The 288,358-nt window shown below is 47.2% G+C and overlaps 3 protein-coding genes, 2 long non-coding RNA genes and 1 other non-coding gene across 7 annotated transcripts in view; 2 read left to right on the top strand and 4 right to left on the bottom strand.

Moving 5' to 3' along the window:
* LOC144139705 (cytochrome P450 4C1-like) overlaps nt 1–81,497 on the bottom strand; it is a 100,426-nt gene extending 18,929 nt beyond the window's left edge. Inside the window, exons 1-6 of the mRNA XM_077671992.1 lie at nt 81,204–81,497; nt 26,266–26,375; nt 24,842–24,930; nt 15,121–15,314; nt 10,090–10,159; nt 4,134–4,260 (exon numbers count right to left, since the gene is read on the bottom strand). Coding sequence (XP_077528118.1) covers nt 4,134–4,260; nt 10,090–10,159; nt 15,121–15,314; nt 24,842–24,930; nt 26,266–26,375; nt 81,204–81,438 — 825 coding nt within the window. The 5' untranslated portion in view covers nt 81,439–81,497. The remainder of the gene's footprint in view (nt 1–4,133; nt 4,261–10,089; nt 10,160–15,120; nt 15,315–24,841; nt 24,931–26,265; nt 26,376–81,203) is intronic.
* Nucleotides 46,822–49,556, top strand: LOC144139653 (uncharacterized). The gene is made up of 2 exons (XR_013316295.1): nt 46,822–47,030; nt 47,709–49,556. It is a non-coding gene; the product is annotated as an uncharacterized LOC144139653 (long non-coding RNA).
* Nucleotides 54,586–61,077, bottom strand: LOC144139646 (uncharacterized). Its single transcript, XR_013316294.1, has 2 exons — nt 60,610–61,077; nt 54,586–54,751 (listed from the first exon to the last, which is right to left on the bottom strand). It is a non-coding gene; the product is annotated as an uncharacterized LOC144139646 (long non-coding RNA).
* A 30,714-nt stretch (nt 81,498–112,211) lies between the features above and the next one.
* LOC144139637 (ecdysteroid-regulated 16 kDa protein-like) lies at nt 112,212–151,687 on the bottom strand. The gene is made up of 4 exons (XM_077671936.1): nt 151,456–151,687; nt 121,153–121,251; nt 113,870–114,048; nt 112,212–112,387 (listed from the first exon to the last, which is right to left on the bottom strand). Exons 1-4 carry the CDS (start codon nt 151,550–151,552, stop codon nt 112,304–112,306), a joined length of 459 nt encoding a protein of 152 aa, XP_077528062.1. The 5' UTR covers nt 151,553–151,687; the 3' UTR covers nt 112,212–112,303.
* Nucleotides 151,688–153,422: 1,735 nt separating this feature from the next.
* Nucleotides 153,423–277,021, bottom strand: LOC144139624 (cytochrome P450 4C1-like). 2 transcript variants are annotated; one of them, XM_077671924.1, is made up of 11 exons: nt 276,712–277,021; nt 260,804–260,916; nt 255,475–255,563; nt 232,032–232,222; nt 231,127–231,202; nt 197,074–197,200; nt 194,554–194,784; nt 181,756–181,929; nt 181,315–181,381; nt 179,753–179,932; nt 153,423–153,605 (listed from the first exon to the last, which is right to left on the bottom strand). In XM_077671924.1, the coding sequence occupies exons 1-11, from the start codon at nt 276,998–277,000 to the stop codon at nt 153,430–153,432; spliced, it is 1,713 nt and encodes a 570-aa protein (XP_077528050.1). In that variant the 5' UTR covers nt 277,001–277,021; the 3' UTR covers nt 153,423–153,429. The 2 variants fall into 2 exon arrangements, with proteins under 2 accessions (XP_077528050.1, XP_077528053.1); XM_077671927.1 differs by lacking the exons at nt 255,475–255,563; nt 260,804–260,916 and having other exon boundaries at nt 276,712–277,018.
* On the top strand, nt 172,700–172,772 carry Trnar-acg (transfer RNA arginine (anticodon ACG)). Its single transcript has one exon. It is a non-coding gene; the product is annotated as a tRNA-Arg (tRNA).
* Nucleotides 277,022–288,358: the final 11,337 nt, after the last annotated feature.

Below are 288,358 nucleotides of genomic sequence, written 5' to 3'. Positions count from 1 at the left end.
ACGGTAGCAATTCCACATGTGCTCTAGAGTGAAGTACTTTACATCTGGAATTGGCAACCTTCACTTATTGCTGATGCCCGGTACTGTGGTGACAATTCGCCAGGGGGAGTACATCCAGGGCGGGAGATGAAGCGGGGCAGGGTACTTCTTACACAAGGGTGGTAGAGTGTCTTGCACCTCTAAGGCGGAGCTAGAGCTCAGCGGATGTCCATGCGCCCTAGTCGCCAGCCGCAAATGTAGGCGAAGTTGCTCCTCTTTGATGAGTACACTGGGTAATAAGTGCCCTAACTCTCGTATGGTCTCCAGCGTAGAAGTTGTTTTCGGAAGGCCAAGACAAAACCGCAGCGCTCGGGCCTGCATACTTTCTAACAGCCATGTGTTGGCCTTGGAAAGAGGGCCGAGTGCTGGGAGGCTGTATCGGGGCAGTCCTTCGCAGAGTGCTGTGTAGAGACGTAGGAGGGGCCCAATACAACATCCTCCTGAGTGGGTTGTCAGCATGCGTAACACCTGAGCAAATGAGCCCAGCTTCTACTTCCGGAAACGAACGTGAGGGGACCACGTCAGCGACCTGTCAAGTGTTACGCCCAGGAATCGGTGAGAGTCCACGAAGGGTATAGCCACCCCTGCCGCTCAGAGGTAATAGCGGGAGACATCACGCCTGGTGAAGGCTATTGCCGCACATTTTCTAGCCGATATTTCGAGGCCGCGTCTGGTCAAAAAGCCCGCTATTGAATTGATGGCTTTTTCAAGGCGAGCTCGTAAAACTCGCCTGTTCCAGCCAGAGCTCCAGATACAGATATCATCGGCTTAGAGCGATATTTCAACGGTGTGAGGCATGCACTTGTCTATTCCAATGAGGCTGATATTAAATAGGGTTGGGCTTAAAATGCCGCCCTGTGGCACACCTCGCATGACATTGTGAGAGGTTGTTTCACCGTCCTTCTTGGAAATAAAGACGGATCTGTCAGACAGATAATCAGGTATCCACGCATACATGCGACCTCCGATGCCTACCGACTCTAAGGCAGATCTTATTGTCTCATGTGCCACGCAGTTAAAGGCTGCTTTAATGTCGATGAAAACTGCTAGGGTGATGCGACGCTGGGCTTCTGCACTCTTTATGTCATTGACAAGGGCAAGCATGTTGTCGATGCTGCTGCGAGACTGTCTGAAACCAGTCATCTGTGGGGCATACACGTTCCGCTTTTTCAAGTCCCAGTCTAGGCGACCAAGGACCATTTTCTCCATCAGTTTCCTCACGCAGCTCAGGAGTGCATTGGGCCGGTAAGATTCAATTTCCCTGGGGATTTTGCCGGGTTTGAGTACAGGAACAAGGCAACCACGCTTCCAGCCGGGTTCGAGGCGGCCCATTTCCCAGCTGTTGTTGTATGTTCCGAGAAGGAAGCGCTTAGCTTTGTCTCCAAGGTGCGACAAAGTTGCGTAGCTGATGCCATCTGGACCCGGGGCAGAAGCCTTGTTTACGGAAGACAAGGTATCAAGTAGTTCTGCCATTGTGAATGGCTTGTCCATAACGGTCATATTTGTAGAGGGCAGAGAGACAGCTGTCAGGCTGGCAGGTAAGATTGGAGCCGACAAGGCTGTGACCTTGGCGCAGAAATCTTCAGCGACGTCTAGATCACGGCGGTTCCGTCGCAAAGAGATTGAGTATAAAGGGTGCAGAGCAGTAGGCGGTGTCCGTAGGCTACGTACTAAGCTCCAAATCCTCGTGGGAGGTTTTCGCGCGACTAGTTTTGAGCAGAAAGACTGCCATTCCCGCTGAGATAATTTCTTCATATGCCGCTGTACGTGCCTCTGTGCGCCTCTAGCGGCTTGTATATCTTCGGATCTTCGCGTTTTGCTAGCACGCCTTTCAGCCCTGCAACGCACCGCGCGGAGCCTTTGATACTCCGCATTGGCCACTGAGAACCTCGAGGGTAGACGGAAAAACTTCATACAGGAACCTTTCGCCCGTGTCATGGCGTCTATTAGGTCGCTGTACGATTCCAAGTTAGGTGCCAAACATTCAATGGTGTAAAGTTGACTTCGCGAGAAAAAGTGGTCAGATGCATGCGCCGAAGAATGGGAGAAAGCGACGGAGCGTTCCTGAGCCTGTCTAAACAAGGACTGAACTTTAGGCGGTCGTGGATTGTCTAGGAAAACGCTGCGTGATACAGTCCATACTAACCATAGGCGCAGGTACCAATGACCAGGCTGGCGCAAAGACTTTCTTAGGAGGCTTAAGCCATACTTTTCGAACTGTTTTAGATGCGACGCATCTCTTGCTCTCAGGCATGTAACTCCTGCGTCGTCGTCGGTGGCGGCGGCGTCCGTCCGCAGCCCTCCTCCGTTCGCCTCTCCCACAGCTGTGTGCAACGCTCTCACTCCGGTGCATTAGCATAACGACAGCTGGCGCGCTCGGTTGGCGCGCGCTTCGCTGTGTTAACGCTGCGTTAACAGCTGCTCCGGTGCGCATGTGCGCGCATGCGCGACTCTCTCCTGTGGTCTCCTCTCCTTCAAGCGCTGTCAATATAAAGTGGGTATCGCTCCGCGGCGGTTCAGTCAGCGCTCGTTCTCGTTCGACTTCGCGTCACTTTGTGGCCGCTAAAACACGTGTACTCTCTCATTTCGCGTATGCATGTGCATGAAAATGTAAAATTGCCTCCATCGTCCCGTGTATGAGAACATCCGTATGTGATGGAAGGCATCCTACGCGTTCGCAATACCTTTCACGCGATGTAGAGAATCAACCCAATGGATAAGCCAATTGAACCCCCAGATGCGCCGCATCACACCACGGTTCCTTCGCGGGGAGATGGAGGCAATTTTTTTTTCCGCACTTCTGTTTGTTACGCATGTAAGGGAAAGTTACAGACGTTTCACTACGTTCCCCTTCCGTTGGGGAGCTCGCGATAAGTGTTTGCAGTGGCTACCCTCATTGCTAATCTCCCGCTGTTAAGGAAACATCTACAGATACCCAAACTGTCTGCTTTAACGGAGTTGTACTGCATCTGAAATTAGGCTGGTATTATAAAACGTTGGAGGTTTTAAAGTATCGCAGCGTTGTTAGTGAGGGAATCGTACATCCTTCACACTGATCTTAATAATGGTCTTTCTTTCCTAATAAACTTACCACTAACTACGGCATTCAAGGACATCTTTCTAATCCATGAAAAAGATTGCCATTGGTCGCTCATCACTGGCGGCATGTCGATCACAAACTGCGATGCGTTCTACGAAACGTGGCGACCACCATAGTCGGTTCGGCGGGGCTTAGAGAGTTTGCTTGCACTTTCTCTTGAGAAATTATTCCGTCACAAAACCACAGATTGCCCGAAAGATGGAAGTTAGATATATTTTGTACTAAGCTACGACTGTATAGAAAGGACATGACTGCGTGGTAATATCACAGTCCTTCATATACGTTCTGCACAGCTGCACGTGATATGTGTGTTAGCAAAGGCTCAGGTAATCTGTGAAAACGGAATATTTCTTGCTCGCTGACACAAGTGAGAGCCCCAAACAGCAGCTACGAGAACACTCGTTTGTGTACTGTTTGTAGCGCCCTGAAACCGCCGCACCCTCTTCCATGCTCCCCACACGCCGAGGCTATCATATCCGAGTGATAAAGGTGTATTCAGTCACTCATTCTTCATATTAAAATTTAATGCAAAAAACTAGGGCAAAGTTCCCTCAAGCAACAAATTAAACGCAAAGATGACAGAACAAAACACACATATTACGAGCTTTTACTCAACAACTAGAATTTATAAAGACGGCTTATTGGTAATAAGCACGCGCGTCAGGCCACCTGAGAAATCTAATAAAAAAGCCAATATGCAGCTTCTATATTTAACCCCTTAAAAACAGTATTTTCTTTGGTATTTTTCTTGCGATTTTATGTGTCTCGCAGGGCCTCGCTTTCCCGAGTTCCTAGCTGTCCCTAGTGACTTCTTCTTTTCCCTAAAACTTTCAAGGGGCCGGTCCTTTTCATCAAAGGGGAGATTGTATTTAAACAGGCACCGGCAGCGATGTCGTATCCTCCCCTTCACGTCCCACCTGTTGTGTCCGTACAGTGATTGCTTGAATATTGGGCAACACGGACTATACTACCAACGAATGACCTAACTATTTACCTTGAGGTTGAAGTCGTTGACACCTTTCACCATCTTCCTGAACCACATCCCTTCCACGGAGATGTCGTAGACCCGTTGAAACCACATCCAGGGACGGAAGGCCCGGACGGCCATCAGAAACGTAATGCTGAGGAAATGAACGGAAACAAGATGAACTTTGAGGCTAGCTTATGAGATATTTTCGGTCAATAACAATGACGTACAGAGGTTGATACGATACACTAATGACAATCTGGGCTAGTTCCTAAGATTCATGATAAAAGAACAGGGCAAACTAAACAAGTGCAGAAGAACGGGGAACGACTGCACAGCAGAGTGTAATCGTTGCTGTTTTCCCGTCGTGTATTTTGAGTTGTTTTCCATCACGAAAAAGGTTAATTATATAGGCTGTGCGTTTCAGGCGGGATGAATTGTTACTTGATGGGTACACGCGGTGTAGAATAAACAGGGAATTTCGCCAACGTTTGTATAATAGCGTCCTCGATAAACCCGCACTGGGGTTGCCACCGAAACCTGCGCGGTGTACACTGCCCCATGACGGTGTGCACCGGCGGGGAGCGTTGATAGAAGATTAACTAAGCGCTTCTACGCAAGCGCCATCTTTTAAGCTAAGAAAGCAACTCCTAAACACGTTCACAAGGGGAAATACAGCAGTGTAACGTGATACAGCGCTGATAGCAGGTGATATTTATTGAATGCCAATGATTATATGAACACAACCCATATCCGGCGCACATGCGCGACAACGTGCTACCACCGCTTCCACTAAACAGCTACATACAAGCTGCTTCTCATCTTCGCGAGAGCAATAATGCGAGTGTCTGTTTTGTTCCGCCCTTCCGCTACATCAAAACATGTACGTATTCATGGTCTAGGCGCTCCATTGACTTTTCATGATAATTCAATCAAACGAAACGATTGCAAATCTACAACTGGCTGGCTAAACATGCTGCTTCTTTGCAGTACACGAAGTTCGCGTCCTCATTTACAATCTCTGGCTGTTGTTACCGCCCGTTCAGAGCCTGTCGCATCGTTTCCCGATTAATTCGCAAGCAAATCCTGCTTTTAAGCAACAACATACAGCGCCTTCCACCTTCACACGAGTTCGTCCATGCGTCGTCGCTGCAGCAGACGGCGGAAGAAGCCGCTTCTCCAGCGCCGTTTGCGATGTATCTTCGGGTTACCCTCGGCGCCCCGTCGACTCTCTCGGTGCGTGGCGGGGCAACCAAAAATTTCCCCGCAGCGGCGCGTCCCGGTTTATCAAAGACAGGGATGAAAAGATGCACCGGTGTGCCCCGGTGTGCACCGGTACGGTTTATCGAAGATGCTATAACTCACGGGACCCGCGCTCGTCATGATTGCGAGTACGCGCGAGGCCTCGAATCCTCTACGGTGCCTGAAATTTCCCTGATACGTATATTCATAGTCATTCCTATGTAGAAATATGATCACTGTGGTGGTGAAATTAACAAACGCGTTCCATTTTTAAGATACACTGCCGCACTACTTCTGTTTGTACTCACTCGCTTCGAAAAATCCAGGCTCATGCATTGAGAGCGTGCATAGGTACAAAACAATTTTGCGAATTCGGGGACGTTATCATCTTACAAGTAAAGCATGTTTTTTTAGTCCTAGTATAGTATAATTCAGTGTTTGTCACCCTGAATTCAGCTTTCAAAGGTTACCCTTCGTTTTGCTGGACGCGTTCTCACTAATTTTTTTTTGTTCAACGAAAACCAAAAATTTGGAAAGGTGGGCTCGGTGCAAGTCGGTTGTTCCAGCTGAATATGCCAAGAATAAAAGATAAAAAAAAACTAGAAACTTTCATGACAGCCCCAAAACTAAACTTTCGCATGCACAGTTGAGGACTTAAACAGTCCTCAAACACAGTTCGTGTGCCGAGCTGAATAATTATATACGCTGTTTCTATGCACAGGTCAAGACACAGTGACAACTAAGTTTAAGACAAAAACATCGAGACCCTATTGCAGAGAAAAAAGTTCACGAAAATTGCCCGGCAGTGCTCAAGCAAAGTTCAAATGCCAAAAATGGCAAAAGTTCCAACCTCAAAGCCAAGGATAAAATGCACGGTTCAAAGCAGAAGGTACCCTGAAAGTAACACTGCATCTTCATGAAATGCCGTTCATATCTTCAGCTTCGTACGTATAAATATCGATCATACAAAAAAGAAAATCAAACAGCAATTACGTTCTCTCTATAGAAAAATCAATAAATTTATTGAAAGATGTTCAAATAAACCTGAAAACACACTGCCCCGAACTAAGAAAAACTATGGAATTTATGGCACCCTATTGTCAGTCAGAACAACGTCTCTGGGTGTCGGGAAGGCACCTTTGCGTTCGTAAGGGCTTTCCCAAGGGCAAAGAATTTTAATGGCGCTTTGTGCACGCCACTATAAAAGGTTCCAGAGACCGTGGAGGTGCTCCTTGGCCTGGTCCAACCCACGGCGTTCGGTGACAATATGCTGAACTTCCGCAACTAGGCAGCCCCTCATCACGGACATTGTTAAGACACACTCTTGCGATTGCGTTGCAAAAGCCTGTTCGCGTAAGCCTCGTAGAGTATTATGCGGTAAAGTAGAGAGTGCAAAGCTGGATCTATGGCTTGATTTTGTATGAAGCCCAAAAAGGATCAAGTACATCAAACAAAAACCCGTTTCTGAAACTTCTTTGAGGTAGCAATTATCACGCATACGACTACGAATGCTATGTAAATGCTGCTTTAAGTCTTATTAGGAGTAGGCAACAACAGTGCACGTGACTGTTAGTGAGTACACCGTAGCTGGTAAAATATCGCCCATTTTGTGCCAAACACCTACATGACTCGCAAATATTAAGGCGAAATCTTTCTTGGACCGATGTCGTCCTGTCAAAAAACTAAAAAAACTAATGCATTTCCCCGTAGATCAGTTCGATCAGTTGGTCGAGCGAATAAATCTGATCAGATCTCTGGACACACGCGCGTGGGCGAAATCGGGCTCCCATTGTGTCAAAGGAGTTACTCTAAAATAGCACAAACGAATCAGACATCACACGCATTGATAATGTAGAAGGAGTACAATAGTATACCTTTATCTCATAAACCTGGTATCGGTACACATTCAAACCATTCGTAGATGCGTTTACTAGGAGAGCGAAAAATCGCCGCATGGGCTCGTTCTTCGTTCGCAGGTTGGGTCCTTGAGGGTTTGAGGATCGATTGGACGCACTTTCAGCGAAGGTTAGACGCACACTTCTAGCGAAGGTTTTGACGCACCTTTGATGTGAGAAAGCTTTCGCGCTTCTCTCAGCCTTCTACAGGAAGGGGTGGTAAAGTTTTTATTTAAAACTAATCTTGTGACCCATATGCGATGAAAGTGTAGGGTTTCAGCTAATTCGTATGCATTAGATCTGTTCTGTCCATGAAAGCGAAACTGAAGTAATGTTTCTAGTGCCTCTTTAGGGTCCATCTTTTGGAGACCAACATCTGTTGAAGAGCAACTTTTGAATTAATGGTTCAGCTGATGTCGGTGGTGTCGTGAGAGGTAAGTTGCTGTGGGGTTGAGGCCACCACAGAACTAATTGTTTTAAAAGACCCACCTGAGAAAAACGGTATAAGATGCTGGTTGAGAGTTCGCATGGTAAGAAGAGTAATGTATTTACCCTCCGGTTGAAGTGTTGATGAGTTATAAACCATGCCCAAAATTGCTAGTCGCATGGAGGGGAGACCGACTTCCGCGAAAGATAGTCCAACTCTGGTCCCAAAAAGCAATCGTTCAGAGGAAGAACATCTTGATGCACTCGGACGATGTCAAATATCTTACCGGACCTGTCAAATAACTTGTCAAAAAGCGAGGACTGGACATGCTGATTTAAAATCTGGAGGGATGCATGCGAGTTTTTTAGTTTGCAAAACATGATTCGGAGGATCTTTTGCTCCGCCTGTTACACGGCTCCTAAAAGGCATACTCAAAGACCTCCTCCGGCGGCATCGAATGGTTTACGTTCATTTGAATTCTACGATCCATACACGCGGAGAGTGAGTAAGCTAAGGGGCGCATTGCAACCGGGCTGCTGTATGCTTGCAAAGATTTTTTGTAAAGGTTGGTTGTGGAAGAGTGGATGTTGGGAGAAGTTAATGGGGATGGCCCACACCTGCCTACCATCTGTCACAGCGGTCCTCATTTCCCGTACAAACAGCGAAACGGAAAACGCTGATTCGGATAAAATAGATGAGGGAAGGCACCGGTCTGGAGTGGGCGCAAGTTTCGGTCGGGTTCTCGAGGTAAGATTTTGGGGGTTGTGGAGTGCTTGTCGTAACAGTCTATTGTGCTGCGTAAATTTCGTACAAGAGGTCAAGGGCGGCATGTGCTCAGATTTGGCAAGTCTGCTCTCGGCAAACCGCTTGAACAGAACACCCCCATTTCTGGGTCTTACCAGCGTAGTCTGCTTTTTCGGTGTCACTGTATAGACCTGCATGTTCGAACAGGTAAGGACAAGATCTGTACTTGTGTCCCGATACCGCTTCCTCCACCGACAAAAACTTTCGTTTTCAGTACTCAAATTGAGATGTTTCCCGCAAGACTTGACTTCACCAAAGGGGTATTATCGTGTATTAAGTAGCCTGTCGCCAGTTTGATGTAGCCGAAACAACTTAACATTGTTTCATAAATTACAACGATCCCATGCTGTTTTGGGATATGTCCTCCGAAAAAATAAAATGTCGTTTCAAATTCCGCGCCATCAGCCGCAAAGGGTTCGCACAACACCCGACAGATGGCGACGAGTGTACTGGCCAGTAGGAAGACGCAGTGAAACATCCCCCTCGCGAGGGGCACGATCAAATGCAGAGCATTTCCGGGGGCGCACGACGTTAAGTAGTTTGCGTTACGTTAATGTTGTTGCACTTGTGGCAACTGCTGATGAGAGAGCGCTCATCAGCAGTAATTTGAATGAGTCAACGATATAACGCGCGTTCATAGCGTCCCATTCTGTGTCGTCTTTGTGGCGCAGTGGTTAGTGCACCATGTACATTGCGTTCCGCCCGCAGGGTCGATGAATCGAAACCTGGCGTCGGATAGTATTTTCTTTTTATGTAGTAGGGACAACGACGGTGCGGACTACGGACGCCAACGCGGGTGACATCGTGAGTTACTAAAATGCTCTGCATTTAAAACTTCGCAAAAATGACTTTGCCTTGACTCCCCATACCGTGTAGCACCTTGTTTGACCTGGATGGGCCCCATTATTTTTATCGCCTTGCATACCTAATGAAGAACCCGCATGTTTAATCCACACAAATCCGCTAAATGATCATCAATCCCAGAGATGTGTATGACCAAACTGACTCCCGCCCAGACTGATTCATTGTTGCCTCTGTTTTTAACCACGAGTATATGATTTTCTTTAGTTTAGTTTTCTGATCGGCCACACATTACCGTTCGTACATATTTGTTGCAAATAGTTGTTTCGTATACGATTACTTACATTGCCTTATGGCATTATACATACCACGTCTAAACGAATGGCTCGTGACCTAGGGGTTAGGATTCCTGCTTCAGAAGCAAAGGAGTTTGACTTTGACCCCCGGAAGTTCTAAACTGGCAGAAGTGCTTTGTTTTTCAGATGTGCGCTTGGCTGTGGAGCATGACTCGCAATACCAAGAACGAACACACGGCGACGAACACACGCGGATGTCTACACAGCGACGCGCACCGGTGATGGACACAGGGCGACAGACACGCGCTGAAAAGACTACGACTGGGAATAAGCTATCCGCAGCTGTTGTTGTTGAACAATTTTATATGAACAGGCTAATTTTATATCTTCACAATTTTATTAGGGCTGCTGGCATACCAGCCATATCGCAGCAGAAAGCCTTTAACTACTAATATGTGCCACTTGCACTCCTCAGTGGTGTTTATAAAATACATGCTGAATAAACGGAGTTTTCTTACCCTGAGATATATTCGGCATACTGGCTGTTCTGGTTCTTCTGGGTGTTCAAGTTTACACCCATCAATACTTCTGCAAACAAAAAAGCTGTCAATCAGGGGTGTGAATTGGCTCACTTTGTTAGTATACATAACTAAGAGTTTCGTAGCCGTTTGGGCAAGCTACGCAGGAAAATGGGCATTCCCATGCACCAAAAGGCCATCCACCAAAGGCTGAAAGAGGAAGCGTGGCTCGATGGCGACGAAGTTTTCTGTACGGAAACTTCCGAAATATTTATTCCAAATATTTTGCGCGAAGATAAAAATTGACCGCGTATTTGCTTGTTTCTCCGATAATGTCGTCGAAAGACGATAGTTCTCTGCCGACCCTGCAATCTAACACGCTCCCCTTTCTCCGCCTCCCATCGCTCAGATTCTTCCCCGCTCCTCTCGCTCCGGCCGTGGTTATTGCAATACCGATATTGTCAATTGCATTTAATTTTCCAGTGATTGAACTGCTTGCGTGCCAAATGGTGGGAGAGCGCGCAGCTTGCCTAACTTTGTCTGACTCGTTGTCTTTTATCTGCTATTAAAAAAACCACTAAAACATGTATCCTTAACTAAAAGAACGTTTATTCTTTCTGTTATGTGCAAATATCTCGCCCCAAACACGTCTGAGGTATCTTGGCGCTCCGTCTAGTGATCACGTATGACCCAATCCAGTCGTTTGAAGTGCCTGGAGCGGTTTACCTATATATACTTTTTGTTTACTAATTGTTTCAGATTTGGCCGGGTGGCGGAATAGAGCGAGACATGCCGACAGACCTATAGATAAACTAAAATTTTGCATTTGGTTAGACCAAGAACCACTATCGTGTATAAAACGCCTTATCCCATGGCGAGCATCCTTTACAGGCATTTTAGCAGTAAACGGGATTTTGAACCGGAAAGGATCTTGTAGTGAGTTCAGGGTAAATTGAGGGGTGTTGCACACGTACCCCTAAATCCAGTATAAATGGACCGCCTGGGTACTAGTTGGAAAAATAAAACCTTTTTGCGCTAATTTACATACTCACTCTTAGCTAAGAAAGGGTAAATATGGGATAAATAAACCCTTCAGACTTCGCAAGCGACTCCGTCTTCAAGTGTACTCAGTCTGGGTGCGTGAGTGTCACGGGCATAATTTTTGGAGTACCTAAATCTTTGTCTTCGCCGAGCCATAGACCAACGGGAAGCCTAAGCACGCCATTTGGCATCTCCATAGTGGGCCGTTGTTCCCGTTGTAATGGCGTCACCGCTAATCTTTGATTTGGCTCAAGTGTCTGTTCACAGTTTCATAATTCGAAAACATACGTTGTCATTACAAACGGCTGGCCTCTCATGTAGTTCCGTGTGATTAACACCTAAATTCAAGGCTCAAAAGGTGGCTATTCTGTGGTAAGCGGCGGGTTGTGACAAAGAACGACAATGCGCGAGAGACAAACCGTTCTTTCTCAAGTTCTTTTGCACCGATGAGCAGATGACTCACGCAATAGTACAGGCTGATAAAGGTCATGACACCGTACGACCAGGCAGCTGTTAGTAAAAATAGCAGACCTAAGTAACAGCGTAATCTATATGTATGCATGCAGCAAACGAGAACAATGCAGCAGGACTGATAAACACAACAGATAAAAAACGAGCGTTTTAGCTAAGAACCTTGCTGTTAGCCGCTACTCCCAGAATATAAAAGTCTTGAGTAAAAAAAAAGCTATAGCAACGCAGCAACAGCAGTAAGGTCCAGTTGGACTCCCAAGAGCCCATTGTACACCAAAGCTAACTTAAAGAAGCCAGGCGCCAAGCCCAAACTTGGTTTCGTTGATTGATTGATTGATTGATTGTGGGGTTTACGCGCCGATGCTATACATGTGATCAGGCGAGCTGTAGTGGAGGGCTCCAGATTAATTTTGACCAACCGGGGATCTTTAATGTGCGCCGAAAACTCTAACACACTGGTGTTTTTGCTTTTTGCCTCCACCAGAAAAGTCACCGCCGCGGCCGGGAACCGAACCCGTGTCTTTGGGCTTAGCCGCCAAACGTCATAGCCCCTGAGCCACCGCTGCGGGTAAACTTGGTTTCGTCTATGCAAGAAAATAATGGTGACTTTCCAGTTATTATATTCACGCAGGCGCTCACTTCCACACAAAGGTCAGAAACATTTAATATATGCAGCGAACCCCCAGAATCTGCTTAGTTGACGCCAATTTCTTTCGAGAGCGGTTCGTCGTTAGATCACCCATCCTCCTGTGACAATTAGGGCGATAGCTTTTTTTTGCAAAAAACATTGAGCGGGTGAGCCTCTACTTGCAGACAAAGCTGAGCAATAGTGCCTGGAGTAACCAATGCACGAATTGCTAATTGTAACGCTATACATTCACATACCAACAAGAACATAGGGACGCCGGATGCGACTTCGCATCCGGCATCCCTAGAGTACTGAAGTGGAGAAGTACTGAAGTTGAGAGTGCGCGGTACTTAAAGGGACACTGAAGTGAATTTGTCAAGCAGCCGGTTTTGCTTGCACTGCGTAGACTGGCTCAAATTACCACACTTTTCATCGTTTATCCGGTTGATAAGACGTTAATTATTTTATAAAGCGGGAAAGAAGAAAAACTACCATGCGCGGTCTGTGGCGGCCGCACCAACTAGACCTGTGACGTCGCGAGGAGATGGCACCGTGATTGGACGATGTCTAAGGTTAGCATTCAAACAAGTTTCGGTTTCGATTCTGTAAAACAACATGCTTGACATCCGACGGCATCGTTGGATGGACATTCTCGATATCTCAGTAATCGCCGTACCACCCTTTTGCCATATTGTCGGCTGTAAAATGCCTGAGATAAGCCTCCCAGGACGGCTTGGAATAGTAGAAATCACTAGCCGAGGCCTACGCAGTGGATGAACGCCCTCCGCGTCACCGCTGACGCTCAAATGCCATGCGCTTTTCCCGCATATTCGGAGCTTGCTTCACTCATGCCTGTATCGTAAAAGGCGTGTTCGCACCGGGCCAAGGGTGTGCTGATTCAGGTCAGTGCCCACTGCGCGCAAGCAGTCGGTGCTTGTGGCAACAGCACGCTTACGAGAACTCGCTAGCGCGTCAGTGGCAGTCTGCGCGCGTTCTGCGAACTCGCTCGTGGAGCAGTGAACGTTACGGCCCAAAAACGGTGAAATCAGTTTAGAAAACATCGGCCGAAAACAAAAAAATCAACTGAAAAAAAAAACGATGTACCCTCGGGGATTCGAACTTGCGACTTGCAAAACGATAACCTAGCGCCTCAGACTACTCGACCACAAGCCAGCTCTCCCGAGGTGGGATATATAAGGCATATAATGTATAACCAGTTTACACTTTTATTTAGTCTTGTCATTTGAAGTACTTTAGGTGACTATTTGTTGTATAGCGCCCGTGCAGTGAGCATCCCCAAAGTTTCCACAATATCTCACGTCTAGCAATTGCATCTCTTAGACGGAAAAGCGTTCGCAGATGCGTAGTCGTGCTGGTGGCCGCTGTGCTTGTTCGCCCAGCGCAAAAAAGTGCTTCCCGCACCCTAGTTTTACGCTGTACGGTAAAAATATCAGTTGATTTTATTTCCTTGGTACCTTTATTGACTTCGCTGACTCTTCTCCCGCCTTCAAGAGGCCTTATATTTTGCTACTGGCGTACCAGTCAGCGAAGCGTCGCATGTGCGCTTGTGCAGCGCTTGTGTGAATTAAGCGACCTTGACTTGGAGCAAGATACAGTGTACAAACTAACCAAGTAAAGAAAGGCAGATTCTTCCATTCACAAACGTGTCCTGGCTTCGTTTCAACTGAGCGAACGAATTGCGACGACCCGTCGGCGGCCGGCGGACGAAACGCTGGGCCGACTGACTGTCTGAAGGCTGGGGAGCCGTGCAGTAGCGCAGCCAATTGCGAGCTCGGCTCCTCCCGACGTCACACGAAAACGCCACAGAAAATGGGTGAGCGTAAAGAGAGGAGGACAGCATTTTCGAATTAATTTTTCTACTAAATAAAATCGCGTAAGCGCGCCCAGAGTGGTCGAATCATGGCCTGGGGACTCCGGGCTACAATTTGCGCCAGTAATCCCGCAATGTTTACATATCACTTCGTGTCCCTTTAATGCCACGCGCTCTCCACTTCAGTACTTCTATTCTGACCGAAGGGGCAGCTGGTCCGAGTGGAATTGTGTCGGGTTTATGGTCGAGGGAAACGTAGCCCCTTCCGAGCTAACGCACGATTTTCTTTGTCTTCCGCCATTCCTCGTTTCAAAAGCTTGTTCCTGCGGACCGTACACGGCAGCAGTGAGATTACAGTACAGTAAAAGCTCGTTCATTCGAACTCGGTCAATTTGAACTTCCAGTTATTTCGAACTGATGCCCAGGTCCCGGCACAGCCCTGTATACTCTAAAGGAGAAAACGTCCGATAATTCGAACGCGTCGGCATCCAGAACGATTAATTCGAACTGGGATCTCTGGTTTACACCGCTCCTCGCAGAAGAAGTCAGTCCAGAGTGATTACACTGTGTTGCAAATCCAAACTAAACCAAATTTACTAGAGATGCAGAACAACGAAACAGAAAAACAATTGACTAATCAATTAATTTCGTTCGTTCGTTCGTCGCCTCTGTGAGCATTATTTACGAAATAACGTGCCCCAAACGTCTCGTACCGCCTAATTCGCGATACCGAGTCCATAGGAGGCTTCCTTGTGTTTGCCCGCGCAGTGTGGCGCGTTGTCCGTTCTTTCTAGCGCCCGCCCGCTAATTCGAACTCCACCTCATTCGAAAAATTTTATGGTCCCCGTAGAGTTCGAATTAACGAGCTTTTACAATAGTTTAGTTCCTTCTTGTGGTAGTCGGTAACGCAATGAATTGTATTTCGGTCGGGTAATCAGAAATTAAACGAGTTACCTTATTCACTGCATTATAAAATATGTTTATAAAACGCCCCTTCTCCCACCATTTAACCCTATGGAAACGTGCATGGTCGCCTGAAATATCCGTGTACATGTATTACCGCCGATTAGGTCGAGTGCGCAGCGCTTTGCGATATCCTGGATGGGTGCGAGTTCTTTCTTGGAGCTCGCTTCTGCCAAACGCTCGGACATGCTGTCTGCGTGCTCGTTGAACACGCTCATGAACTTCTCAAGGGTCTTGGAGTGGAAGGCCGGCATCTGGAGCTTCCGCTTGAACCGCCACACGTTGTTGGCACTGGGGCGGAGAGAGACAGGGAGCATTCATTATTCCTTAGGCAAAAAAACAGAGGCCGCTAAGACCCCGCCAGACAATTTATTTATTTATTTATTTTTACCCTCAGGGCTTACAAGAAGCGTTATAGATGGGAGGGGCTATATCAATAGTAGAATACAAGGCTCGTAAAAAAGGAACTCAATGAAATAAACCACCGACAAGAAGACACCACTCAAGACACTCAAGTAACGTTAGAATAACAATAAAAAGTGAATATAATCAACAGCTGAAATATAATCAACAGCTGAAAAATACATTGCTAAGCAAAAATACAAGTATAAAGGGAAAATAAGCACGAACTTACAAATACATTGCAATGGGAGGTGATTTAAGTAAGGCTTGATAACGGGCTAGTTGGTGTAACATGCTTTTTATTGTAAGTTGTGCTTGCTGTGATCACAGAGGCGGACACAGGAAGAAAACGTGCACCTTCAGCGCCATCGGCTCATGAAAGTGTACTTTTTTTTTCCTGTGTCCATCTCTGTGATTATAACAAGCGCAACTTACCTTCAAAAGGTGATTTCAGTGCACGCGCGTTCACGCCCCCACCATAAAGGTAGAAAAAGATAAGCGAATACGGCTTAGTGACGCACGTGTTAGATAAGGTTTGTAAGTGCAACGCGAAAAAGATGAGTGCCTGTGATAGTGACAATTGAGGCAGGCAGATGATTCCAATGAACGCATGACTTCGGAAGAAATGAGTTACTGTGTGTTGTTGTGAGATTGTGCGTTATTGTGCGTTGGAATGGAATTCGAAATTTACGACGGTGGCCTACACGTGTAGAAGTATAACGGGGTGCGACGAAACATGATCGCAGCAGATGGTTATGGTAACATATGTTGTGAAAAAGGCATAATATTTCTGTGAGAGGCAAGAAAAGGAATGTTGAGTGTGGCATTCATGTTAGTGACGCTTGTTATGCGATGGTAGTTGGAAAGAAGGATGTGGACTGAGCGGTTCTGAACGCTTTCCAAACTTTTTATCAATGTAACGTAGCCGGGGATCCCAAACAGAAGAGGCAATAATTCTAGGTTAGATCGAACGTAAGTGAAATAGAATTATTTTTAAGTGAAGGCAGTGCAAGGTAGAAGTTATGTTTCAGGTATCCAAACATACAGTTCCATTTTGGGACTAAATACACGATATTCCGTTTCCACGGGAGAATATTAGATATATTTATACAAAGGTACACCCGTGAGCTGAAGTAAAGGGACCACGGGAGCGGTGGCCAAAACTAATCGCTGCGCCGTCTAGTTGCGCGGCGCCTGCTGTCGAGACCGCGCACAGCGCAGGCGCGACGTAGCAGTACAGCATACATGCCGCTATCGCTCGCCTCTTCGCGACTGCTTCTTGATTCGATAAATCAGCGCCGCGGGAATCACGCCTCGCAGTTAGAGGAACACTGCCTGGTGCCATCCTATCATTGAAAGCAATGCGACTCACCTGATATGCGGCAATGGTGCTACGCTACCACACATAGTGTGCTATAGCTGTGTTGGTCTCGTAGCCTTTTTTATTATTCGGTATCACAAATACATCCGAAAAAATGGCCAACCAACGTGTGTGCTTTCTCTTAGCTCAAGATGGTGTACGGGATATTTTGCTTGTTTTGGTATATTTGCGCCTCATGCAGGGAAAACTTGTCCCCGAAACAGGCTTCCGATCACATTACAGTGAATCCTATCCTATTTAACTGCCACAACCCCTTACGCACCGTCACCAAATCCCGCAATTGTTCACACCACACCTTGTTATAGCACTTAGGTTTTTGCCAAGGACACCCACCGAATCGAGCATAGCAGCTTTTTTGTGAACAATGTGTCGGTGCGTCTGCGTGCTTGGGGCAGTTCGTATGTTTCCTATAAATAAACCGGCTCAAAAAGAAATACCCCACGGGTGATTGGTTAAGTGAAACACAGTAGAGCAGTGCACAGGCCTGATTTTAAGGCCCGAGCCCGGGCCGAGCCCGCTTCGTGAAGCCGGAGCCCGACCCGGGCCCGTAACACCTAGCCCTAGCCCGGTCCGGGCCCGGGCATTCATAAGTGAGCCTGGCCTGAGCCCGTCCCGGGCCCGCCATCTCAAGCCCAGGCCCGGCCCGGCCCGGTGATTTATTTTTTGGCCTAGGCCCGGTCTTTGACGCTGAAGAAAGTTTGTTTATTATATTCCGGGCGATCAGACGGAGCATCTAGTCTGTACAAGCACGTCATGAACTGAACGCAAAAAATAAGGGTTTACTAGTGCACGTAGTTTAGCTTTCACCATCTGCAGCTCACGCCACATCGGCGTAATAATAGCTCGTATTCTTAGACGAGAGGCACCATCACCTTTGATTACCAGACTCTTGGCAACTTCACGTGGTTGTCTCGGCCACAAGTTGTTATTGCTGAAATTTTTTGATCCGCATTTGAATCAACGAGTATGTACGCGCGTGGAAATACTTCACCTGCAGTGGTTGTTAAGCGGTGGTGTTTCTCTGGCATGCGTGTTTCATTCCCGGCCACGGCAGCCGCATTTTGATTGGTGCGACATCTAACACACACGTGTACATACATAGACATAGGTGCACAGCTCCAGGATATCTGAATTAATTTCTTCCCCTCTTGGGCATTCCTTGTAATCGTATCTTTGGTATGTTATACACCAAAATTTAAAATCTTGATGCAGTACAAGAAATGTCATTAAAATTGCAGTATAGTGGCCATCAGACCTAGCAAAATACGTTTTTAAAACAATGCGTACAATTAACAGCAAGAAGCGCGCAAAAATAAACGAAGAATATTCATTTTGGTGCTCTTTTTTACACTTCACGTCGGACCTATTAACGGCTGTGCCTAAGAATTCAAGCCCGAGCCCGGCCCGGGCCCACGGCGTCGAGCCCGAGCCCGGCCCAGGCCCATGGTGTCGAGCCCGAGCCCGCCCCGGGCCCGCGGCATTGAGCCCGGGCCCGGCCCGGGCCCGCCGAAAATTGACTTCGGGCGGCCCGGTCCGGCCCGCGGGCCGGGTCGGGCCCGGGCTTTCGGGCCGGCCCGGGCCCTTACAGTGCTCTAAAACACAGTAAATCTTGCTTTTGGAGCATTTATTACTGCTTCGAAGTTATCAAAACCAAAAGGCCGAAATAGCGGCCCACTAATTCATTGATAACATGAATGCATCCAGCGAAGCTGACGTTTCCACGTTGCTTTGTTTCGCAGTTTAATAGATTGAAGTTATTACGATGTAGGATATATAAAAAAATGGCTTACGAGTTGTTCAAATTTTTACGAAGGTATTAACCAAATTAGCCCAAGAAACTAAACGGAATCATTTCTAGTCGGCCATTAACCTAGTTATGTGTGATGGATGAAACTTGGAAGTATCCTAGCAGTCAGAAATGTGGATGCTGTAAGGCAATTTTCACAGTGGTTTCGGCGAACCTAGTCGACCTGGTCGGCCGTCGACCATAAGCTAGTAATCTTTTTATCTTCAATCATCGACTGAACGACCCCCCTTTGGATGAAATGCTTCAATTTCAACTCGTGCACAGAAGTGCGCAAGAACTATGAATAATGTTTTCCAGTGCAAATAAATCTAATCGAAAAATGTAGTTTGCATTCGTTTCGATAGTCGCTGTGCTTTCAAGGCGTGGTGCAATCGTATCTCATATCGCAATATAGTTTTTTAACATTAAATGTATGTTTCGGTGCTTCGAACTTGAAAAAAATTGCGAAGCTGGATTTTCCTGAGCCTTTGCGAACTGGCACTTATGCCGCATACGGAAAACTAAGTTTCATAAAGCAATGCAGTACATACCTAAACACAGCAGTATTTTTCAAAGCCTTAGCATGTATGTTTAGCATCAATAATTTTTCGAGTTCACTGATATTCTCGGGAGGCTATAATTTCGCATCTGTCCTCAAAACCGACAAAGATGGTGTTTTGTCTTATGTTCCTCGACTGCACAGTTATTTTTTTCTGCTTCATTTTCTGCTTCATAATATATGAAGCGCGCCCACCCTGCCAGCGGAGCCGCGTTGCCGCCGATTTCGCCAGCGCGCCGTTTCAACAGGTGTGTTGACCAGCAGACAGCAAAAGGGCAGCGCGGTTCCCCTGGAGCTGATTTATCGTAGCAAGAAGCAGTCGCGAAGAGGCGAGTGATAGCGGCATGTGTGCCGTACTGCTAGGCCGCGCCTGCGCTGTGCGCGTTCTCGACAGCAGGCGTCGCGCAACCAGACGGCGCAGCGATTAGTTTTGGCCACCGCTCCCGTGGTCCGTTTACTTCAGCTCACGGCTGTACTTGTATGAAACTACGGAGACAGGGGAAATTGTTTTAAGAAAATAGTTTGGACCGGATGATTCGTTGTGCGAAATTGTCATCGATTTACATATAGAAATGTTTATATTCAATGCCAGGGCGTACACCAAGCAATGATATCATCAGGGTCAGTATGTAGGGCTGCAATATCTGAGTTAGTAGTTTGCGCATGGTACGCAACACAACTACCCACAAAAGGCAGATAGAACTGGATATATTACTAGGAAGTTCGTTGATGTAGATTAAGAAAAGTAATGAAGCTTAAACAGAGCCCTGAGGCACACCAGAAGGGACGGGGGTTGAAGGTGTTGATGATTAACCATATAGAAGGCTTTAGCAAAATCCAAAAATACACAACTCGGTTTAAATCCGCAGTCAACAGATGAGTGCAAGTCATTTGCGAACAGCAGGAGAAGTAGCGTTTCCCACGAATAATGTCTTCGAAATCCATGCTGAGATGGATGAAAAAAATTATTCGATTCAAGGGAGTTAAACAGCGCGTAGAAAGGATGTGTTCAGAATTTTGCATGGTACAGATGTGAATGCAATTGGACAGAAGTTAGATGGTTTTGCTTGTCTCCGGATTTGTGAAGCGGAACTACTTTGCCTGTTTTCAAATCAATAGGCAAATATCCACCATTAAGAGATTTGTTCAAGATACAATGCAGTATAAATGAACTGTATTCTAAAGTGCTTTTAATCAATTTACAAGTAATTTCATCAGTGCCACAGGAAGATGACCGCTTAAGTTCCACAATGATAGTTCTGATTCCAGCATAGTCAACAACAACAAAATCCATGGGGGGGGGATTTGGTTCGGGAAGTAAAGGCTCAACCAGAAATTAATTAATTGGTGAATGAGCCGGTTAATGTTTCATAAAATAGGGATGCGCAATGTGCTGATTCGGAAGTTGTTCACCAGAGCAGTTAACCAGGGTTATGATGTTATTGTTTTCGCACTTAACAACATTTCAAAAGCATTTTGTATTGGTTTGAAGGATTGATTGAAGGGTTTGATCGAGAAATACAAATTTGGCGTTTTTGAGGGTGTTATAATAAGCTTTAGCTGCGCGCTTGTACGCTGCCCATCGAGTGGCACTTTGGCATTTTCGCCCCTTCTTATTAGATAAGCGTGTAAAAAACTTGTAGTACCAAAGAGAGTTAGAGGATTAAGTACTGCTCTTAGCGGAATTGTAGCTAGGACCCCGCCAAAGGATCCTGGCTAGCGCCACACACTGTCCAGTCGCCAGTTGCCCTGCTGTCCATCTAGCTTAATTGGGGCTATTGTTACCCACAGAGCTTGTGGTGCCCGAGTAGAAGCAGACACTGGGCAAAGCTTCCTCTTAGCTCAAATGCTTCAAGGACGTTACCACTGCGCAGAAAGAAAGAAACGAACCTTCACATGCCATTTATAGTCTGACAAGGGGGAATAAAGCGGCTGTTTGTGCAAGCGCCCAATGCTAAATATGTTGGCCTATTTAAAATAAGCTTGGTTCCCTGTGTGGTAATAAGCCCAATAATTGCGCTTTTCAAACATCAAACGAGGCGGGACACGAAGGTCATCCGTACGTAGCGCTGTCACGGCGAGATCTGCTCATTCCGTTGGTTAAGACAAGTGGCCTTGTAACGTTTGTTAGAGCGGGGTTCTGCGTAAAATCTCTTGTAGATATATTGTTGCCCCAAGAAAATTAGCACTGTTAGCTGTTTCAATGCAACCTACCGGAGAAACATGCCGAATGAAAAAAGAAGCAAAGACTCGCGCCATACGGCTCCCTGAAGAAAAGTTAGCGGGCGTTTGAGATGCCTTTAAAGATAGGTAGAAAACATTATCATGAGAAAGGAGGTAATATTGGCGGAAGAAATAATGTCGTGTCATAGTGTTTCATACTAATATATACTAGAGGGAAATTTGACGCTGCAGTTTCGGGCCGCGTGGGCGGCGCCATTGCCGCTAGTGACGTTCGTCGCCTACTTGCCTTAGCTAGCCATATGGCTTTTTTTTTTTTGTCTCGAAGTCAGAATCAACAAAGAAGGGTAAAATTTTTTTCTTGTTCGTCGTGCATGAACTTGTACATAATACCTGACAAATTAATCTTTTTGGAGGATCAATTTTATAATAGCAAAACAAATTTGATGAAACTTCTACAGAAACATGATTGCTTTTTTGCAGCCAGTGCCAACTTTTCAGCCTGTTCATGAGCCATGCCAAGGACAAGTGGAACGTGCCTCCGGTACATGACGGAACGCTCGCCGAAGCGCCGCTCCCCTAGATAGTGGCGCCAGATTTCCCTCTAGTATATAATAGCATAAAACTCTATGGTGTCTATAAACCGCGTGTTAAATTACGTCACCGTCGACGGAAAATGTCGGGTTGATCTATGGGCAGCCCCAAACCACCGCGAATTTTCAGAGCAAAAACAAATGAGGGTGTTTGCTGCGTGCAATAAAGAAACAGCATTGGCTTGCCACTTTTTAATTTTTAGAGGGTAAGCTCGTAAACATGCGAACGTTAGTGTGCTTTCAACAGCAACGTTACAGTAAAAACAACCTCAACATCTGCAACGCTTCCTGCTCTTTCATATATAGGAACTACCAGTGTTAAATTCAGGAATTGATTTGATTGTATTGTTTAACGCGCCGACGCAACGCAGGCGATGAGGCGCGCCGTAGTGGAGGGCTCCGGATTAATTTCGACCACCTGGGGATCTTTAACGTGCGCCGAAATCTCGTACACACGGGCGTTTTTGCTTTTCGCCTCCATCAGAAAAGCGGCCGCCGCAGCCGGGAATCGAACCCGCGACCTCGTGCTCAGCAGCGCAACGCCTTAGCCACTGAGCCACCGCGGCGGGTTAAATTCAGGAATTGGGTAATTGCGGGAGAGTAAACGGCCAACAAGTAATTTCTAACTGCGCAACGGCACGAGGTCAAGAGAGGGCACAAATTAGCGCAGTTTCACAACTAAATATTTCATTGAAAAGCGTAAATATATAGGTATTGACAAGGCGCATCACGTGGTATCGCACGCAAGTTAATCGCAAGCACTGAACTCCTCATGACAACTAAAAACGGGTGAAAATTTTCGGTTATCAGGGGGGTTGTCCTTTCAGCTGTAAAGGCTGCTTAGATAGGAGTACTCCTGTTGAGTAAGCACGATCGATGGCTGACTCACGCATGCATCCCCTAGTCTTTTAACTTGGGAGGCTTCTATTATTTTTCTCTTTAGGTGCCCCCTGCTTCTTCATAAAATGACAGCATCGGCGAAAACAGGAGGCAGTTAAAAAGGGAATTTATAGAAGCCTTTCACGTTAAAAGACTAGGCGACGCATGCGTGAGTCAGCCATCGATCATGTTTACCCAACAGGAGTACTCCTATCGAAGCAGCATTTGCAGCTGAAAGGACAACCCCCCTGATAACAGAATTTTTTCACCTGTTTTTAGTTTTATCGGGCGTTCAGTTCTTTCTGTTAACTTGTGTGAGATACCACGTGAAACGCCTTGCCAACACCTTTATATTTTCGTGTTTTTTTTTTTAATAAACGCCTTAGCTGTGAAACAGCGCTCGTTTGGGCCCTCTCTTGTCCTCGTCCCGTTGCGCAGTTATAATTTATTCATGAATCCGTTTCAACTCGTCCAGCTTTCTCTGATTCTAAAGTAAACGGCCCATTGAGCAAAAAAAGGCTCCGTTCGGCGTCGGCGTCTGTAGCTGCGAAATGGCTCCGAAAAAGAGGTTAAAAGTGAAGTCATTGAGTTGAGAGGGAAGTTTAAAAATTTTGAGAGTCGATGGAACTGGAACTCACGGCCTCCGGAAGGAGAATAAAGCATGCATCTCTGACCCAATGACACCTCCTGGCTCTACTCTACTATAGGTGGACCTAGAGAATGCGTGTTACCTTATACATGAATAATATCAGCATGTGGCACACGCAGCTCGACGTACAGTGGGTTTGGCGTTGCTTGATCCCCGTGTTTATGCTCACCGTTAAGATAAACACACGTACAGGCTTATTAATAATATGGGCCTGACACCACACCCACTACGGTGTATTGGCAGTGGCTGCGGCTTCAACAAACACGCCCACAATTTCACATACCCACGCAAGTGGGGACTAACCACATACTGCCGTTGCCGGACATGTGGGTCGGGGGAGCGGTTACATTCCCGAATTGGCCATGCGGCCGTATCACCTGTTTCCGTATGGATGTTGAGTCCAAATACCCCACCATAATAGTCCCATAACTGCTTCGGGGTATTGGCAACATGCGGTGAACACACAACCCGCAGCAAATCTTTTCGATCTTTTTATTTGATTACGGAGTTTAACGCGCCACGATACACAGGCGATGAGGCGCGCCGGAGTGGAGGGCCCCGAATTAATATTGACTACCTAGGGATCTTTAAGGCGGGCCAAAATCTCGAACACACGGGCGTTTTTGCTTTTCGCCTCTATGATTGATTGATTGTAGGGTTTAACGCGCCGACGCAACCCAGGCAATGAGGCGCGCCGTAGTGGAGGGCTCCGGATTAATTTTGACCACCTGGGGATCTTTAACGTGCGCCGAAATCTCGAACACACGGGCGTTTTTGCTTTTCGCCTCCATCAGAAAAGCGGCCGCCGCGGCCGGGAATCGAACCCGCGACCTCGTGCTCAGCAGCGCAATTTTCGCCTCTATCAGAAAAGCGGCCGCCGCGGCCGGGAATCGAACCCGTGACCTCGTGCTCAGCAGCGCAACGCCTTAGCCACTGAGCCGCCGCGGCTGGTCAACAGCAAAACTTTATATCGTTACACACAGCACAAAAATCAAAGGAGTACTCAGCGTCCTCCGATTGGACATTCATGTTTTCGCATTCACAATTAATAAGAAATGTTTAGGTGTCCTTGCATATTTTATTTCTAAGACCACAACGCGCACTCCTCCGAAAGCACCCTCTATTCTCGTTAATCAGAGCATCATTGAGAAGCGTGACACAATGTCTCTTCATTGTCATGCTTATGTTCCACCATTAGCCCATTTTTAGCCATGGATATTCGTTTTCCATCGGCCCTAGGGAAAAGAAGATGCATCGTTAACGTCTAAACAAGATGTCCTCGCCAATCTGCGTTTCTGGGGTCGAACAAAGGTGAAGATGCCGAGGTGTGCAAGCGCAACCCTATGCGAAATACATTCGCGAGAACATGCTATTCAATGCGTACTCACATGTAAAGCATGTTCTGTGGCCCCAGCCACGGGATGGTGAAGGTGTAAAACAGCGGCTTCCTCAAATTATTTGCGCTGGACAAAAGAACCTGCAGAGAGCGTTACAACAGAACTAAAAGTTAAGCACTCCCTAACAAGCTAGTCAATACAAGGCCTTGCCTGGAGCTGTGCTGAAATATGCACCGCTTGCCGGAACGGACGAAATGAAACAGCTCTTTCTTTCCCGCTGAATCGCAACGCATGGGCTGTACTTTCACGACTTTTATAGAGTAGAAGAATTTATGCTACATGGAAAACAGTAACAACACCGGGAACGCTGACTGGAGGGCAGAGGGCAGACAAGCAACATGTCTGCTGCTTGTCAGCATCTCTTTTTTTTTTTAGGTTCCCCGCACTGTTCGCGCTTACGAAGCCGTCGATCATCAACTTTGGGCGCGTTACTCACGCTTACAGTTCATAGCATTAAGGTAGAATGCAAGCACATAGGTGTGTACGCTGTACTGGTCGGCCAAGCGGCCTGCGCCCGATTCATACGGAGCGGAGAAGACTCAGTTTTGTTGTAAAGGTCGCCTCCCTCACTGGAAACATCGTACGAAAGGGCAGCTATTTTTTATCGCGCATTAGTTTATAACTAATATAGTACGACGCCGCTCAACATCACAGGAGCCCTGAAATTATGAAGTGGCCGTAAATTGTACGATGAGGTTAGACATTGGAAAACACGATTTTTTATGCCCGCCCGCACTCCAGCTTCCGAGGAGAACCGAAGACACTCATGCAGGGTGAATAGAACAACTACAGCTTAGGAAGTTGCGTCTACAATCAAGTGTACACGTCGGCATTGCTAACGCATGCCCCGTTGAAAATCCGCGTGGGTGTCATGTCTCCATGAATTATGAATTTATAGTATAGCAGCAGGAACAAAAATAAACGGTGCTAGAAATCGCTTCTCCTCTGTTTTTAATGGCAAAGGTCCACCTTCTTCTCTACGGCAAGGTATTAATGCTTGAAACATCTATCCTTTCCGTCACTCTATTTATACAAAAGTGCGCCACATTAATGGTTAAAGGCATTCGCATTGCATGAGAGGAAGTACGAGTATTTGGATGCCCCATTTTTGTGTGCTGGCAATTTCGACCGATGCTATACAGTACGCGTATTTTCTCTCATGTGTAAGGCCATTTTTCGTATACGTGAACCACTCAAAATTTTGCTGTCGAAAGCGTGTAGGCCTCTACTAGCAAATAAACTAACGCTATTTTGCACTTAAAGTATATTTTAACCGTGCACTGTAGCCTCTACCGTTAGGTAGCCTGTTTCTAGCGTTTGAGGCGCTGTTTCACATGAAATATATTTTGCGCCACCATTCAATTAACTTCCCTATCGTGGATGAAAAACGCGTGATGACGTGGTCGTGCACCAACCTCGGCGTCTTCAGCATTTTGTATGATCACAAACGGCGAAACGCCCAGGTAGGTCTTGAAGGTTCGATTCTTGTAGATCTCGCACAGGGCTCGCAGGAGATTCGAAAACTCTGCATGAGAATACAAGAAATGATAGTTATACAAAGGTAGCTGAAAGTATGATCGTCGATTGAGGACTCGCATATCACGTACAAAGCTTTAGGGCCCTTTCGGTGCTGAACACCTGCAACCTCCCTCCCCCCCCCCCCCCCCCCCCCCCCCACACACACACACACACAGGCAAACTCTGACCACATTACGCAATTGCCTCCGACAGTATAACATAGACCATAACGCGAATATCTTTGAAGGGGGAAGGTGGCAAATTTCAGAATGCTCAGCCGGTAACGACAAGTTACTCACGGATTTCAATGAATAGAGCTAGCTCAATTACTCGTCTCCAGTTTCACGACGCGTGCATGTCCTTTAAGAGCCATAATAAAGTGTCAATTAATATTGTAAATAATTACGTGTAGTTGTGCTGATGTTATCTGCACATCCACACACCCATGCAGATAACGTCAGCACGGACAGAGAATTTTTAGCCAAAACCAGCTTCCATGTTCGTTTATAGCCTATGTACTTACAGACGTTATGTCGTTATGTCTAGAAAAGACAAATATAATTTGAGTTCCAGAAAACAGGAAGTGTACAGCGTGGCGCTTTATTCGTGTTAAAAGTGAGCATTCCATGAGCCCCGCCATAATTTACGGTGGCATGACAGGGAAATTAATGTTCGGTTAACACCCCAGGTAGATGAACATAGATGGAACGTTGGAACTGTTTTTTCAAATAAGAGGCTTATGGGAAATCTCTGCAGCATTTAATATTTGTCAGCATTTCCTTGGTCATGTTACATTATCAGAACCTACATAACTACATTAGAGTATAATTCCTTTATACACCACCCGCGAAACACACAAAAAAAATTCGTTTGGTTTACCTTCTAAAGTAATAGATCATATGACGCGTCACCTTTTTCAGCATGCTCATCGATGACAGAGGCGATGTAGCATTCTCTCAAGATGCCCTTAGGGACAGTTCAGCAAAGAGCTGCCTGATAATTTTAGCTACGCTCTTTAGGCACGCTATAATTCAATAAGCTGCTTGTACTGGCTTTTCCATGTCTTCCAGAATGGTAATTCGTAAGGCACTCGTGCTGATAACGAACGACGTGGCCAAACATGAATTCGTTCATTTTAGGTTGGGCCCTGTTGGATACATGATGTTTCCAATACTTGTATTCATACAAATTTTGCTCCATTTTGATGTAAGCTCTCTTCTGATATATATATATATATATATATATATATATATATATATATATATATATATATATATATATATATATATCAAGGTTGCAGTCGTCATTGCCAGTGCTATTCGGCTGTTTCCGAGATATTTAATAGTGCCGAATGACGTGTGTTTGACATGTTTCTTTAATACAGTGCTAAATAGGCGAAAATATAAGTCGAGAAAAAATCCGCCGTTTTTCCGGGAGCGAGAGTCGAACCCACATCTCCGCATAACGCGTGCGGTGCGTTAACCAATTATATATATATATATATATATATATATATATAAGGGTTGGCAGTCAAGAAAACCTCGGAAAGCAAAGGGGAGGTTGTGGTGGGTCATAGAAAGAGATAAAGAATTTTTTTAGTCGAAAAGAAAGTGGTGAAAAAATGCCCGCCAGGTGGGATCCGAACCCACGACCTCCAGAATATCACCAGACCGGTATTCTGGAGGTCGTGGGTTCGGATCCCACCCGGCGGGCATTTTTTCACCACTTTCTTTTCGACTAAAAAAAATTCTTTATCTCTTTCTATGACCCACCACAACCTCCCCTTTGCTTTCCTAGGTTTTCTTGACTGCCAACCCTTATTTTCTGTCTTATTTCACGGAGCCCCTCATTTCCCATTTTCTGATTCGCTATATATATATATATATATATATATATATATATATATATTGTTACGTGGTCGCAGACCACAAATGAGACGAACAATGGGAGGGGGTGAAGCGATCTATTTACGGAAAGTACATGGCGGCCATAAGATAGCGCGCGCCTGCCCAGCTTCTTCTTCCGCGTTGATCGCATCCTCGTCGTCGCCTTGTAACGTAACCCCGCCGTCGAGGGAGACCGTCCCGGTCGAGGCCTTAGTAGGGGAGGGAGTGTAGTGAGTGCGAACGATGAAATGATAATACACAGTGAAGACGTCGTTGCCCCCACGGATGATGATAAAGAGCTTGGTGAACACTGGCCCCGGAACAGCCATGTCCGCTGACATCATGAAGCAACGTCCAAAGCCCTTGAGAAGACGCGCCGGTGAACGGGGCAGGGGGTCGGCGTCGTCATCTTGCCTGGTCGCGGCTTCTCACTTCTCAGCTGATTTCGGCTCGTCATAGGCTGGGGGCACGGGCTGGGTAACAGATGTCGTGATGGCTCACCAGGGCTGGGGCATGCTGACGCGATCCAAGAGCCTGGAGAAGATCGCTTCAGGAGCCAAGACGGTGCGATGCTGGGGGCCAGGATGAAGATGATCGTCCCGCACCTCCACCAAATGTTACGTGGTAGCAGACCACAGATGAGACGAACAATGGGTGGGGGTGAAGCGATCTATTTACAGAATGTACATGGCGGCCATAAGATAGCGTGCGCCTGCCCAGCTTTTTCTTCCTCGTTGATCGCATCCTCGTCGTCGTCTTGTAACAACATATATATATATATATATATATATATATATATATATATATATATATATATATAAGTATATATATATATATATATATATATATATATATATATATATATATATATATATATATATATATATATATATATATAAATATATAGTCACGAAGACAAGGAAGATGCAGTTGTCTTGAATGAGAAACACGTTTATTGGAGCGAACTTGTGCTCCCCTAACAACTCAAAAGAATACAGAGGCGGCGAAGCAGCGGTGAACAAAGTGACTTGCACAGGCGAGTGTCGTCGAATCGAATGCCCCGGCGTCCGCACTGCAGGCTTTTTATCTTTTGGCGCGCGTGGTTCTCGAAACGTCGATTCGCATCGAGAACATTGTAGATGCAAAAAGATTATTCCGGGCTGTTCACGTAAATCGGAATGCTCTCCCTATCACAACAGATAACACATGCGGCACAGAAAGAAAGAATGGAACAAGCGCTTCCCTTGGCGCAGAGATAACACAGACCGGCGCAGCTGGGCGGTAAAAGCAAAACACAAATAAACAAACCCAATGTATGGTTCGCGGCATTACCCCCCCCCTCTAAGAGTGCATCGACCCGATGCTAACATAAGCTACAGTCCGAACAAATGAAAATAAAAGTTCGCCATCGTCCGTAGAAAGGTTTTAAGCGAACCACGTGGACGACTTCAGGCCGCGTGCGTTGTCGTGATGTGCCGGAGTCACCATCGGGGATCACTTCGTAGGTGAGTTGGCCAACACGTCGTAGAATCTTGTAGGGTCCGAAATACCGTCGCAGGAGCAGCTTCTCACTGAGTCCGCGTCGTCGGATGGGAGTCCAAACCCACACACGGTCCCCTGGGCGGTACTCGGCGTCTCGGCGTCGGAGGTTGTAGCGGCCCGCATCCACCAGCTGCTGGTCCGTTATACGAACTCGAGCGAGCTGGCGGGCCTCTTCCGCACGTTGAAGATATCCGTGGACGTCGGCGTTGAGGTCGTCGTCTTCTACGTGCGGAAGCATGGCGTCGAGCATCGTAGTCGGCCTTCTACCGTAGACAAGCTCGAACGGCGTCAGCTGCGTCGTCTCCTGGATAGCCGTGTTGTACGCAAACGTGACATACGGGAGCACTTCGTCCCAAGTCTTAAGTTCAACGTCAACGTACATTGACAGCATATCTGCGATTGTCTTGTTCAGACGTTCTGTTAGTCCGTTCGTTTGGGGGTGGTACGCCGTCGTTCTTCGGTGATCCGTGTTGCTGTAGCGTAATACTCCTTGCATCAGCCTGAAGATGTCACGAAGACAAGGACGATGCAGTTGTCTTGAATGAGAAACACGTTTATTGGAGCGAACTTGTGCTCCCCTAACAACTCAAAAGAATACAGAGGCGGCGAAGCAGCGGTCAACAAAGTGACTTGCACAGGCGAGTGTCGTCGAATCGAATGCCCCGGCGTCCGCACTGCAGGCTTTTTATCTTTTGGCGCGCGTGGTTCTCGAAACGTCGATTCGCATCGAGAACATAGTAGATCCAAGAAGATTATTCTGGGCTGTTCACGTTAGATGGGAATGCTCTCCCTATCACAACAGATAACACATGCGGCACAGAAAGAAAGAACGGAACACGCGCTTCCCTTGGCGCAGAGATAACACAGACCGGCGCAGCCGAGCGGTAAAAGCAAAACACAAATAAACAAACCCAATGTATGGTTCGCGGCAATATATATATATATATAAGACAGAAATAAGAATTGGCAGTCAAGAAGACCTCGGAAAGCAAAGGGGAGGATGTAGTAGCTCAAGATAAAGAATTTGGAAAATAAGAAAGTGGAGAAAAAATGCCCGCCAGGTGGGATCCGAACCCACGACCTCCAGAATACCGGTCTGGTGCGGTAACCACTACGCTACCGGGGGGGCTACTTTAGCCTCCACTTTCTGGGGTATTTATGCTCAGGTGTTTTTGTTTCCTGCGCTTGGGGGTGGTAGCCAGCGCCACTCGGACTACCCGGGGTGAAGGGGATCCCCCCGGATCCCACCTGGCGGGCATTTTTTCTCCACTTTCTTGTTTTCCAAATTCTTTAGCTTGAGCTACTACATCCTCCCCTTTGCTTTCCGAGGTCTTCTTGACTGCCAATTCTTATTTCTGTCTTATTGTCAACGAGCCCCTCATTTCCTATTCTGATTCGCTATATATATATATATATATATATATATATATATATATATATATATATATATATATATATATATATATATATATATATATACAGTCGAGAAAATGGTAGACGCACGATTACAATCAAAAACAGTGGTTTACTGACGTTTCAACTAGAGCACCAGTCTTCATCTTGACGAAGGCTGGTGAAAACTCAAGATGACTCAAGATGAAGACTCAAGATGAAGACTGGCCCTCCAGTCGAAACGTGAGTAAACCACTGCTTTTGTTTTTAATCGTGCGTCTACCATTTTCTCAACTATTTCTTCTGGCTCCTCGTGAAGTTTTCTCTACTGCTTATATATATATAGTAGAATCTCCATAAACGGAACAGTTGCCTAGAATTTCGTTGGTTTTGTATTCAGATAACGTAAAAAAACTCTCAGTAATCGGAACTAAAAATTTCCGCATCACCGTGTCAACGGAACCTGAAATGGAACTTCTTGTGAAATCCACTGGCATGAGAATCAGCTTTTTACGGTTTCGGCTGTTTCGTTCTTGTTTTTTTTTTTTTCTTCCTCCATGCTTTTTTAGCCTTGTTGGCCTCGTAAGCCTCGTCTCGTAAGTGGTTAGCCGTGCTAGCGCAACGAATGCAACAACGCAGTTCTTGTTCCAGTCGTTCGGTCTCGATTCTAGACGCCGAGGCTACAGGGTTCACCTCCTGTCGCCCCGTTCATGTCATCGTTGTGCTATTCGTCCTTCATTACCACGTTGCCGTCTTCTGAATTCGGTGGCTCGTAAGCCCTCGCGAAGTTGAGGCCTCTAGCCTCCGTGAAGATGCAGTTGCAAGGACTCAAACAAAAATAATTGACGCATTTTGTAGTGCACAGCGACTCAATGTTGCCAAATCAACTTTGTGAATGTTGTGCCTACGCTTGTTGTAGTTTTCTTGCTTTCTGAAAACTATCAGCTACAGTCACTTTCTAGTGGTTAGAGTTCCATGAAATGCCCTTCGAAGTGTGTACGCACATAAATTTGCACCTTAGAACATCTCTCTCAGTAAATGGAACTCCTGTTAAACGGAACTAATTTTTCCGGTCCCTTGAAATTCCGTTTATCGAGAGTCTACTGTATATATATACATTCTTACTGAATATAGGGAGGTGTAACTACGTACCTACATATTCACTTACTATGACTGCCGACATTACAGGTCAGCCTCCCTAATTACACTTTTCTTCCTCAAAGTTTCATCGTGGAGCCGGCAGTAGGCATAAATACCAAGCAACCCCTTCAATAGCTGTATTCAACGGTAGTATTTATTGCAGCGACAGCTAATGTTTGCTTCGTTCTTTTTCCAGGTGCCCATGAGAACTATTTGTAGGCATGCCGGAGTCACGTTACTGCACAAGAAAAGCGGCTACGCCTAACACGTGCTACAGCGCCAGCCTAATGTGCGGAGTCAAATAAAAAAAGGAAGCGTGGTAGGGCAAACATATGTCGTATATATAACTGCATAAAGATCACGGGCACCACGGTCTTGAAAAACAACAATACGTTCACATTCGACACAATTCTACAGGAACATTTATGTGGAACATGCACATGGATAGCGCGCGAGGAAGATATCTCTAGCATAATAACATCGCACCGTATAGTTCCGAACGTCATGAAATGCACACAGTACGTGCACTCGATATGTGTACTACGAAAATATCGTAGATCTACCAAAGGCGAAGATATGCATCAGCATCATCCCCAGGTGCAGCTGCAGCCAATTAAAATCCCCGGTAAAATTCAGGCTCCTCCCATAGATATTTAGCTTGTCCTATCCTGAGTTGTCCCAATCCATTATTTGCTACCTAGATTAGCCTATCTCAGCCCTCTGTCGAGTTACACGTCATCTTCTACTTCTAGTCTCTTTTTTTAATAGCCACTGCGATGCCCCACCGGCTGTGAGTTTTGCGGATTACATGACACGCCCTACTTCACTCTTTCAATTTGAACTACGTTGTCTTCGACCCGAGTTTGGTCCGTAACACAAGACGCTCGCTTTGTACCCCTAACAGTTATTCCAGTCATTCATCTTCCCATGGGTCGTCGGGAAGACCTATGTGTTTTTCGTGGCGTTGCAAGCTCCCAAGCTTCCGCCCCATGTGTCGTCTCCGAGAGTACGCATTGGTTCTGTAGGGACAGAAATAGCATATTCCAGTGTTTATTACTTTAGAGCGTTTGCCGAATGCTGTCGAGCCGTACTTCTCTCGAACATTCCAGCCAATGTGTGTTTCGTGCCGCATTTATGCCACCTATTTTCGTTTTTTTTTCTATGTACCCCACTGCCTTCTGCAATGCATAAACTCTTTGGGGTATGTCAAATAAATAAACAGTAATTCTACGCCTGATATTTTTTTTTATCTCCTTTAGGGAATTACAATCGTCCGCCTCTTGCAGTATTCCATTGCCTAGGCTGAAGGCGGCGTTTCTGTATGTCTATTGGACAGGGCATTACTTTCAACTTCTTCACATTTACGACCTCCCGATTATATGTGTAGAGTATAGGGACAGGGAAGCTGAACGCGTGCCACCACCACTCGGCGCTCCCTTCGTTAGTGGAATGATCCGTTGCATTGGACTACGCAGCCTCCCGTTGTTTTTTCCGTGTTTTCTTTGGTGCTTTGGATGCTTTGGTGGTGTTGTGAGCGGATATGTGCGGTGAAACGAAGTCTAGACAGATGTGTTGGGTCCTTGGATGCAATGACGGCTACGTAAACACTTAGGACTCTTCTAAAGTTGGGTACGGGCTACAATGACATGAGCGCTGTTTGCAGGGATCTACTCTTGGCTCTACCCTATCTGCATACGAACAAAACTACTATTATTAGTATTCATTCCATCTTTATTGCACTAGCGGCTACGTAAGCTTGTTGCGCGCTTCTAACTTTGGGAATGGGCTACGTTGACATGATCGCTTTTTGCAGAGCTCTGCGCATGGCTCCGCGCGATCTAAGTAGGAATAAAACTATTAATGTTAGTATTCATTTCTCCCACTTTAAATTATATTCACTGGTTTCAATTACTACGGTATCCACGCCATCCTTAACGATAGGCCATCCTTACCTCAATAAATGTGGTTTGAAGAGAAAGGCACTTACGTACGAGAACGATTACCGTGTGGCCGTGAAACGTCGCGGCAGTTTACACTTTCAGTAAACGTCAGCTTTGCGACTTCGGTTTTGGTGAGTGGCACTGTGACAGCATGGGAGCCGAAGATCCCAAGCGGAACTCATACGTTTGTAGTGGTCGTTTTATCAAGGGGCAAAGTTATGCAACAACCACCCAACAGCCCAAGCTACAAACCATCTCCCCCTCCCTTTCCCACTTTAGCACCTGCGTGGAATAAAGGCTGGCACCGATAGTTAAAAAATGTGACAGTGTTAACGTCAGCATGTGTTTTTTAATGGTTTAGTGTTCCTTGCCGAGTACCTAAAAAAATCGTGTAATGCTATAGCGAAGAAACCAAAAACGCGCGACTAGTTTCTTAAAATAGTGGTGCATCAGCCCGAGTCTTCCAGCACAGACACATTTCCGACACGCTAAAAGCATCTGGATTTGGAGGGCGGTGCATGAAAGTGCAAAGTTAAACAGCAGAATCATCCAGCCCTCCGTCTAGCGACGACGATGTTTGAACGCGAAGCTTTCTTCGTGCGAAATAGAACGGGAAAGGGTCAAAGTAAAAAACGCTGCGATCGAAAGACCAAACTGCGTGCTGGTCAAATTTTAAAGCTCAACTAGTCAACGTTTAAATCCAGAAGGCAACCAATAAAGCCAACGTGAAAAACCTTTGCGATAAACTATCGTAGTCGCTTGACGGAGGAGTGCACGATTTTTCAAGCGTAGATGGCAGCTTGTAAAACTACCGCAGCATTCAGTCGTGAAACTGGGGGCAGGTTTCTGGCACCCTCCTGTCTCTCGTTCTTCATCCACGCAGGAATTGTTTTTTGAAAACCATTGCCAGCAAAACCAACTAGCCAGCAACCATTGCAAGCCTTGTGAAGCGCGGCTTTACCACGACAAGCAATAACGTTCTACTATCATGCTGTACTTATTCTGTAAACGATTCCCGGGGACCGTTGTAAGCGTATTTCTGTGAAATTAAACGTTTTTACCCAAGTTATTAAAGTTGCAGAGTGTCGCTCCTAACAATTTCTGTTTTTGGTGTAAATCTTAGGAGGAACACCCCAACTTTGTCTTTCGCTTGTGCACGACGCCGTTTCGCCATCAACTGTCAATGGCCAGCGCCACAGCATTCCTGGATCGGCTGCGCTCACCGGCTTTGTAGGAGTATTTAGCTGCACTATATTAGTCGATACGACAAACTGCACGCAGGGATGACAAATTTGCACGAAGGCATGCCATGGACTTGCAATTCCGGCTTGACTTCCACCTTGGCGCATTGGCGCATTGACGGAGTATGGACATAAATCACAAACACGGCATGCGTCGTAAAGGTCGCCTCTACTTTCAATATTTACCGATCTCAAAAAAGTCATTGTGGTTATCGACGCTTTGCAAGCGGCAGAGCAGCAGAACGACAGAAAGCTATGCCCAACTACGCTGCTCTGGCCGCCACCGGCATTCCACTGACGATCCGTTCGCCACGAGCGGCGCTGTTCGCTGAAGCGCTGGTGGGGCCCTACTACGGCCGCCCGGTCCCTATATGGCACGGATGCATTCAACAGCAGAATTGCCCGATAAATGCACAAATAGCAATATCAGCAGTTTACAAGCATTTGCCTTTCCTCCCATATTAAAGGAATTTCTTTAATATCGCGGAACCGAAAAAATTAAGGGACCACTAGCCCTTATTTGTAGTTTTTAATTGTGATACAGCGCATTTCTCTGATAGTGCTTGTCAAATTATTCGGACTGGAGGTATACAGAAGCTTCCGCAGGTACTGCTTTTCTGCAGTGCACCCTAATAACCCATCATTAAGAATAAAAAAAGCAACTCAGCGAAGGGCAATACCCGCTTTGACATTCCCAAATTCATAAAGACATGAGAGGATAGGGTAAAGTCACAAAGACCTCATTTTTCGCCGGATTGGCTTCTTTTCCGTCCCTTGCCGCCTGCCAGGACTCTACCCTAATAACCGAGGGCAGCTCCGTCTCTTCGCGCAGCCCGCCTGGCTCACCAGTAGGCCAGTATTTATCTGGTATCTTGTGCACGGGCGCAAGGCTTCACACAGGGTTCTGCATTTCGGTATTTCTAGAAATAAAGCCTTCATCGTATACGGTGTGTAATATCAAAAAGCCAAATGCGAAAAGAAGAACGTTCTGTTACGTTCTGAAGGTCATTTTCACGGGACCAGTGCAACAAGAAAATGTTTAATTCTTTGTGGAAGCAAGTGACGGCTCACTGACGGTGTTGTACAAGTTTGGTACTGGAGTGTAGACGCTTCCTCATGTCGCAGCCAAACCGCTAAAAAAGAGAAGTATTATCACTAATGACCAGCAGGAGCATAATATATGTAAATGTTTATGCATTTGAAGATACGTTTATGATGCCAAGCCGAAAACTGGCCAATTTCTTCCTACTAAAAAAGGTTTTCGTGCCTGATATAAATTTTGAGATATGTCGCATTTAATTAATTATCACCCTCAACATAGCTCCACCTGAAATGTGCGTTGGAGTGGGTCACGAACGGCAAAGTGTATAGAAGAGCTGCAGAATGGAAGTATAGTTGGAATATTTTTTTTTCTCATTTGCGTTTTTTAACATACGACACTACAAATCGCCGGAGAAATGCCAACGCCCTTCATGTGGGCAATATAGCACCCCACCTCATTGTTAGTGTGCGCAAACATTACTATTTCGCTGTGTTGTGTTCCAGGTGTCTGCTATCTCCAGGTGTCTGCTATATGGATTGCCATATATGGATTGCCATATAGGCTTGGTAACGCCTGTGTGGCAGTAATGGGAAATAGCAGTGTGGTCGTTATTTTTCTCCTAAGATGAATGAGTTCAGCATAATTTATTTGCCAATTGGCAGCGCAAATCTCAAAATCCGTCCCATTTGCACAGACGGTGTAAAAAATACGGAATATGGCCTCAATGTGCTTCGAAACGGCTTACGCTCCAGGAAGGCGACAGCTTCGCCCCAACGAACCCGGGGACAGATCGGCGGGACGAACAGAGAAAATTGCGTCAATCAGAGGACTTATCATTACATAATTAGCTGTAAAGGAATGTGGTCGCGGATGTGGCGTTTTGCCATCCGCGCTGCCGCAGCGCGGATGGCAAAACGACTTTTACTTTTTGCGACGAGTTGGATGATATGGGCCTCTTCACTCCGAAGCTTTTCCAAATCCAACGTTCGCTTTCATTGTGAATGGGAACGCATACTGCTTATAACATCAAGCGTTTTTTTTTCACATTGCACGTATCACGTATGCTTCATTTTCGGAAGTGAAAACTTGCCTGCCCAATGCGTTGCATTTACCTGCTGGAAAGGTTTCTGTCGCCAGTATCCGCAGCATTTGGGATAAAGAATAAACCACAAAGAAATAAACCGTTTAAGGTAAAGTCATAAATTGAAGAAAAGTGGTTGACCGGATACGACCCTTGCTTAGAGGTGGGTCCTTTTCATAACCGGCGCCATTGCATATGCCAGAATCCATATGTCTTCCCTCGCGCTCAAACAACTCAGCACGTATTTCATTCGATATCGGGGTCATTAAGGTGCCATTGCGAACTCTTTAAAGTGGGTACGTTGCTCATGGATTACTTGGCTACGTTGCGAAAACAGCGACGTCCCCAGATCCCCGCGGCATGAATCTGATAAAAAAAATCAATTGGCTACGTGTAGCCGGGAAACTCTCGTCGAACTTTTCATGGGCAGTGAATGCGGGTATGAGCCGGCCTGGCATCCCCATTGGTGCGACGCGTAATTTGGCTGAAAACGATGGTTTGCGGCAGCCTGAAGTCCCACTGTGTATGGAACGGCAGGCATTAGCGCTCTCAGGTCTAACGTGGCCAATCAGTAACTCCTGCTCTCCATACAATGAGTGTGACATTTCTTGGCACATCATTAGGTGCAAAATTAAAATCACCTAACATTGAGTCCGTACATAGGCTTAGCAACAAAATCCTTCACGTGATTGGCCAGTAACGATGACGGCAGCCGTCAGAAGCTCACGGTCGATTTCCTAATTACCATTTGCCTGCAACGTACGCATACCCACCCTCATTTCTCCCTTACGCATCCGAGGGGACCGGTCGGTGACGTGGACAGCTGCCATAACAAGCTCACCGCCAATTCCCCACTCCCCGTTTTCGGGTGGGGGATTGGCCGGTGACGATGACAGCAGCCGTCAGGAGCTCACGGCACATTCATCAATTCCCACTGGCAGTGTCTCCAACATACCCAACCACACATATGCTTTCACAACAGAACGAGGAGTGATGTTCACACATTCTAACATCACAAGACAAAGAATAAGATCCCCCGTAACTTCTTTATTGCGCACATTCTTCTTTGATGGTATTGTAGTTTTACAGACGTTCTTATGCGACCCAGAAAATAAAAAGTTTGTACTTTGTGTCTTAGACGGTAAATATTCTATGAGAAAGCACAAAGTTTGACAGACAGTTGATCCGATTTCTGGTGGTCACAGTACGAATGGCAGAGTAGTCACAGAACAACAAGGAAGCTGCGGAATGGCGCTTGAGATTCCGAATAGACAGCCAAATCAAAGCACTGCGTCCTAAGCTATTCTTCGATGTGGTAACTTTCTTGGGCTCAAAAAGCAATGAAAGTCCGACTAGAAAATACTAGGTAAAAAATCATAAAATAAAGACTTCTCATAGGCGGCCGCTTCAGACAAAAATTTGTGTTTCCTGAGCCCCGCTTCGTGGAAAGGCCTTGTGTGCGCACCCTGCCGCACGGAGACACGCCACTCGGTTTGCGAACGGGCTTTACCTAATTGTCTTCCTGAGAAGTACGTCAGCGGCCGAAGCGCCAGACAATCCCAAGGGCGGCGTAAGAGTGCAGCAGCAGCTCTCCCGACGCTTTTTCCGCTCTTTATCTCTCTCCCTCTCTCTCTCCCTCTCTCTCTCTCTCTCTCTCTCTCTCTCTCTCTCTCTCTCTCTCTCTCTCTCTCTCTCTCTCTGTGCGCGCCACTTGGAGAGCGCGAACAATGGCTCGCACACATCCCAGGTGTCTAGCTAGTGACCTGGCATGTGCGCCACTTGCCTACCAATTTGCGTCACGCTTACTTACGCCGCGGCGACGACAACTTGGGGGGAAAATTTGGTCTGCAAAACAATGGGGCTTAATTGTAGCTAGCCTTCTTCTCCCAAGAAGAGGGTGAGGTGCGGCCGTTACCGCACGAAGTGCTATCGCGCCCTTCACGCGTGCGCGTTCTCGAGTGGGCCCCCTGAGGGAAGTTTGAGAGAGGACGCTTTTGAAGCGTTTGCGAGCAACCGTGTTGGTGTCGCCCCGCAGTCTATCGTAAAGCGCTCTCTTCATTTTATTTCCGCCACGTGTCCAGCTTGCTGCACCGAAAAGTTTTCGCTGTTTTAGCCGGCTCACCACCTGCTGTCTCACGTGGGGATGTGGAAGCATGTAAATTAAACTCCAGAATGCCGGTTTGACGGATGTTGTCAGGTGTTTCATAACTGAAATAACCCAAAAATATCTCACTCACTTTTGCCATGGACAGTTGTCGAGTGCAAGAAGAAGAACATGTGTTCTAACATCGTGAAATTGTGGAGCAATTTGTACTGGACGCACGCTGAAACAATTCTGACCGCTTCAATTGAACTGGCAAAATCGTTACGTTGCGCGGTCATGGATATCTTCTGAGGAAAATGACTCTTTCATTTGTCTTCGGCGAAAAGCCCAACGTTCACAATCTTAGTCATAGTTACCTTCCTGGAGGGTGGGGGGGGTTACAATTACTTTACAGGAAAAGTCACGAAACTTTTGTTTAAATCCTATTCATATTGCTCAAAGGAGCTTGAAAGCTCGCCGTTTCGAGCGCGGACGCAAAAAAGTTTTAGAATTCTTTAGTGTTCAAAGCACAGTGTAAGAGTATTTGGTGAGAAAACGCCGACAGCCTCCGCGCCGCTATAACCTTCTGCTTCCACGGTGCGCCGACAGATGGCAGTACCAACTGCGGGACTCCCCGGCTCAGTTTAGCCATAGCTGATCAGGAAAACTTGGTCCGAAGAGCAAGGCAGGGTGCTCCTGGATGTGAGCCCTGGACATGGGGCCCCACCCCCAAATCTCGCTCTAATCTTTCTAACCTCTTCCGTTCCCCCCGCCCCCCTTCATATTTTCAAAAGTTTCTAAAGTTCTTCTGCTACTGCTATTCCTCGGCTCACTCGCAGGGTTCGATAGACGCTTTCCGCGGATTAGGAATGGGCGCTTCACATCATCCTGAACAAAATAAAAATATTCAGGAAGCCATACGCTCATCTAATACTGCACCCTTACCATAATTGGGTACTTCTCGTGAACGTACTTCAATAAGTAGCTCCGATAATGTTTTTCGTATGGGAGCACCACTCAGCATTCATGAAGTTAAAATAGTGCAGACAGCATCCGATTTGACATTGTGCACGTCTTTTACGGTTGTCTTAAGTCAGGTATCGTGCTAACCGGTGGTATTTTGTTACTTGGCAGCGAAGGGAACATGGATTAATAAACGGCTAATGACAATTTTTAAGGCACCCGCCGCCGCGGTAATAAAGTTCTGTTTAGAAGCGCACCATTTCGTGACGACGCCAGAGCGATGCTTGGAAGTAGTACACTAGGGTTTTTTTTTATTATTTTTGGAATATGAGGTCCCCCACACCCTTTGAGGCCACTTGTTTGTTCCCGTGTAGTATGGATATCTCCCATATGTCAGGTATACTGTTTGGTTTTATCTCTCTTGCACAAGACATGTGGATGAATAATGCGCCAATTAGAGCGTAATCATTTATAAACACCATAACTGCATTTACAGTGCAACAAACATTGATGCAGCGTTGAAGGCAAGGATATATATGGCTATACCTTTTTCTAATTTGTATCATGTCCTAAGAATGTGATGCTGACGTAGCTGATGCGCTTGCCCAAAATATGCCTCTGTATCAAAATTTTGCTTGTCACATGCAAGCACTTCTTGTTAAAAAGCAATAGGATTCGATCGCCACGGAAAATACGCTTCACCGCAAGTTCTATACGCCTCGAGATTCGCGATCGCTGCGCCGCCTGCCGCCGCTTCTCCGCGGCGTTTGAGGGATTTGCGCTGCGTGGCTGATAGGTGGTCATGCAGTGTTTTGGTTCTCTTTCGCTTCTCTTTGCCTTTCCGCGCTCTAAACAACTTGTTATGGTGACGTCTGTAAGCTAACTGCACGTTTAAGGAACTTAAAAAAAACGGCTGTGTCTTGGTAGAGCGCTCTAACGGCAACAAGAGCTACCCGGGGAGGCGGTTCTGCGCGCTTCTTGGCCGCTCTTGCGGGCGTAGGCGATGGCAGCAGCATATCACCTCTGTCACCTTCGAACACGTCAGCACAAGTGAATTCTATTTATTGTCGCCTCATTTAGATCTGATATTGGCACTGTAAGAGGTTGGTTCGTTTTGCAGCGCAGACAACAAATGCGGTTTTGCTTCGAATATGTACGTCGTAGAAAAATATGTTTCGGGGACGTGATAACCCAATAGCTGACAAAAACTTGTGCCTTTTATGGGAATATAAGCCACGCGAAAATGTTAAGTACACTCAAAGGCTGTGCATTGTAAGATATGTGCCCACTCATGCCTTATAGTAAGAACCAATGTATATGTTAATGAAACCACGGGAAAATGAATGGTCTGCAAGTAAGGAATAAATAGAATAGTCCTAAGGGAATGAAAAAAAAACCGAGTGCAGCTTCTGAAATGCTAAAGACGTTTGTTTGAGCAAGGTAGTATTCACCAGACCAACTGGATGCGAAATGCACTGATATTTCGCTAGACATGGGGGGGGGGGGGATGAGGAGGAGGGCGCTCAACTATCGTTGCGCGTGTTTACAAATGCGGAGCGAAATCAACGAATGATGAACGTTTAAGTAATCACACACACAAACTGCGTGTTCACTTTTCGTTTGTCTTTCGCCTTGAAAAACGGCTGATCACTCGGCGGATTCATTTTTTGAAGAATACAGGGTAGGCAGTTCACAAGCGATACGAGGTGTCGTTGGAAGAGTTGATTGATTGATTGCAGGGTTGAACGCGCCGTCGCAACGGAGACGATGAGGCACGCCGTAGTGGAGGGCTCCGGATTAATTTTGACCTCCTGGAGAGCCTTAACGTGCGCCGAAATTTCGTACACATGGGCTCGCTGGAAGAGTGTCGTATCTGATAAGGGTCTCTGATTTCGGTTTATACTAGATTCTGCAGTCTCCCTGTGCCATGACTCATATGACGATGTTTCGAAGAAGAGTTTGGTCACGGACGCGGATTACTCTATAAGCCCATCTTCGAGCTTTTCGTGGAGGATAAATGTAACAGATGAATCTTTGCGAGCGCTCACCTCGGGACAAGACGACCCAGCATTAAATTTATCGTCGTGTTCTGACTCCGGAGTGTAATTTTGCATTATACATCGTACTTCTTTGGTACAATGTTTGCGAAATTTATGCCGCATTGGCTTGTTCATGCTACTGATCAATATCTGATATGTGATACTGGCAGGCGTAACTTGCGTGCTGTCAGGTATGAGTGCTCCGGTAGATTTTGTAAGCGCACAAAGTCGATTTACATCATAGTGCAACATAGCGCAACATGCCCATTGGAGGAAACACTGCTTACGGAGACAATGTCACTAAATTTCAGGGCAGCGGAATAGCAATCAGCTGCATGCAAATGCTGGCTTCGGGACGCCGGCCTGTGACACACGCCCGGCGCTCATATAGATCTCAGTAAGATCGCGTCATAAACGTTTATACTCTCGTGAACATACCACGCTTGCAAACAGAGTGCCTGCTCCACGTTATTCGGTATTTCGAACGCGACAATCGGTAAATCGCTGTCTTGAACGAGCCCCAAAAGCAACGGCGACAGGGGGGAGTGGGCCGGGGACTCCCGCGCCTGCTTTCGAAACGGGCCGCTAGGGGGATTTCAGTGGCGCCCCTACAGGCCGCGCTCGAGGCGTATAAACAAGGCGTTCCTGAATCCGTCCGCTTCGAAGCGATGAACTGCTCACGTTGGCGACGGTAGAGACAAGAGTAATGTTAAGGCGAAGAGTTCATCAAATAGTGACCGCAGAGAAGTAAAGCAATTGGCGGTGAGATCTTTGAGTGGCGCCCCCTGGCTCTGACGTCGGCTTAGGGATTCGCGCCGCTGTCGTCTGCTACACTCCGCTTGTGAAGGGCAACAGTGCCTGGGCTAGAAATCGCCCGCTTCGTTGCTGTAGTGCGTTAAAAAGCGTATTTCTAGCGACTCAGTTATTTTGCCAGCTTCTGACGCATCTGAATAATTTGAAGCTGTATCCCCCACAAGTTTGCAACACACGAAGAGATAGAGAACAACTTTCTTCAGAGTATCGGTCAGAAGATCATGTGTAACTCGTCCTTTCTTGCTTATTCGCGAGGATCAGCGCTCAGAGCTTCTTGATAAGTATTCAAAATGCGTAAGCTTCCCTGCAGTATTTTTGAGATGCTCCTATGAAGACTCAACAGTCTAATACTACGTACCAAGCAGCGGCCTCTACACGCTCATCGCACAGCAGGAAATAAAGCGGCTTTTTTCTGTTTCTTTCGTTGTTGTCTTGTATCGGATTAATGTTTCTTGCTTTTTTTTCTGCACAACGCATTAATTTTTCTGCGCGGTCACTAACTTCTTATGAGGAGGTTTCGGGAAGTTTGGGAGCCTCACAAAGGTCGTGTGGATATTCCCTTCATTTTGTATGGCATACATTCCCTTCTTCACAAATTGGCTTTCATTACGGCTGCGTGCAAGAAGGTGCATATCCGCAGCGTGCTTTGTTTATTCACATGCAAATACAATGAGAAGGTTTGTGCTACGCCACCGCGATCGCGCCCTAAACAACGTGGTCCACAGTACTCGAAGGCGGCTTTGTGCTCCGAATTTTTATCGTAATCATATCGTTATCATAACGAACTGACTCTCAACTCGAACAATGATGACAGGATTACGGTGTTCAAGGCATGATATACTCGCTAACTAACGTAATAAATAGTATACCTGCATATATTACAAGACTCGAAACCGAAGAAGAATTCCAAGCAGCTCTTTATTGCTTTTCAACCCTTCCAGGCGCGAAGAACAAATCCTATTCTACTCGGGATGGCGTTCTATGATTTGAAGAAAATTACTTTTACTCTCTTGTCCTGGACTGAGGACCCGGCCCACTAACCAGATCGATTTAATTGTTAAACAAAGTTTTCCCCTCCTCCTCTTCCTCCTCCTCCTCCTCTTGAGTGCAGTTTTCCTATAACGCATGTCCGAATATCGGGAAGGTATGGCTGTGCAAAATGTTCCGAAATATATCCCTCCAGGTCTTAACAAACATATATGTGTTACTATAAATTTAACGAAGACGTGACTCGTTTTGCTCAATAAACCTCCATACTGGTTAGATGCCTGGTATAGAATCAGCACGCGCGTATATACACACTGGGTTATTTGGAACTCAACCTACAGTTTTTGCAGTCTATAGTGCATGTCGGCAAACTTTTACGCCTTGACAACGTAAAGTGATGTGACAAAACGCGTTCGGCAAGGTTGCAAAAACTGTTTTACCTTACATATGATTACCGGGAATCGTTATGCCTTCTGCCAAAGCCGACAGCCCTGAAGGCCTAGAATTTGTTTTGGTCTTCCATTTTCGCTGTTGTCGGTTATTAGCAGCTGACTGTTCCTTTTGTTCGAATGCTTACATGAGAAGCTGACGCCTAGCTCCGACTCTTCGCGCTCCGCACAGGACCGGCTTCGCAAGGAATGGGGTGGCGCCGCCAATGTTTCTCCCGTAGCGGTATCCAAAACTATACTTTAATTGACACCATGAGCTAGTGTATGCGATTTTAAGCCTATTATTACGATAAAAAGTTACCCACACGCCAATTCTGGTGCGGACAAGCATGAGACGTTGACCGAGCGCAAAGAAACAGCAGGGAGAGCGATCCTGAGTGAAGCAGACGACAAATGCGAGAATCTCTAAGCTGACGTCACGGAGGCGCGCTTCGCAGCGCCGCCTGTGTTCGCGCTCACCGCCAATATGGCCGTTGTCATCGTCTACATCAGCTGCGTTGTGTTCGGTGGCGCCTGTTTCCTCACAAAGCCGGCACATGGCGATGCTACTGCTACGCGAACATATAGAACCGGAAGGAGCTACATTTGAAGCAAGTCGTTTACGGGCTTACGCAAACTTTCGGTCCTCGACAGATGGCCGGTACTCCCGCGAAGGTAGAAGCTACAGGATAACAGTAAAACAACGCTTAAACAAGAACCAAGAAGTAATAAACAGCCTTCGTGTTCCTGTACTTCTTTCTTGGTCCTCGTTTAAATGCTCGCTTAAGGCAAAACCAACTAGCCCAAGTTTAGATCTTAGAGGCTCTTCGTTTGCCCGACATTAGACAACTTCGGCAGACCGCGTCTTTAAAATGAAGGGCGGCGCAAGGTGTTTTTGCACACATGATCTCCTCGTTGAAGTACGCGGTATTTGCGCGCTATGGCTCGCCTCCGTGCCTCGAGCTTCGCCTCGTCATCTGGTGGCTTGAAAACCCAGCACTTTTCTCTTGACGCGACTTCTTTCCACTCTCGTGAAGTGGCGCGAAACACTTTCATCACTAACCTGCACGTGTCATTTGCTCTCTAACCGCAGGTATCGGCTCAAGAGAAAATAGCGGTTAACGAGAAATTCTTTCTGCAGAATGATCAGAGGTAAAAAGAGTGCGCGAAAGCGTAGTTGGGCTCATGAGCATCAACGGCCGGTGGAAGTCCTGTATATAGCTGCCCTAGGGGAGCAGAGTTGCTCGTCCATCCGCCATCTTGAGTTATGAGGTCGTGCGGCAAAGCCACCCGTCACGTGTGTAGGAGCCGCCGCCCGGCCGCAGCGCCAGTGCCAGCGGCGGGGAGGACTCGGCCCATGCGTGTGCCAGCACCTGCGGGACAGTGCGAATGCGGGGATAGTCGGCTGCTTATCAGCTAAGCGGCCGCCGCTGACACGCCACAGCAACCGTCGCAGGTCACGTGAGCAGAACTGGCTGAAAACGGTGTCTTGTGCACAGCACTGAAAGCGGGCTTCGCTGTCGTAAGGTGGAACCCCGTGGCGCGTGGCAATGAGACGCGCAGCTCTTCCGCTACGTGGTATACAGGAACTCTAACGGCCGCTAGCTCCGCGCGAACCCCGCGGCATGTGGCTATCAGACGCGCAACTCTTGCGCTACACGATATGCAGGAACTCTGACGGCCGCTAGCTCCGCGCGCCATCTGGTTTCGCACCGTTTAATCCGAACTTTAGCCGCCGCTCTTCGCGAGGCGCGTCCTACTACCTGCCCTTCAGGAGAGGAATTAACCAACCTCTTGGGCGGGTGAGGAGCATCGCTAGGCGGATGTGACGTCACGTTTGCTCGCAGCGTTCCCGCGCGGTATGTTTACATTTTTCCGAGTGCTGCCTACACCACCTACACGGCGTACGTGCCGTAGCGATTCAAGTAGTCGCGTTCGACTTATGCGGTCAACGCAAGAATTCATAAACTGGCGATGGTTGTCGCCCTGTCAGTCGTCGTTCAACAGCTCCAGCGTCTTCTGGCACAACAGCTTTGCAGTTATCTGTTACCATCGGCCGGTTACCAGTTACCATCGGCCGACCAGGTGAGTGCGTTTTGGCGGGTTTGCAATCAGTTCGCATATCTCCTACTGCAAAGCGTGCTTTCTGCTTGCAGCAGTTATATTAGCGACGTTTACGAAATTGTTAACGGCGCGTTCTCACCGTCTTGCATTATTGTTGCTGTTTATGCTGCTCTGTTCGCGTCTGTCGGCGATCGCAAGCTGTTGGCGGTTTGTTGCACGGCGCGGGAACCCGTCTCGCCCGTGGCGCTTCTTTGTCTCTTCTTCAATGTGGCGTCATTAACATCGCTTGTTATCCTTGGGCTAACCTATCTTAATGTTGTAACGAAAATGAACTTGCTGTGCGAACTGAGCGTGACAGAACGCTGTTGGCGAGGTTTTCGTGTGCGCGTGTGGTTCGTGAGGGCGTTGTAACACGCTGCTTTGGCCTCTTGCACCTCTTTCCTGCATCTAGTACTCTTGCTTGCCAGGAGTGCCTGCCAAGGGATGGTTGCTTCGTTATGTGTTTTCATATTTAATAGTGAACCACTCAGCGTTCTATAACTGATGCAAATGCAGGCGGAACGACCCCGATAACAACGCAGGGCAGGGGCAGTGCTTGTGTGGTCTTCTCTGTCGTTTGCCCTTCTTTTCAGTCGTCGTAGATTATTTACTGTTGCGTGAACGTTGTTTGATTCTTCACGTTTCATTTTTCTCTTGCAGCATCTCCTGACTGCAGTCACGGTGCCCCTAGCCTGCGTGCAGCACTCATCCTGCCATTCTAGTGGGAACTGATGTTCGCAGGCCACTTGTCACGCCCTAACGGGTTCCCGCCCTTGCCTGGCTTATAATTGATGGTATACTTCAGATACACTGCTGCGTTCTCTCTCTGCATACATTTAAAGCGAGTGTTTACACTAACACAGCTGTGGATAGCCATGAAGACAGCAGCGTGTGTACTGGAAATGCCAGTGAAAACAAAACCAAACGATCTACAGATCTATGCCAGCTTGAACATTACAAATCTTTCAGCGAGTGTCAAAGCAATGGACAGCTGGGGATATCTCGTGCGCTAAATTGTGTTCTTCTTTCTGTTTGTTTTCTATTTGCTGGTATAAATTTACGAATTGATAGTATGAGTAAAGTAGACAGAGAACAAAGTGATTGCGTTGCTCTTAGAAATGCCTTACACGAAATAAAACTGCTTCCTGCGAGTTCGCACTGCTCAGTGCGGGGAAAAAAGGTTCCGTATAACAAATAATTTGGTGCACCCAAACCCATCTGTGATGAACATATGTCATGCATGGATTATTTAAGGGCATGTTCTTAGCTTTGGCAAAACAAGAAAGTGACCTCTTTCTTGTGCAGAAAACTAGTTTAGTTGTAATTTTGGCTCTTATCTGTCCAGTGTCAACAGGAATAGTAGCCTTGATGTGCGACTTTGCGGACACTTTCCTGTCACCTTCCTTCAATGTCACCACAGTGGTGGTGAAGACTCCTGGGCAGTCGAAATCGCATGATGACAGGCAGTTATATTCTACCACGAGAAGCACCCTCCACAAGCCATGAGGCCTTGCTCTGTTTTCAGCTGGGGCTCCTTTCGTTGCCAAGTGCCTTGGTCTTTTGGGGTAAAGCTCCCAAAACAGGGTGGTCTTGTCCCTGTTGGAATTGTCATGTTGATCATACTTTTCACCCACAGCTTTCCAGTTCATTTCACTTTTCTAACCCAATTCTAATGTTATTAGTGTAGGGAAATCTGGTGTCCAGCAGCTTGCGTTTCAAAGGGAATAGATGTAGCAACTACATCAAGCACTAGCTGATTCTGATGCTCGTGGACTTTGCTGTGAGCCGTCCAAAGCACCACAAGGGGAAGCAGTGCTGGTCTTATGTAGTGTACTACTTTGGAGCTGCAAAATTACAATGCACCTTTTATTACAATGCACCTTTTTTACCTCAATTTTTTATGCTGCAGTGGAAATCATGCGAATACATGTTTGTAAATGTCCATTCCACCAACAAATTCACGGCATGCCTTGACAGTAGGCGCAGTTTTATGCATCTAGATAATCACCTGTACCCATTTATCACAGGCCTGCAATTTGCACATGGTCGGATTTAAGCACCCTAAATGTGGCAAGTGTAACCGACCGTTACACTCAATCTTGAAAACTCTACCTTATCAACGCGAAAGCAATAAGTGGCCCATTGACTAAGAAGCCACTATCCGCTGTCTGTACTAGCACAACAGCTCCTAAACCGGCCGGCAGTGCAAAGAGTGGATTGAGTTCAAAACTTTGGGAAGAGTTCAAACCACATGGGAATCAAACCCAGGACATCACTAGTGCTAGTCCAGCACCACATCCTTGACACCACTATAGCTCAGTGGGTCTAGCTGACTAAAGGTGGACCCAGGGAGCGCATTATGACCTTAAACTGAAAAAAAGTCCACAGGTACAAGCAACCCGACATACAATGAGTTTTAAATTTCTTGGCAATTCATTAGGCCAGCACATAGCCGTAACATCCCCACTCAGGTGAATTGGCCAGTCACGATGATAGCTGCTGTCAGAAGCTCATGGCATTTTCACCAATTCCCGTTTGTCTTAAAACAATGCTGCTTAAATTACACACTGGCCAACTGCACCTCGAGTATATTTTACGCTCCTAGCATTCTGCAGTAGCCTTGTTTAGTGTTAAAGAACTACGTATTTGATCACATGTGAAGACTGCGATTTCTGTTAGACCATTTTGTGCTTTCAACCTGAATTGGTTGACGCTCGTCAATTGAACACTGGCTGCAAACTTTTATTGTGGTGTAATTAACATAAAACCTGGATAGAGTAAAAATACTGAAGAGTAAATTATGCTAGGCTTATACATTGCACAGCGTAGCTGTAAACATCAAAATTCAACTTTTTAGGTTTCACGAGGAAAAGCTCAGCATAACTTGGGCCAGCTATGAAGGGTAACTGCAGTGTAGGGCTATAGGTTAAGTCAGGCCACCTATAAATCTTTGACATGCTTCGAAATCTTGGCACACAGGCATTTTTTTGGTTCTACCTAAACCAATGCTTTGGACTTTGGCGAAATGTTTTGTACGGGTTAAACTGCACAATGCAATTGCAAATAAGAATTGAACAAATGTCTGTTGTGTCCATTCGAGAATCCACTGCTTGCCTAATATCGAAAATTGCATCCAGCAATCGATTCAAGAAATGTACTTGTATGTCCAAGAGACAAGCTCAAATAAAAAGTTACCCTACTTCAACTGCATTCCTTGCATATTTATTTATTTGAAAATATTTAGCACGAAAACAACAGAATGGTACCAACAGGCAGTGCTGTCACTTTTCGTGCTCTCTCTCTCGTGCTGTGTTGTTTTTCCAGTTTATTAATTTTAAAAATATGCCACATTTGCCATTTTAGTTGGTTTTATTTGTTTTGATGTTATGCTGTGTTGCCAACGAAACTTTGTAAATGTCTTCCTAAGAAAAAAATAAGAATACCTAGCATATGTAAGTGTATGCTTCTTGATGGATAGCAACTCTCACTATATGAAAGTGAAGCCAAGAAAACACCAAAGTCATCACAAACACTGAAGAATGTTTATTGACATGGCATCACATCACTTGCTGGACAAGCAACAAGGCACCATAATGCTGCTCACACAAGAGTGCGAAGTATGCGCCGTGGCTAAAACCACTTGATAAAAATACAAGCAGGCGCTTATCTGCCCCAAGGTGACCCTGAATGAAAATGTGACATGCGCAACACTGGAAATCAACAAAAGTTATTGGGTCAGGCATAAGTGAAAATTGCGGGCAAAAGTCGAGGGCACTTTCATGTGTTGGATGACGAGACTGCTGGCACAAGACAGGAAGGATCGAAGGGTGCTAACTCAGTATTGTATGGTTACAAATACGTGCAGATTGCTACTCACTGGACCAAAAGTGCTTGAAGACCCTGATTTTAAAGCAAAACTTTCTATGTCTCGCCAGTGGAATATGCCATGCCAAAAAGGCATTACAGAAAAGCCAACTTTCTCTGACAATGATAATGATCGTGAGTAAAGAAGTGCAGAAAAAAAAACGCTTCCTGCAGTCAGAAACAAATCAGGACCCTCGCGGTGTGAAACCAACATCTATTCCGTGACACCATTAGTTTGAATCTGGATAGCGGTGCATCGAGATGCAAAATTAGACAAAAATGGTGCACCTCACATTCTAATGACGACGACAGTTTGAACGCGAAGCTTTCGTCGAGCAAAATCAAGCGGCGAAGTTTCAAAGCCACTGCAATCAAAAGTCCAAACAGCATGCAAGTAAGTGATAGCTGAAACAGGCAACGTCCAAGCTCAGATGACAATCAAGCAAGGAATCCCTCGCGAGAAAACTGAGTTAAACTGAAAGACAATTTCTCCTAGACACCCTTCCCACTAACTTACAACCAAATTCCTTAAATGATCTCTTGCGTCCCTCCTACCCACCTAATTTAGCGGAGGCAGTGTGGGACACACTCCTGCATTTCATATACCGACCCACTATTTTTCCCTTGCTATTTCCCACTCATACCCGTCGTGAACTTTAACTAATCGCTACTTCTAAGGGGGTCTGATGCACTAGCAAGAGGCCCCCGGGTGTTTTTTTTTAACAGTTCAAGAAACGTTAAAAAAAAAGCCATTATTGTCGTAAGACAAAAGCGTGCACGTTTTTTTTCCTTGCAGTTAATTACAGCAACTAATGAACACATGACAGAACAAGTAACAGAGAGCAATGATGAAACTGACAACCACAGATTTGCACATAACTGTGGAGAGGAACTCTCTGGATAGGAGACTGAGCAATAGAAGAGCACAGCAGCTGCGGCTGAACCTTCCCACGCAGCTGAACAGAGACGAAGAATACGGCAAATGGACAAAATTAAGGGTTGGGAGTCTTAGTAGCCACTGTACTTTCTTATCAACCAGGCGTGTGGCTGGATGGTATAGATGAACAGCAACGTGGGAGCTAGAGGACTGCTTGGTGGCGACACTACTACCACCCAGTAGTCTGTACTCCACAGTACACAGTAGGAGGAAACAAACTGGAAGTGGGACTGCGAATTGCCATGACGTTACAAATGAAATAAGTGCTGCGTGGCTGTCACAAGTCAAGGTCAATCACCCTTAAGGGGAGGTGCCAAAACCCCTTAGAGAGAGGATGAAGACATGACATTTGAATCTAGTGGCTAAAAATGAACCATTCATGTAGCACCCCACCGTAAAAGGGGATTGATCTTCACTCATTTCCTGAAATAAAGTTTAAAAGCAGTTCATCCAGGGCAGTTGCCACCAGCACCCTAGAGTAGTATGGTGGAAACACACCACAATCTTTGCTTTTGGGAGGTCTTTTACCGGGCTGTCTACCAAAAAACTCAAATTCGTTTTTTCTAAGTGGGCACCTGGTCTTAAAAAAAAACATGGTTTTTACAGTTAGGACGATAAAAATTGGGTGATGCATGTGGTTTTTCATTGAAATTGTAGATATGAAGTTTGTTTCTGTGTAAAACAACTACATTAAACTTTATTTGGCTTTTATGTTTGATTTTTTGACAGCCTTTGTAAAAAAACTGCTTGAGGGATGCAGCTGAACAAGGTACCGGTGAACTGTGCACAAATCAAGGACTGACTGCCATAAGACTAACATTATCATTATATATGGTCTGTAGCAGAAGTGACAGCTGTTTGAAGTTTGGGCCTGGACGGCAACACCAGTTTTCCTGGTTCCCATTTTCTAGGCCCAAACTTCACATGGCTGTAACTTCTGCTACAGACCAGATAGAATGATAATGCTAGTATTATTGCACTCCTTGACTTGCGCACAGTTAACTGGTACTTTATTCAGCTGCGCCCCCCCAGCAGTTTTTTTATAAAGGCTGTCGTAAAATCAAACATAAAAATCCAAATAAATGTGAATAGAGTCGTATTACACAGAAACAAATTTCATATCTACAGTTTCAATGAAAAACCACATGCATCCCCCGATTCTTATTATCATAACTGTAAAAATAAAGTTTTTGATCAAAAACTGATGTTCCCTTCTAACTCGAAGCTTTCTGGCCAGCTCCGGCCTCGAAGGTCAGCTGCGCCTGATCAAAAGGACTGTCAACGCGGCTTGAGCTCAAGGCATCCTGGAATGAGGACACCTCTCTGAAGCATTTTGCGCATTTAATTAAAGTTTATTCTCACTCTCTCTCTTGCGGCTTGAGTCAAAGTCCAAAATCTAAACTGCTTCGACCGTATCAGAAGGGCGCAGTCTGACAGACAATGGTTTCATAATGCAAGGGACACTGGTTCCATTATGACCATGGAAAGCGTTTTTTCTTGTGGTGCATGTGCTTTTGCTTATCATCCTCATCGCTTTGTGAAAATCACTGTGTAAAGTTAGCTTTCCTGCAGTGCATTATGTAGCCACATTGAATGCAATCAGTGAGGTCCTGAAAGCTTCACTTTAACAACAGGAGTTACGTGCTCGTCAAGACCCTCGTCTCACAGCAAACTTCTCTTCACCAGCAGGCACAGGCTAGAGCCCAGTCAGCAGGTGCTGCAAAGACATGATGAGAGTATTTTAGGCACGAACCTCAAGATGGAAAGGAGGCGGAGCAAAGAGCAAGAAAAATGCATCAGGAGGAGACTGCAAGCTCTGGGATGAGCAAGCTAGATGTGGTGCTGTCAGGACCATAGGCGTGCGCACAGGGGGGGCAGGGGGGGGGGCGGCCGCCCCCCCTAATAATCTGGAGGGGGGCGCCAAATTTGCCCCATGCCTTAACTCAATTGAACCTGTCACGTAGGGTTATGAGTCGACCACGCGTGTGCTTTCACGACCATGGCAGCCGAAGAACCCTCATGTTACCCTCCAAAAGCTGTTTACTTTCAGCCCCGGAAAGGCGGGGACCAAAAGCAGGTCGCTGTGAGAAACACGTTCTCACTTAATTTTCATATTTGCAGCTACTTTTCCTCGCAAATAATGTGCCTAGTACTGAGCAAAATAGCCGCGTAAAAAGAATTTAAGAACATACAATATTACTTTCTTAAATTCTTACGAACTTCAAAAGCTAGCGTTCGAGCGGTACGCTCGGGTACCACGTTGCAGTTTACAAAAGACAGATGTGTCATATGTTTCTGTGCTTTAGGGAGAATGGAAGTTTTTTCAGCAGCGTGTTGTGAAATTGATGCCGCATCCGCCCTGGGACTTGCCCCCTTTGCCGATGGTACACATGAAAGTAAAAACTTCTGCCCAGAAATATTTTGTAGGTGTTGCAATTCCATTTCATTGAAATAAAAATTTTATAACAATTCCTCGTCTTTCCACTGCGTTTCGACCACTAAGGCTTCAGTGGGAGGAGGTCGGGAGTTCCCAGGGGGGGGGGGGGCGCTTAGGTAAGACTTCGCCCCCCCCCCCCCCCAATCGAGAACCCTGCGCACGCCTATGGTCAGGACACTGATGTCGCAACCCAAGCCTGGGAACAAGCGGAGCCAATAGCGCAGTTGTTCCAGCCTCCTCTGGAACAGTGATTCAGCTGATACGCCAACAGTGACACGCCAATTTATAGTTATATTCTATATTTATATTAAATGAAGCCAGTGCACGTGATGCCATCTCCCGAGTTGTGCCATGCTTGCACCGCTCACCCCCTTGCTGGTAGCCATGTGCTCGTACCGTGGTCAACCTCAAGTCTTCACCCCTTTCCTTTGAAATCCTTTGTGTGCACGCACAACTCACCACATGCTGTCGAAAAAGAAGGAATAAAAACGTGCATCACTAGAAAGCATAGCTGCTACCCCAGCAACAAGTGGAGGGGGCACCCTTTTGTTTGTTTTGCCCGAGACGAGTGTCCAGAATGGCGGATTACCAGCCCGCGCATGTGCAGATTGCTAATAGAAAAAGGTCCATCACCGCAATCTCATGGAGTCCGACGTATCACAGACGCTGCGGCACATACATGGCGGCGCACACACAGGGTCGCCCACTTGTGGGCCACACCAGTGAATACAACCTATGAAGTGCTATACCCACCACCGATATAGCATTATCTAGCTGCAGTCAGCAACACTTTTTTTATGTTTACACGTACTTTCAAGCGTTCGGAGGGTCAAAATGGCTGCTTGTCACTGCTTCTGACCGATCATCCATGGGTCGATCCCACCAATCTGGCTGCCACAAATCACAGTAATAACGCGGAAGTCTTCAATTGTGGGCCGGACTGACACACACGATTCGCGCCAGGGCTGTCAAACTGGCGTGGCAACTTTCTGATCGCGGCGTTAACACGCCACAGTGGTTCGAACACTTGCCCAGTATGAAGGTAGCTATTTCTGTCGTCGTTGGTTTGTCGCATAATGCATGCTTTACTCATGTTTAAGTGCAAGACCTGGCAAGCTTCTCTAGCTCACCCAGAATTTCTCGATACGCAACTCTGAGCTGACGTGTGAGCACGTCTGTTTGTCGTGTGGTTCCTTGTTAATGAGCCAGACCATGCAACTGAACGGTGCGAATGCAGATTTGATGCTTTCAGCGCATTTCACTCCTTTCTTCGATCAACAAGAGAGAAACTGTCAGTAATGCTCATAGAAAGACGGGGCGAGTCAGAAATGCTGCTTGGACACTTCCTAGTACCATATAAATAGTGTACTTAATCTTACCGAGAGCCAAAGCATCATTTTAGGTTGTAGTGAAGCAGACCAGAAAACACCCCTGCCCTTTTTCTTGTCCTTTCTCTTTGAAGCACTCCTTTGTTTATGTATTGAAAACAAATTTGTGCAGCGGCACACTTCATTAGTTATTTGTGTATATGGCTAATTTTTTACATTTTAACATTTATATGTTCTCATTGTAGTATGATACTAATCTTGATCAGTGCATTTTTGAAGCAGAGGTGGTTTTCTTCAGGTGGCAGTTCCTTTTCTCTACAAAAAAGGGCTTGCTGTAAACAGGATCAAACAACAAAAAAGGAAATCTGTTTTAGGTAAGGAGGAAAAAGGTTCACGTCAATTTCACGTTATTCAGCTCGGTGACCTACAATCCGACACTATCCATTTCCCAACCATTGGCACGCCTCAAGGTGCAGTATTATCCCCACTCCTATTTAACATTGCCCTAATCCACCTTCCCAGTAAGCTCGCCGCGATCCCTTGCTTACTCCACAGCATATACACCGATAATATTACGCTGTGGACCACCAGAGGCAGCGACTTTCAAATCGAGGAGGTTCTCTAACAGGGAGCTGACTTAGTTACCGCCGCCGCGCAAGTTGGGCTTGGATGCTCACCTGAAAAATCTGAGCTTTTAATCCACCCCGCCAAATCAACCGGCAACCAGGCCCAGACACCCACCATTGAGGTCCGCATTGATGGTAGGGATGTTCGCCAAGTGGAAGTCCTGAAAATACTTGGGCTCTGCATACAGCGCAATTTCGCAAACATTAAGTACCTAGCACAGCTGAATTCTCAGGTGAATCAGACGATCGCCCTCATCCGCAGGATTGCTGCCCGCAACAAGGGGCTCAAAGAAACGGAGCGTATCCGGCTGATACAGGCATTTGGGCTCTGCCTTCTCACTTACTCCCTCCCGTATCTCTTGCCCTCGCGTACCGAACTCTCTAAAGTCAACTGCCTCATTCGAAAGACCTAAAAAACGGCGCTACAAATCCCTCAGAGCACTACCACTGCCAGACTCGAGAAACTCGGCATTTACAATACTGTGGAGGAACTCATTGAAGCCCACCTTATCGGTCAGCTAAATAGACTCTCATCCACCCCCACCGGTCACACTCTCCTTGTTACTCTTAACCTTAAAGCCCCTATCCTCTGTGATGACAGGCTCCCGGTACCAGCCGACATTCATGGCTCCCTCACTATCCACCCTTTACCGCGCAATATCACCCTGTTTTCAACAAGCAGCCTAGGGAACTACGAGCACAAGCACTTACAGAGAAATACCCCGTCCACCCCACTACGGTTTACGTGGACGCAGCTTGCTATCGATGGCAGGATGCATACGCTGTCGCAGTAGTAATCAACCATCCCAACACTCCTCCTCTTAAATCCCTAACAGACCGCACCAACTGACCGCTGAGGCGGAAGAGGCGGCAATAGATGATCGGTAAAAAGTGCAAATGCTCATGGGTGCATTGTCAGCTCCCGCGGAGTTCCGTTACTTCCGGTTCGAGAGCTCTCCTGGCCTCCCATATGCCGACGGCTTTCACGCGCGCTTGTGCTTGTTGTTTATCTGTTTCCACTGAAAAAAAAACCGCTCATGCATCGCACATTCAATGTGTAACAACAATGAATTCTACAAGGGGCTTCTCTGAAAGGTTAGCACTCTGTGACAAATAAACAACACGCACACACGCGCGTGAAAGCCGCCGGCGTACGGGAGGCCAGGCGAGATCTCGAACCGAAAGTGGCTGGAGCAGACAACGTACCCATGAGCCTTTGCACTTTTTACCGGTCACCTATCGCGCTAGCCCTTACACATAGGCCGCCCCCTATCACTATCATCTCGGATTCGAAAACGGCCATTCGAAATTACGCCAGAGGCATGATCTCGCCCCTGGCGCTCAAAATTCTCCTCAAAAATCCTCCTACCATACAAATAAAGCTGATCTGGACTCCAGACCACATGGGCGTGGGGGGAAATGAGGCAGCACATAGGGCCGCTCGAGAGCATACCGTCCAAGCAGGCCCTAGCCTCGAACCCTTTCACGGAGCCCTATCAGCTTGGGACAGTCTCTTGACCTTCCAAGACATTACGGCACATTACCGCCTCTCACGCCGCCAGCTACCCCCCGCACACCCGGATTTATCCAACAGGGAAGAACGGCTATGGCGACTGGTGCAAACCCATACCCTCCCATGTCGCTACCACCTGCACCGTATTTATCCTTCCGTCTACCCCTCCACCAACTGCACGGCCTGTGGAGCAGTGGAAACACTGGACCATCTTCTTTGGAACTGTCCCCACAACCCCTATCCTCTCTTAGCAGACGGTGGGCACTGGGCTGAGGCACTGGGCAGCTTCGACCTGTCTACCCAGCGGGTGGTGACGGCGAGGGCTGCTGCGGACACCGGTACGCCGGTCACCACGTCCCCTAAGGGGCCTTTAAAGGCTCAATAAAATGTTTGTCCTCCTCCTCCCATGGTGCGGTCACATGCGGTTTTGCACAGATGGCATCTGGCCCCATTTTGTCTGACTGGCAATGAAAACTGCCTGCTTCAAAATAACTAAGACATTTTTTAGCCACATTTATATTCAGGCAGAAAGTGCTGTGCAGCCATTGCATGTAATGTTGCCTAGTATGAAAAATTGTGCTCAATAGGTTTCTGAGGAAAGCTGGTTTCGAGAATTGCATTGTGCCATAGGACAAAACAAAATTAACTATAAATGAAAAACAACACAACAAAAGTCCTGAGTTTTGCCATGCATATTTTTGTGCTCCTTTTCTATCATGTTTACAACCAACATGACCATACTGTTAATTACATTGCACCTTTGGTCTCATAGGTCACCCAGAAAGGAAAACAACTGAAGTCGATTAAGTAGTGTAAGGAAAATTCACTTTATATTGTAAAACAACAACAGTATTAATGTATTCTTGAAAGCGTAAGAAACAATAGCCTCGCCTGGACCTTTTGCAAACGTGAAATAGTTTCTTCTTGTCTTCTTTTTATTTTATGGTGAAGGAATGGGGCTGCTTCTTTTCCTGCAGCTTGTTAAGTTGGCCAATTTTTATGTGATCAGGTATTTAAGCATTCAGGAGTAGACGTGTCTTGATCAGGTATATCTTGAGTCCAACTGAGTAAAGCGTATTCTGATTTTTATCATGCTAAGGGTCATATTCCGAATGCTCCCCATGAGCACAAACGAGTTGCAGTGAATGAAGGAAGATAGCACGGAATTCTTTTATCAACACGTAAATGCCTAAGACTAGTTCACACACTTGAGCAATCACAAGCACGGCATAAACTTAATGCGGTTGCCCAGCAGTTGGGCAACACGCCACTATTTAAACTAAATGCATATGCTACTCGATAGTTTCCCTCCAGCTTAGAGACTGCCTTTTCCATGTATTTTCTAGTTCATAAATATACCATAGAATGCTTGGCTGCAGCAGCTCTCATAAATTACAAAAGGACAAGACTAAGATGGGCATTGCTTCCACAGATGATCCCTTTGTATCATTCCTGACATGAAATAGCCAAGTGAATCTTTGGACCTTGGTGACAAACTGTTTCAAAGCACAGTGCAAACTGTGATGAACAAGCAGCGTTGCGTCAGGTGCATAGCCTGCGACACTGTGCAGCTGAAAAAAATATCTTTGTCTTTCTGCTTCATTTTCCTGTGTCTACATATGCAAAGTGTCTTTATTAACAATAAAAGCAGGGCGGTAGGAGGGGTGTAAAACGTTTAAAGAGCTTACGGCAAAATAATGTGACACGCTTTTTTTAAACATTATGTATGAGCTGCCTCACGTAAGAGGCATTTCTTACAACATTCTTAGCCCTGTATGGCTTTCTCACACAGCTCAGATGTCGTGCGAAAAAGGCAACTTAGTCTAACAGCTCAAGGCGAGGTAGGTGCATCTTCTCCCGTTTGCACTCAAGAGTTTACATGAGAAGGCATTAAGTAATTGCATCATAATCGAGTAAATTGAGGTCACTTCGCACTATGAGGCACAGGGCAGTGTGGTAGACCTCTCACTCAAGGATCTTTAGCGTAAACCAAGACATTGTGTACAGAAGGTTATTTTTTTGGCTTTATAAATTCAATGCAGCCCCGGCAGCCAAGAATAGAACCCAAGACATTGTACATCCCTGCAGCCATAGGAAACCATGTGAGATCTGAGCAATCTGGCACCTGAGAAATCTCATTACGATGAATAAAGCTACCGTGCGATATTACTTAGTGTTTACAAAAACCAAGGATAGACAGCATAGGGGCACTAGATACATCCTTGCTTACACAAAACTCAAAAGTAAAATTTAAAAATATATATATATATGACGCGGCCATCCGAGGCACGGTATATCTATGATGTTGACTAACACCATTTACTGTGCCCTGGCCGACGACGTAATTTATGTTCCTGCCTCCACTGGAAGCTGGAAAGCACTGTAAACGGCCCTGCGGTCAGCCATAACCCATTACACGCCCAAGACTACAGTGCAAACTTTGTCGTGACGGAAACCACGTACGGTGCTGTTTGCACGAAGGTCACGCCAGCCCACCTCATAGATTGTGCTATATCGGTAGTGCATATAACAATTTCTGGTGGGACTTCACTAGGTGGTACATATAGCATCATCCATAAATTTTCAACAGTAAAAAAATGAAGGTAGTAATTAAGCAGTGCATGAGCTATCCCTACCTCTTCATTGTTTCACTAGCTACTGAAAGACTTGTATTTGAAAATGTCAGGCTGGAATGGATGCATAGACCAGGTTGGTTTTTTGACATCGGCATAAATAACTAAACTTGATTTTTAGTACACACGCTGCTGTCTTCATGGCTATCAACTACCGTGTTACTGTAAACCCTCGCTTGAAATGTACACGGAGTGAGAACGCACTGGTGGATCTAAAGTATACCATCAAATAGAAGCCAGGAAAAGTCGGGACCCCGTTTGGTTGTGACAAGTGGCCTGCACTAGAATGGCAGTTCCCACTAGAATGGCAGGATGAGTGCTGCAGGCAGGCTAGGGGCACCGTGACTGCAGTCAGGAGATGCTGCAAGAGAAATAAATGGAACATGAGGAATGAAGCACCGTTGAGGCAGCAGTAAATAAACAATCTAGGATGACTAAAAAAAGGGCAAACGAAAGCGAAGACCACACAAGCAGTGCTCTTGCCCGCCCTGCGTTATCCGGGTCGTTCCCGCTGAATTTCCATCGGTTATTGAACGCCGATTGATGAGATGAAAACACATAACGACGTAAGCATTCCTTGGCAGGCACTCCTGACAGCAAAAGTGCTGGATGCAGCAACGAGTGCAACAGGCTAAAGTAGCGTGTTACAACGCCCTCACGAACCACACGCACACACGAAAACCTTGCCAACAGGGACCTGTCACGGGCAACGGTCTAATTAGTGTCGCATGATGGCCGCCATGGGAGCAGTCATAGTTGATTTTACCCAAACGGACCAACCGTTTCCGCTCACTGAGTACCCAGAGTCACTGTTAATTATTTATAGTGACGCTGGCTAGTTAGTGAGCGGAAGCGGTTTGGCCGGTTGCGTCGAATCAAGACATACTGCTCCAATCCAGTGCAGCAATCCTCGCAGGTGTAGTTTCGCAACTACAAGTGATCAGTCTGCATTGATTAGAGCAGTATGTCTTGATTCGACGCAACCGGCCAAACCGCTTCCGCTCACTAACTAGCCAGCGTCACTATAAATAATTAACAGTGACTCTGGGTACTCAGTGAGCGGAAACGATTGGTCCGTTTGGGTAAAATCAACTATGACTGCTCCCATGGCGGCCATCATGCGACACTAATTAGACCATTGCCCCTGTCACGCTCCTAACTTCACCAACAGATCGTACAGCAAGTTCATTTTCGTTACAATATTAAGATCGGTTAGCACAAGGCACGTTGTGTAGAAAAAGCGTCGAGGAAAACAAGTGATGTTAATGACGCCACATTAAAGAAACATGGGCGAGACGGGTTTGCAATGCGAGCGAGTTTCCGCGCCGTGCAACAAACCGTCAACAGCTCGCGATCGCCGACAGACGCGAACGAGCAGCATAACAGCGACAATAATGCAAGACGGGGAGAACGCGCCGTTAAGAATTTCGTAAACGTCGCTAATATAACTGCCGCGAGCAGAGAGCAAGCTTTGCAGTAGGAGATATGCGAACTGATTGCAAACCCGCCAAAAAACACTCACCTGGTCGGCCGATGGTGGACAGTTGAACGCCCACAGATAACTACAAAGCTGTAGTGCCAGAAGACGCTGGAGCTGTTGAACGACGACTGACAGGGCGACAACCATCGCCAGTTTATGAATTCTTGCGTCGACCGCATAAGTCGAACGCGACTACTTGAATCGCTACGGCACGTACGCCGTGTAGGCAGCACTCGGAAAAATGTAAACATACCGCGCGGGAACGCTGCGAGCAAACGTGACGTCACATCCGCCTAGCGATGCTCCTCACCCGCCCAGAAGGTTGGTTAATTCCTCTCCTGAAGGGCAGGTCGTCCTACTGGCCGTTGGCTAACCTAAACACCTTTTAAATGCATAGCATTTTAGTAACTCACAATGTCACGCGGCGTTGGCGTGCGCTGTCGTAGTCCGCATGCGCGCCTTGTCGTAGTCCGCAGGCGCGCCTTGTCGTAGTCCGCAGCCAGGAAGAAATAACAGTTTCCGGCGCCCGGTTTCGAACCCATGACGCAGCGGGCGGAACGCAAGGTGCCCGGCGCACAACCGACCGAGCCACGAAACCGATACAGATTTCGATGCACCGAACGCGCCTTATATCCTTCACTCATTTCTCGTTTGTTTCGAAAGCGCCACAAGTTGTCCCGCGCTTCCAAAAGATGGCGACACGGGTCCCGCGATCAAGAGATACGACTTGCCGGCGCACCCCCTCGGAAATGCTGTGCATTTGATCGTGCCCCTCGCGAGGGGGATGTCTTTTTTTAAACCGTGGTTTAAAGCGACGCGTGTACGCCTCCAGCGCGGCCTGTAGGGGCGCCACTGAAATCCCGCTAGCGGCCCGTTTCGAAAGCAGTCGCGGGAGTCCGCGTCCCGCTCCCCAGTGCCACCGCTGATTTTGCGGCACATTCACGACAGAGATTTACCGTTTGCGAGCGTTTGAAATCCATGTTTATGTGAAGCAGTCACTCTGTTCGCAAATGGGGTGTGTTTACGAGAGTGTAAATGTTTCTGACGCGTTCTTAGTGTGGTATATCCGGTCTGTATAAGCGCCAGGTGTGTGTCACAGGCCAGCGTCGCGGAACCGGCGTATGATGGAGCCGATTGTAGTTACATTGACCTGAATTTACCATCAGTTTCTCCGTAACCACCGGTTCCTCAGATGTTCATTCTACGGCTATACACTACGATTTAAATCGGTTTTGTGCGCTTACAGAATCAGCGGAGCACTAATACCTGACAGCACGCCAGTTACGTTTGCCAATATACCTCAGATATTTATCACCACCATTTACAAGCCCGTCTGTGTTAATTTCGGGAATATTGAACAAAAGCACGATGGACAATGCATAATTATACTCGGGGATCAGCCCACGACAGAGTCGTCTTGTCGTGAGGTGAGCGCCCGCCAACATTTATCTGCTACATATATCCTCTGCGGGCAGTGCGGAGACGGGCTTGGAATATAATCCGCGTCCGCGACTAAATCCTTCTTCGAAATAGCGTCATATGGCACAGGGAGCGTGCAGAATAAAGCAGAAACTGAAATCAGAGGGCCTTATCACATACCACACTCTTCCAACGACATCTTTCATCGCTTGTTGAACAGCTAGCTACCCTGTATACTTCCAAAAATGAGTCCGCCGTACGATCAGCTGTTCGTTGGAGTATAAAAACAAGGAAAGTGAACGCAAGATTTGTGTGTTTGATTACTAAAACGTAGTTGCTTGATTCCGCTCCCCATTTGTACACAACGTCCTCCTCCACTCCCCCCACCGATGTCTCGCGAAATAGCTGTGCATTTCGCGTATAGTTGGTCTAGTGAACCCTACCTGGCTTAAGTTTCGACAAACGTCTTTAGCATGTCGGAAGCTGCACTGTTTTTTGTTCATTTCCGTTAGAGCTATTATGTTTCTTAATTCCGCACTTGCACAGCATTTATTTTTCCGTGGTTTCATTAACTTGCCTTGGTTCTTGGTATATGGCGTGTGTGGGCACATAATTAATGACGCACAGGCTTGGAATATACTTGACCTTTTCACATGGTTTATATTCTTATAAAAGGCATAAGTTATTGCCCGGGATTGGGTAATCACATCACCGAAACATATTTTTCTGCGACGTATATATTCGAAACGAAGCCGCATTCGTTGTCCACGCTGCAAAATGAAGCCAACCGCTCATTGTGCCAGTATCAGGTCTAAACGAGGCGGCAGTAGAATTCATTTGTGCCTGATGTTTTGGGGGTGACAGGGGTCATATGTTGCTACCGTCGCCGACGCCCGGAAGAGCGGCGACGAAGCCCGCAGAACCGCTTCCGCGGGTAGCTCTTGCAGGCGATCGCGTACTCTACGAAGACGCAGCTGCTTTTTAAGTGACCTAAACGTACTCTTTGCCTAAAGACGTCAACATAACAAGTTTTTTTTTAGGGCGCAGAAAGGCGAAAAGAAGCGAAACAGAACCAAAACACTGCACGAACCCCTATCAGCCACGCAGCGCAAATCCCGTCAACGCCGCGGAGAAACGGCGGCAGGCGGCGCAGCGATCGCAAAGCTCGAGGCTTATAAACACGGGCAAGTCGCCATCTAATGCAGCAACTCGAACATACAGAGCCTCAGTTGTGTTCAGCTGCAATAAAATATATTTCCTGAACGTAAAAAATTGCAGCAACGGAGAGTTCAATTATTCGCAATTTGAAGCAACGTACGCTTCAATTCGTGTATAGATGCTATCCACTGAGAAGTTTAGCTGTAAATTTCTTCGCTTGGCAACACTGGAAACGGCCACGGACATGGCCGAAGCGCCACGGACATGGCACGGCTTGTGCCACCGCTCCCGCACGCCATAGAAAAAAAAAACACCGGCCAGCGTCATCTGCTACGTTTCAATCCGACTCTCAACGGTGGTGTCAACAGATAGCTTATTAAGCGGCTGCTGAGCACGAGGTCGCGGGTTCGATTCCCGGCCGCGGCGGCCGCTTTTCTGATGGAGGCGAAAAGCAAAAACGCCCGTGTGTACGAGATTTCGGCGCACGATAAAGATCCCCAGGTGGTCAAAATTAATCCGGAGCCCTCCACTACGGCGCGCCTCATCGCCTGCGTTGCGTCGGCGCGTTAAACCCCGCAATCAATCAATCAATAGCTTATTAAGCGCACTCACATTGGAGTCGATGCATTACTTTGCGTTCTGTGGGGTACAGTTTGGAACGTCCAACACACATCATGTGCTTATCGTGAACTAGTACCGCCATGCCGCGGTGCCCGACGTAACTAGTGACGGCGTACTCACATGGGTGCCTGCATGCGTCCCTCACCAGTGAATACATCCTATACTGCTGCAAGCAGATTCTCTTCTAGATGTAGAGCTGCGGTCCAGCAGAAGCTACATTATAGTGTTATTATTGTCCTACACACCCATTTAACCAAAAATGAGGCAAAAGAGCCACCGCCTACTTTATTCGGAGTTGAGCCAATAAATTATTCGCATGCCTTAGCCACGCTACATGGGTCTCTTCTGGAATTTCTTTATTCTGTAGGGCCTGCGAGCTATGCGACGGTTTTTTAAATGAGAGGACATGCCTACAGGAAAAAAGGAACGCGCACTGATTATTTCAAACGGTGGTATGGGTCTGGAATAGCAACAGCTGGATGTGGGCCAGTTGGTACGACATGATCAACGGTTTTAAAGGGACCATGGAGTCAAAACACAAGTTTGGTTAATTCGAAAGACTGCCTCATTAGGATCATACTGATACCGCTTTTAACGTAAACGTCGCTCAAATAAGCTACATAATTAGGAAAGAAGGGAATGGCCATGTGACCCACTAGCTCATTTCCCGCAACAGAACCTATGAGGTCCTAAGCATTGCTGTTTGATTGGCTGAGGCCGGCAAAAGCAAACGCAAATTAGGCAGGGCAAGCTTGCCGAACGAGCTATTTGCGCTTACATTTGGGGCACATCCTTTGTATGGCAGAAATAATGGTGGGATAAACAGTGGAAGTTACAAAAATGCACGTAAACATAGAAGTGCCCGATGCGTACTGCTCTCGGTACTGCGCTTACTATGCGTGTCTTAGCTGCACAGCACTGGTGCTCTTCGGGGTAGTCTCAGACGACACTGGCCAATTGGCGAATGCGACGGTCTCGTACGTGACCGTATTTGCCAAGCGAACCCCGTGTTTCACGAAACGAATTTTTTCTACCTTAACAAAAACAAGCCAGGTACAAATAGGGTCAAAAACAAAGCAAAGGCAGAAAACGGCCCGCCGCGGTATGGGGGCGTCATCTTGGGTAAACATGCACCGCAGCATACCTTTTTTATATAGGTTTAGCGTGAAGACTTGCTATTGTGATGTCATTTCAGACGCCAGGAAAACACACGTTCTGGCGAATAATCCAAATTTTGACTTAAATTGATTAATTTCTCAGTGGATGAAGCACCGTTTGCTTTCGGACAAGCGCAGGAACTCTCCAAACACGAAATCTTTTGAAAAAAAAAAAACTTGTATTTGGTCTGCATGGCCGATTTAGGGTGCAAGAAAAAACGCGGACACTAGAAAAAAAACTAACACGGCAAATCAAGCGCTTCGTTTGTCGTGTTCGTTTTCTTCTAGTGCGCCCGTTTTTTCTTGAGTCTTAAACCTTTGATATGGATCCCCATCCTTCTGAAGAATCACAGGAGCTAGGAGTGATGGCGGGGTCCCCAAATACTTCACTAGAGAGGTCGGGAGGCTTCCAAAGATGGAGGCCTTGCGAGAGTAGGCTGTGTGTTCGCTGTAGAGACGGCAAAGTTATCGAAAAGTGGCCTGGTTTGACTTCTCGAGCAGCAGACGCACAGAAAGGCAGGGGCTCGCGTACAAGGGAATTGCAATTGGGTGGCAACGCTCGCGATATTCATTAGATTTCCCAAGAAGACCCAGCTAAACCAGTTTAGCAAAAAAAGGTGAACACTTCAGCATAAAGAGAATGAGGCTGCGGGATTGCGTTAGGGCAGGTGCTTGGCTGGTCGGAGTACCCGTACTTGCTACGGACGTTTATAGGACAGTATCATGACTGCTCAGATTCTTGAACTTTTTGCGTAATCAATCAAATCACTGTTTTCCCTGTTTCTTTCGTTCTTTCTTCAGTTTTTTTTTTTATCTGATTCTAATTTTGGCTGCCCTGAAGTGTACCATACCTTGCCTATTGGAACGGCGTGGTATATTTTGCAGTAGGTTGGAATGTAAAGTGCTCGCTGTAGGCGGCATCACTGCAGCCAACAAAAGAGGATTCGTCAAAACGCCTTTGCCGCACGCACTTTAGAAAAAAGCAGCTCATTTCGTGAAAAAAAAAATATCTTGCTGGTTAGTTTTTGCACGTTTTTTCTACATTCTGTTACTTCGAGCGCACAGTGGTTAAAGGGGGAGCGTCTCAAGGGCCTACAGGATGCAACTTTATTTCCGGGTAACTGGAGCACTAGCGAGTAAGTACGCGTACCCTCCTCCCCCCTCCCCGAATTACCCCCTCCCCTCCCCCAGAAAACAACGTTTTCCCAGACGAACACATTTCGCTAGGAGTACATCCTTGTTTGACTTCAGAGTTGTATTAAGCGAAGGTCTCGCTCCATTTTCCTGCTAGGGGGTAGCCACATACAGCTAATCCGTTCATGAAGTCTGACCTAAACTACAGGATGCCACAAATGAAACTTTGCACAAAGAAGACAATGGTTTCTCGCTTGTCATCCACATTTTTCTCCCTTTCAATATGCAATTTTATTGAGTGGTTTCGCAACAGGGAAAACTTGCTAACAAGAAATTTTCTTCGCTAAAATAGCAAGCTATAATAAACAGGAAATTCGGCCCGCATTTCTGGTATGACAGGAAGAGCGAAAAATTCACGGTGTTTGTAGAAATGTTTATCATGACTTGCAGGTTTTGCCAAAAACTGGGAATAGCAAAACCTGAAGTGTGTCCACATACTGATTGTCCATATACATGCCTATACTCACATCTGACATAAGGCGAATAAGTACATAGGGGTCCGGTAGATTGCTAGTATATCTTCAAGGGAATCTGCCCTCGGTCAAAAACCGCATATGCACCTGTGGAATATAGACATGGTTGAAATGTATCGTTTTAAAGCGACCATACCCACTTCCATCGACCGCGCGCACTGCGAGATCTACAGAATTACAATTAGGCTCAAGTATCCCTTTTAAAAGCGTTTTTAGAGGTCACTTGGCCAAAACCCCGAAACCCATTCAAACATCTGATGTTGTGACACCCCGCAAGCGATGCAGAACGTCGTGGTTTGATTGCATAAAGTAAGAGAACAGACAATATTTTTCGATCAATCGTTATGCGGTGCCTCGTCATTGGCAGACTTCGTACTCTGATCGCGGTCAGTCACCATTCAGCATTTATAAATGTCGGCGAGAGAAGTGCTTAAGGGAAAGTATGTCACTTGAAGATTATGTCACATTGATACAAGGGTCGAAGCCACCCTATGCTTTTAGTTGAACGAAGAACTTTATGCAACCTCCACCTTCAGAAAATTCCGGGCTTCCTTGCCTTAGGGTCCCGCCACCTCTCCTTGCCAAACCTCCCATCCCCCCCTTTTAAACTCTAACCTGCTATCCAGCCCCACCCTGGAGGACCAGCTTCGGCTGGCCACTAGAGGTCAGAAGGTGGAAGCAGCATGTCAATTCCCGCCAAGAGGAAACCACTTTTGTCCGGGGTGGAGCACGCGCTGAAAACCGCTTGAGTAAAGTGTATTATCTCTCTCTTTCTCCCTCTGTTTTTCTCTGCTGCACATGCATACAAAGGAAAATGAAAGTCAAATCGCACCATCGCCGACACCATACAAACACGACTAGAAGGCCTCGGGGTGGGCGGTTTTCCTGGTTGGCAATGTTTTTCTATTTTCCCTTTTGTTTCTAAGTGCAAGAAAACCATGTGAACACAGAATGAAGTAGTGCTGCCATCTGTTCACGATGTCGAAAAGCTTACGAAAACAATTACGTGTAGACGTCCGCGCCAGGTGGCACTGCTAAAAAAAAGTACGCGATTCGGCGCCGCGAAACTGTAAACGAGGCTGCCATTTTAATGCGCAGTGCCACCTGCTTTATAGGGAGATAGTTTAACAAACGTCACAGATAGGGTAACTTGTAGCTGGAGCTTCGCTGAAAAAACTCATGATCTAAAAAATTCTAAAAGCAGTTAAATTAAAAACCTTAAGGGACATTCCGGCGAGATTAGCACTCGCTGCAGTTGTTTTAAGGGTACCCTGCCATTTCAATTGTGACGACTCTGTGCAGCCGCTGCTGTTCAAGGCTTTTTAAAGGGACACTGAAGTGATTAGCAAACATCGCGAGATTACTAGCGCAAATAGTAGTCTGAAGGTCGCCGGTTCTATTCCCGGCCGCGGCGGCCGCTTTTCTTATGGGGGCGAAAAGGGAAAACGCCCGTGTGCTCAATATTTCGGCGCACGTTAAAGTTCCCGAGGTGGTCAAAATTAATCCGGAGCCCTCCACTACGGCGCACCTCAACGCCTGTGCAACGTCGGAGGGTTAAACCTCACAAACAATAAACAACAACAAATTGTAGGGTTGAGTATCTAGCCCATGTTTCGCCCAATTTCGCTGCGTTTACGAAACTTTATTCATTTGAAAAATTAGTTCGAAAATGATTCCCTCTCTACATTCTACTTGCCGATTTCCTATGACGCTTTGTATGACGTCAAAACAAGATGGCTTGGCTCGACTCGTTACTGCATGGGTCGGCGACCCTTCGTCAGAATCAGTCGGTCAGTGTCTGGTCGGCCGGCCGCCGGCGGGTCGTCGCCATTCGATCACTGACTTGAAACTAAGTCACGACGCGTTTGTGCCTGGAGTAATGCGCCTTTAGTTTGTTCATTTGTAGTATGTATCAAGCCCTAGTAGAAAAACCTAAGGACAATTGAAGGCGGGAGAAAAGGCAACGAAGTTAATATACGTACTAAGGACTTAAAATCAACCGAAACTTTTATTAGAAGCGAAAACCAAGATGCGGGAAGCATTTTTTGAGCTGGGTAAACTAGCACAGCGGTCAGCAGCATGACGACACCTCTGCGAACGCTTTTCCGCATAATGAACGCAGTCACTAGAGAGGAGATATTTATGAAAATTTGGGGGATACTTACTGCACGAGCGCTATTTAAGACATAGTCATCTAAGCTGCTTGAAATGATAAAATAAATAAATATGTAAACAGGCTATACATTACACAGTTTTTATTTCCGCCCCTGGCACCGCTAGCTTATGGCCAACTAAGTTCATTTTACGTGAGCTGGCTGCCGCGGTGAGGAGTGGTTCTGATCGTGGGGTTTAACGCGCCGACGCAACGCAGGCGATGAGGCGCGCCGTAGTGGAGGGCTCCGGATTAATTTTGACCATCTGGGGATCTTTATCGTGCGCCGAAACCTCGTACACACGGGCGTTTTTGCTTTTCGCTTCCATCAGAAAAGCGGCCGCCGCGACCTCGTGCTCAGCAGCGCAACGCCTTAGCCACTGAGCCACCGCGGCGGGTGCGGTGAGGAGTGTTTATGCGGCGCATAATGATCCACCGGTCAGGTTGAATCTTTTGTATGCGTGCGTCTGCTTGCCTGACTTTTGAAGGACGGAAAACGCAGTTGCACTTCGAGCTTGTCCACGGATGCCTGCTAGCTTTTGTATTCCCTTTTAGTCGTTATGTGTGATCGTGATTGGGCCTAAATTTTCCATTCATTAAACAAACAAAAAGTGGCTTATGGCCGAATGGTCTGGAGCACTGGGTGCATTTTTTTTTTTTGCAATTCAGAAGTCCGAATTCTGATAGCGCAAGTTTTCTTTTTTTAAGTCTTTTTATTAGTGTCTGGGCAATGTTTTCTGTGTTGAATTCACTATTTTTGCGCTGTAACGTTCATTGATCCACGAGCAAAGTTCGCAGAATGCGTACAGACTGACACTGACGCGCCGGCGAGTTCTCGTTGGCGCTGTGTTGCCATAAGCACCGACTGCTTGCGGGCACAGTCTCGAATCAGCCGACGCTTGGCCTGGTGCGAACACGCCTCTTACAATACATGCACGAGCCAGGCAAGCTCCGAAGCAGGGGAAAAGCGCCTCGCATTTGAGCGTCTCCGGTGACGCGGAGGGCGTACATCCACTGCATACGCCTCCGATAATGATTGTTATAATTCCAAGCCGTGCGGGTAGGCTTATCTGACGCATTTTACAGCTGACAACATGGTAGAAGCGCGGTAATGCCGATAACTGAGATATTTGGATTGCCCATTCAACTATAACGTCGGATACCAAGCATGTTGTTTCACACAACCGAAACCGAAACTGATTTGGATTCTAATCTTCGACATCGTCCAGTCACGTAGCACCTTGTATAGATGTCACTACTGTTAGTTGGTGTGGCCACCGCTAACCCCACATGGTAGTTTCTCTTCTTTTGGGCTTTATTAAAGAAATATCGCCTTATCGACCGGATAAACCATGAAAAGTGTGTTTTTGAGCTAGTCTACGTAGGGCAAGCAAGAAGAGGAGCTTGACAAATTCACTTCAGTGTCCCTTTAAGAGTGATTGATTGAGTGTACAGTTTAACGTGCCGACGCAGCACAAGGGATGAGGCGCGCCGTAGTGGAGGGCTCCAGATTAATTTCGACCACCTGGGGATCTTTAATGTGCGCCGAAATCTCGTACACACGAGCGTTTTTGCTTTTCGCCTCCATCAGAAAAGCGGCCGCCGCGGCCGGGAATCGAACTCGCGATCTCGTGCTCAGCAGCGCAACACCTTACCCACTGAGTCACCGTGGCGGGTGTCATGAAAAGACTGATAAACTACATAGGAGTCGACGACATGTTAATACACAGCATGCTGGGCTTTAGAGCAGGACTATCCACGCAGGGCGCCTTCTTGATCCTCAAAGAGTAGGTGCTACAGAACATCCCTAAAGGAAGCGAACACCTCATCCTCGCTCTAGACCTGAAGGGCGCTTTCGACCACATCTCACTATCTTGAAAGCGCTAAACGAGCTGCGCGGCGGGTTGACAATATACAACTACATCAAAGCTTTTCTTTCAAACCGCAGAGCTTTCGTAGGGATAGGAGACATTCGATCTTACCTCTTTAACATGCCTAACAAAGGGATGCCACGAGGATACTCTTCAACATCACGATAATAAAAATTGCAAAAAAAAAACTGGCGTAAGCCGTCGATGTCCGATTTACTCTCTATGCCAACGACATCACAATTTGGGCCACCGAAAGATCACTAGCTCAGTAAGAAGAGGCGCTTCAAGAAGCCGCGAAGTTGATGGAATCACTAGCAGTACAGAATGTGCTGCAATGCACGCCCAAAAAATCAGAAATCATCCGAGTGCACTACGCCCGGTACAAAATCCCAGCATTAATACAAATAACAATCGGGGACAGAGAAGTCCCTGAAACAGATAAAATCAGAATTCTGGGGATGATTCGCAAGAGAAACGGCAGGGCAAACTTCACCATCAATAAATATATGAAAGAGGCGGTGCTTAAAGTCCATAAATTCCTGAGAAGACTAACCACAAAGAAAGCCGGCCTCAAGGACGAAGAAACCTTGAGGATCATGAAAGCCTTGATAGTCAGCCATCTCGCTTAAAGCCTACGTTTTCACCGCCTCAACAAACAAGAGATTTAAAGGGACACTGAAGTGATATGTAAACATTGCGGGATTACTTGCGCAAATTGTAGTCCGGGGTCCCCAGGCCATGTTACGACCACTCTGGGCGCGTTTACGCGATTTTATTTAGTAGAAAAACTAATTCGAAAATGCTGTCCTCCTCTCTTTACGCTCGCCCATTTTCTGTGGCGTTTTCGTGTGACGTCAGGAGGGGCTGAGCTGGCAATTGGCTGCGCCACGGCTGCGCTACTGCACGGATCCCCGGCCGACAGAGTCAGTCGGCCCAGCGTTTCGTCCGCCGGCCGCCGGCGGGTCTCCGCAATTCGTTCGCTCAGTTGAAACGAAGCCAGGACACGTTCGTGAATGGAAGAATCAGCCTTTCTTTACTTGGTTTGTTTGTACACTGTATCTAGCTCCAAGTCAAGGTCGCTTCACACAAGCTCTGCACAAGCGCACATGCGACGCTTCGCTGACTGGTACGCCCGTAGGAAAATATAAGGCCTCTTGAAGGCGGGAGAAGAGTCAGCGAAGTCAATATAGGTACTAAGGAAATAAAATCAACTGATATTTTTACCGTACAGCGTAAAAATAGGGTGCGGGAAGCACTTTTTTGCGCTGGGCGAACAAGCACAGCGGTCAGCAGCACGACTACGCATCTGTGAACGCTTTTCCGTCTACGAAATGCAATTGCTAGACGTGAGCTATTGCGGAAACTCGGGGGACGCTTACTGCACGAGCACAATACAACAAATAGTCACCTAAGCTGCTTGAAATGCCAAAACTAAATAAAATGTAAACTTATTATACAATATATACCTTATATTACCATAGTCAGCGCAGCCCGTCCCGTGGCAGAGTTGTCTAAGGCTGCAGGTATGTCGCCGCTAAGTGTTTTGCGAGTCACGAGTTCGAGTCCCCGCGGGTACGTGCTTTTTTTTTTTTTTTTTGTAAGTTAACTTATTTGTTTTCTGCCAATGTTTTCTACATTGAGTTCACCTTTGTTTGGGCCGCAACGTTCATGGCTCCACGAACTAGTTCACAGAACGCGCGCAGGCTGGCACTGGCGCGCTAGCGAGTTCTCGTTGGCGTGCTGTCCATAAGCACCGACTGCTTGCGGGCAGTGGGCACAGGCCAGAATGAACAGACCCTTGGCCTGGTGCGAACACGCATTTTACGGTACAAGCATGAGTGAGGCAAGCTCCAAATATGGGGGGAAAAGCGCATGACATTTGTGCGTCTGCGGGTACGCGGAGGGCGTCCATGCATTGCGTAGACCTCGGCTAGTGAATGCTACGATTCCAAGCCGTCCTGGGAGGCTTATCTTTATGCATTTTTACAGCTGACAACATGGCAGAAGCGCGGTACGATGATTACTGAGTTATTGAGAATGCCCATCCAACAACGCCACAGGTTGTGTTTTACAGAACCGAAACCGAAACCGAAACTTGTTTGGTTGCTCACCTTGGGCATCGTCCAATCACGGTCCCGCTCCTCCCAACGTCACAGCTTTAGTTGGTGCGGCCGCCGCAAACCGCGCATGGTAGTTTTTCTTCTTTGGCGCTTTGTAAAATAATTACCGATTTGTCAACCGGATAAACGATGAAAAGTGGGCTAATTTGAGCCAGTCTACGCAGTGCAAGCAAAAACGGGAGCTTGACAAATTCACTTCAGTGTCCCTTTAAAAAATTCAACAGTATTCCGCGTAAGGCCTATAAAGCAGCCCTCGGACTTCCGGATTATAAGGCCAATTAAAAACTAATGAGCCTCGGGATATCCAACTCGTTCGATGAAATTAAGGAAGCTCTCATCATCTCACAGAAAGAACTACTTCAAAAAAAATTCCCCCGCACCTCCCCGAAGGGAATCGTGCAGAAATGCGAATGCATTGGGTGCACCGATGAGTGTGTTGCGAGTAATGGCGTAATTAATGACGAGAGTGTGAACGTAATCATTTATTCATTAGCACCTGTTTGTGTTATCGTTGTACCTGACGGCCACAATCACTGCCTTGTGATCGCTAAAGTGCACGGTCAAAGGGTCTTTGAGAAGCATACGCGCGTCACAGTTTCGCGTAAAGACCAGATCAATGCAACTCCCGTGAATGGTAGTGGGGCACGTGTCGAAGCCGGCAGAGAGACAATGCATAGAGTGCCTGGTCTACATGTACTCCACCAGCCACTCGCCACTCTTCTTGCGCACGTCAACGTTGAAGTCGCCAACCAAGACTATGGGGTCAGAGGGTTTGGAGCGCACGCGCACACTTTCCATAGCCGCGTCCAGCTGCGCGGCAACGGCGTCTCGAGCGAGGTTGGGCGCGAGGTACACGGTCACCACAAAGACTCCGTCTCCGTTGTAGGCAAGGGTGTACAAGTCCTTGTACGGAGACGTGTCTCGAACGGGAGACGTGGCAACGGCGTGCGATATCAAGTTCCCATACACGTTAGACACGAGACTAACACCGCAGTACTCGCCGTCCTTGCCGCTTCGAGCAAAGAAGTACTCGTTGACGGCGTCATCAGCCACAGCAGTAGCACTCGGGCAGACACTGCGATCGAGGACGAGGAGTGACGCCTGTCGTTGTTGTCGCAGTTCTTCGCTGAAAGGCAAGTAGCGCTTGACGAACACGTCCACACCACCGGCTCGGCGGAGAGATAACACCTGCGGGCGCACGCCGACGGAGCACGACAACCCCCGACTAAGAAATGCATTCGCATTTACGACGACGACGACGGCGAAGGCAGAACTACGAGGCGCGCGCTCACGTGCGCTCCCGCAGGAGGAATGCAGGCGCACGCCGGCCAACGGAGCAAGACAACCCCCGGCTAATAAATGCATTCGCATTTAAAAACTAAAACAGGCCCGGCCATTCTATCTAGGGTGAGCTCCACGGCAGACGTACGCCTGATCAACTACATGGAATTATAAGGGGCCATGCAGACAAAATACAAGTTTGTTTTATTCGAAAGATTTCGTGTTTTATAGTTCCCCCAGCGCTTGTCCGGCCGAAAATGATATTCACTGAGAAATTAATAAATTAGGTTCAAATTTTGATTCTCCCGCCAAAGCGTGTGTCTTCGGGACGTCAGAAATTAAGTCATAAGTGCGCGTATTCAAACGAACTTCCACTGCGTCATTCGGCTCTGCAACTTCTCTTGCTGTCTGTCCTCCCAGATGGCGCTACCATACTCATCCACGGACCGTTGTCCACCGTTTGACCGTATTTGCACCTGGATTATTTTGGTTACTGTAGAAAGTAATCGTTTCGTGAAACATGGGGTATCCTCGACAAACAGGGTCACGTAAGACAAGGTCGCTTACGCAAATCGGCCAGTCACGGTCGTGTAAGACAACTCCAAAGCGGCGGATGCTTACGTGTGTTGTCGTAACTTTCATTGCTTACCGCACCATTCTTACTGCAGTAAAATGAATATGCATTACATTTAAGTGCAAATAGGTCGTTCGGCAACCTTATAAGCCGTGCCTAATTTACGTTTGCTTTGCCGGGCTCAGCCAATTGCACAGCTGGGCACATATGACATCATAGGTTCTGTTGCGGGAAATGAGCTTGTGGGTTGTCTGGCCATTCCCTTTTTTCCTAATTATATCGCTGATTTGAGCGAAGTGTGCGTTGAAAGTCGTGTCAGTAGGATTCTAAAGAGGCAATCTTCCGAATGAACCAAACTTCTGTTTTGTTTGCGTGGCCCCTTTAAGGGCGGATGTGGGAACAACTAAGGGTGCTTCCCCTCCAAAAAAACATAGCTTCCCTTATAAACACAAGGAATGGGGGCAAACAATGGTAGCATTCCTGAGAAAGCAGCTAGCAAACACCAACGTCGCATACACATATGCTGCCTTCTACGACAGGAAAAACGATTCCCTCGTCGTCGTAGATCAAGCAGGAAACAGTAAAGGCTGTCACACTCGAAAAAACACCTGTACAGAGGAGGCTGAAACCGGTGCCCTCCTACTGGCCATACCGTACGGTGAGAGCCAAAAAGAAGGGCTTCAAATTCCGACCGATTCAAAGAAGTTAATACAGAACATTATTGACGGAAGAATCCACTAGCGGCTCAAAATACTGGAGCCGAAAAATCTGTTCTATCCACAATGGCTTTTAGCAACGCATCATCTGGATCGTACCCCTATTCGCATCATGCCCCCATCGCATCACGTGGACTCGGGGCACGAATCTTTGGAAGGAAACGAGGTAGCGGACAGAGCTGCGCGAGAACTTGCAAACCGCCTAGCCCACAGTCCCAACTCCTATTTGCACCTTCCAAACAACTTCGGAGAAATGCTCACGATCCAAAGAGAAGCTCGAGCCTCTCTCCTTAAGCCTGACAAAAGTCTGACGGCCACAAGAACCCAGATATTTAGACAGTTACAAAACAACACGTTCCCTAGCAAAACAAGGCTACCTCAGATGTTTCCACAAAAATACGTTAAGAAATACTATAAGTGCGGAACACCAGTGAACTTGGTGCACGCAATCCGGGACTGGCCAATTGTACGGCTCTCAGCACCCAACACCACACACTCCCTCGAGCTATGGGAGGCAGCTCTGACCGGCTCCGACCCTGGAGTTCCGAGGGACTAGGTTCTTCGAGCCTGGGGAGGAGCGGAAGAGAGCGGGGACCTGGACGGAGAACCCGCCCGCAGCCAAATATAAATCCCCCGTTCCCAAATAAATGTTTCTCTCTCTTTCTCTCTCTCTTTCTCTCTCTCTTTCTCTCTCTTTCTTTCTCGGCGTTTCCTGCGCGCCCGAGAGAGACAGCTACGTTTTATGCATTTGCGCAAGTTACGTTTTGTGCATTGCGGGAAAGTTGTATGTGTGGCGGTGAAGCCACGTCATCAGGAGCTTCATTTTCGAACAAGCCGGAGCCCGGCTCCCGCGCGGCCACTCGTGGCTTCTGGTTCACGTTCGCAGCCGCTGTGAAACCAGTAGAAACTGGCTCCAGCAAAGCTGTGTTCTAAGAAACCTCCTACAAACGGCAGCCGTCAGGTGGACACCTGCCTTCCCCCGCCCCCTCTAAAGTGCAGCGTACACCAGTCTACCGGAGAACGCATCAGAAGACCAGTGGAAGGCGTTTTGGGCATTTGTACTTTTGGTGTCATGCGAAACACGCTGAACGCATGTTGGCTGGTATTTATGATCGCCCATACGAGAGCCGAGGCAGTGCAAACGGGCTCCGCGGAGAACGTTTTTCTGCCCGTTCGAGTTATCGTGTTTTAAGCACGCCAGTTTGCTGCTTCCTGTATCATCGCTTTTATCTACTCGCCATCCATAAAACAAGATAAGTTTGACTGGCACACGTCATCGTAACGGAGGCAACTCACCAGGAAGCCATTCTCCCACCACGCAACCACGACGGGACGGATCGTAGTCGCTCGCCTTTGTTCATGTAACCCTTAAGGATTACGCGCTCTCCAGGAGCGTTTTTGAACCTTCTGAAGAGTGAGGCACCAAAAAAGGTGTCCTTCCTGAGGTCAGGCACGAAGCGAGGTAAACATTTGTTGCCGTCTCTGCAGGGATTACGAGAAGGTAGCGCTACCTGGTTGAAAGCTGTCTGGCTGACGAGGCATAGCGGTTCCCCTTTTCACAGTACGCTTTCTGTTGCAGCAGTAGTTACAACGACCTGAAATTCATACTTCTCGCTCCCTAATCTCCCCAGCTGAGTGAATTGTGGAGTGAAAGACGCAATGGTGTAAGCCGATCGATAAAATGGGTCACAGGCAGGGCAACGATACGAATTTTGCAGTTATTTCTTGCGGAATGCGCAGTTCTGGCAAAAACATATGTGATGGCCCAACAGCTTGTTGCCTACCCACTTCTGCTCGATGAAAGGGGGTGACTGTTGCCTCTTTCTCATTGATCACCCGTGGTCTATAGCAATGCGCTTTGCTTTAGGATTGAGTGTGCAATAGCGAGAAATAACACAAGACGGCAGAAGAGAGCGTTCAGACACAGCCCTGCGTCTGTGCGCTCTCTTCTCTTGTCTTGTGTTTATTTCTGTCTGTTTCACGCTCACAAAAGTACCACCTGGTTCGCCTACAACCCGTGTTTCTTTAAGCTGTGGTAGATCGGAGCGCTGAGAAAGACGGTCAGACGTGCCTTTCTCCCACGCGCTCCTCAAGAAGAATTCCGAATTTGGTTTTACACCCTTCGAAAAATCAGGGCCCTTATTATGGCACGCACCGTTGCGTACAGAACACAGTTATAACAGTCCGGACGTATTTAAGGATATAACTAAAACTTCACTGTATGAGTGTGCTTTGGTAGCAAAGGTTGTTAAGCGCCTCTTTAGGAAGTTCGTGGAGGTGTCACGCGAAAACTATGCGTGCGCTTTTATTTATTTGATTACAAGCTATAAAAAAGTATTTCTTATATTTTAATAGAATGCAAATTCATGAACATTCCTTCGCTATTTTGTAATCAGTGGCAGTCGAATCCAGGCCCCAAGGCTTTTCAAGCAAGAATCACAACACTGGGGTTATGATAGTTCTGTAGGGAAAGTTGCTAAGGGCTCACCTTTGGGTAAGACTCACGCAAAAATCAAAGCGCCGCTTTGGGTCCGCAGAATGGCTCGAGCGTTTCCCTCTAGCCGTATAGAGATCGGTCGGCTGTCGTCTGACCTTTTCAAAAGACCGACACGCGCAATGCTCCAGCACTTACACAAGCGCGTGGACTTGGGTAGCGATGTCCCACAGTCAGCGCTTTCACCCCAAGTGACAAAATGTTTGTTTTTATGTTTAGATTTACATCAAAAACGGGCTGACAATGGAAATTGGGATCTGTGCATCGAAGACATACCTGCGCTGTGAGATGCACTTTCGAGTGAAATACCGCATAATTCATTTACGCCACCTAGGGACCTTTAACAAGCACCAGAACATCTTACACATAAGCGCTTACCGCAGTCGCGGCCGGGAGAAATGAACCCGATTCTTTCGCCAGTGAGCCGTTACGACTAGCCAAACCGGTATACGGCGATCTTGAATTGTAAGGTAGCCAATATTTCTTCGCAAGTATCACAAAACCGCTGACACGATGCAACATCTGTCCTCGGGACCAACCAAAACAAAGAGGCATGTCTAAATACTCGCCTCACGGTGTGCTGCAGACATGTTAAACTGCGAAGCTCGCTAGCAGGCGTCAAAAATGTTTTTTAATGAACAAATTTATTCCCTCCCAACGTAAGCTAAAAATTACCCGTACCTAGAGAAGCTCACCTGTAGGTTACTTTAAACAACCTTGCCGCCTACGCTTCGTAATTATAAAAAAATTGTATATATTTCTCATAGCAAAGATCTTTGACGAATCAAAATAGGATGTAAATTTATCATTTAGCTGCTGTTAAACTTCTTCGGAGAGATGGAAATTACATTTCCGTTATGGCTTCGTCACATGAGCGTCGAGGCGACGGAGGTTTGGCGAGGAGTTTCAGAACCAAGTCGGTGTTGGACTGTCTACAGACAGGCATATGGGCATGCCTTCTCTGTCTGTATACAGGCGGAGTATGTTTAAACCAACGAAGCACCATTGGAGCATCGAGAGGAGTTCTGAGTTGCAAAACAAAAACAAAACAAAAATGAACGCACTTTCTGCAGAACAAAAATTAGTTTTTTTTTGTTTTTTTTTAATGGAGAAAAGCAACCCCACACCCGGTGGGGACCGAACCCACGATTTTCGGATAATGCGTCCGACGGATTACTAACCCGGCTCTCGGGGCAGATGTATTCTCCTACTCTTTCTAGGGTTTCTATCCCGGCCGCGGTAGCTGCTTTTCAGATGGAGGCGAAAAGCGAGAACTCCCCTGTGCCTAAATTTCGGCGCACGTTAAACATTCCTAGGCGGTCAAAATTATTCCGGAGACCTCCACTACGGCAAGCTCCATTGCCCAGGTGCAGCGTCGGCACATTAAATCCCCGAAATTTTTTAATTTGAACTTTCAGGGATATTTTTGTGTCTATAGCTTTGTGTCTGTAACTTTTGTGGCTGTATTTGTATGTCTGGGGGTGACACAGCCGTCGCGATTGCGTGCTTTTCTACACTTTCTGATTATTTGAAAAATCGGTGTCTTCATTCGAAAAATACACTGACAGCTTCCCATAGGCTTTCCTCGGCGTTCTAGTTCTAGACTGCTCCCTTTTCTTTCTGTAATCATCCAAATATCCTAATAATCCTGTAGTCTATATATATATGTGTATATATATTGATTTGATTGATTGTAGGGTTTAACGCGCCGACGCAACGCAGGCGATGAGGCGCGCCGTAGTGGAGGGCTCCGGATTAATTTAGACCACCTGGGGATCTTTATCGTGCGCCGAAATCTCGCACACACGGGCGTTTTTGCTTTTCGCCTCCATCAGAAAAGCGGCCGCCGCGGCCGGGAATCGAACCCGCGACCTCGTGCTCAGCAGCGCAACGCCTTAGCCACTGAGCCACCGCGGCGGGTTATGTGTATATATATATAAATATATATATATATATATATATATATATATATATATATATATATATATATATATATATATATATATATATATATATATATATATATATATATATATATATATATATATAATACATACACACACACGTACAGTGCTGCTTTATGCGTCAAAAAGTCTGCGGGTCTTACCGGTGCCGGCAGTCCTCTGTGTGATGACATCCCTCCTAGACCAGTACATGGAGAACATTGTCCAGAACGGCACCGCATCTGAAGGTCCCGGCAAAGGCTTCAACGCTTGCCGCACATCTAACCAACGGCGCACTATGATTAAAAGCCAAGCTGACAGCCAGAAGAAAAACGCGTACGGGATCCAAGTCCGCAGCAACTGCACGAAGATGCTCATAACTTCAACTGTGGTGGCCATGCGGCTAGCGCCTTGTGTTCCGCTGTCGCCTCTCAAATGTCCAAGAAGGCTACTCGTACCACTTTTTTAAGATCTCGATGAGGATTGTGCAACAGGCAGGCAAGAAGGAAACGGTATATCTCACAAGAAAGAACCCCAAACGCCGAAGCTGCCCTCGCCCTTTCTTCACGTCGGTGTCTACATTTGGTTGCTCACAAAAGCAGCCGTGTATTCCCTCGCCCCAGTTTATTTCTCTCATTCTGCACAAGAATGCTCCTTCCCTCTCACCGGTCCTCCACGTAGTTTGTGCCCCCACCCATGGAAGAGATGCAGAAAAGCGAAGATTGGAAAAGTTCGCTCGGCGCCTAGGAGACAACAACGAAGCTTCCATTGTTTAAAGCGCCCCCGCTGTCTACTTAATCGTCGAGAGTGTATAGGCTTGTTTGCGTGATTTAGATGTTAAGCGCATCCGCGGCGAAGAATGCCTTTTGTGCGCCCACCTAAGGAAGTGAGTCGTTTTCGCAGACGTTAGAAAAGTGGAGAGTAAGGAAAAAAGAGCAGTTGCAGGGGCAACGAAGAACGGAAAATTCCGCAGTGTAAGCAAGTCATAGATTTTGTGAGAAACTCCACGGGTGTTCACTGACCTGGCCCAGGACAACGTAGGTCGTTCCACAGAGTATTTCCAGTAAGCCGGCACGAACAATTTGCGACTAATTTCGCAACCTCAAGAGCATCTGTTTTTCGCGTGTATGCTTAAAATGATAATAAGCTTTCCGCATCTCGTCATGTGTTTGCCTTTGTGCGTGGTTTGTCTCAGCACTGAATCCTCCCACTCTGTAGAATACAAATATAGCGCATTCACCGCATGGGCCTGTGCATTCTTAAATTTGCATAGAGATGCGTAAGGCTCTAACAACTGACTATTGCAGGTTTGCTTTAATTTCCATGAGGCTATTGTGAGACCTTCCTACCTTCTTCATGCACTGCGCGTCGCAGTAGCATAAAGCACGTATTGAAAACAAAGCAGATTCCCGCTTTGCCTTTTCTGACGTCCTTGTTTGTTTTTTGCTCATGGAAGCAGAGAACAATATCCACGCTTTGCCCGTTACTTCTACTCTATTGTTTCCTCACCAGCCTGTACTGGTATGGGGCATCAGGTACGACGTTCGGACTCAAAGGTATTATTCTGGTTCGATTCCTGGCGCTGCCTAAGGATTGCAGTGACTGCGAAATGCAACCATACCAGCTTTGTATTCAAGGAAAATACACAATGCTGCTTTATTATTGTGGTGCCCCCTCAAAAGGACGAATGCGCAGATGCACGGCGCTCAAAAATAAGCCTTTGTGCCTTTGATCAGCAGTTACACGGCTTGTTAATTAATTGTGGGGTTTAAAACGTCGACGCTGCACAGGCGATGAGGCGCGCCGCAGTGAAGGGCTCCACATAAACTTTAACCACCTGGGGATCCTTAACGTACGCCGAAAATCCCGAACACATGGGCGTTTACGCTTTTTGCCTCCATCAGGAAAGTGACCGCCGCGTCCGGGAATCGAACCCGCATTTTTGGGCTCAGCAGCACTTCGCCATATTCACTGAGCCACTGCGTCGAGTTGCACATTTTTTTCCTTATTTGAGCAATAGTGACGTATTCACACGGCATCAGCCAGGGTTTAGAGTGTGGCACTCTGCTGCACGCACCTACTTGAATTCTCACCCAACATTGCTAGCGAACTTAACAGTAAGGGTGATAAAGTTTAGTGAAAAAGTAGCGATGACTTTAACTCACAAAGAAATAGGCGTGTCATTTCAAACAGATACGGAGAAATAAAACGATAAGTTTTGACGAGTTTAAATGCCTCAGCGTCCCTTTCACAGGAAACCTTAAATGGCACAGACAAATCGACATAATTTGCGGGAAGGCGCTCCGCTAGCTTACGTATTCAAAACGCGACAAAAATTCTACTATGTATTGCAAAGTAACTGCTGACAATGAGATATTCGCCCTGCACTTGAGTACGTTTCGGTGGTATGGCCGCTGCACTCTGCATGTTAAATACATAAGAAAGAATAGGTGCAAAAGAAGGCCATTCCTTTTGTATTCCGCCGCTACGACTTCAACTTTTCCCCGTCAGCTGATGGTGACCAACTATCATTTTCACATTCGGTCTCAGGATCACCTTGGGGTGACCGGTTATAAGGTTTTTATGACGCAATGAATGATCGCAGTGCGGAACTGACATCACCGCTATATAAAAGAATTGCTCCCCGTGGTTGCGCGCGTAGAGTTTCATACTAATATATATTAGAGGGAAATCTGGCGCCACTGTCTAGGGGAGCCGCGCTTCGGCGAGAGTTCTGTTCCACTTCTGCATGGCATGGATCATGAACAGGCTGAAAAGTTTGCTCTGGCTACCAAAAAAGCAACAATATTACTGTAGAAGGTTCATCAAATTTGTTTTGTTATTAGAAATTGAACCTCCAAAAAGATTTATTTCTCAGTATTTATATAGAAGCTTCATGCACGATGAACAAGAACAAAATGTTACCCTTTTTTGTTGCTTTTGGATTCGCGACAAAAAAGAAGCCATATGGCTAGCTAAGCCAAGTAGGCGAGGAACGTTGCTAGCGGCAATGGCACCGCCCACGGCTGCCCGCGACTGCAGCGACAGATGTCCCTCTGGTATAAGTATGAAACACTATGGTTGCACGCTGGCCAAGGCATGGTGCTGCTGCTCACGAAGTCGCGGTTTTCATTCCCGGGCTGGCGCGACGTTTTTCTGGTGGTGGTGAAATACACAGGCTACCGAGGGTGCGACGAAAAAATCCCCAGGTGGACAAAATCTATGCGCATACAGGATTGTACTACGACGTGTCTCACAGCCCACCTCTAGCTCGAGTTTGTAAAACGACCCCTTTTAAAGAATTGTATACTGGCTGGTTTTTGAAGGGGCTAACAGTGCACGTAGACAAGGGCACACAACAAAGAGAAGACAGGACAAAGCACTCCACTGCAACTGGTGTTTTATTCAGACAAGAAAGACATAAATCCGGAAACATCCAATAGGAAGGCCAAGAAAACCTGACGTAAACACTTATCATCTCACGTTGTGCTTGCTACACCCGTTGCTCCAGATACTACATTTCCTTTTTTCAAGAGCGCAACCGAAGGCATGCTGACACAATTGTCATCAAAACGGTCAATTTTGAGCACCTCGATTATCTCCCGCGTATGCTTGTGCTTTTCTCTTGAAATTACTGCGCACTTTCCGAACAGCGGAACACAACAAGCACATTGTGTACAGTGCGGCGATAAGTGGGCCGAAACAGCAGCTTTGTCCATGTGGTTCCTATGCTCCCTTAGCCTATCGGTGAGGCGTCTACACCCATCTGGCCCACATAAATCTTGCCGAAATCCTGAAAGAGAGAGTAAACAACGCCTTCATTACAATGAACAAATTTTGCGCTGCTGAGCACGAGGACGCGGGTTCGATTCCCGTCCGCGGTGGCCGATTTTCTGGTGGAGGCGAAAAGCGAAAACGCCCGTGTGTACAAGATTTCGGCGCATGTTAAAGATCCCCACGTGGTCGAAATTAATCCGGAGCCCTCCCCTACGGCGCGCCTCATCGCCTGCGTTGCGTCGGCGCGTTAAACCCTACAATCAATCAACAATGCACAAATTGTTGCCTGTGCTTATTCGAGCAGCCCGCTTTTTCTATGACCCCGACATTCACCATCGGACACAGCTTGGAAAGTTTGTTAGGGCAACGCCGCCTGTATAAACAATGCCGATTTCCAATGGGAGTGGTAGGGCGTGGCCTCCGCGATCGGCTGCCGGCGGCGCACGGCGCGCCGCTGGCAGCAAATCGCGGAGGCGCGCGCCGGAGGACGTCACTGCTCGCGAGTCGCGAACACTGCCCCCACTTCCACGACGTGTGTCTGTCAGCTTGCTTGTTGGCTTTCAAGAGCCGTTTCGCTCCATCTTAGCCGTGACGGGGCGCTAGTTTTGGGGCGCACTGCGGTCCTCGTTCAACGTGTCACTCGCATGACACCTTCTGCATTTTTCGAAAGATGACTGACGGTGGATGAAGTGAAATAGTGTAAGAACATATTAATTGTCGGGTAGGCAAATGGCAAACAGAAAAACGATGTTTTCGGATGGTAGAGCCATTATTTTTCTGATATTTTTCACTCTTGAGCATTTAGTGAAGGAAGAAATGCGTGCATCTTTTTTGTTCAAGCGCTCACTTCTACCATTACTTTCCAGAAAATATCCCGTGCTTGTACATTTTAGGAGATTATAGAAAACAAACGGATAAGCATTTGAGGGTCCACCCATGCTGTCCGGGCGCATCTACAGTACGGTCCTCAATTTCAAAAGTGCGTACCGATGCGGAGTGCGAAGAGCGTCGACAAACCGAGGCCGAAATGCGGAGGGGACAGAGTGGGGATGCCCCACTCACAAAAATTCGGGGCCCGTGATCCAAGTAGGCAAGCGCACAAAGCTGGCATCAGCCTGCGGCAGCACAAATGGTTTTGAGTCCGCCGTGGCAAATGAGGTTTTATCAGCTACAGACCAAGATAAACAGGCATAGTAAAAAACAAGAAGGCGTAGGAGCGCCGCCTGGGTAACGCTAGACAAACTGTCAACTATTTTGCATAGTTTCCGGGAAGCGGCGCTGGCTGGCGGACATGAAAGCACGCAGGAAGGCTACGGAGCGGGAAAGGGTAGGAGAGAGCAGCAGGAGAGTGGCTGTTTGGCCATTTTTCGCTCACGCGTTACGCAATGTTTATACAGGCGGCATTAGTTAGGAGAAAAGAAAACGCCTGCGCACATACCCATCTTCTTAAGGTTATGCGCAACCCTGGGCATGTAAAGAACCACCAAAAAATTTTCCTTCCTTCGCCTTATCTCCAGGCAGTCCTGGTCGCCACGTTTAAGGCTTTCAATAAGGCACGAACCACTCATGTCAGCAAATGTTGAGGTACCCAGCAGACAACAGGCGATTAACCTGGGCCATGAAACTTTCTTTCTGCTGAACGTACACAGGACTTTAAAAGGGAATTTCTTAGAGAAGACTTGACAATACCTCGTTTTATTACCAGTTTGGTGCGGTTGGAGGGATAAGAAAGCAGCGGTATTGGCGCATGGTGCTTGTACGCCCAACACGCATGTTCTTCAGTAAAATAAAAAAAAATCATATCAAGAAACTTGAGAGAACCGTGCAGTGGAACCTCGTGCGTCAATTCTAAAGGCATCAGAGAGTCGTTGAATCAGCGAAAACACGGGAAACTGATTCGTCAAAGTTAATGGCTTCACAATTTAAAACTATCAGGTAGTCATCGACATCCCTAAAAACCCATTCTACAATCGACCAAGATAAGTGCTCACCTAAATTCCAACCATGATGCGCTAAAAACTAGTCAGCTTGGGTATGCTGCGGTACGGGTAGGCTGCGGCCTACCCTTGCCGACGGTGAACTGGCGACTGTGAGCACCCGATGGTGAACTGGCGGATGTGCCTTCTCCGGAGCGCACATGCCATGGGGTGTGATGCGGAGCGAACAGCGCGCGCAAGCGCTGCAGCTGCGAGAGAGGAGGGACACAGAGTGGAATCCCAAGGAGCAAGGTTTTGTGCGGCGACGCCACCACCAACGGCGCAAAGCTGCCAATACAAGCTTCGCTTGAAACATTTTGGAGGGCCGATTCACTCATATAGCGGCGGATTACACAGTGAAGCTATTTCGTGTTCATTGGTTGGCCCACATTTACGAAATAAAGCGCGGTTGACTGTAGAACAGCCTAGAGTCGTGAAGGAAACTGATACGACACACCGCCCGGCTGCCCACGTGTTTGGCATAGGGAGGTACTATCTAGCGTTCGACGCCACACTTTCTCCAGCCTCGCCAGCACCTCGGCTGCTGCGGGGCCGCACGCATGGTTCTCTGTACATGGACACGTCCTGTTCGTGGACATTTCCCGGCTCAGGTACACCCCCCCCCCCCTCATCACCCCCTACCGACCCCCCCCCCCCCCCCCCCCCCCCCCTCCCGCCGCCCTGGTAGCGCATGCTGGAGATGCACCCAGGGGACAGAGGGTGCACAGCGCATACCTGCAAGATTTAGACCTTTCAGGTTTACTTAGGGTGTGCCGATACATCGTATACATGCGGGCCCCTTCGCAATTTGAGTTTATCAGAAACGCAGTCGAGCAACGAACCCGCTGCCCCGAGCACACCAGACCGAACTAATTTTCTGGCGCACTGTGCTTAGCGAAATCGACACTCTCCATACATTCGCACATATTTTTGCGCAATTTCACATCCTGGGGATGAAATAACTCTACCGCTTCTGGGCTGGTGTAAAATTTTGGGCTACTGGACGATACAGAGAGAAAATCAGCTGATACAATTTATGATGAACGCCTTTCTCAGGCAGGCTTTCGGCTCAATTTATTGGTGCCCGTCTCACAGCAAATAAAAATGGCTGAAAGCACAGAAGCCGTGGGCCTTCGCCTGTTCAGTGGCTGGGCTCTGCCATATGATTCATTGCGCAACACTGTCTCAGCAGGGCGGATTAGGTTGAAGACTTTACCAAGGTTCCAGCGTCCATCTCTTAACACCGGGAACTGTCATAGCTTTTTCCTGCGTAGAAGAATAAACCAACGCTGTCGTGTACATAATAGATTATGCCTGGAAAGACGACGTACAGCAAAAAGCAGCAAAACCCTTTTACGGTAAAAAAACACGCACTAGTCATTAATTCCACTGTATTCCGCTCGGCAGGAGACACAGAGGTGAATCCGCTGGCTGCAATAACCTAGGCATACAGGGGAAGTGATGACTTTAGAAGTTCATCCCTTCAGTTCATTTGTGTGTGTGCGTGCGTGCGTGCGTGCGTGTGTGTGTGCGCGCACGCGTGGGGGGGGAGAGAGAGAGAGAAAGAGATGACTCATGGACCGGATAATGTTTAGACTGGGCCATCGCGATTGAATCGGTCCAGTTGAAAGGATGAGATAACGACGTCTGAAGTGCTGCGTCGTTACGTCATTAATGACCTGCGAAAAAAAAAACCGACCACAAAAGTGAGAAACGGACAGGTGAGCGCTGCCCTCTCAACTAATTTATTTTTGGAATAAGCATATGTTCATATTTCAGTCCCTCATGTGGTGCTAACTCATAAAAAACGCTGGTCATTAATGCTGAATATTTTTTGCAGTGGTCCTTAACGAGGAATATTTACCAACTCACCCAACTCACAGTCCTTCTGCGTCGTTACTCTTGATAATGTCACCCTTACATGTGTTCGGGTTTTGGGCCCTCTTTCGGCACACCGATCCGGCGGCGTGGCTACATGAGGACAGGAAGTTCAGATACCTCCTGATTTTTGTAGGTTGAGTTGTAACTTGGTTAGAACTGCCGGCTTAGTTAGCCCATAAAGCAGCGACTTAATTAGTAGCGTAGCTGAAACGCACGTGCGTTGGCTCTTCTTCGAAACCCTGGAACCAAAAATGTTGAGCTAAAAATGCTGTGGAATCGAAGGTAGACCATTAGCATAAGCGCTAAATCCTCTGCACAGCTTCTCGAGGCACACAGCTTAAGATTTATAGCCTAGACCAAATGTTCGCCATAGTAACATTTGCTCCTCATAACTACAGTCTGCGCCAATCGGCTGTCGCAAACTTTTATAGACCGTTTACAGCAAGCAGTTGGGCTAACCTTCAAAAGGTGACGACAGGGACGCTGGTGCCGCACTCGCCATGACTGACCTGTGGCACGGGGCGGTTTCGGTTTCCGCCGTAGGTTGGCATCGTGCGCAACAAAGAGCGCAGCCAGAAAATGTGGAAATCCACTTTTTAGATGCAGAGCATCTCATTCACTCGCCTTGTCCCTCCGACGTCGTCGTTGGCGTTGTCCGCCCCTCCCCCATTCTCCTCGCCGCGCCAGCTGCGCTCGCCGCCGCTCACCCCCTCTCCTCTCCGATAGCGAACACTCTCTCGCGAGGGGCATTGGATTGGATTCGATTGGATTGGCTTAGATTGGATTGGCTTGGCTTGGCTTGGCTTGGCTTGGCTTGGCTTGGCTTGGCTTGGGTTGGATTGGATTGGATTGGATTTGGATTTGGATTGGATTGGATTGGATTAGAGTGGATTGTGTTGGATTGTGTTGCGTCATAGCCGCGGCACGTTGCGTCATAGCCGCGGCAGACGCGCTGGGGCCGGCGCATGTGCACTACTCTCTCTTCCGCGGTTTCCTCTCCTTCGGGCGCGCTGCGCATATAACCGGTGTGCCGTTCTCCGGCGAAGCAACATCCACGCATGGCTCAAACACCTAGAGTCCACGCCGCTTTACAAGTACGCCAACGTCGTCATCGACTGGGACCAGCTTACGCAGTCCCCTCAACGTTATGTGCGCTATAAAACGCGGTCCCTTCGCCGCTCCGCCTATGCGTCGCATCTACACAGGGGTTCCCGCGAGGGGAGGTGGGAGTTTTTTTTTTACTGATGCGAAGAAAGGAAGTGAAGACGTTGTCTGGCTAAGTGTGAACATGGGAAGCAATGCCAACTGCAAGCGCTATTGCTTTGTTCCCGCCTAACGCAGTTTGAGGTTGCAGTTGCCATGTCAACATGACTTCAGCAGTAACAAGGGGAGGGAGATTCTGACGCCGTGCCGGGGGCCGCATAATACTCCCCCGCGTGCGGCCCGCGGGCCGCAGCATGCCACCCTTGATATACATGATTTCTGTGCACGTAGAAATAGAAAAGATGCCGTCAAACAGCTATGAAACGCGTGAACAGGAGTTTGGCGATGGGCGCTTAAGAAGCTTTATGGACCATTTTTCGGGACTAAGTTGTCGCTGAAGGTTCGCACACAATATCTACGCGTACGATAAGTCCTCATTCACAGCGAGACTCCAAAATAATTGGACAATTTTTCCGTAAAGCCGCTCCGGCGCTCGCCGATGCGCCCCGACCCATTGAGGGCCACGGCGAGAAACACGTCCGAAAATGTTAAACTGCTGAGTGACGTCACATCGTCCAACATGGCTGCGCCCAGGCTGACACTCTGTAAGCCGCGTATAGTTGCGTTTGGTGCGTTTCTAGGTAACATACAGAATGTCGGTTAATATAATTCACTATGATGATAGGAGAGGGCTTCCCCTTTTCAGCATTACAGAATGTGTGCAGCGTTATAGTAACATTGCAGCAAATGTGTATAGCTCTACCCCTCAATAGTTTCATCTCCGCTGGCAAAACCGCCAAGGCGCCGAGGCCTAAGATGCCCAGAGCATGCGTCAGGCTAATCAGGCATACAGCATAGAGCTCAGAATTCGTGTAAGAAAACCACAAAACAAGCATAGAAACCGTATCATGGATTATAATACGCTTGCGAACAATGGTACCCCCAACCATGTGTTCCGGGTAAAGATTATGTTTGCAGATTACCTTTGATGGCTAGGCAGGACAAGTGCTACTAAACAGAGCAGTTGTTGCCCAAGACGCCGAGCGCATGCGTCAGGCTAGGCAGGACCCAGCATTTGCCCTTAAACCTAGCGTAGTGTCAGTAGATTAGGTAATAGAGTACCGGCACTGTGGCACGCGAGTCAACAATGACGGCCATCTTGGCGTTTATCAGTGTTGCGAAATTCCCGCATCTACGGCCTCGCCGTTTACTTCGAGCGTGTCGTCTGTTAGCAACACTACCGAAGATACAGCAAAACGGCGTCTTTGGACACACTTCTGCTACTGAAATGCTTTTGCGCGCGTTATCTTTGATTCGCATTCGGGACGACGTCAGTCGCGCGCAAACGCACGGCAGGGAGGACAAGCTAAGCGTACCAGAGTTGACCGACTGAAGCGCATAGATAACAAAATGGCCGCGCCCATGAACAGTCGCAGTGAAAAGAAATGTCACGTAATGCGAACTGAACAATGACCATGGCGTGGCGGCGGCACGAAACAATAGGAGAAAAGAGTGCCGATCCTTTGTACCCTTATCTAGTGACACTAGCCTAGCGCAGGCGACAAGCGAGCCGAGATGACTAGAGACATTTCATACCCTCCTCCACTGCCATTTGTAGGGAGGGATAGCAACCAATTTTTTCTGCTTTATTTTTCGCTTGTGCGGCTGCAAGCAAAGTTCGCTCAATTTTTTCCAGGTAAAATCCGCTATTCCACACGAGTGGACCGCGTCACGGCACTTTTTAAAACAGAACCGCGGGTATCACACAGAGCCACCATTTTTTTTTTCGGAGAAATACTTCTCACATGCACTCGTTAGGATGTTTGTTTGTTCTATATGGATAATCATATATTTCCTGAAGTTGCTTTCTTAAATACAACTAATTTTATTCGCCTTCCCGCGAGTTTTCTCCAAATGAAAACTATGACAAAATCCTATATAGAAACTTCTTCATATGCTCCATTAAATTAAAGATTGCCAACACGACGTAACATGACAAAACCTCGCGTAAAAGTCGGTGCTATGGGTTTGGCCAACGTAATGTGCTCATGACACTGGCGTGCGCCGGGGGGGGGGGGGGGATAGGGATTACTCGTGTTTCCCCCGACGTATTTAAGCGTGGCGGGTGAGAGGGGCAATGGGTGGGGCCAACAACTGTGCCTATCATCAAATAACACATACCAATAACATTTTCTCACGCAAACTACGGAATAAGCTTACGCAGCTTTGATGCCTGCATGCTTTCAGCAAGACGATCAGCCATTTTCCAATGACCCTGAAAGAAAGCACAAAAAAAATATTCCGAAGGTAATGTCGCGTACTCAGTGAGGAGGACACAGCGAGAAATTGAACGGAAGATGATAGGTGTGACATTAAGTGACAAGAAGAGAGCGGAGTGAGGGAACAAATGCGTGTTAAGGACATATTAGCAGAAATTAAAAAGAAATTGGGATGTGCAGGACATGTAATGCGAAGGCAAGATAACCGTTGGTCATTAAGCGTAACCGAGTGAACCCCTAGAGAAAGCAAGCGCGGCAAGGTGGCGGCAGAAAGTTAGGTGGACAGATGAGATCAAGACCTTTGCCGGGATAAATTGGCCACAGTTAGCACATGACCGGGGTAATTGAAGAATAATGGGAGAGGCCTTTGCCCTGCTGTGGGCGTAGATAGGCTGCTGCTGCTGATGATGATGATGATTAATGCCGCGTACGTACGCATGCAGAATACCCAATTATTTTATTTTGAATTATCGTTCGCTTAGAATTATTGCGTTTTCCTTGCGCATTTTAATTGTATTTTACATTTTGTTTGCTTTCCTGTTCTTCCTCTGTCGGTTACTCTGGGGTCTGCTCTCCCCCTCCCTTCCTTTCCACCCACGAAATAAAATCCTGCGGACGCCATTTGCTTAGAAAATTACAATTCGGTTATGGTTCTCCTGTGTGCGGCTAAGATTCCTTCTGGTGCCAAGATTCTCAGATGGATGGGTAAGCTCACAGAGCTCGTGATATATATGTATAGTAAACCTTCGTTAACTCGAGCTCGAATATCTCCAAATATCGGTTAAGTCGAAAAATTTTCTTGCCGTGCATTTACTTCCCATAGGTGCTATGTATTTGCCCCCCATTATCGCGAAACGCTTTTTCAGGGGAACACGGATTTCTCGAAATGTTGACAGGGAGGACACAAGTCAAAGCCCTTTACAGGCAGCTGATAAGGTCTCCGTGCTCACCCTTTGCTCCCACTACGTGCCTAACGCGGTCGTGAAGGGCAAATTTGAAATCCCCGCCGCTGCGGCGGTTTCCTAGCCGACGTGTCAAGCAACTGTGGGAGAACACAGCCTGACTGATGACGCAGCTGATTATGTGGACGACGAGGAGCCTCGAGGAATGCCTACAACGGCAGAAACAAGAAACATGCTGCCCTTGCTTCACAACAACGTAGAATGTAGCGGTGGCGACTAACGGTTGATGCGATTAATTAAACAGCTTGAGAACGCTTTCGTGGGACAAAATGCGAACGCGAAACAGCCGAGCATCACGCATTTTATTCTTCCGCAATTATAAAAATTCGTTTTTCCCGCGAATTATTTTGCTTTAATTTTTTACCACGAAAGCTCCCCTGTGCACTGGAGATTTTTGTTACAAGCATTAGCTGTTGTTTCAGCGACCTGGCCCCACATTTTCGGCCTTTCATTTAACTTTAAAGTCCGCTTATTTCGAATTTTTTGAACAATTTTGCGACTCCTATTTGACGAGGTTTTTGCTGTGTTCATTGTTAAGTCAGTTCCTGCCACTTTGGGGTTCGTCCGAGCGACATCTTAAATTCCCTTTTCAAACATTTCTGCGAGTAGTTTTTAGGCGCTTAGACCAATTTTATAGCGTTACAATCGAGAATTTCTTAAAACGCCTTGAACTAACAGGGTTTCTTCTTGTATCGGTAAAATAACAAAGAATATCCCTTGGCTGAGCCCCTAAATAAGGTTGGAATGCGTACACCAAATTTCCAGCCTCCAGTCCAAACGGTTAGACTAGGCGATGGTAAACAAGCCAGCCAGCTATCTTATCTTAATCGCAGTGTGGTTTTTAGGCAGCTCGTAGAGAGAGCAACACTCTGCCAGTCTCACAAGTAACGGCGCGTGACTAGAGCCACGAAGCTTTGCTCCTTCGCAAGCGAATGGCGTAGATTACACTTGGCGTTGACCCACAATTAGCGCCAAGCTGCCTGAAGATTCATCTCCACTGCCCTCGCTGCAGCGTTTATGTCTGCACATGTCGCGTAATAGGTGCACGTGTGTGAGCGCTGCATCTAAATTGGCAGTTCTTCTAAACAAAGCTGCACCATGCAAGGCTAACCGCCTTACACGTGGTTTCCAGCTGGAACAAGCTCACCTTATGCATAGCTTCCACGTGAAGACATTTGGCAGCAATAAAGGTGGTTCACGGCCAAACAGGGCTGACAAAGAAACGATTTTTTTTTTGCGCTTACAGTGCGCAGTGGAGGTTACCTCGTCGTCACCGGTAGTAAATGGTGAGCTGTGCGCATTTTTTAAGACACAACGGACAACACGTCACAAACGCATATACTCACGATCACGAAACTAGTGAAATTGAGCGCGTTAATATTCATTCGACTACAAATCTCTCAGTAATCTCAATGAATTCAAATAGTTAAAAGAAATGCCCTAAACATCTCAGCTTCCATTAGAATAGCTGTAACTAGCAATTATCTTCTGCAAATGTGTGTGATCTTATTGAAAAAGCTTGGCCCTTCGGAATTCTCCGAGCTTTACAACACATACAAAATAGGGTTTTTAATCTTCTGTGACGCAAATACCGCATTATCGCCGACTCACATGCTGCCCTCCAAGAACTATTCGCAGCCAATCACCAAAAGTCACAAACCTAAATCGCCTTTCTTAACCAAATTCAACTGCCACGATACTTCTAACGATTCTATCATAACGCTGCAAAATGTTCACATCCGCGTGGCGTGAACTCTGGCGCCCACCCCTGGACGCCACAGTTAACCCGCTGGCGCACACCGCTACCGGGGATTGTATCTTCAACCCGCCCCATGGCTATCCTTCGGTCCCACCATGTAATGAGCCTGCTCCTCCACAACGGGATGCATCTCTTCCTATCTGGCCCTCGTAATATTTGTCCACCGCAGTTAAAGTAACTCTCCCTTTGCCTCAACATGATGTCGCGGATTGAAGACCTGGCCACGGTGGCAATTATTAGTTGGGGGCAAGGAAAAAACAGACCGAGTGTGGAGGTTTTGGCGTGCGTTAAAGATCTTCGGAGGTCCCAAATATTCTGTAGCTCTCTTCTACGGTGGGTCTCGTAGCCAATGGTAGCTTCGGAGGGTAAAAACACAAATTGAAAATTTTGAATTATTCAAACGTCTAAATTATGGTGAGCAAACTGTCACCACAGGTAACGCATGCCAAGGCTTTGGGAATACTCGACAAGATCAAAATGTACTATTTCTACTTTTATTTCTTGGCTCAGGTGAGTTTGATCCACCTGTATATCAAAGTGTTCACATTCCGTACATAAAGTAAAGCTACCCTTCAATCTTACCAGGTTGTGATAGCGTCCGAAATTAAAAACAGCGATGATTTCAGAGTGACGTGACGTACTATTATGAGCAATATGAAAGGGAACACAGGAACCCGTAAAAAACACCCTCAGACCCAGCTATGAGTGATACGCAGCGGCCGCCGTCGGAACCAAAGTGGAAAAGGGGACGTTGTTCTACCAACTGTTCCCATTACCACCGTGCGTCTTCCCATTACCACCGTGCGTCTTATCGGCTGTCGGACGATACCTTTTTATCGGCGAAATCACGTAAGCTGCGGCTTTGTAGAAATGCCAGCGTGGTGGGGGTGCCAACTGTTAATGGAAGAGCGCCTCCTTTCCCCCTTTGTTTTTCACACCGCCATCCGCGTATCGCTCCGAGTCTGTTTCGAGGCTGTTTGCCACGCGTTCCTGTGTTCCCTTTCATATTGCTCATAATAGTACATATGTACCAGTGTACACGTGCGGCTACAGGATTAGGATGGTTATAAAAGGGCAAGTTATCATGTAGCCCATGCTGGAATTGTTGCCCGAAATACGTCTGCTGCGTTGTAATGTCGGATGTGTGCATATGCGAGGGAGGAGGAGGACTTGGTGTAGAAACGATTAATAGATCCGAGAAATAAAAAAACAAAATATAAGTTAAGGTAATGGCATCCTATTATTCCAGAAAGCTCGGAAGAACACGGCTGCTCTAGCGAAGGAGGCCAGGCGTCCCTCATCTTCTAGCTGAGAGCTGGTTATGCCACACTCGCACTGCTCCGGGGAGGGGGAAGGGAGGTGATTATGGAGGGCGGGGCGTTCCCATACGAGCTGGTAAGTTGTATTGGGGGTATGACAGGCCGGGAAGTTGTAGTCGTATGTAGTTGGAGGTGTGTGATGACGGAGGGGTGTGGTGTAGAGTCTTCTCCGAAGTGGGGCCCTAAGGACATAGAGGAACGGTAGAGCCCGTGGGTAATGGAGGCGGCTCTAACGCTAGCTGGTAGAGGATTTTATTGTAGTGAGTGGGAATGTGAAGGCTGAAAGGGGACGGGGCCAAGTTGCGCAGTCTGGACGACAATTCCCGCAGTAGCATTTCGCAGGCAGCGGCGTAAGCCGCCTCATTTACTGGGAGGGAGGCACGACCTGGGAGCGATGATCTGTATCCAAATGCTTTGGATGTGAGGCATTATCTTGATCGTGTGGAGAAACTTGAGCGCGCCCGGGGGGGGGGGGGGGGGGGGGGGGTAAAATGCAACCAGTCAGAAAGTTGCGACACGCTTTCTGCTAGTATGCGAAGCTTAACACATAGTAACATAGCCTGTAGGGGTTGTTTCGGAATTGAGTGGTTTTGCGCCCGTCACCGTAATCTGCTTGTGACCACTGCGTAAATTCTGGCCACAGTTCTTTCGTATACCCTCCTCGGATCTACATGCTCCTGTGCGCATGTATTCATTCGGTAGAAGGCCGCGTAGAGCTTGGAGAAGTAGCCCCGGGCCAACTCAATTCCTACGAGATCTTAAATTCCCACGAGCTCTGGAACCCTAAAATACGTTTTTAGGCATTTTACATATGATCTTCATGCGCAAAAAACTAACTGGAGCACTGAACTGGTCTAAGAGGTGTTTAGGAATCCATGATAGCATTTTTTTTTCAGTTTAATTGTATGGCTGGCATCGTTGTTTGTTAGATTTTCTTCTTTAGGCACAGTGAGTAGTCACTTAAGCGTATAGTGGCAAGCAAACTCAGGTCAATTTACGGGGTTTTCTTATAGGAGGTACATTAGTCTGTGTAACTGTCATCATGTGTGCATTGCTATGTGGACATCGCCGGATATGTACTGCTGTCATTTATTTCGCTTTGTATTCCCGTATCCCCATCCGCATGCGTAGGGTAGCCAACCGGACAGTTCCCTGGTTAACCGTCCTGCCTTTCATGTAAGGTGCCTTCCAACTAAATCTGATTGATTGATTGATCAATCGCAGGAATCATAACCACTTGGCCGCGAGTACTTACAGGCCGCAAGTTATGAATGCGCATATTGTATTCAAATTTTGCGGTGTAATTTAAGGCATATAATGCAAAATAAAAATTCCTTGCGGCTTGCTGATTTTGCCGCAACTGCTGGAAAAACCGTTGTGGTTTTGACCCATGTCCACGCACGCGGGACACATGGCACATGTGCACACGAGGGATTGACTAAAACTGGCAATTCCAATAATATATATCTGTGCTACCATCTGCCCTAGGTGAATGCGCACATACAAACGCACGGCACATACCCACACTCCGATTTTGTTTCTTCCCTTAAAGCGACAACGCAAAGACGTACCGCATGAAATGTTCTGCGAGAATCACTGTAATCTCGTAGTTGTGCACCAACAGCTGCGGCTTCAGTTCTTAGCTCATTGGTTTTTGAAGCGTGGACGTTACTCAAGGGAGGACTTTCCCAATTTTAAATCTCCAGGGTATTTTGCTAACCCTTGGAGATGATAAATCACTGCGTCAGTCAGTCCGTCCCACCACCTTGTTTAAATTGTAAGCATAGACTTATGTGTTCTGTCGTCTATGCCTACTCGTATACAACAGCTGCGTGGAAAAGAGAGGTCGTGTACCGATGTACCTGCGTTCGATAATCGGATGGTACCGACAGACGTGGCACCCCTGTCAAGGCGTACACGTTGTTTAGGGATTAAAAACCAGACAAGAAGACGAAGACACAAGGAAAGAAACAGACAGGACGATGCTGGACACGTTGACGTTGCCACAACGCCCAGAGGCTGCAAGGGGGGGGGGAGGGGGGGGGGGGGGGGGGGGGCTCCTTTACTGCGGCTTTGTGGTGCACAGCAAAACATTGGCGTCTTTTCGTAGTCGAAAAGACGCTCCGGATTGAGCCCAAGAATAAGGATTCAATACATGTGTGTTTGCTTGCAACTGAGTGCATTTGAGAACAAACAGTTATGGTAGTTTCCAAGTCCAAAACTGTGGCCTAAGCGAGTTCGATGAAGAAAAGATAAGAGCAATCCCACGTACAGGTGCCGTCAAAAGTAATTGGAACACGATCTCGTAAATACTACAGGAATTTCTTCTTCCGGAAACTGCTTGGCTGCATTGCTGTACGTTTAAAGGAGTCTTACCTAACTGAAAAAGCTTCCTATAAACTGTTAATGGCTGTCATAAAGCCCATAAGACAAATATTTTGTGATATTCACAAATGCCCGCTCCAGTTACTTATGACGGCACTTGTACATTTGTGTTAAAGCATTTGTGGCCGCAACTCTTTCCCCATAATATGAGCGTTGGGCTGTAGGATGTCTCCTGCACGAGTTTATTCTTTATTTCTGACCCCCATTGTATGTTCTGAAATGGAGCCAGAAGCCCTTATAAAAATTACAAAAGGCTTCTAGCATCTCAATGAAGCAACGCATACTCGCTCATTTACCGTTCTACATTTCGCGTGAGATTTTTTTCCCGAGCGGTTAGATGTACTATCCTCAGCGGCACAATGCTTTGTTCGTCCGCTCGTGCTTTCAGAGCAGCTAGAAATAATCCCCTTATGAAGCAACTCCACAGCCGTATTGTGTCTGTATGCTGGCTAGCGGCTCTCCTAGGTACGCCTGCGTAAGTCGCCCGTACTTATTAAAATCATGTGTATTCGGTGTTTTCCTTGTGGCTCTGTCAGCTTCTGTGTGACGTTATACTCCCTATTCAACCCAAGCTATCTTGTTAAAAATAAATTTGCGGCGTTCAGAAATGTAACAAAACCACCACAGATAACTGATATTTCGCATGAAGGGAAGCTTTATTTCCAATACTAACACGGCCAATAGAATCTGCACAGTGCTAACTATTCTTGGTAGTGTTCGCGGTCAGAAAATTTTGCGCGTAGAGTTAATTTATTCTTTACTTACACACCAGAATATTGGCTGAAACAAGGGGAGACAAACCTGCAATAACTTGCAAACTCACACGTTATACTAAAACAGAACTGAAAAACAAACTGGTTGAAACGCGAAGCTTTCTCCCATACAAATGCAAAGTCCACTATCCAATCAGCCAAAGTCCAAATCTACGACAACACTGAGATTACTGAATGTGATGTTATGATTTTGTATCTAAGCTTGTGATTGGGTCATCTGAATGTGCTGATTCAGTTAGCTCAGCGTTGTCGTCGATTTGGGCTTCCCATTGGCTAAGCGTGCGGAGTGATAAACACGCCACCTGTATACCTGTTAGAGAATACCTTCATCATCATCATCGTTAATCCATATGACGCTGAACTATGAAACCCCTCATGCGTGTAAAGACGTCTCATTACTTATGCGGTGTGTTATTGATGTGCCCTTTATGGAAACCCCCTGTGTAAACTTGGCTTTCCTGCAATACGTTTTTTTTTGCCAGCGCCACAAGTAAAACATAGTAGGCTTTGCTTTAAAAAACCAAAGGCAAAACAGCAGAGACAGCAACCGAAAAGCAACCGTACATCTCTTAAATTCCAGCCAATCTGACGGTTCAGTAACATAACCAATAATAAAGCCAGGAACGCAGCAATATAATCGAGTAGACATTTTTCCACCGCCTTTATAAAATTCTTGGATTGCACAGTTTATTCTTCTAGCGAATTTAAAAAAAAAATAGTTGTTCGGAAACTGTTTCGTGGCTGATACGTTCCATGCCTATGAGACATGGCAGAACCACTTCCTATACTTCAAGCCGGGCACAAGGAAAGCGAACTCCGCAGCGTCATGAACGAATTGCCATTGACTAGAATGCTGCACCTGTACTGCAATACATGGCGCGGTAGCTTGGGAGGAGCGCGGATACGCGTTTTTCAACCAACTACTCAGCACTTTAATCCTTCTTCGCAGCGCAGACAGACAGCGCACACTGTGAAACCAAAGTACGTGCTCTCTAGGGGCGAGAAAAAAGCTGTAGCATTGTTTGGCCTACATAGAGTAGAGGGCTCAGAGATAAAATAAATAATTGTTTGAGGGCAATGAAAGAAATAACCTGGCAAGACGCATCTCACAGCCCAGATCGGTCGACGGGACAACGGTTACACGTGGGGCATTTCATCACCATGCTTTCGGTTGAGCAGCTTCCAGGAAAGGATTTTGCAGGCGCCGACGCAGCAGCTCAGCCAGCGCAAGGCAGTAGCGAGTCTTCCGCGGCGGCAGCGTTGCAAAAATGCGGGTATCTCTCAAGCTCAAGTTTTTGTAAGAGCGCTGCCACGGCAGCGTGTGTTGTAACACTGCAGTTGAAGCAAACTCTGCTAGTCGGCTTGCTACGACCCATAACAACATCTGAGACAGCGACTGTAGAACGCGCAGGCATTGTGTGGGCCGCCGGGAGGTTCTGTGTGGCCGGCAGGTACTCTCCTAAAAAACTTGTGCCGTCACTGCGATTGCGGCTCTAGAATCGAAAAAGCTTAGCCGCAATGTTGCAGGGAAGCATGCTTTTGCGTGTGATAAGCAGGGAAGCATGCTTTTGCGGAGCTCACCTCCGGGACCTAGAAGCCCCACCTATCATAGACAATTATGTCTGGGAAGGTTGCAACAGGACCACAGGAATGAAGAAAGGGGGAGGTGTTGGCATGCTTATTAAACAAGGGACCGACTGGCAGAGAGTGCATGAAAGTTGTAAAGAGCATCTATGGGTAAGAGGCACCATAGAGGGGAAAAATACATGGTTAGGAGTGGTGTATCTGTGGACCGGAAGTAGTGCTATGGAGGAAAATGAGGAAATGGTAAACTGTTTGAGAAGAGATATAAACGAGTTCAAAGATTCGGGCGAAATAATCATAGTTGGAGATATGAATGCCCATATAGAAGGTTTGGATGGATACACAGACCACAACGGTTCTCTAGTGATAGATCTATGCCAGGAAAACCGGCTTGTAATAGTAAACACGGAAAGCAAGTGTGATGGACAAATAACGTGGGAAAGCGGTAACAGACAGTCTAGCATAGACTACAGTTTAGTATCCGAGACAGTATACGGAAGGCTGCGGGAAATGAGGATAGATGAAAATGGAACAGACAGCTTAGGAAGCGACCACAAGCGATTTAGCTTGCACTTTGGAGGCGCAACCCGGAAAAATGCAGAAATAGGTACAATAGGAGGAAATAATTGGAATAATGAGCAGTTAAAGATCATCGCTGATAAATTGGAAGATGAAATGAATAAATACCCAGGCAAAAATTCGGATTACGACGAAATGATTGCGTTCATAAAGGGTAAGATGAATGAAGCAAAGGAACGAAACCGATGGAATAGGAAGAGAAAGCCGAGAAGCTGGTGCAATAAGGAAATAAAAGAGGCTATTGACCAGCGAAGAAAGGCGTCGAGAGAACATAGAGAAGCAAAAAGAACTGGTATGGAACCGGAGGTAGTGAAGGAGAAGTGGGAGGTCTACCGTGAGAAAAAACTAGAAGTGCAGAAAATGGTGCAAACAAAGATCAAGCAGAAAAGCGAACAATGGATGGCAGAAATACGGAAAAAGGACAAAAGCGCATCCAAGAAGTTTTGGAACCATGTAAAATCACTAAGCTCAAAAAACGATAACCATCAAAAATTCCTGATTGATGAAGAGGGGGAACATTTAATAGGAGAGCACGCGTTGGCGCATATTCATCGAGTGATTAGTGAGAAGTTTAGGACAATAGTGGTAGGGAAACCTGCACCGATAACATCAGCGCCACAAAAGACTGCGGAAAGGGAAATAAGTTTGAGCAACCTTGATTGGAAAAAAGCAGAGCAAAAGGTTTCCCCCCAGACAGCAGTGGGCCCGGACGGAATACCAATGCAACTGATAAACCTACTTGGACCTAAAAGTAAGGATTCGTTTATGAGGGCAATAGATAAGGTGATAGAAACCAAACAAATACCAGAGGACTGGTTAGAAAGTAGGATGAATTTAATATATAAAGGCAGAGGAGACAAAGCCAGTATTGATTCATACAGACCACTCACAGTAACGTCAGTTGTGTATAGATTCGCAATGCAGGCGATAAAATCAGAAATTCAAGCATGGATGGAAGAAAATGAAGTACTTGGGGAACTGCAGAATGGATTTAGACAAGACAGGCGACTGGATGACAATCTGTTCGTGATAACGCAGTGCATTGAAATTGCGAAAGCACAGAATAGACCACTATGAATTACGTTCTTGGACATTAAAGGGGCATATGACAACGTAAACAGAGAACGGCTGTGGAGGATGCTGAAACTCCAGGGATTAGATGACGAGTTAGTACAGTTCCTTATAGCAATCTATAAAGACAATAAAGTGCACCTTACTTGGGAAGAACAGAAATGCGCCCAGCAGGTCAACATCCATCGGGGACTGAAACAGGGATGCCCTTTGAGCCCAATACTGTTCATGCTTTACATGGCAGGGTTAGAAAAGAAAATGGAAGAAAGTCAAGTAGGGTTTAGCCTAACCCATATGATGCAAGGCGAAGTGGTACAACAGCATATTCCGGGAATGTTATACGCAGACGACATTGTTCTTTTAGCTGATAACCAAACCGATATGCAGCGGCTAATAAATATTTGCGGCCAGGAAGCCACTGACCTCGGATTAAATTTCAGTGCAGAAAAATCAGGAATAATGGTTTTCAATGACGCTACCACCGACGTAGTGTCTATCCAGCAAGGCGAATTACCTAGAGTGAAGGAATATAAATATTTGGGAGTGTGGATAAACCAAGGGGATAACTACTTAAGTACTCACGAGGAGCAACTTAAGGTTAAGGGAAAGCGGAACGCAGCTATAATGAAGCATAGAGCTCTGTGGGGGTATAACAAATATGAAGTAGTAAGAGGAATGTGGAAAGGAGTAATGGTTCCGGGTCTCACGTTTGCGAATGCTGTACTCTGCTTAAAATCAGACGTTCTATCAGGCCTTGAAGTAAACCAGAGAACGGTAGGACGTTTGGCCTTAGGCGCGCATGGAAAAACAACTAACGAAGCAGTTCAGGGAGATATGGGCTGGGCGTCGTTTGAAGTTAGAGAAGCTCAGAGTAAAATATGCTTTGAGATGAGGTTGAGGGCAATGGATCAACGAAGGTGGGCAACTAAGGTTTTTAGGTACCTATAGTTGAAAAGCGTGGACACGCAGTGGTTAAGAAAGACTAGAAGGCTAACGATGAAATACGGAAAGAACAGTGGGGAATCCAAAACAGCCAAGGTAACCAAAAAAGAGGCAAGGCAGATTGAAACGAACAAATGGAGGGAAAAAATGGAAGCTAAAACGTCGTTAGAGATGTACAGGGCTGAGAAGATGAACATCAGAAAGGAAAATTTCTACGATAATTCACAGGGCAGTGCTTTGCTTTTTGAGGCTAGAGCAGGTTGCCTGCGAACTAAGAGTTTTGTGGGGAAGTATTCACAAAATGATGGGGTATGCGTGGTCTGCGGAAAAGAAACAGAAACTATGCGGCACATCGTGTTAGAATGTGAGGGTATCCATCCAAATCTACATGAAGGGAATATTGGGCTTTCAGAAGCCCTAGGATTTAAGGGTATCACAGAGGAAGTTATCTTCAAGGCTGTCGAGGGGACGAAAAGAAGATTAGAATGCTGGTGGACGAAAAGCAGAGAGGGGAATATTGCCTAGGACAGTTACCACCTGTAACAGGAAAAAAAAAGTATTTTGTGCCTAATAAGCTTTTTGTGCCTGCCCTAAGCAGCGCTAGTATTAAACCAAAAGTGTAAAACATATGTATATTAGTCCTTTTTGGTAAGATGACATGTCATCACCCCGATACAAAGGGGAAACCAATAGAAATCATCATCATCATCATCAAAATGGCTACTTTTTAGTGTGACAAGTGCAATCCTAGGATTGCAACGGCTCATTTGTCGCCATTGGCTCGTTTTATAGACCGCCCATAACGAACACTGCGCAAGGCTTCCTTGAATATAATAGCGTTTTATTGACCTTAGATGCGGCAAATTTTCTTCTAGTAAAGACTTTAACTTGCCTAACATACAGTGGACTAATTCCCACTCGATAATTTCCGCATTCTGTCTTATATATACTCCTTTCCAAGAAGTTATTAATACTCATTCATTATACTAATTTGCCCAAACCCCTAGAAGACATGAACCTACCAGCGCATATGCCATTGATTTCCTTTCCTTTAATGATCATCACCTTGTGTCTTCGGTTTTCGCAGTTCCTGGTAAAGGTTACCATAAGGTAATTGTGTCAAAAATTTCCTGTGCTGCTATGCGCCGCCAAAGTTTCCAATCACGTAAGGTATTTATTTTATGACAGAGGCCACTACGACTCAATCTCGCATGAATTGAACACCTTTTTTGCTGGACTTCTAGTAGCCTTGCGAATCCCTAGATATTGACTCAGCATGAAATCTTTTGAAAACGAAAATATTATCTTTTTTCAATCCCATAGAGTTTATTCCACCTCGTATCACGTTTCCTTCCGCTTCGTACCCTCCTATTTAAGTAGTGCAAAATCCAAAATCGCGCCGCTCGCTTCTTTCATTCTTCTTATTCTTAGGATGTCAGTGTTTTATCCCTTAAAAATGAATCCGGTCTGTCAAGTCTTTCCTTTCGCCGCATAATTGCTACTTTGTCACTCTACCACAAGTTGTACCACAGCTCACTCCACCAACCACTTTACATCGCCCCCGCCGCACGCATCTCCCCCCCCCCCCCCGCACAGGCCATGGATCCACTTCAAGTCTTCCGACCCGGACCTGACACCTCAACATTTTCTGCATCATTTCTCTGCCGCGCCGCCAAAGAATGGAATGACCTTCCCCACGATGTTGTTTCAATCACCTAACATCACCTTTTATTCAAAGTGTGTCTATGCATCTCCAATGTTAACCTCTGGCTTTTGTATCTATGTTGTGCAAACCACCCCTTAAGTAACACCACCTGTGGGGGCTTTAAGGAAATAAAGTGAAGAGAAGTGAAGTAAAGTGAAGCCCGGCGTCAGAATTATAAGCGTTGGATGAATGTAGAAATTAGAACCTCAATAAAAAAATGCCTGCATTGCAAGTATTGTAAGCTGCCATATTCCAAGTTGACAGGTCAAACCAAGATTGTTGCTGAACAAACCAAGAGGGCTCAAAGTGTGTTCTTGCAAAACTTACGTGATAAGCAGCGCAGCAACCCGAAAGAAGTCTGGAGATATGTTGGAAGTGGAAAACGCACCAAAAGCACAATACCTGATGTAATTCGCGGTACCGATTCCGCAACAGATTTGGAAAGCAAGGCTGAGCCATTTAGGTCGTATTTTCAATCAGTATTGTAACAACCGACGGACCAGGTTATTGATACTCCGGTTTGCCACAGTTTCACTCAAATGAATGATGTAGTACTGTCTGAAATGGAAGAGGCTTCGCAGTTTCAGAAGGTTAAATTCATTGATCTCTTGGTCCAGATCAATTTTCCAATTATATACAAAAAATTGAACCATTTCAGTCGCCCCCTACCTAGAAATGTTGTTCAAAATGTCCTTTATCAAGGTAAATTACCTCCTGATTAGAAGCAGTGTAACATATTTCCACATAATATAGTGGAGACATACCAATGACTAGCAATTACACGCCTATATACATAACGTGCAAAATATGTAATATCTTGGAGCATATAATCTATACCGACCTAATGAATCATCTCATTTTTTTGACAAACAAAACATGAATTCATAAGCCGGCTTCTCACGCGACACACAGTTAGTAGAATTTACGCATGGTATACGAACGTCACTGAACAGTGGTCATCAGCTAGACTGCATATTTCTGGACTTCCAGACAGCCTTTGATTCCGCCTTTGATTCCGTCTCGCACAATTTGTTATTGCAAAAGCTGTCTACCTTGAATATACCCACTCAGCTATTGACATAGTTGGGGGCGTATCTTATTGGGCGAAACCAATGTGTTGTGCTTAACGGTGCAGTTTCACCAGATGTGAATCTATTATCGCCGGCCCCTTAAGGGCAGTTCTAGGTCCCCTTCTTTTCTTAGTGTACATCAAGGATCATTCCAATCATCTTGCCAGCACTGTTAGATTGTGCGCAGATGATTTCTGTGATCACCGTCGTATCACTTGCGAACCATATTCAGTTACATTGCAAAGGGATCTTGATTTTATACCTTAATTCTCGGTTTCAAACATGGAAAATTACCCTTGAACTGTCAAAATGTAATATAGTTACGTTTACTAACAAAAAAAAAAAACCCATGGCCACTAGTTATCTTTTGGGTGGTGCTAATTTGTCATTCGCCTCTGAATAGAAATACCTTGGGGCGAAATTCACAAATGAACTTTTTGGAACAATCATATAGATTGCCTAATTTCAAAAGGGAGCCTGTCACTTAACCTTATTAGACGTAATTTTTTGCAAGATCCGCATGAACTCAGAGAAACCCTATACATAAGTAATGTTCATCCAATACAGTAATACGACTGTTCCGCATGGGATCCTCACACTAACCTAACTATATATGCGTTAGATCGTATTCAAAATGGCGCAGCCCGGTTTGTCTCAAGCCATCAAGACTTTAAGAAAAGCTCTTCAGCTATTCAGGAAAGGTTGGCCTCTACTGGAAAGCAGACGGAAATATCTGCGACTGCGCCCTTTTTACAATATATATCATAACATTGCAGGCACTATTAAAGAAAATAAATTAGCCCACCAACCGTTGTCTCTTCTCAAACAGTGACTCATTAAAATGCGTGATTACCGGCACAGAATTAACATTTTTTCATGTGCATTTTTTCTAAGAAGTATTCCCGAGTGGAACAGTTTACATGAACACCTTGTCATCGCCTCGCCTGCTTCTTTTTTTTACGAATTTGCAGTGGTTTATGTTCACTAGTTGAATTTTTGTATTTATACTGTAACTGTCCTATTTAAATGATCGTGCCGTGCTTTGTGATTTTCTCTTTTTCGCGCTTACAGTGTCATTTTTATAAATGAAAGAAATGTGCTTATTTTTTTGGTGGCATTGATGCATGTGATGATGATCTGGTTCCGCTAGTTCATTTGGTGTCCTCATGCCTGCCGCACATGTTTTACGCGCATGTACATGTCATGTACTGAGCATGTCTGCATTGTCTACTTGAATCATACCATTTTAACTCTTGAATTGTTATCATCGACTTCCATTCCTGTACGCTCTCCTCCCTACAGTGATGCTCGATAAGAGCGATGTAGGTATCCAAAACAATAATTAATAATTCATAAAATAAATAAATAAATAAATATTGCTGACAGGTACCAGTTCCGCAATGTGTAAAGAAAATGCTAGGTGCGTAAGCCATTCAAGTGCGTTCAGTTTGAAGCGGATAGTACCTGAAACGTGAAAGTACGGGAGTAAACGCACCAGTAACGTTGGGGCTTTCAATAATTTGAAAAAAGTTGTAGAAGAAATTGATGCAATGTTTGGTTGCAGGACGAAGAGTATGTTCCCAAAAGAAGTAAACATTTCTGAAACGTCACTTATCTTTTTTCCCAGTGTCTCAACGCATGAATAGGACCCGTCGTTAGTTAAGCTTATTTCACACGTTACCCACAAATAAGCAAATGCTAGTTTCACCAGCAAGTTGCCTCGGGTCATGCACCAGCAATAAATGAGGGCCCAAGTACGCGCGGAGCAAGCAACAGCGTATCAGCCGGTTTTACAGTGAAACTTGTAGGGCTACACGGACAGCGATATTTTGTGACCACCGCCAACTCTCCGCCCCACACCACAAACAAATATTTTGTACCCGGTGCACCTATAGCACCCTGCAGGAGCGGTATACTTACAACGCAGCCGTTTCTGCTACTTCGACCCCAACCTTCCGTGACCGTCGTCTTCAACAACAACAAAATGAAAGAGATACGAATGTCTGGCGTATTTTCGGGGTCAAAAGTGTTGCGGGGTTACTACAACGTCGATGTACAGTTGTTTATTCAATGCTCACCTTTTTTTCCTGTCCTGTACGTTCCTTGAACACAGAGCTCCAACGCCTGTCTGCAGTAGCTTATTTTTATCTTGGCCGTTTACTGATACACCCAAGAAGCGCAAGACCAAGAGAAATTATCTCTGATGCATGAATGAATCACGGGGGAGCAGCGCTATAAGGAGGTGCAAGTTGCAATCGGTAAATTTAACGATAGAACCCAAGCCATGACATAAAGAGCAGCGATGAATGTCTGCTTCACGGGCACACACAGGCGAGGCAATATCACAGGCCAGCGTGTCCGGAACTTTTTCTTTTCGAAAACAAAAAGTGAATGTTATGAGTACGCTATCTAGTCGTTCGAGTCTTTTTAGCCCTATCTTCCTGATGAAAAAAAGACATTTTCGCTTTACTACACGGAAAGTGTGATGCACCCGGTACGTTCCCGCTGAGCAATGAACATGAGACCTGCTTTCTTGCTGTAATTATTTTAATAGCGCTAGTAGGCTCAAGGCAAACCTATAACTTTCATATTTCAAGCGCAGCGAGCGGCAACCTTCCATTAAAAATGAGTTGCCTTTATTCATGTTTCGTATTGCAAGCATGATCGTTTCAAGTCGGTAACACGGAACCTCGTATAAAGGAGTGCAGACATCGTTTCCCTCCTCAATCGGCACCTTGCTGCCAGGAATCGTATTAACGTTGACATCTTCGACGGCTTCAGTAATGATTCTTTTATTTAGTATGTTCAACTTCTATAGGAATACTCAAGCTGGTCAAAATTAATCCGGAGCCCTCCACTACGGTGCCCCTCATCAACTGTGTATACCGTCGGCGCGTTAAACCTCATAATCAACCTCTATAGAAATATCCTGGTCTTAACAAGTTCAACGAAAAGCCCTTCGGTGGATTTATTTAAATACGATGCAATCAAAAGGCCCCTGGAAAGGAAAACCGGTGTTCAGCGTCTGCGTCACTCCTTCCTTTTGGCCTTTGCGATGAGCGGATGACCCGGCATTGTTACTAGACACTGCACGTGTGGTGGTTTCTCGTACTTAGATGAGAGGAGGAATAACGTGTCTCGCGCAGGGTAAGAAAAACGGAACACAATGACTAAGAAGTAGACACAACGAACGCTGGAGGAATGATGTTGGTGAAGGCCGGATAACCATGTTTGGATATAGCTCCAAATGATGTGTATCGTCTGGCGTCCGACGGTTGCGTCCCTGCTAACCCAGTTTTTTTCTTGTTTTTTTTTAATTTTAATGTATTTTATCTAAAGGTGCTGCGGCCCACGCCAGTCTCCTTATTGCAGAAGTATGGCGTGCTGAGCTAGTAGTTACGGATCCACAGCGATAACAGCGCAAACTAAATACAACAAGGGGAGGACATGCACTGGTATGCGTCATCCCCTTGTTGTCTTTCGTCTAACTTTGTGCCGTTATGACCATGGTTCCTTATTACTATTTTAGCACATTTCGTATTTCAATTGCACCCGCCTGTCGTAGTGGGCGCGGTTCCTAGGGCCCCATGAGGCGGGCGACTTTGCAGTCACTGGAACTACAAGTATGTGCTGACAAGAATCGTACTCTTGGGTTTCGGTCACACGTAGCAAGAAAGGGAGAATGGTAGCGTCTGACGTAGTAGTTAGGACCTAGTAAAAATACAGGGTGTGTTGGGAGTGTCAATGACTCAGAAAGGCCACCTTCAAAAGTTGACCACAAATCGTGCGCGAAGCGTAAAGGACTCACATTTGGCTCGAATGCATCCACCATCCATCTCACGAAGTTAACGCACTAAACGCCCATTTTAGGAAAGTCTTTGTGGATCTAAGCATTACACTGGAAATACATTTACTCATAGCTTTTTAGGTGGAGTCTTCTTTTAATGTGCTTTGCAGGCCAGAAGGTTTTGTACAACTCAACGTATTAGTGGTCATGAAGGTAAATTACTGTTAATCGTTTTTGAATACTTCTCAAATGCACTCTATCTCACAAGTATGCTCAGTATTTGCTTTTTGTGACTTGAGTCAGCGCTGACCACTTGCCCATATTGGCTAACCTGGCGGACAACCACAGCAGAAAAGGCCTTAGTCACTTCTTTGTTTTTGTTTCAATTTTTGAAATGCTAACCAATGATCTTATTGTTGCAACTAGAAGAAAGAAGGTCAGTAGCAGTGATATTGCTTGTATGGCGTTACACAAGACCTTAACAGATGTCTGATCTTTGAAGAACGCTAGGAAAGAGAAAATTCTCAATGCGTTTTACTTTTCCGATACTTGCAGAACAGTAATATTTGGGCTGAGGTATATCGTGCCAACCATACGAAAGGACTAGACACGATTACTAGGTATGTTCTAAAAGCACTTCATATGTTAAAGGGACCCTGCAACACTTTCGATAAACGCTTTCGCTCTTTCCTTCGCGTCTGGAAGCACTGCGAAAGCTATACTTATCGCCAGCCCGGAGCGGAACTGCGTGCTTTGCTCGTCGCACCAGATACACCTTACGTTTCTGCTTTGGTTTTTGTGGCGTTATTTTTAAATTTGCTGTCGAAAAGCGTGCATTGCTGCAACTGAAGGAAAACCAGACAACAGCCGCTACATGGCCTAAGTGGCGTAATTCGGGCCACCGAAGAACGTCAATATATGGAAAGATAGAAAAATATTTTGAGCCAGTTTCCAAGTTATCTGAATGGCATCAAGCAGTAATTTTTGGCTGAGGTACTTTGCGACCCCCTAATCTAAGTACGGGGTGTGTTGGGTGCCTACGTTCTGCAAGCATGTAAGATTTCAAAAAAAGTTGAAAAAAGTGTTGCGGGGTCCCTTTAAAAATAGTGAAAAACGTTATTGCAATAGCCCTTTAAATATGCCTTATTGTTGTTGTCTGAGGACAGGGACTTAAGCTCAAAGTTTTAACTACTTTATTCCAAATTTTGAAGCTTCTTGTTTCAAAGTTCTTTCAAGGAAAAATAAAAGACAAATAACACTGTCCACAGCCAAAAGAAACCTTCATACGTATTTGAGGCCTTATTGCTTCCTGTGTCCGGTGAAAACAGCAAGGACACGCAGATGTTCATGCTATAATCAAATGACATCAATACCATCCCTCGTCCTCCTGAAGTCCTGGAGTTCAAAAAAAATCATGAGTCATTCCGCTCAGCGAAGGTGCATGACCAGCGAAGCTGAAGGGACATGGAGTTTCGAACGAAGCTACAAAATCATTTGTTGTACTGATCCGTGGTCATCGCGACGAGAAGTACATGCGCGACGTACGCACCGCTATGTGAGAGCAAACGAAAAGGAAGCTAGGCTCGCAAACCATTGGCTCCACGAAAAAAAGAGGGCAGTGTGAGCATTGATGAATGTGGCCGACGCCGGTTCCAGCGTGGCAAATCTTTGAGACACTTTTCGAGTTAAAGCAATTGTGGACCAAGTAAAAGTAAGCAATCACGCAAACAGAAACAAACAGCACACACACACGAACGCTTCGCACTGTGGGGCACCTCCTTCTCCAAAGACACACGGAGCCTGCAGAGTTCTTGCTTACGTAAAAAAAAATTGGCAGAACCAAAGACATACGCAGCTACGCTGTAGAAAGATGAAAACAGTTACCGTTTTTCTAATTATTTCCTGTTTGCTTGTGCCGTCAATGAAACAATGCAGGGCTTGTCAATTAATTTGATGGCCCCATGCACAAGCCTTCACCTTCATAATTCTATTCGGTTTGACTTATCGCAAACTGACCTACCTGGTAGCAGACAGTGTTGTTAGTTGCAGGTGTAAGCACTGGAACATTACATTTTTACTCGTTTGCCGTGGATAATAGTGGAATTTGAAAATAACGCATGCTTAGTAAAAACATTTATTAGACATTTGCAATACGGATGCATTGGCTAGGTAATAAAAATGCCGCAAAACGGAAGAACTGAACAGGTACATTCTAATCGACGACTTTGACGGGAACGAGGAAGCAGAATATGGTTTTGTTGTCTCCCTTCATGCTCCATTCCACGTTGGCATCCACCTGCAAATAATCACAGAGACAGGTGCGTCCGTTAGGAGTACAACGGCAATATCTTCCATTTCCCGATCATTCCATTATTTTAACTACTTAATTAAACACTACCGACCACGCATCACAATATAAGGAACAGTTTGCACAACCACATATATGCCGTGAAATTTACCATGCAAGTCAGCGTAGCACCAGTAATGACTGTTGTACAACTGTTGTATCATGTCAAGTAGGGAAGCAGGAAAAAACATGGCAGACGCCACTTCTCCCCGTTATATATACTTAGGGCAGTTTTTGACTACACCTGGAAGGCCATGGCCTTTCCGGTGTAGTTCAAGGTGTGAGTAAGGTGGCTGCCTTTTCATAGATTCATTGCAAATAACCAGACGTCTGTAAAAAAACTCTATTCATGTAAAACAGCTACAGGACAACGTAGCACCTGTGTATTTTTATATTCTTTGGGGAATGAGATATTTAAATTGTTTTCAACAATTAGGCTTATGTACCGCCTGCCTATAATTAAGCATAGGAGCATTTTACTTCCATGAGCAGTACGTTGGCTAGGGTGAATGCCACAAAACACAAAGTCTCACTTTTTTGCGTAAACTCCGATCCCGTAACTTGAACTGACAACTTCAATAAATACCAATTGAGAAATTCCATCACCGATTTTATTGCCTGTGTGAAGCAGAGACCGCACGATTTCACTTACGGGAGACAGGGAAAAACCAAAGAAGAAAAAAAGTAAGAATACAAAAAAAGAAAAGTATAAACAAGAAATCAATTGAGCAAAAAACAGTATTACAAAATGAACGCCGAGGACGTACTTGGCATGATCTTCCAACCGTTTTGCTCGTCTCAGGGCGAACAAATTACTGAAATCTCGATGGTAAAAAAAGGAAGTGGCTCTCTCGCCTCCCGCCGCCTATGCCAACGCCTGCGGGCACTCACCCACCTATGCTCCTCTTGGCAATTATGTACAGGTGAACGAAAACGGGCGGCATAAAAATTAGTACAGATTTTTTCTGTATCTTTACATATTTTTAGGAATAAAGACCGGGCCATTTAAAATATCTTAACACTTTTCATGCGATTCTGCTAAGGTTGTAAGTATCACCGTGCATCATATGGTAGTTTGATTTAATGTCACTAAATGGCAGGCTAAACCGTATTTGCTAATCATCCCCTAAAGTCAGGGGACAAATCAGGCGTCACTTTCTGATGCGTAGGCCCTACACGGAACATAGCAGTTCCACGTAATAAATAACTCGGTTCATGAGTATACACCGTTCTTCCACGCAGTGCACAGCCAGGGCGAACAAATTGGTAATAAAAGCAGCCGGAATAAGAGCTTCATTATGACGACGCCTTCGACTTGTTCTGTTATGCTGTCATAACTACACAGGATTGTGACAAAGGAAACTAGGGGCGTGCTTGCGAATAGAGTACACTGTGCAAGGCGAGATAATAAGACAGAAAAGCAGGTCAGACCGATGGGAAGCTGGAGAGGACGTTGAGCGTGGAGCGGAGGGTGTACGAAGTGCCCACTTCCAGCGGGCAAGTGAGGCCGTTGTTCTTGCAAGCGTTCTTGCGGAATCCGGGGAAGGGCAGCCACACCTTGTTGCTCAGCTCGCCCCGAAGCTTCATCTCCAGCTTTTGGAAGCTCTCAGCTGCACAAAAGCGAGTAAAGAAAAAGGTGCAGGTTTAACTCTTCGAAACCTCGTAATCACGAGCGAAAGCAAACATTACGCGCTCAATGTTTCGTAAAAGTTTGCGTTTTCTTCGGATTTCGCAATCAGCTGTCTCAGTGTATCTACTGGATTATTAGGTGCAGCTAGAGCCACTAAATAACCACGTTTAAGAGTAACGATGCAGCGTGGCGTAGAGGTATCCGCCTCGCGTGCAGAAGGACCGTGGTTCGAATCCCGATGCCGGACAATTGCCACCGAATTAAAAAAAAATCCGCGTGTTGATGGAATTAAAAAATGAGGCTTGGGGTGCAGCCTGACGCCGGCAAACATTGACGCCAACTAACCCACGGCCCTCAGTCTCCAGTGGCGGCGAAGCAACTGACCACAGCGGTGGCAAGACCTGTGACGCAGCAGAGGGTGCTAAGTATCCCTGCAATCGGACAGGCCGCCATAGGGATGTGAACCTGGCAACGTTTAATGCGAGAACTTTATCTAGCGAGGCGAGTGTAGAAGTGTTGTTCGAGGAATTAGAGGGCATTAAATGGGATGTCATACGGCTTATTGAGGTTAGGAGGACAGGTGAAGCCCTTACGTTGCAGACAAATGGGCACGTCCTTTGTTACCGTGGTCTAGAGGACAGAAGAGAACCAGGAGTGGGATTTCTAGTCAATAAAACATTGCTTGCAACGTACACGAATACTATAGCATTACCGAAAGGGCAGCTAGCCTTGTGATTAGGCTTAATAAGACGTACAAACTCAAGGTGGTGCAGGGATACGCGCCCACATCCAGCCATGACGATCAGCTAGTTGAACGCCTCTATTTAGATGTGGAATCGGCAATAGCTAAAGTAACAACACAGTATACCGTAGTTATGGGAGGCTTCAATTGCTAAATTAGGCAAGAATCAGGCTGGAGACAAGGCAGTTGGGAAATATGATCTGGGCTGTAGAAATAGCAGGGGGGACCTAATAGTCGAGTTCGTAGAACGGAATAATCAACGCATCCTGAACACCTTCTTCTGCAAACGGGAGAACCGAAAGTGGACGTGAAGGAGCCCGAATGGGGAGCATAAAAATGAAATAGACTTCATATTATGCCATAACCCTGGCGTCATGCAGGATATGGAAGTACTCGGAAGGGTAACTTGTAGTAACCACCGTATGGTAAGATCTCGAATTAGGCTAGATTTGAGGAGAGACCGCAACAAGCTAGTACGTAAGAAGCCGATCAATGAGCTAACAGTGAGACGTAAAGTTGAAGAATTCAGGATCGCGCTGCAGAACCGATATTCAGGTTTTACCGAAGAAACAGAGGTTACGACACAGGAAGCCAGCGACAATCTTACACGCATTATCACGGAGTCTGCAGTAGAAGTCGGGGGTCCGATGGCTAGTCAGGATACTGGCAAACTTTCCCAGGAGGCGAAAGATCTAATTAGGGAACGCCAAACCATGACAATCTCCAGCGCACCTAACGCAATAGAACTATTGGAGCTTTCGAAGTTAATCAATAAGCGTAAGACACCTGACATATAGAAGTACAATATGGGGAGGATGGAATATGCTGTAAAGAACGGAGGCAGCCTGAAAGCAGTAAAGTGGCGTTTAGGCGTAGGAAAAAATCAGATGTTTGCATTAAAGACAAGCAAGGCAATGTTATCACAAATAGGGATAAAATAGTCATAGTAGCCGAGAAGTTCTATAGAGATCTATACAGTAGCCAGGACATCCAGGATAATGCCGAAACAGAAGGTAGTTCAGAGGAGATAGACATCCCACCAGTAACGACAGAAGAAGTAAGGAAGGCTTTGAAAGAAATGAAAGGGTGCAAAGCACCTGGTGAAGATCAGATAACAGCACACCTCTTGAAGGATTACGGGCAAATTGTAGTAGAAAAACTGGCAAACCTGTACACGCAATGCCTAATGACTGCGGGTGTACCGGGATCTTGGGAGAAAGCGAACATCACACTAGTCCATAAGAAAGGTGACATGAAGGACTTGAAAAATTATAGGCCGATTAGCTTACTGTCAGTCGTTTACAATGTACTCACCAAGGTAATCGCTAACAGAATTTGCGCCACCTAAGATTTCAGTCAACCTAAAGAACAAGCAGGGTTCCATAAAGGATATTCAACAATAGACCATATTCACACAATCAATCATGTGATAGAGCAGTGCGCGGAATATACTGAACCCCTATATATAGCCTTCATAGATTATGAGAAAGCATTTGACTCGGTAGAAACCTCAGCAGTCATTCAGGCATTAAGGAACCAGGGTGTAGACGAGCATTATGTAAGAATACTAGATGACATTTGCAATGGGTCCACAGCTACCATCATCCTCCATAAGGATAGCAGTAAAATACCTATAAGGAAGGGCGCCAGACAAGGAGACATGATCTCTCCGATGTTATTCACAGCATGTTTACAAGAAGTATTCAGAACATTGGATTAGGAACAGGTGGGAGTAAGGGTTATTGACGAATACCTCAGTAACCTCAGATTTCCTAATGACGTTGCCTTGCTAAGTAACTCGGGGGACGAATTGCAAAGCATGCATTCCGCACTAGACGAACAGAGTAGAACCGTGGGCCTGAAAATTAATACGCAGAAAACTAAAGTAATGATCAATAACGTCGGAACAGCACAGCGGTTTGAGATAGGTGGCGAGGCCGTGGAAGTGGTAAGCGAATATATCTACTTAGGCCAAGCTGTGACCCCGGGTCCCAACCATGAGGCAGAGATAATTAGGAGGATAAGAATGGGGTGGAGTGCATTCGGCAGACATTCTCAGATAATGAATGGCAGCCTACCACTGTCCCTGAAGAAAAAAGTGTATGACAGCTGCATCTTACCGGTACTCACCTACGGGGCAGAAACTTGGAGGCTTACTAAGAGGGTTCAACTTAAACTGAGGATGACTCAGCGAGCAATGGAACGGAAGATGATCGGTGTAACGTTAAGGGACAAGTAGAGAGCGGAGTGGGTCAGGGAACAAACGCGTGTTAAGGACATATCAGTAGAAATTAAGAAGAAATGGACGTGGGCAGGGCATGTAATGCGAAGGCAAGATAACCGTTGGTTATTAAGTGTAACAGAGTGGATCCCTAGAGAAGGCAAACGTGGTAGGGGGTGGCAAAAAGTTAGATGGGCAGATTAGATCAAGAAGTTTGCGGGGACAAATTGGTCGCAGTTAGCACAGGCCCGGGATAATTGGAGATTAAACGGGGGAGGCCTTTGCCCTAGGCCGGTGATGAAGAGTGACTGCACTGACACCCGGCGGCAGCCATTTTGGTACCTAATTCCAGGGTGGCCAGCTTTATGCGGCCTATTGCGGCTGACATTGGCGAGCGGAATTGGTCAGGGCGCCGTTTGGCAATCATGACAGCTGTGTTTACTTTTCGAAGATTTAGAGACAGCGCGCCGGTGCAATAGGGTCAGGCTCGGTTTCGTTAGCGTAGCTTATTTAGTGGATCTAGGTTATGCTAGAGCCACTAATTAAGCCACGGTTTTTGTATCGCTGTAGGTTGCGCTAGGCCACTGTCGTTCTTTCCCAGCGGGAAGTGATGCCGGCGTTTTCCACCTTCCCGCCGGTTGAAACAGCCCAGTACAGAGCAGCACAGCATCGCTACTCTGCCTGTGGGCTTAAAACCTCACTTTCAATACGTTTACTACAGCCACATGGCGCTCGGAAAAACGCCTTATCGAAGAGCGCGCGCGCCAACACAGATGCGCCAAAATGTCAGCGCCCATGGGTCTTCCGGGGTAAAGAAATGTCACGTGACGCGGTTCGACCAATGACCACTGTCGGCGACATGCAACAATGACAGAAAAGATTGCCGATACTCTGAAACCTGATCTAGTGGCTTTAGATGCAGCTTCGCCTGCGCTGAAGAACCCGCACGGACAGCTCAACCTGGGCATCATCACATCCGATACTGAGAGTAAGCGCAGGCGAAGCAGCCGTTAAACTCTCGCCTAGTCAGGTGGTTCAATCGCGCTGAAACGCACGCACAGGCGGCCCATCTGGCGCTGAGCGATCGAGTGCAGGCGAAGCAGCCGCTTCAGTCTCGCCAAGTCACGCGGTACCGCAACAACGAGGCTCCAAACGAGCGTTCGGAGCGTTCGCATTTTAGTCCTCTCCAAAAGCTGTGAAACTGTTGCAAGGTGGTCACACCTGTTTTTGGTGGGGCGACACCGTTCTACGCATCGAAAAGGTTGGGGAAATATCAACACCCTTCTTGGAAGTTGTTGAAAAGGTGTGCAATAGGAGTTTGGTCGTTCATAAAATTACATAACTTATTGAACATAATAACTACAACAGTGTGCCCGCTCCGCCTCACGTTTAAAAAGTTGTTGCCCATCCGCAAGCTGACTTGCATATGCTGGCATTAAATGTACGATTCCAAAATTAGCGCTAAAATATTTTATTTTCGAGACGAGTATAGCGACAAGTCCTCTATCAGAGGACTTTCCTCTGCTTGCTATAAAACCGACAAGAGCATATTTATTTGTAAAGTAAGCAAGTGCATACTTGCTCTCCCCGTGCATCCCGTCGGTTTTCTTGCCCAGTTCATTTGTGACTTGCGCGTGTTGAATGTATCTGTATCTTCTGCTCCGCGCTTAAGCGATCCACATTGGCACGCCTACCTGTGCTGCCCATACAACGAGCACACACTTTTTTATCCTTATACCCTTTTTTAGACAAAACACCTTTTAAAGGTGTGTGCCACAGAGGAGTGTTCTACACACTTCACAGACAGAAAGGGTGCAAAAAAATTAGTGTATATGAAGAAAGTACTCATATAGCGTACCCTGCTCCTAGCGGCACCAAAAAGTCAAATTAAAACAGTCACGAAGCATATCCTTGGCATATATTAACTGATAAGATAAGCTAGTTATTAAGTTGTTAAATGATTTTAGGTTTTAGTCCGTTTGCCGTTAATATAACGAGCCAAATATGCTGACGGGGTATTTCTAGCAGCATCTGGAGTTCAGTAGATGAGTGAAGAAATTAGAGAAACGACACCCTTGGCAATGCATACCAAATCCGTTTACTAAGGTGAGGCAATCCTAAAATTGAACCTCCGTCATTTTATGAAGAATTCACAGTTAACTGGAACAAAAGTCCACCTAATGTAGTCAGGGTCATTTAACGATAACAGGCTCGTTAAAAGATAGTGGGAGCTCTCAGTAGTAACTGCTCAGTACAATTATTATGGTTGTACGGAAGAGCAAATACTCTCCACTTCCTCTACACGTGTAGAAGCTCAGCTCGTTCATTAAAAGAGAACATCCGTGAAAACCCTAATTGTGTGGAGACCTTGGCAGCGTCCGAGAACGAACACTCTTCCTGTAAGTACTGCACCCCGGGCACGCACGCAGGCTTTCAGCATATAGAGAGAAAAAAGGAGGAAAAAGTGAGTGAGCATTGATTCTGCTGTTCTGTACACTCTGTGTTGTATATTCTTTTTGTTCTTGTTCTAGAAGATGGCATATTTTATCTTCGGCATCTCCTCATACAAGAAGACAGACGATGTCGGTTTACACTGAAATCTGCCCATGGTTCTAGGTCAAACTTTACTCAAGTTGCTCCGAGAGACAAAAAATTGTAAAGAAATTCCGACAGTTGCCTACTAACGCCGCTTCTCTTCATCTCGAGTTTTTAACAGCTACATTCGTCTATGAGTAACCAAATCTGGCTACTTTTTGTCGTTTTGGGCTACATTCGGCGACTCTTCATTTCATTCAGTTATATTTGTTGTTTTGTCTTTATTTTTCGGGTTGGGGGCGAGTGTTGGGGGCGAGGGGAGACGGGGCCATGTTGTAGAAGGGGACTGGAGAACGCAATGCATCACTTGCCAGCGAGGAAGTTCAATGCAGAATAATAATATATACCGCAGAAGAGAACTCAAAAAATGTATCTGGAATACTTTGTGTATATGCATATAATATGGCTTGGGAAAATTCATACTGAGGCATAAAATCGCGAAAGACCAGGGGTGAAACAATGACCTAAGTCGATTTGACCTCAGCTCAAACTGGCACTCGTGTAAGTATTCTCGCACTCACTGTGTGGGCAAGCTGTCGTTGAACACCATGGATCTCACCTCTACCACATCTCACCCTCAGCCTCCCTTCAAACTCGATCTCACCTCAACATCAAGCCCATCACCTCAATTCCGTTGTAGTTTCATGTTCTTTCCCAGCCGTCTTCTTGGTTAAAAGACTCTTTGTACACGTGAACGCACAATTTAATTACTTAGCATTAAGTTTTATCATTTAACAGGGGCTATGAAGTCAGCTATTAAATGTGTATAGTACTGGACAATTTGAAGCGACATTTTTTCGCTTCTGTGTCAGTCGAAGCTTCATTTCCCTCACTATAGCCAAATATGTAATGCACGCACGCGCATTAGAACCGTCTTGATTGCTCTTAAAGGCAGGAGTAGATACGTTGTCATACTATCAGCAGTGTTGTACTTATTATTTTAGCCGTTGTCACCACATTCTACACTTGTTAGCATGATTAAACCTTGGTTGTTATTTTTTGTTGTTGTTTCTGTTTGGGTAAGTTATGTATAAATTCGTGTGGTTTCCTTTGAATATAGTTGGAAGTTGGCGCCTGTATCTGTCTTGCCTTGTCTCCTTCGTCCACGTCTAATTTGCGCCACGTTTTCTTCTTTCTTAGAGTATGTTGCCAACTAGCTCAGTAACAAGTTTTGTAAAATATGACCGCGCTTCATTTGAGGATTCCCCAATGTTCGACAAGCTATTCCACACCAAAAGATTGAAATTCAGTCTGGAAATACCGGGCCTGACAATTAGTGTTTGCTGCCCGAGCCCTAACGGACGCCCTTTGTAACCGATATGACGTGTTTTTTTAGCGTTTATACGCAGCCTAAAACACGTTAAAATTGCTTCCACACAATACCTCTTTTTTTAAAAAAAAACTACCCACAGTTGCTGGTACAACCGCTAATCCTGCTGCGTGTACAAACAAACGACAGGTATCCGTTATTATCAGTTATTAATGGCGGTCTACTGAGCCAAAATCTTAAGCGAAAGAATACCAACTAGCAACGAAGTCAACTTCCAGCTTGAGCGGCTTTCCCTTCTTGAAATGGCAGGGGAGCTCCGGGCAAGGGTCGATCCTGACTCCTGCGAAATCGCCTCCTGTAGAGAAGAAGAGGAGATGATGTTAGCAATGTGGTATCTGCTTCACCCCAGTCACTGGCGTACGCAGGGGGGATAGGGCGAATAATTTTTTAATCCCCCGAGGGGGGGGGGGGGGGGGGCGAAACACGAAAATGTCTTTGCCTGTCAAACGATAAAGACTACCGATAATTGCTTGCGCGTGGATAAGCTCCGCACCAATCACATGCAGCTTCGATGCGTGTTCTCACCACGAAGATCAGCAATTCTGAAATTTCAGGGGGTCAGAGGGAGACAACTTTATTTTAGATTCACTTCGATGGGAGGATGGAACTCGTTCTACTTAGGTGGCGGCCAAAAAAGGAACATAACAAGAGGAAAGTTATGGGGAGTACGATGTCATGTCGAAGTCTTTGTATTTTTGATTTTGGTAAATGTCTTGCTGTGGTTTTTATTCTTTGGTTCTTTTAAAACATTTTTTTTTCATTTATGCTTTCCTTTTCTCTCCCCCCCCCCTCCCTCCGAAATGAAATCCAAAGTACGCGACTGACCCCAATGAAAACCGGGCAACAAGCTCCGCCTAAGAGTCAAGCTGGTGGCTTAAAACTGCATTCTTTCTAGGTACCGTATTTACCCGATTCTAACGCGCACTTTTTTTCCGGAAAAATAGGCCGAAAAATCGCATGCGCGTTAGAATCGGATACGAAACCGGAACTACCGAAACAGCGGAAATTTCGACCCACCCATCGCCATCGCCATCTCAAGATGGCGCCAAAGCTTTCAGCAACGATTTTTAGGACGCAGGAAGCCTAGGCGCCTAGGCTTTCTATCGGCGTTCACACAAATCGTCAAATCGTTTCACTTGCGCTTGATAACAGCAATGGCAGCAGCGGCTCCCACGTGTTCAAAACGAGCGGTCGGCTGAAGCGTGCACCTCTGGAGAAGCTCTCGGGATGGGCGTGCGAGGCGTGGGCCACGATCCCATCGACCATGGTTGAACGTTCGTTCAGAAGTGTGGCACCGCGAACGCACTTGACGGCACCGAGGACGAGATGGTGTGGTCAGCGGAGAGTGACGAGGAGTGAGATGAGTGAGATTACTTCGGGAAATAGATCACCCGTTTCTCTCGCATTCGTTTGTCTGGGTCACAAAGTCCCGTGCGCGTTACAATCGTAGGTGCAAGTTTTTTCGGATTTTTTGCCAGGAAAATCGGGTGCGCGTTAGAATCGGGGGCGCGTTAGAATCGGGTAAATACGGTAATTGTTTCGTCGTCACTTTGGTGGAATACATAAGAGAGCTTTCTTTTTTTCTGACATCAGTATTGGAAAAATATTTTCGTCCTGAATATCCGGACGAAGACTGCAGCCCGGCCCGCGGCCTACCGGAATAGGATGGCCACCCATTGCTCCCCTTTTTAACCCAACCCCCTCCCCCTCTTTTCTCAACAAACTTTTTCAACAACAATGACGACGACCGCTCGGCAAAATTATCTACACGTCACGCAAGCATGGCAGGTATGTAAGTAGTGCATATTGTAATAATGTGCGAAATCCCAGCACTGGCATATAGCGTGGTCTATAGCGCTGGTCTATAGCGCCATCGTCTTGGGTCATGGCATGAAGCCACACCTAAAGTTTTGAAACAACTGCATTGGGCGTGATATCGCCCAATCGCAAAATCACAAAACCCCAGTGTTGCTATTTTATCGGTCTTAATTCATTTATAACTTTTTAAAATAACAGGCGCTTCACCTGGGCCGTGATGTGTGTGTTAGTTGCGGCCTGTGGGGTAATTTAGACGATTGGAGATATTTAACCTGTGCCGAAATATTGTACACACTGGTGTTTTTGTTCTTCGTCTCCACAAAACTTCTGCAGCCATTACCAGATATCTAACTGGCGAACACCGTGATCAGTGGGTCTACGGTGTAGCCAGCGTTGCCAGGAGGTACAAAAAATACACATAGGGACATGATCTGAGCGAGTTGGTATAAAGTTCATAACCAGCAAAATGACAGCGGAGCAGTAGAAGGAAGTGACAGGACGAATGATGCCAAAAGTGTCAAAGCTCAATTACGCCAGCGCCGTATTAACTTGGCCAGATGGCCGTGAAGTGTATTTCTAGTTTAATGGGCTGTTTTACAAGCTCTTACTTAGACCTCGGTCACCCAGTTATTTTGAAATGAACGGTCGCCGTGCGCAGCAAACTAGCCACGTTGGCATCTTGGTATGCTACGCTTGCATCATGCTCACTAGAATGCTCTTGCCGTCCGCGGGTGGTCAGCCATCACGGCGGGTAGCTTCCGTCCTGTCGCCACTTTCTAATTGTCAGTCGTTGTTTTGCTGCTTAATATATCCCAGACATGTCTGCTTTTGATGTTTACAGAAGGATTGAGCCTAGTCTAGTATCCTTTGTGTTTGCAAACCAGCTACACAGGCACTTCCTTCGCTTAGAGCCCACAAAAGAAAGCAACATTTTCATCATTTTCGTTTCCCTTCAATGTTTTCGTTGTGTTTCAGACCACGAGCAACGAAGCGGCTAATGCAGGTAGCAAGCCTAACAGCAGTAAACCGACAGAGTCTCGTGCCTTTTCTTGCGAAAATGTGTAAACGCGCGTGGAGATATTCTTTATCATAAATGTGTTGTCAAGCTCAGAAAACCCGCTAGCGTTATTCCTTACACAAATAGTGGCCTGGCGCCAACACCGCTCGTCTCTTTTTGCCATTCTGCTAACTATGACGGAGCCGTCGCTGGGAAGATGGCCGCCAATTTCTGTACCAAAGTTGTGCACTGAACTCAGCGCAAGCTGGGTTCAGGCTTTTTCGGCAACTGGAAGAGTTTTATTTAGAAATGGCCTCCTTTATCATTGAAATTTCAAAGCTTGTGTTTGAAAACGTTCTATTGAAGCATGAATGAATTTTCGAACAACTTAGGAAGCTGGCGATGAAGGTTACCAGTTGCCTAAACGCCCCCATCGGAGAACAACACAAATCCAAACACCTCTGAAAACTGTTTGTCGCCGCTTCTGTACGTACACAGAAGAGACTTCGATCCGCAGAAACTTTGATCAGCTAATTATTCGCATAAGCCTCATACACCTCGAAAGGATCCGCAAGAGGTACAACATGGCAATGGCCCCCACATATCCTTATTTCAACTACTCAACCCCAGCATATCTCGAACTTTGACCTGGATTTTCCCTAAATTCATGCAATGGGACCTCCTCCTGTATATACTGTGTACCCATATCATGTTTGTTTAATAAAACTTATTTTCAATTCAAAAAAAAAATTCAATTCAATTCAATTCAATACAGAACCTCAGTTCTTGCCCCTCACCTCCGGATACAACACCCCTATCAACCCATACTGCATTGAAAACGTGCGGCTGTATTTGCAATTGATGAATTCGCCATCAAAAGTGTCTAATACGTGTACTGTACCGCGTTATGAACTGCTCAACTTTTCCAGCCGTTACGAATCACCGAAAGGCTTAAATGAGCCATCCTTAAGACCGATAATGTAACCCCAACAATTTCAACTCAACCTATCACCCCTCTCCCCCCCCCCACCCACCAACCCTTGGCTCATCGACTCCAGGTAACCCGAAGCTCACCTATTTGCGAGTAAAGTCTCTCGACAACAACAACAACCCACCACACTATACCCTGCGAAGCTGAATTCTTCAATAGGCCGAGTGCTGCGTGACCCAGTGCTTACTCAGGCAATGCGGAAAAAAACTTTTGACGCGAACCACACTTCTTTGTTTAAAAAGTACATGTCGCTTGACACGAATCTTCGCAGCAGGCGTCCACCTGTCTGTGTCAAGTTACAGTTTACAGTGGCCCGCTTTGAGCAACTATGCCTGGCGGCGAATCTAGCACGCATAGAAATTATAGTGACGGAGAGTAAAAAACAGAATGCATGTACTGTTCCGGAGGTGTGCCCGTGACCTCAGTCAACACCAGCTGAGCGCTTTTAATTTGTTGTGGTTGCGCGACTAATTCATAAACATAAGACAATCAGTCATCGCGCCCGACCATGCGAGCTTCTATAGGCTTTGCTGCTAGCAGTTTAGCAACTTGCTTGTGGGGAGACGCTTCGTTCACCTCCTAACCACTGATGCAACTGCTCTGCAGGATGTTGAAGCACACGCGAAAAAAGTTTCCTCTTTGCGAACACTCCCAAATAAAGTCGAAGTAAAAGACAGCAAACAGTCGGAGAGCGCTATTGCGCCGAAGACAGTACGGAAAAGGCCCGATGTGTTTCTAAAAGGCTTAATATACGTTGCTCTGTTAAGCATCTACTCACTTTAGGCCTCTTTCTCTATAGATACTACATTCATGTAATCTTCTATCTTTTTTAGCCCGACCGCCCCTTATCAGCCCAACAGATCCGCCCACCCTATCTCGTCGCCCCTGGTGTCACTAGATAAGATACAGAGTACCGTCACTGAGGTGCGCAAGCATGGAGGAAACGCGCAAGTGAGCAAAGGCGGCCATTTTGTTGTTGATCAGTGTTGCCAGATAGCGCTTCTGTGGACTAACCGCTATTGACGAGGCCATTTGTAAACAACACTGCCGAAGACGCAGCAACACGGCATCTTCTAATACACTTCTGCAGTTAAAATGCTGCGAAGCGTGTTATCTTTGAGTCGCATTCGGCACGACGCCAGTCGCGCGCAGCCGCAGAGCAGGGATGACAAGCTGACACTATCACAGTTGACCGACAGGAAACGCATAAACAACAAAATGGCGGCGCCCATGAACCGTCGCAGTGTAAACAAGTGTCACGTGATGGGAACTCACCGACGATCACGGCGGCGGCACGGAACAAGAGGAGAAAAGAGTGACGATACTCTGTAACCTTCTCTGGTGACACTAGTCGCCCCTATCTCGTCACCCCCGTGCCTAACATGCGGTGTACCAGGGGTCATAAGGCATAATTTTTTATTCAGGGTCTATCAGGAATATGCGATGTAGCCGTAAGCTTTGTTTAAACAACAACCCCGCATGCCTCTGTGCAGGACGCTCTTTTCCCAAACGCCCACTGGATCACCAGCCAACACATCTTGCGTGTAGCCGTTCAGCTTTTGAAAGGCAAAAACCTCTGACTCGTGGTAATTCGCTGCAGATAGTTTCGAAGAGGTGCTGCCAGGCCGGAGCAATTCCCGGCGCTCTCTGAAAGTCTAGGTCCGTCTGTTCACTATCAACTCACTCACTCACCCACTCATTCGGGGAAAATGCTAGTTCATCCGATTGTTCACTCGCAGCGCTGTTGGCCTTTCTTCGCATCTTAAAAAGAAACAATGAAGACGGAGCGAGCAACAATTCCCAAGGTAGCCAAATTAGCAAGTCAAGCGTCTACTACGGTCACATAGTGTGGACACTTTTTTTTTGTTTGCTTAGAGGGTAATAATCTGCATCCCAGCAGGTACTTATCCGCTCCCGCGACAACTTAGTCCCGTGCGCAAGGCGTCATTTCTGTTTACGTCACGCCAGCACGGTTTCCGGCATTTTTTCTGCGTCGGGTCTCGGAATCGGTGTCATTATGGAATTCCGTACAGCATTAACATAATTTTTTTCTACAGAAGCAAAATTCCGAGTGTTCTCCGTTTCAAAGCGTCCGCTTTGAGTGAGCTCTTATTGGATGAAGGCAGATGACACACGGATGTGATGCATGTCAGAAGCCCGGAAGCCGAACTACAGCAGCACGACCTAAAACGGACTAAAATGGACGTTTTCGCTACGGGCCCAAGTCAGAATTCCACCCCAGGTTGAAACTTGAATTAACAAGACTCGTACTTACTTACATTCCGTAATGAACTTGCTAGGTTTTCTGTTCTTTATTGTGCTTGCATATTTTATTTATAGCTTGCACTGACGTCACCGCAGCTGCCATCTTTGTGACCCACAAGCACGGCGAAAGGCTGCACACTTATCTGGTGCTCTTATCTTCCGGAGCGCTAAAAAAGCTGGAAGTGTGTCTACAGAAAGGGTTGTGTTGACGTCATGTGCAAGCTACGTATACCTTTGTTGAATTTCTAATGAGCTACGTTATGAGCGCGAAATTAACAGCCATTATTCAGAAAACAGTTTCAATACGGAAATTGTTCCGCATTCGGATACCCTCACAGGGTGACTCTCTTCCAACTCGTTATCGTAGCATAGGCTACAAACTTTAGATTAATAAAATATGCTTGTAAGGGGTTGCTGTTGCCATTGTTGCTCAATCTCCCATGCAGAGACGCCATAAGTCGGGTGCCCGTGGGTTTGAGTCTAGAGCAGCAACGCCAGAAGTACAGTCATTGCCAAAATTCTCTACTGTATGCCAAATTCCAAAAGGCACGTATTAGGCCACAAAGAATTCAAAATACAGGCTTAGCTCTGGAAGTCTGTTTCTTCGGTATTCTAGGCCTTAAAACAGGCCTCACGACTGGAATACCAAAATTTAAATTTTAACTTGCCGTACGTAAGCGAAGACCCGAGGCGGTGATTTGCACTTCAGAATAAACGGGCAAGGGTTCACCTTAAAGTTTCCCTAACTGGCAGAATCATTTTGCTTTTCGTGCATGTGCTAGGCCTGTAGGCAATGTGCTGAAGGCGATGTCCACACCATGAAGGACAAACAGTCACGCACACGCGGCGACATACAAACGCCGAACACTGAACTCTTCAAGTAAAATAAAACAAACCTTCGTTCATCATCCTTTACGCAAACGTCACTATTCGCCATACGGATGTCCGCAGCGCAAAGCAAATATATATACGTGGTAAGGATCCCATTGGAGTCGAACGACTGGCCATTTTTTAATATGACCACCTTACTAAAAGGAATGACTTCACATATATAACAATTGAAGTTGGTCAGACAATGAACATTGAAAGAAAAACCAACCGCCAAGAGCCCCAAGGAAGACCTAGGGCAGCACTTGCTTTCTTAACGTAAAAACGGGAATTTCGATATGTTAGGAATGAAATAAAATAGAGAAAAATATGGCCCGGTAAGGGCGCATACGCACTCCAAGTTGCCGCATAGCGAACCGGTGATAGGTAGACTGCCCAAAAGCACAAAACTCGGGGCTAACCTCACCTAAAAAAAAATCCTCATCGTCAGCGCCATGCTCCGTTGGGGCCTATCTATGGTTTTACACCCTTTTGTATATATTGTACAGCATCAGCCATTGGCCTCCCTTGTTTACGACTTCCCATCAGGTTTTTATGCACCGAAGGAACCCTTTATGAGAATCTCGGTATTGGAGGGACACGGAATGACGTACAGGGCAAATTGAACGTGCACGGAAATCTCGTACACACCAGCGATTTCATTTTCCGTCTCCATCGTATACGGCCGTCGTGGCCAGGAATGGATCGTGCGTGGAATGGATCGTGGCGAAATATCCTAGCGGTGGGTGCTTCTTTAATAATTTTTTATCCGTTGAACTGTACTTTCTAAACGTCTATGGTGTGACTTGTTTACCGCAAGCGTGAAATGGAAAGTACAGCAAACGACCCGCAGCAGGGTGCCAATTGGATAAGCACGTGTTCAGCGTTCTCGAGCGAGTGGCTTCATATGCATTTCCAAAATACCGCGCAATAAATGGAAGCGAAATTACAAACAAGTGATATCCGTGGGTTATTAATTACCAGTAATTGATAGCAAATATTAAAAGTTGATTGCATGTTATTGATGATGAAGCAATTATTTACAGTATGAGTAACTAGTAGCTATTAATTTATTCCTGGATGTTTTAATGGTTCAGTGCGCGTCAATTATGAATGATTAAAAGTTATTTGCAAATAAAAAAATTTGTTTCTGAATTACCTTATCACAACCTACACAAATGTCGCTTCTCTTGTGGGTTATTACTTTGCCTGAAAAAATGTGCAAACTTTTCAGGTAAGAAAAATTGTTTAAACATGTTTATACCCATCAGCAAACAGCACGGAAATATGAAGCTTTGTCACAAAGCCGGCAGCAATTTTATTGCAGTTTGAACTTGTTAACGTTCCTTAATCAGTGCTGACGAAGATTGTCTCCGACAGCGGGCAGCGTTCTTCTTGTTTTTGTGATTCGGATCAAAGAGCACGTAAGCTTTACGTTGACACTAGTCACAGGAAAAGCAACTTGAATCGAGCATTTGACTGACATGGTAATGACAATTATCCTTTTTTCAAGAAAAAATGCATTCTACTATCTCCAGCACAAGGCATGAATTCTACTTTGCAGTTTTCAGCCCTCAGTTCTCCCACCTCACCATGGAGAATACAGACGAGTAACACACTGCTTTGGCTATTCGGCTCGGTCCGGAAGCTCCAACTTCAAATTGCAAGCATTGTGGGAAAAGCGTACTCAGTGGGGTGAGTTGCTCATTTGACCAATGCAGCGGTCTGCATGCCTGTTAGATAACAGTCATTTCGATCAAAACAAAATTTCTAGCATTACTATCGACACGCTTTATTTCCCAGCATTTGTCGGTAAGTGCGGAAATATATGACCATCGTCTGCATGCACCTGAACATAAAAAAATACATTCTTTCGCACCTGGCAGATGTGCATGTCACCAGCAGTTCTCATCACTGAATACGCCCGAAGCGAACATTTCGAGCTGCTTTATGTGCGTTCGTTGGCCACATCTTTCCCTCGTCATCAGGATCATCATCTCTTAAAAACTGCTATAATAACTAACGTACGTTCACCTTCAACTAGAATATGCTTCACCTTTGTGGGAGGCCACATTCGAAATTGGAGGCTGCTTGTTCAAATTCATATTCATTCAAAATTGAAGGCTGCTTAGCATCGCCTTTAAAGGGGCACTGAAGTGATTTGTAAATATGGCGGGATTACTAGCGCAAATTGTAGTCTGGAGTCCATAGGCCATGTTTTGATCACTCTGAGTGCGTTTACGCGAATTTATTTAGTAGAAAAATGAATTCGAAAATGCTGTCCTCCTCTCTGCATCCTCGCCCATTTTTTGTGGCGTTTTCGTGTGACGTCAGGAGGAAATGACTTGGCTTGACTGCGCTAGTGCACGGCTCTCCGACCTACCGACAGAGTCAGTCGGCCCAGCGTTTAGTCCACCGGCCGCCGACAAGTCGTAGCAATTCATTCGCTCAGTTGAAACTAAGCCACGACACGTTTGTGAATGGAAGAATGTGCCTTTAGTTTGTAGACCGTATCAATCTGTAAGTCCAAGTCGCTCCACACAAGCGGTTTCACAAGCTCACATGTGACGCTTTGCTGACCGGTATGCTAGAAGGAAAATCTAAGGCCACTTGAAGGCGGGAGAAGAGTCAGCGAAGTCAATATAGGTACTAAGAAAATAAAATCAACTGAAACAGTTACCGTCTAGCGTAAAACTAGGGAGCAGGAAGCACTTTTTTGCGCTGGGTGAACATGCACAGCGGTTAGCACCACGACCACACATCTATCTGCGAACGCTTTTCCGTCTAAGAAATGCAATTGCTAGACGTGAGATATTGTGGAACTCTGGGGGACGCTTACTGCACGGACGCTATACAACAAATAGTCACCTAAGCTGCTTGAAATGCGAAAACTAAGTGTAAACTGGTTATACATTATATACCTTATATTTCCAAGATAGGCAGCGCTGACGCGTGGCCGAGTGGCCTGGAGCGCTAGGCTTGTTACTTTGCAAGTCGCAAGTTTGAATCCCCGAAGGGTTTTTTTTTTTTTTTTTTGTAAGTTGATATTTTCGTTTTTGGCCAATGTTTTCTATACTGACTTCACCATTTTTGGGCAGCAACGTGCACTGCTTCACGAGCGAGTTCGCAGAACGCGCGCTGACTGACACTGACGGGCTAACGAATTCTCGTTGGCGTGCTGTTGCCATAAGCACCGTCTGCTTGCGGGAAATAGGCGCACAGGCCAGAATCAGCAGACCCTTGTCCTGGTGTGAACACGCTTTTTACGATACAGACATGAGTGAGGCAAGCTCCAAATATGGGGAAAAGCGCATGGAATTTCAGTGTCTGCGGTGACGCGGAGGGCGTTCATCCACTGCGTATGCCTCGGCTAGTTTATTGCTACGATTACAAGCCGTTCTGGGAGGCTTATCTTAGGCATTTTACAGCCGACAACATCGCAGAAGCGTGGTATGGAGATTATTGAGATATCGAGAATGGCCATCCAACGATAACGTCGGACGTCAAGCATGTTGTTTTACAGAACCGAAACCGAAACTTGTTTGAATGTTAATCTTGGACATCGTACAATCACGGTGCACCTCCTCCCGACGTCACAGCCTTTAGTTGGTGCGGCCGCCGCAGTCTGCGCATGGTAGGTTTCCTTCTTTCGGGCTTTATAAAATAATTACCGACTTGTCATCCGGATAAACGAAGAAAAGTGTGCTAATTTGAGCCAGTCTACAATGCAAGCTAAAACGGGAGCTGGACAAATTTACTTCAGTGTCCCTTTAAGCATGGGAGGCGATGGCGTTATCCGACCGCGGTCACGTAGCATCATCATTCGCTACAGTGCACCAAACCCCAGCTCTGATGTCATCGTACCCCCGGGGGCGCCTGGGAGCGGTGAAACCTTTCCGCTCCTGCTCGCACGTCATCTGTTGGGGCACCGCTTTACGATCCCTGAAGTTTTAGGGGTTGCCGCAAAGTGGCGGTACATGATTTTTCGCTCCCACCTATTTTTCGGTCATGGTCAACGTCGCCGACGATGACGGCTTCTCTGAGAGACGGGGCCCTTAAGGCGACGCGTGAATAATCCGGAGCGAGTGCAAAATCGTTCCTCTCGTGCTGTCATGCGTATTTATAAACATTTAGTTGGGCGTGCGCTATGGAAAAGCGAACACCCCGGAGATGCGGGTGGCAACTGCGCATGCGCGTATACGCTACGCATCCGCCCCGGCAATGCGTGACCACACACGCAACGGCTACGAGCGTGCGCATCCGTGGGTGGAGTGAACTAAAATCCATGGGCGTATGCGGGCCACTCGCGGGCCACTTGTATGCGGGCTATCGCGAAATCTCGGCGCGGCCAGGTTTTCAGAATGCAAGCTGCTCCGGCGGCAAAAACATGGAGGAAAGGAAAATTTTGGGAGGGAGCATGACGCCAAGCGGCTAGCTTTCGCAAGGAAGCCTCCTCTGACGCCGCATTCCCCTCTCCACGAGTTCCTCCGACGCATGCCTAGGCTCGTGGACCGTGGTAGGATTTAGTGGGTCTGGTTGGCTGCAGATGGAGTAGGAACGCCGTCGCCGAAGGCGCCTTACGAGATTTTTCGACAGCGTTCCGCTCCCGGCCTCGGATCCTGGAAGTATTGCCGCTGACCTAAGCCAGGTGAGAGTCAGATCCCATTCGTAACAGCAAACTAATAGTTGCGAGCCCATTTTGACTAATGACGTTTTCTCGCCCGAACGCGCCGCCGTAAATTTTCACACGCACCGAGCGGGCCTACGGCTGCGTTGTGTTCAAGGTTTGCTGAAACAATTGCGTTTGGCATTTTGCTGGCAGTTATCGCGGAAATTGCGCATGCCCTGGCGTTTGCGTATTTTTTCTCCACCAAAAATAGTATACAGCGGCCGAAAACGAACCCGCCACTATGCACTCAGTAATATGACTCCTTCCCTGCTACCACGGCAGTTAGATTAGAATCATAGTCCAACCAACGTTACTAGATTCCAACAATCTCCAGTTAGAATCATAGTCCAACAATCTCCAGTGTGAGTTTCATGGTCCCAAGCAAGGCATGGAGTGGAAATGGACTGTGCCTTCGAATTATGAAGGTTCAACGCGTCGAAGCAACTCCTTGGCTATGGGGCACGCTGTAGTGGAGGACTCCGACAATTTTGACCGCCCGGGGATCTTCAACTTGCGCCGAAACCTCGGCACGTGGGCGTTTTCGCCTTTATCTGAACAGCAGCCGCCACGACCGGAATCCAACCCGCGTCTGCGTCCGTGGATTCAGCAGCCTAACGCTTTAGCCACTGCGCCACCGTGCTGTCTTGTATTTCCGCCGCCCTGATTGCCTGCGGTAATTCAGTAATGAAGCCGTTCGAACTTTCCCAACTGTCCCTTCAGTATAGAACCCGCGGCTGCATGGTTTGAAGGGAGGGAGGAGCGCTCGCTAAGGTGTGGACTCAATCAGCTGCTTCAGAAGTGTTGGAAGGTGGACTCATTCAGCTGCGCTTCTAAGGTGTACTCAATCAGCTGCTTCAAAATCAGCTGCTTCGGAAACGTTTAGAAGTGTATTTGGGGTGGTGGTGGCCCAGCATATCCTCCAGCCTATCTCCCCCATCACATTTCCGGTTTATCATATCCTTCTAAGGCACAAAAGCACCAAGGCTTTTCCAACCTACACTTAACCGCCATATGCAGAGTCTAAGCAACTTAGAGAGCAGCCATCAGAGTAAGACAGTGTAATGAAGCATGATTCTTGCATTCCCACAAGTAGAACGAGATTTAGTTAACACGAAAATCCCCGCGATTGAATCTTAGTGAATGAAGGTGACAGAAAATAAAATAATACTCGTATGTAAACAATTCGCTGACGGAAATGGAAACACCGCCAGGAGCTGCCATAACGCACTAAGCGAAACTTTTTGGGCCCCTTTAGGTTAATGCTGCCCGCATTACACTCGCGCTCGCTTCGGTCCTTCTGAGTGATTTTCCATGAGCATTTTTGCGCATAATTTTCAAAAAAGAAATGTAGCTTTGCGAATTCAAGGCACACAGATTACTACCCTGTATTGGAGGGCTGCTGTTTACTTCTGATCCCATAGAACAAGCCACATGTATCTTTAAAAAATGGAGGACGGTGTCATGTCGGAAACACTAAAGGGATAGGTACAAGGAGAAACTGGCCTCACCACACACGTACTGAAAAATTTGCCATGCCTTCAGCGCCATGAATTCACCAGAAATTTTCACCCCCCCCCCCCTCTTGCGTCGCTCATTAATGATCATTTTGACGGCTTCCAAATCAGAAATAGGTGCGCACCGAAATAAAGTTTCGCGTTCTGTTTTCATGGGTAGCAATAAAATCGTAGTGATCGGTTATGGTGTACCAGCATCCAGAAAGGGCAGTACATGCCTCTCCATCTCAAAGAACACAACGCGCTGCATCCTCCAATACTTCTTTGGTAAGCTTGTGGGTCACACGATGGAAGGCGACAGAACAATTACAAAGGAACAAAATGGCGACCTTGTTCACTACCGCTGATCGAGTTTCAGATTGAGAATTTATGCATCAGCATGGATTCCCACCGTCATGCGAAGCATTTTGTTCTCATTACGACATCAAGAAACCCATAATCACAGCCTTCTTTTCCTGCGGTTAAAGCATGAACTGCGGGCGCCATACCAGCACATGATAACGAGGCGACGCTGACGACAGTTCAAGGAAGCCTGCAACCCTTTTTTCAACTTTTTTTAGATGTGACGCATCTCTTGCTTTGAGGCATGTCCCTCCTCCGTCGTCGTCGCGCCGTCCGTCCGCATCCCCCCTCCGTTCTTCTCTCATACAGCTGTGTGCAACACTCTCACTCCGGCTCATTAGCATACCACAGCTGGCGCACTTGATTGGGCGCGCTTCGCTGCGTAACGCTGCATTAACAACTGCTCCGGCGCGCGAAAGTGCGCGCATGCGTGACTCTCCTCCATTGTCTCCTGTCCTTCAAGCGCTGTGAATATAAAGCGGGTATCGCGCTGCGGCGGTTCAGTCAAGCGCTCGCTCTCGCACTTGACGTGACCTTGCTTGAGTACTTCGTGCTTGACTTGATTCTTCCGATGAAGACGTGATGGAAGCGACGGTCCCTTCAGTGAGTGGTGTGACACAACAATTACGCCCATCGTCCCGCGTATAGGAACACCCGCATGTGATGGAAATGCATCATACGCGTTCACAACACGTTTCACGCGATTTAGAGAATCAACCCAACGGAAACACCAATTGAGCCCCCCGATGCGTCGCATCACACCAGGGTTCCCTCGCGGGAAGATGGGCGTAATTTTTTCTAAATCCTAAATGCTTTCAGAACGCAGTCAACAAACACATCCACTGCTTATAATAGGGGGACACAAAACACCTCAGCCCAAAATTACTTCTCCAAGCCCATCAGATAACTTACAAACTGGCCGAGATTTTTCTCTCTTTCCCAATCTTGGCGTTCTCCAAGCGTTCCAGTTACGTCATTGCAGCGATGTAGCGGCCGTTGGCCGGCTTCCTTCCAGTTGCAGCAATAAACGCATTTGGTAGCCACTATTTGAAAAATATCCACAGAAGCAAAGCAAAAACTTCTGTTTCTGCGAACCTGCTGCGACGAGCAAATCACGCAGTGCCGCTTTGTGCTGGCCATCACTACAGATGTAACTGAATAAAATGCTTTGTTGGGCGTGTTAGTTCATGGCTTCAAAAACTTAAAACGAGCGCAAAGGACGAGGACACAGAAACACAGTGGACGGGACGAGCGCTCGTCCCGTCTACTGTGTTTCTGTGTCCTCGTCCTTTGCGCTCGTTTTAAGTTTTTGAAGATGTAGCTGATTAATGCAGACTTCTGGGACTTACTCGTCAGATCACTACAGCTTTTGTAGGGCTCCCTGGGGCGAAGGAAAGAGGGAAAGCGTTTATCGGAAGTGTTGCAGGGTCCCTTTCAAGAGGATGGACAACTTTGACGAGGACAAACGAGCACGACACAGCGCCCGTGTCGTCTTCTTCATATGTATTCGTCTAAGTTGCGGTGTTGAAATAAAAAAGACCGTGAAAATGATAACGAAAAATACTGTTAGCAAGTTACAATTAAAAAAGGCGCTCGATTATGTCAATAAAGCGGTCAAAAGAAATAAATAGATACAGAAAAAGGTTGTGTGATGTGCTTCACTTCAGCACATGCCTTTCTCTTACATTTGGAACAACGTTGCTGAAGCGCTTTGTGGTTTTAGCGCCACTTTCAAATACAAAGATCGTTTAATTCCCAAACGTTATAGTCGGTATTTATTTTTAGAATACGTATCTAGCGTTTCTACGACTTTTGTGTGCAAATTGGTGGTGATTTCTCCAAGCTAAGCCAGAAACTACACGGATTGTCGTCAGGCCCGGAGCACATGCGCCGCCGATCGCTAACGTAAAACAACACGGCGAGTTCACGGAAAGTTTCCGAAGTCGAGTATAGGGCTTTCATTTATTACTACGCTGATCGAGTTCGGCCTTCAGGAGTAAGTGAATCGGCGGCATCAGCATGATTTTCATTATTGGGCAGACTTCCGTCAGTGCCACAGAACGTGGTCACGGCATAAGCGGCGTGCGCCATGCCGGCAGACGACAGCGTGGCGACGGTGAAGGCCATAAAAATAGTGACGCAAATACAGTTTCCGAGTTAACGTTAAAACAGGTCTCTCAATTAAGCAATTGAAAAAGGCAAAAATACATAAAAAAGTTCCAGGGGGCATCTAAATTTATGCCTGAAGATAGGAGACGCGATACCGTCACTTCGTCATCGAGGGGGGCTTTCCGAACGGAGCTGGTGCATTCAACCTTCATGCTCTCCAAGCGCTGAAAGCGCTCGAAGAGCGAGACTGTAGGGGCCTCTTTTATATGCCGCCGACAGAAGCACACAGCCCCGCACGATAAGCACAACTGATGGCTCTTTTGATCACGGTTGGTGGTGACGGGGCGTTTGCTTTGAATAAAGGCAGTGTCTATTATCAAAACAACCGTGAGAATTACCGTCAGAAATTTCTCAGGGCTGTCGCCTCTTATCGGCTAAAAACGTTGCCCGGAGATTTTGTGGGATAAATATTCCCTAAAAAGCCATGCTTGCAGTTGCCCCTCTTGCGCTGTGGTAGAGTACATGGTTTTGAACGAGAAGGCTCAGGTTCCAGTCCGACATTGCGATGTTTTTTGTTTGTTTTTGTTTTAGGGGCGAAGCTCCTAAAGCCGTGGGTCTGTCCATCCCTTGTGTCTCGTGGTACGTGACCGCCTAGTTCGATGACTCCTCCTTCGCCGGTGGCGCTACGTGACCGCCTAGTTCGATGACTCACTCGCAGGTGGCGCTACGTGACCGCCTAGTTCGATGACTCACTCGCAGGTGGCGCTGGTGTGACGTCACTCGCACGTGACTGACACTATAAAAGGCAATCGCTTTGACGCGCTTCCTCTTTCGCACCGAGTCACCGGATGGAGGAGCACGGCCGGGCTGGAGGAGCGGCGGGCGCGCACTTTCATACGGCCTGCGCTTCGAGTCTAGTTCCCACCTTTCACCGCCGCTAGTTTGTGGCGCTGCGGACCAACCCTCGCCGGTTGACCTACAGCACGGGCGGGGTAGAGCGGCGGCGGCGCTCCCGCATTTGCCACTGCCCTAGCCCTGCCGTGGTTACAGGTGATACCTGCCCGTGTAAATTTACATGTGCGTCATTAAAACAGGCGACTCCTTCCCCCCTTCTGAATTTTTGGTCTAATAGGGTCAAACAGCCTAACATTATTACTCGGAAGCGCCTAATCAAAAAATTGAAAGAAACATTTTAACTCGGGGCACATGAAGAAAAATATGCGAGGCCTTCATATCTTATCAGCGACTGTATTATATGAAAATGGTGAGGCAGGCAATAAACGCGGCATTTTCGGTGACTGAAATATCAGTTCTTATTTTTCCTTTTGGATGATGCCTTGGTTTGCACACGCACAGGGCACGACCAGTGACGCGAATGATTTCCCGCCGAGGGAGATACGGTTATCGCTTAGCTAAACGTGTTTCTGCTGCTCACGCTACGGTCGGGCTGAGCGGACCGGTCCGCTGGCAGCGAGCGCACTGTCAAAAACATACAGCTAAAACTCCTAATCATGCTACTGAAGTGCACAATGAGTCTTTTTTTTTTTTGGTGAGGTATAGCAGCGAAGGCATTCATTGGTACCGGTCATATTCCGCGGCACATCCAAAACACGTGCGGCAAGCGTTGTCAGCTCGCTCGGCCAGAGGCGATGCGTCGACTAAGAAAAAAGAGGGTTGGTTCGAAGCGCCCTCACTCTGTCAAGAATCTGCTGTATCGTTTCCTTGTTGGGTGCGCAGGCCGTATGAAAGTGCGCGCCCGCCGCTCCTCCAGCCCGGCCGTGGGAGGAGGTGGTTGTTGACAAGGCTGCGGAGCGGAGGGCGCGCAGGGCGGCGGCAGCGCGCGCTCGCCGACAGGATCCCGCCGTGCGCGAAAGAGAGGCCGAAGCATCTCGTCTAGAAAGTCGCGCTTAAACCGCGCGTCGGCAGCTTCGGGCTGAGCTCGCTTGATGCGTTTTGCAGCCGCCTCGCGAGCTCTCACTGCATCGGGGTTTGCCTGCCGATACCCCGCACGGGGCACCTTGAGTAATCTTGGTGACGGTACTGGCGATACCGCGGACCCCGAGCCCCCAAACATAAGCTGGATCCAACCGTGGCGATGTGTTTATAGGTGGAGGGTTAGAAACCACGAACGGTGGCCGTCGGAGCCCAGGTCAAGCTCCGGCGGATGGGCTCCCTGTCTGTTCACCAGGCAGGGAGCTCCGGGACCTCTTTGACTACCAGGGTAAGGTCAAGGAAGAAAGTACCCCCGTCTCCCTGCTTTTTCCTATGCCATATGGATAAATCAACCCCCCCCCCCCCAGACGTGATCGGCCCCCTAAAAGGGGCCGCACCGAAGTATCTTTTCCTTCTTTGCCTTCTATCTCGCTCCCAAAGCCAGATAACTACCCTCGTTTTTTGATCATGGAATCTGTGGACAAATCGAAGCCGGTTTCCTCTCAATCGGTATTTCTTGTTTCTAAATACCTTGAAGGTATCATCGGCAAAACATATGACGCCAAAAAACTCAGAACTGGTGAAGTGCTAGTTGAAGTTAAAACCAAGCAGCAATCTACAATCCTCCTGAAACAAACCCGCATGGCAGATCTGGAGATCAGGGTCACACCCCACCGCAGCCTCAACAGTTGTCAAGGTGTGATCTGTGAGGCAGATCTCCTAACCGAGACAGAGACTGATCTGCTCGAAGGCCTAAAAGAACAAGGCGTGACAGCAGTAAGGCGCATCGTCATCAGGAGAGAGAACAAAGAAATAGCCACCAAACATCTGATCCTGACTTATGACCGCTGCACACTGCCCGAGCATGTCAACGCAGGTTTCATCCGTTGTTCTGTCCGGCCGTACATCCCGAACCCGAGGCGCTGTTTCAAGTGCCAAAGGTTCGGGCATGGTACCAACTCCTGTCGAGGCAGAACAACATGTGCCAAATGCGCCCAGCATGATCATCTCTCTGACAACTGCACTGCAACCAACTTCACCTGCCCGAATTGCCAGGGTCCACACGCAACATACTCTCGCGCTTGTGAAAAGTTTCATCTTGAAAAAAAATCATTAACCTTAAGATAACCGAAAACATCACCTTCCCAGAGGCGCGAGAGAGGTTCGCCTCCTTCCCTCTGGGCAGGTACGCCGACGCAGCTCGCCGGGGGGCGGAGCGGCGTTTGGTTTCGGCGGGGACCCAGTACCGCGAGTCGGACTTGGTCCAGCCCCCGCCCCCCCCCCCCCCTGGGTTGCCTATGGCAGCCCAACCCACCTCCGCACCGCCCGCTCACCCAGCAGCGGCTGTGGTGGCAACAATGTCTGTTGGGGATGCCGCTGCATCCACTGCTTCCTCTCCACCGGCCCAAAGCACACGCAAGGGCACGGAGATGGGGACGGAGGAAGTCGCAGCGACCCCCTCCCCCGCCTCACTGCCTGTGCCACCTGTGGTGCTCCCCACGCCTTCGGCACTGGCAGCGCAGGCAAAGAACACCCGAAAGGGTACCACGTCAAGGGGGCCCAGTCCGCTGGCCACCCCCTTGCCATCAGATGACGACATGGACGTCGAGCCCTTCCGGCTTTCATCGCAGCGGAAGGAACGGGCTGCGACGTCCAGGTCAGTAGAGAAGGTCAGAAAACCCCTTCCAAGAGTGCAAGCCCCGAAAGACCCTACATAAATAATCACACTCCAGTAGCTCTAACACATCATAATGGGAAGAGAAAACATTGTTCAATGGAACTGCAGAGGCCTTCTGAATAATCTTGATGACGTGCATGAGATTCTGCATGCCAATCAGCCAAGTTTAATGTGTGTCCAGGAAACACATCTTAATTCCAAACACACAAATTTCTTGAATAGTTACCTGGTATACAGGAAAGACAGGGATGGCTGCACACACTCTTCTGGCGGTGTGGCCATAATTGCCCGCAAATCCTTAGCATGCCACCCTGTCACCTTGAACACTGTCCTTGAGGATGTAGCAATTCGAACAATAATATTTAATAGGTTGATAACGGTATGCTCCATATACATTCCTCCTGATGTCTCACTCTCGAGCTCTGACTTCGAGGCGCTGGTTGACCAACTGCCCGAACCATACATCCTTACAGGCGACCTTAATGCTCACAACTCTCTTTGGGGCTCTTCCAGAACGGATGCCCGAGGTCGCCTGATAGAGAAATTCCTTACATCTTCTGGAGCATGCCTTTTCAACAATAAACAGCCTACATACCATAACATAGGACATAACACATACTCATGTCTTGACTTGGCTATTGGTTCTGCAATTCTCTTTCCATGTCTTGAATGGGGCGTGGGCACAGACCCATATGGTAGTGACCATTTCCCCACTTCATTAACGCATATAGGTACAGGCCCGAGCAGTCCATCTTCCCATAAAAGGTTTAATGAAGCAAGAGCTAACTGGAATACATTTACAGAGACATCCAAACTACACCACACATCCATAGGACACCTACACGTTGAAGAAGCTACCCAACTGCTCACGGCGCACATCCTCGACGCCGCCGAAAGGTCCATTCCCCACACCTCTGGTGCCCCGCGCAACCAGCGGAGGCCGTGGTGGAATGAGAACTGTAGGCGGGCGCGAGAGGCCCAGAACAAGGCGTGGGGTATCCTTCGTCGGTACCCCACGTCGAGTAACCTCCTCTTGTTCAAACGGGCCAAGGCGTTCGGAAAACGTGTGCGCCGTGAGGCAAAACGCGATAGTTGGCGTACATTAATAACATCAATTAACTCCTACACAGACACACGGAAAGTATGGACGAGAATACGTAAACTCAAAGGACAACAAACACACAGCCTGCCTCTGGTCAGCACAACAGGGGACACACTCGTAGACCAGGCTGACACACTCGCACAACACTTCCAACACGTGTCCAGTTCAGCACACTACACAAACACTTTCATGAAACACAAACAAACGGCCGAAAAGAAGCCTATACTAGATAACAATAGGTCAACATCTTCTTATAACTCAGAGTTTTCACTGTATGAGCTGAGGGCTGCTCTGAGCACGTGTAAACCCTCAGCTCCAGGCCCAGACAACATCACATATACAATGATACAATACCTGCACGCAGACACTCTTCTAACACTCTTACACCTATATAACAAGATATGGCTTTCGGGGCACATTCCAAACTCTTGGAAGGAGGCTATAGTTGTAGCTTTCCTGAAGGAGGGAAAGGACCCGTCGTCTCCCTCAAGTTACCGTCCTATTGCCCTGACGAGCTGCCTGTGCAAGCTTCTCGAGAAGATGATCAATCGCAGGCTCGTGTACTTCCTCGAGTACAATGGTCTTCTCGAGAGCTGCCAGGCAGGCTTCAGGGCGGGGCGATCCACGAACGATCAACTCGTATCTCTTGAATCGTATATAAAGGATGCCTTCGTTCATAAACAGTATTGTGTAACTGTGTTTTTCGACCTCGAGAAGGCCTACGACACCGCTTGGCGGTACGGGATCCTCAGTGACCTAAAGTCATTCGGTGTCTCGGGTAACATGTTAAACACTCTTGTCAGTTACCTGTCAGAAAGAACGTTTCGAGTGAGAGTCGGTGGTGCACTCTCAAGGGTTCACGTGCAAGAAAATGGCGTGCCACAAGGTGGTGTGTTAAGCTGCACTCTCTTCATAGTAAAAATGAACTCTCTTGGTAAGGCACTGCCACCCACAATCTCTTATTCCATGTAGGTAGATGACGTCCAGATATCCTATAAATCATGTAATATGTCAATCTGCGAACGTCAAGTCCAGCTTGGTGTAAAGAAACTTGCCGGCTGGGCAGACAAGAATGGTTTTAAATTGAATCCTGCAAAAAGCTCCTGCGTTGTGTACTCCAGGAAGCGCGGGGTCCATTCGGACCCAGACATTACTCTTAATGGCGTGTCGCTTCCTGTGAATAAGGAGCACAAGTTCTTAGGTGTGGTGTTTGATCACAAACTTTCATTCATTCCCCACATCAAGGAACTTAAAAATAAATGTCTCAAAACAATGAATATACTTAAGGTTCTCTCCCACCAATCCTATGGTTCCGACAAAGAACTCTTGCTTCGCTTGTATACTGCTTTGGTTGGGTCTCGTTTGGACTATGGCAGTGTGGTGTATGGGTCGGCGACTAAGACAGCCTTGCGAATTCTTGACCCAGTGCTACACTTGGGCCTTCGTCTTTCGTCGGGTGCTTTCCGCACTAGCCCTGCTGAGAGTCTGTATGCCGAGTGTAATAAGTGGAGCCTTGAGAACCAACGGACGTACATGGACTTACTTTATGCTTTTAAAATTTCATCGCTGAATAATCATCCTTTTTATCCTGTCTTTAACGATACATCCACATCTCTGCTCTTTGTAAATCGCCCATCCGTTCCTCTGCCCTTTTCACTTAGAGTGAAAGAGCGAGCCTCGGATCTGAGCGCTTCGTTTTTAGACGTGTACAGGTCATCCTCTTTAAACATTTTACCGCCTTGGCAAGTTCGCCCTGTGTCCTGTGACCTTTCTTTTATGAAACTTGACAAAAATCGGGTACCGCGAGCTGCAATACTTCAGCACTTTCTTTCTTCGCAGTTCAAATACCCACGTGCTGAATTCTACAGTGACGCTTCTAAAACCTCCACTATGGTGTCGTGCGCTGCTCATGGTCCGGATTTCAGTGCATCCAGAACCATGAGCGTGCACACAACAATTTTTTCAGCAGAAGCGTACGGAATTTTACTGATTGTACGACATATCCTTGAAAATCAAATTCCCAATTCTATCATCTACACAGATTCCTTGAGTGTTGTTCGCGCACTGTCATCGCATACACCCCCCAAAAACCACATAGTTAATCTTGTATTTAAATCTATCATGTCTGTGTATGCGCAGAAGCATCAGCTGCTCCTCTGCTGGGTCCCAGGACACGCTGGGATCGCTGGAAACGAGTTGGCAGACGAGAGGGCAGCTGCTGCTGCACTCAGGAACACTGTAGACATAACAACCGTACCATATACAGACCTCAAGCCACACATAAGACAACACTTGCGTAGAACATGGCAAACACACTGGAGTGAACAGACAGATAACAAGTTACACGCTATAAAACCACGCTTGGGACCATACACCACTGACACACGCAACAGACACACAGAAGTCGCCTTGGGTAGGCTGCGGATAGGGCACACCCATGCGACGCACTCGTATCTGCTGACGGGATCTTCTAGACCCCAGTGCAGCAGGTGCGGAGAGGCCCTATCCGTAGTGCACATATTAATCACATGCAAGGCACTTCACACAACACGACACAAACACTTCAGAGAACTCTACAGACAACATATTCCCCTACATCCATCGTTTTTCCTAGGTGATGATGCCATTGTTTCCGTGAAACGTGTGTTTCATGTACGCACACAGTCTTACGTCTTTCTTAATGATGTAATGGGCGAACTTTCACGGGAGAGTTACGGTTACCGATGATCTCCCCCTCTCGAGCTTCGCCCCACTTATCATCATTCATTCCGTGGATATGGCGTGATTTTTTTTTAGCTTTCGGAATTTTTCGGTCATCGTGATTTCGTTAGTTTTTTTTTTTTACTCTGATGTTTACTATATCAAGAGATCGACGCAGAGGACTTCTAGAATGGGTTGAATTATGTTTAATATAGGTTGTGTTCTGTGTCATTGGGCTGGGTTAGATTAGGTATGCTGCCGGTTGGCTGGATTTGAGTAGGTTATGACGCATTCGGTTAGGTTACGTTAGGTTCGGTGAGGTTATGTTACGTTAGGTTGCGTTGTGACGTAATACTGTTCAGCAAATTTTAGTCCAGCCAGCTTTTATGGAAACTGCCGCGAGGATTTCCCGCACGTAATTCTCACGGCTGCCGTGAGATTAGATTCAGCCTTGAATAAACAAGGCACTTCGTTTTTGTTTTTGTTTTCTTGCTTTCATAGGCAATAGGCTCTTTTAATAGGTTTCGCAATGCCATAGTTAGGCCGTCGGATCCCTGAGTGCTTTCCCAGCGGCCACCGAATGTCATCCAGTTAGAAGTTGGGCCCCGCGTGCCCACCGCATCCGTAATCAGAGGCCAAGGGAAACATGACTCATCGGCTCGCCTCCTCCTTTCCACGCACGCTCCCACTCCCCCCCTGCTGCTGCTGGTGATGACGTATTGCCGCGGGCTATTGATGGGTACGGGTGATAACCACGGCTGCTCCGGATGGCTAGCACCCGCGGAAAGTTAATGTGAGCGTTATGAGGCTCTTTCGTAATTTTTATATATCTAAATAAGACCGTGTGATGTTCTCGAGTTCAACAACTGCTTTTCACTCGCATTTGAGTCGACGTTACTAGTCTGCCTTGCGGTAGTCAATCTAATTTCAATAAAAAACAATAAGTTTTGGTAACGTTATAACGGGGTTTTATTCTGAAAATACACCCGCTGCGGTGGCACAGCAAAGACGTTGTGGTGCTGAGCCCGATGTCGCGGGTTCGGTTTTTCTGAGGGATGCTAACAACGAAAAACCCGGTGTGTCCAGATTTCGGCGAACGCAGCGGTTCCGGGGATGGCCTAAATAAATTCGTAGCCCTCCACTAGGACGTGCCTCATAGCCCAGGGGCCCTGTTCTCGACTGCACAAATTGCCGGCAATTCAGGCGATTTTCCGGAAGTCTTTTCTGATTGGCTTTCAATTTGGTCACGTGCTTCCGGTTGACAAAGCGGTTGTGTGTGCTGTCGTCATTTTGACGTTTCATGTCGTCTACGGACACCAGTTCTTAAGTTTGCCTTATTTCTCGTTACTTAATGCGCATAATTCTTGGCCAGCAATGAAAAACCAGACTAAATGCAGCGGACATGACAACGTAAGCCTGTCTTTGCTATTCAACAACAATACTGCTTGTAATACACACCCCCTCTGTGATTGGCTGAGAAGGCGTGACGTAATTTAAACAGTTGGCGGGAACGATTACGTTATGCTTTGGCAACTTCAGCCTGCGTAAAAGTGACGTAATGCTACGTAACAGCTTGAAAATGGCGGCTGTTTTTGTCGCAAAATACAAGCAAAATAGGGCACAATATTGCCCCGGCTTACGGCGCCGCGAAATGTGCGGCAATTTGCAGCAGGCGCACTTTCGCATGCGCGCTGTTTAAAGCATGTTTCCTACCGAAACAAATTATAGTTTCAACTGCTTCCAAGTCAGCGATCATGGAACATACAAATAACATGCAGTATTTTGCTTTTATGTTTGGCAATGAAATAAAAATTATTTGTTTGGCGTAACCGCAACATAAGAGGGCAGTACAAGCCTCTCCATGACAAAGAGAACCCAATGCATGGCATTTGTCTATACTTGTCCTAGTAAGCTGTTGGGTCACATGATCGAACTCAAGAGAAAAATAACAATGAAAAGTGACTATTTAGTTCATTACAGCGCTGATTGCAGTCGAGCTTGACGAATGAGTGAATCGGCGACATCGGTGCGCTCCGCGGTTATCAGGCGTAGCGCTTCGCTGCTCTTATGTGTCAGAGAAGCGATGGTCGCGGCCGTCTTTTTCTGTGATCACGCCATAAACTTGTAACATAGCAGCAGACGATGTCGTGGCGGCGGTGGCGGCAAGGAAGGTGATAACGCAACAAAGCTTGCATTGAAGCAGAGAGCCCAGCTATGTTAATAAAAGCGATTGAAATAAATAAATAGATACGGTAAAAAAATTGTGTGATGTTCTTTAGCTCGACATCCGCCTTTCGCTCGCTTTTGGATCAACGTTACTCGATCGCCTTGTGGTGTTGGCGCCAAATTTGACCTCCAGAAATGTGTTTTTCTTGTCAGCCTCAGCTGCCGTCTTAATTTTTATAGTACATGCCAAGTGTTTTTATATCTTTCTTGCACAATATTTGATACCTTGGTAGCGATCTTTATGAGTGACTCGTCAAATTACACTGCATGTCGTCATAGGTATAGGTGCAGCGCGTCACAGATTGCTTACGTCGTGCTTACGCAAAAAAACATGGGCGAAATGCCAGGCAATTTGTGCAGTCGAGAATAGGGCCCCAGGAGTAACTTCGGCCCGTTAACCTTTATCAGCCTCAAGTGACACGGCGTTTGGTCAAAGCTTCACGAGCAAACTTCGGTGACCGCCTACGCAAAACAGCATTGCGAATTCACGAGGTCCAGAATGAGAGAGGGTTTTTTTTTTTTTTTTTTGCACATGTTCGTAACCCTACTAGTAGTTACTCTGGCTAATCAGTGAGTGGTAGCGGTTTGGCCGTTTGGATCGAAATCAACACAGCCTGCCATCACCGTGGGTTGTGAGAGAAGTGTGTCTTGATTCGGAAAGCAACATTTTAAGTGCAGAGCAATATTTAGGGGCTCGCCTTGTCGTCGTAGCTCGCTGTAACGGTCGATGTCAAACGACTGCCGGAATCAGGCGGTGCCGCGAGATAACGGACCCAAGTAGAGCACGGCGTTCCGTCGTAGGGCGTCCCGCAGAGGCTTCGAAAACCAAGCCGTGTAAATAGTCATAACCATTCGAAACGCGTGAAACGCTGGCGCGTGTCATACATCTCCGCGTTGTTTAGCTAAAAAAAAACTGCAAATACATTTGACGCAAACTACATGTAATTAATCGGAAACACCCGCGTTCATTAAGTTCGGAAGGCTCGTTGCGGTGGTTTTTGCGATAGTAAGCGAAAAAAGGTGGCATTGCAACGCCGGTACCTGCGGGAGGAAAAGCAAGCACAAAAAGAACAGAACTTCCACTGGCGCTGTTTCAGGCAGGGGGCGCACGAGCACTGCGGAGGCGGGAAATTTGAATTGCTTTTGGTGGTAGCAGTGAGCGGATAACGGCGCTATACAGCCTATTATGGCGAATCACTTTCTCTACACTTCCGTCAGCCTTCAGGTTGAGTGGAAAGGCTTTAATGTTTTTGTTTTATTTTTCCAGTGGCTGGAAAGTTTGCGTCACCCACTGGCACCTTTCCATCGCGTTAAAGTCACATAGTTTCACACGAGAACATTCCGCCATTTGTCGATATTTGCCGCCATTAGCTCCCAAGGGCCCTGTTGTCGAGGGGAGAAGCTTTTTGCCCCTCACCGACCCTTGGCACTCCGTCAGTGGTAGCAGTTTGGCCACTTGGGTAAAAATCAAGACAGACTGCCCTCACAACTCACGCTGATGGCAGTGTGTCTTGATTTTTACTCAAATGGCGCAACATCAAATACAAAAAAAAATTAAAGCCAGTTCTACGCCTGTTAACTTCGCTGAAACAGAGGAGCTGACCTCGGTGCGCTGACAGCCAGCTCCTGCAGGGGCGGTTGTCGCTCACAACGGCAGTCGCCGCGGTACGCACGTACTCCAAGGAGGTGTGGTAGTTTATCGGTGCATGTATGTGGGGTAATAATGCGCCGCGCCGCGTGCCCCTGCGCACATGCAAGCCGAGATCGCGCACTGGACGGCCATTGCATCGTCTCGGGAGTACATGTGGGCCCGCGGTAAGGGTGAGAAGGTGGCGGGCCGACTTTGGGCGCACCTGAAGGAGTACGGCCCCTCACGATAATCTACGGCAACCTTTCGCTTTACTACGGCAGTGGTATTGGCGACTTTCGCAGAGGCGGAAGGAGGTCTGGTAGTTGATCGGTACATATATATGGGGTGGAAGTGTGCCGCGTGCCCCGGCGCACGAGCCGAAATCGCGCACTGTACGGCCGTCGAGGCGGTGGCGCCACCTGTCGGTCCAGCGGGGTACCTTAGCCTGGCGTGACGGGCATCATCAACGGACATTGCGAGCTCCTAAACAGCTCCACTTTTAAAAAGCTCTCCCGTCGACAATAGGGCCCTTGGGAGACAATGGCGGCGAATCTCGACAAATGGCGGGATGTTTCCGTGTTAAACTACGAGAATTTTGGCAGCGGAAAGTTGCTAGTGAATGACTCTGCCTTTCCCGCCACTGATTTGAATTGTGTCAGCTCCTTTCAGCTGATCACAGACGGAGCATGGCTGCGGGTTAAACTGATCACGCAACTCTAAGTGGAACATTTTTCAGTAACCCGTTCTCGTTGATTTTCAGATAAGAAAGCCGAATTTATCGCTTCCAGTGAGCAGAAAATTATTATTGAAAAGTATTTCCAGTCGAGGTTATCACAAATAGGGATAAAATAGTCATAGTAGCCGAGCAGTTCTATAGTAGTCTGTACAGCAGCCAGGATATCCAGGATAATGCCGAACGAGAAAGTAGTTCAGAGGAGACAGACATCCCACCAGTAACGACAGAAGAAGTAAGGAAGGCTTTGAAAGAAATGAGAGGGGGCAAAGCACCTGGTGAAGATCAGGTAACAGCAGACCTCTTGAAGGATGACGGGCACATTGTACTAGTAAATCTGGCAAACCTGTACACGCAATGCCTAATGACTGCGAGTGTACTGGAATCTTGGAAGAACGCGAACATCATACTAATCCATAAGAAAGGTGACATGTAAAAGTTAAAAAATTACAGGCCGATCAGCTTACTGTCAGCCGTCTACAAGGTACTTCCCAAGGTAATCGCTAACAGAATTTCGACCACCTTAGATTTCAGTCAACCTAACAAGCAGGGTTTTGTAAAGGCTATTCAACAATGGACCATACCCACCCGATCAATCAGGTGATAGAGAAGTGCGCGGAGTATATTGAACCCCTATATATAGCCTTCATAGATTATGAGAAAGCATTTGACCCGGTCGAACCCTCAGCAGTCATTCAGGCATTACGGAACCAGGGTGTAGACGAGCATTATGTAAGAATACTAGAGGATATTTACAATGGGTCCACAGCTACCATCATCCTCCATAAGGAGAGCAGTAAAACACCTATAAGGAAAATTGTCAGACAAGGAGACACGATCTCTCCGATGTTATTCACAGCATGTTTTCAAGAAGTATTCAGAACGTTGGATTGGGAACAGGTGGGAGTAAGGGTTAATGGAGAATACCTCAGTAACCTCAGATTTGCTGATGACGTTGTCTTGCTAAGTAACTCGGGGGACGAATTGCAAAGCATACTTTCTGCACTAGACGAACGGAGTAGAACCGTGGGCCTGAAAATTAATATGCAGAAAACTAAAGTAATGATCAATAACCTCGGGACAGCACAGCGGTTTGAGATAGGTGGCGAGGCCGTGGAAGTGGTAAGCGAATACATCAACTTAGACCATGTTGTGACCCCGGATCCCTACCATGAGGCAGAGATAATTCGAAGGATAAGAATGCGGTGAGTGCATATGGCAGGCATTCTCAGATAATGAATAGCAGCCTACCACTGTTCCTGAAGAACAAAGTTGATGACAGCTGCATCTTACCGGTACGCTCCTACGGCGCAGAAACGTGGGGGCTTACTAAGAGGGTTCGACTTAAAGACTCAGCGGACAATGGAACTGAAGATGATAGGTGTACCGTTAAGGGAGAAGAAGAGAGCGGAGTGGGTCAGGGAGCAAACGCGTGTTACGGACATATTGGTAGAAATTAAGAAGAAGAAATGGAGGTGGGTATGGAGGGCATGTAATGCGAAGGCAAGATAACCGTTGGTCATTAAGGGTAACAGAGGGGATCCCTAGAGAAGGCAAGCGTGGCTGGGGGCGGCAGAAAGTTAGATGGGCAGATGAGATGAAGAAGTTTGCGTGGATAAATTGGCAGCAGTTAGCGCAGGACCGGGGTAACTGGAAATTAATGGGAGAGGCCTTTGCCCTACAATGGGCGTAGATAGGCTGGTGATGATGATGATGATGATGATGATGATTTCCAGTCGACATCAAATTTGCGAAATCACTCAAGGCCGCTATGTCAGGCGAAAGCACATAATTAAGCTCAGAGCCGATAAAAACATCGTTCGAACGCCATGTTGAAGATGGCGGCACCCAGACCCAGTCGAGAATAGGGCCCATATTCTTGAGTTTGCTTGGGGCTGCCTTTTTTTTTTTTGCGTGAGCTTGCGTGTATAGCATATTTTACAAATGCTCTCAAATCGCTTAGCGCTTGCCGAGAAACCCGCCGCCGCGAGATGTACTTCTCCCGAAGTGCAATTCATTGCTTTCACAGCGCATATGGCAATGTGCAACCTTACTAGAATAGCGCCACCTAAGGAAGCGCATCAACCAATTTCGGCGGCGTCTGTTGTATTTCATGAAAAAAAAAATATAGTTGCATTACCGTACCAAACCGTTCAGCTTTCGTACGCAATGGAAACGAACAGTCACCACGTCATCTTGCGGCGAAGGGCATGCTATTGCCGAAATTTTTGCTGTTGCTGCTTTTACTTTAGAAGTGCAGGATTATTTGTGGAAGCGTTTTCAGTAAGACCGAACATTTTATCGCAAAAATATTCCTAGTCGACGTCAACATGCTACACAAAACCCCTTTGTCAGCTGGAAGCACGTGATAAAACTAACTACCGATCAAAAATCCTCCGGATTCGCCGTTCAAGATGGCCGGCACTGAGGACCCAGGCCAAGTCGAGACTAGGGCGGTAGGTCTTACGCCTTACTTTGCGCTTGCGTTACAGTAAGCCTGACGCTGGTTATAGAATTCTCGTGCAGCACCTAGCAACGCGCTCGTGCCCCTGTTTAAATTATTACATTAACGCTGACTACTGCATTCCCAAAGCGCTAAGTCCTTTCTTTTGATTTTTTACGATGCAGCTGCGAGGTCCGAGTAGCTTTCGAAACTGAAGGGTTCGCTGTTTTGAGGCTAAGGGGTTTAATTTAGTTGAACATGGGATCAAATCGCAAAAAGCAGTTTTTTTTTAAATTGCACACCGGTAAAATTAAGGCCGCGAGCAAATGGAACGGAGAATCAGCACCGTCCAAACAACGGCTCAGTCATTCCAGCTTCAAGCGCCCCGCCATGACAGAGGGAGAAAAATAAAAAGAATAATCGTGCCTCATTCACGAGGCGCCCGCAAACACCCCACACGCAAACCGGTCTCTGTATACGCACCGCATTTTTCGTGCTTAACGTCGTCGTAGACGGCCAACGAGGACCCAGCTGTGGCAACAAGCAGCAGAGCGGCGAAAATCCAGCGTCCGACAGCCATCGCTACCTGTTCGCTTCTGCCCGCGTCCTTCGGCGACGACAATCTGAACTCGGGAGCCGTTGCCACCGGACGGCAGCCGATGATCGGCCTTTGAACGAAAAGCGAGTGGAGAACGCAGAAAGAAGTGAGGGAAAAGCAAAAGAACCGTACAAAATAGAAGGAGGCAAGCCGCCGTTACTTCTGAACGCTCAGGTGACGGTCTACTGCGCAAGCGCCGCCCGCTTGAAACCAGTTTCCTATACGATGTCTATCGCTTGCCCTGGAGCTCCGGCAGCATCTCGTGTTTCAGGGCTGCATCTCGTTCCTTTCGCCCCTTTTCCTTCGTGCGTCTCGTCTTCTTTTTCCTCTTCTCGTATTTACACCGCCATCCTTCTTCCCTCGCTTTCTGTCGCTAGGTGTGAATCAATGTCTCGGACGCAAATGTGGGAGACAGGCGACACCATCGCCGGAAATCCCAGGAGCCACGCGATGCCGCGATGACGGTGCGCAGCATAGCGGAGTTGCTGACGAGACTTCACGCACTCTGGAGTTCACAAGGCTCGGGTTCTAATCAAACTTACGTCAAAATGGTGACGAGTGCAATGTACTCAAATACCGCGACAGAAGCTGTGGCGTAACGTAAGCCTATAGACGCTGTGAAAGCGTCCACTTTCTGTGGACTTCCAAATCAAGCAGGCGCATTTCTCGCTTAGCTGTACGACCGTAAAGGATTGGTTGCCTCAACCTCGTAATTTGCCGCTATTTTCGTTCTATCAGCTCACCGTAGCGAAAAGGTCGTAGATAAAAGTTTTCCTTATTTCGGAAACAGCGTATGTCGCACTTTTCCTTGCTACAGGTCGACAGGGTGACGTGTTCTGCTGGGAACGGAACGCAATTGTCTGTCAAGGGTGCACGACGGGAAATATATCTGCTACTAGCTAAAACCCTTTTACGGGAGCAGTGAGCCCCACATAGAGCACGAACACGGGAATGCGAAACTGTAACATTAATTTAATGCCTTTTCCCACACTTCAAACAATTACACGGATCCATTATGGCCACAAAGTGCTGTAAGCTCACGACGGAACTGAAACAGCATACCCCATCAATACTTTTACGCCATGAGCGAAATCATTGACATTTGTGAGTTGGTGCTCGTGTATTATTTCTTACGTTTGCGTTACGTCTGTTTTTTCTCGTTAACTGCAGTTTCTCGGATATAACACATGTATTGTGTGGGGTACCACGGTACAAAATGTGAAATTAATGAGTTTTGATGCTGTGAGAAACATGTCTGTATTACGGAAATTATTGTTACGCTCCAATACTTCCAATCTGTACATTACTTTGAAAGTTCGGAGTATTTTAAGCATTTTTTGTGACGTCTCTGTAAAACAAACCCCCTTCCAACACATCCGCCTATAACTACATATGTAGAGCTTGCACAAAAAGTTACCGCAAACAACTGCAGCTTCGATGTATGTACGATTTTTCTCGAGCCTTTGAGAACCACTTGCAGGCTTATTGAGTACTTAGAAAAACGCCTTGAAACCACAAGACGCTGTTCAGCAGACATGGGCATCCACAGAATTTTTTTCCGATAAGGGAAAAGGGCGCAAACCGTTGCTAAAGTACCCAGTGAGGGGGAACAAAACTATCATTGAAAATTTTAAAAAGATAAATATAATAACACTTCAATAAGTGATTATAAACAACACAAACAATTAATTAGCTTATAGAGCTACCTATAGTGGTTAACCTATGTTTCTTTTCAGTCCACCTAAAGTCTGCCTGCGAATAAATGTGCTTGCAGCATTCACACTTTCCTCCCTATACATTCTAGATGCTCATGTTCAGCCCGGAATCAGGTCTGCGAACTTGTTGAGCTGCACGAATTTTTATTGCACCACAGCGAGTTTCCGGGGATGGAGCCGTATGTTGATGGGCCTCCTTGTACGCAGCAATATGTCAGCGTCGAAGAGCAGGTCGTCCCGGTGATCGCCGGTGGATACGCTGAACCGTCGGAGGACTTTAGCCAGCAGCACCTTGACTTCCAGCATAGCGAACTTTTGCCCTAGAAGGTAAGAGAGTATGTATGAGGTCTGAGAGAACTGCGAATACATAAAACAAAAGTCGTCCTCGTGAAGCTGATTGACCCCCTCTCCGACATTGAGATATATCATCAGACGCAGGGACGTTACAGGGACTTCCGAGACTCTTCAAAATTATATACGACTCATGTCTCCTCTTACCAAACCCTGATGGATAGCAAAAAGTTGGCTATGGTTTCTAATTCATAACCAAGCAGGGATAAGTTTATCCCGCAATGTTAAAGAGGTAGCAGAAACGAAGTTATAAGCTATGGTTTTTCAAAACGTATACATTATAACTTCTACACATGTTCATGAGAGGGCCCAAAGGTTCTACGACTATGTTGAACTGGCCATGAGTAAAGCAGAGTCCAGCAGAGTTATACAGGGATCTGCGACTTCGGGGGTATCGTAGGTTAAATGCAGGTAGAGAAATTGAGAAGATGGGAAACCTTGAAACAGACGGCATAAGAGCGAAGGCTACCGGCTCGACGTATTCGCGGTTAGCAACCCGTTAAGAATCTTAAATGCCTTTTTCTTTGCAAATGTGGAGTACAAAAAGCTCGGCCCGCACGTTTACGCGCCGAAGCTGCTCCTGATCTAGGTAAGAGGCACGACGAAGAAAGTGGCTGCAGATTAGTTTAAAGACATGCTCATTCCCAATCCACGCCGAAATCTTATCAACACGGGCGTTTTTGTTTTTCGCCCTTGTAAAAAATACAGCCGCCCTTGAGGGGAATGCATCCTGCACCCCCGTGCTCAGTACCACAACGACTTAACCACAGGGTCGTCGCGGCAGGCGTTTCAAAGCGGAAGAACAGGCGATGTCCTGAACAAGACTGGTTCGGGAAATTAGAAGTTGAGAAATGGCACTGACGTCTGTCTATGTGAGAAAGATGCCGGGCGCATAAAATGCGGGCTTTTGGCTCAGTAATCCAGCAAGGAAGGAGCGGGCCAGCAAGCAGACACGTTCCTCAAGCGAACGAGTGCAGGCGTACGGCTAAAAGCGCGTTGACCAAATCTCCAAGCAGAGGCAACGAGCCAGTAAGCGCCCACAATACCAGCCACGAGGTGAGCGTGAGTTCGTTGCTTCCAAGCAATGAGACATTCGGGAAAAGTTGTAAGTATCTAGAATCCGTTACGTGGACAAGGTAAGTTGCCGCCTCTATCAACGCTGGCACTCGGCCATGAGAATTTCGCTGCAGCCAGCATGTTTAGCAAGTGGCCCGAAACTTCCTCTTCCCTCCTCGCTTACATCCCATGTGGGCACGTGTCACTGGAAGTTACTGTGGCCCAGGGCATCGTAATTTTAGCCTGGGATCACATCACCAATAGGGGTCATACATTAGCAGAGAGAGAGAAAAAAACTTTATTGGGAGGAGCAGGTGATCCTACGCGTCGGCCAAGAGCCCTTGGGCTCTAGCAGAGTCCTCGGTGAGCTTGATGGCCCAGACTTGATCCGCTGGGTCCGAGTTGAGCAACACTGTATCCCATTGCTCCGCCTGAGTGATTCTGCGCGCAGGTGCAGCCGCCTGCGGACAAGACCATAGCTAATGTGCTAGGTCGGTCCTTTCCTTACATTTGTGGCATTTGTCTGAATATTGCCCTGGGTAGCAGTAGCTGCACGTAACCGGCAGCGGTCTTTTTTTCAGTTGTAATAAAAAAGCGTAGTGGTGTCGTGAGTAAAAATCTAAGAACCGAGGTCCAGTAAAATTCCGCCATGTCGATAATTTTGTAGCGTGTAAGACGTGTGTGCAAATTTTCCCTGCGGTTATACCTCCGCTACAAAAGGAGCTGTAGCACAGCACTTACGCCTCCCCTTTTCGGAAACTGTGGACCAAGGTTCAATTTTCCGCGCTGACAACTCACGAGCTATGCTTGCTTTGAAATCTAGGCACGCACAAAAAAATTAATATGTGCTCTTTAGCGCGAAAGGAATTTGGTGACAAAAATTGACTTTAATCTGCTCTGCTAGCCTTATGCAGGATGGAGAGTTAGGATCACCGACACCGAACTTTAAGGAGCAGCATGGTGCGAGGAAGAAGCAGAACCAGAGTAGTCGATGGGAGAAAAATCAAATATGACATCAGTAATAACGCGTTGATGCACGCGAATTGACTTTCCGTAGCAGAGAACAATGGTAGCATGGATTAATGAATCGTAACCTTACTGCTATAACCTTGAAATCAGAAGTAGTACTTCAAGGAATGAAAGCTATGAAAAGTTGCAGTGCTTTCTCATCCTCCACAAAGGCCGTATAAGTTGTCATGAATACACCAATAATTGTCAGGAAAACTTTTCCAAATTATCTCTGCATGTCTTCTCTTACAACTAATAAAATTAGGTGAAAGTAATTTTATGTTGTGGAAATGAAATTGATAATTCTATTTTTCGAACACAAATTTTTAAATTTTACGGGTTTAAGGCACCGAAGCTGCACTTGGGTTATGAGGCGCACCGTAGTGCAAAGCTCTGGATTAATTTAGACCACCTGGTATCTTCGACGTGCGCCAAAATGTCGACAAATGAGAGTTTTTGTTTTTCGCCTCCGTCACACAAAAAAAAAAACGCCACCGCGCCCGGTATTGAACCCGCATCCTCGGGCTTGTAAAACTACCGTTGTTTATGACATACCAGCCCATACTATAGAACCACGGGGTTTAAATAAATATTTTCGCCTCCTGAAATGCGTCCCTGCTAGAAACCCCACCAGGTCGACGACATTCGGGCAATGAAGTCTCAAATTTATTTCATGTACCGAGAGCGCAATGTGTGGTAACACCAAGAAGGTTATACAACCTTCTTGGGTAACACTATTTTGAGACGCAAGGAACGCCCATTCTCCGAAGGAAAAGAGAGAAGCATCCTTGAAATCTTGAAGGGTGACGCAAGGGGACGGCACGTGAAGCAAGCGCGGCTTCAGAGGCGCGGTAACAGCAGGGTATCGGTGTAGAAAGACTGGAGCTATAAGAGCCTGTTTTTGCGTCTCCGTTGCTGCCACGTGCAAGTAACACGAAAATCAGGAGCCCTAAGGCAAGCTTATAGAATTCAGGTTTGGAGGCTCGCGTGCAGAATAATAAACGTCGTGGTGGTAGGCAAATTCCGCAATTACCGACGGTAGCTCTCTTATAGGTGCGGTTATTCTGAACAGCGATCAAGAAAAAGGCTACTAGCAACAGCTACTAGCAACTAGCAGCTACTACAACAGCTGCTAGTACAGCTACTAGCAACACTAGCATGACGTCCACCATTCTGCGTGCAGCTTTGTTGATCGAGTCGGTGTTGCGCAGGCGGCTGGAAATTGACAACCATGATGACAGCGCGAGTTTTTGTCTCCTCTGTCTGGCCTGTCTGGCATGCTGTTGCTTTCAAATCGATGATGACCCACCCGCATGGACCGGCGGTAAACATGATTCATCTGCTGGGCTTTTGTAGGGTTCGTTCACAGGACTACTCTTATCCGCAGGATATCCGCTCTTGAAGCATTTGACAAGATTCTTCCGTTATACAGAATGCCATTCTGCAAAAAAAGTAATCGGAGATGCATTGGTCGATCTTTAAAAATGCGTGAGCAGCGACTTCCTCTCCCTTGCAAACACGATGTTCACCCCGATGCACCCTCATTGCCCGGGCTTTAGACGCCCGCAACACAGTGGTTCTCGAACGCCCTCTGCACACCGTGCCAAGAGTGCTTTGCGTTCTGACGGTTTCGTAGGCCATATTTCCTGGCTTTAGTAGTGGCATCGGCTACTATAGTCGCTCGTTTTGTTGTCCCCCAGTGTAAACACTTCGCCGCCGGCATTCCCATTACACCCTCTTCGCCATCATCTTTCCATTACACGCTCCATTTTACAGCGACTACAAGAGGGACGAGGGGCGCGTCAGGCAGAGGCCCTAGCACAGACACTGCAGCACTAGTGCGAGCGCAGCGCCACCACATCCAATGGCGCCGCCGGCTTGGGGCTGCACTTGACGCCTCCGTCTCCGGCACGTGCACACGCCCTCTGTAGTTCTTTGTTCTTAGCGTTTTCTATCATTCTGTGCCCACAGATGGACGGCACAAATTTCTGCAGACAAGCCTTATCTATTTATCAATCATTAAAGTCTAGGCTGCGATAGACGATCAAATGCAATAAGGTGCCATGCGTGTAGCGCAAGATATACAGGGGGTTTCAGCTAACTTTAGTCAGAATATAAAAACATGCCGATGCACTCTATAACGACGCGACCGAATGCATGTTGCTCACTTTTGTATGTATTGTCTCACGCTATTTTTGTATTTTGCTTAATTACATGATTAATCCATTTTAATTAGCCAACATCTGAAGCCACGCAGCTACGAAAGAAATTCCAATTGGGAAGTTGCAGAGTGGTTTGCAAAACGTCGGAATAAACCGCTTTTGTCTTTCTATCTATTAAGTATTAGTGTTCTTCAGCTTACTGTTGATGTCCCCGAAATACAAAAAACACCACGTGACATGACCGCTCGCGCCATAGAGCTTCTTACAACTTACTAAGAAACTCTAGGGCTTGCGCGTCGTGATTGTAGTGCTGCCAAACCTTCGGAGCAGAAACAATCATATGCGCGCAGCCGATTCAAACGCGACAGGCAGTGACGCAAGCGTTTAAGTGTGCCATTTACGCCCGTGATGTTCTTTCCTCGCGACGTTTCGCTACTGGCTATAAGCACACGCAGCCAACACTTGCGTCGCCATTTAAGAGGCGGCGCGACTATGATTTTTTTGTGCTCGGAACGTCTGGGAGCACTGCAATCACGACGCGCGAGCGGGCACGTCCCGTGGTATTTTATTGTATTTCGCGGGCATCATCAGTAAGCTGAAGAACACGAATACTGAATACATAGAAGGACAGAAGCTTCATTCGGACGTTTTGCAAACGGCTCTGCAACTTTCTAATTGGAATTTCTTTCCTAGCTGCGTGGCTTCAGATGTTGGCTAATTAAAATTGACTAATCATGTAATTAAGCAAAATACAAAAAATACCGTGATACACTACAGACAAAAGTGAGCAACATGAATTTAATTGCGTCTTCGTAGAGTGCATCGGTACATTTTTAAACCGTGGCTAAAGTTAGCTTAAGCACCCTGTATATGTGTCAACAAAGTTTGCCTCGTTTATATGCTTCCCAAGCGATCAGATAAGATTTTATTTAATAAGAACATCACGTGTTCGGGCCAACATTTAGCGAGCATGCATAATCAGAGAAAAAGAATAACAACGGAATCACCAAAACGCAACAATCACAAAGAAAATTCCAATTCCATTCGCGCCTAAATGTGGCCGTCCATGGAATACGTAGTCTTGCGACATGTCATCCGATTCTGCTGAAGGTATTCTATATACATACGGCAATGAGACCGAGCAAGTTGAGCTAAAAAAAACCTGAATTCCGGAATTCCTGCTGCAAAATAAATTCTGATCCTGCAACATTGTGCGATGACTACGTCGAGGGTACCTATAAGTTCTGCGGAATTTTCGAGACCTGGTAAACCAGGTTGAACCCTGTGCCGGGTTCAGTATCGGGCCCGACATGCAGTGGCACGGCTTCCCGGTGGAATTTTTTCCTTTTTTCACGCAACGCCCCTGAAATCCCGGTCGTGCTACGATGTGGACAAGCTGGCATATTTGTAACACTTAATACTGTTTCGCTCTCTCTGGGTAACAGCAATGCTAGCACAGTATGTAGAGCGCATATAGCTTCGCAACTATGTGTTAAGCTAATATGAAACGCTTCCTTCACATCAACGATTCCCTCTAAGGCGGGAACCTTCTCCTCATGCGGGAAAAAAAGCCTGTTCTGTTTTTTGTTTTTTTGTTTTTTTCGTGGAGGGGAATATCCGCACCCACACTACCAAAACTACCAAAACTTGAGGCAAAGCCAGCGCATACCGTCTTAATTCGCGACGGTTGTGCGCATGCCCAGTTATAAAAAGCTGGCATGTGCGACACTTTGGTCATGCGCCATCCATTAAAAACCATTCAATTTGAACCCTTCGTAACTTACGCTTATGTAGTACGCCCACGTAGAGTCCAAGGGATTAACTGATAGAGCGACGGCATTAGATATGGCGTACCGCTCGTTTTGCCAGCACTCAACGCGCCAGCTCCGCTACACATCCGCTGAATCTCGTAAGCGTACCATAAGTACACTGTTTGAGCAATTAAGCATTATTTAGGGCCGGAAACAATTGCTCGAAGAAAAGGGCGTGTTCTCTTAGCATTTTACTACTAGAAAGATTCAAACTGCATATTTATTTTAAAACACGTTTTTGAAATTAATAAATATGTGAATTCTGAACGCTTTTAAACGCACCTAACCTATCAGGATATCAAACAACTTTCATTCGATGTGCGATTTAATGTAGCTCCTGCTGCAGGAAAGGAAAAGACATACAAGGGTTCGTCAAGGCCCTGACCTATAGTCACCCGCATTTGGATACACAGCACGTACAGGCGTATCGCATTAAATCGATCTGAGAGCAGCGCTGTAAACATGCGCCCCGGCTGTTAAACGCCGGCCGAAGAGTGCGGTGAATTTAAGTAAACACAAAACCACGAAAAATAACAAGAAACGCGCGTGGGAAGCCCGTCTATCCGAACGCTAGCTGAACATCAATGAGAAGTGAGTCACACACAATCATCGTAGCTAATCTTTGAGATTAGGGAAATGCGGAGTTCTTTTATACGGCCTTTCTCTTTGAGTCACTAGTGTTTTTCCGCAGGAGCTCAGTACCTGCCCTGACTGTCCTGTTTTCGTTTCTTTCGGCTGCTTTCCATAAGTGAAAGTTTTGTAGATGATAGTCTTTCTTGAGGTGCTGAAACTGGAAAATTTTGGTCTGCCTGTCTCTCTGTCTGTCTATCTATCTATATGTTTGTACGTTTGTTTGTTTGTTTGTTTGTTTGTTTGTTTGTTTGTTTGTTTGTCTGTCTATCTGTCGATTCAGTGAACCAGCCAAAAGTTAAAATAATTCCTTCACGAAATGTTTACACAGGCAAAAATAAAACTGGTGACAATGTTCATACTTGTCAATATTGTTGATCAAACAAAAAAAAAACTTTAGGCACATTTGAAGTCACATGTGCATCGTTCTTTTAATTAAAAGTGCATGGCTGCGTGGTTTTTCCCATTAGCAAATAATAAATAGGCCTTGAAAAAATGTTTTGTCCACAAAATACCAAATGCGCTCGCTGCGCCTCCTCGTAGCAGGGTTCCAAGTTTAACAGTAACAATTAAAACGTTCCAGTAGAAGGTGCGGTCAGCGGAACGCGGCAAAACTGAAATGACTCGAGCAAACCTCTACTGGTACCCCCGGGAAACGTTCCTGATATACGGAATTAAGGGAATGCGGAATTCATACGAAGTAGAACACACACAGGCGTAACTAATGCGGGTAATCTTTACAAAAACAAAAGAATCAATTGATTTGTCAGAATAGCAACGTTTCAACGTGTTTTTTTTTTTTTTCGTCTTTATAGAAGCGTGAATACGATTACACATGCTTTCTGTATGTTTCCGCATACTCCGTACATACGGAATTCATACGGACTCCGATTCTGGCGGTCGTACAGAGACAAAAGCGGGGCAAAATGTTTTAACGTAATATCGTTCTCTATTATCACGTGTTGGGGACGCATATCCCTGTTTTTATACCTGCGGTGTGTCAGCAAAGATAAAAATTTCGTATTCTCCTAATTCCGTATATGCCGACGTTTCAAGGGGTGAGGGGAAGAGCGTGAGAGGAGAGGAGAAGAGAAGCAGTTACGTGGCAGTAGCGGCAGAAGACTATCGTCTTTCGGCGACATTTGCAGCGAAGGGAGCAGATACGCTGCCCATTTTTTACTCACGCGTGGATTCTAGCAGCTTGTTTTACAGAGCCAAACCCGAATATCCATTCGGTGTATGTTATTGCACCCCAGTGGCCTTTCACGCTGCTTTTTATAGTGCACGGGGACAGTCAATCCTGCGAAATATGGACTAGGACTGTATGCGATCATTTTCGTAAGGGAGAGACAACGTGTATACTCGTTATAGGTGAAAGAACTAGCCTTTTCTTAGACATGTGCACGATGTTGTCATCACAGGCGTGTTTCCCAAAAATATCGCTCATTTTATGGCGGCCTTGTGTCAGGCTGGGTAAGAACTCCGTACTGTCATAATTCCGTATACAGGAGCGTTTCAGGAGGGAAGCCAGCCCTCAGTCATGGTCACAAAGCGAAAGAATATCAAGTGAGGAAGAAAGAACGTTGCAAGAAATTCCCAGGGGTGTCGGGCATGCTAGCCACCGCGACGCTATACTCGCGAAAATTAAGTTAAGAATGGCAATAGCTGAGGTAGCCTATCATTCCGCCTGAGCGACGGACCCGCATGTCAATGGGCGCGCGCGTTTTGAAATGAGATGCTATGAATGCGTGATATCATCTGCCTTTTCTCACGTAGTTTGTTTGTCGTCGCTAAAGTAGTTTATTAGTATCCAAAATACAAGATCCAATTAGTCCAAAAATAATGAAAACAGCTCGTGCCATGCTCAAAATATTCCCGGTAACGCATTACTTGCGCCGCGCGGAGTCACATCCGGCTGCGGTAATGAGGCACAGTGACAACTTCCGTTGCCGTTCTTACGCTGTACCCGATTATATAATCAATGTCGCAGAGCGAAACAATGCCGCGTAAGCGAGAAAGCGCATTGCTAGGCAATGCGTTTCCCACGCGCATCGAAAATGCTAGGCACAGCGGCTGCTGCATGGAGCGCGCGGTAGCTGTACGTGATGCACAGGATGCGGCAGTGTTGAGAGGATGTTGTACATGTTCCTGCTTCCACGGGCGTATCTCCTATCATCTCGCAAAAGTTTAAGAGAATAGGCTGGCCAAGCACTTAGGCCTGCATCGATGCTCATCATCAGGTTCGACGAGCATTCAACAGCGTAAACGATCCTGAGCTCAACGTGCGTCCGCGGACTTCGAAGTGAAGGCTAAACTAAATTTAAAAAACAAAAACGTGACCAAAATGGCCAACTGCCACTCCTCCCCTCGCTCAAATTCACCTAAAGGCAACGAGTGGAAATTTTATAAAAAGGACAGCCAACCATTTTTAGGGGCGAAGCCCTTTAGGGGCTCGGGCTGTTGGCGTCTCCTGTCGTCGTCGTCGTCGTAATCGTCGTGGTAATCATCGTTTCATGTAGTCACGATACTAAACCACCGGGAAACTCATTTACGCGTCGCGCTAGAACGTAACGCGTACTAAAAAACACCGGGACTCTCGTTTACGCCTTGCGATAGAGAGCTTCATGCTTCAAAGTCAAGAGACTTTTACAGCAAAGCTGTATACCTCTACCTCAAAACGGTTTCATCTGCGTTGGCCAAGAATATACTTATACACTGCATGCTCCGCCCCTCCTTAGGTTTCACGTTAGTGGAGGTGGCCCGGAATATTTTTTTATGGAGTGCGTGAAAGCCATATGAAAGCCAGCGTTTTGTGGTGAGGTACCCCCAAACAATTTCCCAATAACTTGGCGGAAATAATTTCTAGTACGAAAGCTCTACTACGCTGCATCTTTCAAGGTCATTCATCCCTCGCAATGACGTTGAACCGCTGGTATGCACGCTCCGCCTTTCTTATCGCTTTACTAGCTAGGAGCTTTGCCTAAGAGGCAGGAGGCTGCTTCGCTTTTACGTCATCGCTCGGCGGCGACTGGGCCGTCTGCGTGTGCGGTTCAGCGCAAGCAAACCACGTGACTAGGTGAGGGTTGAACGAGTGATATATGAAAAGACTGCACTGTCTGAATTTACAGGAACGTAGAATATACAAACGCAGCATGCACGCCAACAAAAGCTGTGCTTTTCCGGCTGCTTTGAAACGCAGAGAGCGAACAACCTTTGCATGGGCTCTGCAGACTTTCACCTACCTCTGCTGAAATTCAACTCAGGGAGTGATTTAAACACCAGTACCAGTTGCAACTTATCATCGTGCACCAGAGGACAGCATTTTGGCTTCTGTGAGTGCTTTTTTCGCCGAATATCGGACTCTTGCCGCAACTATAGTGTGCAAAGCCTACTTCGAGCGCTGTATGAGCAGCTCGAGCGCGCCCAATGTCGGACTCGACCGTCGCCGCTGGAGACCGTGCCGCGGACTCAGCGAGCCTGAACGCAAGTGAACCTGAAGATATGATGGCTGAAGAATCAAGTGAGATAGATCATGAGGAGCTCACATCGGGCTCCATCACGGATTCAACGTGGATTCATCACGGATTCAACGTGGATCCATCGCGGATTCAACCTCCACTGCGGCGCCATCGCACCAGCCTCTACGCAGATCCGCACCCAAGCCAAGTCCGCTTCCCAGGGACCAGTTTTACGGCCCCAGGGTGGCCTGAAAATTGCCAATGTAGACTGGGCGGAAATTTCTCTCACCGGCTCAACTCCGTCAATTCTACTTGGTGGCAGGCCAACCTAAAAGTTTGTTTTGACGCCAAACAGAACACTGCAACAATTAGCACTCCGTTTGAGAACGCAGCGAAGGCTCTGAGTCAAGTGAAGCAAATTAAGTTGGGCAACGTACGCCACCCCGTACAAGTCTATGGCCCCGCTCCTGATGACTCGGTCAAAGGGCTCATCCGAGGAGTGCCGCTACGTTTCTCGGAGGCGGAACTCTTGCAAAATATAGATCAATGCAAGCATGAAATCTACGCATGCAGAAGATTGGGTCAATCTAACCTGGTCGTCAGTACATTCGCTGGCGGCAAAGTCCCTTATTACATAACCCTTTTCGGAGCCGAATACCCGTGCTCATTGTACAAAAAGACCGTTCCGGTCTGCGACGTCTGCCATGAAGTCGGACATAGGGTGACGGCATGCATCCCCAGCCAAATGTCACCCACTAGCATTCTTTCCTGTGTACCCCCCTTACTCTATGCTCCGTAATAGAGCCGGTAAGGCATTTTTAAATAAATAAATGCGTGCCACTGGTGCGGCTTACGGGATCCCCAGGCTGGTCATGCATGTCAACCCCACTGCATCCTCTGTGGAGGCTCCCACCTGACAGCTGCCAAGGGCTGCCCGAAACGCTTCAGGGTGCTGTTCGTGCTGAAGCGATAAGAGTCTGCGAAGCGCCGTTTGGAAGAGCGGACCACGAGGCCCGACCTGGATTCACAGCACGGAAGACGAGACCGCTTCAGTACCCACTTCTAGAGAAGGGAAAGCCGTTCGGGTTGCAGGTCCAATTCCAGGAACAGGACATCCATGCCAGTCACGTGCGATAGACAGACCTTCCAACATGCACGGAGCCGCAACAGGTCTGCAACTCCACAGCGAAGGCCGTTCCTGGACTGCTCACCGGCGGGAACAGAATCTACAGCTTCGGGCAGCAGCAGCAACAGCCGACGGGTGTCGACGTCGATATACAAGTCCCGGAACCCCACGCCAGTGAGGAGAAACCCCAAACAGGTGAGCTGGGCAGATCGATCTCCCATCGCATACTAGAGTGAGTTTCCCCCAGGGCAGGAAAGTAAACAACGCTGTCACGAATGCGTGCGACGTAAGTCCCTGATAGTGAAACAGACGGAGTAAATAGAGAAACAAACCCAATTGATCAGTTCTCTGTTAGCCAGGGTGGAGGCTGTAGAGCACAGACGTCAAGGTGAAAACGACATGAGGCGCAAGGTGGCCAAAAGGGACACCCAGCCCGAATTGCCAAAGCAAGACGATGAGACTACAACTACGCCTACAGAGGAAGACCTCACGTCGGCCAGGCCTATGCAGGAAATCAAAGATATAGTATCGCAGCTCACAAGCCAGGTATCGCAGCTGATGGCGCAAATGACGCAATTGAGCTCGAGGGTAGCCAAGATGTACACGTTGGAGGTGAACGTGAATCAACTTTTACTTGCTCACAAAACCAGGAAAGGGGTGTGTAAGGGTTCCAGGCGCCAGCGACGCTGCAGAGACGAACGCGTGGGAAGCGGCGGTTTCCTGAAGGGCGCATGAAGGGCTTTATAGACGCCAGCTTGCTAAGAGCGAACGGCCTTTGGATCATGCCGCCTGCGTGGAGACGAATTGTCTTGAGCCTCAGCTGGGCTGTGGCGTTCTTTTGAACGGCGCGTTCCAAAGCACAGTACGAGCGTGGGAAAGCGTGGGTCGGATGTTCGATGCGCTTTCCGCAGACGTGGCAGCGGTTTCTTAGGGGGCCGCCTGCGCGCACGTTTAGCCAGAGGGACGGTTGTAAAACCAATTGGCCCGACGCGCTTCTGATGACGGGGAGGCTTGGAGCTGTCGGCTGGAGCGGGACAGCGGTCGATTTGGGGGAAAGTGCTCTCTTTGTTGGCCCGTGCGCGCGCGTAGTGGAGGCGTGCGAGGGTGTGCGCGTAGCGGCGAAGGATGGGCGCGGCAGAGGCGACGCCTGAGCCGGCCGCCGTGTTCTAAGAAAAAAGCGGAAGTCACGGTAGTTATTCAGTGGAACTGCCGTGGCATCAGAGAAAAGTTGGGGGAGTTGCACCAGTACGTGGAATCTCTCGAGTACAAGTCAGATTTAATAGCTCTGCAAGACACAAATAAAAGACCCAGACTCCCCGGATCTGTAACCTATACAGATCCTACGGAGGGAAGCACGGCCGTCTCAGTGCGTAACACCATCGCAGCTACCCAACACTTGACTGCCCAGAAGGGTTGTGAGCACACCCTGATTGAGCTAAATAGCAGAAGTATCGGAAGCGCAGAGAATGGGTTTGTGCTCAACGCGTATTGCTGACCAATCAAGAAAGGTCTAGATATCGCCGGTAAAATTCAACACGCCGCGACGAAGGCAGGCTCTCGACCATTGCTTATCCTGGGGGACTTCAACGCTCTTCACACGACGTGGGGATACAAGTTTTGCTCTAAGAGGGGAAGAACATTGGCTAACCTGATTGACCACTTTGACCTCACCCTACTCAACGAACCACACACTCCTACCCGTACAGGCACAAGCACCTCAAGGGACACCACACCAGATTGATCATTCTTAGCTGGGACCCTCGGATGCTACATGGCAGAATTCGGGGGTGAACCTGGGCTTGGACCACGATATGCTATGTATCACTATCAAAGGACCGGCGTTGGGGACGGCACGGATCACGATGGGGACGGCACGGATCACGAACTGGGACAAGCTAAGAAAAGAGCAGGAGGACTGTTCAGAGGAGGAGGTGGAGGGCCGGCCGTACGAGAACTGGGAAAAAGAGCAGCTGGCGCTGGTGGACAAGCACACGCAGAAGATTGTCACGACTCGCGACTGGCGCACCTGTGGGAAGCCAGACGCAACCTTACCAAGCGCTGGAAACGGCAGCGACATAATAGGAAATTGCGGAAGATGATTAATGAAATTAGCAGGAAAGCAGCTGAGTATGCCGCCGAGCTTTGTAAAGAGAGTTGGCTCAGCCTCTGTGACGGTCTGCGGGGGACACTCTCTACCCGTAAGACTTGGAAATTGCTCCGACATCTCATAGACCCACTGGCCAGCAAAACCGCCACCAACCGAAGCATGCCGTGCACATTAAACAACTACGCAGGAGATGCGAAGAAACTAATGGCAGACCTCAAAGAGAGGTACCTGACAACGGAGGAAAGTGTGGAACAACCTGGGCCGTACAGAGGCACCTCTAATGAGGTCTTGGACAGGCCTTTCATCGACTCTGAATTACGAACGGCCATTTCTAAAAGTGATAGCCGCAGTTCCCCAGGGCCAAACACTATTACTTACAGACTCCTCAACAACTTGAGCGACAAATCCAGAAAAGAGCTCCTTGGACACATGAACAGTGCCTGGGAAAGTGGCGTGTTGCCAGGCAGCTGGAAGGAGGCGGAAGTCAGGTTCATCCCAAAGGCCGGCAAGTCATCACACATCGATAACTTACGGCCTGTCTCCATCACGTCCGGCGTGGGCAAGGTTATGGAAAGAATGGTGTTGAATAGTCTACAAAAACATCTGGACAGCCCTGATCAGATGCCGGGCTCTATGTTCGGATTTCGGAGGCACTTAAGCACGCAGGACGTACTGCTGCAACTGAAGGAAGAGGTCATTAAACAAGCCACCAAGCAATCGCATAGAACCATTTTAGCGCTGGACCTCAAGGGAGCGTTTGACAACGTCTCCCCCGCTAGCATCCTAGCGAACCTTCAGGCCACAGGCTGCGGAGAGCGGGCCTACACCTATGTGCGAGATTTCCTGACAGGCCGGAGCGCTCGAATCAAGGGGGGGGAAGAGGTATCTCCACCCATAATGTTGGGAAGTAAGGGTATCCCAGAGGGATCCGTCCTGTCTCCTCTTCTCTTTAATATGGCACTATTAGGCCTGCCCAAGGCGCTCGGAGTAGTCGATGGTTTGGGGCACGCGCCCTATGCCGACGACATTTCGCTCTGGACGACGAAGGCGGGCTCCTTAGTGTGAATTCAAGAGACGCTGCAAGCAGGCGCAGATGTGGTTGGTAAATACGCGAAGGAGTGTGGACTACGATGTTCGCCTCAAAAATCTGAACTGGTGGTTGTCCGCCCTCGGGCGCCCAAGACACAGAAGGAAGATGCGAAGGTGGTCCTAGATGGTGAAGACATCGTTCCAGGACCCAGTGTTAAGATTATGGGGCTCACCCTTCAGGCAGACAACAAGACCTCTACGTCTGTGCACAAGCTTAAGCACTTCTCAGGACAGATCCTGCACATGCTTCGGCGGGTGGCAACAAAGTGGAGAGGACTGAAGGAGAACGACACCCTGAGGCTGGTACAAGCCTTTGTGGTGTCAAGAATAACGTACGCCACACCTTACCTCCTGATGAACAAGGGAGAAAGAGCCACGTGGACACAATAATACGCAAGGCAGTCAAACAAGCCATCGGAGTTCCCATGAGTACGTCGACGGACAAGCTCCTCCAGATGGCTCTACACAACACAGTGGACGAGCTGGTTGAGGGCCACCTATCCAGCCAAAAACAGAGGCTGAGTCACACTAAGGCGGGCCGCCGTGTCCTGGGAAGAATCGGCTGGAGCGTGGCAGAGCTGACCGATCGAGAACAGCTTGCGGACAAATGGCTAGACGCATTCAAGACCAAGCTTCTTCAAAGAACTTGAGTCCAGTTCACCATGGCGGCAGGCGAGAGGCTAGGGCTCGTGCCCTCAACAGGCTACTGGAGAGCGAAGCCGGTGTCGTCTTCACGGACGCCTCCAAAAACAAGGGGACGATCAGAGCAGTGGCGGTGGTGAAAACTAGGGGCGAGCTCCGGACAAGCGCATCGTTTTAAATCAGAGAGGTGGAAGAAACGGAAGAGCTGGCAATTGCCCTAGCCTTCACCCTTCCGGGACTTACTCAGGTTGTGACCGACTCACAACAGGCGTACAGGAACTTCCAGTCAGGCTCGGTGTCCCGGCGGGTACTTCGCATCCTGAGAGACAAAACACCTCCAGAGAGCCATGTTGAATTAGTATGAGTTCCAGCCCACTTCTTGGTGGAGGGCAATGAGTTTGCCCACCGACAGGCCCGCGCGTTAACGCACCTGGCAACGGCAGAGGAGGAGGCCAGAGGTGAACCTATGGTCACCTACAGGGAGATAGTGCGGCACTATCGAGAGGATAGGCAGAATCTTCCTGCCCCGCACCCAGAACTCACGCGGGAGCAGCAAGTACTGTATCGACAGATTCAGTCAAGATCTTTCCCTCGCCCTCGCTTACTGAATAGCATGTCTCCAAATCAATACAATACCTGTCCATTATGCAAGCAGCTCGGTACTCTTCGCCACATGATATGAGAGTACGACGTCAACCCAAAACACCCTCCCCCCATCCGCAATTCCTCCACTAAGAACCCCACCCTTACCCCTAGCGAGCGACGGGAGATCTTGTTGTCCAGCCCCACCTTGGAGGATCAGCTACGGCTGGTTACCAGGGGCCAGGTGGCGAAGGCGGCATATAGAATCCTGTGAAGAGGGATCCGCTCCCATCCAGCGCGTTTAGCGCTGACATGCTCTGCAATAAAAGTTTTTCCTCCTCCTTCCTCAGCCTCACCATAGATGGCGCGCCGGCTGGGCTGTCTGCGCGTGCCCTTTAGCGCAAGCAAAAGGAAGAATTTATTCACCCAATACAAATAGCTGCATGCTTCGAAATCTCACGCAAAGGCAAGCTTTCACGGAGCACTCTGGGCATGGTCTTTGCTTTCTCTAGCGATAAATAGGTTTAGAACTGTTAAACCTGAGCCATTTTCAATTTGGTACTAAACTTTTTTTGAAATCTGAGAGGTGGCGCCATGTAGAGTTTAACCGTGACACTACGGTTCGCATGCAAACAGATTCGCTTCGGTTACCGCATAAGGAATAAAGACTGCACTTTATTGTTATTTTAGCTGGGGACGTCTTCAAATATCTTTTTTCATCTCACGTACATTTAAATGTATGTTGTATGGCTCACTGTCATGGTTGCCAGCATTCGATTTTTCAGCATACTTAAAGGGACACTGAAGTGAATTTGTCAAGCTCCCGTTTTTGCTTGCACTGCGTAGACTGGCTCAAATTAGCACACTTTTCATCGTTTATCCGGTTGAAAAATCGGTAATTATTTTACAAAGCGCGAAAGAAGAAAAACTACCATGCGCGGTTTGCGGCGGCCGCACCAACTAAAGCTGTGACGTTGGGAGGAGCGGGCACCGTGATTGCACGATGCCCAAGGTGAGCAACCAAACAAGTTTCGGTTTCGGTTTCGGTTTTGTAAAACACAACCATTCTCAATAACTCAGTAATCATCGTACCGCGCTTCTGCCATGTTGTCAGCTGTAAAAATGCATAAAGATAAGCCTCCCAGGACGGCTTGGAATCGTAGCATTCACTAGCCAAGGCCTACGCAGTGCATGGACGCCCTCCGCGTACCCGCAGACGCCCAAATGTCATGCACTTTTCCCCCATATTTGGAGCTTGCCTCACTCATGCCTGTACCGTAAAAAGCGTGTTCGCACCAGGCCAAGGGTCTGTTCATTCTGGCCTGTGCCCACTGCCCGCAAGCAGTCGGTGCTTATGGCAACAGCACGCCAACGAGGACTCGCTAGCGCGCCAGTTCCAGCCTGCGCGCGTTCTGTGAACTAGTTCGTGGAGCCATGAACGTTGCGGCCCAAAAAAAGGTGAACTCAATGTAGAAAACATCGGCAGAAAAAGAAAAAGTTAACTTACAAAAAAAAAAGCACGTACCCACGGGGAGTCGAACTCGTGACTTGCAAAACACTTGCGGCAACACACCTAGCGCCCCAGACCACCCGGCCACAGGACGGGCTCCGCCTACCTTGGTAATATAAGGTATATATTGTACAACAACTTTACACTTTTATTTAGTTTTGGCATTTCAAGCAGCTTAGGTGACTATTTGTTGTATTGCGCTCGTGCAGTAAGCGTCCCCCGAGTTTCCACAATAGCTCACGTCTAGCAATTGCATTTCGTAGACGGAAAAGCGTTCGCAGATGCGTAGTCGTGCTGCTGACCGCTGTGCTTGTTCGCCCAGCGCAAAAAAGTGCTTCCCGCACCCTATTTTTACGCTGTACGGTAAAAATATCAGTTTATTTTATTTCCTTAGTACCTATATTGACTTCGCTGACTCTTCTCCCGCCTTCAAGAGGCCTTATATTTTCCTACTGGCCTAGCAGTCAGCGAAGCGTCGCATGTGCGCTTGTGCAGCGCTTGTGTGAAGCGACCTTGACTTGGAGCTAGATACAGTGTACAAACTAACCAAGTAAAGAAAGGCCCATTCTTCCATTCACAAACGTGTCCTGGCTTCGTTTCAACTGAGCGAACGAATTGCGACGACCCGTCGGCGGCCGGCGGACGAAACGCTGGGCCGACTGACTCTGTCTGAAGGCCGGGGAGCCGTGCAGTAGCGCAGCCAATTGCGAGCTCGGCTCCTCGCGACGTCACACGAAAACGCCGCAGAAAATGGGCGAGCGTAAAGAGAGGAGGACAGCATTTTCGAATTGATTTTTCTACTAAATAAAATCGCGTAAACACGCCCAGAGTGGTCGTAACATGGCCTGGGGACTCCGGACTACAATTTGCGCAAGTAATCCCGCAATGTTTACATATCACTTCAGTGTCCCTTTAAAGCTGGTATGACTACAAATTCTGCCTTCAAACGTTCTAGGACCCTATCAAGAAAGCCGTTCCTGTTTTTGGTGTAGAGTGAATATACTCCTCAAAAATCAGCTGGTGGTCCCTTCACGTTGTGAAGATATATTCGGCTCTCACTAGCCCCTTGCCTCCGCGAGACGTGCACGTTTAGTAGTATATGCAAGACAAGTAGACGGCAAAATATCGCATGCCTAAAAATCACCTGAGGTGCTTTTTGCTCCCACCCAACACCATTTACAGCCGCAAAAAAAGAACACTAAGGTGGCAGTTCACAAGCTGCATAAATGGAAGCGGTGAACTTTTTTATCATGAAATGTTTAATGTCATGTGACCACAACTAAGGAGGGGAATCAACGGCGTTAAAATTTGCATACGTGTTTTGTGGAGGTAGTGCCTAGCATCTCCTGCGGACGAGCTAGTTAGGGAGCGGTTAGCAATTGTTTAATTCACTCTCCTTCGTTTAAAATTAAATGCGTGACTTGTCAAGAAAACATCCAGTGTTGTGAAGCCCCCAGGAATTTTCAATGGCTCCGGCCGACTCGCAGTTCTTTTGTTAGTCATCATTGAAGTAACGGATACTTTTGTTTTCCTTTAATCTTTTCAGAGGCAAAAGCCAAGTTCATATGTGCGTCTCAGTATGGTAAGCGCAAATCTTAAGGACAGCTGGAAGTAACGGCATTGCCATAAATAGAACTTCGTTGTTCTAGTTATTGCGACGTTCTTTTCTTAATTTTTGCAAAAGGAGCTTTTAGAGGAGGTTTATTGCGGTTCTTAAAGTAGTTTACTGAAACTAGTTTACTTAAACTTCCTGATGATAATCCAAATGACATTACCGTGAAATGTGTCATCTGTCATACTTGTGCGCAAAGAACAACGACTGGATCGTGGTTGTGAAAACGCTTAGCGATCACAGTAATTAAAATACGTCACCAGCTGCTCTGGGCCTGTGGCGCAACGGATAACGCGTCTGACTACGGATCAGAAGATTCCAGGTTCGAATCCTGGCAGGCTCGTTGATTGCTTTTTTTTACGCTTGCGCAGTAAGTATTTTCAAGTGAAGAGTTAAAAGCACGTTTGTATTTTTGCGTACTCCCGTAAAATCTATGCCGCACCAGTGCGTATTAGTGCACAAAAAAGGGGCAATCGTTCACAGTTGTTTGATAATACCCTTTTTCGAATTACCTTTACATTTGCTCTTTACTAAGGATACCTTACCATTGCACTGCAACATCGCCAATTTCGGGCCAGTAACTATCTATCTCTGACAGCAGGAAGTGAGAAAGGAAGTGGCGTTGTTTTGGGAAAAAGCTTATTTTTGGAACTTGCAGTTTGGAACTTGCAGTTGATTAGGCTTTGGTAGCAATCGACATTTCGTCTGATTTCCGTTATACGCACAACTTCCAAGACAACCTGTTTGGGGCGCATAGGCACGTACGCCCACCCGTTGCCCTTGCTCAGTTACGGGCTGCATTCCGATGAGCTTGCTCCCTTCATTCGAGCATAAGGGATTTCGGCACATCCACTAAGTACGTGTGCAGCAAAATTAATTTTAATTTCTGCACGCCGTATGTTCGAACTAAGGCAAGAAATTGAATGGAAGTTTAATGTGTCACGTACAGACACGCTCGCGATGACCCATTTGGCTTTAGCAGTGAAGGTTACTTATGATAAAATGAATTGTCTCAGTAATACAAGGAGGGATCAGTCATTTTATTTATTTATTTATTTATTTATTTATTTATTTATTTATTTATTTATTTATTTATTTATTTATTTATTTATTTCAATTGAGAATACGGCCTGAAAAACTGGAAAGACTGTCGTGACCGCATGCTTTTGATATGTGAGCAGCGAGTGTGCGCCTGTCCCAACATATTTGACAGCGAGAGCTGCGTAACAGGAAGCTATCCGGGAAAATGAGGTTTCATTTGCGCGTGGCTCAGATCGGTTATGTTAGGCGTAACCGAGATCGACCATTCACGCAATGAAAAGAAGGCTTGGGTGGCTGGCACGGAATAAGCAAACCATAAGGGGTGATTACACAACGGGGATCCGAAAACAGAACCATCGCTGTACATTCCCTACCCCCAAGACTACACAAAGGAGAATCACACGCTAGCAGTGATCCCACCCGCTTTGACGAGCAGCATGGAAAAGGAAAAGGAAACTTCTGGTGTCATGCATGTACGGCGTAAAGTTTGCCTCGCTGATTTAGTAGCGGCGCCTAAATTTAGGAGCAGCATAGGGAGCATGGCAAGCGAACAAGAGAAATAACAATACCCAGGCGGGACGCCTGTACAGTGGAGGATTGTCCTCTTGTGTGATGCGTCGCAGCATGATGCAACGCAAAGCGATGTTCGTTTCGCGTTTTTTGAGTTCGGAGACTTAAAAGCTGCATTTAGAGCATGCGTGCAGTTTCAACTTTCAACTGTACGAATGTCTATGAGTGAAAGCTGTAGTTAGCCATAGTAAACTGTAGTTCTTCGTTTCTCTCACAAATTCATCGCTCCTATCTCGTTTCGCTGTAACGTACGGGGCAGACTGAATCGCAACTACGTGCACTTAATGTACAGAGGAGATACAGCTACAAATCGAGCCGCCACTAACAGCCGTCCGCGTCTAGCTTTCCAGGGTCTGGCCGGCGTCATCAGCTTGAATAGCTTGCTTCATTTAGTTAACGTGTCTCCCTGATAACTGACCTTTGCTGGTGATTGTTTTCCCAGCCATGGGTCCCCATATCTGAACTCGAAACTTCCATTTTTTCTTTGTTTCAGCATTTGTGAATATAGAACTGCAGGCTCCAAGGCTGTAGGTCTAAGTCCGCACGGGCGTTTACTGGTATGTACTCACGTCCCAGCATTCACATCGTCATTTCAATCATCATCATCATCGTAGTCGTCGTCATCGTCCTCATCATCATCATCACCATTGCCGTCGTCATTGTCGCCGTCGTAGTGTACACTCTTCGACATCGCCGTAGGTGGACTTCACCACAACGCTCTAGAACGACGAATGAGCGTGACCAAATCTGCGACTTGGGCGAATGACGAGGCCAAGCGTGCGATTAAAGTAAAAAAATATTTTCTGCGCTGTGCCAACAGCGTGAGGCGCGCATGTGCTTTGTTGTCACATCGCATATACTATTTTTTAGTCTAATCGCATGATTGGCCTCGTCATTCGCCAAGGTCGCACATTTGGTCACGCTCATTGGTCGTTCTAAAGCGTTGTGGTGAAGTCCACTTACGGCGATTTCGAAGAGTGTAACAGAGAATGTGCCGGGATTACCCCCTCAACAGATATAATGTTGAAATCCGGATCCCACGCCCTTAAACAAATATCTGGGCTCTGAGGTACGCATAGCTGAAAGATGAGGATTAATTTAGGCCCTAGCGAGCTTTAACGTGTTGCAGAATTTGTGACTACACCAACAGCCAGCCCCCTGCCTCCCCCCCACCCCCCAGCTTCGAGGAAATTGGTGTAATCTCGTGACCTTCTCTCAAAAGGGCCACATGCGTGCATTGTGTGTCACTACATGCGCAATAGTATACCTGAACTCTTTTTTAAGTTGGAGTCGGTGCACAACCTCTTTGACCGTTTGATATTAGTAACTTATTGTGGCGTACAGATGCGACCTCACTGCCCTTAAAGGAGCCATGAAGAGAAAATATAAGTTTGGTTCATTCAAAAGATTGTCTCGTTAGAATCATACTGACACCACTTTTAACGTAAACTTCGCTCAAATAAGCTACATAATTAGGAAAAACGGGAATGGTCATGTGACCCACCAGCTCATTTCCCGCAACAGAACCTATGTCGTCACATGAGCTAAGCTCTGCGATTGGCGGAGGCTGGCAGAAGCAGACGCAAATTAGGTAGAACTTACAAACTAGACGAACGAGCGATTTGCGCTTAAATTTAGGGCACATTCTTTACAAAGCAATAAGAATGATGGGACAAACAGTGGAAGTTACGAAAGCACATGTAAACATAGAAGTACTGATGCGTTCTGCTGTTCGTACTGCGCACAGCATGCTTGGTTTAGCTGTACAGCACTACGGGGCTTGGGGTTGTCTCAGACGACACTGGCCGATTGACGCAAGCAACGGTGTCTTACGTGACCCCTTTGTCGAGCGAGCACTGTTTCAGGGAACGAATATTTTCTCCCAGAACAAAAACAAGCCAGGTTTAAATGCGGGCAAAAACAAACCAAACGCTTGCCACGGTATGGTGGCGCCATCTAGGTTACGGAACGTAAAGAAACGCGGGAACAAACCAACACCGCTGTACAGGGTGGAGACAACCTTTGAACGGTCCCGTGCCGCCGCAATTGGGCCAACGGGCTCAACGCGTTATTCTTTTCGTTTCCCACGAGACCTAGCAACGCGAAACTGACAATATGATTAAAATTTTTTCAGTAAACCGCGTTGCGGCGATAATTTTAGCGCGGTTTTGACACAATGACTTGCTTCGGCAGCGAGCGAGCAACCGAAAATGGCGGCGCCAGCGTATACGTGTCTCTACCCTGTACGGCGGATGCGTGAATGAAGGTACTCTAGGCTGCAGAGCGGTCGGTTCCAGTGATGTCACTTGGGACCACGAAAACGCACGATTGAGCGGGAAAATCAAAATTTTAACCTAAATTGTTTAATTTCTCAGTGAATAAAGCACCGTTTGTATCCGGACAAGCGCTGGGGGCACTATAAAACACGAAATCTTTCGCATAAAACCAACTTGCATTTTCTCTTCATGGCTCCTTTAAAAGTGATAGGTATAGCTGCAATAATTTTATCGAAGTAATTTGTTGGTTTGCAAAAAAGGAGAGAGAGAGACAGAAAGAAAATCGGAGCCGCGCATATCATTCGCGACCGTAGAGAAGTGATATCTACATAGGAAAGAGAAGTGATACCCGCCGCGGTGGCTCAGTGGTTAAGGCGTTGCGCTGCTGAGCACGAGGTCGCGGGTTCGATTCACGGCCGCGGCGGCCGCTTTTCTGATGGAGGCGAAAAGCAAAAACGCCCGTGTGTACGAGATTCCGGCGCACGATAAAGATCCCCAGGTGGTCAAAATTAATCCGGAACCCTCCACTACGGCGCGCCTCATCGTCTGCGTTGCGTCGGCGCGTTAAACCCCACAATCAATCAATCAAAGAGAAGTGATAGGAAAAGAATTGATTGGAAGAGAAGTTCCGAGATAGGTACAAGCCAGGCACTCCCGGTGCGATGCAGAAAGTTGATTAAATGTACTGGTATGCCGCCACCGCCCCCAAACCGACCTAAAACATCCGTAGAAGTGAGCCAAAAGAAGATTTTACAGCAAAAAAAAAAATGTCTTCGAAAATTTTGGCCTCGCTGAAGCTCGAACCCAGGTCTTTCACGCTGAAACCCGCGCAATCCTCGTCAACTGGGGCTTTTTTTTTAATTTATTGTCCCCTCGTCAACTGGGGGCCAAACTGCGGTGCTCCTTTAGCAGTTGCTCAAAACAACAGGAGTGTGTAAGATGGCGCAGGATGCGTACAGGAAGTGGCGGGCTTGTACACACAAGGGAACTGAAGCCCAACGAAAGTCACGCAAATTAAACACACCGAGTTTGTTCTCTTCCTTGAATAAGAAGAGTTAGTAGGGAGCGCTCTCCGTGATTTTCTGAGGAAACATTACGAAAGCAAGAGGGTGGAATAAAACAAGATAAAATCACAATATGAATAAAGAATCAAGTAAAAATAAAATAGAACAAATGTAAAATACCTTCGAGCTACAACCTTCACAGTTCGTGTAGACGGGTAAAGGCGATAGCCAGTTCCTCATTTTTTGTGGGCACTGCGAGGAGCAGCATCAGGACGTTAGAGAAGACCTCGAAGCTGGCATGGGGGAGCGGTATAGCACTCCTCCGGCTTTTCTTTATATTTCCGCCCATGGATTTCTTCCGACGTTCGCGAACTCTGTCGAAAGGCGATGATATTCCGGATTGCCCTCCCAAAAGGAGAAGCAGTCTCATTAACACGAACGAGGGCTTTTTTTTCAAAAATCTTAAGTTTCCCCTCGAAGTGGTCGGCCTCAACGCTTTTTCTATACGAAAATCTTTTAGTCTCGGGACTGAAAAAGTGCGCCCGAACGGGTTGTACGATTCCCCGCGACATACACCTGTAAAAAATCAGGGTCCCCATAGATAATCGGCAAAGAAGATTGATTATCAAAATAGCTTGAAATGAGTTGTGCCGAACTTTTTTTATCATTTATTCTGCTTTTACGGTGGCTTCGTTGTCAGAAATAGGGTATTATTTACAATTCAGGATGTAAAGTGGAACTTTGATATCTAGCAAAGGGTAGAAAGACTGTGTGTGGTACACACGCCATCCCTAGGAGAAAGGATCATAAAAGAGGTCATCACGAAGACGCGTGGTGCAGAATGCAGGGTATATGTTTCCGAAGAAATGGTTTTGGGAGCCTCACACACGACGAGCAGCCCCACCAACCATGAAATGGAAAACAAATCTGTCTAGGTTTCAAGCCAACAATGGCGTGTAAATTAAGGTATGTGTAATGACGTAGCGCTCAAAGGAGCGCTTCAGGGCCAAAATCCGAAAGCTCTGAGCATGCTGCCCCGAGTCTAAGGACTGTCACCCTGTCTTCGTGATGAAGTAAGACAATTTCGCTCTACTGCACGAGAAAGTCGACCATGCATACCATCACTTTCAAATACGGTATCAAGCCGACCTCCCCCCCTTCGACTAGTCCCTGTAATTAATTCTAAGGGCTTTTAGATCTTCAGTGCAAATTCACATGGCGCGCAACACCTCCGCGTTAACAAAATATTTATTCTTGTTCAGGCCAAAACTATTTGCAATGTCGCATATTTTAGTTATGTCTCAAAACTTTTTGCACTATATTAAAAGTGACTATTTACTGGACTTCACATCACGACCACCCATTGATGTGACACATGAACTTAGTAACAAGAGCTGTACATTTTTCTGTGTCGCTTTTTATACACGAACTGTAAAAGAGTGTGGACCCACATCGCTTAAATGCCGACATGTAACTTTCCCCGAAACTAAAATCATTCGCCAAAGTGAATTAATCTATAAACATAACGCAATTCTATCTGTTTGATCGAACCATTTGCAAAAAGTGGCTTATTCTAGCAATTGCCTCTAACACTTTCACAAGCGTGTCGGTACGAACAAGTTTCCGATCATTTCTGCCCCTGGCGTGTCGGGTTTCTTTTCTTTCCTTGCCTGGTTACGTAGTGGACGATGTTTACATGTGATTCATTCCACAAAAGAAATTTCTGTTTTCTATGCTTAACGTTGCCAGCCGAGGTGCGGAAAAACTGGTCAAGAGCAATGGCATCATATTAAGGCGGTCTGCAGCATAATGGGGCGTTATTTGCGACCAGGTGCATTTTTAATCATTTCATAACACAAGAAGATTCATTTAACGCAAATTATATGGCCAAAAAGTACACTTTAGCTCCACAGGGAACCCCGGCGACGATAACAGTTCAGAAGCATTTAGATGGACGGAAGGGTTTACATGCTTAAAAAAAAAACCTAAAGCTTGAATAGCGTAATGCACCATAAACAGTAAGGCACCTCGATACACGTGACTGTAGGTTTTGTTGTAATTTACCACAAACTGAATCCCAACAAAGTTTTGTACAGGAGTTGGTGCCAAATGCATGCTTAAGATGAACTATAACTTTCATCTTGGCCAATTTCTGAACTTCCTCGTCGGGGGGCGTTAAATGATGATGTTGATGATTGATTGTTGATTGTAGGGTTTAACGCGCCGACGCAACGCAGGCGATGAGGCGTGCCGTAGTGGAGGGCTCCGGATTAATTTTGACCACCTGGGGATCTTTAACGTGCGCCGAAATCTCGTACACACGGGCGTTTTTGCTTTTCGCCTCCATCAGAAAAGTGGCCGCCGCGGCCGGGAATTGAACCCGCGACCTCGTGCTCAGCAGCGGGGCGTTAAATGAGCGTCTATGAACTGACCTATGCAATTCCTAGGGCCAGCCGAAAAGGGCACGTAGGCGAACGGGTGGCTGCGGCTGCCCTCCCCACGCAAGAAGCGATCCGGATCGAAGACCTCGGGGTCCCTGTAATGGGCCGGGTCCCGGTGTATGCCGTACATGAACACGTAGCACGTGCAGCCTTCTGGAATTGTGTACTTGCCTGGACGAAAAGGGAGGAGATTAGGAGGAAATGTTACAATGCTTCAGATTTAAGGTCTTCTTCTACAATAATAACGCGATGGTGGGGGATGGGGGGTGGGGGCAAAGGGGGCAGAAAAATTGTTTGTGATTGTCAGGTACGCGCGTAAAATACTGAATCGCCCATTCAATACAACCTAATTTTTGGGCTTGGGGAAGGTAGCTGACTTCTTTTATTTCCCAATTTCAAGACCATTCAAAGAATTGGAAACTGCCTAAATTTTCGCTTAAATATTTGAAACAATCACTTTTTTTTTTTGCATTTGAAAGACGCGGCATGAAGGAGAAAATACCGTCCCGCAATACAGGGCCACATTTGAAATCAGGCGAATATCCAGTTTTGTGCTGTAATTTGGTGTGGTGTAATTAGCAAGCCCAAGTGCTTATAATGAAGCTTTAGTGATTCGGTACAGACAACGATTAGTGAAACCATCAAATGCTCCAATCTCTCGCAGCCGCTTTTAGCGGCTGCGCGCTAACAAAGTAGAAGGATGGGTGGGGTTGGAAGGAGAGCGAGAATAGCTGCTAAAGGGGTTTGAGGCTGTCAGTATCATGCAAATACAATGCTAATATGCAAGCAATGTGTATCCCCAATGATTTTTGAACAATTAAGTTTTTTACCACTCAGGCAAATACCCAAAGGCGCGAAATCGCGAAAGCTTACTGCATTGCTTCCGGCAACACACAGGTCCAGTCACAGCACGCTTCTTAACTTTTAGGAAAAGCGAAATCACATTTTTCGAAAACAGCGCTTTGCGACCGATTACTTGCATGCAGTAAGGTATGACATGCCTGTGTCTGTAACGTCACTTTTTTAAGGCTTGTTGTTTCCGGTTATACTATCATAATCAGCCTGGTTGTGTCCAATGCAGAACACAACCGCTATACTACCGTTATACTATATCGTTGTATAACTTTGTCTATTTGATGGAATAGCCTTTTTTTCGTTTATTTCGTCGTTAGCACTACTAGAGAACTTCATGACAGCGAAGTTTTTGAAAACCTAGACACAAACTTAGGAACAACGCACACTGTTCCGGTGAAACATGGGCTTGCCCTTCCGGTTCTTCTGTGTTCAGGGTTTGGTGTTAGGTCATTCCAAGGCGAGTTGTTGAAATTGATATTTCGAAGTACCTCCACGTTACATCAGCTTTTGAACAGCGCTACGGCTTTAAATAATAAATATTTGGTATAAATCGGCAGTATAAGCCTGCCTCTTAAACGTTGAAGTAAAAGTAATTGACCCTTTATTGTCCTAATAGTGCCGGTGGATAAAGAATGCTTAAATGGATATCTTCCACACACAGTAATAAAAATCTTCAGGAGCACAAACACGCAACATACCAACTTTCAGCGGTTCGGTCAGTGATCTTCCCACCCAAGGAACAATGCTGAATACACGCATGGTCTCCTGAAACAACAACAAAAAAATAATCAATACGCGGTGTATGGAAAAGCAAGTTTTTAAACATTTACGGGCAGACGAAATAAAATGGCGAGGTTATTATTAATGTTTCATGATTAATTGCTCCGAAGCTCCGGTATGTTTCGTGAAGTCCTCTTTCATCAAGGGAGAGAGGGGGGGGGGGGCGGAAGGAAATAAAATAGACAATTCGGCTTACTGTTCTGTATTTTTTAAAAAAAGGCTTAGAGGTTGCTCTTTTCTGTTTCAGGTTTGTATATAGCTTGTGCGAAAGGACGGGAAACAGTGCAACTTAACGGATGTTCTCATCATAAGAACCGCTTTTAAATTCTGCGTGCATACTTCTGCGATTCCGCACTCACCTTCAATACGCGGTCCAGGTAGGGGAGGTTCGCCACATCCCGTTTGGTCACGCTGTTGCCGCTGTCTGGCTTGAAGACTTTGTCCAACTCTCCATGGACATTGCGCTGGATGTCAGGGTGGATGGCTAATGCGAAGAGCGTCCAGGTGAGAGTCTGGGCCGATGTGTCTTGGCCCTGTGGGCACAGTCAAACCGACAAAAATGTTCCTGGGAAAACCTAAACGACTGTGCACCCAGTTTTGGCCTCACACGAAAAAGGGAAGCACGGATAGTCTTTTAATTTACTGCGCGCAATATTGCGCGTGAATTTGGAAATCGAATGCTCAAAAAGCATGCCAGTAACTGGTCTGTATGCAACATTCGCACTGAAGTCGCACATCTCGGCTTTCTCTTTAAGTTGGCGTGCATACATTTTACAGGATTTCTAAGGCTCTTAACCTCCGCTTCCACCCCCAAATATGACGAACAGAAGAAGCTTAGATTTTTTAGAAAATATACCTGATGTTATGGTTGCTCAATAAGGCAACATTTGGTTGCGCTTCTGCATCCCATGATTGCTAATTACTTTTGATCTAATGTCGGTGTGCCTCCTGCAACAGGCTAGGTTCCTTTCCAGAGGCAGGCATAATTTTTTTAGCAAGTCATCAACAATTCGTGGGCTGTTGAAGGAATGTAGTAATCCTGAAACAAAAACTTTAGTTCTAATTTTAGACCGATTTGTTTAACTGCAACATTTTGGATTCTTGAGCCCAAAATCGTGAGGCCTAGAGAAACATGCTTTAAACATGAACTTTTTCTCTACCCTTTCCAATATGACTATCGAGCACCACACATCCGTTAGCGCGAACCCAAACATTGGTGGTCGAAAGTGAATAGGACAAATCGTACTAGATAAGGCCTTTGATCGCGTACCACACGCACACACACGAAAGAAAAACTACTAGAAACTTCAATCCAGGTCAGGCCATGGCCTTATTCCCTCGTTTAAAGTCAATTTTATTAATTGTTGCCAGTTTTTGAAAGTTCAGCGAGAGGTGTCCTAAAGAGCCCCTGCCGCATAAGTGTGCCGCAAGGTAGTGTGTTCCGGCTTCTGTCCACTTCCTAATTTTTCTCAATGATGCGCCCTCAAATAATATAAAATACATCTATTTTTCCCAATGATTACGCTATATAACGTGAAATTAATTCATCCGATGATTACATAATTTTAAACGAGACATTACAATCAATTTCTAAACGTCGTGAATATTGGCAAAGGAAAATAAATGTTCAAAAATCGGCGTTTCTAACGCGAGAAATTTATTTTCGTTTCACATACTTTACCAACACCCGCTTATTAAGTCCAGAGAACATAAATGCTTGCTTATTAAGTCCAGAGAACACAAATGCTTGCGTCTAACAGTAACTAATGGCCAGTATGAAGACGACTACGTTGCGCTGAAGCGGCCGTTGTTTTATAAGACGGCGCTGTATCGTCCATGCCTGAGGCACAGCTACTCGCTTGGAACGCAGCCTTGAAATCCAAAGTATGCTACCATTGTCTGGTTTTATTCAGAAAAACCGAAGGCTGAGAAATCTGAAGCGACACAAACCCAAGCGGTACGTTTACGTTCAATAAACACACAATGACTTACTCCCGTACCTACTTGCTGCATGTATTTACTATGTGAAATATAGCAGGATTAACAGGATTAAAGTTTGTAACTCATCATATTAACGTTAAAAGCACGAAGCTTGCCTCTGCATACAAGACCCACATGCAATAAGTCCCCTTTTACAATCACTGGATTCCCTTGCCACACTTACACTTTCAAGTAAATTCTTGTTCTCTCGCTAGCGATACCAGATTCGGACAACCCAAGTCCGCCAATCACGAATTTCACTTCAGTGAACCCACCTCTAAACATTGCTTGGAAAATATGTGTCTGAAATATCTACAGTAAAGCAGCACACTAAAGTAGCCTCTGACCGTCTATAAATTGTTAACTATTAACATCATGTTTACTCCGGCGTTTAGGTTACACTTTCAACCGTGTTGGATAACAGCTTTGTGTAGTTTTAAATTTCTTGACTTATTCGTATTGTTTTTTAGCTAACCAACTAGTCGCTACATTTCACTCCTGACAGCTCTGTAGCTTTGGTTTAGTTGTTAGCGCATGCTTTTATTTTTTCACCACGCTTCATTGTACATGTCCTTCGATCCCCTTTGCACATGTCAGTGTTATAAATAACGTGCGTGCAAGATTGTTACAGAAACCTCTTTTCCAATGTTGCATTATTGTTTATAGTGCTATCACATAATCACATAATGTTTATAGTGCTCTCTATCACATAATCTGCATGAATGACATCCACAGTCTGTCATAATTCTTCGTAGTTGACCCCATATCTTGCGAAGTGTGCCACCGGATATGATTGCTTATGGCATCTTTAAAGGGACCCTGCAACACTTTTTCTACTTTCTTTGAAACTGCTTAAATTCTCGCAGAACGTAGTTACCCAACACATCCAGTACTTTGATTAGGGGGTCACAAAGTACCTCAGCCAAAAATGACTGCTTTATGGCCATCAGATAACTTGAAAACCCACTCAAAAGATTTTTCTCCCTCCCCCGGTCTTTACGTTTTTTGACGGCCCGAATTATGTCGCTGAGGCCATGTAGCGGCTGCTGGCCGGTTCTCCTTCAGTCGCAGCAGCAATGAACTCTTTTCGTTGGCAACTTTAAAATTAAAGCCACAAAAACAAAGCAGAAACGGGAGGTGTATCTGAAGCGACGAGCAAATCACGCAGTGCCACTCCGTGCTGGCGATAACTAGCTTTTCCAGTGCTTCCAGACGCCAAGGAAAGAGTGAAAGCGTTTATCGAAAGTGTTGCATGGTCCCTTAAAATATTCATGTAAAGAAATAAATAAAATGAGCAAAGTTAGGCAGACGAAACCGGACAGGTCCACCTTATGCGAGATTTTTTTGGGCAGGATAAGATTGTGGTGGAGGGCCTTCGTTGCGCAGGGAAGTACATACGGAAAAATCTTTTTTCAAAAGTCAGGTGCTGCTCCGGGGAGCACGCCGGATCTAGAGCCACTAAATATAGTGAGGCTAGCCGGATCATTTTCACCTTCTTTTCCTCTGGAATCCGGGGAAAAAAAAGGGAGAATGGCCAAACTGGAAGGTTCGTGTCAAGGGCTGAGCATATGTGGCGGTCGAAACACCGAGGGAGATAATTGGTGCGCTTTGAAGGGGACGCTTCCGAACTCCCGGGCTGTACCGGCCAAGAAGAAAAAGGCACCCCGGAGGAACCCAAATTCTGACTAAATAGCTTCCTTCTGCGCGCCCGACGAGCCGAGTGGCGGCTGTCATCCCACTTTCAGGCGTTTTGCCCTTTCCTTTTCTTTTGCTTGTGTGCGGTTCGTTTATATGTTCATCTTTGTTGCCTCTTTGTCAGGGGGGAAGGGGGGGGGGGGGGCAACATCCGGCGGCGAGAAAGCAGCAGCGGGTTTTTTGGGTTCCCGAGGGAGCGTGGAGAGGGAAACGTTGGCCGGAAAGGTCGGGCGGCGTTTGGGGCCGATAGGCGGCAGATCGGCAGAAGGCTGTTGTCGTCAAGGGCGCTCACCAAGTTGTGTGTTTTCATTCTATTCAGTGTCGTAGAAGCTGCTTCCAGCCTGCTGAGAGTGTCTAAGTTCCCCGGGCGTTGTCACGAAGCCCACGACAAGAAAAACATGACTGGCACAGCCTCAACAGGGGTTCGACGGAGGTACAGCAGGGACATGAAACAACTGCGTGGCGGCGGCCGCATGAAGACTTCGCATCCGACGGGAGAGCGTGGTTGGATGGAGCTGGACCCCGAGGATGAATCGACGAGAAGGCAAGTGGCGGAAGAATAGTGTTTGTGTCGTTTTAAGATAACTTGGAAAACCTTCACGCGACGGCAGGTAGAAAAGGTTGACGCGGCGGAACGAAGGGAACGGATGAAAATGAGTGAATGTTATTTTCAGCAAAGAAATTAAGATAAAACTTGTTGGAAGGGAATCGCCGATGCCGTACGAACCTTTAAAGAGGAGTAATCGCATTCTTGAAAGAAAGCTGAGAACAGCAGAAGATTTGTAATAAGAGGGTCGCCAGTGCTGTACGAAGCTTTGAGCAGGAGTAACCACGGAAAATATCAATTTGAATGCGGCGTGGAAAAACAGAGAGGTCAAGCTGAAGATAGTGGAGGGAGATGTGGGAGAAAGTGCGTGCTCGTTGAAGAATTTACGGGAGATTGACGGAGGCGTAGATTGATCGAGCTTTGCTGTTGCAGGGGTACTGTGTGCACTGGACATTGCATTGCGTCGTGTGGCGGACGTTTAAATTCTGTAGCACGCATGCGTTCAGAGGGTTCAAATGGGAAACCTTTGTGCGATCTTTGCTACCGGAGTTGTCGGCAACGAATAGGCAAGTGAACAATACTGCTCGGCTTATTTTCTGGCATGTAAACGAGGTCGAGAACGTGGTGTTTGTGCGATTCGAAAATGCACAGAAAGAATGCAGAAAATGTGGGCACAAACCGGTCAGGAGCAGAAGTGATGACCAGCGACGTAATAAGCATGCTGACAGGGGATTCGAAGCAAAAATGCTGTTGGAAATCGAGCGAACCAAGCTGAAGCGGGTGGAGATCGAGCTGGAAATGCTGAAATTATATTCTGATGGTGTCGCGGGATTCCTACAGGGAGGCACATACCGGTGTCGTGGGCGGCTGCTCAATTGTTTAGTCGTGTCTTACCATATCATTGGTACGGCAGGAGTTCGACACTGTAAGGTGCTTTTCAACTCGCTGCAGGTTTCCAAGGATGTTCAACCTGTAACGCTACTGCCTTACTTCACGTATAAAACCAGTGTTGATCGACTGATCAAGTTATTCATTTCTTTACTCACCTATATGCTAAACTTACATGCGGTGCATTTTATAACAGTTTATGTAATAATGGGCGTCCCTATTCGAAAGTCCGTTGCGGACAACTTTTATTTTTGGTTCGCACGCACACGTCGGTCACGCCGCTGCCGCTTTGGGCACTCGTCCAGTTCTCGTAGACAGCTTTCACCAGTGGACACGTGGGCTATTAAGTGGAACAGTAAGGTTATCACTATTGCTGTGGTATGTTTGCCTAGAGAGTTTGAACTCCGTGCCGTTACGCTTCATAAACCATGCTGTTCGTGCGTGTGTGTGTGTGTGTGTGTGTGCGTGTGAATTGAATAAACTTCATTTTGAAGGCGGCTTGTGGGCTCAAGCAGTGCTCGGAATGCTTTGTAGGATCTTCTCGTCTCAGTCAGGTTTGCATGCATGCGCATGTTTCAGTTTAAGCAGGCGCCTACTTAAGTTTACGCCCACCGAAATTGTAGAAATGATAGTTACTTTAAATTGCCACTGTGTGCATTACTTCAACTATTGATCATGTAATGATGTCTGGCCGGCCGTTATTAATAGTGCTACAGATAGCCCTCGGCGATTAAAAGGGCAGATCAGCGCCGAAAAGAATTTTGAAAGTGCGTAGGGATAGTAATCCAGGGTCCCAAGCTTGCAGATCAACTGTAGGCAATCATATATATTGCCAGTAAAGTGCAGCAACATCTCTCATCTGCTATTTGCACCGGCACTGCTAATGTGTACCTCGCTCAGACTCTCTCGTACTGTCGTTAACGATAATACGCATTACGACTAAGCCAACTTCACGAGCAGGCTCTAATAATTCTGATGTATTCTAACATGCGAATATCTTAGGAAACAATATACCATGTTTGACCAACAGTATCCATGGCTGTTCTGAGTATTTCACATGCCAAATAAACAGTATAGAAAGTGGAGCGGTTATCGCCAGGGTTATAGTCTGCCATCGCCAGTGGGTAGTGGGTAGCTTTATCATAGTCGCAGTCCTAATACAAATAAGCTGCCGCTTCCAAGGCTGGCCGTCCGAGCAGCGACACTGGGCAGAACCGCACCGAAACACGCAATAGAGCTACGTTTATCTGCTAGGGCCATGCTAGGGTAGTATGCGCTAGATCGTATGCACTGGCCCCTCGGCCGCACAGCAGCGCTGCCCAGGTACCTCGATTCGCTTTGCGCTCTCCCGGTGTCATCTCTGTGCTCTGATTTTCCTTACTTTTTGCGTTACCTCAAACGAACGTGTCCGCGTGGAGTTAAGAAAATGTATCCACCCAGGCGTGCGACTATATTTAATGTGGCGAATGGGTGTGAGATTGGTTTGATTAATTGTGGGATTTAACGCGCCGACGCTACGCAGGCGATGAGGCGCACCGTAGTGGAGGGCTCCGCATTCATTTCGACCACTTAGGCATCTTTAACGTGCTCCGAAATCTCGAGCACACCGGCGTTTTCGCTTTTCGCCTCCAGCATGTGAGACGTGGCGTCGCTATTGCCATGCCCCCCAGACCTGCTGCGCGCTTTTTAGTGTGGCGTGAAATGGTGACGTGCTCTGTCGACAGTGTTCTGACGCGCTAAACTTGTATCCATCCTCAGCCTGAGCTCCCAATAAAGCTGAGCGATTATGCAAAAGGTCTGGGTAGAAACGATCGCAAAGGTATGTCCATGATTAAAATTTGGTGCGGCGGCGACGACCCCCTTACTTGGGGCGACGAAGATTCCACCGATGAATTTCCAGCGTTTGTGTGTGTGTGTGTGTGTGTGGGGGGGGGGGGGGGGGTAGACGATAGACGAAGCAGAAATTAGAAACTAAAAAAGCTTGCGGAACACGCTTGGTCATTAGGGAACAGTCGAAGGTGAAAAAGTAGTTGGAAGCCCACAATTACCTCGCGAGTAGCCTTGTTCAGCGCGTTCTCCTCAAAGCCCTCAAAGGGGCCCAGGTTGAGGCTGGGTGCCCAATCAGGTTCGCCTCAACCGTAAGGTACGCTGGCTGTCCCAAATAGTGAAAATTTCACGCACTTCGTAAGGCTTCAAGCATGTGACGGGGCATGAGATGGAAGTTTCAAAGCCGCATCGTCCTCAGCTTCAATGAAAGGCGCGCCACAGAATCTGCACTGATTCGTCCCATCCATAGAGTTTCTCAATATTACCTAGAGTGGAAACTGTCGCTGGGTACCGTGAGAATCGGATTGGCAGCAAGTGGCTAGTGCAAAGTGCTATGGGTTTGGCTTGTCGGCTCTAACTGTTTGTTAGTTCTGTTTCCGGCATGCTTTACCGTTTTCGGCACGCCACTTTCTGACATTCAATGGCTCTCACAGATATGGCTAAATAACAGCGTGATCACCACTTAACGCATGTGCTCGCATTAGCGGGGACGGTTTCTTAAAAAAAGATATCTACTGTACATGTATAGGAAAATGCGTTACAACTTTTTTGCAAACTTGTGAAAGCGGAAAGCCTATATTAGATAGTACTGAACAAAATGAAAAGCTGAATAATGTCCGTATTCTGAGTCTGTCCTCCTCTCTATGTGTTCTCTCCACTAGACTGAGTGGGGAATGCCGCAATGCCTTTAAACATGGGAAAATCTCTTTCAAAGACCTGAGTGGAGGACGGATTCAGAATGGGAGTAAAATGCAACACTAAACCATCGAACGTTGCTTTCCGTTAAATGTACTCACCTGATTGCATAAATATGCATTCACTGAAATGAACTTGGACTAAACGGACACGCACCAAATTTTATCTTCTGCCCTTCTATACGCAGTCTTTGCCCAATTAAGTATCAAAATAATTCCAAGAAACGTGTGCGCTCAATCGCGCCCATCGTTCAACACACGACGGGGAAGCGGCGGGGCTGCCAGCGTAAGGAGTGTAAAAAAAATAACCATTCCGAATACCACGTGATGTGAGATACGAACTGTTTCTCGCAATGGTTCATCCCATCAAATGGAGGCAATGGAATATTGAAAAGCAATGGTAATTTCTCTGGGCCGACTTTTTCCTACCTTTGCACTGGGACCACTTTCTACGAAACAGTTTCTGCAGGACCATTTTTTCCGGAACCATTGTTCACGTTTCCCTGTGTCATGGGAGTGCGAACTTCGCGAGTGATTATTCGTAAATTAAATACATTCAAGCGTGAAATAAATGTTAGTCCGGCATATTGTCTTCTGTACGCGCCCTTGATGATGTAACCGCTCAATAACCGTAATACGTAGCATTCTTCGCCTAGTTCCCCAACGCCCCAACCGGGCAAGACCCTGTATTTCATTTGCACAAAATGCATAATTGGCAGAGTTAAAAAAAATAGTCGTTATAGCATTGGAAATGAAGATAATTGGTCGCATATAATTAAAATCGGGCACAAGGAAAAAATAGAGAAAATGAAATGTGGTAAACTGGAATATACAAAATCACAAATATGCATCGTATACATCTCCCCCACAAGGCGAATGCAAAAATTGAAAAAAAAACTCCGAAAAAAAAACAACGGAACCACGAATTAAAAATTGATCAAACGGGCGAAACGTGCAACCTGCCTTCGCTCAAGAAAAATACATAATTAGCGAAGTTAAGACATTTGATCGTTAAAATTGCATAAAAAAGATAATTGTCGAAGGGAATAAAAAAGAAACGGAGAATACAAAAAGTAGAAAACTGAAAGCCTAAAAAAAGTATGAAACGAAATGCAAAATTTGTACCTTATACACCGCCCTCCCGAAAAGAAGACGAAAGAATTTCCCCCAAAAAACGACGGAAATACGAGCGATTTTTTTTTGAAAAAGCACCGATCGTGCATTACGCCTTGCATCTGCGAAAAAAATACATAATAGACGCAGTTAAGGCGCCTAATCGCTATAATAGCGTAAATGTACACCATTGGCGAAAAGAAACCAAATAAAACTATAAAACAATACAATACTGTAAGGTATTTGGCTAGTCTTGGCCAAAGCTGGCTTCAAAACAACTCGCAGTGAGGACGAGCGGCATCGGAATGCGGTGCATTAGTGGGCAATATTCTCTGAATTTCTGCGCGTTTCTTCTTGTAATAATTTACAATTGCCCCGTATTTTTCTTGATTTGTCCGGCCTTTTCTTGCTGTCGTAGCAAGTGCATGACACTTGCGCACATAAAGTCCCCGCGCACATCCGGCTTACCCAAGGACTTCAGCGACTCCCGAGCGAGAGCAAGCTAACTAGCCTTGAACTTCGCCCTTCTCAGCGGTTCATGGTCGGAAGAAAGGGGACACGACGGGGAGCTTTCTTGGCTGCCCCGACGCGCTCTTGACGGCTGTACGGAGGCCGTAACTACGTTTTCAGGGGCCCATCGTGTTTACCTGGAAATTTGTAACCATTGCAACATGTGTGCAACTTCACTGGCTTTATCTACACTCTTCCTGTGTTGACCTTTTGTTTTAATTCCAGAAACTTGCAACAAACTTGCCCTCGCACACTCTTGCCGTGTGAAGTGTTTTTTTTTTCTTTCTTTGTATATATATATATATATATATATATATATATATATATATATATATATATATATATATATATATATATATATATATATATATATATATATATATATATAAACGGGTTTGGAAATGAGGGGCTCGTTAGGAAATACAGAAAGAAATGCCGGCAGTCTACAACGCCAAAGAAGGCATAGGGGAATGTTAGACTATTTTTTACCGTTGGTGACGTTACATTATTTTTTTATAAATTACGTGAGAAAGAAATAAAGAAAAACACGCTCCCAGAGTGGGGACCGAACCCATGCCTTTCGATTAGATCTCGAATGCTTTACCGATTCGGCTATCTGGGCGACTGTGTTCTCCTTCACTTTCTGGGGTATTTATATTTACTGCAACTTTCTGCAACCTTTGCTTTCCGAGGTTTTCTTGACTGCCAACCCTTATTCTGTCTTAATTCACTGAGCCCCTCATTTCCCATTTCTGATTCGCTACATGCATAGCGAGGGCCTCTGTTCTGGCAGTCTTGGTGCCAAAGGGGGCTTAAGAGGGTGCAACGCTGGTCGACCACTCTCGACATGTCGTAGACACTCGAGTCACGGCCCGGGGGTTAAAAAGAAGGTCCCCTTCACCCCGAGTAGTCCGAGCGGCGCTGGCTACCACCCCCAAGTACAGCAAACAAAAAAATACCTAACATAAATACCCGATAAAGTGGTGGGGAAACACCCCCGCCAGTAGCGTAGTGGTCATCGTACCAGACCGGTATTCTGGAGGTCGTGGGTTCGGATCCCACCCGGCGGGAATTTTTTCACCACTGGCTTTCTGACTCAAAAAATTCTTCATTTCTTTCTTTGACGTAACGCATTCCCCCCTTTGCTTTCCGAGGTTTCCTTGACTGCCAACCCTTATTCTGTCTATATATATATATATGTGTGTGTGTGTGTGTGTGTACGGGATTCTTCTAATGCCGCCCGCTCTCTGCTTAACCTTTTACACTGACACACTCGCCAGAAGCGACGAGGGGTACGTGGGAGAAGCTCGCCCTCTGATAAGGAAGGAGTTGCGCACTCATGTTCTCGTTCTGTCTTCTATTCGTATTTACCCTTCCCAGAAGGTTTCTTTCGCGTTTTTTTTGTGCGCTAATTTTATTGTATATGTGCAGTGTATACTTGTGTTTCCATTAGACGACGAAGTTATGAAAACGCATCGGGGCCACGTAAATTTTGCTTGAGAAATGTCGACGAATAAACACTTTGTTAGAAGCCGGTCGCGGAATAAATGGTCCAGGAACAAATGGTCCCAAATTCAAACTACGAAAAAATGGTCCCACCACTACTGCCCCTATGCATGAGCGCCTGTATGAGGGAAGGAAGGGGGTCAATGTATTTACGTTTATATGTTTGTATTTCAGCACAATGTATTTTGCATCTGTTGTATATAATATACTTGCTAAGGCTGAATTTACTTGAGTGAAATGCGGTATACATTTTTTTTGTCGCACATGTACGTCCTCGCGTGCTTCCTTTCCTCGCCTTTTTTTTTTTTTTTTTTTTGTTCCGAATACCAGGCAAACCAGTGGCAGGCATCTCAATCAAAATCAGCGTGTACTGGGCAGCCTTCGGCCGGTGTTTGAAGCGAATACAATAACGGGCTGCCATAATTTTCTTATTTAATGGCTCTAAGTGCACTCGCTTCGGTAACATATTTCTTTGCTTAAGATGGTCCTCATTGCCCTCTTTAGAAGAAATTGACCATGGTGCTGACTGTCGCGGCAGCCTGGCTTGACCAGTGGCTAAGCCGATGTTCGCGATCAGACGTCCGCATGTCTCGAGACTGTGCCTGTCACCAACCTCCCTTACTAGCGACGTCTCGCGACAGGTGCAGCTTCCTGGAACACGGCCGGACTCACAAACTACCTTGAATTGGAAGGGAGCGTGGGGTCTGGCCGTGCGTGGAAAAGTTGCGGTGACAGAAAACTTCGGAGGGGGAGGGAGGGGGCAGAGAACTCACTACGCACTCACCCGTGAAGTGCTTGCTGACAAGAAGCTAATTGCGCTTCTTTCTGAGGCATGCCTCTACGTATTCTGTAAATCATGGATGGAGCCACATGTTTCCCACGTGGCTTTTTTTTTCCCGTGTTTGCAAGTAGCACATTCATTGGTTATGTAGTGACAATGCAGACAATTGAAATAACGATATTTTGATAAACCAAAAAGTCAAAAACAGAAAAAAATGAAAACAAACAAATATCTAATAACGGAAGAGAGAGAGAATAGTAATAAATAAGAATATTCGTCTTCAACGTTTTAAAAAACGCGAAGACAAAAATAAAAAAAGCCGGAGAAAAACGGCGGAAGTACGAATAAAAAATTCCCCAAACGGGCCAATCGTGTAATGCCCTGCACTAGCACAAAAATGCATGGTTGGCGTAACGCCGCGTTTAATGGTTATAACAGCGTAAATTGAGATAACCGACTTAACGGAATCTGAAAAACAAAGAAAACAAAAATTAAAAAACTCGAGAAATTATAAACTGCACTCCAGCAAGATACAACAAATTTGAAGAGAGAACCGACGTAAAGTTTTATAGATTTTTTTTTTGCCCGAAGATGTGATTGGGACCAATTGTTCCGGGACCATAAGTTTCGGGGCCATTTGTTCCGGGACCATTTGTTCAGGGACCATTTGTTCCTACACCCGTTAGAAGCGTATACTTTAAAGAGACCCTGCAACAGTTCTCTTAACCTTTTTTAAATTCCTATATGCTTTCAGAACGTAGTCAACAAACCTATCCAGTGTGAAGACGGGAGTCACAAAGCACCTTTGCCAAAAATTGTTGCTCTAAGCCCATCAGAAAACTGAGGAACTTGCTCAAGCGATTTTTCTCTCCTTCACGGCCTTGGCGTTCTTGGAGCGCTCAAATTACGTCATTACAGCAATGCAGCAGCTATTGGCCGGCTTGCTTTCAGCTGCAACAAGAAACGCATTCGATAGCCACTTTAGAAAAAAACCCAAAAAAGCAACGCAGAAATGGAAGACGGATCTGCTGCGACGGCAAATCACACAGGGTCGCTCCGTGCTGGCGACAACTGCAGCTTTCACAATATCTCCAGACGCAAAGGAAAGAGTAAAAACGTCTATCGGAAGTGTTGCAGGGTCCCTTTAATCCTGTGTGGAGGTGAGGGTGTGTGCGCGCTTATGGTGTGTGGGCATGCGTGCGGTTTATTTCCATCTTGTATGAGAGCCGAATAACATTTTTGTGCCTTTGCAGTTTCGTCTTGATAATAGAACTGAGTGCCCCGCTTTTTGCTTGGCCTGAATCGGTAACCTGCTCGTCATATTTTTTTCCGCAGGCGGAACTCTAACCGCTTGCTTTTCTTACCCTTTACCACGCAATGTTCACGTGGCTCTCACCGCAAACATGAATGTGTCCACTTCCTGTCTCACGTCTTCGACGGTGAAGATGCCCTGGCGGCAGTAGTCAGAGAGCAGATCCAGGAACGCCGGTCGCTTGTTCTCCGTCGCATCCGGCGCGGCCATTTCCTCGGCAGCGGGGTCGCCAAGGTCGGAGGAATCCCGCTCGCTCTCTTCGGTGTGTGCGGGGCCACGCCGGGCCGCGTCGGCTTGCTGGCGCTCCACGACCACCTAGTGGCGTAAGCCAGCCACGCATCGAGACAATGAAACCACGCGGAGGGAAAACGCTTACCGATTACAGACAATTGCTGCAAGCTAGCGCTGCCAGGAAGCTAACACTCGGCCTCGTTTCGTGATAGCACTTTTCTATTTTTTTTTCCTCCTGAAAAACTTGCGTATTCCCATCGACTGAACAAGAATGGTCATGTTTGGTGAAGTGCCCGATCACGGAGCTGAGATTTTTTTTTTTTTTTTGGCTTCCCGCCCACAGTCTTGGGCATTAACTAGTTGCTGGCAACGCAACGCGTACAGGTACCTATAGTTACTTTTAAGTTGGAGGAACTTGTAACTGCAATGGGGTAACTTTTCTGAAAATACCGTTACAGTTACTTCCTGTTTTGTAACGATATCATTCAACGACAGCTATCTTTAAATGCCGACGTACAGTTAGCGCTTTGAGCTTTTTCGGACTTTCTTCTTTTCAATATCCTCTCAATTTTTCCTTTTCCACAACACGGCTTCCCTCGCAGAGGGAAGTCACTGAGGAAGTCACTGAGTCACTCAGTCGCTGAGAAGTATAGAGGAAGTCACTGAGAGGTAGGATTGCCTTCCTTGCCGAAGACCGAGGTCAGAGGTCGATCTTAAGGGCGATTTCTTACAACTTTGTCCTTCGTTTTGTGTCCAGCGGGAACAAGAAAAAAAAAAAAAGAAACTGGTGATTAGAGCTCTGAAAACAGGAAAGCTCTCGGATGCCAATTTCGAGAAACAACTCATCCTAAGTTACAATTATTTGTGCATATCAATTCCCGGACACCAGGCGTGCAACATCAACATTTTGGGCGCATACCAGCTCGCTTCGCTGCAAATGTCGCCTAAAGACCGCGGTCTTCTGCCGCGCCTGCCATGTAAATGACACACCGCCACGGGGGAGGTGGAGGGGGGTGGGGGGGGGGTGATGAACATTCCCACCAGATTTAGTAGTTTGGAAATGTTTTGCCTATGCAAAAGTCTCGTTCAAGATTTCGTCTAAGTTTTGTCCAGGCCGCTGAATCGAGGGACAGAGAGACAGACAGGTAAGCTGTACGAAATTTTCGCGTTTGAGTAGGCTAATCAAAACTTGCTAAAACGGGAAATTGTGCGATTTTTTACGTCATTAAAATAAAAAAAAACTCAAAACGACGACACACAAGAAGAACGCAACAAACAGTATCAGCGCTGTGTCTGTCTGTTTCGTTTTTCTTGTGTGTCATTGTTCTGCGCTGGTTTTCCCTTTATTCAAGAAAGACGATTTAAAAGGTGACGCAAGAAACGAGGCGTACGCGACGATTGCTGGTATGGTAATGGGCTTAAGTGTGCCACCTTTGGTGTTCGCTTCGTCTGGGGTTTTACCACGTGCAATTTTTACTACCCGCATGCCTTTGGTCATTTCTATAAATAACCTGATTGATTGATTGATTGATTGATTGATTGATTGATTGATTGATTGATTGATTGATTGATTGATTGATTGATTGATTGATTGATTGATTGATTGATTGATTGATTGTGAGGTTGAACGCACCGATGCTCCACCGGCGATGAGGCGCGCCGTAGTGGAGGGCTGTGGATTAATTTTGACTACCTGGGGATCTTTAATGTGCACAGAAATCTCGAACACACCGGTGTTTCCACTTTTCGCCTCCATCAGAAAAGCTACTGCCGCGGCCAGGAATCGAACCCGCGTCCTTAGACTCAGCAGCACAACGCCTTAGCCACTGAGCCACCGCGGCGAGGTTTATAAATAAGCTGTGTCATTTGGTTGGTGATCAATTACTTGAGTTTATAAGTAATGGAAAAGTAACGGCGTTACTTTTTCACAGTAACTGTAACTGTAAAAAGTTACTTTTGGAAACACTCTAACTGTAACTGTAACAGAGCTACCTTTTTCTCAGGTGACGGTAACGTGCCCATCACGGCACTTTGGAGGGCACCTACTAATTAGGTTGCACCCGTGTCGCGTGCGTACAAAATGATGAACTTGACTAATAAATGTCGCCGAAGAAAACCGGGAAAATCTTTAGCCAACGCTGTGGTATTTCTTACCTTACTGCTCGAATTTAGGTTGGATGATAGTGTAAATCCACCAAAATAGAATGAGTATATCGTTTGTCTCACAGACGATTCAAAATGTAATGAGCAGTGGTGACGTAACTGATGTTACAGAAATGGGAAAATAAAACACAACTATGGCAAAGAAGATGAAACAAATAAAAAGAGGAAAGGGGAACACAGAACGACGTAAACAAAGGCAGATGAAGTTACCTTGGTGGTGAAGCGGTGCATTCTTCTAGTAACCTTGGCGAATTTAGTTCCTCGAGCCGTAACAGCGTACACAAAGTCCAGCCACATCCACGATTGCAGCGCTCGCTTCATAAACAGCTTGATGGCACTGCGCCCAAACAGGCCGAAGGGACAAAGAATTACGTGCGAAACAGGGCACAGCCATGCAAGTGCGCAGCAGACGAGCTACCATGTAGTGGCTTAAGCAGAAGTGGCTATTAAAAACAAAGGATGGGCAGGTCAGGGAATAATTGCGCACCGTTCCCGACACCCTAATTTGGCCCCGGACAGAGGAACAAGTGTTTGAGAGGAGGTGAAGTTAAGAATTTAACTAGAGCTAGGAGTGTAGATGTACAAAGACAAGAGAAGAATAGTGTCAGCGCCAGTTTGCGGGTTACGTCGTCAAGCAACTTTGCTCGCTTTTTTCCCTCCCCCTCTAATGCTGGTGACGTTTGTGCCACAATAGAACGTAATGGGACAATACTGTTTGCGTCGTTATAATACTACTATTATCATTTTGTAAATTTGAAACTATGGAATTCACAAAACATCCCACTTAGCTGACTAGGTTACAGAAAATGGTTGATTAGAATCATCTTAAGTACTTACCAGGAGAAGTATGTCGGCAAATTTTGCATTTCCTCTCATGGAAACGTCTTCCTAACTCCCTCCAGAGTATAAATTTTCTGCTGTCATGGCAACAGCAAGAAAATGCTCAAGATAACCGCAAGGTGTAATGACAGAACGGCTCAGCCACTTGTTGTGGCCGGTCACATAAAAAATTGTATCGGGCTCTTCAAACCGGTTCTTTGGGGGTTCTCCTAGAACATAAAGTAATTTAAGGTGGAAGTTTGAATTTTGAGTTCATTTTCCTTATGATACAATATATTCTCTTGCCTTCCCGCAGAAGCACTCGAAGGAGCTTGTATGCGGACGGGGCAGCCCATTTGATCGCAGAAACATCAATCACCCAATCAGCTTATAGCAATAGACAGAAAGCAACTGATAGTGAAATTGAATAACAAAACTGTGCGTGGACTATGCACAGAAAAATAAGAGCAGTAAAGCACATACATAACGAATAAAACGAAGAAAATAAGGGAGAAGTGGATAACCGCAATAACATGATTTTCATGATTGTCAACCGAGAAGCGAGCACAAACAAAAAGAACAGACAATGCAATACACAGCACTTGAAATAACATTACAGAATGACATTACACATTCTCTATGCTTGATTGCACCCAATCATTTACACGTTTCTTTTCAGTTTACCAACTGAAGCTACTGTAGAATCTGTCAAAAATTTATTAAAGTAAAAAGGTGCGTGGAAGTCTCGTGTTCTTTTAATATACACTGTGTAAACTCTGATAAAAGGTTCTATATGACGGAGGTCCCGAGTTTTTTGTTCTTTATTTTGTATTCATCTGATAAAAAAGTGCTTTGTGAGCAATGTAGCCACCAGTAGTTTTCGCACTGTCATCATAGAGTGACTACTCAGTATATCTGCAATGGCTGCCGTACTGCATGTGGAGCCGTTAGCAACTTTCTGGATGTTTTACGAATAATGTTATTTAAAATATTTAATTTCCCTTTTGAAGTCCATCTATAAATCATTATCCCGTACCTCAATATCAATCCACCCAGAGATTTGTACAGTATCTTTCGTAGACGGACGTCACCAGCAATTGTTGATTTATAAATAACACCCCAAACTGCTCTGTTTTCGCACAACGTTGTCAATATGATGGACAAATGAAAATTTATCATCGAGGGAAAGTGCCATTGTTGCAAGGGATCCATGAAAGTTCAAACGAAGAACCAATTTTTCTGTATGGGCTGTGAAAACAAGTGAATTGCGTTTTATAACGATTGATAAAAATATAGTTTTTATGAAACCATGTAGCTAATTTATAGATGTCCTCTTGCATTATTAGTCTGATTCCATTCATGGAACTCTCGCTAACCAATAAAAGTGCCGGATCATCTGCGTGCTGGAATGCTTTAGATTTTAAAGATAACTGTACCAAATCGTTTATGTAAAATTAAACAATAAAGGTCCTAAAATTGACCCTTCTGGAACACCATACTTCAATGTTAACAACTCACTAAAAGTGTAATTAATCCTCACAATCTGTTATCGTTCCTGAAAGTAGCTTGAAAATAGCTCTGCATATACCCTTTTTTTTATTTCAGAAGGATGTTTACGGTTGCGCAGTATAGTGCTTACGGTTGCGCAACTGAGAGCGAAGTTTAGCTCTATGTTGCCGCGGCCATGTTTCAAATTGCACGCAATTATTGTAATTGCTGATCACCGAAAATCTGTCCCGGTCAAAATAGCAAAAGGGGGGAAAATAGTCCTATGCAGTCACATTTATTTCAGCTTCAATTCGACATCTTCACACAAGGTTGGGAGACGGAGACAAAAATCTGCTGTCGATTCATGGACTTCTACGGGAAGTATGCTCAATCGCAAATGACAATCTAACGTGTTTTCTTTCGTGCTCTCCTTGGAATGCACCCCGTTGAACGCATATCGTCGCCGGAGCTCTCACAGAGTGGAAGGGCTGATGAGTTTTTTAAAGCGAATGTTTAGTGTCTACGCTGATGCCGTTGTACGCCAAACGTTCTGCAGGAAAGCCAACTTTCTCTGACGATGATGATGAATGGTCGTGGGTGAAGCGAAAGAAAAAAAGGCTTCTCGTGGGCGGAATCTAACCTAGGTCCCCCGCGTTATGAAGCTGGCGTCTATCCGATACCTACATTTCGACATGGCCGAAGCGAACGCCTAGCATCAGGTACCGATTCGCGCCGTACACACCAAACCCAAACGTTAGCCCTACCCACCTGAGAGTTGCTGAAGCCATTCTAGAAAGGTGGTGCGTACCTACAGAAGCACATACCCGAACCTCCTATTCTCAAATCTCACTAGAATCGGCAGGCACCCGGCCCGCGCACACGGCCCCTCTTTCTTCGGTTAACCCTGGCAAGCACCCCCTCAACGTCTGATAAAATGCATTTTGCCGAAATTACCAAAGCTTGCATAAAAGATTGTCTGCCGATTGCCTATAGGTGGCCTTAAAGGGGCCCTAAATAGATTTCCGAAGGTCACAATTTCAAGCGCGAAATCGCTATATTACGTGTTCACGGCAACATACACCAAATATTACACCTCTGCGTAAAGCAGAGGCCGCACAAACACGCAAAAAAGATCTTTCTTTCCTTCCATGTTTATTTGTCAATCCTCGTCGCCATTTTTACACACTCTTACGTTAATTTGTAATTTTGACGCAGCCTCTTTGGCGCAGCTGGCGCTGAAGACTACGGCGCTGCTATGGGCGGGTTCCCTTAAAGGAACACTGAAGGCAAATAGCAAGTTGGGCTCAGATGAAAGTTCAACTGGCCCGAATCCCTATCAGCGTTTATTCGGCGGCGAAGGATGCTTTAATTGCCGAAAATTTACCAACTGAAAAATGCATTTCATTCCTCGCACCATTTCAAGACATTTCGCGTGGCGTAAATGGTTGCCGGAAGCAAGTGAAACAGCGGTGTGGTCGAGCATGAAAACTAAAATCTACCGAGCGAACCATTGCGGCCTCAGGAGCCACTGGTCGCGCACTCGGCGCATACGACAAAACAACTTGCTCGCCTACACTTCCGTTACCTGCCACTCTCTGTGCGTCAATCTTGGTGCCGCACAGGACGTGAAATGGTGGTTAAACAATGTGAATGTGCCGCGCGGCCTTTCACTTTACCTACACAACGTCTAACGGAGAGTGCAACCCAAGCGAGAATGACGACAGGGGCGCTCTTTTGATTTGCATTCTCGTAATGGATGGCCGGGCATTAGTCGCTTCGGTGCGCTCGGCTTAACAACGTGGCTCCATCTGTTAGCTTAACTTGTAACATGGTGCAACGCTAATTTTTTCCCATCGCGATTAGGCAACGTTTTGCGAAGCGAGTTGCCTATTACCCAATCTGCCAAAAGTGTGCATACAGCTTTTACGAGAGCCTAAACCACCACTAGCAAACGCCTTGGCGCCAGTATGGTACGAAACACGTGCGTAACATGATACAGATATCATTTTACCTAAGTACACACCGTAGTGGAGCCCGGTATCGGGTTTGTGTATATCTTGGCCAGTTGCGTCGTTCTCATTGTGCCCGGGTGTAATGTGATGTTAACTTTCATCATTGCGGTTTGGTGAATCTTCCTCAGGCGTTTAGGTACTCTGCTACAGCAAAAACAGTAATGGCTTTTTGAGCGTGTGTAATGATGGTTAAGCATCGATTCGATAGTTCGGATAGGCTCATCGCCACAAGGACGGGTCAGATCCGCTCCCATTCTTTTTTTTTTTTTCATTCCTGTTCGCAGGAGGGTAATGACGACACAGCGATTTTCACGGTAGTCCACTACTACGTGGTTCCTTAGTACTTTTGAACGCCCCGGACTCTGCGTACACTGCGTTTTGATGGTTTTTAAACTTTCCTCAAAGGAATTTGATACTGTCTCGTCGCCTGCCCTTGTGTGAGCTTGTCTGTTTTTCGTTACTGGGAGAGCTTTTAGGGGAAGGCGCTGGATCGGCGACATATTCATCATGACATCCATCTGCTTTTTCTCTTAGGTCGAGCCTGTATTTAATATAATGACAGGTCCTAAATTTGTCTCTTCTAAGACATTCGATCATTTTGGGCTAGGAAAGGAAGCCCCTGATTTCTTCAAAAGTATTATATGACACAATTTAAAGAACCTTGCGGTGAACGTGAAAATAGGGAAGTTGAGAGCTGCCATATATTCTGTTCTGATATGCTGCCTTCTTCGGTGCGGGTAGGTTTCAGGTACGACATGCAGGCTGTGCGATTTCCGGCTAATGATGAGTGCCGGCATAAGTTTTGCCCTTTCTTTCAGTACCACTGTTCTTTTGTACAGGCTGCTTAGAATGTGGTCCGAATGGTCAAAGGTTTCCGGTATTTTAGAGATTGTGAGGTCGGCTCTGGCGCGTCTCTGTAGGGTCATGCCAAGCATGCTATATCAACAAACTGCGCGTAGTTTACAAGGTATGGATAACGCTGAAAAACGCGGAGCGTCTCTGCAGGCTGAAACACCGCTACACGCCCAACCACGGCAAGCATCTCCTGCATGGTCGAGAGCAGTGTTGCGGAATGGGCGTCCCCATTCCATTCCAATTCCATTCCGGGGAATGACAACTTGTCTTAATTCCATTCCTTTCAATTCCTCGGAATGCCAAAACTTCCCCCATTCCCACTCCGGGAATTGCCGGGCAGTGCAATTCCATTCCTCTAATTCCTCAACGTAAGAAAGGCACGTTGGTAGTTTCATCGGGTTATTATAAAGTTACCAATGAACACACTATTAACCTCATGTTATTACAAGCGTTCAGAACGGCTAAACTACGCAAAACACGTCACCAAGGTCAAGAGATGGGTCTAAGCCCACTCGTCATAGGCTAACTCATCACAGGTAAACTGGTTAGGAATGCCAACTCTTCACAGGGCATTTCGTACGAGGAATTCTTGTATCACCGGAATATTCGTCACACGGAAAACTAGCATTACGAGCTTGTTTTTGAACGTTAAAGCGATGTTTCCGCCTGCTATACGTCACCCATTTAAAAATGATGTAGGCGAGCGAGTGTTCTTTCAAAGTTTTTGACGTAGGAATTTATGTAAATATGCCGTCATACCGAGTTAATTGTATTAAAATGATAATCGCATATGCAAAGTTGTATTACATGGCACGCATAAAAAGTAAACAAATTGTTCTAAATGACGGAGTGAACAGGTTGTACATGAAACAAAAAAAAATGTTTATTGCACTCGCTTTGTACTATTGTACAATTTGTACGTTGTCTCGCTGTCTCGTTGTGTAGGCGTCTTGAACGCTGGTTTCCGACGTTGTTCACTGCATCAGGTGTTGCGGTGTTGCGGGCAATATTCCAGGTGTTGCAGGCAATATTCCGAAGCGTGTTGACGGGGGCTCCGCTGTCGTGATCGGCCAGTATTCTTGCGATGCGATCGTTGACATCTTGGTATTTGCGTGCGAGCTGGGAGGCGTGCTGTCCGACGATGACTACTACTACGACCACCGCAAAAAGCGACAACGGAACGTGTTAACAAACAATTACCCGCCGCGGTGGCGAAGTGAATATGACGTTGTGCTGTTGAGCCCAAGGATGCGGGTTCGATTCCCGGCCGCGGCGGCCGCTTTTCTGATGGAGGCGAAAAGCAAAAACGCCCGTGTGTACGAGATTTCGGCGCATGCACATTAAACATCCCCAAGTGGTCAAAATGAATTCGGAGCCCTCCACGTATACGGCGCGCCTCATCACCTGTGCAGCGTCGGTGCGTTAAACCCTACAATCAGTCAAATCAACAAATAAACAATTTCAAACCTAATCCAATGCCTGATGGTGTGTCCTTCAGTGTTTAGAGAGAGAGAGAGAGAGAGAGAGAGAGAGAGAGAGAGAGAAAACATCTTTATTTGTCCTGCAACGCGACGCGGCCTCACGTCGTGTCAGCCGGCCACTCGGCTTCCGTCACCTACTCATGCCTTACCCCCGGGTGGGGGTGACACTTTCGGGCGTTGAAGCTCGAGGGCGTCCGACACTTGCTGGACGGCCATGTGTTGTATGACGTAGTCTTTGCACGCCGCCGCACTGACAAGGTACGGCGGGAACGTCTCTGCTGCACTGGCCTCGCTCGGGTGTTTTCTGCAGTCCCACAGGATGTGGGCCACCGTGGCCCTGTCCTTCTTGCACATCACACACACATCACTGGGGTACACCTCCGGGCATATGTGTTTAGCTATCACTGGAGTCATCAGCGCACGTGTTTGCAACTGCCTAAACACCACTGCTTCGCGTCGCGTCAGTGTTTACACAGAAAGAAATCCTCCAGCTTAGCTATGGTTCAAGCCTTGCGCGAGTTAGTGCAAGGTTCGCCAATTTTTATTTTTATTTATTCGCAGACTGAAAGTGGGGGTGCGGGTTATATACAAGGGCAGATTATACGCGCGAAAATACGGACGTACACCACCTCAACACCCATGACGATCAGCACTTGAAGAAGTGCAGGTCGCGCTGACTACTCCAACTCCTCCTCCTCTCCCCTCCTTCCCCACAAAAAAAAAAAACAGCTCTTTATGCACACCTCCTGTTCACAAAGACCTCCACACGGCCCCCTAAATAGCCGTAACGAATTTACCATTGTAGAAACCAGCCTCAGACCGGCTTACAACGCCAATTTCCGGTCAGGGCTTCTAGGCTTTTGTTCACACGGCCGTGGTGTAACGAAAACAATGCGACGAAAAGTTCCTATCACGAGTTCCTATCTCGTGAATGCGCTGTACCAAAGGGCAACGAGTGTGACGAGTTTTCCGGTGTGTCGAGTTGGCCCATGATGAGTTTTCCGGTGAAGAGTGGGCTTGTGACGAGTGGGCTCGTTCCCCAAGAGATAATGCCTTTGTGGCATACCTCGTGCGGTGTAAGTACCCTAGCAATTCCCACTGGGGCAGTTCTCCCGGTAGTTATTACAGTATTTACATGGTCAGCATGTTTTTAAAAGTTTTGATGTTTTTGTTTTTTGAACTCGTTTGGGTCTCCGCGAAGTAGCAGAGATTTTCTTTTTTTTGGGGGGGGGGGGTACATCTGGAAAACCAGAAAAAATGCAAGCCAGAGTGGGCAAGTAGGGGTAAGTGTTTGGAGAAGAATATAAATAAGAGTTTAACAACCCTATACAGGAAAGTGAGACAGGGACGTAACCCAACAAAGTTCCTTGAAGACGGGCCACAAAGACCCGCGCCTCCGTTTTCACTGTTTCAACCGGCATGGGCACCCACCAAGGAAACAGCCGACTCGTGAACAACTTTTCAAAGAGGCATCTGGTTCTAGGTGATCCCGAACTGGGGAAGGTGGTAGCACCGACCTTCTCGTTCTTGGAAATTTCATCTGGAAACTTTGTCCGCGAATCCCCGCGTCGGAGCTGGGAGGTGCAGCCGTGGCCGCAGTTCCTATTACATGGGCTCTCCTGATTCGGCTGAATTCCCGAATCGATATTTTAGGCCTTAGTCGACGCTGCTTCGGGCAAAGGCGTCCGAGTGTCTAGACAAAAGGGATAGTAATGCAAAAGGTCCTGGGGAGAAGGGGGGAGCGCGAAGTGAGGTGTCGCGTAAGCTGATATGCGAAAGCTTGCTGCGAACACAAGCATCGCGCTAGCGTCTCGCAAAAAATAAAAGAAGCAAAAAAGAAAAGTGAAGCAAAAAAGAAAGTGAAGGGTGGGGAGACAGCTTGCGGCCGGGGCGAAGGCACCGCCGAGGTAAACAATCACAAGGCGCAGTTGGTGGTAGAGGGGGGGGAGGATACCGCAGCCGTGGTTCCCCACGACGGACACCAACGACTTAGAGCCGGGGCTATTACGCGGAGAATCTCGACGAACATCCTAGCAGCGCTGTCTAAGGACAGAAATTAGAATGGCCCCTTTTCCAGTACAGGTCCTCCTGTGGCCGCCGCGGCGAACTAAAATCGGCAGTAAGGCATGCCCCCGAGAAAGTTTGGCTTTCGGAGAACTCGTGCACAAAATATCCTGCTCCTGCAGTCCCTCCCGCACTGACCCGTCACCCGTACCTTTCACATGAATGTTACGGTAGCAGGCGCACATTCTCGTGACTAATCTGCGGTGTTAAAAGCGCCCCTTTTCGGTTTTTTTTTTCATTTTCGTTACCCCCTCACTGTCATCCATGTGCTAGTAGTGTGGTCAGCCTCAAACGTCGTTGCCCCTTTTCTTAGAAAGCCATTATTGTGCTCACTTACGAACCCACCACGAGGTGTCTAAAGAGGGAAAAAAAGAAAAGAAAACGTGCAGCGCTAGACAGTATAGCCGCTCCCTAACGGGAGACCTGAGGGGCACCCTTTTGTTTGAACTTGGGCTGGTGGGTTCTTTTGCTTCTTTTTGCATATTTTGAAACAACAACACTTAGAAGGGAAAGCGCTTTGTTTTTGGAAAAATACACGTAATTCCATTCCCATTCCATTCCGGGCAAAAGGCTTCTAATTCCATTCCCATTCCATTCCTCCAAATATTGCTGCAATTCCATTCCCATTCCATTCCGGGGTCGCGAAAATGTGGAATGATTCCGGAGTCATTCCAATTCCGGACTGGTAATTCCGCAACACTGGTCGAGAGTCCACTGTGCGGTGTATGCCCGATACGGAATACGCCGCAGCAGCTAGCTAAAACTTGTCACCGCCCGCCAGAGCGGGACTATTGCTGAAAATCAGTTTATAAATGCGTGAAAGGGTGTGATGGTGCGCAGAAAGATTGTGCTGGGGATCGTCGTCGGAGCGACTTCGTAAAGCGGTGGCTGAATAACTGCGGCGATGCTAAGCCTTTTCTGCGCGACCCGGCTTCGGAGAGCAGGCGGCTAGTCGTCGGTGGAAATCTTCAATCACTCTCGTGAGCGAGAATGTTGTGCTTGGGGCCCCGTATCTGGCATTCAAACGCTCGTTTCCCCTATTCTGAAACTGACGTGCCAACGCAAGCACGCCCGATGCGAGGAGCTCCGCCGCACGGCAGTGCGGGCGAGCCGACCGCAGTAGTAGGCGGAGCATGCGCGTCGGCTGCTAAAAAAGCGTGACGTACCGCGGAGCGGAGCCAAGGGCTACGCGTACCTGGAAGCCGCTAAGGCGTTGTCCTGTTTCTCTTGGTGGTCTTGCGCCGGATCGATGACGTAATAGCTTCCTACAGTGCTTCGAAGGCGCGATGAGAGCGTGAAAGTTCCAGGCCTTATTGCTGGCCCTTTTTAATGAACGAAAACTCGGCTGATACTTAACGCTTTTAAGCCATTTTTCCGGCAGGACGTTCTTTGAATAGTACTCCAGCGATTGCGAACGTAAAATAGAAACTTCTGGAACCCTGTTTAGGGCCCCATTAAGCTCTTGGCACGACCAGAAAAAAAAATAACGCAAGGATTAGCAGCCGCAAGTGGTTTCACACATAGAGTTTCATACTAGAGGGAAATCTGGCGCTGCATTCGCGGGCCGTCGTGGGCGCTGCCATTGTAGCTAGCGCCGTTCCTCGCCTAATTGGCTTGGTTAGCCACATGGCTTTGTTTTTCTGTTGAAACCAAAATCAACACAAAAAGGTAATCTTTTTTCTCATTTATTTTGCTTGGAGCTTGTAAATAAACCCTGACAAATAAGTGATTTGGGGGCTTCAGCTTCATAATAACAAAGCAAATTTGACTATTCTTCTACAATAATATTGTTGCTTTCTTGCAGCCAGAAGCAACTTTTCAGCCTAATCATGAGCCATGCCAAGGAGAAGTGGAACGTGCCGGCCCGCTACATGACGGAACGCTCGCTGAAGCGCGGCTCGCATAGACAGCGGCGCCAGATTTCCCTCGAGTATATATTACTGTGAAACTCTATGGTTGCACCATCAGAGACTCCTACGCACACGTCCCCATTCAAGCTCAATGGGGCCGAAGCCAGCACCGCAGACGACGACTAAGCCATGAACAACGCAGTTTTACCCATTTTTAACTCGGCGCAGCGCAGTGCGATCTCTATACAGGCATTATGGATCCGCCAGGCGCCTGCACCATCGCGTAGCGCAGTGTTCCTTTAGCGGGGGTTCGTGAGGGCATTCCAGGGGTCCGAGAAGCCCTTCCCAAAATTCTTCCCCATTCTTGCCTCCTTTTATTGCAAAAAGGTGGCTTTGCTGCATCACTTCAACGTTTAATTTCTCCGCGTAGCACCTGTTTTAAAGGAGCCATGAAGAGAAAACACAAGTTTGGTTCATTCGAAAGATTGCCTCGTTAGAACCATAACGACACCACTTATAACGCAAACTTCGCTCAAATAAGCTACATAATTAGGAAAAAAGGAAATGACCATGCGACCCACCAGCTCATTTTCCGCAACAGAACCTATGATGTCACTCGAGAATGCTCTGCGATTGGCGGAGGCCGGCAAAAGCAAACGCATGTTACATAGGGCTTACAGTTTGCATAGCGAGCTAAATGCTAGTGAAACATACTGCACATTCTTTTTATGACAAAGAACGATGGAGTAAACGGTTAAAGTTCCAAACGAACACGCAAGCGTGTGTGCCAATGCGTACGAAACTATCGCCGGCCGAACTCGACATCTCGCCGTCGCCACCGTCGCGCAGACGAATTTTCGGGTTCGAGGCTCTTAGGGGCCAACGAACCGTTCCAGCACGTACAGCCGCGACCTTGCTTGGTATCTTAATCCCTTGACAGGAGGTTGGCTGTCATATCGCCAACCAGCAAAGGTAAAAATAGAAACGAGGGGAGTAAGGAACAGCAAGAAGCGACGAGATAGTGCCAGTCGTCGCAGAAGTTTCGAATGGTGTTGGCTTGCTGCTGTCGTTACGAGCTCGTTTCCAGTTTACAACCACTGAAAACTTCAGTTTGTTCGAGTACTTTACAATGAAATTTCGTTGCTGCGTTTTGAAATGCCCATGTAGTACAGGCAAATCGTCCAGGGAGTGCGACATCCCCGCCGGTGAGGAGATCTCCTTTCATGTGCTGCCCAACGACGAACCTCGGCGAAGCAAGTGGCTACGTTTTGTGAACTTTGCAAACGGAGGAGAAAGAGAGCTAAAGGAAGTACGAGTGTGCTCGCTTCATTTCTGAGGAAGTGATTACGGCAGGGACCCTAACGTTAGATCACTCCTGGGACATGCTGGCGCTCGTCGCCGACTTCGTCAAATCGCAATGACCTTGGGGGAAAAAAATGCCGTAAACACCGCGCATTGACGCTCGTATCTTTCTGGTCGAAGCAGAGAGCTCGCGCGAACGGCTTTCCATACACGACACCGGCCAACTGGCATAAGTGATACTGCTACTGAAATTGAACTATTATTAACCGTAATAAAAATACGGCACATACGTACCAGTCGGTATTCGTCCGTCGCGACGGGGCTGACGAGGCAGCGGTGCCGACGGCTGGGCGTTCGTCTGTTGTGGCTATCGCGGAATGGTCGCTTTCCTGTCCACCGCGTATCCCACAACTCTTGCCGCTCGTGCACTTAGAATCATTGAGCGTTCAAGTGGTGTGAGGTTGTTAAATGCAAGCCCGAGCCCCTCGGCGAGAGTTTTGTTCTCCGGATCAGGCGATTCCATGACTAGGGCTGCGGGTGCACTAGGTTTTACTAGTATTTTTAAAATGGCCGCCGTCTCGGTCGACTCCCGCGTGTGGGTGCTATATGGAGTCGACATACTAAGTATCTGTTTCATGGACCGGCTCGTATGACGCCATTGTTCACGTCACAGAATGTGCAATTTTAGCGGGAGATTTAAAATTTTGGCTTAAATTGCCTTATTTCTCAGTGAATAAAGCATCATTTGCTTCCGGGAAAGCGCTTGGGGTACTATGAAACACCTAATCTTTCGAATAAAACAAACTTTTGTTTTCTCTTCATGGCTCCTTTAAGGTTAACTTTTCGCTCAGCACCCCATCCATGCAGAAAAGCCAGACACCCAAAAGGCTGCATATAGGTTTGGTGAATTTTAACTGCAGAAGAGCAAATTGCTACGCGAACAATATAACACCCATCAACAATAAAATTCAGATACAAAATGCTGGCATTGAATAAGTATGTTGACGACTTTACCTAAAAGGGCAAATTGTTAGACATTTAAACACGAATAAACATCATTTATGGGTTCCCCCATCCCAATTGCCAGTCTGAAAGGGGTCGACAACCCCTGGCCAACTTATGGTTGAGAACCAGTGGCGTAGCGAACAGCGCCATGAGAGGGCTTCATGGCGCTTGCGTGGTGCAAGGGTGGCTGCTCCTCCGGCTAGTGCTCCAGCAAAGACAGCAATATCGCCGACTTTTTCATTACCGTTCTTAAAACAGTAAGCTTCTAAGCCCACAGTGGAGATTAAAAACATTTCCTTATATGAAAAAAAAAATTGTTTGAGCAAGCCATACCCACGCAGCGCAAGACCTTCTTCCGAGTTTCTGCAGGGAAGTTTCTTCGGAAACGCGACTAAACGACTGCTTCGAAGACAGAAAAAATGGCGACCAACACTGCTTAGAATTTACAACTTGTTATTCATAAAATGACTTTTTTTTACGGCTGCTGTCCTCTGTTCTGGAGCTCTGCACGGAGTTTGGCTGCGATTCCGGCGCAGTCGTAGGGGTTGAATTAAGAAGTCGCGACTTTCTACAGTGATGTGATCTTCCTAAAACAAACTGTCAGCAATGATCTTAGGAAGTGCCATACCCTTCAAAATCGAGTACATAACTGCCTGAAAGACAATTTTTTAGCGCGAATTCGTTTTCTAACTTCTAATGTGCACCTACAGCCTTCCTCCACCTTTTTTAGCGGCTTTATTTGCAAAGTATGATTTGCTTTGCACCGATTTCAGTGAGTGCGAAACCCTCGCGAGCGTACTAAGCTCGTTCCTCATCATTCACGTTGGTGGAATAAAACGTGTGGGTTCAAAATCATTGTGGCCAAGGAATATACCTTCCAACCACGCATTGACAATCTACGGCCAACGCCAGAAAATCAGACAGCCGTGTTTAAAATATGATGCACCGTAACTTCTATGTTTTTTAGCTGGGGGTTGAACACATCAATACCACGCACGACCAGTATGTAGACACGTATGCGTATGTACTAGCAATTCCTCATACTTAGGAAACGACAAAAAATGGTGTAATATGCCGTGGTTTAACCAACTGAAATAAATGCAAGGGCAGGTGGGCTTGCACAAAAATTTAATGATTCATATATATGGTCGAGATGTTTCCGGTTTCCGTGATACCACCATCAATTGCACAGCATTCGCATTAGCTTGGTTCAGCCTTTTGCACAATTCCGGGATGGAGGTCTCCTTGTAAAGCTTTGGCGCTGCTGCGAAGCTTTTTGTTATCAGATAAATGGTATCGTACTACAACGTTGCTAAAATTCACTGTCTTGGTTTGCTGAAGTTGCAGGCGGGAAAATGTAGTGATCACGCCACAGAATGACAGAACTCTGTAAGTGCTCTGGAAGCACACCCTTTAACGGATTCGTTTTAAAGGCAAGCAACTATAAGAATTTACGTGCGTACGTTGCGCATGCGGCCCAAATCGGCACTTTCAAAAATAGGGAAAACAGGGTGCCGAACCGGAACCGAACCCGAACCGAAAACCGGAACCGAACCGGTATTTTTGCCAGAACTGAACCCGTACCCGAACTTATATTTTTGAGCGCACCGAACCCGAACCGGAACTGAACCGAAAAAATAAATAACGGTTACCGGTTCTCGACGAAATGTATCGACCATCCGTTCTTGATATTGCGCAGTCAATGCCATTCGGGCCTTTTTTCTTTCACGTACCGTCAACTTCGTACCTCTCATGCACTTTTCCCTCCAGACCAATCAACACACTATCAACGCTCTCTTTGTCGTCGCAACAAGGAAATGACATGTGCACCACTGTAGCAATGGCGTGTTGCTGCTGGTAGCGCGAGAAGAGTGGAAGTCTGACCAAACAAAAGGTCAATCTCGGCAGCTTGCAGGTGGTATGAAACGACTTTGCCCTTTCTTCTCTGCGACTTTCTAGAAGTAATCAGCGGCAAGAGTGCTCAACTGCGCAACGGTGAAAGCCCCCACCCGGAGTGTGTAATATTTTTCATTTCATAATTTGTTTAAAAAGGTAGCACACCTGTTAAGTGTAAATACTTTACAACAGTGACCCCTAGCAGTTGCTCAGTGACTAAGCCGTTAGCTGCTGACCTCAACGATGCGGGTTCGATTGCCGTCCCCCGCGACCGTTCTTCTGATGTAGACGAAAAATGAGAACGTCCATGAGTCGAGATTTAGACGCAAGTTGTATATCCCCAAGTGGTTTCAATTGCTATACCGCCCTGCAACATCAGCTGCACAACGGAGCAGAGGTGTGGCATCGGTGCAGCAAAGGCGCCAATATTTTGCAAAGGTGTGTTTCCACGGAAAAACGAAGCAAAAACACCTCACGTTATTTCAAATTATTACGCGCAACATACACAATATCGAATAAGCAAAGCACCAAAGGGTGTATATTTCTGTATACACATCATTTCCTCTGTCTGTTTTTTCACAACCAAACGTGTCATCAATTCCAAGGAAGTGATTTTTACTTGATTTGATTGATTGAAGGGTTTAACGCGCTGACGCAATGCAGGCGATGAGGCACGTCGAGGTGGAGGGCTCCGGATTAATTTTCACCACCTGGGGATCTTTAACGTGCGCCGAAATCTCAAACACACGGGCGTTTCTGCTTTTCGCCTCCATCAGAAAAGCGGCCGCCGTGGCCGGGAATCGAACCCGCGTCCTCGTGCTCAGAAGCGCAATGCCTTAGCCACTGAGCCACCGCGGCGGGTCAAGGAAGCGAGGGCCGTGGTTTCTGGTGTAATAGTGTTTCAGGACGCTAGAGCGGACAAGTTGGCGTTTTTGGCGTTTTTTACAGAGAAAATACCAATAGATATAGCAAGGAAAACTGTTAGCGTGTGGTGCACACGTAGTCCTTCTTCGAGAAACTGCTTCCCTCGACCTTGCAGCCACTACGTATTTCGTCTTGGAAAGAAAAACAGCACTAAAGCAGATAACACTTGCATGAAAGGCAGTCGGTTCACGCACTGTGCCATTCGCCCAGCGCTCGTCCTTTCTGCTTGTTCTCCAGTTTTCAGCTCTGATTTGTTTTCGGTGGTGCACTTTTACTGACTGCTCAACTGGCTACTCTACTGCTACTGCTACTCGCTCCGGAGGGGGTGTACTGCTGTCGACGAATAAAAAGCGCATCCCCCAAAAAGTTCCATCTCGTGCTTCGCTTGTCAAATGGCCCTTTCACGTTGTAATGGCATAATCTGTTAAAAAACTCCGCAATATAGCGGACAGAAAGAGGCCGGGGGTCGGGCAGAACGGCGACATATTCATTCTGGCGCACATTTTCGTGACAGATATCGCAAAAAAATTGGCTGGTGATTACGATACTCCCTAACGCGATATTTGGGCACAGCAGCAGTGCGCTGAGGCAGAACTCACTCGTGGCTTCTCTCGACGGCAGCGATGATGAGCCTCTGCGTTGGCGTCGCGAAGTGGGGACCTCGAACTGCGTCTTAAGCGAACGCACATCATAGTCACGCGCAGGCCCCCCTCACATTTTCGCTAAGTGTCGCGCCATCCAGCGCCTCGTGCGGGCACAGCATACTGGCCCCTCCTCTCCCAATTTCGCGACACTCTCCTCCTCTGCTTTATTTCATCGTTCGCTTTTTAAATGCATAGCATTTCAGTAACTCACGATGTCACCCGCGTTGACGTCCGTAGTCCGCACCGCACCCCTCCCTACTATATAAAAAAAAATACCATCCGGCGCCCGGTTTCGATCCCTCGACCCTGCGGGTGGAACGCAATGTACATGGTGCTCTACCCACTGCGCCACAAAGCCGACACAGAATGGGACACTACGAACGCGCCTTATATCGTTGACTCATTCAAATTACTGCTGACGAGCGCTCTCTGGTCAGCAGTTGCCACAAGTGCAACAACATTAACGTAACGCAAACTACTTAACGTCGTGCGCCCCAAAAATGCTCTGCATTTGATCGTGCCCCTCGCGAGGGGGATGTTTCTCTGCGTCTTCTCTCGGTCGCGGGACCCGTGGCGCCATCTGGCGGAGGCGCGGCACAACTCGTAGCACTTTCTTTGAAAAAGCGCCTCGAAAGCGCGGCAAATATGAAATAGGGATGACGCGCTTTCGAGGCAATCCGCCGACGCGGCTGCTTTGTGTACAGACTCAGCGGCGAGCGTCCCGGGATTCTGGTGCCGACCGAACCCCATTGTTGTATTGCACGCGACGTGTTGACAAAGGACAGGAATTTCGTCATTGTTTCCTTCTGAGCTATCTACTCAACCAGCGAAGCACCCATGCAATTGCAGCCTTTAAATGTAAATTAAGTGAAATGGCGGGAATGAATGAATTCTCTTGAGCATGCAAATTGGCTCGATTTGCACGGTCGTCATTACCTGATTTTCTGTTCATTTCTTAGCATCACGCGAGTTTTACCGCTCTCGGGTGCTGTTCTTTCACTCGTTGATCTTGCCATCGTTCGCTCGGTCACGACGACGGCGACGCGGCTCAGCCCAGAGACGGCCGCCAAAGGGCTGCGCCCTAAAAGTATTCCAGTGATCAGAGAAATAATGCAATGACTGCGGGTTACTAAGGCTTACTTTTAACAAAATTGTGGCTCACATCCTCGAGAAGGTGCCAGCTAACCAATTATTCTAGGTTATGAAATTATGAGGCGCGCCGTAGTGGAGGGCTGCGGATTAATTTGAACCTCCTGTGGGTCTTTAACGGGCACAGAAATCTCGAACACACGGGCGTTTTTGCTTTTCGCCTCCATCAGAAAAGCGGCCGCCGCGGTCGGGAATCGAACCCGCGACCGTGGGCTCAGCAAACGGCATAGTCACTGCCATCATAGTCATTGTCCTCACTGCCGTCATAGTCGCTGCCGGCATAGTTCACAACGCCATAGCACTGCCAGCCACCGCGGCGGGTGGCTGCTATAGAATTTTTTTCTTATGCTAAACCGCTGGTATTAAACGCATGTATTGTTGATATTTAAACGCGCCAGTACGCAGGACTAACCCTAGGGTTTGAAAGTTAACGTGATGGGCGGTTTTTACAGCGAGGAGTTCGATTTCAACAAAAAAGGAAAGGGCGGAGCATATATCCAACCGTCATATATTTTGGCTTTGGCTTTATGTAGACCCTAGGACAACATAAGGCGTGGCAGGAAAGTAGCTGGTAAATCGTCACTGATTCATCTGTTTTCCTTACGTCTGGCCGAATTGTTTAAATTTTGCTTTTAAATTGCACCACAGTCCTTCGAAAACAGCCGCATTTTACATCTTTGTTTGTATTTTGTTTTCATTATCGGTTCACACTATAAATTTTTTTTCTCAGCTTAAAATTAAACTCATCCAACCGGTTCGCGAACCAGTTCAAGCTTCCGAACCAGTTCGGTACGGGATTTAGTCGAAGCGGAACTGAACCGGAACGAAACGAATTCGCCGAACCCGAACCGTTATTTAGTCGAACCGGAATGAAACGAATTCGCCGAACCCGAACCGTAACCGAACCGGTATTTCTTTCGGTTCGACACGCTGGCTTTTATCAACGACGCGCGAAACCTCACCAGGAAGTGCCGATCAGTGCACCCGACGTGGGTGCGATTCCCGGCCGCGGCAGCCGCTTTTCTGATGCAGGCGAAAAGCAAAAACGCCCGTGTGTACGAGATTTCGGCGCACGTTAATGATGCCCAGGGGGTCAAAACCCCGGCGGCTTGCACTAAGGGTGCAGCGAAATGGGCTTGCTGAAGGATTTCTCAGAACAATTAAATGCTTGTAACAAGACAGACATATTTAAGCATGTGCTGAATAATAATAATCAATCAATCAATCAATCAATCTCTTTATTATAGTGCCCAGGTACAGCTGTAGCCTTTATTCGAATAATAATAATAATAATAATAATAATAATAATAATAATAATAATAATAATAATAATAATAATAATATTATGATGATGATGGTTTTGGGAAATGGCGCCTATGCAATTGCAAAGGTTTAATAAAATTTGTCGCACTGATGTATACCCCTTCAGCCACAATAGGCGGAGCGGGCTTTTGAAGTCAGGAAAAAGAGTGGACGAAGCATAGAACATAGGCCTTGCCAGGTTAATTTAAAGCGGGGAAAAAGATACGCGTGCGAAAGGACGTACCTTGGAGCCAGATACAAAAAAAATGGCACGTTTAAAAAGCTCGTGATGGCGAGCATTGCCTTTTGGCGAGCGAGTGCTTTTCTGCGATTGGTCCACCTGTTGGCGGACAGCGCAAGTGGAAATAGCATACACGTCTTAAATAGCGGCTGCTTTCTTTGCAGGATGCTCATGACACTACATTTCAGGCCTATATAAAGTAACTCTCTAAAGTTCGCATTTCCGCAGCTCAATTGCGCCTCCCAGGTATATCTAGACACACCGCCCTGTTCGCTTTGGCCGACAAACGTCCTCGCTGGCTATTTCTCCTGCGCCAGAAGCGCTGTCTTGCTTTATTCGTTCCTACAAAACGAGACGTTGGTACGGAAACCTGAATATTCAGCTCCACCGCTGCATTGTCGAGAAAGCTGTTGCGCACTCCCTTACTTCCATTTTCTCTTTCATCCGCATGGCTGACCATACGAATACCGATCATGCCACGAAGCTTCACGCTCAGGTGCCTCGACTACGTGACCGGCGACACGGCTGCCCAGCGACCCCCATTGTCTGCGCCGCTATTCTACGCACGCATCGCTTAATCTGTAACTGGCGTGCGCTGCAGCCTATGGGCGTCACTAGAGCGTCCTATGGGATGGACGCCATAGCTTAGGACGCATGCGGTGGCGTCTAGAAGAGAAGTACGGCCACAGGGTACACGCTTCAGGGGCGAATTACCACTTCCACGTGCCGCTTGAAATGTCTTAGGCACAGCGTCCTCAAAACCGGATTACCTCTGTATTTTTCAGTATTGAGCAAAGCATTCTTAGAATAATCAAGCCTCTGTTATGAGCCCGAAACCCAGTAGCAAGTGTTGGTAAGAAGCGAAAAATACTATGTTCATACTACTGACGCCCCAGCCATATCGTGAGCCTTGCACGTGACAAGCTACATTTCACGCAATCCGGTTGGCTGAGACGTGACATGACGTTACGGTTTAAAGATGGTAGTTGCAACACCAGTCTGAACCGGGCGTTAGAAGCTATTATAGCGGATTTGCATCTGTGCCACCGTCAGCACGCATGCGTGCCCACACGCTTTTCTGTATGTATGTATGTGTGTGCTTATGTATGTATGTATGTGTGTATGTATGTATGTTTGTATATATGTGTGTGTTTATGTATGTATGTATGTATGTATGTATGTATGTATGTATGTATGTATGTATGTATGTATGTATGTATGTATGTATGTATGTGTGTGTTTATGTACGTATGTATGTATGTGTGTGTATATATGTGTGTGTTTATGTATGTATGTACGTATGTATGTATGTATGTATCTGTGTGTTTATGTATGCATGCATGTATGTATGTGTGTGTATGTGTGTGTTTATGTGTGTATGCATGTGTATGCAGTGTTGTATGGAACGGCGTTCCTGGAACTACAGGTTTTCCCGCTCAATTTAGTCCAATCACCATACAATTTAATCCAACTGCCATCTAATTTAATCCAGCTGCCAGCGACTTTAGTCCAAGTGCCAACCATTTTAATCCAGCTGTCGGAAGGTTGCTGAGGAGTGTTTTGCGCGGAATTAGGCACAGCTTTGCGGGCTTTCATGCGCGGGGTGTGATGAAATAATGATGTTCCTTGGTGCCTTGTGTCCAAAATATCATATGCGTTAAAGGGACCCTGCAACACTCTTTGGGCAGTGCAAGTAAATCTGCGCGACGTTTAGATTACACTGCCAGGAATACCTGAGCCAAATATTACACGTGCACGTGAAGCGGTGAGCGCGCAAATCGATGTGAAAGACGCGGAAAAACCAACCGCTCTCTCTTCAGTTGTCCTCATTATGCAACCCCTGGCATGGCCTAAGGGACGTCACATAGGACATGGCTGCCCGATCGGCTGTCACTGGTCAACTTCGCGGCTAGATTCTCCCATTTTCGTCGTCGTCATCGCTGTGTAGGAACCTCTTCTATTCCTGAACCTGTAGGCACAGTTTTGCCGTTTCTTTTGTGTTTTGAGTGCGCGCGGAGTTTGAGTGATGAGCTCAATACTTCCCTTTCAACGCCTACTCGCCTACAAACGTTTATTGCTTCAAAAACGCCCTACCAGCCCGAGCGCGCACTTGCGAGCAGGCGAGCAGGCGAGCAGGCGAACCCATGCCTGCTTTTTTGTGGCACCAGACCGGAAATAGGCCCCTGCGCGTTGCGGAGAAAAGGAGAAAACTACCCGGCATATGATAGGTGGTGAAAACATTTATTGATCATTTGTTAGCCGAAGAGCAGCCTCTATGAGTGGGGTCCTCAGTCCAGGACTCCAATGGCGGACGCTATCCGGCGGGCCCGCTCGATCAGCCGTTGTTGGTCTTGCGGGGCAGTGCTGGACAGAGCAGCCTCCCAAGAGGAGAGGGTGGGGATGCGTATAGGGGTGAGCCCGTCTGGTGGACGCGGACACTCCCATACAGAGTGGTAGAAGGTGGGAGTGGGGCTCTGGCAAGCCGGGCAGTTGCCAGCGTATTGGGTGGGGTAGAAGAGGTGTTTGTGGTGTAAGTTTGGGAACGTGTGTGTCTGGAGCTGCCGCCATGGCGTGGCGTCGGCGCGGGACAGGGAGTGGTGGGGTGGAGGTAGTGTTTTTCTTTGTGTGCGGTAGTAGGCGAGTGTGAGTGTATAGTTGAGAGGTTCGTGGGATGGGATGATGGAAGCTGATGTCTTGGAGCCACCCCGGATCTGTCTGTCCGCTTCCTCTGACGCCCGGTGGGTCATTTCTCGGGCGAGCGCGTGTGCGTGCTCATTTCCAGGAAGGGAGGCATGGCCAGGGGTCCAGACGATACGAATGAAGGGAAGCTTGGATGGATCGGAGTGTCGAAGAATGTTGTTTGCTTGGATGGAGAGGATTCCAGAAGAATATGCCCGGCAGGCGGCTTGCGAGTCTGTTATAATTGCCCAGGTTTCGTCGTCGTCAGCTTCCGCGGGTCGAGCGGTGGTGATGTGGGACACGCCAATGCTATGGCTGTTTCCTCGGCCACCCTGATGGAATCGGTGCGTAGAGAGCAAGTTGTTTGCGCATTGCCAGCAACTGCAGAGGCCACTGCCACTTTAGCGTTGGGGTTGGCTGGATAACTGGCTGCGTCGGTGTAAATCACATGTGGGTCCTGACCGTACCGGCGGGCTAGCGCTTCGACTGGGGCGCGGCGTCGGCCCTGGTTGGTTTCCGCGTGCATGTTCTTGGGGAGCGGGGCAACTTGTAAACGTGCACGAAGGACAGGGGCGAGAGCCACAGGGTTTGGTGGGAGAGGTGACGACGGCTCGGGGTATGTATCCCAGGCTGGCGAGCACGTGACGACCGGTGCGGGTGGTGCTAAGGCGGATAAGCTGACCAGCTCGTTGTGCCTCAATAATTTCCTCTATCGTGTTGTGGACACCCAATTGAAGGAGACGCTGTGTAGAAGTGTAGGGGGGAAGTCCCAGGGCTGCTTTGATTCCCGTCCGTAAGGCAGTGTTGAGGCGCTGGAGTTCGGAGCGCAGCAAATGGTGAAAGGGGACGTGGTAGGCAAGGCGGCTGATGAGTAAGGAATGAACTATGCGGAGGGTGTCTGCTTCCTTGAGGCCGGCGCGTCTGTTGGAGATGCAACGGATCATGTGCGTGATTTGCGTGATTTGAGTTTTGAGGAGGTGAACTGTGTGCGTGGCGCGGCCGTTAGACTGTAGATGGAGTCCTAGGACTCGGACTCGGGTGACGCACGGGATCAAATTACTGGTAAGGTAAACGGATATTTCTGGCTTGGTTACTGGTCGCATGCGGGGAGGCAACACAAGAAGGCCGGACTTCTCCGCTGCGCAAGACAGGCCCCCCAGAGAGGCATAGTTCAGAACTACATCTGCTGCCTCTTGCAGGGCGTCCTGTATTTGGCCGTCCGATCCGCGTGTTGCCCACATGGTCACATCGTCCGCGTACAGCGCGTGGCGAAGCCCCGGAATTGCGTTGAGTAGAGGAGGCAGCTTAGCCATGGCCACATTGAAGAGTATCGGGGATAGAACTGAGCCCTGGGGCGTTCCTCTTCCAGTCAGTTGAAAGGGTGGTGAGCGGTGCTCACCTAACCCTATGGTGGCTGTCCTATCGGCCAGAAAGGCTCTGACGTAATTGTATGTGCGTTCTCCACAATTTGATGATGCCAGATTGTCAAGAATGAGGTCGTGTGCGACGTTATCAAACGCACCATTTAGGTCGAGTGTCAGGACGGCGCGTGTTTGGGCTCTGTTGGGATGATCCAGGATGTCGTGCTTGAGTTGGAGGAGCACATCCTGTGTGGCCAGGTGGGAACGAAAACCGAACATTGTGTCGGGGAAAAAGTGGGTGGCTTCGAGATGTGGTTGCAGCCTAGCAAGAATTATATGTTCGAGAAGCTTGCCCAGACACGAAGTAAGTGAGATGGGGCGGAGGTTGCCAAATGAAAGAGGTTTGCCCGGTTTGGGTATCAGGATGATGTCCGCGTGCTTCCATTCCTGTGGTAGAGTGCCCTTGCGCCACGCATCGTTGTAGTAAGCCGTCAACTGGGTTATGGCGTGGTCGTCCAGGTTGCGAAGTAACTTATACTGGATGCCGTCCGCTCCCGGTGCGGTGCTTTTTGAGAGGTGTTGAAGGGCCGCTCTCACTTCTGCCTCTGTGATGTCAGCATCGAGCAGGACATTCATGTCAGAGGTGTCTGGGTAAGGCCGATACTGGGGGCGGGGACCGACGCTGATATAGCGCTGTTTCAGTGTAGCGAGAAGGGTATCTTTGTCAAGGTTTTCCCTGTGGAGTAATGTACGGATGGCTTTGGTGGTTTCTGTTTTGGTCTGCTTGGGGTCGAGGAGACTGCGTAGCAGCGACCATGTTTTTGCTGTTCCAAGTGTTCCTTGTAGCTGGTTGCAGAAATTTTGCCAGTTGGCCCGTGTCAACTCTGCTGCGTAGCGTTCGGCTTCGGCGGTGAGCAAGGCGATCCGTTTACGAAGTTTCCGATTGTGCCTTTGCCCTCGCCATCGTTTGCTGAGGCTACGGCGGGCATCCAAAATATGAAGAAGGTGGCTGTCCACGTCTGGCATGTGAGCTGTTGTTTGTACGGTTCTAGTAGTGTCTGCCAGATCACTTTGAATTTGTTTAATCCACTCTGGGAGGGAAGGAAGAGGCGATTGCTCGGGGTCTCCAGTAGTTGACGTAGGGTCAGTGTCGGGTGAGCTATCGCCACTCGGTTGGGCACGACGCTTGCGGAAGGCGACCCAGTCGGTGATTGCGACCGATCGGTTGGAAACCTTGGCGCCGAAGTCCGCTATCTCAGTGAAGAGGATGCAGTGATCACTGCCGAGTGTCTCCCCAAGGTTAGACCACCTGTGGTTGCTGAGGCCACGGGTTAGAGTGAGGTCCGGACATGTATCCCGTGTAACGCTGTTACCCATGCGAGTGGGCTGGCTAGGTTCTGTAAGAACCGTAAGGTGGCACCTGGCTATTGTCAGGGCTAGCTTTCGTCCCTTGGGAGTTTCTGTCATGTAGCCCCAAGTAGGGTGTGACGCGTTGAAGTATATCGAAGGCCGCCGGAGAGAACGCCGCGAGCCGCCCCCCTCTCCGGGAGAGAGCGCGCAGCTTTCGTCGCGCTGTCCGCGGTCGAGTTGAGAGGGAACGATTATGCGCGATTTCTCATCGCGCGTAGTTTCGTTAATTGTGAACGGATTTTCATAATTCTTGCGGGAGGAGATTACTGGGACAAAAGACTTTATCCCAAAATACATTACTAGTAGTCGATGGCAAGTGTTGCAGGATTTACTAACACCCGCAGACGAGCAGAGCGGTCTCGTTTGATCCGTTAGTGGCGTGTAGTGATCGTCTGCGAGACAGTCAGAAGTATCATCCGCTCGCGTATTGTTACCCCAGCAGATTTGCCAGCGTATTTGTACGCGAGCAGACGACACTTATGTCGCCAGCAGGCGATATTTCTGATGATTTCGCAGAAAATATTATAATTTGGAAATATTGCTAAACGCTGAAGAAGAAGCATTAATGAGTTTTTACAAACAAAATGTTTAAAGCATTGTTACACGAGGAGCAGACGATACTTCTGACGCGAGTTACACTACGCTAGCAAGTCTGGTGGCGTAACAATACCGGAGCAGACGATACTTCTAACGAACTCGCAGACCACCACACGCCACTAATGGATCAAACGAGACCGCTCTGCTCGTCTGCGGATGTTAGTAAATGTCTATTAAGATGCGCGCTTATGATATTTTGGACGTAAGGCATCAAGCAACACCATTTTTTCATCACACCCCGCGCCTGAAAGCCCGCAAAGCTGCGCCTAATTCCGCGAAAAACACCCCTAAGCAACCTTCCGACAGCAGATTAAAATGGTTGACACTTGGATTAAATTCGCTGGCACCTGGATTAAATTCGATGGCGTTTGGATTACATTAGATGGCAGTTGGATTAAATTGGCTGGCGCTTGGTTTAAATTGTATGGTGATTGGATTAAATTGAGCGGGAAAACCTGCAGTTCCTTTTTGGAGGAGCGGGGGAGGGCCACCGTTCCATTAAGTGTTGGTGGAACTGTAACGGTAACTCGTTAGGTAAATGGAGGAACGGCAGGAACGACGTTCCTTCTGCAAACGTTACATTGCTTGGATTTGGCCGTTTTTGATGCCAAGGCTCGAGTACAAAAACGCACAAGTCTCTACTGTGTTTCTCTTCCTACAAGCTGGCCAATTTGCCCGCACCCTTCAGCGAAACGTGTTTCCGTGATAGTCAAAGGCGAAAGAATAACCACACAGTGTGCCGCAGCTTGTAATTGCTTTCTGGCCGCTTGAGCTTATGCGGCGTTCGACGGGTGGATAACGCAGCCGCGAGTATGCTTTTCAGCTTTCTTCGTTTGTCTGGAGATGCCAGGACACGTGCCTGACAGATAGAATTGTTCCAAGTCCGAGCGGCGCTGCAGGTCCCTTGTGAAACCACGGTATTTGTATATTGTCAGGGGTACTTACCGCATTAGTGCGCGCGAGGCTGGGGTGCGTTGTTGTCGTGGAAGTTGCGCGCGCTGTGAGGTCATTCGAAGGGTCACCGGCTATCAATAGGGCTGAGTTTGCCGCAGTGTTTAGGGATGGTATAATGTTCGAAGTTACAGAGTACGCGCACAGTTCCTCACGAGGTGGTCTGTCGCCGATCTGGCGGGAATGGGTCGATGGGAGTGCCAGGCTCTTTTGTATTGAGCGCTTCATTTTGACAAAGGATAGGAATTTCGTCATTGTTGGGCATAATTTTGGCTCGTGCCGTATGGACACTACCTGAGAGAGGCCACCCAAACGTGGCCAACGTTTATGGTTGCTTTAGTTGGTCGGTTGCAACCTGTGCTTTGATTTTTTTATAGCGTAAGTGATTTTTTTACGCACGTGATTAGGCTCCGCGTTATTTCCTGTGCTTTTCCCTTATGCGTATTTCTAACCACAGCCACTGATTTGTGCGTCGCGTCGACAAATTTGGCGATCTTTGCTTGTTTCCTTCATCTACTACTCTGATTGTTTTCGGTATACTTTGTAATTCTTGCGTGTAGATTTCATGTGTGACCACGCTGTTGACTTTTTATTTTTCTTGTTATCGTCTTCCGACTTAAACTTGTATTGCGAACCTCGTAGCCATTACTTGTTTTGCTGTGTTTTGTTACTCGCCAATTTGGGCTGTATGATCCTCAAAGCTTGACTTTTGTAACCCACTTACTCAATTCCCTGCAAAGAGCCTGTAAGGCATTTAAATAAACTGCAATATTGAATAACCATTCATTAAACACCTATATATTGTTCCTTTCGACACAGTTTCTTATGCAAGAAATTTAATTATGTCCCTGCAAGTGAGGAATCTGAAGCGCAGTAACCTTACTCCGCATTTGTAAGACCGAAGTGGAAAGTGCCGTAGGTGTTGCACCCATAATAGACAAGCACCAGAATCGCAGTTAGACGTGTCTGGAGTTTGTTCGGTGCTCCCTAAAAAAAATTGTTTATAAGCGTTTCTTTGGATTCTTTTTATCTCCAGATAATGTGCTGCCGGCGGTGTTCCTAGTCGCATAATATACGTAGTTCGGTGTGAGTTTTGCATTTCTTACTTTATTTCGCTCAGGATTATTCGACACCCTATTTTAATTTAAGAAATGAAATGTAACGTTAATGTAACGACGCGTTCCAATTTTCGAAGTGGAACTGGAACGCGTTCCTTTTGCAATAAATGAACTTGTAACGGTAATTCGTTTCAAAATTGGGAAGGAACGAGGAACGAGCTTTCGTTCCTGTTTTAGAGGAACGTGTACAACACTGTGGTATGTATGTGTGTGTTTATGTATGTATGTATGTACGTATGTATATATGTATGTATGTATGTATGTATGTATGTATGTATGTATGTATGTATGTATGTATGTATGTATGTATGTATGTATGTATGTATGTATGTATGTATGTATGTATGTATGTATGCATGCATGCATGCATGTATGTGTGTATGTGTGTGTTTATGTATGTATGTATGTAGGTATGTGTGCATGTATGTATGTATGTATGTTTATGTATGTACTATGTATGTATTTATACATGTATGTATCGCATTTTAAGGCAATCGCGTGGTTCAGCTTACCACAATGCACTCGTGTGATCAATCAGTGCTGTCAACAAGAATTTGGCAAATATGCGCTGTGGCACAGCGGAATGCAGAACGTCATGCGATCACTGCTGGGTGCCGCAGAGGAGATTTAACATTTGAATCGAATCGTATGCTTGACATCGTCATTCGCCGATGTTTCGTTGCTAGCTGCACGGATTGGTCAATAGAGCGCATTGTGGTAAAGCTTAACCAGAATATTGTGGTACGGAAAGGGCAATGCATGTACCCAAGTAGCAAAGGTCGAGTTTTGTTACCAGCAAACGCGTACTCAGTGCTCTAACGCCACATTTCTTTGGTAACCTAAAGAAACAATAAATTAATTCTGTGAAAGTGGTCATTTGCAGTATAGCGCTGAATGGTGCAGCAGTATTCTCCAATAAATTAGATGTGCAGTCGTTGCAGGTTCGTAATAGATAGCTCGAATATCAGCGCACAGCGGAATAGTCAAGCACACATCAGTACCCAGCTTAATTAGCCGGAGGGCCGCTATTTCCTTGCATTTGTGAAGACCGTAGTCTTTCTTGGGCTGCTTAAACGCGAAAATTTTTATCTGTCTATCTGCTGTCCCTAGATTCAGCCACGTGACAAAAAAAGAGGCCAAGAACCTGGACAAAAAAATGTGGCCGAAAAAATTATTCAACAGGACGTTTTTTATAGGCAGAGCATTTCTTAACTACTAAGTCTGGTGTAAATGTTCATACTTGCCAACATTGTCGAGCAGAAAAGAAACATTAGGCATACTTGAGCAAGACATGGATACATAAGGAATATCTGCATTTTTCTTGTAATTAAGTATACATGGCTGCTTGGGTTTTGCGATATCAAGGAAAAATACCCCTTGAAAAAATGATTTGGCCTCAAAATACAAGAAGCGCTCGCGGCACTCCCTCGCGGCAGTGTTCCAAGTTCGAAGTAACAAAGGGTTCCAGTAGATGGCGCGAACAGTGGAACACGGCAAAATTGAATGAAATTCAGCCAACCTCCACTGTATTTATAGTGGGAGGACCGATACGGGAGGAGGAAGAGCGTGAGAGCTGGCCGCAAAAGAGAAGAGCGATGTTTACGTGGCAGGAACCGCAGAAGACTGTCGTCTTTCGACGATATTTGCAGCGAAGTGACCAAATACGCGGCCAATCTTTCAACAGCGAAGCTGTTTAGCAAATCGTACTTCTTCGTGTCCGCAGTTAAAAATACCAAGAAATTGCCGAGCTCGAGCACGTGAAAGCGAGCCTCGCAGCGACCGCCCGGCAGTTAACAAAACCAAGATATTGCCTAGGGCTCATGTGTGCCTGCCTCGAGACGACCGCCCAGCGTCCCCTGCGCACGTTTTTCAAGCCAAGCCAAGCATTAGGGAGATTGGCCAAGGTTGCGGCGACCGCCCAGCCAAGAAAATGCCGAGCGCTTGGGCGTCTGTTCCTCGCGGCGACCGTCCAGCGTCCCCGGCGCATGTTTGCCTTGTCAAGCATACCTACTTAGAAAGTTCAGTAAAGTTTGATGTTAGGCTAGTTGGTGTAACATGCTCTTGAAGGTACGTTGCGCTTGTTACGATAACAGAGACGGACACGCGAAAAGAACGTAATAAAAGACGGCGCACCGTGCGCCGTCTTCTTGTAAAAGTGTGCAACCACTTAGGAAGATTGTCCAAGACTGGGAAGAAAACTGCAGCGTTTGCCGTAATCGTGGCAACACTCGCTCGGAACGAGAAAGACACGTCATAGCGTACGCCCCTCCAAGGTGATGTCCAGTGGTTATCACTTCCAACAAAATGAAAGAATCTCACACTTATACCAACAATGATGGCGTAAATACGTTGTTTCGGCAGCGAAGGAGAAGCGAATCGCTGCAATCGTGGACTTACACTTTCGTGATGGTTGTGACGGTTGCGTACAGCTTCGCGACCTTCACGTGTTACGCGTTAGTGTGAGCTCCCTTTATTTTTTTCTTCTCTTGGGCCTTCCTGCCACCCAACACCCGTGCCGCAACGGGCTCAGCAGACATACCTACCATCTATACAGACTTATTGCAGGCTTGCCGACTTGCACGGAGGAGAGATCACCCACCACACCCCGATCTCACCAAGGAAGAAACCGCAATCTGTGCCGCCTCCAAACACAAGGAATAATTATGAACCGCATCTACCCCACGCAATTTCCGTATCTCTTCCCTTACTGCCACATACCTCGCACCTTGATACACATGATCCTGGAGTGCCCTTGCGAGGTCCACCACCCAGACCCACCTGTCGATAACCAAGCACAACTCCGACTGACTATCTCCAGATAATGCCTCTACCTCAAAAGAAAAACTGTCGGGCGCTCATACAAACGGTGAACATGAAACCGCTGAAAAGGGGTAGGCAACTGCTCGCCGACAACGTTCCGGAGAGCCAGAAGGTTCTGGTGAACCGGGCGAAGAGGGCAGCCACCGCCAGAAGTTTTCTGGACCACCTCGGACCGGCAAGGACCAAGTCCTAGCTAGTTTTTCAGGAAATAAACGTTCCTCTCTCTCTCTCTCTCTCTCTCTCTGGAGCTGCAGTAAACTGCACAAATAAATGGCCTGGATTCTCAAATTTTGCGAATCCTTGAAACAAATCTAGGGGAATTAGAGGAATCTACATGCATGGAGGCCTATATACTACCTTTTATGTCTTGACGAATGGCGTTCACGCGGCTTAGGGGCATATTTTCTTCAAAGTGTCCTTGAAGAAAGAAGTGCTTCTTCGGTTCTTAGTTTAAGGCTATTGTGTTAATAATGGGAGTGCAAAAGAGTAAGAAAAGAGAACACATCTACGCTAGTCTGACATAAGATATGGGCGGAGGGCGTTCGGCTACGGAGTCTTGGTGAGTGATTGAACAAATGTTTATTCAAACGAGCTAAGTTATGTTACAAACCCCAGCGTATGCAAGGCGTCGGATTCGCCGGATACCTTAGTTTCTGCTGGCAGTACTCGCTCTCGTCGTCAAGGCGTGCTGAGTGTCTGGGTCCGGAGCGTTTCGGATTGTTTATTCTGCGAGCGTGTTTGGAGGCCACCCTTCGGCCGCGTGGCGCCGTCTATAGTTCATGAGGCGGAGCCGGCTGAGGAAACCGCACGCGGGAAATACAAAATAAATGTGCTTTGAAAAATTGTCTAATTTGATGTTATCTACTGTATTTATTTGCTAATTAAGACACACTTTCGATCATTTCTGTTCGTAATCAAAGCATTGGTTATATAGTCCCTAGGTTTTCTTGCCATTTTTTACGCGATTCTAGCTGCACGCGGGCACATGCGTTGCAATTCGTGCTTTCAGGTGATGGCGTGTTTCCGCGGACGCCTGATATGCGCGTCTGAGGACCACGGTAGCGCTCGATGCCTAGCGCCCACAAAAAATATCTCCAAGACTCAAGTGACCCTCTCGCATTAAAATAAAGAGAGTATGCGAGAACATCTGACCGATATCAAGCAACGCTGTCTATACCACATGGAAACAAACTGGTACAGTCATACCTCGGAAAAACTGGGCCCCACTCACTCACATTCACACAGAAAAATATATTTTCCTCACGTACGCACTCACTCACCTCACGCTCACTACGCGCCCTCCACCACTCGCGCTCACACTCACCACTCGACGCGACCACTCGCACTCACTTGCGCTCACGCCCAACGGTCGCTGTCACCACTCGCACTCACTCGCGCTTGCGCTAACCACTCGCCATCACCACTCGCACTCACTCACGTTCACCATTCGTCGTCACCTTTCGCACTCACTCTCGTTCGCGCTAGCCACTTGTCATCTCCTCTCGCGCGCGAGTGTGTGCAGCAGACCCTTCATGAGTCATGAAACCGAAACCGAACAGTATTAGTGCATTACAGCGTCAGAAGGCCATTCAAATCATATTCCTAAGTCAACACGACACCAGAGAATTAATTCTAGGGTTCCCCATAGCAGGAGCTCAGTGACGACATATTTCCGAAGCTAAACGAAATCCCGCCATTAACAACCACCACAGCGAGCGGCTCCTGCGACGAATTGCCAACAGCGAGCACAAGCGCAGTAGTGGTGCTCGCCGCAGTAAGCCCCGCAAATGGCGCGAGTAGCGCGAGTGCACTCGCGAGTGGTAAGGGGGGCTCCCCGCGAGTTGATCTCGCACTCGCGAGTGGTGAGTGAGGCTCACTGCGCGTGGGGCTCACTCAGTCGCACTCGCACTCAGCAGTCCAATACGATGGCGAGGCTCGATTTCGGCGCACATTAAAGATCCCCAGGTGGTCAAAATTAATCCGGAGCCCTCCACTACGGCGCGCCTCATCACCTGCGTTGCATCGGCGCGTTAAACCCTACAATCACACAATCTCACTCACCACTCACTCATGAGTAGTGAGGGGGGCGTGAGTCAGCCTGCCGACCTATGGGTACAGTGCTTTCATAGAAACCACCTATGCCTCATCAATTAGCTGGGTCCAGCAGCTGCCCCTCATCTTTCTCGGCATTCGCTGTGAAAGCTCACTATAGAAAGCTCACTTCTTCTGCATCATAGCGCATTTTATTTATAAATGCCCACTGCGACTTCCTGGCGAGAATTTTTAAGCTTACTTGCCTATCCACCCTTGAGGATACTGTGATTAGGGGCTCAGTTTTTCATGATTTGCAGCCATAAAAAACTCGCCTGGTCCTCCCTGTGCTGTACACAGAACTCCGCAGTTGCCTTCAACTACGAAGGTTCTACGTACTCCCTCTCCGTGTACGCAACTCTGTACAGGCTCATGGGCCTGCTCCCTGCTATCGAGTAGTGCCCCTCTTCATTCATTTTAAACGTCAACGGCAGGTCGGAACCCATTGTCTTGGTGCTGCTGAACCGCACGGACACTGCCAGCCTTAAAGGGGGGCCTTCTGAAAACTCCACCTTTTCATTGTGGAAAGTGTAGGCACCTCACGCTGTCTACTGGGGCTTGCTTTCCCATGGTTTCGTTCGTTGACCATGGCCTCTTCACTTGGGGAGTAGGTCTGTATTGCCCGCCGTACAAGTCGTACAAGCCGTACCGTGGTTGCAACTTGCATGGCAGGTCTACTATCACCGCCAGCTCAGTTATCTCGGTGTCAGCGCGGATCGACGCACGGAGCTAAGGGCCGTGTACTCGCTGTCCGAGACATTACAAACGTTTCTCGAACTGAGCTACCTCCCGGTGGCGACTTGTGCTTAGTTCGCGCTCTACATCCTCATTAACCTGTACAGCGAAATGACGCACTACTGTGCCCATCTGCAACTTTCATGAGGATTGGGAGGCCTCTGTTTATAAGACAAAGGGGCGGATAAGAAGGCAGAGAAGCAGAATGGCGTGCCAATGTCTTTTTTGAGGAGCTTATCATGATTGCGCTCCTTATTCTGTCGGATGATTTACGGCTGTCTCTACTTGGGAAAAACAATTATCCATCCATCGTCCCTCTCCTCAAAAAGGGCAACGGCATGTCATGCACTCATTTTGTTTTTTGGTCACTGCCTTAATTCGAGGCGCTTATAGCGAACAAAAACAGGGCATATAGGATTCTTGCTACACTTAATAGCTTTGTGGGGGCGGAGGATAAAAAAAATCATGCTCACTTTCGTCTAACGACGACGATAGTTGAACGCGGCGCTTTCTCGTGAGAGACTCCTTGGGTATCTGAGTTTAGACTTTGACTCGCAGACGGTTTGGACTTTGACTCGTACACAGTTTGGACTTTTAACCGCAGTGGCTTTCACTTTGACCCTTCGCAATTTGATTTCGCGAGAAGAAGGCTTCGTGAGCAACTATCGTATTTGTTAGACAGAGGGGTGCATGATTTTTCTGTCTAATTTTGTACGTCCATGCATCCCTCTCCAAATCCAAAGTGCCTCCACCGTGGCGGAATGGCGCAATCGGATACACGTCGGCTTCATTTCATAACGCGGGGTACTAAGGTTCTATTCCGACCACGGGAAGCGTTTTTTTTTTCGTTCACTTCACCCACATGCGTTTTCGACGCGACATACGCCATCAGAGAGCCTTAGAAATCTTGGCTTTAAAACCAAATGGAAAGGCGGGGAGGTTAATCAGGTGAATAGCCTGGTTCGCTACCATGCACTGCGGAAGTGCGGTTCAGGCGATAAAGAGGGGGAAGGCTAAGAAGATGGGAACGTCAAACGCGTGCACTCATGCTCCTTTCTTTTGGCACTAAAGACGTTCGTGTAAACGTGTATCGTTCAAAAAACGAGGGGATTTTGTCGCCTTATGTGAATTTGACGGTAGGGACCGATGTCCGAGGATTGTTTCTACCGTGAACGGCCTGTCGACCAATTGGCTTCGTGTCTACTTTTTCTCCTTTGTGGACAAAGAAGGCGGTTCGGTAACACGTAAGGTTGATGCACGGAGTATATGATGCGCATTGAAATATAAGTAGTAAAAGAAATGCGTGGAAGTTATAAGTAGAATAGAGAAGACCAATTAAAACTCCAACACAATTCTCTCGTGTTCTCGATCAAACCTTAGCATGAAACCTGCGACCACAGGTATTCCCACGCTGTTTGACTTTCTTGTGCATAACCGACTGTTATGGAATTAATGAGTGCTGTACTCACACTTCCAAGTCCTTTGCATATGCAGACACTTCACTGGTTTTCTCCGCAGAGTGAAGCTTCAGTCCCATCGCAGTCTCTGTCCAAAGAAAAGAGTGCGTGTTGTTATGTAAGGGAGAATTCTCCATATAAAAATAAATGTGTGTATATCCTCTCTAAATGAATTCTTTATATAAAAAGGAGAAAGAAGTGCAGCGGGAAAATTATAATGTTCTCCCAGTAGAGCTCTCGTTCTTCGTGATTGTAGGCACCTTCGATATAATCCATTAATTTTTTATATTCGGATTTGCTGAGCCTTGCGTGCACGAAGTGTTCGGCTTTTCTTAAATCTTGGACGAGTAACCCGAAAACGTTTGGCGTGTAAAAACTGCTGGATGTTGTTTGGGAACCGAACACTGGGATGACACTCTCTCAGAGCATCCAACAAGAAGCTGAATGCAACCAAAAAGAAATATATTATTTAAAGCATGTCACAGAGGCCAGAAATTCACACCGAAGGTCATCCTGTGCCGTTGTGGGCACCTGGCTTACAATGACACGGACTGTTGCGAATTTCATTATGCAGCTGGAGTTGACACCACGTGTTTAACAACATATTTGTTACCCTTTCTATGCCTCTTATGTCCTCTCTCTATACTATATTTTTTGGCGTAGTTTGCCTTCATTATTCCATCGGTCAGTGCTGCGAGGTTCATGTCGAGTGCGTCTGATATTGCTTGTGAGCCTAGAGCAGGACCGGCTGCTGGCAGTATAGGGAAATAAATACCGAGAAACAGAACATGCTTGTCAAACTCAGAATGAAAGGCAGGCCTCTACATGTCGTCGTTCTTGTATTTAAAAAGGCATAATAACAAAGCATTTATTAAAGTAGTCAGTTGTTTGCTCCTTATAATCGGTCAAACACTCACCGCAAATTGCTGCCATGGTGCATTTTGAGAGCACAGGCCACAGGTTGACGTCGTTACCGTCCGCCAGGTGGCTCAGTTCCTCGACCAGGCGGTCGCCCTGTTCGTTGATAACTGGCAGGAATTTATCCAGCACCCGGAAGTGGAACGCCGGAGTGAGAAGTTTGCGGTGCAGGCGCCAACGTTCTCCGAAGCTGCGCAGATACAATTTTCACCATATTACTCTCCGCTTACTTCAAGCCGCAGGAGTGTTGACGCCCCGCCCCGTTCGTTGGCTTCTCGTGATTATATGCCTTTTTTTTTCTTTTTTTGAGGTCGGACGTCATGGTCGGACCATATAATAAGTTTGCAGCCATTTCTTCGCAAGAAAAAAAAAATAGCTGCAGCCTGCAAGCCTATGTAAACTAAATCTGTTTCGTGCCACGACTTGCCCTTTCCTTAGAAGTTTTTGACGCAGTACAACGGGCATGCAATTAGAACTGACGTGAGAAGTGAAAGTTCAAAGAATACGACCGTTTTATTGGACACAAATGTTGTTTCGAATTTTTCGTTAAGCTATTTGTTAAACTTGGTAAACTATTTGTTTCGAATAGTTTACCAAGAACTAATGATAACCTTAAGGGAGGAGGAAATGCTGCAAGGGACAGCGGAATAACCGTCGATTACCTAAAGGAGGGGGCGGCAATTGCAATAGAAAATGCTGCAAAGTTATTTTCAGGATGTCTGGGGACACAACGGCTGTCCCTAGCCTGGGGGAATGCCAACCCGATTCTGACTACAGGATGAGTGATGTCAAAGAGCGTAAGGCCCATCAGCCTACTCTTGATTGTACGCAAGCTAGTAACAGAGGTGATAGTAACCACATAAGCAACAGCCTAGGATTCCAACAACGGATACAAGGGGCTAGATTTAGAACAGGTTGCTCAACAATTGACCAAATTTACGTCATCAACATAGCGCTAAAACGTTTTCAAGGTAAAATAAACCCTTCACATGGCATTTATATTCTACGGAAAAGCGTATGACTTTGCAGAAAATGGTGCGTGCAGAACTGGAAGCATTGAGAGTCCAGGGAATAGGGAAGCCTGTTTTCTTCTTCACCCGACAGCGCACAACATCGTCCGACACGCTCTGTCGGGCCCTGTCGGGAGAGCCTCGGGAGGGCCGTGTCGGGCTATGTTGGACGCCGAGGCCGAACCGAGGGAATCTTCCAGTAGCAATCTGCGCATGCGCGGGCTGCCGGTGCGCCATTCTTGACAGGCGCCTGTGACAAAATAAACAAAAGGGCGCCCCTCAGCTGTCTGTTCGGTAAGCGGCTATGCTGTCGAGCGCTGCGCATTTTTTTTTTTTTGACAGCTCGTGGTGAGTTCGTACGTGCACACAAAAAAGACTTTCTAAGGAAAGGGGCAAAGAGGTTTGAGGCTGACCACGCTGCCAGTGAGTGAGCAACGAAAATAAAAGAGAAAAACTAAAGTCTTTCTAAGATCAGCTTGCACTGGCTCGCACGTCCTAATTGGCCGCCATTTTCCTATGGGCGAAAAACGTTTTTATTTATTTGCAGAATAAACAGGTGAGTACCTGCGTTTTTCCCGGTGTCAAACAAAATAGACTACAAAATGCGACCTTCGTGTGAAGTTTGAGCGCGAGTTCGCGGCCGCGCTTCGAAGCTAACCGGAGAAGGCGCACGGGGGCTTGGAGGCGAGGCTTCGTGTCGTCTGATAGGGCGGAGCGCGCCGTGTTTGCTTTGCTGTGAAGCCCGTCCAACTCTCCGCATGCCTGTAGCCAGGGAGTGGGAGCGGAACCGGAACCGAACGGAAAACCGGAACCCAACCCGAATTTTCGCCCGGAACCGGAACCGAACCGAACCCGTATTTTTTCGCCATTTTGGGGCAGAACCGGAACCGGAACGAATCGAAGGAACCGTTCCGAACCGGTTCCAGGGCTTCAGAACTGTAATTTCTAGTTTTTGATTATGGTGCTCTACCTCGTGTCTGAAGATATTTTTACCACTCGCCTGACAGCACCACCAAATATTCTGCATAGTGTGTAGTTCCACGACCCATCAGGTTTCCTTCTTATTATTACTGAATTTATTGTAAAGTTGTACGTATATAGTATCAGTTTGCATTAGAAACTGCTCAGACCTCCCAGTCTTCTGTTGCATTTAGAATAAGTTAAGTTAAACGTATATACCGAGGCAGCATATCATGGATTTTTCTTCATGGTTCCTATGTACATGGTGTTTAATTTTGTGTAATGTTTACAATGTGTTCGTAATTTTAATATACCCGTGCCCCCTTGTGAAGGCCCTCAGGTGGATCATCAACAATAAATTCATATCTTCCATTTATTCTCGTTCGAATAGGCAGTTATATACAAACAGCAGTGAGCCACAAACACTCGCAGTCGTCTACGTCAACGGCACTTCTTGCACAGTGACATTGTGTCCTTTGTTTACTGCTCTAAGGGAGTGTGACAATTAAAAAAAAACTTTGGTTATTTCTCCGTTACTATATAATATTGCCCTGCTTCAACTGCCTTCCCAGGTTTCAGAGATCCCCGAATTACATCACCCCTTTCACGCTGATTATCTTACAATCTGAACGAACACGGGATCAGCGGGAGAACAGCAGGGTAGACTTCAACAGGCCATAGAGTGCGTGACTGAGTACTTGGAAAGACGGGGTCTTGCGAGCGCCCCTACCAAGTCAGCTTTACTGGTCCTTCGGGAACGCACACGAGGTAGACCACCCAACCCAACGCCCGACCCAACCGTCAGAATCGCATCGAGGTCGGTACTTCAGGTCACATCACTTCGCATTTTGGGAGTACCATTTGATGCAGACGGCTCAGGTACCGACTTACTGCCACAACTAAACACCACGGTCATGCAGTTGATGCACTTGATCCGACAGATCTGCACCCAGCAGAGCGGTCTTAAAGAACAGGACACCTGCTGCATCGTTCAGGCACTGCTGACCAACCGCATCGCCTACGGCACCCCATACGTCCAACTACACCCCAAGGAACACTCTAAAATAGATTCCCTAATTCGAAAATCGTATAAGCTGGCCCTGGGACTTCCCGCTTTTGCGCCTACAGACAACCTACTCAAGCTTGGACTCCATAACACCTTGAGCGAAATTCTGGAAGCGCAACGAGCAAGCCAACTAAATCGACTAGCTCTAACTCCAACGGGCCGCGTAGTTCTGGACAAACTGGGCTACCCGATCCTTGCACCATCTAACGCGCCTACCCGGATCCCATCAAACGTATGAACCAACATCAAAGTAGCCCCCATTCCAAGACACATGCACCCGGAATACAACAAAGGGAGAAGACAGGCAAGAACAAGATACTTAAGCAATAAATTCACGGACAACCCGGATGTCTATTATACAGACGTCGCAAGAAATCCCGACCGCCAGGCCCACGTTGCAGTGGTCGTGGGTTCCGAAGGGACATCAATCTCAGCTGCAACAGACCGAACAAACGACACCGATGTCGCAGAAGAGACAGCCATCGCCCTAGCGGCCACCTCCACCAAAAAGCAAATTATTACAGTCATCACTGACTCGCAACAGGCGTGCCGGCATTACCTATCAGGACGAATATCTACGCATGCGCTCACGCTTCTAAAACACACAAAAACTCTCCCGACCATTCACATTGTTTGGACGCCTGGTCACGCCGCCCTCCCCGGGAATGAGGCGGCTCACGCCGCTGCCCGCGACATATTACACCGGGCATTCCCAAGGGAGGCCGACGACACACCTCCAATCGCCTCGGCCTGCCACTCAGTCTCAAAAACATACATGGACATCTTATATCATTACCGCCGGGAGCGCCTTCCCTCCTCCTCACCCATTACTCAATACACAAGACTCTCGAATCTGGCGCCGAATCCAAACACAGACTTACTACAACATGGCAATTCTACATCATATTTCACCAACTGTTTTTCCCTACAACTGCACAACATGCAATACAACAAACACCACCTATCACCTCGTATGGGAGTGCGTCAAACATCCCAACCCCATTCCATCACCTACATTGGAGCAGTGGGAGCACAGGCTGACCAGCTTCCAGCTCGAGGATCAGGAGTACCTGATCTCCCGGGCGAGGGCTGCTGGGGAGCCTGAAGGCGGCCTGGACTGAGGCCACCACCCACTCTCCTTTCCCCTCATCTTTCCCTTAGAAAAATAAATGTTATTTGGCGCCTTCTCAACTCCGCTTTTAAAGTAGATACGACAGCATTTTCTGAATGATTGATTGTAGGGTTTAACGCGCCGATGCAATGCAGGCGATGAGGCGCGCCGTAGTGGAGGGCTCCGGATTAATTTTGAACACCTGGGGATCTTTGACGTGAGCTGAAATCTCGTACACACGGGCGTTTTTGCTTTCGCCTCCATCAGAAAAGCGGCCGCCGTGGCCGGGAATCAAACCCGCGTCCTCGTGCTCAGCAGCAGAAGCGACAGCATTTTCAATCATCTTGAATTTGCTCGACATTAAAATTAAAGGACGTATGGATTAAAGACGATTAAGGCGGATTAGCGGGTATCTGTGGTCTATTAGTGACATGATTGGGTGAGCTAATGTCAATTTTAAGCGAATTAGCGGGCCGGTTAAGGTGGATATTTTGGGGGCTCCTTGGCATTTGTAAATTTCGCGGCCTTCCCCCTCTCGACCAGTCAGAAAATTTTGTTGCGCCCAAAATATGACAACCACCTGAATGCTATAAAATATTTTTCTTTGCACATGTATTGCGCTGTTACGTTGTTTCTAGCGTAGGATGACACGTCGCATAGAAGTTAATAAATATATCCCGAATGCATATTTTATAGTCATCCAAGGGTTTTCAAGACAAGCATACCGTAAAACCGCGTTAATTCAGTCCCCGCGTGATTTAAGATAACAACGAACGAAGGGTGCCTGATCGACCTCTTTAATTTGCTTGAAATTTGTTTATATCATTCCCTCAGGCATTACTCTAATGCTCAGACTCGCCAATATTTTTCCTGGGAAAAATTTTCTCTTACTGGAAAAAGATTGAAACTCGACAAGGTGGACCCCCGTCGCTACCTGCCCGCGCGCCTTGGTCAACTTTAGCGGCGTATATCTACGAAAATATTCATGAGAGGCAATTCGTATATTTACGCTGAATTTAAGCCTGGTGTAAATTTCGCCAAAAACGTTTTGTCGCTTACAAAAGTATACATTTCTCGCAATAAAATATCAAATTAGTCTCAGAGCCCAATTTTAAAGCGAAGCTTCATGGCCCCCACTGATGCCGTTGGACCTTTAGGTAGATGAAAAGTTTAGATGCGAAGCAGCTTATGGTCGCGCCTGTTCCCCCCGCCGTTGTGCGGCGTCCACACCCCCACTGCGCCTGCGCATCCTCCTCCCCCTCCTCTCCTTGTCTCATCTCCTCTCCTCTCCGGCACTCCTCTTCTCCTCTCTGACGCTCCTCTCCTCTCCAGCATTCCTCCTCTCCTCTCCGAAGCTCCTCTCACCTCTGGGATTGCGCAACGAATGGCAACACCTGCATGCAGCTCCACGTGCGATAATGCGAAGCAGCTTAGGGTTAGAGGCGCGACGGTAACCGCTGCATACTCCGCTCGGGGCGCCACTGAAGCTCCGTGGTATTATTATTATAATTCTTTATTCGGAAGGGGAGACTAAATGACGCGCGCGCGAGCTCCGCTCTCCTCATTCTCCTCCCGCAACGCCGCGATGAGTGCCACGGGCATTTATAACGGTAGCTACGAACCTCAACTTACAGGAAACGACGAACTGAAAACTAATGGAAACTTGAGTCGACCCCGTGGCTGCTTCGCATACAACTCAGGGTTCCCATGGTGAAATTTTTTTTGCCTCACTGTGCGAAAATGCGTGTGCGTGTGCGCGTACATGTATATTGTGTAGACATTGGATGTTACCAAAAGAGATGGCGGCCGGGGCGGGCTCTTTGTTACCCAGAGGAGTTGCCTGTCCTCCACAGAGGCTGCCCTATTGCCAGCAGAAGCTTTTGGTGGAGACGCGTGACTTGGAGACTAGGGGAAGCCCATAACGACACACCCAATGAAGGGGGGGGGGGGGTCGCAAAGCCGCACTACGGTGACACTCGGTGCTACCAAAGAACGATGGTGGACGAAAGTGTCGTCTGCTTAGTGGACTGACCGGGCAATGGGCAGCCTGCAGACAGGCTGTTCATTGCCAGAAGATTCAGGAGAGGACGCGACAATTGGGAGGGGAAGGGGGGGGGGGGGTGCTGGCGTCGGTGGTACTGGGGCGCTGCTCCCTGGCCAGAAGGCTACATGCCTGCTTGCCAGAAGACTGCGGCTAGGATGCATAATTTGGAGGTGAGGTGAGGCCCGTCATTGGTCGGCAAGGGGAGTGCATCACAAGGCGGCACCGCGGCGACTTCGTAGTCATGATTTAGAGCGCAGCTCTTAAGCACCCGCTCTTGTGGTTTCGCGTAGCCCCTCAGCGTCGGCCTTGTTGTAACCGGGAGCACGAAAAGGCCATCGAAGATACAGCTAGCAGGAAGGCGGAGGATGAAAGTACGGAGAAAGTGTGAGGGGGAGGGCGTTAGCCGAGGTCGCGCGAGACATGCTGTCCGGCGGCAACGCGCTACGATATAACGCTAGCGCGCACCACCACTCGTTCGCTGATGACTCGATCACTTCCTGAGACGCAGCAGCTATGCGCCGTCGCCCAGAAGATTGCAGTTCGTGCTGCGCTTAAATTTCGCATTAGGGAGTATTTCAATCGTCAGCTTTTTTTTTTTTCCTCGACAAAACAACCGCGGGGTATTGAACTTCTGGTTTATGAGCCAGAATAAAATAAATTCAATTACGTAAATGAACTACGCCAAAATATTATACAAAATATTATAAAATAAACTGGCGGTAACAAAGAGTAATGCGTAATACACATAGTAAAGAGTAGCAGACACAAGCAGCCTTAAGTGTCCTTGCGAACCTTTTATTTCAGTTCAGTTAGTTATAATCATTGTCCTCACACGGAAAACATTCAAGTTTGCAAAGTCAAAACATTTGCGCAGAGAAACCTACAATTAGAATTTGTTTTTACAGCGAATGGACACAGGAACGAAAACGCAGCACTAAAAATATTTAAACACAAAAAAAAAAACGCCGGTTTTTTTATTTCTCCGAACCCGTTAAACCCGTTTGAACCGGTTCGAAACGGAATGGACTGGTGCTCCGGAACTTAACTGGAACTGAACCGGAAAGGCTTGAACCCGAACCCGAAACGAACCCGAAAAAATTCCGGTTCTGCGTTTAGCACGCCTCGACCGAGTTGCGGGAAAGCGCACTTCACTCACTGTGGCTCGTTATGTAGTTTCTGCTTACGACAACTGAGCGTTTCCTCTTTTCAGCGCCACGACCCCCGTTAAATGCAAGATTGTTGCAAACATTTCAGGAATGACTTAGTTCGGGTTATTGTGTTTAACGCCGCAAGACGACTCTGGCTATGAAGACGCTGTAGGGGGGGCTCCGGATAACCACCCGAGGCTATTTAACGTTAACTGTTATCGCGCAGCAAACGTGCATTCTTGCACTTCGCCCCTATTTAAACACGCGGCGCCTCTTACTGGGATCGCAAATGGGTCTCCCGACTCAGCATAGCTAAGCACGCTAACCACCGAGCCACCGCGGCCGACCATTATCAGGACTTGACAGCACCCTAGAAGTAACGAGGGTCACGGAGCAAAGCTCTATTTCCCGCGTGTGCTCTCTAAAGCAGATGGCCATATGCCCGGATATGGTGTCGGGCTCGCTTTTTTTTTTTTTTTATTGCAGTGTTCATGTGCTCAGTCTAGCTCGAAGGGGCTCGCGGATTGCTCGATGCGATTTCAAATGGGATCAACGAACTCAAGGAAATCGACAACAAATGTCGTAAATATGAAAACAATCAGAATATGTTCAGTCGACAATGGAAGTGTTTCTTTTTATGTAAAGCATTGCTTCCATTACTAAGCACATTGAAAACATATTGAACATACTGATGATTTTTCAGTTGGCGGCGTTTGGCTACGCCATGCGTTTCGGGATGCTAAAGTGAAGAATGCAGAAGTTCTGGACCTCAGGAACAGACAAGCTGTTTACCAATTGTGGAGCATGGAACTGTTGACCAAGGCTTCATTACTCGCGTAGACCCATTGCGAGGAAGTACGGGTCGGACCAGAAAATAGGATACGTAGAATATGGCAATAAAATGTAGGACCGCTGTCTCCCAATAACTAGCTAGGTAGGCAGCGCAACCAATGATATATGCATTATAATGCAGCATACTAGAAGTGGGTCCAGTCTAGGACTCTGCCGGAGAGTAGGATGATCGTGATGGGTGGCGAGACCCGCTTGCTGGGCGACTGCTTGAACCGTCTCGACGATGGACGATATTCGTATGTATGAAAAGAGCCAACAGACGTCGAGACCAAATTCACGGGATTGCAACCCAGCCGCTGTGGGCAAAATTTCGTGCAGGCGGAATGCATGGACGCCCATGTGCTGCATAATGCGAGTGCGCACTAAATAAATCCTTGTGACCGAAATTATACGGAGCCCTCCTCTAGAGCGCCTCTCATTCAATCAAACCAAGCCAGTCCTGAAACGTTTGCAACAATACTTGCGTTTAACTGGTGTCGTGGCGCTGAAAAGAGGAAGCGCTCAGTTGTCGTAAGCAGAAACTAAACAACGTGCCACAGTGAGTGAAGTCCGCTGTCCCGCGACGTGGTTGCGGCATGCTAAGATGCTACAAACTTGAGCCACTAAATAAGCTACGCTTCTAGTTCTAGTCTCTACTACAAGCTTACTGCAAGCATCCCGGGAGTTAGGCGTGCTTCACACCAACACGAATCCCCGCCTCCAAGACCGCCGGTTATCTTCGCTGCGCAGCAGCGGCTTGGGCGCTGGCCCTCCGCAGAACACGGCCACGCTGCGCCGTGTTCTCACCAAGCGTCGACGGCTCTCACCAAGAGTGGACGGCACTCGCATTACGACACGTTCGCCAGCGCGAGACGACCGCTAAGTCCGATTCATCGTGGCCCGGCTTTCGCGAGCTCCTAAACGTGCTCCGAGCTATCAAGGTCTGTCTCCGTGCTTGGATCATTGAAAATGTTCAAAATACGGTCACTGTGAGTGGAAGCAACGCGCAGTGCCGGTCAGCGCTTGTGTGGAGTGCAGCGTTTTGATATCAGATGTGTGCGCCGTGCTGTTGTTTACGTTTGATGTGTGGAAGCTCAGCTCTCACCATCAGCGCTGTGCACCAAAATACATCACAATGCGATTGACGTGTGTGGTACGTCGCAGTTTTCCCAGAGTTTATTGTTTGTGTGAAGCAACGGCGCCGCAATCTCCGATACTGCAGGAAACACATCGCACCCGAAAGATGCACCTTTTACGTCATTTTCCTTGTGTATACCTGCGCACGTGGTAGTGATGTTTGATGGTTTTTCTGCGTTTTAAAATGTGGGGGTGTTCCTAGTGTTTTGGTGCCTCTGGTGGACTGCAGCGTTCCCAAACCAGCGACGTGAGTGCTCCGCTAGTTCGCCTATTCTAGTGGCCGCGTGATGTGGTGGCAACTGTGCTTTGTTTGAGCAGCAACTGCAGTGTGTGTCCAGGCTGTTTTTCTCACGTTCAGTACTGCCGTGGTTACATGACGTGTGCTTCATTGGAGATGTTCCCGTTTTGGACAAACTTCAATTTTCGTGGTCATTTAGTTCACTTGCAGCCGTCACTTGTTTATGCATGCCGCGTATAGGCACTAAGTTAAGTTAACGCTTTCATGCACCATTATTCGAAAAAGTTATTTCACTCATGAATCACATGGTTATTGTTAATGTAACATGCAGTCATGACAGATCCCTGTAGGTGGTGTTTACATACCATGTTATCAAAATGATTTCTACCATAAACCTTTTCAAATTCACATTTACACTTTTGTTATTGTTGTTTGCTTTGAGCCACACCAAAGTTGGCTACTCTGTGGCCTTCCCTCAACTCTTAATATGCCAACACTGTCAATCATCAGCGAAAATTCTTAAAGCTGGGTCAGGGTAATTCGTGTTCCATGGGCGACACACGCGACTCCTTTTGAGAATCCCTATTTTTGCTCCCAATGTATCCCGTATTGCTCAGCTTGATTAAGCTCGTCGGATATGAGGGGTCCCAATTTGTTGCTTTGTCGTTTGGTTCTATCAATGAGCCGAAAAACCCATGCCGTGACTCTGATTAGCTTTGAGAATTTGCAGTAGTGTTTCAAATAAATCACACCCGACTCAGCAGTTGGTGATGTCGCCACTGGCAATGATCTTGTTTTCTTCGTTTTCCCTAGCTAGTTAGATTTCACAGTATGTTGCTTTCGGAACTACTCGGGCCCACTCCATGTCTGCCGGACTAATCCAGTGTTCCGCCCCACTACAGCACGTTTGTGGCCAGCTGCGTGGCTGGGATCCCACGTGCTGGAAGATCCACTGGATTTTCTTTTCCTGGATAATGTCTACATACGAACTTGTACGCAAAGTGTCGACTTTGAGTGACTGAGTTGCGCGTGAACTGCTTCCAACGGTCAACATTTGCATGAATCCAATAGAGTGGTGTTGAGAGAGCTCCGCAATCGACCAGCAAGCCGGCATGTCATCAATTCCAGCCTCGCCGGAGTAATTTCCTTTCCTGACGCCCCCCTTGACTTGCTTACCAGAATTGTCAAACTTGTACCGTTTTCACCCTCCAGTGTCAGGTAGGCAACCGCTCCATATGCCAGAGGACTGGCATCGGCGAAAATGTGAAGGCAGTCCATCCTACCTCCATTTGTTTGCGACCTGTAGTACCGGAGTATTTGAACCTTGGGGAAATATTGGAGTCTGTCTAGCTACACCTTCCAGGCCGCCGTGATGTCGTCAGGTAGCGTCCCAGTCAATGTTTTTTATGCCCCAATTCATGGAGCAGGACCTTGGCATGGACGATGAAGGGAGTAAGCCACGCCAGTGGGTCACATATCCATGCCGTTGTGCGTAGCATGGGCCACTTTCTGGATGGTTCTCTGCCACGAAGGCAAAACCTTGAGCACTCCTGACAAATAACCAAGATGCATGGTGGCCCAGGAGTCATGCTGAAATCGCTGGTGTAGCATTTTGATGCTGGGCGACCATTTGTCTAGTTTCATTTTTACTGCTTCAAACATTTCAGTTGCGTTGTTGTAGAGCTTCACTGCAGCTTTCTCACTTTCAGCTTCCGTAAACAATTCATCCGTGTATGACTCGAATTTTGAGGATACTGCTCTTCCTGTTTCTTTAAAAGTTGCTGAAGGGTTGTGGAAAGTAGAATTGGGTTAGCCGTCGTTGCAAAAGTGACACGGGTCATGCAGCAAGTCGAAGTGGTTCACTCGGTTTTTGTGCTGCTTGATAACACAGAAAACGCAATTCATCTCTGTCCACCGGTCTTACGCCAATCTTTAAAAATGCTTGTTTGATATCCACAACCAGCGCCACTTGGTGACTCCAGAAGTTCAGCAATAGGGTGTGTGCACTGAGCTTTCCACCGCGCGACAGCGCTACCTGCGTGACGGCACCGACGCCATATGCAGGGTTGCATTCTGTCGTGCAGGCAGCACGTTTCCCGATGCGAAACGTCGTTTGCAGCAGGGTGTTGGCCAAAACGTTCGTGTGGACGGTGTTATTTTCATCGTGATTCGTTGATTTGCAAACATTTTGTCGCAAGGAGTAGTGAGCATTGTTTTTGCTTTGAAATTCCGGACTGCACTGTTCCCAACTGGGCACCCAGCCGCAGCCTGTCCTACTTGGAGTGTTTAGAGGTGAATGCGGGTACATGAAATGCCGCTTGTCAGGCAATTGTGGGCATCCAACTCTTTTGTCGTCTTCAACTGTTCTCTAATGATCAAGCGTGTTCTGTATTAATGCACTAGATGTGGACGTTGGGTACTCAATTTGACTACCCTACTTCAAAAACTGCAGTGGTGAAGACGTATGGAGTGACAACGGTCTTGTTTATCACCTGTCTCTGCTGTTTTTGAAGTATTCAAAGCGGGTTCCATAGTCTTGTTCTGCTTATAATTTCTACTTTGCCTACATCGAAAAAAATCACTTGAAAATTATAGGTGGAATTTTGTCGACGCCACCACACCTAATTTTATCTCGTAAGTATCTCGCGATCGTTTCCACCCAGAACATCTGCGTAATTTCGCACCTTCATTTGGAGCTTAGGTGGAGGACAATTATGCGTTCAACACACCAGAAGACTGTCGTTGGAGCATCTGAGCGTCTCTCATACTCCCCGAGAAGCATGCAGCAGGCCTGGGTGGCACGGTGAAGCCAGCGCCTCGTCTCACTCGCCAACACCACATCAAATATTGTCGCGGCCTTGGGTAGAGGAGTATTCCTGACTCGATCCGCGGTCGTTTGAAGCAACCCAAAAATAAGAAAATCAGCCCACGGGAATCACACCGAAATAGCGCAAAGCGGACTACATTATCCGCGCTTGTCCAACCGTTGGACACGCACTGACAGCTGTGCGGAGACCACTGCGTAATGTTTCAAGCATGTGACGAGACGCGAGGTGAAACCTTTGATGCCCGTCGTTCCACCTGAAATGAAACAGGTGCAACAGATTCGGTCCTGCTTAGACCCATCTTTGACTACTTCTTTGCGAATTCATCGCATGAAGTCAGACCAAAGCACTGCTCTGGCCTTCGCTTCAAAACAGCAAAAAAAAAGAAAGAGAAAAAGAAAAAAAGTGCACGCTTTCGTCGTGCGGCCTGCTTCGGGTCTGCGGTTGTAGGAAGCGTGAACAGCGCAATCTGGACTTTCGAAGCGAAAACAATGCTGACTGCTATTTGTGATAAGGCATTCGCAAACCCACGAATCACGCAGAAAAAAAATTCCCGCGCCTTCCCGCGAGGGGAACACGAGTAAATGCAGAGCATTGGGGCCTCAGTACTGATTGAAGGCAGTGTTGCTTTCATCGCTTCTTCCGTGATGCTGGAGTAGCAGACACGAGTAAACGTGGGCACGAGCGTCAACCAAGGAAGGAAGGAGCAACGCAGTGACTGAAACACGAGCGACCGCTAGCCGCTATATTTGCAGCGCGCGCAGTAGAGGGAGAGCAGTACGGGGGGGGAGAGCGCGCATGCGCAAGCAGCGCGCGCCCTTCCACGACCCACCGCGCTGCTATCACGCACCTGTTAGGCCGAGACCGCGACGGAGCGAACGGGCTGACTACGACGCATGCGCGCGCCAGCTGCTGTTGAGAGAGAGGAGGGAAGGAGAGGCGCACCTGCTGCGGACGCGAAACTGTCGACACCGTCCGACGCAGGAACAGGCGAGGCTAAGAAATGCTCTGCATTTAAAACACCATCCACGCGAATGTTCTTGCCAACACAGCACTGCAAACCACATTTCGCATCGGCAAACACGCGGCCTGCGCAGCAAACGGCAACTGTACATAAGGCATCGGCGCAGCCAAGCAAATGTCGCCACCGCGCGTTCGAAAGCCCAGTGCATACACCCTATAGACCGACTAAATTGTCATTCATGTTCAGTCCACTTTCAAAGTTGCTGAATAATTTTGATAGGTTACTGTGCAATGAGGCGTCAAAAACCACCAAACGCTTGTGGGAGTCACGTGCAACAGTCTGGTGCGGCTTGTAGTAAACAGCATTGGCTTCACTCGTAGCGTCCTTGATAAATTCTGCTATCCCTAGCCGGTCGTAGTTTCTGATCACTGCCTCGGTGGTTCTGACACAAGCCTGGGGAGTTTAGAAAGTGCCTTGTCCAGTGATGTAGATGCTCCAATAAGTCTTCTTATTGTGGTGTAGTGACATAGGCTTCCGGAGAAGCGCCACCTCCTAATTCCCATCCGCTTTTCGGATGGTCTTCTCGAAAAATTTCAGCGTGGGATGTGGGCTCTTCACTTCCTTGGTGTTGTTCGCTCTAATTGATTCCAGTGTATAGAACTTGGTCAGCACATCAGCTGCATTTCTTTCGATGACAGACATTTGAAGCATGACTGTTTTCGTGCACTGGGCAGCTCCCTGAAGGGCTGCCACTCATACAGTTGTGCACTGATCTTGACCAGCCCAATTCTTTGTAATTTTACATTCCTCTTTTGTTACGTCGTCGTTTGAGGCCCATCACCGTCTCATCTGTTCAATTGCTTGAATTGCTTCTGTTTTATCTGCAGAGTATTGCTATCGGTCACCATTCATCTAGTGCTGCCGCTGTGCCAAGCATTGGATGACGTGGTCAGTGTACTCCAGTACATGGGTATATTCTTCCTCCAAGTAATCTTCTGAAATGAGGGGCTCGATCTCGTTGTTGACAGTGCCCAGCTTCGCCCGTATAGATGTTAGGCGTGCATGCAGCACTGTCATTTTGTTGAGTGAGGCTACCTTGCACGTACTGTTGTATGCAAGGTAGTCTCACACAGGTAGCCTCATACCTTGTATGCATCAGGGCCTGTAATGCAAACTTGCTGGTTTAATTCCAAACGCGGAAGGCTAGGACTCCCTGCGAGTTCTGTCCAATATCAACCGTGTAAGCAATTTGGCAGCACTTCGCCCAGACTAGGCTAGTCCTTCTCTCAATGCCAGTGTTTCCATTCTCTGCTAGTTGTAGCAGTCCTAAATAAAATTACATTTTTTGCTCTGCATGCACCATATGAATGCCACAATGCTTTAACATTAAGCTGGAGGTCCAGAGAAACACAGCATACCTGGTTGTTGTACATCCCAACTTAAAACCTGTTTCCTCTAACCACATTCCTTCCCTCGCCCAGTCATCCGTTTTAGTATCGAACCACATGCGCGTTGAGAAACTGTGGACTCAACTGTGCGTACTCAACATGACTTCTACTGTAATAACGTCGGCTAGGGTTCCCGTGAAAGCATGTTAACGATAGTTCATTTCACAAGCTGCATGAGCACAGTTGATGCCTTGCAGCTGTCAACAAAGTTGCCCAATGGACTCTTCTATCTCGCCATGACATTCAATGGTGACAGGCTGAGGAAAAGCGGCAGTAGGTTTCGGGGCCTTGGAAGAACAGTTCTCTACCCCTGCTGCGTAGGTGATACCTACTCTGCCCAAACCTGCCTCTTCTGTTCTTTTTTTTTAAGTGACAAAATTCTTTAGCTGCGTCACACAGATATTGTTCATCTGCCCGCACAAAAATTCACGCTAAACACACAGGAGAATAAAGTAGAGGAGTGGGAATTTTCGAAACATTGAACACTTTCAGAATACTGTTTGCTATTCAATTTGCAGCGCACTTTTATCATTCCAAGTATTCAATGTTTTCGAGTGATCAAAAATTGGGAATAATAGAGCAGTAAAAGTTGGCTCTGCCGCATGACATTAAAACTTTCTAGCTTAACTGCATGGCATGCCCTCTTGGGTTGACATTCTGCATGACGCCGAAGTTGTGCAAAAAAGCTTAACACATAGTCATATTATTACACCAAAAGAAATGAGCAAGTGTATGCCAAGTGTGGTAGAGGCTTCAGAAATGTCAAAGGCGGTGCGGCTCTAGACAATCGCTGATGACATCGAGATTTTGCAGGCTTTTTCCAGATTTTCCAGGTTTTCCACCATTTGCCCAATTCTAATTTTTCTTCCACTCAGATTTTATGCCTATGAACTTTCAGCCTTTTGTCCGCCCGCTTGAGGCTCTAACCTCGTTGAACACGAGAAGATTAGAAGAAAAAAACAAAATAAAAAAAATCCCTCCCCAAAGCGAACACCCTCTTCGAAGAAGCTTACGCAGAGGCTGGGCGAACTGCAGGATGCAGTCCTCCCATGCTCCATGAAAAAGAACATGTGTCATCTTTTGGGCTACTGCCCGCAGCATGCAACCGAACACGAAACGGAGAAGAACACTTGTGCGATTGCTACGAAAAAAAAAACTTTTTAGAACTGAATAACTTTCGTGAACTGTGACAGAGTCACGCTGACACGGCGCTAGGGACAAAGGCTCTTTTGACTTTTAGGTGCGGAGTACCTTAGGACCGCACAATGTCCGTCCGCGTCCGTGCGCGTAGCATTTACAATCGCAAAAAATCACACAGGCACTGGCAGGATTCGAGCCTGTGTCTGGTAGATCATAGTTAGTGCCAGTCATATCACCCATTGGGCTACGACCGTGAGTTAGCACCCGAGAGTCAAACGGCTTGTTCCCTCGCCTGTAACGGTGCGGAGTACCTTAGGACCTCCCAATGTCCGTCCGCGTCCATCAGTGCGCACACCACCCTCAAGGGAAAATCAAGCGAAATTCGATTTGAGCCGAGTTTCAGTTTCATTTGGGGAATAATCAAGGTGCAACTCACGGCTCAAATAAAATTACGGTCGGGGCGCAAATCGGATGTCACTCGGGGCGCAACTTGGATGTCATTTCGAGTCCCCGTGCTCCGCACACTCGCCATCATCGACGGAGTGGAGATGCTCCCATTTTTTTATCTCTTGATTGGTCAAGGTTCTATAACCTTGAGATCCTCATATCTTTTCTCTTAGTACTGACCTTTTTTTCTATTTATTCTATTTCAAATTTATTTTTTTCTATTTTCTATTTCACTTTATTCTCCCTCTTATTCATTGTTTCTACGTACTCCTTCCCCATTTATTTTCTTTTTTTATGTCACTGTGTTAACCCCCATCTGACGCAGCAAGCCTGGTCATTTCTGGGGCTAACTTCATCAGTATTCATTAAAGCTTTCTCTCCCTCAAATAATTCATTCATTCACTCATTCATTCATTCAATCACCAGCCATCACTATCATCATCGTGGAGGCTTTCGCGCCATTAAAGCTTTCAGCCCCATTTCGGGTAGCCAAGGCCTCAGTCTACCTTGCGTGGTTCTTCCACTACACCATCCCTGTTGCACTAAGTTCATGTGCTTGTGCCTTGTGTATAAAGTTACCTACAGGCGTCATGAGCTAGACAATGCCTAGATCGGGCTGTGTGTTGAGTTGCCATTCCAGGTGCTAAAGCAAAAATGAAAGAGTGTCGCGCTTATGTCTCCTCACTGGCACCGAACATAGGGAGAAGTGGAAAAGGGCACTAGAACGGTTGGAAGCTGACTGTTTTAGCTTTGACTGTAAGAGCGTTTGTGAAAAGTACTTTCGTGGTATTGGCATTATAGGAACTTGCAATCTTATTGGAAGCATGCGCAGTGTTTTTGCAGCAAGAGAAAACAAGGCGCTGCAAATGAATGGTGTTTTTTACCTCTCGGCTTCTAACATTGGTCTGATTGATCGGGGGTTAACGCGCCGAAACTACACTTGGACTATGAGGCGCGCTGTAATGGAGTGCTCTGAATTAATTTTGACCACCCAAAGATCTTTAAAATACGCTGAAATATTGACACACAAGCGTTTATGGTTTTCGCCTCCATGAGAAAAGCAGACATCATGGCCGGATCAAACCCCCGTCCTTGGGCTCAGCAGCAAAACGCCTTAGCCACTGAGCCACCGCGGCGGTGACTCCTAACATGCACCTGACATAAATATTTTGCACATTTGTCCAAGCTCTACCCCAACTCTAGCCCAATCTAACCCAGCTCTAGTCCAATCACTAGCCAGAAAATCTCGGATTCATTGCATGCCTGGTTGAAACTCTCCTTTACACCCCTCACCCTTCCCTCCTTTTAAAACAAAACGGCTATTGGCGGTGAGATATTTGAGTTGCGCCCCCTGGCTCTGACGACAGCTTAGGGACTCGCGCCGCTGTCGTCTGCCGCTACTACACTCCCGCCGCTGTCGTCCGCTTGTGAGGGGCAGCAGTGCCCGCGCTATAAATCGCCCGCTTTGATGCTTTAGTGCAATGAAAAAAAGTATTTCCAGTCATTCTGTTGTTTTGCCAGCTTCTGACTTCACAGAGTAATTTCAAGCTGTATGCCGCACAAGTTTTCAACACACGAGGAGCGAGAGAACAACTTTCTTGGAGCATCGCTCAGAAGGTAGTGTGCAACTCGTCCTTTCTAGCTTATTTGCGAGGTTTAGTGCTCAGAGATCCTCGATAAGTATTAAAAATGCGTAGACTTCCCTAAAGTATTTTTGAGATGCTTTTATGATATAATGGTACGCTCCAAGCATAAGGCCGCGCACGTGCATCGAGCAGCAGGAAATACAACGGCTGTCTTCTATTTCTTTCGTTGTCTTCTATTAGCTAATTGTTTTTTCTGTGCCCAACGCAATAATTTTTCTGCACCGTCACAAACGTCTTATTAGGAGGTTTCTGGATGTTTGTTAGGCTCACAAATTTCGTGTCGATATTTTATTCGGGCTGTAAGACATACACTACCTTCTTTAGAAATTGGCTTTCGTTATGGCCGCTACAAGAGGGTGCATATCCGCAGCGTGTGTTGTTTATTCACATGAAAATGCAATGAGAAGGTTTATGCTACGCCACCGCGATCGTGCCCCATACAACGTTTTCGAGTAGTCGAAGGCGGCTTTTGCACCCCTAATTTCTATTGTAACCTTCACTATGTAACAAACTGAATCTCGACCCGAACAGTTGCGACATGATTACGGTTTTGAGGACTTGATATACTCGCTAACGAACGCCACAGATCTTATGCGTGCTGGTTTCCAGTATAACAAGGATTGAAACCGATAAATATGCCCAAGCAGCATTTTATTGTTTTCCAACCCCTTCATGCAGAAAGAAGAAATCCTGGCCTACCCAGGGTAACATTCCTTGAATTGAAGAAAATTACTGTTACTCTCTTGACCTGGATTGAGAAGCCCACCCACTTACCGAGCTCGATTTTACTGTTAATGTTTTGTCCTCCTCCACTCGAGTGCAGTTTTACTATAAAGCATATCTGAATATTGAGAAGATAGGGCTGCGGGAAATGTACCGAAATATCCCTCCAGGTCCGAAGAAGCATAGTGTCACTGTATTTTTACCATGGACGTGACTCGTTTTGCTCAATAAGCCTCCATACTGGTTAGAAGCCTGGTATAAAGCGAGCATGCACCTATCAAAGCCGTAGGTTGTTTGGAAATCAACCTACACTTTTTGCGCCCCATAGTGCATGTTGGCATACTTTCATGCCATGACAACATAAAGCGGTATGATAAAATGCTTTCCGGCGTTCAGCAAGGTTTCAAAAACTGTTTTACCTTGCATACGATTACCGGGAATTGTGATGCCTACTGCCAAATCCGACAGTGCAGAAGGCATGGAATTTATTGTTTTGGTCTTGTGTTGTCGATGTTGTCGGTTATTGGACTCTGGATCTACGCTTTGCTCGAAAGAATGCTCAATACAGAAGCTGACGCCTAGCTTCGACTCTACGCGCTCGGCACAGGACCGGCGTCGCAGGAATGTTTCTTCCGGAACGGTATCAAAAACTATACTTTAAATCACGCTTTCAGCTAGTGAATGCGATTTTAAGTCTCATATTATGATAAAAAGTTCCGCATACGCAAAATATGCTGCGGACAAGCATCAAAAGTCAACCACGCGCACAGAAACAGCAGGGAGAGCGAGCGCCAGTGAAGCAGACGGCAAATGCGAGAGTCCCTAAGCCGACGTCACGGAGACGCGCTTTGCAGCACCGCCCGTGGTCGCGCTCACCGCCAATACTTTCACGGTCCCGCACTAGGCGGCAATGACACGTAAACAACTAGCTGCAGCCGTTCGATGAATGAGAGGCTTGTTAACTAGCAGTCACGTCATTAAAAAGCTACAAGTTAAAATAATACGGTACTTGTCTGTAAGCTTACTGTTAAGAATACTCAAAACAGTAGGCACTCTTGCAAACCCAAAAAATGTCCTGCATATATTGTGCGAAAAGAAGTGGTCAATCACATCATGCATGGGAAGGACGTATTTATTAGAAGAAGCCTCGTAATGGAGGCATGCGATCAAGAAATCACCAAGCTCCCAGAACTCATGGTTCAGAAGCCAAACCCCAAGGGAGTGATAAGCGCACACAAGTTCAATCGAGGGGGTCTGGAAAAAAATTGTAGCTCGATTATTCAGTTGACTTGAATGCTTAGTGAAAGTGAGGTTGCTGTGCATTAGAGATGAGTTTGAGGATCGCCCTTGTCCTCCCCATTCATATTTCATCGCAGTTTTGTCTGTTTGTGCATTTGCCAAAGGGCAAGTATAGAAGGCTCACTAATCCCGTGAGTGGAATTGCTCACTGAGCAGGTGCAAAAATAAAATCGACGAACTGGGCTGGCAGCAGTGGCTCGCATTTCTTGCGTCTGCAACTCTGCTGAGCTATCGCTTTCAAGCCTCATAACTGTGCAAGTAATTTGGTCCCAAGGTACCTAATAAAACAGAGTTATCCCAATACCTGATAATTCTAAATAAAGAAGCTTCCTTATAAGGTATGTCCACGCTGATCAGTGAGTAGTATGCCTGCGCTTGTAAGAAAACTGCAACAAGGCCCTCACTCATCTTCGACACTGGATAGTGCTTTGGTGGATTTTTATCTGGTGCTGTTGATCCATTCAGTGAAATAACATCTAAGGGGGGGAGCAGGATGCACACATGGGTGCTGACAAGAGTGGCGTGTCGATGGACTTCCATCTTCTATTCAGTTTATCACTTCAATTTTCCACTTCATGCCTCCACCAGTTTGTGTTATCATAGTAACTTTTGAGATTGTTTGCGAGCGGAGTGAAATAATAACAGAACATTCACAGTGCTTTTGTTCCGTCACACTTATTGAAAGGCAGCTTCCGTAGACACTAGCAGTAGATTTCCCTCCGGTACAGTTGAACTGGTTATAGTGAACAGTCAAAAAGCTTGACAAAAGTTCATCTGGTCAGGTATTATTCCAAGAAACGGTAAAACGAGTACAAAAGTAAAAAGTCGAGTAATCGAGACTCGTGTTTTGCACATGCATGTTATGAACAAAACAGCACATTGGGAAAGTCATTGATCTTCTGTTGAACGTGGCGCTTCACACTTTTCAAAGGATGCAGGCAGTCACCACAACATACCGGTTCTTCCTGCTCTGCTGAGACTAAGGAAAGCTCTAAAACAGGGTTAACTAGAAGCTAATAAACCGACAAGATAAAACAAGGACATTGTGAGTTGTAAAAGTTTGTCATATGTGTACGTTTTAAATTTAGTACACGTGTGCAAAGATTCTGCAGACCACAAAAACACAGATGAAGTGCAGCGTTCAACTTGGTTTAATTTGACTGCCCACTTTTCTAAGCCACATTATTAGTATTGAGTGCGCTTAATTTTTACGTATTGCAAAAACATAGTCTACGGGATGATGCTCAAATAGCAATTTAGTTTTCAGGAACCCAAAAGAAGAAAAATACGAATGGTGCAAAATGGAAGTGTTAAACGTGCACACGTGGCAGATTAAATGGCAATAATGTCTTGTGAAGATGAGCCATTGGAATATTTGATACATTGCGAGTTGTGTGCCCGTCAATGAAATGTCAATAAACCATGCTGCAGTTTATTGTCATCGTGGGCCAATCTTTTTTTTTAAGTTTAGCATGAACTTAATTTATTGTTGCATGTAGTTTCGTTCACTTAACTTTGTGTTTGAAGTCTGTAATACTTAGGACATTTGGTAACATTCAACAAACAAGCTCTTTTTGTTGTGCTTTTACATGCTTAACTTTGGCAGAAAGAGGCTCCGTTTCGAAACAGAAGACAGTGTTAAAAGTGGAAATTACAGACATGAACTAGGTCTTGGTAACTCATTGGAACATAGCTGCTCTTAACAAAACGTAGCCATCTTTGTTTGTAACTAAGGCTTAATTCGTGCATCTATAGATTTATGAGGCCTATCTGTTTTATTACAAGGCTGTCTTGTTCTGAAATAAAATTTGATCTGTGAGTTTCATTCCGTGAAAATTCAAAGAAGAGAAAATTCAAAGACGAGACCAAGGACGCTACCATGGGGACCATTAAAAGTAGAAGGAAAGTGTCAGCTATTAGCTCCAATCCGACAAACAAGCATTAACCCACGCTACAAGAAAGGAGAGGGTAGGGTGGAGGCAATTTGTGAACTAATTCTTTGAAATTAATTTGGCCAGACGGCAGGTTTGAATTCACCAGTAAGTTCAGGTGGTAGGTCTGACCTGCATCTGTGAGTGATTAAAAAAACTTACATTCCGTTTCATGAATCTCATGTGTTCAGGTATATGGCCACCATATTCAGACTTTGTGTACGGACTCATGTTTTTACAATCCCTGGACCAGCTTCGAAGCCTGTGCTAATTTGCTAATAAAATAATAAAATTTGTAGTGTTGAAATCAGCGTAATTAACTGTAAACAACTGTACTGGAAATAAGCAGCGAAGTGTTAGATATGTGCCTAGTTAGGTTTTTCTGTAAAATTTATTTGCTGACTAAAACTATATTGACCTAGGTGAGAGCCTTCGTACAGTCGAACAGAAAAGGTGAGCTCGTTGTAGAACACAAAGAACGACGTCAAAGCCGGCATTGGCTATTAAAATATAAAAAAACACGGCATCAGTCGATGGAACTAATCCTGCTTTTGCCAGTTTCTAAATACGATCGCTGGCGGCCGCAGTTCCGCAGATGGGGTTAAGAAATTGTAAAGGTGTGTTTGAGAAATGTGGACAGCTACACTGAATTATGTTGCTGTAACAAAACAACTATATACGCTGCCAATATTTCCGTATCAGATTTTGTACCCCGCGTCGCACAATTTAAACTACCAGCAATCATTCCAGTTGACGAAAGAAGCGCTAACATTTGCCGCAACAATGCAAGTAGACAGCCCGTGCACACCATATCAGAATGCAATACTCTGAGCGAGAGCTTGTTTCTGCGTAATCATAGGGTGCGCTGGTACGTGGACGCACGTTACATTGCTAGGAGTACGGTTATGCTTCAAAGTAAGTACTATCTTGCCACATCACATTCGTAAAAGCGAAAAGGATACATTTTGTGCCGTTGCCGCTTCATAGCCCGACCCAGAGTGACCCTGTCCGAGCCGAGCTGCAGCATCGCCGTGCATGCACCGGTTTATGGGAAGCACTCCAATGTGCTTGCGTCTACATAAACGTTACGGCTGCTGGCTAATTACGTCTAGCAATATCAACATTCACGCCATCAGTACTCTAAATCGATATATTCTGAGGGAAATAAACTCAAATTTTCTCAAATCATCACAATAGCCGGTTGAGCGTAAACAAAAAGTACTATAAGGTCCGATGAACCAATCACAATACTTGATTCCAGTGACTTGTTTGAACGGACACTGCTGTCGTGGTCCTGCTTGCGAATGCAAAAGAAAACGGTCTCCCGACACGGCCCCGCGTGTCGGCCCGGCAAGTCGTATCCGACGCGTCGGATCCAACATGTCGGACAAAGAAAGCAGGCTTTAACAAGCGTCACAACCTCCCTCCGGCACTGACAAAGTATGCAAGGTGAGGGGTGTTATCTATAACAAACCTGGTTATCAGGCCGCCTGACCCAAGCCATGGATGCAACTTGTCATAGATAGTCGACTTCTTCAGGTTCGACGTGCTTGACAGCAGCGGCTGCGCAGACAGTGCATTTTCGCGTTAACATTACGCACGTCATCACGCGGACTTCCACACGTCAAAAAAATCTCCATGGGGCGATTTCGCCACAACGCCCTGGAATGAGCATTCATTCTTATCAAGCTGGTAAAGGAGGCCAGTAATAAGCACCAGCATCCATGCGATCTGACAGGACCAATATTATGCCAGCCCATTCGTTAGGAGAGCATTACGTTTCAAGCGAAACTTAATACTCCAGATCAAACTCAGAATACGTCTCCTTCTTCGTAGCGTAGAACGAGAGAGAAATGAAATTAGCACATATATTTCGCCTGAATTCTGCGTCACGTACCTCTTATCATGTGCTTTTTTTTAAAGCTTCGCTGGTCATGCACCTTCACAGAGTGGAATGACTCCTAGTTTTTTTTTTTCATTGCATTTTGACTTGCGTTGTGTAGCAGCACATATTACATTTTCGTGTGAAATACTGTACGCGTCATTGTTATTCCTCCCATTTTCTCCCTCGGACGCAGCGGTTGGTCATTTAGTTGCACTGTAGCATGGCCAACCCGCAATTCTTTCGGAGCTGGCTGGCGCAAACGTGATAAGGTGGACATAAATGCAAATACATAACTTTCTCGACTAAATTGGAAAGTGACCAAAATGTGCTGCGTTGATTATAATAAACTTAATGTAATGCTGTACGAGTGTAATGTAAAGGAGAACAAATATGGGGAAAATTAGTCAATGATTTGGGGCGGGTTGCTGCACCTGCACTCTAATGCAGTCCCGGTGTTAAGATACACCACAGCGAACTCGAGTTCCGAATCTATTCCGCAAAAAAGAAAATTTGCGAATTGCAGCAACCTGGATCCCTTTGATCTAAAAATGGCATCTGCGTTGTGGCCCTGAACAATGCAAAATGCCATGCTTGCACTGCGTGATTCCACGGCGCAGGCCATACTTCTTAGTCCAGTCGTAGGCTCGACATCGTCATTCGCTGAAATTTTACGGTCGGCTGCAAAGATCGGTCAATTGAGCGCGTTGCGGGGAGGCTAAACCACGGGTTTGTCTTGTATACATCAACGTTTAAAATAAAAATGGCAATGTATTGGTGGAAAAACATATATAACCAGCACAAATATCTGTTGTTTTAAGTACACATTGAAAAAAAGATTGCTAAAAAATTATGAAAGATCCCATTCGTACTCCAGTGCTGCCTTCCGAAAAGCGGACGGAGAGAGAGAGAGAGAGAGAGAGAAAGAAAATGCACAAACCCGAAACAAACCAGTCCTGAAATGTTTGCAACAATACATGCATTCAACTTGGATCGTGGCACTGGAAAGAGGTGGCGCTCAGTTGCCGTACGCAGAAACTACACAACGCGCCGCAGTGAGTGAAGTGGGCTTTCCCGCAATGCGGTCGCGGCGCTACGAGCATGCCGATAATTAGGCGTGCTTCACAGCAAAGCAAGTACGGCGGTCTCCCGCGCTTTAGCTGAGGACGCCTCCAAGCCCCTGTGCGCCTGCGCCGCTTAGCTTCGATGCGCGGCCGCGGCTTGTGCGCTGGCGCTCCGCGGTGCACGGCCACGCTGCGTGGTGTTTGCACCAAGAGTGGACGACCATGTACGTCATTATGCGGTGTAGCGGCTATTGGCCGGCTTTCGTTCAGTTGCAACCATGAACGCATTCGATAGCCACTTTGAAAAGAAAGCCACAAAAGCAAAGCAGAACGGAAGGCGTGTCTGCTGCGACGAGCAAATCACGCAGTGCCGCTCCGTGCTGGTGATAACTATAGCTTTTGCGGTGCTTCCAGGTGCAAAGGAAAGGATGAAAGCGTTTATCGGAAGTTTTCCAGAGTCCTTGTAAGCTGGCCGACTTGGGTACACGCCGTAGTAGCTCGATTGGAAGCGTCTTGCTGTTGGGTACGAGGGGGCCAGGACGGAGAAAGGTGTATCGAATGCAAATGGTCGCGCATGCTCGCTAAAGGTGCAGGTGGTCTAATTTTACACTCCGCGTCCTGCCATTACGACACGTGTACCTTGTACCGCAGGCACTTTTGGTGAACCAACTTTTGAACTATATTCGAAAGGATAAACGTTACGCACTTCATCACGCACTGCCATCGTCATGATTTTCTCTCTAGGGCTGACCCGCTCCTCACTTACGCGAGGCAGCGGGAAAATTAGTGCGTTAAGGTCCCGCGCAGGGAGCTCGCTGGGAACCTTCGATTTAGTCTCGGACTAGCCTCGGACAGTCCGCGCGTAGTTCGAGGATTTTACACGCCACAGTAATATATGCTGGAAATAAATGCCGCGTTGGTTCTCGTCCGGGATTGATAATCTAATAGCACCAGTCATCCCGCTCCGCAATAGCGCGGAGAAGGAATGACGGGTGGAAGGGCTGTGCTGCTCCTCGCAAGACTAGGGAGGAAACTGACGCAGAAAACGCATGCCATTACGGTAATTGTGGGAAGAGCAAATATTTGCATTAGCTTTGTGGTTATTCTGACTGTGAACGTTTTAGTGGGTGCTAAAATGCGTGAAGTGCGGACAATCACCTACAAAAGGGTTTCATTTGTATTGAAGGAAATATGAAACTACAGTAGCAATAGACAAATGAACCATTGCAGATTTTTGTTTTGTTTAGGAGGAAAAGAAGAACCTTTTATCTTTGTTTATTCCTCTGCGATTCCGTTGGACCAGACAAGTCGCTACAACGGACATCTTGCTTTTGGAAAAACCAAGGAAATCACATTTTTAGCCCTCTCGCCGTAATTTTTCAGCAATAAATTATTATTCCGTAAAATTTGTATAAATAGAGACGCGATAAAGAACTGCGGAGGCACCGCTTTCGCTTATCATGTGAGATGCGTGTGTACCCGAGAGAGATATTCGCAGCCAAGGATATGTTGTCAATTGTGTCCTTTTTCGAAGCCTGAGCGACACCTTTATTGTGCGGCTCATCGGCCTCTTTCGGGGAGAAGAGGCCGATAATTTGGTGAGTGTATGGAAGGTGCTATGGTAATCGCGAGGCCCTCGGAAGAGAGACGGGAGCTGCGAGGTCACACGAGGGGTCAGAAAATATGGATGGAGAAACGCGGCAGTGAATGTGTCGTGGTTGCACTGTTCAAGCTGAGAAGATGCGCGTTGATTTGTTCCACATCTGAGACCGTCGCCACGACGTCTGCGGTGTCTCGGCAAGAGTGCGATATTGCCTTTTGTGTGCTCAAAACCACAATGGCTTCCGAAAAAAAATGTGGGGGCGCTAACAACGAGTCACAATTTTAGGTGTTCAAGTGTGATTATCAGCGTTGAATTCGTGGACGGCGCATGAGACGGACCGAAGTATGCTGTTGAGTGCTAAGAGCTTGTCAGTCGGTTTCAGTTTTGGTGGGTCTGTTCGTTTTAGCTGTTGTTGAGGAAGCGCCTTTGAGAGCTTGCATGACAGAGTGTGTGTGTGTGTGTCGGGTCACGTGACTATTTGTACACACACCTACGATTGGTGGATTATGTAGCCAATCAGTGTCATAATTGTGGGTTGATTGATAGGCCTTCCTCACTCTGCTGTGACACCCATTTGAGAGGCGAGGTTTTTCTATTAAAACAGGCGTTTGGTGGTTTTAGGGGGCAGACGCCGCAAGGCGCCGAGAGACCCTCACCATTCAGATATGTTCCGCTAAGTGCCTTTGAGTATTTTTCCTGTTTCGATGTAACAAGCGGAACATTTGAACTCCCACCCCTTGAATGTAAACGAATGTCGTAACGTATAAATTAAACAAGTTAACCTCCAACTTCAAAAAAAAAATCACCTCGAGTACTTCACCGCCGGACTCAACATGCAAGAGTAGCGGGGTTGAAAAAAAAACTTGTCGCTTCATTATAAGTAAATAGCGCACAGTTCCTGCGTTCTTTTAATGAAGAATGTAAGTGGGAGTGGTTTTCCCGATAACAAATGAAAACGGTCAGTGTTCTTTCACTGTGCGGAGGATGACCAGCGAGGCTGTGCGCCGTCCAAAGAGTGCGCCAAACAAAGCACATTTGTTTGTAATTTGCGATTGAGCATACTTCCTAGACAATTAGCTGAGTGAAACTTGAAAGGGCCACAGTTTTATTCTAGCGGACAAATATGAAGCTGTTCGTTTCCGTCACGCGTCGTAGGAATCCTACTGTCTGTGTAAAACACCACACCAAGCCGCTCGACCACGGAGTACAGCAGACTGGTTGCATCGGACCGTAAGATGTGTACGTTGAAATCTCAGCAGAACGGTTAGGTCAACGGTGAGCGCGTGAAGCCCGCCAGCATCTGGATCCTTCGACTGACAGACTATGTGATGTTTTGTTTCAGTTCAGAAAAAATTTACTCAACCAAAGCTTTTTCTGGGGATTCAGTGCGCAACCAGTGCAGTTTCCTTCAAATGTTCTTCGAGGATATTTTATTCTGCGTCTAAATTGTAAAAGCAGGGTTCGTGTGGAATGGCAGACAGTTGCAGGGGCATTATTGCGTCCTAGAGGTTTTAGTAACCCACCAGTCAGTAATGTTTCTTGTCACTAAAACATCCCGCAAAAGATGCGCAACTCGTGTCATAAATGAAGGCCTGTGGTCTGATGCCGATATCACCTGGATGCGTGGGAGATCTTTTAAAAACCGTTGAAGGGACCATGAAGGTAAAACACAACCTCGCTTATTTTGAAAGAATTAGCTTTTGGTAACTTACTCAACTCCATTCCACCCCGAAAGACGATTTGTTTAAGCGAAAAGAAAAGATAAGCAGTATAGAAAACCATTCAAATTTCGCTCAATACGACGTCAGCAGTAAAACAATAAGGTGAATACTAAAGACCGAGCTATCAGTGTGTTGGCTGCACGTCAGCATTCAAGTCGCACGATATTATGGAACTGCAGAGCCCACAGTGACAATTCAACAGTCATATTTCTTGCCTGTGGCAATGTTGGCCGGCGGCCGCCGATCGTACAAATTCCTGTGACGTCATAAGGTACCGGTGAGAACGTGACCGGTGAGTCGCCTCGGCTTCATCTGTTTTCCTTAAGATTATCTGTTCTAAGTTTGCGTTAAGATCGGCGTCGTTGTTACTGGGCAGAGAAGTATTTTAATAGAGTCAAACTTGTTTTTGGTGTCCATGGGCACTTTATCGTATATAATAGAAATAATGTTATAGCTTTCTTCGTACTGTGAAAGTTATTTGCGTTCTGGTGATGGTTGTTCGTTAGTCTAATCTAGGCCGACATGTGACCTACCTCAGCCGTTTCCGCGGTGCACAAGAAGACCATTGGTTCGAACCCAGCGTGCACCTTGAAGATTCCCGTCGCTTGGTGGATCTTGCTCAGCCCGCGGATCCATTGGAAAAACTCTGTCCCATCGTAAAAAAAATTGCATCTTCGCAAACACTGCCGGCTCATACGGCATGCAGGCTGTGCAGATTCTGTATTAGATCTCAAAGATGTGTCGTATGATCGGACAGCCAAACGCTGCAGATATTTAGGTATTATCTAAGTCGGTGCTCTCCGGCAAAGTTCATGCACGACCAGAACCAATACATTTCACTGACACGCATCAAGTGTTCACGTGAAGCAGGCTGTTTGAACATGGTCATAACTAGCAGGAAGGAACCGGTTGAGGGGTTTCTTGCAGAAACTATAGGCAGACCTTTTGGTAGTCTGGTAACCACTTTGTTACCGCATAAACGCACATTGAACTTTTCGATAATGTCCATTCGACATCAGAATTTGGGGCTGAGTACAGCCGCCCAACTTTTTAATAATACCGCGGAAGCGTCGACTGGCGGGTGGATAAGCCCCTAACTACGGTAAAAAGCGGCGAAACAAGCGAGAGTACCCCGCATGCGCAGAACTGAACCGCCAGTGCAACCGTCGTCTGCTAGGCTGTTTCGGCAACCTCGACACAGCCCCTTTTCGCTGCTTTTCAGCCACCTTGTCGTGAACAAGACGCATGCGAAAACGCTGTCACCATTGAGTTTCTTACAATACACACTAGAGAGGATCTGGCGCTAGCGCCCATGGGGCTCATTTCAAGGCCGTCTGCGAATTATACCATGCGCTCCTATGATGCGTTCACCTTAGTTTCGTCATTGGCTTGGATAGAAACGTTTTAGTGGCCGTATATTCAAACACAGTGCCACAAAAATGCAAAGAATGGTGTGTTATTACATAAGTGGAAAATAAAACAGGCTGTTTTAAAGCTAAGAAAGAAGGACGTAAAGCATATTTTTGCGGAACGGTTGTGCCTACTATTCTGCAGACCAAGCTGGTGGTTAACAACAATGTTAATATTTGGGGGGAAACTCATTAGAGACTCTTATTTCATTATTTTACCAATATTTCAAATAATCAGTTGTTTGAAGAGCTTGGAAATGTTTTTCAGCATGCCTACGAAAACGTCGCCTTCGTAGTGAACCGGTGCACCGACCGTCAGCTACAGTTTAACAAAACTTGTTGCTGTGCGAGTTGCTTCGTACTTGAAGAAAAATAAAAATGTGGCGTTAAACAGTCGTGGACGAAGACAAGAAAGGACGGGTACAGGCACCCGTATCTGTCGTATCTTGTCTTCGTCGAAGTACATTTGGTTCCTTTTTTTTTTTTCGTCAGCTACAACTTTCCCGGCGGAATATTACCCGCTCAGTCATATGTTCCTTCGACTCCGGCATGGCCAACCTTAGGTACAATCACGCACTGCCTGCTCTTTCACCGAACACGAAGTTACGGCTCACGGCTACCACAAAACAGGAAGGATTTCGGCTACCTTGTAGCTTGTAGACGTGCAAATGCATAGTGAAGAAAGCAAATCCAAAAAACCGCATAAGGATCCAATTGTCATGCCAAGCCCATGCCCGAAGCAGGGGTCTTCCCATAACCCCCCACGATGAGATGGATTCCCAGGTGCAGTTTCCTCTCTAGTATACTTACTAAGAAACTCTATATGGCTGTCACCGCCCGGCAGTGAAGATAGCCCGCTCATTATAAAAGGAAGGGGTTGTGTCGTGCTTGAGGGAGCAGCCTAGCAGACGACGGCTGCACTAAAGAGTCAGTTCTGCCCATGCGAACTACCCTCGCTTTCATTTCGCAGCTGTGTATACCGTGATAAGGTCCTGATCCACCCGCCGTCGCTCCCGCAATATTATTAAAGAATTGGGTGGCTGTACTTTAAAATATTCTGTTACGGCTGAATATTCGGGCGCAACGATTTTTTAGGATAGAGTAGAAGCTAGGGTACCAACGACGAAGGTTGCGGGTGGCTCCAAAAGTATTTTTACGGAGAAAGGGAGATGGGTGTTACCACTATACGACTTCAGCAAAGATAAAGGTAAGATATATATATCTTTTAGGTCTAAGTTGCAAAATATGCCTATTAAACCAACAATTATTGTGGAAGTGTTATACGTTATCCAGAAAAACTAATGTGGCGCCCTGCTAGAGCCAGCGCTCTCCTATAAAATGGCTGAATGAGCTATCGAAGTCTTCAGTTCTGGCACTGTGGGGCAGTTCATCGCATTCAGCTTTAAAAGGGACAGGGAAGTTGCAGTTTTCAAACCACGTTGTCGACCTTGGAATGGTTGTGTTATTAATGAGAAAGCATTAAGTGCCCCAGCCCCATTAAGCGGAAATGCGGCATCCGGCGTCGGCGTGACCTAAATATGCTACGAAAAATGGCCGACAGCACGAGCTGAACAAAAGCAAAATAAGAAAGAAAATTCAGTTGCGCGTCGAACACACATCATCTGCACCATCCGCGAGCCTTGGCTTCCACGAACAGAAGTTGGGCCTGGTGAATGCGTTGTGACCCTCGGCTTAGCAACGTGTATTAGATACGTATTAAGGAATAATTTGACTACGGCAATTGCTGAAGTAGCAAAGCGCGTTTATTCTAATAGCGTATACGTAGGTCTAACCAGGACGATAAGAACAAAATAAAAAAAGATGGGAGCAATCCCCTTTCATGGCCCTGCGCGCCGTTACCCATAGAGTTCCATACTAATATATAGTATGAAACTCTATGCCGTTACCTTACTGGAGGAGACGAAAGCGAAAACAAAAGATGAGACGAAAATGACACAGAGGAAAGGGACCCTAATGGTGGTAACGAGAGGACACGATCGCTTAGAACTAAATTAAGTCTAGAAGTTCCAACATCAGCGCCTTAGCCCTGATCAACGCTTTAGCCCTGGCCAATTCCCATTTGTGAATATGTGCCAAACGCATCATCATCGTGATCGGCATCATCATCGTCATAACTGGGGAGCTGCGGAAGATGGCGGCATCGCACAGCTTAAAATATAATGCAATGTTTTCGCAATCCCACACGTAAGCAGTCTGAAGTGCCTTCCTGAATTTTGTTCCCTCAGGTTGGGGCGATAAATTGATGGTGATAGACTAGCACGCTAAAGGGAAGAAAAAAAACACTACACGGCCGTTTATCACAACAGTCATCGTGGATTTCGGAACAAAGGCTGAAACCGAGTTCTGCAAGTAACGACAGGGAAGAGTGTGAGGCTTGAGAATTCTTGTAGACATCCCGTTACGAATGAAGGTCTGCACATGGGCAGAACTGCACATGGGCAGGCATAAATAAACTCGTTCTGTCATTATTTTTTACCATTTTTCGTGAAGAGAGATATCCGCTATTTGGCTTCATAATCGAAGGCGGTTACTGGCGAATGCTCGTATTCAACCCGCAACTGCGGCTTTCATCCAGTGCCTCTTTGAGCGGGCCTATAGATACACATTTTGAACATTGTCTATGAACTCTCGTCCTGAGGTAGTAAAAAGGCGACTGCAGCATACCGAATATTTCTTTCAACAAAAGCAGAAAGCTTAGATTACCACTACCCCGCTTTTATTTCGAATTTCAGTAATTGTCTTATAGCCTGTTTACACGTCATCGCCGCGTTTTCGCATCACGTCGCAAAAACTTGCGCGTCAGGTCAGTTTTTTTTTTTTCGCGCACTTCCGGTAACGCCAAGCATCGGCCTTTGACCACCATTTTGAGCCCGTTGACGCATTCATACTGCCTGCACGCTTACAGTCTATCGTGCTTGTTTACGTTCATCCGGGCACCTTGTCGCAAGACATGCACGCACCTTGATGAAAGGGATTGTGTAGTCTGCTGGGATGTGCAACTCCTTTGCGGGTCGCGGGTGAGCAAGTCCGAGCGTCATCGGGCAGTGCGTGTACCGGAGCGTTCGGTGAAACGGAGTTCCCGCTATTTCCTCATTGGGCGAAACAATAACTTAGTTGAGCAGGAATGAGTTACTAAACAATATCTACAAAAACACGGATTGCTACCGTCAGCCGCTTTCGTTTTCCTAGCGCGTGTGAGCAACACGTCTTAGAAACTTGAAGCACTCGCTTTACTCATTGACGAATTGATAGTTATACATCTACATAAAAAACATTGGTTCGAAGCAGGGGAACGCAACAATTGAACCCTCTGCTCAGCATGGCAGGCGTTAGTTTCTCTTTCGGTGAGCAAGTTTTGCCCTGATCACAAAATACAGATCAAACACAATTGCGAGAAGGAGGAAGCTATCACCCATCCCGAGCAATGGTGGGCGGACAGCCAAATAGGCCTTCGCGCGTAGAACAGATGTCATCGTAGTGTCTATCAACGATTTAGACTACAATTTCGCCGACGTGCGCACGATCCCGCCAGTACCCTCCCACAGCGTTACAACCGGTGCGAGAAAAAAGGAAACAAGTATGCGCTCTTTCGATGTGTGATAACGCCGCTAATGCTGATCCGAAATTCTTGTGGGGGGAGACTGCTCTAACTCCACTGTGCGGTGCACTGCGTGCTCTGTATACATGTCGCCACCAGTGGGTGTTTCTGGACCGCTTAGTGAAGTCCTTCCCGGTCTTCCGGGCCTTCCCGCAATAGTCCCGTCTCTCGCTATAGTAACAGAGGGGCTATCGAGAGACGGGACAAGAAGTAGGGGAAGAACTCTAACCCGATGGATGGAGTAGATAAGGAAATTGGGGGGACAGATTGGAACTAAGGTGGTGCAGTAAAAGAGCGGTTGGCAGATTTATGGGAGATGCCTTCGTGCTGCAGGAGATTTAGATATGATGGGGATGATGACGACGAGGATGATGATAATGAGAGGCAATACCGGCATAGCTGCTTCAGCGCAACGCAACTTGTGACCAATGGCCCCGACGTTCAGCAAAAGATATGACAGAAAAATATAATCTTTGCTGGGGCCATGCCCACTGACAAAGCTCATGCTCACATTGCTTAGTCCTAATGTAGTTCACAATTCAAGCCAAACCAATTATAAGCCCCATCCCTACGGAAATGGTCCCGTTCAGCGTGCGCGCTAAAAGATTGCCGCGTATATGCTTTGCAACAATGCACTTTTTTTACCAGTCGCGGCTTGATATGACGAATTCTGATGCCAGACATACCAGTTGTCCTGAAGATCTGTTCTGCACTGTGGCGCCAAGCAGTGCGAAATATTGGGTAATCTGCCAGCGCAGACCACATTTTGAGGGTTAACTCACATGCTGGACATCAACATTAAGTCACTTTGTCTACCCGCCGTGGTGGCTTAGTGGCTAGGGCGTTGTGCTGCTGAGCCCAAGGACGCGGGTTTGATCCCGGCCGCGGTGAATATTTTTCATGCGAAGGCGAAAAGCGCAAACGCCCGTGTGTTCGAGATTTCGGCGCAAATTAAAGATCCCCAGGTGGTCAAAATTAATCCGGAGCCCTCCACGGCGCGTCTCATAGCCCAGGCGTAGCTTCGGCGCGTTAAACCCCACAATCAGTCAAGTAACTTTGTCTACTTGATGAGATGAGAGTGATTGGTCATTCAGCTGCGTTGCGGGAGCCACGGGAATTTTCACGGGTGTACTGCAGACGCCAACGGAACAATAAATTGTGAAAACAATCAAGTTGGCATGTATCGCTTTAATACGAATATTACACTTCAAATTTTCGGGTTTTACGCGTTTAAGCTGAACCAGGGGTGGATCCTCTAGAACGACGGGCGTCATTCTGAAATGACGGGGTGTTGGCATGAGAAATACATGCTTTCCTTGCTTCGGAAGTCCTGGAAGCATGTCAGTACCAAGGAGGTTAAAAAAAATTGCGACGGCCAAAAACTAATGCGCACAGTGAAGGGCGAAACGAAGGACGCGCGGACTATTGCAGTGCGACGCTACTTCAGTCTCTGACTATTCTGTGCACTCCCCCCCCCCCCCCTAAACAAACAAACAAAAAAAGAAACGCCCTCTTACATTCAGCGACTGCATCGCCTTTGCGTCCACCGCTTCAACCACCAAACCTGGATGATTTCCAAGCCGTCAAGGTCTTAATCGAGCTTGTCAGCTTCATATCACGTTCCATGCTTTAAGTGTGATAACGGTAGGATTCAAGTGGGATTTCATCCGTGCATCCTTGCACTCCGTCAAGTCGCTAGTGACATCTGCGGTTCTCCAGAACGAGTGTTTCTGTCGCTTTTTTTTTTTTTTTTTTGCCTCCGGACTTCGCGGAATTCTGTACTTAGGAGGCTGAACACACCCTGGTATGCAAAATAAAAGGTTATTCCTCCTCCTCCTCAAGTCTTCTCCTGTGTGCGCCTGGAACGATACTCGTGTTCTCTGTAGAGTTCCGTTGTTCGTACAAATTCGTGAACGTTTTAGGCGCAGTGTTCTGTTCATGTTTTTTTTTTTCGTGTGAAGAATGCGACCTTCTGTAGCAGGGGGGGTTGAAATTTTGCGTCGGATCCAGTGGCCAATTCTTTCTCTTTGTTTCTAAACTTTGGAGAGCCTCAATGGTGCTTCTGTTTCTGTTGTGTACTAATGAATATAATGTAGGTGGTGTTCCTTCACTCACATGTCTTATTATTAGTCTGGCGAACTAGCTTTGATTTTTTTACAGGCTGAAATTCCTGTTTTGGGGTGAACGACTGCAGCGAACTTCCATCTTTTAAGCGTATTTTGTATTCTTCGTCGTTATTTTCCAGAGCCCTATTTTTTTCGTGCTCTTTGGCTTCACTCTTGTCTACTGCGCTCCGCAATTCGGGCATTTCGTTTGCCGTTTAATTACATTGATTTGTATACTAGATGGCGGGTTCTCCGGTCCTGCCGAACGTCCCTGCTGCCCGAAGATTTGGAAAGTAGGTTTTTCACCCATCAAATTGGCTTTTCTTCCAATAAGTACTTTTGCTTTCAGTCCCGTTTTTTATGTTAGTTTAAACATGTCATAGCATTGCTAGAGGGGGTATTGTTTACCAGATTATTTTTTTGTGAGGTGAGAGGAGAACAGGGGACTTCCATAGGATTTAAACGGCTGGCCACGCACGGGGCAATAAACGGGGACCCCAGTTTGGGTGGATGGCTTGGTCGCGATCAAACGTGTTTCATCTCGTCTCTTTGTTCTCTCTTGTCGTAACAGAACTAACAAAGCTATTACCTTCAGTTAAAAAAAAAAAAACTTGGCTCCAATCCACGCTGTGAAGGTGGTTGGAAAGCAAAGCTTTAAACGAGACCCACAACAATTGCCCATGCGACGTCACTTGAATTCACACACGTGGCTCTGCAAAGAGTGAAACCAGACATTCTGCCAGCCGTTACCTGGAATTCGCGGGGGCGGCATCCCGGACGCAGCAGCGTCGGGAACGGCCGGGCTAGAGTGGCGGACGCCGCCGCTTTAACCCGGCCGTGCGTCGGCGGAAAGAAAACGGAGAGGAGCGCCTTTAGAAGGGTGAGACAGCGGAACCTAGCCATCCTGGTGTGCTAGCTCGGGGCTACACCACCGCGCGACACAAGCGCAGACACCGAAACAATTCGGCATGTGAGCTTAGTGATTCCCATTTTTAGCGATTTAAACTAGTTTGTTTAGTAAGTTGTAAAATTGCGAGAAAGCTGAGGGGACATTTATAATCGCTATTTATCAGATCCAGTTGCTCCTTTCGCATTTTGTAATACCTCTTAAAACACAACCGAATTGCCATTCACCAATTTAGAAAACGGAGTCTCATTCGTGGCAAGCAGTGCGCAAGAGGTAGCGTTTCTCTAGCGGCCAGATGTCTGTATGTGGTCTCTACTTTTTGTTTTCCCGCCCTGCAAACCAATCCTTAACGTATCTTTGCCGTACGCTCACTTAATTCCGTCGGGTACGGGTTACCCAGCAGGTGCAGTCGAAAAAGTTAATCACGCCGTGCAAAGGCAGCGCGCAATGGACGCGAACCTGCGCCAAAACAGGCCCCAAACGTCCTTCGCTAATGCAGACGACAAAGCCATACCGCTGACGCCGCCGCCGGCAAGCAGACGACAAAGCAGACGACAAAGCCGCCCCGCCGGCCCACCCGCCGGTGCGAGCAGTCACCTGTGTGCGGGGAACGCTGGGTAATAGCGCCCTATCGCCGCGCCATCTACACTGTGCTCCGTGAGTGAAAAGCGCCCTCTCCATCCCCAGCCGTGTTGGGAGTTTCTTGTTCCGCACGCCACGAAAGAACCCTTGGCAGGTAGAGGTAGAAAGCTTTGCTTTGAAAGTTAGCGTCGTTTGTCCTGGCGAATTCCAGAATCGCGCGAGAGAGGAGTACGACCCCTGGGCTATTCTTGGTTATTCTTAGTTTAGGAAGGGTATGTGTTGGTAAGCATGGTTATGCATATACGAATCGGAAAATGCAGTCTCTCGTACAGCACACAGTTTGAGAGCCGTTACCCAGGTAAATGCTGCGGTAGTGCGAGCGCTGTAGATGAGTCCGTGATACGCTGACGATGTTAGCATCCGGTTGTCCGGATAACAATATAAGCGGCTGGCAGTGATGGCTCAACGGAGTGTGTACACCATGCAGGAACATCTGTCCTCAGTCAAACTGACGCCCTCAGCCGGGAAGTCCTGTTTCGTCCTTTTCTCTGGGAACCGGAAGCGGTACGCCTGTCTTAATTTATAACCTTGGGAAGCCTGTCTATCCGTCAAGTCACTCACGGGCGGTTCCTTGGGGTCACCCTGGACAGCAGACTGTGTTGGCGATGGGCAGTGTTGTATACGAGTGTTTCGGCTCTGATTCCTTGTGTGAACATTTTGAGGAGCATTTCTGGAGCTGAATAGGGTAATCACATGGCGTTCATAAATAAGCTGCACTGAGCACTGATTTTGAGTCGTATTCTTTGCCAGCTGCCTCTGACCTTTCCTTCATAATACCAGTATGAAAGCCTCAAGACGTTGCACAGGAAATTGCTGAGAACAGCTATTGAAGTTTCTCAAACGAGACGGCCATACAAGGGAGCCAGTCTGCCACACTCCCCTTGAGGACGTCGCAGAGTTTACTCTTGCAGATAGTGCTTCTAGGGGAAACCAATGCTGTAAGGGCAATAATAAGGCGGCTTCGCACAAGGACGGCCTGTCATGCTCACACTGCTCTTAACACTGAGAATATTGTGCCATCAGTGGCCGGAGAAAACCTCAATGCCACCATGGTCATAGTAGTGCCTCCAGTGTCAGTTACATGTTCCTCACATAAGAGTCAAGAAAACACACGAGTGGAGAACTCTTACCCGAACCACCTTCAAATTTTTACGGATGGCTCAGTCAATCCGCACAGAAGGATTAGTGCAGCTGCGCATGTCATTCCTGGTGCGCAGCTTTTCTGGACTGCACGACGGTATCATGTAGTGTCATCCACCGAAACCGATTGTATTGCCATCACGGCTGCTTTGAGAAAACGTAAGTCATATAAGCCGCAGTAAGTTGTAATTCTGACTGACTTGAAAGCAGCCCTAAACTTTTGCAGCGTGGGATCCCCACGGAAAGGGGTCTGTCAGCGTTTCTTACGACTTATTCGAGATCTCAGCAGCAAGGGTTTCCATGTGTGGTTTCTATGGATTCCATCCCACGTTGGCGTCAAGGGCAGTGAGGCCGCTGATCAGATGGCACTGCGCGGTCATTTCCACCGACTGTTGAAGTTTCCGCCGATTACTGGAACGACTTCAGGCGAGCAGAAGTGGACAATTTCAAGTGCTTGGGAGATCCCTATCATCAGCCTTGCGTCACAAAGGGACTTACGAGAGCGTAGGCAACTTTGCTGTTCCGCATCTGAACGTGCTCAGCGAAGACCACAGAATGGCTTTTCAAAGTGGGCCTTGTGCGATAGCCTCTGTGTTCGTCATGTGCAGTGATAGGGAATGTACACCATTATGTGTTGCCCGGAGCATGCTGGAGAGCGTACGGCAATGCTCTCGGCGATTCGAAAGTTGGCAGCCCCACACAACACTCTGGACCACATCGTCTTCCTAAGGGGACATTGGATGCTGCGAAGGGAAGCGTCGCGCTTTCTCAGCTTTCTTCGGGAGGCTGAACTGACAGACTCGTGGTGAAGTGACCCTAATATTGAAGGTTGCTCTCGGAGAGACCAATTGCCGGCATATCCAACCAGGCTAGTCCCGCCTGATCCAACACAACAACCTGTCAGTTCAGCATGGTTGAGCATGGTTGGGACAAGGTTTGAGCAAACTGCACGGTGAACAGGTTTGCCATGGCTAAGCAAGGCGTCGGCGCACTTCTCCGCTTCCCGCTTTTCTACTGCGGTGGGATCGTTGCATTCAAGGTGCTTCTGGCGCTGTTTCCGCTGCATCTCCGCTCTTTGAGCACAGCGTTCTGCAGCGGGATCAACTGCCAATGGACCGAGTCTGTCCGTCGTTGTAACTGAAGTTATTGCGCTCCGCCCAAAGCTTTTATGCGCGGCAAGCCTCGGGGTGCCGGCGTCGGCGTGACTGACTACCTGGCAGAGCGGACAAGCAGCATACAAACGCGGATATCACACTTGGCGCACACGTCCCACAGAAAGAAGCAAAGAGAGCCGAAAGCGCCTGGAGACAGAGATGACGTGTTGTGTTTCCTGGTGGCCTGGCATTCTTTTGCGCACTGTCGCATAGCAATGCGGATTTGCTCTTGCTGCTCGGCATTCTTTGGATAAGGTTGGATTCGCACAAAGGACGTGTTTTTTGCAAGTGGCATATATAGTGGTTTTCCGCTAAAATTGTGTGTCCTCCTCCTTCACCAGAAGTTCTGTTCCCCGCAAGGAATACGAATGACGAATCAATGCGGTCAAAGCCGCGTTGCAGGCAAATGACGAGGATGAACCTACAATTTCACTCGAAATAGGTGGTCTGTGCTGTCGCATTACGCAATGAAGAAGCGATGACGTCTTGTATTGCGTGACATCCCAGCACAGATCACGTCTCTCAGGGAGCTGGTATGTCTGGTATCACATTGTCCCACGGAGAATACGACTGGGGGCTGCTCTTACACCGGCCCGCACGCACGGATGGAAAGGGGACTTGCATGCTCCGATGCCACGGCTCCGGCAGACCGATGCCGCGACTCCGAGCAGATCTACTGAGCCCGGATGTTTTGACATAAACGCAAATACATCAACTCGCCAGCCCGACTACTTGGACGCCGCGATTGGTCGTACAAGTGCACTGTAGCAAAGCGCGTCTGACTAATATTTGCAGTGTTTAGTGATCGGAAATTTTAACGCGTTACCGCGAAGCGAGTTCGTGTGGCGACTATAGCTTCTTCAGGGCTTAATAAAGGAAATCCGGCAACCATACACACACACACACACACACACACACACACACACACACACACACACACACACACACACACACACACACACACACACACACACACACACACACACACACACACACACACACACACACACACACACACACACACACACACACACACACACACACACACACACACACACACACACACACACACACACACACACACACACACACACACACACACACACACACACACACACACACACACACACACACACACACACACACACACACACACACACACACACACACACACACACACACACACACACACACACACACACACACACACACACACACACACACACACACACACACACACACACACACACACACACACACACACACACACACACACACACACACACACACACACACACACACACACACACACACACACACACACACACACACACACACACACACACACACACACACACACACACACACACACACACACACACACACACACACACACACACACACACACACACACACACACACACACACACACACACACACACACACACACACACACACACACACACACACACACACACACACACACACACACACACACACACACACACACACACACACACACACACACACACACACACACACACACACACACACACACACACACACACACACACACACACACACACACACACACACACACACACACACAAGTGTCGAAGCAGTCAGCAAGGTGACGTGCCCAGAGAGCGTCGGCGGAAACGAATGCCGCTGCGTTTGCCCTGCCATCATTTATTTGTCTGCGTTAATCTTTCTGGAGCCATCGAATTACATCGGCAACACTGGCGATCACAGACGAAAATTCTAGTCTAGTGACAACAGTCTCCTTATCAAATAATAATTCTCCCCATCAAATAACATAGTCTGTGCGGCATACAAGAGAAAGGGAAGGAAACAGGCGCTTCGCTTAGAAGAAAATAAGACCACTGGTTGCGGTCAGACGCTGGCAAAAAACACAGAAGTAAACAAAACAGAAAGCATGGTTCCGGGCAATATTATCCAGAGATAACATAGGTGACGGCCACTCATCGAGGAAGCCTTAATGGGTAGTGAAACCAGAGTCTGTTGGTAAAGTTTTATTGTGTAAATGCACTAAGGACGCATTAAGAAACAATATTTCGGTGTTTTACGCGCCGAATATGCACTTGGACGAATAGGCGCGTCGTAGTGGCCCTTACAAAATTTTTTATCGCCTTGGCTTTGAAAGTTTATTGAGTTTTGTCGAAAGAACTTAATGATTTCTTTTTAAGTTTCTATTGACTCTGCCTATAGAGTTTCAAAAGTTATTTGGCCACCGCCTTCCTATTGAAATGGGATGAATAGGTTCAATAGACTTTTTCTATCGAGTACTTATTGAAACTGTATAGACTAGATCTATTAAGTTTTTATTAAAGATCCCTACGGAGTTTAAAATGAATATGCATAAAACTTTTTATTGAGTTTCAAAAGACTTTTTCTATCGAGTACTTATTGAAACTTCGAAAAAAAAAGTTCCTGCATTTTTGCAGCCGCCCCTTTCTATAGGGGTGATTTCCAGGCGTGGATCCCCCCTTCAAGGGTCCGCACTCAACCAGGGACTCCTGTACCCTATAAAGAAACCGGTGGGTGCCGCGCGGTACCAGGATTCGAACCCAGTACCTCCCGCACACGAGGCGAGTGCTGTACCTCTGAGCAATCGCTGCGGTTAAAAGTTCCTGCGTTTTTGCAGCCGTCCCTTTCCATAGGGGCGATTTCCCGTGCAAGCCGGGTGAACTTCCCAAGCGTTGTAGTCCCACACAAGGGCCGAGCGCCAGGCCGGGGAGTCGCTTGTACCTATTTTACCGGTAGGTGCCCGGCGCCACCAAGGCACACGAATGCACATGGTGCCTTCAACAGCCACGGTGGACGCTCAGCTCGCAACCGCCTGTGGCAGGACATGCCGCCAGACTCTTTCACCCCCGGCAATGGTGCAACGCGGCATGATGGCCGGGGGCCCCGCCAGATGGACAAGGGTACGGGGCCCCTCGATAGGGTAAAGGCAGCTTTCCAGGCGTGGATTCCCCTCTCAAGGGTCCGCACTCGACCAGGGACGCCTGTACCCATTAAAGAAACCGGTGGGTGCCCGGCGGTACCAGGATTCGAACCCAGTACCTCCCGCATACGATGCGAGTGCTGTACCTCTGAGCCATCGCTGCGGTCTAGAAATATAATTTTGAGACCGCAGCGAAATATTTTTATATAAATATATATCGAATATAAATATAATTTATATAAATATAATTCGAAAAATAATTTGTAAATTCGTGTAATTAGGCGTTATTTACCGGATTTAAGTTTTGATTGGAACACATTAGAGTTCACTTTTTGTTCATGATGTCTGTCTTCAATTGGTTTTGAAAGCCTGTATATACAGCGTTCATTTTTTCTCACTTTGCAAGATTTGACGATGCCATATATGTGACAAAAACTGCCTGGCGAAACGAGACCACTGACAACAACAGCGCCGGAGAGTGCTTCCCATTCCGGAACGGGGTAGCTAGATCTGATGTGACGGGAGACTACAGCGCACTTCCCTATCATGTTAAACCAACAAGCATAGTCACTTTAGTGCATTTCAGATATGACATCACCCGTACGTGCAAAACCAGCAGGGAATTAATATCTTTCGCCTTTTTTGGTAGTGCCGTGGCAATCCGCAGGCTCTCGCGGCGGGGCAATTAAAATTGATTTTCAACATGCATCTCCGGCCCCGCTCTATATAGCTGCCAAAATTGCTGGGAGTGACCTCCACAAACTATTGAAGCCAATTATATGATTTTTTTAAGATTCCAAATTTGGTGATCGCGGTATATGCATCATTTAACCTGCATATGTAATGGACATTTTCATTCACCGTGCACCGCCTCCATCTAAAAAACTTGGATGAAAAACTTCAAAGTGAGCCAACAGAAACTTTATTGAGTTATCACGTTAAAACTTCAATAGAATTTCTAGTGAGCTTATATTGAGTTAGTTGCTATAGTGAAGACCCTACGAAAATTCAAAACAGCTTTCATAGAGTAGACTCCATAGAACTGTTATTGAACGAGTTCAGTAAAATGTGTACAGAATCTTTATCGAGCCTGAGTAGATTGAGTTTTTATAGGGAGGTTTCTTTTGAAATTCCATAGAGATTTTGTAGATATGAGTAGAGTGAGTTTTTATAGGAAGGTCTCTTTAGAAATTCTATAGAGATCTTATAGAGATGAGGAGAGTGGGCTTTTATGGGGGGTCTCGTTTAAAATTTTATAGAGATCTTATAGAGATGGGGAGAGCGAGTTTTTATAAGGAGGTCTTTTTTGAAATTCTATAGAGATCTTATAGAGATGAAGAGAGTGAGTTTTTATGGGGAGGTCTATTCTGAAATTCTATAGAGATCTTATAGAGATGGGAAGAGTGAGTTTTTATAGGGAGGTCTTTTTTGAGACACTTTAGAGATCTTATAGAGATGAGGAGAGTGAGTTTTTATGGGGAGGTCTCTTCTGAAATTCTATAGAGATCTTATAGAGATGGGGAGAGTGAGTTTTATAGGGAGGTCTTTTTTGAAATTCTTTAGAGATCTTACAGAGATGACTCGTTAGGTCATGAGTCTGCCATGAGTTTCTAATGAGTTCCTTTAGACTCTATAGGAACTCTATACAAGTTTAATAGGATCGCAACATTCATTTTTGTAAGGGGGATGGCTCCCAATGAACGCAGACCACCTGGGGATCGTTACCATGCGCGGAAATCTCGACACACGTTTTTGCTTTTTGCCTCTTCCAGAAAAACGGCCGCCGTGGCCGGCATGGAACCTGTGTCCTGGGGCTCAGCCTTACAAACAAAACTTTGGCACCAAAAGAGAATTTTAAAGTCAGTTTTCTTAGTGTCGCCCTCCTTTTCCTGAAGCGCAAACCGAGGAGGCGAAGTTATTTGGTCTCCTCGATTTGGCTACACTTTCTGCACCAGTTCAGGCGGTGCAGCACTCGCGCACTCGATTTACCAGTGCAGCTTGCGCCACCTGCACTTCGGCCCTCGATTTGACGCCGTGCTGCACCAGTTCTTCTACACTTCTGCACTAGCCCCTGTGCGAGTTCTCGTCTCGTGCAAGGTGTAGCGTGCGAAAGAACTGGCGCTGCACTTGCACGGCACTTTTGTGAACTAGTGCAGAAAGTGTAGCCGAATCGAGGAGACCAATTGACTGCGACCTGTCACATCAGCCGGACGATATTGCCGTATACAAGAAACTAGGTGGAGGAAAGAAACTGGCAGAAAGTTATGACTGTAATAAGAACGGTCCCTGCCGTTGTAAATTATAAGAGGCAAAAATTCCGTTTTAAGCGTTTTCGAAAGGACATTTCTATAAGCGGAGCGGCAGGCACGCTCGATCATTTTCAGTCTAAAAGCGCCACAGCCATCAAGCGTGTGTGTACTGTGTAGCAAACGCAGTAAAAGTTGGAGTACTTGGGTGACACGAGCAACGCAACGAAAGCTTCTTAACACGTACTCACCCACTGAGCCGCCGCTTCTCCGTGGGTTAGTGGACGAACAATGTAAGAAGAATCTAATCGCGAACAGTTCAGGCCAGCGTCCTCCCGGGCCGGGAATGTCTTCGATTGCCTTAAACAGGCGCCACTGATACCAGACCCACAGTAGAAATTTTCGTATGGCGAACACAACGCAGAAAACGGCCAGGACCCTGCACAAGGTCCAGAGCCAGAGCGAGCAGCCCTGGGCCGACGTTGCGAAGCTCAACATGACCGACTGACAGCTGAAGCTCTCTCTCTCCAGCTCGCTCATAAATAGTCGGAAACAAAAGAGACGCAAATGAACCAGCCGTCTTTATGGCGGGCATTACGCTCCCAGCAGGCGCGACCCGGAAAGAAGCCGCCAATGGTTGTAAGCACCGGCACAACCAGACTTGCGTCTCTATCATAAATTTCAACCGCTCTTTCTTTTCCGCGGAAGGGTTAAAAGCAGACGACGACATTGGGAAAATTCTTGACAGAACTGTTCTCCAGGCTTGCTTGGTTTGGTTTCCTCCCCACCTTTCGTTGCATTAACTCTTTTGGAGCTGAATAGTATCCAAATACGTTGTGAAAGTGACTGGTGGCCAACGGTCGTGACGCGCTTCACGGCGAGTCAAAAGGGAGGAGGGCACGTCGCATAAAAAACGGCGGACGTACTTGAGTAAATTAGCCTCGGTTCTTTCCGCAGCCTAGAACTCGTTGTTCCCCAAAGTACGCGCCACGCTGGCGAAACGCTAGGCAGCGACTGAAGTGTCAAACACGGGAGGGGGGGTGGGGGGGGGGGGGGAAGAAAAGCAATCGACAGTTGTGTCGTCGCTGACAACGTTCTGTGGAGATCTGTGTTAGCCCTCGCGTCGTACGCGAGCGGCCTGGCCAGCGGCTGAGGCAGCGGGCAAACCTTTCCCGTGCAAACAGTCGCGCGCAGAGCCGCCGATGTTTGTCTGTGAGCGGGAAGGAAGGAACGACTTCGAGCATGGCCAGAAAACAAACTCTTCGTCGTCGAGGGGACTGTTTGCTTGCGAGGAAATATCCAGCAGGAGAGAGACGCGAGCTGCACGCCCGCTGACTGCGCTTTTCCTGGGAAGTTTCTTTATTGAAGACTCCGCCTCCCACTTAAAGATGTCTCGGTGATACACAGCCCACGGGACCTTCGGGACCCACATATTGCATTTTCGACAGAGTGGGGAACCTCATGATGCCGACCTAAACATCAAATGGACCTCAATTTCGCCGCATGAGTTAAGTATGAGGAGAAGACATATGGGCTGCAACCGGTTCAGTGAGTGAGGTCAAATTCTGACTTCCACCGCAGGCAATCCGTTTTAGGTTGAGTGATGTTAATGTTGCGCCTGGTGTTCGGAAGAAGTGAAAAATTAGTGTGGCTCTGTGCAGGCGCATTCATTATTTTTGCGTTTATTCCGTAACCAAATAGAGAAACTTTGTACCGAGCTCCGAGTAAAAGGGTGTAACGAAGAGTGGATAGTAAATTTTACTCCTTCAAACACTTCCGCCTTCAAACACTTCCGGAACATCTAGAATGTTCCGTAAGAAGCTAAAAAATGTCGCTTCAAATTGTCCAGTACTATACACATTTAATAGTTTACTTCATAGCCCCTGTTAAATGATAAAACTTAATACTAAGTATTTAAATTGTGCGTTCACGTGCACAAAGAGACTTTTAACCAAGAAGACGGCTGGGAAAGAACATGAGACTACAAAGGAATTGAGGTGATGGGCTTGATGTTGAGATGAGATATAGTTTGAAGGGAGGCTGAGGGTGAGGTGTGGTCGAGGTGAGATTTATGGTGTTCAACGAGAGCTTGCCCACACAGTAAGTTCGAGAATACTTACACGAGTGCCAGTTTGAGCTGGGGTCAAATCGGCTTAGGTCATTGTTTCTCCCCTGGTCTTTCACCATTTTATGCCTCAGTATGAATTTTTCCAAGCCATATTATATGCATATACACAAAGTATTCCAGAGACATTTTTTTAGTTCTCTTCTGCGGTATATATTATTATTCTGCATAGAACTTCCTCGCTGACAAGTGATGCATTGCGGTCTCCAGTCCCCTTCTACAACATAGTCCCGTCTCCCCTCGCCCCCAACACGCGTCTCCCACCAGCCATATCGTGTCTGGGGCCTAAGATGCAGCGTAGTTGGCTCCAGCAGTATTTTAGTTAGCCATTTGTTGCCTTGGGTTCATTTCGCACAAGTTTATTTTGTTGAAAATCTACAGCGCTTCAACAAGTCTGTCACTATCGTTCGTAGTGTTCTGTTCTTCGAGAAAGACGCGAGGGTCCTGTTTCTGCTTCTCTGACAGGCGTTCATATTAGTGTCTTGTAATGAAATGAACACTGACGTGTTGGATAAACGTATATGGTGCGCTCTTTCAGCTTTATGACAGTTTATCCGCTGAATCGCTCAGTTCTGAGGCGGAATTCTGAGTCGCGTTCGCTTCCAAAATTCCCCTTTCTCAACTGTTTGCATCCTATCGGTATAGCGGAGCCTCTGACCACCCCTACGGCACAGAAACCGACTCCCCGCCTTGCTTGTGCTGCGTCCCATCCGTGCATCGCTTGGGAACAGCTTTGTGAATTTGGGCCCTGATCTTGCAGCGAGTTGCATATTTGCATACCGGGCACTGTGGTCGGTCCGTACAAATCAGCCTGTTTTGAAGCTTCAGTGTCACTTTAGTTTGCTTTTAATTACAAACTACGGCAAGCCTCCGGGTAATAAATTCGTGCAATGCGTTGCCCGTATGTGCGTGTTTTTGTTTGGTATAAAAGATTGGTATAAACGTTTATGTTTAACAATAATTTTTGTTGTTGTTTTCTTTGTAGTATTGCTTTTTTTGTTCTTCCGTATGACTGGAATTGTGCTGCGGCTATTTTTCAGCTAGGCATTTTTTTTTTTCAACTTTTAAAGCTTCCTACGCCACGCGTCACGTCTTCGTTCCTTGCCTTTCAGTGTGCAACTTTGTACTGATCAGAACAGAAGTACGTCGGCTTCCTTTATTTTTTTACCGTCGAGAACAATGGCAATGGGTATCCCTTTCCGTTCGTGAATGCCCTTAGTAGGCGCAGCGGTTGCGCGCATGTTTGATGAGTAATGATTCCAAGGATCGAATCCGAGTCAGCGCCGAAGCTGTAGAAGGGCGCTCTGTTACAGAACCGCGCTGTTTCAAGCGGACTGACCCGAGAAGCGTCTCCGATGGCCGACCCAGCGACGTGACCCGGCGGTCATGACGCCCTGAAAAGTGTCAAGTAGATATAAGTAGTGCGAATGACAGAGCGGTATAGCCGGTATTCAATGGCGTGGAATGCATGCAGGCAACCAAGTGTGCGCCGCCATATCTGTGGCCAAGCGTCTGTTGCTAGGCGACGTTGTGCGTACGGCCCGCAGATCAGGCACCCCTCTTCTCCTCCATGCAACCGTGTAAGTGCGCCCACGGCCGGGCTAGAGCAGCGGCGTGCGCGCGTTGGTGGCGGAACTTTACGTCGAGACTGGTGTTGCGACCGAGTGGGGGCACCCGATCCGAGCTCCGTGGCCTCCGACATACGAGTGGTAGCGTGTATGATGCGAGCGGCCAGCTGCTGTTGCAGCCGTGAAGAAGTCCAGAAGCCGAAGGCTAACGTAACTGTTTACTTCATAGCGAGAGGTGAGCCGAAGCCAAAGAACAACGCCCCGACGGGCGAGGTTACAATACAGGACTCGAGCAGAGTGACAGCATGGATTCGCTGCTCTAACAGGAATGAATTACAGCGCTTGCGCAGGTCTATTTATACCCAAAAGCGGTAACGGTCAAAACGCCAACAAGCGGCAACACGCCACGAACGTCACAGACACGCACAACGCTCTTTCCAGAGTTCGTGACAGTCGGTAGCCTCGGCGCATGTTGAGTCCGAGAGAGGGGAGAGAGGAGGACTCCGCTGAGTTCGCGGGGCCTCTGTGTCCTTGAAGAGCGTTGAGACGAGCCTCGCCGGCAGCCGCCGAAGTTTTGAAATGCGCCGAAAGCGAAGCGTCTGACTCGGCTTGTCGAAACTTGTCACCGACATGGTGGCGCCTGTTTTCAAAGGCGCACGCAGTGACTTCGCCGCACAGCCGAGGAGTGATGCGGGAAAGTACGGCGGCGCTGGCCGATTCGTAACACTGGGCTGCATTGTTCTCGCCGCCGCTGCGAAGACCGTATCAACACATCGCGCGCCGCCGCTCTAGCCCGTCCGTGGTGCGCCGTCACTCGTTACGTCCGGCTCCGCGGGATGGCGGTACTTGTCCATGCTAAGCACGACTGTGAAACACATGACTGTGCTTCACGTTAGAAACTCTACCTCACCGAGCGCAAAATATTACCTCGAGTTCAATCTGAGTGCGATAACATCTCTGTTGACGCCACCGTTTAGAACCGGATTGGAACGGAGCAGATGACGCACGCCGGTGTTTTCTTCGGCGTGCGGGCGCAGTGGCCCAAGCCGCGCCATGTCCGTGGCGCATCGGCCATGTCTGTGGCCGTTTCCAGTGTTGCCAAGCGAAGAAATTGACCGCTAAACTTTTCAACGAATGCCGCCTATAGGAATGTGACACCGTATATGCTACAGCGAAAGCTCCCTGTGCGGTGCGGGGCCGCGAGTTTGCTGTTTTGACAATGGTGAAGCAGAATGTATTAAATCGAAGCCGGAAAAAACGCAAGTCTGTGACGGAATAGGTGACCGGTAAAAAGCGAAAGCCTCATGGGTACATTGTCTGCTCCCGCGGAGCCCCGCCACTTCCGGTTCGAGAGCTCTCCTGGCCTCCCGTACGCCGGCGGCTTTCACGCGCGTGTGTGCGTGTTGTTTATCTGTTTCCACCGGAAAGAAAACGCTCATGCATTGCGCATCAATGAATAACAACGATTAATCCTACTAGGGGCTTCTCTGAAAGGTACGCTCCCTGTGACAAATAAACAACACGCACACACGCGCGTGAGAGCCGCCGGCGCACGGGAGGGAAGGAGAAATGTCGAACCGGAAGTGGCGGTGGCGGACGACGTATCCATGATCCTTTGCGCTTTTTACCGGTCACCTAGAGAAACTGAAGATATCTTCATCTTACTGCGAAATGTGCTTCCCATATGTGCTCGAAACACATCTTGCAGAGCCCGAACATAGCGCTCTCAAACTGCTTATAACGATGCTGATACCAGCCTTGCATTCCATAAAATGTGAATAATTGACGGGCATTGGTGTCAGCGGTGGCGGTTACATGGCTGCGACCGGAGTGCATAGCAGTGAACTACAGGAGACTCTCGATAAACGGAACTTCAAGGGACCGGAAAAAATAGTTCCGTTTAACAGGAGTTCCGTTTACTGAGAGAGATGTTCTAAGGTGCAAATTTTTGTGCGTACACACTTCTAAGGGCATTTCATGGAACTCTAACCACTAGAAAGTGACTGTAGCTGATAGTTTTCAGAAAGCAAGAAAACTACAAGAAGCGTAGGCACAGCATTCACAAAGTTTATTTGGCAACAATGAGTCGCTGTGCACTACAAAATGCGTCAATTATTTTTGTTTGAGTCCTTGCAACTGCATCTTCACGGAGGCTAGAGGCCTCAACTTCGCGAGTGCTTACGAACCACCGAATTTACAAGACGGCAACGTGGTAATGAAGGACGAATAGCACAACGATGGCACGAACGAGGCGACAGGAGGTGAGCCCTGTAGCCTCGGCTCCTAGAATCGAGACCGAACGACTGGAACAAGAACTGCGATGTTGCATTCGTTGCGCTAACACGGCTAACCACTTACGAGACGAGGCTTATGAGGCCAATAAGGCTAAAAAAGCATTGAGGAAGAAAAAAAAACAAGAACGAAACAGCCGGAACCATAAAAAAGCTGATTCTCATGCCAGTGGATTTCACAAGAAGTTCCATTTCTGGTTCCGTTTACACGGTGATGCGGAAATTTTAGTTCCGATTACCGAGAGTTTTTTACGTTATCTGAATACAAAACCAACCAAATTCCAGGCAACTGTTCCGTTTAAGCGGCAATTTCGTTTAAGCGATTTCCGTTTATCGAGATTATACTGTAGGGCGAAATGGAGCGCGTCCAGGACCACTGGCGCACTGACTTGGCTGCGCCTTCTGATCGAATTACGCCGCTTATTACGTCATCGGGCAGAAACTCGTTTCATTGCGATTCTGTCACAGCCATGTAAATGCGGCTATGGGCGGTCGTTTCATCTCACTGGTCCTTCTTAAGGATCGAGACAGAGATTCCTGCCTTCATGAGGGGAGGGCGTTATTTTGTTACAATATATGGCAACGTGACTACCAGTTAATTTTTGAAAACCAGCACGGCGTCAAACGCAAACTCTCAACAGTAACGCAGCTCTGCCAGACAATTCATGACTTCGCTAGCGCACTAAACGAATCAGGTCAAGTAGGCGCAGTTTGCTTGGATTTGTCGAAGGCATTTGTTCTAGTGTCGCACGCTAAACTTGTAATGAAACTTACTCACTTTGGAGTTTATAAGAACCTCGTTAACTGGATTAAATCCTATCTCGCGAACAGATCGTAATATGGCTACATTTAGGCCGCCACCCCATCCCCATTTATCCAGAGCAGAGGCGACTGCTCATCGCCGACTTCAGACAAATTCCTATCCTCACCCCACTATCCTCCATGCCATGTACCCCACCCTCTACTACTATACGTGTAATTTAACTGTCCCCAACTCGGTACCCTGTACCACATGGTATGGGAGTGTCAGAAAACCGCATCCCTTACCCCAAATCCTCACCCAACGTACGAGCAGTGGGCGGGCCAGCTGGCCAGCTCCGACTTCTCAGTCCAGCGTAGCCTGGTGGGGAGGGCTAGGGCAGCCAGCTCGGACCAGGGCTTCGCGGACTAGAGGAGGCCCCCCATCGAGCGGGCGTCCAACCATCAGCGCCTGAAACACGTCTACATAAAGCTTATCCTAGAGCACTGCACGGGCCTGATTTTAAGGCCCGAGCCCAGCCCGAGCCCGCTTCGCGTAGCCCGAGCCCGACCCGAGCCCGTAGCACCTTGCCCGAGCCCGGTCCGGGCCAGGGCATTCATAAGTGAGCCTGGCCTGAGCCCGGCCCGGGCCCGCCATCTCAAGCCCAGGCCCGGCCCGGCCTGGCCCGGCCCGGTAATATATTTTTTGGCCTAGGGAGGGCCCGCGCGTGTGTGACCATGCCCGGTATTTGACGCTGAAGAAAGTTTGTTATTATATTCCGGGCGATTACACAGAGCATCTAGTCTGTACAAGCACGTCATGAACTGAAACGCAAAAAATAAGGGTTTAAAAGTGAACGTAGTTTACCTTTCACCGCCTGCAGTTCACGCCACATCGGCGTAATAATAGCTCGTATTCTTACACGAGAGACACCGTCACCTTTGATGACCAGACTCTTGGCAACTTCACGTGTTCGTCTAGGCCACAAGTTGGTATTGCTGAAATTTTTGATCCGCATTTGGATCAACGAGTATGTACGGGCGTTGAAATACTTCACCTGCAGTGGTTGTTAAGCGCTGGTGTTTCTCTGGCAGGCGAGTTTGATTCCCGATTACGGGAGCCGCATTTTGATTGGTGCGACATCTAAAGCACACGTGTACTTACATAGACATAGGTGCACAGCTCCAGGATGCCTGAATTAATTCCTTCTCCTCTTGGGCATTCCTTGTAATCGTATTTTTGGTATGTTATACACCAAAATATAAAATCTTGATGCAGTACAAAAAATGTCATTAAAATTGCAGTATAGTGACCATCAGACCTAGCAAAACACGTTTTTTAAACAGTGCGTACAACTAACAGCAAGAAGCGCGCAAAAATTAACCAAGAATATTCATTTTGATGCTCTTTTCTACACCTCACGTCGGACCTATGGATGGCCGTGCCTAGGAATTCAAGCCCGAGCACGGCCCAGGCCCGCGGCATTGGGCCCGCGCCCGGCCCGGGCCCGCCAATAATCGACTTCGGGCGGCCCGGCCCGGCCCGCGGGCCGGGTCGGGCCCGGGCTTCTGGGCCAGCCCGGGCCCGTGCAGTGCTCTAGCTTATCCACTCCACTCCAGGGAGTGAAATCAACTCGTCTAGAGGTCAAGTCCGGGGTACCGCAGGGGAGTATCCTCGACCCTGTTTTATTTGTGTGCTATATCAATGATCTTGAAGATAGTATTGGCAAGAAGCTCATGGTTCGCCTGTTTGTGGACGATTGCTTAATTTATTATAAAATATCCAGTCACAGTGATCAAGTAACTTGAATTCTGCATTGCAAACAACCCATGAATGGTGCACGAAATGGGACATGAAGAGTAATTATGACAAAACAGTATCGCAAGGATAACAAACAAAACTAAAAACTCCCTCTTCTTAAATTACGATCTCTTTGGAAAGGATTTAAAACGTGTAACTCCCTTAAATAAATAAATAAATAAATAAATAAATAAATAAATAAATAAATAAATAAATAAATAAAATCCGTTGACTGTCGATGCAAGCTTGAGTCACCTAGCGTCACTAAATAAAGGTAAGCGTAGCTTATTTAGTGGCTCTAGAGTCATCGACAGAGAGGCGCCCACGCGGAAGGCGCACGTAGTGGTAGGCTCTGTCACAAAGTACAAGAGCCCTGCACGAAGCTTGCAGCACAGCGGCGCTCTTAATCGTAACCGCTTTTCCGCCGGGGGTCCGAGATCCCGATGGATAAGGCTCTTCAACCGTTGTACGGGGTGATGCTCTCGAAGAGAAGTGCTCGGCAGACGCTTGACTCCGGGCCTGGGCTGTACGACACCGTGCCAGAGCTTCACCGGGCCGGTCACTGGACGAGTAGTTGCTTCCCAGGAACGCCCCTGGCTTGGTCAGGCAAGCAACAGAACAACACAGGAAGACACAACCGCATCGCCGGCAAGTGCGAAGACAATTCCACACTGTAGCTCTACCAGGCTTTAAGTGGCGATAAAAATACGTGAATAACTACACTAGCTAGATTTTAGCCCAGCAGTACTTCAGCCAAGCACACGAACTTGAAAGGGTGACATTTCACGTAATTGAAAATGTCCCACACAAAAAGCTACGTAATCGTAAAGGCGAAACCTACATCAGGAAAAACAATGCAACTGAGAAAATCAGGCGTCTACAGGCCACTTCTCGCACGGAGGACTGCGATTTGAGCTCTCGGCATTGCCCTGAGCTGTCTCGCTTTTGAATCGCACCTTAGGTGCGCCCGTTCTCTGAAGGCAACTGCGACCTCGTGAGAGGACACCGGTGGTTCTTTTCGACACTTGTCGAGCCCGCAGAGGAGCTTTTCCAGCGTTCAAACGAGAGGCGTGCACCCCTTCTTGTAGGTGGCGTTCCCTTGGCGCGATACGAGTTCACGGCTTTGCCCCTCGGCGTGCCCGCACTGAAACACGCGCGGCAAGTACGCGCGGAAGTTTTTCCTCTCTCCTCGTTGCTCGCCTTTTCACGAACGCCTTCGGCAAGTGGACATTGAAACGCGTTTTCGTTCTCTTTTCTAGGCTCCCGCTGGTCGGTTCCCGACTTCAGCTCAGCCACAGGCGACACCGAAATCGCAACTAGTTCAGCCGATATTGGCCTGTCGTCGGGAGCATCAGCTGGGAGTGACAAGGGCATGACATGTTCTTTAAACACCTCGTCGCTTCTAAACAGGTCCTATTTCATCGTCCCACGAATTTTCAGCAACACTCGCAGAAACCATACACCGAAGTGTGTTATCGTGCGGCTTTCCGACTGTCCCGACTACACTATATCCAAGGTGCCAGTCTCAAAAGACGGCTCAACTGCCAGCGCGTCACCGGAATCAGAACGAGCTCCGCTGGCCGTTGATCGACACCGAGTACCTGAGCTGCTGGCAGGACGCAATCGACTCGTTCAGTCGCGACATCGCCATTACTCCAATAGCTGCACCGTGAAAACCATTCGGTGTCTCGACTGCCGGCATTGCCACAATGTCGCTCGAGTGTGAACTGCCATTCGAAGAAACAACCTCCGTTTCAGCGGACATGTGCGGCCTCTCGGTCAACGTTGCTCTCGGTAGCCTCGTCGTTCACGCACTCCTGCGAAACGTCGCTATCTCGCGAAATGTTCATGTTCAGCTCGGTAGCCGTTTCCAAGGTCTCCCGCGAATTTGAACCGTCTGAACATTCTACTCAGATCTCCGAAACCAAATCCGACATCACTCAGCGGACGTGTACTGCGCTCTGTCGACAGTCTGAGCTAATGTGTCTTTGTTAACTCTCACAGCCATCTTGCCGCGCTGCTGGGCCGCAACGCTCGGCTCCGACTCGCGCTCCCGAGCGCCTGCTCCTGACAGCGGTGGCATGGTGCTTTCATCGAAAACGAGGTTTTTTCGAGCAACAATTCTAACCCTGGCTTCACTTCTTCCCGCTCGAGTTGAATCCCACGCTCTAGTTTCTTGTTCTCCCGTTGGAGGCTGTCTAGCTCGAGGTTTCTTCTTTCCCGTCGAAGTTTCTTGAGCTCGAGGTCATAATCTCGCATCTTTTCCTCGTGCTCTCGTTTTTGTCGCTCGAGTAGGAGCACATGTTCTTGTTCTCGCTTTCTCCCCTCGCGTTATTCCTTTGCAGCCTGACGCATAGCGGTCTTCCGTAAATTAATCCGCTCAATGCATTCTGACAGCTCGTCATAGTCAGCCCCAACAGCGAGTATAGCTTGTATCAGCTCTGGCTTTCTTAGCACGTCCGAAACGTCCAAGCGCAATTCTTTTGAAAGCTCCAACAACTGCAGTTTTTTCAACGCTTTCGAATTCACGGCCGGTCTATAGAGAGTACTGCTGAGTAATGAGAGTATAACCCACGCGACAAAACCACGCGTCCTACGAGCTATTCTCTGAAGCCTGGTAAAACTCTGTGAAGAAAGGTCCCGCACTCACCATTGACCACCGTGAATTCTCCAAAGTCCGAAGTCGGTTGTCGTCTGGGGTGTTGGATCTCGCACCACTGGCTCCTGTTGTTACGAAGTTGCCATCGGACCGCTGGCAACAGTTGTTACGTGCGGGAAGGCGTCCCCGAACCGGGCTTCGTCGACTTCGTCATGCGAGGTAGCGTGTACGTTGGTCAAGCGGCCAGCAAAAGTTGCTGCCTTGGTGACGACGACGAGAAGCCGAAAGCAAACTTAACTGGTTTACTGCATGGCTAGAAATGAGCCGAAGCAATACAGGAACAATGCCCTTACGTGCGAGGTTACAGTACAGGACTGGAGCAGAGTGACAGCATTGATTCGCTGCTCCAAAAAGAATTATCTGCGCTCGGGGCCCCGTATTTATGCGCAAAGCGTTAATGGTCAAAAAATGCTCCTCCTGCTTCTGCAAACGCGCGAGCATAGTACAGACACACACAACACTCTTTCCAGAGTTCGTGAGGGGTCGGTAGTAGCGGCGCACGCTAAGTCTGAGAGAGAGGAGAGAGAAGCTCTCCGCTGCGGCGTCCGCCACGCCGGGTCAGGTCTTAACTTGCAGATCCGTTGTCTGTCGCTGCAAGCTTGAGTCACCGACACAGAGACGCCCACGCGGAAAGCGCACGTAGTGGTAGGCTCTGTCACAAAGCACAAGAGCGCTGCACGAAGCTTGCAGCACACCGGCGCGCTGAATCGTAACAA

This window comes from Haemaphysalis longicornis, unplaced genomic scaffold (genome assembly GCF_048455015.1).
Source record: "Haemaphysalis longicornis isolate Haplotype H1 unplaced genomic scaffold, Haemaphysalis longicornis Haplotype H1 scaffold_1, whole genome shotgun sequence".
Taxonomy (NCBI): Eukaryota; Metazoa; Arthropoda; class Arachnida; order Ixodida; family Ixodidae; genus Haemaphysalis; species Haemaphysalis longicornis.
The sequence above is the reverse complement of the archived record's forward strand: the minus strand, read 5'-3'. Positions and strand labels throughout refer to the sequence as shown.

Bases quoted from the DNA above. Each gene is read 5' to 3' on its own strand.
- LOC144139637 (XM_077671936.1), bottom strand. From the start codon at position 151,552: ATGGCTGTCGGACGCTGGATTTTCGCCGCTCTGCTGCTTGTTGCCACA. The intron at 121,252-151,455 runs GTGCGTATACAG...TCTTCTCTACAG, and splicing joins CGTTAAGCACGAAAAATGCG to GAGGCGATTTCGCAGGAGTC. The intron at 112,388-113,869 runs GTCTGACCTGCT...GATTATTTGCAG, and splicing joins TCCTCTCCAGCTTCCCATCG to GTGGATGCCAACGTGGAATG.
- LOC144139624 (XM_077671924.1), bottom strand. From the start codon at position 277,000: ATGAGCGAGCTGGAGAGAGAGAGCTTCAGCTGTCAGTCGGTCATGTTG. The intron at 197,201-231,126 runs GTGAGTACAGCA...GTTTGGGCGCAG, and splicing joins TATGCAAAGGACTTGGAAGT to TGCCATCAAGCTGTTTATGA. The intron at 153,606-179,752 runs GTCAGTTCATAG...CTTACCTTCTAG, and splicing joins TGGCCCTAGGAATTGCATAG to GGCAAAAGTTCGCTATGCTG.